The sequence below is a fragment of the Falco cherrug genome, chromosome 4 (genome assembly GCF_023634085.1).
Source record: "Falco cherrug isolate bFalChe1 chromosome 4, bFalChe1.pri, whole genome shotgun sequence".
Lineage (NCBI taxonomy): Eukaryota > Metazoa > Chordata > Aves > Falconiformes > Falconidae > Falco > Falco cherrug.
Window position 1 is genome coordinate 47,811,269 of NC_073700.1, and position 242,879 is coordinate 48,054,147.

At 49.2% G+C, this 242,879-nt stretch overlaps 9 protein-coding genes across 35 annotated transcripts; 4 read left to right on the forward strand and 5 right to left on the reverse strand.

Moving 5' to 3' along the window:
• Window positions 1–7,357: 7,357 nt before the first annotated feature.
• Window positions 7,358–22,167, reverse strand: MOB3A (MOB kinase activator 3A). 6 transcript variants are annotated; one of them, XM_055707785.1, is made up of 4 exons: window positions 22,035–22,167; window positions 11,478–12,033; window positions 9,428–9,630; window positions 7,358–8,761 (listed from the first exon to the last, which is right to left on the reverse strand). In XM_055707785.1, the coding sequence occupies exons 2-4, from the start codon at window positions 11,893–11,895 to the stop codon at window positions 8,732–8,734; spliced, it is 651 nt and encodes a 216-aa protein (XP_055563760.1). In that variant the 5' UTR covers window positions 11,896–12,033; window positions 22,035–22,167; the 3' UTR covers window positions 7,358–8,731. The 6 variants fall into 6 exon arrangements, with proteins under 6 accessions (XP_055563760.1, XP_014142970.1, XP_027654088.1 ...); XM_014287495.3 differs by lacking the exon at window positions 22,035–22,167 and adding an exon at window positions 15,685–16,246; XM_027798287.2 differs by lacking the exon at window positions 22,035–22,167 and adding an exon at window positions 14,374–14,528.
• Window positions 22,168–23,154: 987 nt separating this feature from the next.
• AP3D1 (adaptor related protein complex 3 subunit delta 1) lies at window positions 23,155–70,156 on the reverse strand. 4 transcript variants are annotated; one of them, XM_055707759.1, is made up of 33 exons: window positions 69,814–70,156; window positions 55,489–55,584; window positions 54,706–54,786; window positions 52,679–52,759; window positions 50,674–50,781; window positions 50,192–50,321; window positions 48,699–48,838; window positions 48,341–48,414; window positions 46,424–46,473; window positions 44,729–44,778; window positions 44,263–44,311; window positions 43,325–43,470; window positions 41,650–41,798; window positions 41,327–41,557; window positions 39,707–39,938; window positions 39,061–39,206; window positions 38,780–38,921; window positions 37,774–37,845; window positions 36,738–36,813; window positions 35,728–35,927; window positions 34,958–35,031; window positions 33,694–33,717; window positions 32,397–32,601; window positions 31,587–31,649; window positions 30,866–30,964; window positions 30,209–30,358; window positions 30,026–30,073; window positions 29,434–29,623; window positions 28,255–28,343; window positions 27,118–27,203; window positions 26,557–26,678; window positions 25,730–25,809; window positions 23,155–25,341 (listed from the first exon to the last, which is right to left on the reverse strand). In XM_055707759.1, the coding sequence occupies exons 1-33, from the start codon at window positions 69,907–69,909 to the stop codon at window positions 25,246–25,248; spliced, it is 3,675 nt and encodes a 1,224-aa protein (XP_055563734.1). In that variant the 5' UTR covers window positions 69,910–70,156; the 3' UTR covers window positions 23,155–25,245. The 4 variants fall into 4 exon arrangements, with proteins under 4 accessions (XP_055563734.1, XP_055563735.1, XP_055563736.1 ...); XM_055707760.1 differs by lacking the exon at window positions 33,694–33,717 and having other exon boundaries at window positions 69,814–70,155; XM_055707761.1 differs by lacking the exons at window positions 54,706–54,786; window positions 55,489–55,584; window positions 69,814–70,156 and having other exon boundaries at window positions 50,674–50,711; window positions 52,679–52,750.
• Window positions 70,157–83,670: 13,514 nt separating this feature from the next.
• On the forward strand, window positions 83,671–160,368 carry DOT1L (DOT1 like histone lysine methyltransferase). 11 transcript variants are annotated; one of them, XM_055707749.1, is made up of 29 exons: window positions 83,671–84,093; window positions 101,025–101,068; window positions 103,549–103,623; window positions 105,882–105,945; window positions 107,517–107,745; window positions 111,107–111,201; window positions 113,984–114,046; window positions 122,066–122,121; window positions 124,816–124,895; window positions 126,210–126,278; window positions 128,911–129,017; window positions 129,947–129,988; window positions 131,470–131,553; window positions 132,287–132,521; window positions 132,977–133,090; window positions 134,589–134,680; window positions 137,580–137,681; window positions 138,284–138,421; window positions 139,056–139,181; window positions 139,990–140,471; window positions 140,742–140,865; window positions 141,693–141,839; window positions 143,182–143,308; window positions 144,729–145,342; window positions 146,062–146,267; window positions 147,050–147,114; window positions 147,602–148,570; window positions 149,727–150,351; window positions 152,508–160,368. In XM_055707749.1, the coding sequence occupies exons 1-28, from the start codon at window positions 84,013–84,015 to the stop codon at window positions 150,314–150,316; spliced, it is 5,220 nt and encodes a 1,739-aa protein (XP_055563724.1). In that variant the 5' UTR covers window positions 83,671–84,012; the 3' UTR covers window positions 150,317–150,351; window positions 152,508–160,368. The 11 variants fall into 11 exon arrangements, with proteins under 11 accessions (XP_055563724.1, XP_055563725.1, XP_055563723.1 ...); XM_055707750.1 differs by having other exon boundaries at window positions 146,146–146,267; window positions 149,727–160,368; XM_055707748.1 differs by having other exon boundaries at window positions 83,672–84,093; window positions 149,727–160,368.
• Window positions 160,369–160,937: 569 nt separating this feature from the next.
• On the reverse strand, window positions 160,938–178,098 carry PLEKHJ1 (pleckstrin homology domain containing J1). 2 transcript variants are annotated; one of them, XM_055707793.1, is made up of 6 exons: window positions 177,940–178,098; window positions 168,123–168,190; window positions 166,363–166,429; window positions 164,771–164,861; window positions 164,510–164,603; window positions 160,938–163,855 (listed from the first exon to the last, which is right to left on the reverse strand). In XM_055707793.1, the coding sequence occupies exons 1-6, from the start codon at window positions 178,031–178,033 to the stop codon at window positions 163,790–163,792; spliced, it is 480 nt and encodes a 159-aa protein (XP_055563768.1). In that variant the 5' UTR covers window positions 178,034–178,098; the 3' UTR covers window positions 160,938–163,789. The 2 variants fall into 2 exon arrangements, with proteins under 2 accessions (XP_055563768.1, XP_055563769.1); XM_055707794.1 differs by having other exon boundaries at window positions 164,510–164,573; window positions 177,940–178,095.
• A 4-nt stretch (window positions 178,099–178,102) lies between these two features.
• SF3A2 (splicing factor 3a subunit 2) lies at window positions 178,103–184,568 on the forward strand. Its single transcript, XM_055707777.1, has 9 exons — window positions 178,103–178,195; window positions 179,338–179,508; window positions 180,009–180,080; window positions 180,405–180,451; window positions 181,135–181,244; window positions 182,391–182,440; window positions 182,748–182,888; window positions 183,381–183,449; window positions 184,084–184,568. The coding sequence occupies exons 2-9, from the start codon at window positions 179,383–179,385 to the stop codon at window positions 184,414–184,416; spliced, it is 948 nt and encodes a 315-aa protein (XP_055563752.1). The 5' UTR covers window positions 178,103–178,195; window positions 179,338–179,382; the 3' UTR covers window positions 184,417–184,568.
• A 139-nt stretch (window positions 184,569–184,707) lies between these two features.
• Window positions 184,708–191,452, forward strand: AMH (anti-Mullerian hormone). The gene is made up of 7 exons (XM_055707795.1): window positions 184,708–186,093; window positions 186,449–186,580; window positions 186,758–187,439; window positions 188,453–188,628; window positions 189,301–189,424; window positions 189,564–189,753; window positions 189,902–191,452. The coding sequence occupies exons 3-7, from the start codon at window positions 186,833–186,835 to the stop codon at window positions 190,815–190,817; spliced, it is 2,013 nt and encodes a 670-aa protein (XP_055563770.1). The 5' UTR covers window positions 184,708–186,093; window positions 186,449–186,580; window positions 186,758–186,832; the 3' UTR covers window positions 190,818–191,452.
• Window positions 191,453–191,507: 55 nt separating this feature from the next.
• LOC114014483 (neuroendocrine secretory protein 55-like) lies at window positions 191,508–226,030 on the reverse strand. 8 transcript variants are annotated; one of them, XM_055707769.1, is made up of 8 exons: window positions 225,924–226,030; window positions 224,405–224,619; window positions 195,493–195,539; window positions 194,476–194,638; window positions 193,798–193,950; window positions 193,652–193,714; window positions 193,330–193,517; window positions 191,508–193,200 (listed from the first exon to the last, which is right to left on the reverse strand). In XM_055707769.1, the coding sequence occupies exons 4-8, from the start codon at window positions 194,570–194,572 to the stop codon at window positions 192,700–192,702; spliced, it is 1,002 nt and encodes a 333-aa protein (XP_055563744.1). In that variant the 5' UTR covers window positions 194,573–194,638; window positions 195,493–195,539; window positions 224,405–224,619; window positions 225,924–226,030; the 3' UTR covers window positions 191,508–192,699. The 8 variants fall into 8 exon arrangements, with proteins under 8 accessions (XP_055563744.1, XP_055563748.1, XP_055563746.1 ...); XM_055707773.1 differs by lacking the exon at window positions 225,924–226,030 and adding an exon at window positions 225,093–225,795 and having other exon boundaries at window positions 194,476–194,596; XM_055707771.1 differs by lacking the exon at window positions 225,924–226,030 and adding an exon at window positions 225,093–225,795.
• A 302-nt stretch (window positions 226,031–226,332) lies between these two features.
• Window positions 226,333–230,623, forward strand: OAZ1 (ornithine decarboxylase antizyme 1). The gene is given in 5 exon segments (NM_001289872.1): window positions 226,333–226,521; window positions 228,938–229,083; window positions 229,214–229,386; window positions 229,900–229,985; window positions 230,109–230,623. Coding segments are annotated over 5 exon segments (651 nt in total). The 5' UTR covers window positions 226,333–226,405; the 3' UTR covers window positions 230,240–230,623.
• A 2,795-nt stretch (window positions 230,624–233,418) lies between these two features.
• On the reverse strand, window positions 233,419–237,716 carry PEAK3 (PEAK family member 3). The gene is made up of 4 exons (XM_027798277.2): window positions 237,363–237,716; window positions 236,511–236,626; window positions 235,585–236,252; window positions 233,419–235,001 (listed from the first exon to the last, which is right to left on the reverse strand). The coding sequence occupies exons 1-4, from the start codon at window positions 237,635–237,637 to the stop codon at window positions 234,000–234,002; spliced, it is 2,061 nt and encodes a 686-aa protein (XP_027654078.2). The 5' UTR covers window positions 237,638–237,716; the 3' UTR covers window positions 233,419–233,999.
• Between the last annotated feature and the right edge of the window lie 5,163 nt (window positions 237,717–242,879).

The window sequence follows — 242,879 nt, forward strand, 5'->3', positions numbered from 1 at the left end:
TCCAGGGACACCCCCCTGCCCCCCTCCGTACTCTCCTGTGCTGCACAGTGAGGACTGGGGACACCCCCCCCGGCGTTCCCTGCACCTCTGCTCCCAGGCACACCCCCACACTGCACCCAGGGACAGCGACACCCCCCCCCCCCAGCCCCCTCAGCCTGCACCCAGGGACAGGGACACCCCCCAGACCCCCCTGTACTGCACCCAGGGACAGAGACCCCCCCAGACCCCCCTGCACTGCACCCAGGGACAGGGACACCCCCCAGACCCCCCTGCACTGCACCGAGGGACAGGGATACCACTTGCCCCCCCCTCCCCGCGCCTGGGGACAAGGACACTCCAGCTCCAAGTTCATTTTCTGCAGCCCCCAGTCTTGGGGCGGGGGGGGGGAGGGCTGGCCCTGACCCCCCCCAGCCCACACATGCCATGAGTGGGGCAGTGCTCAGCCCCACAAGCCAGGCCTGAGGGGGGGGGGGGCAGGGCAGGGGGGTCACATCCCTGCAGGCCACTGGTCACGTCCCTGCAGGCCACCGAAGCCTGCCATGGCACCCCCCTTCAAGGCTCGGTGGCACCGTGGGAGCCATCACGGCGGAGGTGCCATGGTTGTGTGTGCCCCCCCCCCCCCGCGTGACGTGACGCCGAGGGGGCTGAGAACGGCAGCACTGAGGCCAATGGCTGCAGCAACGCCGAGCGTGACTTCACCGGCCGCGCCGCACATTGGCTGTGCCCCGCCGCCATTGCCACCCCCGCGCCCCCCCCACCCTCCGCCGCCACCCCCCCGGGGCACCCCACGGCAGCCCCCCCACGGCAGCCCCCTGCCAGCTTTGCCTCCTCACACCCCCACCCTGCTGTTTGCAGCCCTCCCAAAAGCCACCAGTGCCATCCTGGCGTGGGGGCACCACGGTGGGGGCCCAGCCGCCCCCCCGGGCGCTCGCCGAGTCCCCCCCATTCCTGCTTTGCCGGGCCCCCCTCCCACTCCCACCACCTTTATTATCCCCCACCTATATTAGTGCTGCTGCTAATGAGGGGCCCCCAATTAGCCCAGGCGGGGGGGGGGGGGGGAGAGGGAGGGGGCAGGTGTGGTGCTGCAGGACAAGGGGGGCTCGCAGGGGTTTGGCCCCCCAGGACAGGGTCTGTGGGGCGCACTCGGCGGGCGGCTCCAGCACGGGCGGAGGAGCCACATGCCTCAAAAATTGCGCACGCCGCCATGTAGGTCACCGAGCCAGTAATGACAGGGCGGCAGCACCGGCACCCACAGCCCCGGGGGGTCACCTGGGGGTGCCTGGCGTGGCGGGGACACCCAGGGCGGCTGGGCAGCTCGCCCAGCCCGCGGGGGTCCCTGTCATCACGCAGGTGCTGGAGTGCTTGCAGCCATGCTGGCTGTGTGCTCACTGCATGTGTGCTACATGCTTGCTGCATGGGCGATGTGTGCTCTCCAGGTGTTGGGTGCATCTCATGTCATCTGCATGTCACCTGCAAGTCGTCTGCATGCTCTCCACGTGGTCGCTGCACCCTCCCTGTGTGTCTGGTGCATGCTCACTGCAAGCTTGCTGCCCGCTGTGCGCTTGCCATGTGGCCCTAGTGTGACCTCTGTATGTTTGCTGCACGCCTGGCACACGCTCTCTCTGTGCTTGCTGCATGCTCACTGCATGCTCTGCACTGCACGCTCTCTGCACACTCACTGCATGCCTGCTTAATCACTGCACACTCACTGCATGTCTGCTTACTCACTGCACACTCCCCTTGTGCTCACAGCTGATGCTCCACACTCACTGCACACTCTGCATGCTCCCTGCATGCTCCCGGCTCGCTGCCTCCTCCTGCACCATATCCCACCTGGGAGGTGTCGGGGCGATGCCAGCACGGTTCAAACCAGGGCTGGGGGCGGCTTCCTCTGGCTGCGGGGTCCCAGGCTGCTGGGAGCAGGGAGTGAACACCCAGTGCCATTTGGCCCAGGGGGTTCCCGCTGGTGCAGGGGGCTGGGACCCCCTCCCCTTCCCCATGCTCCCACCCGTGGCATCGGCCGCCAGCACCCAGGGGATGTGCACCCACCGGGGCTGGACGCTGCGCTGCAGCTGGATGTGTGCAAAAGCACATGCACGTGTGTGCGAGGGCAAAGCAGGAGGCAGCAGAGCATTGCCCCACGTGGCGCTTGCACATGCTTGTGTGGCCAGCACACATGTGCACACACATACATACGCATGTGTAGCTGGCACACATGTGCACGCACACACACACACGCATGTGCAGCCTCTCCAGGTGCATCGCTGCAGAGCCACGTGGTTGCCTGAAGGCTGGCACACGCACACATATGTACATGCACATACATGTACGTGTGCACACGCACACACCATCATGCCGGCGGCGCCACTCCACGTGTTGCTTCCTGCTTGCACACGCTCATCCCGGTGCCTCGGCCCTGGGGGCCAGGGGTCCCCCTCACCCGCACAACCCCACGGCTGCAGGGTCCAGCCCAACCACCCTGCTGGAGCCTGATGCTCCGGGCCTGCCCTGGGCAGGTGTGTTTGGGGGCTGAAACTGGGGGTCCTGGGCTGCACCCCCCCAGTAGCCCTCACTGATCCAGGGCCGCGGCAGCCCCCTGCTCCAGCAGCTCCAGCTGTGGGCACACACGTGCCCTGGGCAAACCCACAGGCGGTAGAAGGGGCCACGCTGGCACCCAGTGAGAGGCTCCTAGCGCCGGGCATCCACATTTTTTTCAGGAAAACAGGATTTTTGATGCCTTTGATGCCACCCTGTTGCTCGGCGGGCGCAGAGCCCCCCAGCCCCCCTCCGGGTGACACATCCAGCATCCTGGGGGCTGCAAAGCTGGGGCTGGTGGCAGCAAACCCCCAGGGCCACGTTTTGCACTGGCATTCGTGAGTGGTGAAACACCCCTGGGGCAGCTGTGCCCCCCCCCCACCTCCCCCGGCATCGCCTGTCCCTGCACCCCTGGGTGCTGCCAGGATGGGGGCCTCCACGCGCCAGCGGAGCCCCACACACCAAGACCGGCCGAGGGAAAACAGGAAAGCGAACAGGGCCGTGCCGGAAGGCGGCTATTGTTGGCGTGGGGAGCGGGGGGAGCACGAGGTGGGCTGGGGGCCACCGTGGCCACCCTGCCTGTGGCCCCTCCGGTGGGTGGCACAGCCAGTCCCGCTCCCACGGGATGTGGCTCAGCCCTGGAGGAGGCAGGAGCAGCGGGAAGGCGGCTGCTCGTGGTGTGCGGGGCTTCCTGCCCTGCTGCTCTGGTTTGGAAGGAAAAAAAATTAATAATAATAATAATAAAAAAATATCCTTTTTCCTTGTGTTATTTCCCCAGCACAAGGGGGGCCTGGCTTGCCTCCCCTGGAAGCAGGAGGATTTGGAGCCCTGGCTGCGTTTCAAATGAAAGATCTTGCAAAAAACCTGGAATTTCCTGCCAGGCAGAAACCCGGAGGTTGGACCCTCCTGGTGCTGGTTCTGCTGCTGGGGCAGGACGGGGGGGACGGGGGGGACAGGGGACACGGAGGACATGCAGATGTGCATATCCAAGGTGCACATGGATGCATAGCCATGCTGGTTTGTCTGCCAGCAGGTCCCCAGCTCCCCTCCTCGCCCCGATACAGCCGGGGATATTTGTGCAGCCCCCACGGCTCTGGGGCAGGGCTGACCCCCACCCAGCTCCCCACTGTGGGGCAGGATGCCGGGGCTCAGCGCACCCCTAAGTGCCACCTCCACAGTGGGCTTTCCCCAGGGACGTGGCCCCAGGGACATGGATGGCCCCAGGGACATGGCCTCCATCCTTCGGTGTGGGGAAGGGCCAGTGCGAACCCCGCTTGGTTTCTGTGGGGTGAAGGACCAGCCAAAGCAGCCGGGCAACACAGTCCTGAGGGGGGTGCAAACACGCACCGGGGTGCTCTCACCCAAAAAAAGCCTTTGGGGACATGGCCAGCCACCGCTCTGCCACCCTGCACCAGCCAAACTCAGAGGACAAGGGGATGGGGGGGGGGGGGGGGAGGGGAGCTGGGCCAGGGCTTGGCACAGGCATCCGCTGGGAAGACGGATGGAGTCACTCTGGGGAGGGAAATCCCTGCAGCCCCCCAAAAGACGGGGCAGGAGCTCCAGCAGCCGTGGTTTGGGGGTGTCTGGGGAGCAGGGCGGGGGGGGCTCGTGCTGTGCCACAGTGGTGGTCCTGCCTTCGTCACTGGGGACAGATGGGAGAAGCATTTCCAGGTGGCTTGTAAACACCCCAGGCTCTTTTTGCCCCTCTCCATCCTCCAGATCCCCCGGGAAGGGGGGAAGCCCACCGGAGCAGCCCCAGGTCACCGTGCGTGGCCCCAGTCACTGGGGAGGGGACATGCAAGCTGGCATGTCGCAGGGTTTTCTAGAAGGAGCAGAATATGTCCCAGACCACCACAAAAAAATCACCCCAGCTCCCTTGCTGCCTGAAAAGAGCACGGAAGCCACAGTGGGGGCTGTGCACCGCCGTGCTGGGAGCCACTGGGAGCCACTGGGAGCTGCCGGGTGCTGGCGGCTGCTCCTGGCGGGTTTGCAGGAGCCAAACCGAACCCAGGGCCCCTGTCCTTCAGCCGCTGGTGGTTAAGTGCTGTGTGAGCCATGGTGGCAAGGGACTGTCCCCTCCTGTGGGGACAGCATGGGCGCAGAGCAGCAGATGCCCTCTGGTATCAGAGCCAGGGAAGGGACACGTGGGACATGCGGGACACGCGGTCCCTGCTCCGGCACTTTCCGGCAGGGTCACCGGCTTTGGCCCACGTTCCCAGCACGGGGCCGGGGAGCTGCTGGCTGCTGGCCTGGCTGCTCCACAAGGGAGAAGGGAGCGCATGCCATGCCCATGACTGTGCCCGTGTCACAGGAACAGCTGTCACCTCCTCCAGGGAGTCCCAGAGCCCCAAACCAGAGGGGCGCAAAGCCAGGGCCCCCACCCCCCTGCCCAGGCTGGGTGGCTGCCAGGGCCCTGCAGGGTCCCCTCCAGCATCAGCTGTCTAGAGGGGAAAAAAAAAAACCAACCAAAAAGCACATTTCAGAGCACTTGGAAAGCTGCTGGCTGCTTGGGGACAAGGGACAGAGGAGCAGCTGGCCATGGGGCATGATGCTCGGGGTCACATCCCGTGCTACCCCCTGCCCTTGTTTGCCCAGCCCCAAAGGTGCAAGGGGGAACAAGCTCGAGAGGCGGCAGAACCTCCTGGGGGGGACACGCAGCCCATGGCCCCTGGGGGTGGCTCCTGGGGGGTGGCTCCTGCGGGGCGCAGGCAGGGACGTGCCCTGAGCACCATCTGCTGAGCTGCTGGGGCTGGAGGGTCAGCGCGGGGCTAAGGACCGGCTTATGCTGCAGCAAAGCCCCCGCAGCGCCCTGAGCAGGATCTGCACCGGGGGGAGGCAGCAGCGGCTGGGGATGTCCCTGTCCTCCCGCAGTGGGGACGTGGCTCCCGCACAGACCCCACGGACGTTTCCTGGCTGAAGCCCCACGGCTGCGGATGCTGTAGGAGACCCCCAGACCCTGCCCCCCCTGTAGCTGGTGCCGAGGGCCCGTGCCATCGCTGCCCCTACTCCCCCGCTTCAGGAACCAGCGCCGATGTGCCACCAGCTAACGGGAACTGAGTCCTCAAGCTCTGGAGCTCCTCAGCGTCGGAGAAGCCCCATGGGGAGAGGGCGCAGGGCGAGCCGTTCCCTCGGGAGCAGCGGTGACACCACGCTGAGCCGCAGGACACTGTATTTCCCGTGGAACATACGGCCCCACTGACCCGCTCCGCGCCGGGCAGAGCGCCCTGCAGCCCCCCAGCCCCTCGCCAGCTCCGCTGCCATCTGTGCTTCTTGGGAAGGGGGCAGCTCCGCAGAGGGGGGGCTGCCGGAGCCCTGGGCACATTACCTGCTCCACCCGGGCCTGGATCTGCAAATCTGTTCTCAGGCTCTCACCAAAGCCTTCGTGCCACCCCACTGTGCCTCCCACCAGCGCCCAGAGAGACAGGGGATAAAATGACCAACGGGTCCCGGTGGCGGCTGAACCTGCTCCACCAGGCTGGGCTCGGCTCCCGCTGCAGCCCACTGGCCTCGCAACAAGGCGGCTGCGGCTCATGGGCGAGTAACCACGGGGCCCCGCGCTGCGAGATGAAAGCAGGGTGCTGCTGGGCGGCGCAGGCAGCAGGGAGGCCGAGCGTTGGCTCTGCAAACCTGTCTGGGCAACATCCTGCGCCGCCGCACGCTGCAGAGGATGTGCTCGGCGGCAGCCGCACCTTCACGCTCCATCAGCTCTTCTCCACTAAAGGCGTTTTTCCTCCTCCTCCCATAGCTGAGCCAGGGGCACATGGAAGCAGCCGGATCCTTCCCTCCAAAAAGGGAAGGTGGCAGAGGGCAGCACCCTGCAGCCCCGTGGGTGACAGCTGGATGGGTGCTGGTGCCCCCGGACACAGTGCTGATGGCACCGGAGCTCAGCGCCACAGGGAATGCTGATGGGAAACACCACGAGCTGACCTGGCAGCACTCCCCGCCTGCTTCCAGCTCCATCATAACCCCGGTCCCTGCGGATTTGTACCCTTCCCTGCTCGTGCCCGGGGTCCGGCCCCGCTCCCGGAGCACCCCAGGGGCTGGGGGGGCTGCTGCACCCTCTCGCAGGCAGCAATGGGTCCCAGCTCCGTGGGGGGCTCTGGCCACAGCACTGGGTGGCCACACTGCACCCCCTAGCAGCACCCAGCTGGGGGAGAAGTGGCTCCAGCTGAGCTGCACCCACAAAACCCTGGGAGAGGGGCCGGAGGGTGCTCGGGAGGGCTCAGCACCGGCGGCAGGCAGGGGGAGCGGGCAGGACCTGGTGCTGCAGGGAGGGCACAGCCAGCTCAGGTAGCGGCAGGAGCTCCGGCTGCAGAGGCCCTTACTCCCCCCCAGCAGGAAAATAACGTGCAGATCATCAGCGCAGTGCTTTGGCCAATGTGGCCCACCAGCCCCGGTGCCCACGGCTGTCGGTGGCAGCAAAGAGCCCGTCGGCGCTGGCGAGCCTGAATCCACCTCCCTGCCCACAGCCAGCCAGGTTTCAGAGCTGGCAGAACAGCTCAGCCCTCGGGTACAGGGACATCACAGAGACAAGTCAGGACAACCTCGGCCTGCTGGCTGAGCTCCAGCACCCGCCTGCTCTGCCCCACAGCCCCGGGAGCCAGCGTGGGGCTCGCAGCAGCCCAGGCCTGGCACCTCGAGAGCAGGAGGAATCAAACCTTGCGGCAGTCGAACCAGGAGCGCACACCCAACGGCTTTTAGCAACTGTAGGAAACAGCTCTCCAGCACACGCTTCCCGAGGAGTCCAAACACACCGTGTTTATTTTGCTGATAGAAAGGCTCTGACGAATGTGTAATCACGAGACATTTAGCAATCGGAGCGTGCTGTGTAAATACAACATAATTTATTGGTTCCATTTCAGAGAACTATAGTGGTATTTGTATGAGTGTCCTAACGATAGTACAAGAAATGAGAGTCACGTATGTACAGAGATTCCAGGACACAGAAAAACTCTGTAAGGAAGAAGTGGTTAGTGGTAGTTTGGTCACTGTTCATGGAAACCTTTTCTCTTACCATCAGCCCTGCTCCCCCTCTCCCCAGACCCTAGGTAGACCTATCTACCTACCTCAGGGGCACCGCAACGCTCTCGTCACGCAGTGGAGCTGCTTGTGCAAGCAGCAGGCAGGGCCAGCGGGCTCTGGCTGCACACCAGACTTTGATTACAAGATGTGTGCAGCTGAGCGGGGACGTGCTGCTCGGTAAGAGGGAGAAGGCTCTGTACCCTAATGGGAAGCAGAAAATGGTCCACACGCCCCCAGTAAGCGAGGCAGGGAGGGCAAGCAGCCCAGGTCCTTCTCGGCAGGGCCAGCGTACCGCCAGGAGATGGGGAAGTGCAGGTGTTCGGGAAGACGACTTCCCCACGTGTGTCCCAGTGCCTTCCCTGCGTCATTCCCACCGAGCACAGGTCTGCTGGGCCTGACGCTGCCGGCGCAGATCCCTGTCCCCCGTGGGGATGGCGCATCCAGAGCCGCAGTGGGGCTGCGCGTGGGGAGAAGCTCAGCTGGGGGCTGGTGTGAGCAGATTCACAACAGCAGCGCTCCCGCAGACTCCGTTAGCAGTGGCAGTGCTGGCCTAGCCATGAAAGGAACCCAGGTCCGGCTTCTTTCAGAGAGAACACAAGGAGGGCCAAGCTTTGGGGACAGGATGCCAAGGGAGGGTGAGCACAAAAGCAGCTCTGTCCAAAAACTGGACTCACAGCCAGTGGAAGAGGTGCTGGAACCAACCAGCACCCCAGGGGATCCACGTACACCAGCATTTCTTCCCCAGTCCCCATGTAACCTCCCTTCCTGGGTGGGAGATGGGTGCCTGGAGGGCAGTACCGCGTCCATGGCAGCACCAGCTACACGACATGGCTCTAGCTGAAGCATCTGGCTCGGCTCACTCGGTGCCGCTGCAGTGAGGGCACGGGGAAGAAGCGGTACATGGCTTTTCCCTCCTCAAAGAGCAAGCATTTCCACCAAGTGGCCCAAAATATTTTCTTTTTTTTATAGAAATTACTATAAAAAACTAGTTTATCTAGAGCATCTTTAAAAAAATATTCCTGCGATATCACAGTTTTACCTTGAAACTCATTAAAAATATATAGATTTCTTTAACAAAACGTCTCTGTTCTCCCCCTGAATCACGTCTCCAGTACAGGAGTGGGACTCGGAGTCCTCGGAAGAGATGCCGAGGTGGGAGCAGGAGGGTCTGATCTCAGTGGCACATCCGGGAGGTCATTTCCTTCTGTCAAAGGGACAGAAAAGACAAGGGGATTGCCAGGTGAGGGTGTGGATGAAAAAAGCCTCACCTTTGTTGTTTAGTCATCAATACCCTTTTCGGGCAGGCGGTGACACTGCTACTAAGAGCTCCCGTTTGGGCAGGTCCCTGCTCCCCCCACCACTCCCATTCCCAGGCACCACAGGACACCTTTCCACCTCCCAGCGGCTCCGCAAGTCCGCTCTGCTGCTTACGGCACCGGGAACACCATCACCACCTCCCAGGCCTAACAGGTCACGTTCTCCAGGCTCCGTGCAACGGCAGTGGCGTTGCCCTCGCTTTTCAGCACGGGAAGGAGGCACGGGGGGGTTGGCCATCCACGTCCTGGATGGCCGACAGTGCCAGGCTCAGGCAGAGCACACCAACAAGGCAAGCCGGCTGCTGGAGACGCGAGAGGCTGCTGGAGGACAAGCCACCTACCCCCAGCCAGTGCCCAGCGCCCCTCCCCAGCTGTGTCTGCACATCCTGACTCCCAGTTTCCTGACGGTCAAACTGCAAGGCCAACCGACAGACTGAATTCGGGCAACCTGCTTTGAGAAGGTACCAGAGACCTCTGCCCCCAGCCCACCCCTTCTGTGCTGGCTGCGGATCCCGACAGACCAACGTGTACCCCGAGCCCACCCAGACACTCACCAGTGGTTCCAGCTCCTTGGTGTCTATGAGATTAAACTCTTTCACAAAGTAGTAAAAGTGCTTGTAGCAGGTGTTCACGTGGGCTTCCGACCCCATCTGGGTGATCCGGTCAAAATGGTGGATGTAGACATGGACAAAGACCCGGAAGAGCCGGGAGAGAATCTTCTTCACCACCGGGAGGAAGTTCTTGGGGAAGGGAGTACCTGGGAGGGAAGGCACGACCACGAGAAACTTTCAGCCAAGTTAAAACTGGTTCCTTGGGGGCTAAAACACATTGATAAAACGGACAGACTGAGACAAAAGGGCTTCTGTCCCCGGTAATTTCCAGTTCCTCCCTCCTTTTTCCTTTCTCTTTGGATCAGATTTTTTGAAGCACAAATTTCTTAAGTGACAGTATGCTGCATGCAATCGATTGCCACTAGCAACTGAAAGCAAGAGACCAGCCTTGAAGATTCCCAGCAGCTGTTTCAGCCTGATAGAGGTTTCTTCTACTCCCATTTGGTGTGTTTATATAAACAGCGCAAAATAATAGATACAACCAAAAAAGTTCCCAAAAGAAGAGGCAGTGCTGTTAACTCCCCACAGTTACCTCTTACTTGGATGTGTCCTTAGCTCTTTGGTTAAAAATTAAATATGGTAAGGTCCTCTTTAAAGGCATCAGTTCTTTGGGATTTGTTTAGCTGGGGCCCTGCAGCAGAGCAGTCTGGCCAACCAGCCATCCCAGTAGAACACCACAGTTTAAAGTTCACACAGGTTGTTTCTGGAGGAACGAGGATTAGTAAACCCTTCCAGCGCTCTGCGAGAACTGCAGCATTTCAGTCGGCGTTAAGGGTGAGGAATCTGGTAAAAGCCGAGCTGAAAACAGTATCAATCAAAAAAATAAAAAAACCCAAACCACAACCCTCCTGCTGTCGGAAACTTGTCTTGCCTCCCTGAACAGAACAAACACCCTGCTTACAGTCCCCAGAGAGTCTCGCAGAAGAGTCCCAGCTAAAGGCAACGCAGCAGTCATTTGGGCGACAGGAGGAACGAGCGGGGAGGATTTTAGTGTTTCAGCTGTCTGAAGAACTGGCTGCTTATGACCCTGCTCCCCACCTCTGCCTGCTCAGCACCAGGTTTAAGCAGCATGTTGGCACGGGTGGAGGAGCCCTGCGAATGCTCGTGTGGCAGAGGCGGCAGACGTGTCCTAAAGAGGGGCCAACTGCATCCCGTCAGAGCTTCGACGGGATTAACGCCGGGGCAGGAGGGAGGGAGCTCTGCTGCATCTTGTCTTTTGCATCCCAGAAGATGGGAGCTCTGAATGGGATCAATCATATATACCTAATGCTTTAGATACTGAGCTCTCACATCTTATTGTACACAAAATAAACAAAAACCCCAACTGTCTTTGTCCCAAAGCCAGTACACAAAGCTGGGTTTGGATATGCAGATTTAGGTGTCTTAGGCCAAATTCTCATTTCCATCACCCTGGCAATAGATGAAACGCTGCCCCTCCCTCCATGCACATGTCAGCATCCCACCCAGCTGCAACAAACAGCCGAGTGCACGCCAGGAAGCGTTGAGCTAGAAAGGGCAGAGTCAGCTAACACCAGCCTGTAATAACAAAGAGGCTAATTATGGAAACGTGGCCACCATCACCAGGCCGACGCAGAGCACGCGTGTTGAACCCAAGCTAGCAATCAGCTCTACAAGAGCTGTCCTCCAAACATGAACTACTCAAGAGTCATGTCAGGGACTGACTTTTCTAAGAGGAGCCTCTTGTCTTCACTGCCTAGGCTCAGCCTGGCTTTCCTCGAGATATCCATGACTCCAAACGGGATCTGGCACAGCTCTGGGTATTCTAGCACTCCAGAAGAGCTCTGAAGTTTCTCAGGTGCTCGGAAGAGCTTACTATGCTGCCAGCCTCTGAGTGGCACAAAAGGAAACAGCTCTGCTACACGGGTGACCTGTGCAACAACATCTCCTGGAACAGAAATGGGACCCGAGGCCTCCAAGGAGAAGGCTCTGCACCAGCCTCCCTCTCCCCAGCCACAGCTGGAACTGAACTCACCAACATTAGTGGGAAAGATGTCCTCGTTGTTGATCTGTACCTCAATCCAGTCCATCAGGAGGTTCATGTACTGGGGAGCAGAGAGGGCTGTGGGTTTGCGGTACTTGTGCTCATCCTGCCATCGATACTCGTACTTGGGTCCCCCTGACATGACAGGGCAGGACTGCTCCGTGCAATAGTCACTGATGGTGCCGTAGATCAGGTTGATGCGGTTGAAGAAGTCCACCACGTGCACGGCCACCCAGTCGTTCTGCTCCTCTCCCGGCGGCAGCTGGACGGCAACTTTCAAGTCCAAGCCAGCGTTGAGCGAGGCTTGAGCCTTCTTGTGCAATTCGAACCGCTGAGTCCCTGGCTCAAACTTGCGCTTGGGCCGGAAGGTTTTGTCTTTATTGAACACTTGCTTTAAAGCATGGGACATTTTTCTTCTCTTCTTCTTTCTTTTCCAGGTCCGTAGCGATGACAGCTGGAGATGCAGCACTGCTGGGCCGCTTCCCAGGGCACGGCTGGGGTGACTCTGATCTTCACAGAAACCTCCCTCTACTCATCTGGTCCTGATCTGCAACACAGCACAGAAGGGCAGCGATTAGGAGCAGCTCTCTCAACAGGAAACCTTGTCTAAATCCCGTAGGAAGAGATCTGGGATACCATCTGGGCCCTCGCCCCAGATCTGAGGAGGGGGGGGAAGCCAGCGCCAGCTATCTTTCCTCCCCCTTCCCTTTCCAGCCCAGCTTGCGGCGGCTCGGCTGCCAGAAGTGACCTGGGCTGAAGGAAGTCACCCCTGCCAGGTCTCCCTACAGCTCAGCGTGGGGGCGAGGGACCTGGCCCCACGGGGAAGAGCTGTGCCCTCCGTGGGAGATGGCGGCCACCCACCCTGACACCACACCAAGAGATCCGAAAAGCCACAGAAACAAGGAGAAACGCCACCACGTACTCACCTCCGACACACCACATAGTTAAAAAGGGTAAAACACGCTGGCTTTTACCTGGACCAGATTTTTCACCTATGCTTCCCCCCCGTCGCTTTGGAAACAAGCCTACCTAAAAGGTAAGGTCACGCCAACCTACAACGCAGCTCAGCTCTGTTGCCAGACATACTCCAACAAAACGGCCATTCGAGCAGAAGCCGCATGCGCTGCTGCGGTGCTAAAGACAGGACACAAAAGGGCAGAGGGGAACAAGAAAAAGAAGAAGTCGTCGCAGCTCAGGCAACCAGAAAAGAGAATTATCCTGAAATAACAGCAGCTCTCAGAGCAGCCACAGCCTCATCTGCAGGTGCAGACAGACCATAAACATATTTTTCATTTCAATTTAGCTCACTTCAAGCTGAAGGCTGGCTGAAAGCTGGAAGACCAGCGAAAGCTTGCCTTCCTCTTCCAGTCTGAGAAGAATTAGCTCCAAGAGGGTGAGACACAAGTTCAGATCTGAAAGGATGCTGACGAGAAACACAGTTCTGTTTATCTGTAGCTAATTATACCTCCTTTGTTCCCACATCCATCCCCTCGTATAATTTGTGTCAAGCTGCTCTTTGATGGAAGCTTAAGGCAGAAAGCTATGTGTACCAAAAATATTATTTTACACGTGCCGGACAGAGAAATAAATAAGGCATCAGAAATTAACTAAAGCTGATGCCTTACCCAACCTGGCAAATAAAGAGCTTCCATAATGCTGTAAGCAAGGAAACAAATCCCTTTCACCTAGCAGAAATCACTTAGATTTATATGAAGCCATAGCGTTGTTCCAACAGGTAAATGGCAACCTCAAAACGCTGGCATGAAAATCCCAAATTCAAGGTCAAGACTACCTTTGCCGCAATTCAGCCCATCTCTAACAGATGCTGCATAGTGCTAATCAGCATTTCTTCTCTGGAGAAAGATTAAAAAGATTTAAACTAAGGCTTCTTGTTTTCTTATTTAATTACAGCAAGGAAGAAAACCCAAACCACTTCAGTTGGCCCCGCCAAGAACAGGCTCAACGTTTCCTAGTGCTGCTCTTCCTGCGGGAACGGGTTCAGTAACCTCTGCTGTGCAGGAGCCGAGAGATCCAAACTCCTGTTGCAACCTGGGCCACGACATAGGCTGGGAGAAACTGAAAAAGCATTTTAATGGGGCTCAGCGAGATCCACTCTGGGCTGCAAGGTGAATTCACCGCACGCACACTTTTGCTGTGCACACCACTGCCAGAACAGCTGCTGTGACCCCCTACGCTACTGTGTGAGAGTCAATTAAGAAGACATAAAAAAGAAGAGAAAGAAGACGACCCCCCAAAAGAAACGTGTCCTTAGGAGGCGTTTGATCACACCACAGACGTGGTTAGAGGAAGTAGCAAACAGCGCGGAGGAACATCTGAGCGCAAGCCGGCAGTGTGGTTGGTGTGCTGTGTCACAGCCCCACCACATCCTGCGGCACAGTGCCCAGGCAGGAGCCCTCGCAGGCTGTGCCCACCCTGCCGCGGTGCCGTGGCGGAGCCAAAGCAGGACGAGCCTCCAAGGAACCAACAATGTGGACAGCAGGTGCTGATCTGCAGCTATTTCCAGCAGGAAATCACTCCCCGAGAAGCACTTGCACGCCACGATTTCCCTATGCTGGAGATGGAGAAACGTCCTTTCAAACAAACAAGCTGTAAAGACGCACGAGCATCGCCCTCCACAGAGCTCCCCGGAGGAACGGCAGCATCCTCAGCACGGTGCAACTTTGTCCGTGCTTATTTGCCATCAGATCTGTCTGATGGCACCTGTGCTGGCCCCCACACACCATGCTGGCCCCCACGGCAGGCGGGCACTGTCCCTCCTGCTGGGCGAGGATGCAGGCTGCAGAGGATGGGGTAAAACCACAGGGAAAACCCCAAACATCCCTGGGGCTTGGCCACGCACACCAAGAAGCAAACACCAACCATTTACCAGAAGAAATTGTCCTCTGAGTGGGGCGGAGAGATTTTTGATATGGTTTATTTGGTACCAAGGCGGTGTTCATCCTACAAACAACTTCCTCTTCCTAAGGAGACATCATGCATGAGACCTGGGGAGCTCAACGTGGCACCAATTGTCTCTCCTCAGACGACTCAGCACCTGTCTGAAGGCATTAGCAAAATGAGTAGCTAAGACTTCAAAAGGATGCAGCCTATTTAATTACAGTCTTTGACCTAAAAGAAACACTTAGCTCTAGGAGAAGTTAAAAAAAAAAAAAAAAGAAAAAAAAAAGGCACAAAACCCAAAAGCATCCCTGACATTGCTTGAAGATGGTATCACGCATACAACACCTACTTCCACAGGCAGGAGTCACAGCTCGGGCAGCGCTATGACACTGCCTTTGCAGGGAAGAGAAAGGAAAGGTTAGGAACGCTCAGGATATGGGACACGCAAAGCACCTGAATTGTATTTGCAAGCTTCAAAGATGAAGAAAAACAGCATAATCCTCCGCAAACAAACCTGCAGTACATTTTGTTTACCCCTCCTTTCCAGCCAGCCAAGATTACAGCGTACGTCACTGGTGCTCCGAGAGGACCTTGGCCACCCCTGCGAGATCACACAGCCGCCGCAGAAAGCCCCACGCTGTGGCAGGCTGGCTGGAGCACAAACAGACCTTCGGCTTCCCTGCTATTCCCAAGGACACGAGGGGCGCGGCTCGGAATTACGCCGGTTAAGGAGACAACTTGCCTGCCCAGCCAGGGGCGTCAAGGCCTGGCTCTCCCTTCCCCAAAGCTCCTTTTCTCCCCTTCCTCCCCGCTCTTGCAGCTCCAGTCCTCACACGGATTTCTGCTGGCGGAGCCCGGCGCAGGGCTGTTCCCCTCCCCTCAGCGGCGATGGCAGCTCCCGCAGCGCTGCCTTACTCTAATCCCGGGCTCTGGGTAGAGGCAGCCCAGGCGGTCGCTTCCCTGTCCCTTGGTTACTTCCACACGCAGCTCAGAGCAGGGATGAAGATAGAAGAGATGATCACCTCCTCCAAAACACCTGGGAAGTGCCCCCCCTCGCAGCCTGCCGCAGCCGTCCCAAGGTTTCCCAGGAGCAAGCGGCTGCCGCCCAACGCTGCCCGCTCTGCAGAGCCAGAACAGCTTGAGAGCCTCTTCCTGGAGCCCCCGACTGCTCTGCCAGCATCTGCCCTGAGCAACACCCAGTGCTCCCCCGCCACTAACACCCTGCAGGGGCTAAACAACAGCTAGGAGGGGGGAAAAATAAAAAATCAAGCAAGCCAGCATGTCAGCAAGCTCCTACCTGCGTTTCTAGCCTCGGCAGATTATCCTTGCAACGGCTCAGCCCGTCTCTGCAACTTCTACGAGTGCCTGTAGGCACTGAGGCAAAGAGCTTCCTTTTTCAAAGGAGGGGAGGGGGTAGAAAAAGTCCCGTTTCATGCGCGGCTGCAATCCGAAGGCTCCCGCAGGCTGGGGAGGGGTCAGACACGCGGCCACTTCCCTCGCAGTGACCCCAGCACTGGGGTGGCTCACATCCTGCTGCCTCGCTGGTAAGAAAACCCTTAAGCAAACCCCAGTGAGCAATGCGTTTCTCAAAATGATAGATTTCTCTCGTTCCCCTTTCGAGAAGCCATGCCACTGTCCTGCGAGACGATACCAATATGGTATTGCTGCTCAGCCTTCACATCCAGTCCGCTGAAAGCTCCTTCTGCAGCTGCTTCTAATTGCAGCCCTTTGGTGACAAGCCTGTGCTGGTCACCCCGTCCCCGCGGAAAGGAGAAGGGAGCAATGAGCCACCGCCTTCCTCCCAGTGAGCCGGGTGCAGTGTCCTGACCAGCCGTGCCCTCACTCAGGCCAGAGTTCCCAGTACAGGACACAAACCCCCCCCCCCCAAACCATTTTGATAAAGCAGCCACAATGTATCAGATGCTCTGAGCATTTCAAGTAAAAACCGAATTTACAGAACACGCCTAAGAAGCAAAGTGGCTTCAAAACAACTTAAAAAAGCAAAGATGGATGCACAGGCACATTTTTTCCATAGTTTTCCCCCGCTCCTTTCACAAATACCTTCCCACGGCCATTCTGCACTAGCTCAGTTTCTCGGTACAAGACGATCCTGGTTTTCTACAATCAAAGGAGAGATTTTAATATGGATCAGACCAATTACAGGAAGCAGGGCTGGACTGGCGCTGGTTTCTGTGCCTCTGGAGCCAGCCTGGCAACAACCAGACAGCTCACCTTCATGGGCTGAGGCTCTCGACTGCTCTTTTGAATTGTTTTATGACATGAGAAACAAAAGGTCTGTCCCCACGCTTACCTCAGCCAGGGTAGGGCACGCGAGGAGCATGCGGGGTGGAGGAGGAGGAGGAGGAGGAGGAGGGCCAAGCGCGGCCTCAGCAGGCACGCCTGGCCATTCATAACCCGGCGAGACGGCACTTCCACGTCAGCCGGCTTCCTGTCTGGCACCCAGTCCGGCCCACGGAGCTGCCAATGTTTTCCCAAAAGCGAATCATTCCCCTCTATGAGCTCCGTCGTGGTGTTTCTGTCTTTTCCTCCTGCGAGATGGCTCCAGGCTGCTGCACGAGGCAAGCTCCGCGGCAGCTCGGCTCGGCATCACCCTCCGCACTGCCTTGCCTTGTTTTCCCCTCCACACTTGCTCCTGGCAGCTGAAGCTGCTCCAAAGTTAAAGATGGAGCAGAGAGTTCGTTCTGCTGCTCTGCGGGACAATATCCACATTTTTCTTTTGGAAACCGCTTGAGCAGCAGCCTTAGCAACAAACTTAACAGAGCCATTCAGAAACGCACATTTGAAATGTCGAATTCCCAAGGTTTAGGCCAACAAAGAGCCCTTTATATTTCGCCACAAAGTCAATTTTAAGAAAGTCCTGCTGGTCACCAGCCACCCCCCTACCCCCCGGAATTTAAATCTGCTGCACAATTTGGCTATTTCCAAGCAAAGAACTGTACAGGCACCGCATCTCTCCAGCACCTCCTGCAAGGAGGCTTGCTCAGGAGCGGGACGTGCCTCTAAGCCATGCAAAGGCAGAGCGTGTCTGCATCGCTATATGCTTAAGAGGAGGAAACAGTATAATAAAAGACTAAAAATAGTTATACTGGGCTTTGTTACCTTCCCCCCCGCTAAAAAAGCTATGCATTCAGACCACTTGTAAAGTCAGGCTAGTTTCTACAATAAAGGGAAGAGCCCAGTTAAATTAAGCCACAGCTGGGTTACCAGCCCCAGCGGATCTGAGCGCGGCCGCCCTGGCAGAGCCCATCGCCTGCTGCTGCTCCTGCCGGATGGAAACACCGCCCCACTGAGCGGAGAGCCCGGCTCACCCAGCGGCAAGAGGCACCCCTCAACCAGCACAAGCAGGACGGAGGAGCTCTGCTCTGGCAGTTTACTGCTCTGCTCTGAGCTCAGGATTTAGATCCAGACCACACAGCGGTGACAGGAGGGACGTGATGGGTTTCGTGTGATGGAGCTGGTGCTGCAGGCGGACACTGGGGGGAGGCAGGTGAGGGAGTGAGCGCCAACGGGGCTGGGTAACCCTTTCTGGCTGGGCAGAGGGAGGGCCCGATCGCCTTCAAACTTTGCAGGCAGGAAGACAATTTCCAGCATGGGTTGACCCCCCCCCCCCCAAGCCTTCCAGGCATCCTCCCCACCTCCACAGAGGGTGGAAAAGCCACATGAGAAAGTAACTGTTGTAAAAGGTCACCGCTTCTACTTTCCCTTCCCTGAAAAGGGAAGCTCAGACAGGAGATGCTGTAATTCAAAAATCTTCATTTGAAAGCCTAGAAATGACTGCAGGACAGCAGGGACAGCTAGTCCTGAGCTTACAGATTTAGGGCCAATTTTCTTGCCTCTTACGTGACATCTGCACCTATTGCAATGTCAGAGCTGCAGCTCTCTTGGATGGTTTCCACAGATTGCGCTCATGCATCCACGCCGGAATGACGGCTGCATGTGGAGGCAGAGCTAATCTGCTGCAGGCTTTGCAGACGCTGCATTAAGCTGACAAGCTGGGTCACGACTCCAGGAGACAGGTTAACTGCACAGACAAATATTTCTAGGATAAACCACAGGCAGTGACGCCGCGCTAAGAGCGGCCCTCTCTTTTCGAGGTGTCAAGGGCTGTATTTTGCAGCCTGCTTCTTTGGGAAGACCCTTTGCTGTCCCCCAGCCTGGCTTTGCCCCCCACCACAGGACTCGGAAGGGGAAGTGAGGTATTTATCGAGCCCAGGCTGTGAGCTACACGTTTCTTCCTGCTGTTGCAGGCTCCACATTATTGTCCTCACTGGGCAGGGATATTTTTGAGCCAACAGCAGTTTCATCTACACTAATTTTGGGATCTGCCTCCACCCAAGGAAAAGGTAACAGCGGCTGGGAGATGAATTTTGCCTCAGGCTGACAGAATGACTACAGCAAGAGGCATGATTTTAACAGTGTGGCTACGGGTTTGAGATCACAGGACGTGCCGGAGCTATGAGCTCCTTCACCCACGGACTGAGCCGGAGCACGAGCTGGCCACACGGACAACCTTTCTCATGGCAGGGCTAATCCCACCGACAAACACCCCTTCTCCCCACGTTCATGTTATGCTTTCAGAAGAAAGGCAGTATTTTTTCTCACTGAAAGCAGATGCCCACGAGGCCTGCTCTTCCCCTCTATGAGGAGATACGGCAGTAATCCGGCATGTCTCCAGGCAAGGAATAAGCCCACTGATGTGGGGCTAGAGGTCACCTCAAGACTAACCACATCATAAGACCTCCTGCCACACAGTGAGAGGAAAAAAGGGGGGAAGAAACCAAAAAGGGCCCACAAGCAGCCCCAGGAGAAGCCTGCAGTTAAGGTGAAGGAAAAAAATTACAGTGCCTTTCAGAGCAGCCATGGGCCTGACTCAGCTCCTGCTTGAAACTAAAACATGTTTTGGATGGCTCTAGCTCATCTGCTGTTCTACAGGCTCCCTCGGAGCCAGCGCAGAGGCACGCGGCCACAGCCGCCATTCACCCAAACCCAGCTGGGACCCGGGAAATCCAGCACCGCGGCCCCCGAGCCGGCGAGGGCAAGCACCAAGCGTGGCCAGCCACGGCAGGACGATTCCACTGTGGCACAGCCCTGCCCTGGCAGCACGTGGGAATGTCCGGCAGCGTCACTGCTTTTGCCTCTTCTCAAACTGACTCGAGAACAAAGCCAAGCACCTAGGGACTTCATCCAGACTTTGCTGGAGGAAGTCAAAGCTGCTGCAGCGCAATGGATTTTTATTGTGTTGCCTTTATATACTTGCAAAAGTGGGTTTTTTTCTGGCCTTTGCTGCCTCTTTCCTTCCCCTCTCTCCCTGGCTGCTTCAGGTACCTGGAGCAACAATTCTCCCATTTCATCAGAAGCAGAACAGCACTTTTGGTGCAAGACCAGCTCCAGAGGGAAACAAGTAGCAGACCAAGACAGGAGTCTCTGACAACTCAGCCTCCCAGGGGCATCTGGAAAAGGTAGGATAAAGATGCAGCCTAAGGTGCACTCTTTATTGAAAGCATTAGCTGGATATTACGTATTTCTAAAGATAAGCTGCTAAACCCCCAGCAAAGCTGGTTATGGATCCACTTACAGCAGCATTTATGGCTCAAGTATCATAAAATACCTTCCTGTCTCATAAGAAATTAAAACTCACAAGTTGAAGGCAATTCTTTTCCCAAATCTGAACACCGTGCACAGATCTGGTTAGGTTTTGCAATCTCCCTTCTCTGACCCCACAAGTTTTTTGCTGCTGACAAGGGAAACATTTTTCCTTTGTGCACCGTGGCCATAGCAATCACTGGCCCATGCACAGAGAAGCACGAGTTACAAAACACGGCACACATCAGTACAGTCCAGCCTCTACAAACGGGACTAAATTGCACCATTTCAGTTCGGGTGCTACTTCACATCCCGTCAGTGGAAGAGCCATGTTGGAGCCAAATGTGGACACGGAAGCATCTGGCAAACAGCTCCCACACCAGAGGACTGTTGTAGTCATGAAGCAGGACTTTGCGCAAGATGCTGAGTACGCTTCGAGCTCCCTGAGCCCCAGCCAAGCAGACAGGAGCGCCCGTTTCCATTTCTGATGATAGCACAGTTGACTGCACAACCCCAAGTAACATGTCCAAAAGAGCATCCCAGATCCTGAAAGGTGAGCCAGGCACAGAGAACCAGCTCCCTGCTTGGCACCTGGGCTCAGCTCCTCAGTGTAAACTGAGAACACCAGTTTTTGCTACCACACCACCAAGCTGGCATGAACTCCCAGCACTCCTCCCTTTCTGGGGAATTTTGAAAGGTTACAGGCTTGCCCTCCTGTCCAACTTCACAAGAGCATGACTAAGACAGAAAGTAAATCTAAGATACAGAATACACAGTCCAAGAAACTACAATAGATAAACACAGAGCTGGATGCGAGCCTAAAGCCTGGAAAGAAAGCGGAGTGCAAGGACAAAGCCCTGGGGACTGTGATAAACAGGTGGCTGGGGAAATTTCACACCTCCTAGCAAAAATCTCCCTGTGCCCTGCTGCTTGCCAGAAGACTTCCAGACCAGAAAGGGATTTTAAACAAAGAAAGGGTAGAAATCGAGACAACATGGCCACTCTTCAGTTCCAAGCACTAGGAGAAGGGGGATCTTGCTCTTCACTAGCACTAAAGTCTATGACACAGACTGTCCAAGCATCTGTCTCGCAGGCTGGACAACTTCAAATCCCTCTCTCCCCTCTCAGGAGGGCTTCCCGCCCTTCCCTCTTTGTTCTTCTCACACACAGCAAGTTTGCTTTGAAGGAGCCAAGATTATTGCGCTGCGGATCACAGCAGAGGCAGCTACTGTAAGATTAACATTCCTGGCTCATAGCAAGAGACAGAAGCAGGGCAAGCGTTCGCTTTCAAGCATCACAAGCTGTCCCTCATGACAGCAGAGCTGCAGCTCACCACGATCAGAAAAAAACTGAGGAATTCCTCATTCCCCCCCAAGCACTTAAGAGATTGAGGAGTTTGAACTTCAGGACTATGCCTTCACCTAAAATAGAAACGTTTATTAGCACAGGTAGAGAAGGATGAGGGAAAAGAGGCGGGACACAACACATGAGTATCCAAGGCTGTAACTTCACAGTTACTCCGCAAAGCCCTCGCTCTCTGCGCTGGTTTTTTAACTCACTTCTGAGCCGCCAGCAGGTCCCACCGCCCGGCCCCTGCTGAGGGGAGTCACGGCCGGGCAGGGCCCCCCCCCAGGCCAAGCCAAGGCAGGCTGAGCTGGGCCAAGCCAAGCCGGGCCGAGCCGGGCCCCCCGGGGGCCTCAGGGCCGGGGCGCCGCTGGGGCTGCGCGGAGGCGCCGGTCCTGCCCGGCCTCTTTCAGCAGCGCCGAGGCCGGCGGGGCCCAGCGCAACAGGCCGCTGGCTGCGACCCCCGCCCGGGGAGGCCCTGCCCGCCGCGGGGCCGGGCCGATGCGCTGGGCTGGGGACCCGGCCCGGCCGCCCCCCGAGACCCCGCGGCTGAGGGACAGCGCGGCCCCCCCCCGGCAGCCCCCCTCGCCAGGCCCCGCGCAGCCCCTTCCACAGGCCCCTCCGAGCGCCCCGCTCCCCTCAGCCCCCCCTTCTCCTCCGAGCCCCCTCGCTCCCCTCCGAGCCCCCCCCTCCCCGCACCTGGCCGGTCGCCGCTGGCCCGTGGCTGCGCGGAAGCGTTGCCCCTCGTGCGGCCGCAGCACTCCGCCCCCCGCCCGCCCCGCGGAACGTGGCGGTGGCCCCGCTCGGCGCGCGGCGGCCGGCACTACTTCCTCTTAAAGGGGCCGCTCGCCCGCCGGCTCCTCCCGCTGGCGGTCCCGGGGGGACGGGCCGCACCGGCGGGGCCCAGGCCCCGCAGCCAGGGAGACGACTATTTCCTTTTATTTTTCTTTTTATTCTCCTTATTTCCTTTAATGTCCCTTTATTATTTCGTTTTTCCGCTTTATTATATCCTTTTACCCCTTAGGCCCTTTTACCCCACCCGCCCATTTATTTTTTTGTTTCCTTTTACCCTCCCCCCGCCCATTTACTTCCTTTTATCCCCTCCCCCCTTATTTCCAACCTTAACCCCCCCACTACCGCTACCGTGCTCCCCTCGCACACTGTGATGCCAGCCCAGAGGAAGAGACAGAACAGCTCATTCCTGTCCTTCACTTTCCAGACATCTCAACACCATTAAAAACTTCCGAGTGCTTAAATTTTAGCCCCAGCTGCGACCCAAACCAACAGAACTCATGCAGCTTTAACCAAGATCGCCTGAATATTCCCCCCCCCCCCCCCCCCCCGCCCCCTAACGTTTTATCTAGTGCCAACTCCTTGCCACGGTGCCTTCCAGAAGCACGCTAAAACGTGCCAGCCTGCCCGGTTATTCCCAGTGTTGGTGCCTATAAAAGTACCAGGGTGGTTTAAAACAGGAGATGAAGAACAGCATCACTGCTGTCTCCCTCACTGCAGGGTCCTTTTCTGCTCGTGTCCTTCGTGCCTTAGCACTGCTGCCGCTGACTGCGGGTATGCGATCACCCCCCGATACGCACAGTGGGGAGAGCACAGTGGCAGGATTCACGGTCCCCTGCTGATAACCCCCCCGCCCCCCCACCCGGCAGCGGCGTGAGAAAGGACTTCTTACCTCCTCTGCAGCTTCTGGAAGGAGCTTCTCGTACCTCCCCTAAAGACACGAGCAGTCAGGACTGTGGTAAATCCACGTCACGTTTCCAGGTCCATACAAACTGGAAGGGACTGACTCTTCACAAAGCCAAAAATATAACTTTGTTTTGAAAGTTTATTGGATCATCTTGACACAAAATCATTACAGCAGCTTGTGGTATGTTGTTTTCTTTTTTGTTGTTGTTGTTTTAAGGGAATGTTGATAGCAAATAAATTTGCGAATGTAACACATCATACAATTTCAAAATTCTAGAATCACTGCACAGGATTCTGTAAGAGAAGACTCTACATGCTAAAGTGACAGTTTTCATCCATGAATTAAAAAAAAAAAGGAACACTAATTGAGGAACATCATCCTTTAAGACAATTTTAATATGTTCAGTTTCTAATACACAAACTGGCTAACCAAGGGAGGTTGACCAATACCAAATCCTACCGCTCCACCCGCGGTGAAGCTTGCTGCAAGCCAATTCCCGCAGCGCGCAAGTGCGGTCACTTATGAAGCTGGTCCTAGCGATGACATCAGAGCAGAGCCTTTGCAAAAATACCTTAACATGGGAAGAGTGTAAAGAGCACAACACACGCTTAAAGTACAGGACGTTCACCCAAAGGAGAAGATCAACGCTTTATCCTGTCTCTGCGTGATGTTTTAGCTCCACTCTGGAGCACTGCTGACGCCCATCGGAGCAGCGACAGCGCTGGAGAAGAACAGACCAACCCAACTCCTCCCTGGGGACCCTTCTGGTACCAGCAACTGGCAGGTCTTGACCTGTGCCTCAAAGCAAAACCGTTCAAGTGTGTTCTCAGCTTGCCGGGTATGGAACAGAAAGTAAAAGAACTGGGGGGAAGAAAAAAAGAAAAGAAAAAAAAAAGCAAGCAAGAGATCTTGGAGGACATCAGCTAAGCATCTCTGTAAAGGACACAGTGACATCCCTTTCCCATCAGCGATTCCACCGGATTCCTCTAGTGCAGAACGGGCTTTGCTTGGTAGACCCTCCCCTTCTTCCCTCTAAAGCAACCTGCTCGCTACAGACGCAGGGCTGCAGACCCCCACCACCCCCTCCCTCCTGCCACCCCCCAGGGCGAGCTCTGCCGCAGGGACCCGGTTCCACTTGGGCTGCTCAACCTGCAGCCACCGCTGCCAGGGCAGGGCCATGGACACGAGGAGGACGACAGAGCCAGCACCACACCTCTGACTTCACAGCACAGAGGGAGGGAGCAGGGCTGCTGCAAACTGGTGTGAGCACAAGGGATTACACACATGGGCACTCTAAGCTGGTAGTGGTCAACCTCCGCTGGTGAGCAAAATGATAACAGAAGCAGGAACAGACCCCTTTGGATTTCCAGTTTCTTGCTACACCCTAACTTTTCAGGAATGTGAAATTGAAGAGGACTCATAAAACACATCAGCAGAGACTGCTCAAAGGGGAGAGGCATGAGAGACTCCATTTGCAGGGGTGGTCAACAGGAGCAGAGAACCACACAGTAACACTTCCAGCCTGTTTCATGCGTTCGCTCTACTCTTTCAGCTGTCACTAAATGAAGGTTAAGGCTCAAGGCAACTACTATAAACAGAAACTCCAACATCCCAGTTCTCACAGGGCTCATTTGGATTAGCTCAAGGAGATGGAGGATGTTTATATGCTGATCAAAATAGATCTTGAGATAATAATAATAATAATAAATCATATTAAAAAAAAAAAAAAAAGAGGCCTTCAGGTCCAGCACCAGCCTCTGCTAGAAATATACATCAACTACAGCAGCCCTGAAGACATATTCCATGGCTAAGGATCAAGTCAACCTTCCCTGGCAAGAAGCACAAGCAACAGACTCTGTGCTACTGTCGATAAAATTCTGCTTAGTCCACCGTCCCACGCAGATGGCAAGGTTTATGGGATCTCCATGAGCTGCTGAATAAATAGCGCCCCTCCCTCCCTCCCTCCTCCAGTCATGTCACCAGGATCTCTTTGGGCTAGAAAGGGTTAACACCACAGTTTGTAAAAAGTTTTGAAATAAAAAGGTAACATACAGCCTTAAAATGTCTAAACTGCCAACAATGGTGGAGTTAACTGAAAAGCACGTGCCCCAGGATAGTACATGCGTACGAGGGAGAAACTTAACACTTGGGTCTGCTCATCTTTACACATTAGGTGTGTTTCTTGTAGTTGGAATATTTTGTAAGGAATATTCAGCACTTGGACAATGTCTCTTTCATCTCATCCAACAAGTTGCTAAGCAGGGTGGAATCATTACATTTCCCATCTATGGATACAGAGTTCTCTCCCTTGGAAAGAAAAAGAAAAAAAAAAAAAAAAAAGAAAAGAAATCCATTAGTCTTTTCTAAGCAGGGACAATTTTACTCCCAGACAAGTTCAGGGACTGGAAACAGGCGGTGGAGCCTGCACAGGAGCGAAGCAGGCTCTGCCGAGAGGTCACTCTGGGGAAGCCACCAGTGCTGCTGCTACCCACCCAGTATGCACTGGGCAACAGAAAGCCCATGGCGAGGTACAAGCTGCGTAGTAGCACAGTGAAAACTGCTAGATGGGCCGGGTGAATTCAGCTACCCATGGTGCCCCTGGGTGACTTAGACAGGAATACTTCCCTCTTTCTGTTAAGACAGAAAGTGCTGCAGATTTACCTTCTTTCAGGTCAGAGTGTTACAATGCTCTCACCTTTTTTACCAGTAGGCAGACGTGATGGCCTTGGATAGAACGACTGTACATTGATGCACACGAATCAACGCGTTCCACAACTATAAAGAAAGAAGGAGTTTTCACTTAATGGGCCTGGTTTTAATGTAAGGTTTGCTTCCTGTGAAGAGGAACCACTGCTTTGCCTGGCCTCAAGGAAGAGAAGCTTCTACTGAGTGAGGGGAGGAGGAAGTCAGGGTCAGGATGATATATGTGCCTGGCTCCTATCTGGGACATTTTGCAATAATGGAGGTTAGTCATTCGTCTTTTAAGCAAGCTGCAAAGGTTTTGTGGCAAAAATGCTGATCAGAATGTAATCTCTTCCCCAGAAATACTTTCAGTGAGACACCATCTAACGCACACACCAGAGCATGATGAAACAGCCATTTGTTTTGCTTCATCCAGTACCTCTGTTTTAATAAGTCCAAACTTGAATAGCTCAGGCTCTCCCTTACTGAAACAAAGCACTGGGAAAAGAGGGAGGCTGAAGCACTGAAGATCTAACACACCCTCCAGAGAACAGTCGCAGCCCTAGCCATAAGCAAGCTGCTCTCATGATACCTGCCTCGTGCCTCGCTGGACCGGAAGAAAGCCACAGGGACAGGGAGAACTCATTTTGAAGAACACCGCATGCTCTGAGAATACCAGCATATTACAAAACTGGAAAAAACTCCTCTCCCAAATTTATTTGATCTGGGTATCACCTGCTTCTGTCATCGCTGAGGCCACAGAGCATTGCACTTGCCAAGCACAGCAGAAATTTTAGAATACGGAATTTTGCAGAAGGTTCTGGATCGAGGAAGACTCACCTGAAAAATGATGATGAAAACAGATCTTTGCCAGTAGATGTTGGAAAGAAATGCTAATTCCGTCTATTTTAATAGAACTCATGTGCAGATCTCCAGACTCTAGGAGCTTGGCAAAAGCATCGCTGCAAAACAGGAAGGAAAATAAACACTCATACTAGAAATTCAAGGGAAATCTGCTACATTAGCCCCATGCAGACCTTGAAACATCTCAGGATGCAGAAGTCTAAGTAATACCAAGCTCTAGGAAAATGGGTTTACAGCAAATATAGGAAGCACACTCCACTGGAGTACCCTACGACCTCAACCAGAGCTACTTCCACACAACCTCCACCAGCCTACATACAGGGCGTATAGCTTCTTCTCCAGAATCACTTGAAATAAGTTGATGGACATATTTTAACAGTCAAACGTTACACAAGATAACTGAACCATAACCAAAGCAATCACAAGCAGCCAAAATCAAAAGCATGCTGCATATCTTGCAGAGATGGCCTGCAGCCAAAGCTCAGCTTCACATGGGTGGCAAAAGCACCGATGTTGTGCTCCCTAGATGGCACTTACCTATAGCAAGGCGTCGTGATCAAGTATGAAGCGCAACTGAAGTGCAATTTGAAATCTAGTTTTTCATGGGTTGAACCTTCATCATTCTGCAACAGGTCAAAGGAAAGGAGATGAATGGGAGCCCTGAGGCAGCAAGAGGAGGCACCACCCCCACCTATCAAACAGGCACCAATGAAGAGCTTTAGGGCTTGATTCCCTTCTATGTACCCTGGCTGGGCCTGAAGAATCAGCCCCGAACAGCCATCACGCTACAACATCAGGCCACTTAAGAGAAAAGATTTGGGCAGCCATGCTGATACGTACACCTAGAGCAGTTAAGGGACACAACTGGAGGGACTGAGCTGCATTTTTTGTTGCACTCTGCTGAAAAATACTGAGCAGACTGAATTTAAACTAACACCTAGAGATGTGCCTTTACAGTTCACTATTTCCCAAGGAAAATAATAACCTTGTATCTCCCAGATTTCTTAGGTACTGAAAATAGAACTAGTATACTATTTTGAAGAAACCCTTAAAATAAGAGATAATGGCTGACTCAGAAGTAGCCACAACTGTCTCCATTTACTTCCTTCAAGCTATTCACGCAGCTCCTTCGTTAGTAATTTTACTGAAATAAGATCAGAAACCCTATAGTCTTATACAGGCAAATAGTTTTAATTAAACAATGCCTTCAGCTAACCTTACTCTTGTTCTGGATTTCCATCCTTATTAACTGTATCTAATTCTTATCACTGTTTTCCCAGCCTTGTATCAGGTAGCAGTGTCCAACTGATCTTTGGATAACTGAGATCAAAACGAACAGCCTCTGGGTTGCATCTCTCACTAGTTGGTTGACCTCCTCTCCCCAGCAGATGCACCACTGCAGTGATTTTATAGCTGACAATGTGGCATATGTTTCAGGCTGCATTGCTCACACACTGCCAGGAATGACAATTTAGGACATGCTTATGCAGTATTCTAGACAGTCTTTGCACAAGATGTCATGTAAAAATACTTCTCACGTCACGGGATGGGCTGGTGCAGCAAAGATGAAATGATGCCTTCAAAAAAGCTCTAAAGCAGTGCTTTCCACCCAAGTCAAGCTCCCTTACGCGGTTCTCCAAAGGAAGCAGAAACAGAGTTTAAAGCTGCACTTACTTTGACTATAAAGGACAGTGTTCCTTTTAACTTCTGAGCCATAACAATACTCTGAAGTGTAAACACAAACTGGGCTTCATTAGAGATTCCTAGCATGAAGAGAGGAGAGGGAGAAGTCAGGTCAGAAAATGGTTTCCATACGCAACTAATGGTTAGAATAAACTGATCAGTAGCAGCTAAGCTTGAAACTTTCCATGTAGTTGGAAGAGAGTTATATGCACAATTCCTGTTGTGAATTAACTGTGTTACAGCACTTAGCTCTCGGGTCTCTGAAAAGCAGCAGTGATAGCTGGCATTTGGTAGAGGTTATTGAGTGAGCAAGCGCCTGGGCGAAGTATGTGACAGTGGCAATAAATTTATACTGTTTGTTTCAACTGGAAAAATATACAGCTTTCCAAGTAGTTTTCAGACTAATTCAAATTCCATTTCTGTGTTTTTCTTTTACTATACAAGTCTGTCTCAAGAACTGCCTTATACAGAACAACAACAAAAAAAAGATCCACTGCTTTTTGTGGGGGATCAAAATGCACCCTGAAGCCACTAAATCCCAGAAGACTTCTGTGAGCTGTTTCAGTATTCAAATTAACTCTTTGGCAAAGGAAGTGAAATTCAAAGAAGTTCAGCGATTTGACTGTACTATTGTACTATGTATGAAGTCATCATCCTCCATCTCTGTGTCTAATATTTCTTAAGGGCTCAGCTCCCCATCCAAATAAGCACATACTTATCACAAACCTTCACTGCACATGGCTTCTGCCGTTAAAACAGTGGAACAATAGCTCGAGAATAAATCCAGAGTGGACGCTAATGGTCCACAAACCTATAACTTTGTTTCGTTTAAATATCATAGCAAACTCCTCATGAATTTTGGATTCCTGTCGTTGGCCTTCGTAGCACGTTCAAAGGTGTGCCAGCCTGCAGTCACCTGAAAAAGGAACCTCGGACATGCAGACTCCCAGCCCTACGTTACTGGCTTTGCTCTTGCTGTACAGAACCACCTGTGCTTATAGCCATACTGTAAGAAGGCTTATCCTCTCCAGGGAATTGTGTGAAAGCCCAGGCAGAAGGACATGTCTTTCTGGAAAACAGCAAGGAGCAAGAAGTTCAAAGAATTCTTTCCACAGGAGGGCAGTGCAGGACTAGACATACTCCAAGAACCCTGTGCAAAGCTGCGCATACCAGGGGGTAGCTGGAAGGGTACAGGTATCCCATCATGTACTGATGATCCTTCTGGTCGGAGCATTTTAGTGTTGAGAGAGTCCAGGACATTTAATTCCATGCTCTTAAGGAAGCTAGTGCTTTTGTTTTCAAAGATAACAGAGACAGTAACTTGACTATCGTTCTGCAGGTTTCCTTGAATATCGTATGTCTGCAAACGAAGAAAAAAAAAATACACATCACAGGAAAGATTCAGGAACTTCAAACAGCAGACCCCCAGAACAGAACACAGCATCAGAAAAACGCAAGCTTTAAAAGGAAAGTAATTCAGTACAACTGCAGGACAATGAAAAGCAGGGTGATGATCAGCTCCACAGTAATGCTAAGCAGTGCTAAGTAAGTGTGCTAATCAACAGCTTAAAAACTTGTTAAGCGGGACATCCAGAGGAATGCAAGTGGAACTTTGTTATATTCCTCCTTCCTGGGATTTAAACAGTTCTTCTATTAAGTGTTGTCTACTTCAAGTCACTATACTATCCCCAGGGTATCCCCTCTTTTCTTAGAGAACACAAAACCAGAAGAGACATCTGGATTTGAATGTCAAAAAACTCACCGTTTTAATGTATGAATTTTCAGCAAGGAGGCGGTAACTGGACATAGGCTGAAAGACAAGAAAGAAATCACAGTCACAGTATAATGAGTTTCTCTGAAAAGAGTTGACTTTCTCCTTCCTCCCAGAAGAGTTTAGCTCCTGCCTTTTCTCCAAGGCAAGGGCTGTCAGTGCACAGCTACTCACTGGTAGTGGTTCATCATCTAGTGTTCCATTCTGCACAGACTCTGTCGTCTCCTCCTCACTGTGATGACTCTTCTTTTTGGCTTTCTTTTTGTCCTTTGATTTCTCTTCTTTCTCCTTCTTGTGCTTTTTCTTCTTATGTTTGGAGGATTTCTAACAAGAACAAGAAACAACAAACCCTTAAAGAAACCCTGTATTTGCAGCCATTACATCATGACCTCTCTACCAATCTTTCAACTCTGGACTCTCCCTCTGTGCAGCCTTCTGGCCTGAACCAAGTTTCCCTCTGCTGCAGGAACCTGAAACAGAGTTCCCATTCCTTAAACCCCAACCATCATTCTGTGCCGAGTCCCAGTAAACCCTTGCTCCCCACTCGGGTGACACCACCTTAACCCAAAGCAGCCCGGGATCAGCAGAAGGACAAATTTCTTCAACTGTTTGGAAGCTCAACTTTAAAACTGCTTCCCGAGCCTTGGCTCAAAGAACAACCAAACCTCTTCCTATGAAGGTCCTCCTCATGATAACATTCTACTGCTGCCTATTTGCAGGTGGTCACTATACCGAACAGGATGCTGGTTGTGATTCCTGTGTGCTTCTTTTTAAGGAATACGAGACACAAGGAGAATATGGCTAAGGGCAGCAGCAACTTAAACCACTTACCTTCCCTTCATCCTCCTCCTCCTCCTCTCGCTCCTCCCTTTCTTCCTTTTTTACCTCTTGAGGTTCAGCCCCAACAGCAGCACCCACTTCAGGCTCACTCTGAGCAGATTAACAGAAGAATTATGACAGTAATTGAATGCAGCTGAAACAACTGAATCCCACACCAAAAGAGATCTTAAGATGACACTTGGCCTCACACCAACTCTTATTTCAGAAATTGCATTAGACTAACATGGCAACAAACCTTCCATCTTATGCCTCTGAAAGCCAGCAAATATGATCACCTGAGGACAAGACTCAAAATACTTCCTCCAAGGAATCCATCCCTTTATATTCTCTGTCTCTTCCTCTGAAGTCTCCCATCAAAATTCATGAGACTCCTTCAGACTGTGTCTCTCATGTCTATTAATACTGCTAGTGTCTAGCTCACACTAGGAAATAAAACCATACAACAATATTAAACTCCACCAATAATATTAAAATCCACCAAGCCTGTAGCTGCATCTGTATTTCTATCCATTGATCTGCACAGCAGAATGAGCTTGAAACCTCCCACTACAGTGTCTGTAAACTGGGGAGATAAAATGTCATCGCTTCATAGCAATAAGTGGAGGAGACAAAGCCTATCTTCCCATCCCTCCTGCAGCATGACAAAGCACTCTGATCACAGCTAAGATGCAATCATCTGAAAAAGTTTCCTGCGATGTGCTAAGATGTCTACCTGTGGCTGGGTAGTGGAAGCAGGTGGTGGAGCAGTGGAGAGCCAGAAATCCAAGTCTTCCTCCTGAATTTCAACAGAAAACAACCAATTATCTTTGTTTTGATAGCATTTTTTTTTTTAAAAAAAAATCAATTAAACTCTTAAGTTTTCATGGAAATGCACTGCTCCAGAATGCTTATATGCAGATGCTGCAATACATTTAGGAGCAAATAGCTTGGGAAGCTTAACTTTAGCCTTCAAGCACACTTCCAAATCTGGACACAGCTGACAGTAACTGCAAAGTACCCTGCGTATCACAGTACCTACAGGCATTCAAAGCATCATCACAGCACACTGGCTGCATCTTAGGGGAAAAGTGCATCTCTGCAGAGTGGTTAACAAGAAGGATACTTCAAGTCTTCAGAGTAACTGACAACTAACATCAGGTTTTGTAACCGGAAGATTCTGAAGTACATAGGGGACAGGATGTAGAACAGAAGTGAGTTCCAGGTATCTTGCTAACGAGTTCCCCATTTTAAGGGCAGACAAAATATCAATAAACTCAGCTTCCAAATTAGATCTGGAGGCTCTGCTGTGTAGGCTGCAGTAAGCTGAATTCTGCTATCTTATGAGGCTAAGTAAATGTTATTTTTATTAACATAAATCTTTAAATATCTGCTCTTACTGTTGTAAAAATTTAAGGAAATAAAGGTTGAAAACATCCAGCTGTTTGAATTGTCAAATGTGACTGTTCCCAAGCAACAAACACCACAAGAACAAATATGGCCCATAACAGCAGTTTCTAAAATAATGCAAGCCTTGGAGAATTACCTGTTTTTCTTCTTCCTCCTCTACTACCTTTTTCTCTTTCTCTTTCTTCTTTCCTTTCTCTCTCTCTTTCTCTTTGTGTTTCTTTTCCTTCTTTTTGGGTTTTTTGCTCTTCTTCTCTGCTAGGGGAGCTTCTGAGTCTGGTGACTTCTGGGTCTCAACATTTCTGTGCCTCTGCACTGGCAGCTTCTCACTGTCTGCTAAGGGTCTTAAAAATAAAGAGACCATCACCCTTCTGCAAACAGTCTCCCTCAGCTCAGATTATCTACTGGAGGACCAAGACAAAGTATGCTTTGTTTTTAAAGAGTTTGGCTCCAAAAGTCTTAAATCAGCACATGCTTCTGTACCTGAAGTTTATTTATTTAACTGCAGACACTGCCCTGCAGATTAGAAGTTAACAGAAACAATCTGAAAGTGACTTAAGAGCCAAGCTCTTGCTGACACCTAATCACTCTTAAAAGTGATAACTACAGACCTGCAGGCTGAGTAAAACCTACAGAACATACCCCACTTCCAAAGAAACCACTCCCAAAAAGCAAAGACATGAAACAGTGGGAAGCATTTGCAACAGTGCGGGAATTCCAGCAGTGGAATGGTAGCGTGGCTCAAACAACAGCCCTTGAAGGGGGTGGGTTTTGTTACTGATGAACAGATCACTCCAACTGAAGTGCTTATTTTGAGCAATAAACTGTTTCATTTTGGAAGTTTATGCTATGAATCTGTACTCTACCATTACATTCAAAAATGTGTTTTATTATGGGTACCTATTTCCCTAAAGCATGGGTAGTTCAGATTTACACTGTATCCCAAATCCATTACTTGGGGAAAAAAAAACTCACCAGACATTTCTCCATGCTTGTCAAACTCTGTCCAGAAATCAGTAAGAAGTTCACCAATTGCCTCCTTTGCTATTTCTACAGCTTTTACTTGATATTAATTTTTATGTTTGAGCAGCAAGCACCGGTTTAGGAAAATTTCTAAAGGTCTCGCCCACCTTAATTATTTTGCTTACATTGCATGAAGAACCCACCCCAATTAATTTTATTACTTTGAAACACGCACTCTAAGGGCAGCATGGACCCTGTCTGTTTGAACAGTGAACAGATCTCATCTTTAAGCTATTTCACATATACCTGTACAGGAAAAGGGACTGGTGTTGAAAGTCAGTGGGGAAATAAAACCCACACAAATCTGAGGGTCAATGATTTCAGCAGTTTCACCACCCTTCAAGTATTCATGCTGTCCACTGGTGTCAACCGACCTGACAGAGAAGGTCACCCACTAAGCAATGTACTCTTACCTGGAAGGCTTCCCTGAAACCAGACTGCATGTGAGCGTGACACAGACATAGCAGTGCAAGCACAGAAAGAAAAAGAGAGGACAGAGACATGAGAAACCGTGACAGGAGAACACACTGACTCATATGAAATGGAAAGAGAATGGATGGAAACAAAACAAAAGCCCAAAGATGCCTCCTGAAGCACAGCATTCCAAAACTGCTCCGTTCAGTTTGTTCTACGCTGTTGAGGCTTGTGATGCAAATACAAGGTCTACAGTCAGAAATTAATTTCCTTTTATATATTTGCCCCCTGCAGACTCAGAGAGATGTAACCAGCTCATGAAAAAAGGAAGTTTTTTCAGAAACTGTGCATTTTTTTTAAATGCTACATCACTTCTTTGCAAGGTCCTGAGGGACCAAAGCCCTACAGATTTGAGAATTAAAAAGAATGTCAAGACTTTAAAGCCGAGTACCAGAAAGAGAGAGATACTATGCATGCACACGTGCCTGCACAGCCTTCAAAACTTTACAGGATGCATCCATGGACTATAAATCAGCAATTATTTTTAGCAAGTTGATTTTGTAAAACAGCAACTAAAAAAAATAATAAAATCTTTATATGCAATACTTAACAGCCCACTGCTAATTATCGCATGGCACGCAGGGATTCAGAGTCTGCTGCACTGCAGCCTTGGGGTCCAGTACTGTAAATTACTTCAGTAGCTGAACAGGGACCAGGCTCTGGTCTAAGTTACAATATGCAGTTCACTCAATCACGCTGGAACAATGTTTTTCAACAGTGGAACCACACTGAATGCCTACAGAGCAATGGGGATGCGACGAACGGGCTGTCACCAGCCAAATGGTTGCAACGCAGAGCATACAGGCTTGCCACGTGTACAGAGGTTCTGAGAAGAATGCAGGTGAATGCAGGTCGCACTCAGTGCCAATGCCAGTTAGACCAGAGAGATACCGGTACACCCAAGAGCTCAGACTAACTCAGATCTGACCCCAGCTACACTGCCTGGGTTTTCAGGCTCATTCAGCCACACCAGCTGATTCCCTTGGCCCTCCCCAGCCCCCTCCTACTTCAGTAGCTTTGCTTTTATCATCTGTGCTGCAGTGGGAACCCAAACCTGGATGATCATCCAAGGTTACATCCAAGACATGGCAAGAGACATTAAGTCTTTTCACCTAATGGACTGTAGATAGTGCCTTTGCCAGACCTGCCCTCATGCATTCTGGTTAGCAATTAAGTAAATTCACATACAAAACCGTCACTTACTTATCCAGATCTATATCAAGTGCCTTATATGGATCATTGGGATCTTTGTCATCTTCGTCACTGGGCAAAGCATTCTGCAGGAGAGATAATGAGACCATCCACTGAAGCAGCAAACCACAGGCAATTCCAAAACTACACCTTTACATCACCCAACCCCGTTTAAGATCGTTAACCCTGGAACAGGCCAGCTTGCAGTCAGGCACAGTAAGTTATGGGAACAATGCATTTTAATGTAGCATCTAGTTACAAGATTAATTCAGAACAGAAAGCCATTCTTCAAAAACTGCAGGATTTGAATTGCTGCTGTTCGGTTTTGATTAAAGGGAATTTTGGGAACAAATACAGATTACATCATTAGCATGTGCAATTAATTACGATCAGCTGCAAACCTGCTGACTAGACAGCAAGTTAATGTCAAAGTGAAGCAGTTAATGTCAAAATGAAGTGACTATTTGGACAGTGTTAGTTTTATAGCAGAGATGCATATTGTTTGTGTTGTTGGCTTTGTTATTGTTTTGTTTGTTGGGTTTTTTTAATAGCTTCAGTGGCAATTTTGTGCACAAAAAGACAATAATTTCTCCCCTGCAAAGAACTGCCTAGGACCATCTCAATCAGTCGTTTCTTGAACAGCTTTGCAAGAAATCAGAGCTCTTAAACTGCAGCAGTACAGACTGGCTGGCAATTTTTGGGGGAAAAAAAAAAAAATTGCTCAAAAGCAGCACACAGATAAACCTCACAACAGAAACCCCCCACCAAACAAAGCAACTGACCTCTGGCATCTCTTCTGTGATGATATCGACATGGTGAGCTGGAGCAATATCCTCCTCACTCTCTGTGTGCAAAGAGTTATGACGATGATGTTTACCTCTTTTCTCCTTTTTCTGTTTTTTCTTTTTCTTGTCTTTCTCCAGTTTCTGTTTATGTCTTCGCTCTTCTTCCAGTTTAACATACTGGTCAGACATAGGCATTCCTGCAGAAGAAGCCAAACTGCTTTCAGGCTACAGTCCACGTGGACACTGATCACTGAAGCAGGCTGTTCGGAGTGAACCTTGCTTCCACCTTCCCAGAATTAGAAGGCTCAACACCTCTGTGCTTCCATCTGATCACACATACAGCCCCTCCAGCACCAGTTTTACTATCACCCTCCATCTCGCCAGAGATAGGACAGAGGTCTGTCCTGCTCCCTGATTCTTGTCCACATTAACTGGATTACAAAGAGCATCTAAACGTTGATATTTTGAGCAGAACCGGTGCCACTGCCGTACCAATGCTGACAACTTCCCATGCTTTCTGAAAAAACTGTTATGTAAGCCTCAAATATCTGCACTTAGAACGCATCACTCGCAACGTACCACGCATCAACAACAGCTTTTCAGGGCAGTATCAAACAACTCATTATACAATTACCTTTTTGTATTTGAAACAAGTTATTAAAATAGTACCTCTACCATTAGACTCAATGTCTCCTGATCACCTTCATCAGCCCTTTAAGACATTCCCAAGGTGACTTACCTACACAGAACAGTGGTTAGTTTACGTGTTACAGACTAGGCTGCACAATATACTTGAATCACAGAATTAAATCTAATACTGTCTTGAGAGGCACTGCACTTGGACTGCCAACTACTACAGTCAAACACATGTAAGTTCAGGAGATAAATATTTAAGAGTCTAATGGAAGTATGCTCCTTGCCCTTAAAAACCTCAGGAGGGATTCCCAAGGAGGAATAATTATTTTTGTCTAACTGAATTTCTGTAATTAAAGAGTAGTTGCACTTACCTGGAACTTTTAAGGGGACAGAAAGGTCAATTTGGACCACAGGTATATGTTCCACACCTGGAGTGTCTTGGTACCGCTGGGAAAATGAAAGTTTGTTACGTTCTAAGCATTGCCAGATACAGATCTATATAAACAGACACATTTCAAGACATCAAGCAGTTTAATCCCTTAAGTGAACATTTTAAAAGATGGGAATGGAATAGCTCAGTACTAAATCCTGTGTGGTAGCAGAGTGCATTTTTAAGCCAGCTGATAACAGTTATAAAAGATCCTACTTTCAGCTCCACTTTTTTAAACCCTACTACTGCCCTAAAGAAGGCTTGTTGCAACAATCTGAAGAATCTTTTTGCTTGTGTTTTATTGCTAGTAACTTGCCACTTCAAGACAAATTTTTGAGGTTTGAGTTGAGGAAAATGGGGCAGTCCTTAGGATATACTGGGAATAAAGCAGATTCTTTTCCTGAAAAAGGTGTTAAGAAGAGACCACGGTGACCTTTTGATTCATAAAACACACTGCATGTTCAGGAGGAGCATGTTCAAGGTTCACTCCCCTCTTCATTCTTCTTAACGAAGTGCCTGGCAATCTGAACCCATCCATCACCCAGAGCTGGGACAAACCACCCGCACAGGCAGTGAATTTGTGACACAAGGGCACAGAGAAGTGTTTCTGTAGAGCTTTTAGAGAATCTTTACTGAAATACAAATACTGAGCTTTCCATAACAAGTTAATCCAGACCATTCCAAACTACTGTGTCATGGGAGCTGTGACAGCTACCACTTCCTTATTTCTAAACTGGTGGTCCACCAGACTCACAGAATGCTGGCTGCTCTGGTGATATCACATCACTTGTGAATTTCTCAACACGAGCAAGACTTTTAAAGACAGTTGTAGGTAGCCACTGCAGCCAGCACACTGATCAGAACTGCAGTGGCAATAATCAGAAAGTCCCAGAGGGAAGCTGCAGCTCTGACAATCAGCGATCCTTTACAAAATTATATTAGAGGCCAGCAAGATATTTTAATGCAGGATCACTCACCTTCTGTGGGGAGGGAGAGCTTTTAATATAAAATGGGTTGTTTGCCTGTTCTTGTTTCCGGGCTTCTCGACGCTAAGAGGCAAAGAGCGTTTGTTGTTAGAATGTTTGTTTATAAGCAAAGAGAGAAAAAAAGGCATCAAAGTGCAAAATGCAAACTCCCTAAATTTTTGGAACAATACATAACTATTGCAAAAAGGCTACAGCACAGTAGTTTGCAAAAGATAAACCAGTTTTGAGTTAGAAGACATACTAGGATATAACTACAAGTACTGTACTACTAATATTCGTTAGAACGACCCTTCTTTGCTTTTTAATTGTAGACTAGACAGGGTAACTTCCCAAAGACCAGATTTTGATGGCAATCCAAATGTTTCTATTTTCATTTTTGTGAACAGAGGAAGAAGTGAAGATATCAGTCAATAAAAAGTTTTCTTTATGAAAACAAAAAGGTCAGAAGCAAGAAAGGTGATATCGCTACTGCAAACAGTCACATTAGAGTAGTTCACAGAAGCTGCTGAAATCCATGAGCAAAGATGCTTCTTTTTCTGCTAATACAGAGCACACACAGTAACAGAAATACACCCATGGAAGTGGCATGTAAAAATCCAAATAATTGCAGAGCCCAGCACAAGTGTCCTTCCTCCAGACCCTATACTTTGAAGCGGACTGCACCAGACACCACATAGTTTATAGGTCAGATTTTTACAAGAGCTCCAAACTCCTAACAAGGGCTGGTTTTTATACGATCTTGCTTCCATTCGGACAAGATAGCCAAGCTGGCCTTCCAAGAGAACTTTGTACCAGATGCATTCCATAATGTCTAAGAAATATACCTGTATTCAAATACATGTATTTTGTTCACATCAAATCATCAGATTTCCAGAGCTGTAGAGAGCTGGTGGCTCCCTGGCTATATGGAGAATCCACAACAGCTCCAACTGCTTTAGTAGCACTTTTAACATTACTAGTGAATTATGGAGGGAAAAGCATTTTAACATTCACTCACTCTGGCCAGTTCCTCTTCATCTATTTCTGGCTGTCTATGTCTGGAATGCCTTTGCTCCTCATCATGAAAAATTGTTTTGGGCTTTTCATCTTCAGACTCACTGTCTGAGGGAGGTTCATTGATCCAGGCATCAAGGTCCAAGCTGGTAAGAATTGCAGTAAACACACACACTGTAATGCTCGGGGTACTAACTCAAGCTGTGTTTCTCATCATACACTTAGCTTTATTATTTAAGAGTTTAAAAGTTTAAATAAGCCTTTGGGAGAGAGAAGGAACCTTACCCCTCTGGAACTGGTACTTTCTTCTGTGCTTTAGGAGCCACAGGGTTCAGCTCACCAGCAAACAGGGCTATTACTTCCTCAGCTACAGGTACTTCTTTTATTTGTAGCTTCTGAATGTATTTTATTAGCTGCAAGATGCAAGAAGCCTAAAAACAAATGCAGAAGTAATTTCAGCAGAATTAATATTTTAACAAACTGAACGAAAAAATCAACCGCAGTGAAAGTCAGCAGAAGATGACTGTTCTACTCCATTTAAGGGAATTACGAGAAGTAGCATGAACTGCAGGTTTAGAGCAAATAAAAAAATATATCCATGTTAACACTCTCTTCTAGCTGTGTCCTTTTCTTGTCCTTAAGTGCTTGCATAATTTTAAAATTAAATAGTTTTGAGTGAAAGTCTTGCAAGCAGTCTTCAGGGGCTGTATTGAACTGGAATAAGATCTGGGCTCTAACATAAAGTGTCACAACTCTTCCAACTCCAGTTCTAGAGCTTCTCTTTCACCAAGTTACACAAAGTACAGAATAAACGCACCGCTCCATTGATAATAGCGACTTACATAAAATGTGCATGTCTACAGAAAATTACATATATGCTCCAATACAGATGAGAGAATATAAGATAAATTACAAAGTACTATTTTCTTACCCTCTCCTGAACTTCTAGATCTGCACTCTGTACAAACTGAGGCAAACGCTCAATCATCAGCTGCGTAATTTCCTGAGCTGCTTCCTTTTCCCCAGACTGCTCTTTCTGCTGGAGGATGGATGCGTAGAGCTTCACCATATTCTGGACATAAACCGCCTGGATGTGGCCTGGTAAAGTTGTAACTTTAGGCCTCAACATTGCTTCTAAAGTTTGGTTTGCTTCCTCGAGGTGTCTACAAACACAGAGCGAACAGACGAAAGACAGCCAATTGAGAAATTTCAACATTTCAGTCTTCAGGGAGATTTCTTCAAAAACCTCGGTTGCAGTTCAAAACGCTACAGAAAGACAGGACAGACTACAAATACATAATCATTTGTCCTCTGTGTATTTTCCCACTCCACATTACAGTAGTAACATGGCACAGAAGAATTTAGAGCTTTATCTTTTTACAGAAGGGGAGGGACATCTCAGTTTCCGCCTTTCCGTGTTCAGCATTCTCTCCATTAACTAAGCACTGCACTTTTCAGTGCTAACTCCATCGATAGTCTGGATCTAGCAGCCCAACTACCTTCCTGCCATTCTGTATTTCACCACTCACATCAATGAAGTTCTATTTCCAACCATTTACTGAACAAAATCTGGTAGGCAATGCTTAATGCACAGAAAAGAATGCAGATCATAGCACTTGTTTTAATAAATCTCATGCTCTTATTCAAAACTCTCTGCTCACAACTAAATGGAAGATGTACAAAAAAAAGTTACTGGCCCATTACAAATGGAAAGCTAAAGTTCTTTCAAAGTAAAAATGTGATCAAACTGAAAAAGGAAAGTATGTTCTCTTGCTTCTTAATCTAGTTTTCTTTGCAGAACATTTTTTAATTAGATGAAGACCTGAGCCATAGCAATGTTCCCTAAAAATATCACACCTACTATGTGAATTTAAACTGGAACCAGTGTTCAGAGTGGTAATTACAAGGAGATACCAAACCAGATGATAAAAGGATACTACAGCATCATGGTCTGTCCAACTCACCAAAATGAAAGCTAGGTAAGCATGTGTATCTGTGCACATGGCCAGGAGATAAAACCATCTATTTAAGCTAGATGACAATGTTGGCACAAGAACATTGAAAATTGTGCTACTGTGGGTACAGAGAAATTTTGAGCAAAAAATAAGACTTTCTAATTCTCAGGAAGATTAGGTTCCGCAAAAACCTTTCAACAAGGGCAAAACAGGGAGAAGAGCAAAAACCAATTCAGTGATCAGACATTTTCCCTAATATCTAAGTGGGGTTAGAGGTTAATGATTAAGGAGATCCTTCAATGGCTTAAGATCTTAGAGCTCATACCCACAACCATGCCTTCCTGCACGAGCAGGCAGGACTAGGGAGACAAGAAAAAAAGACCAGATATAAGACCAGATTTTCAAAATGAAGTATCCGTTTTGGCTAGAAACAGCTGAGGAGTCTATGGGGTGAGGGAGCAGGAAAGAAGCAATCATTTTGTTAGCTTTGGGCGCATACCCTGGACTATCCTTCTCTCAAAAATACGTTTCAGTGACTGGAATCTTTGTCCAAAAGAAGCGGCTCAAAGCGCGCCAGGCTTTCTGTTTGCACTTACTCGGAGAACTCCCCACATATCCAAGCAGCAGCATAAAGCACCTCACAGATCCCATTTCTCTGGGTGTTGCTGGCTATGAGATGAGCATTGTCCAGAAGCATGGCCATTTGAGAAACTGCAAATTTACGAATAGCTTTAACTCTGATAGCTACATCTAACATCTGAGCTGCTATAAGATGCCCGTGCCGCGTGCCTTCCAATCGGGTCAGCTCCACCAAGATGCTTATGTACCTACAAAAAGTGAAAGGGATGCAATTTTATCAGCAGACAGTCATGCATTACCATTACTGATGATTTCAAAGTTGACACATAAAACCACTGACCATTCAAAGTTTGTGATATATTGATAATTGGACTGACTACAGATATCTATGATTTTGGTCAGCAGCTCATCCCGGTATGTTGTCCCTTCTGCTTTATCCACATGAATCATCAGTTTCTTCACTATCTCCATCAAGTTCTTCTTCGATACCTGTTAAAGAAGTTATTGAAGGGCTGAATCACAACTAAGCCATTTCCCGTACTGTCAAGTCCTTCTAACGCCGTTAAAGCAGCCGCTAGCTCTTTGACAGACCCATGTCACATGTTAAGTGAGAAATCACAACCACCTCTAAGCCTCAACTTTGGTCACAATCTGAAAAATAACCTATTTTTCTTTTCGATGTTTTTATTAAAGCAAAGGCAGCACAAATAAACAAAACCATGCTGTGTGAGAGCTGAGAATCAGAACTACTAGCAGCAACATCAAAATCCAGGAGAAAATTAATCTTCTGCCAGATTTAACAGTTTAAAACATTTTTGCTTTTAAACTAAAACAAATTTGAAAGCCATTAATATCCAATGGAATATTAGCATTTCAAAACACAACTGTATTAACTTGCTCTGGAAACTTACTTGTCTAAATAAAACAACCAAAATATTTAGTAAATATAGTTGTTGTGACTGGCTGCTTCCAGCTATGCTCTCCCAATAGGCATATGTTAGAGATATCACTAACAAAAAATGTAGGATACATTCCAGCAAAATGGCAGACTCCCTGTCCTAGGTTATCTTTTGACTAAACACGTAACAAGCAAAATTTAACCTACAGGAACTAAGAACAAACTCCAGTTCTCTTTGCAACAACATTAAAACCACTGTTCTCAAATTATTGAAATTATTCTCATCTCCTGAGTACCACCAGACAAGAGGTGTCCCTTCTTACTTTGCGCTTTCTCCTTCAGAATAGGAAGCCGTGACACACATCTATCACAAGCCCTTTGCGCACTGGAGAAGGGGCGGCACAGACTCTTGAGTGAAAGGCACTTGACTACAGAAGTCACAACCACAGCCCTTTCAGAGAACAAATGTTATCCCTCCAAGGTTGCTCCTGCAGTCGATGTATGTTTTATGAACCGCCCCGTGCAGCTGCAGCACACACGAGAGCAAACAGAATGAGATTCTGTACGCGTCGTTAAAAGGCATGACAGAATTTACCACGATGGGCGGATTTGAAGATTAAAGCTGCCTTCTCCTGCTGTTTCAGAGTGCTCCGGACTGTTTCCCAGATCGCACGACTTATGCCAACCTGAGCTACAGTGTGCTGCAACATGGACTGCAATCTAGAACAGCACAGACCCATCCCAGTATGCTGATGGTCTGCTTTGCACCCAGTCAGTCCGCTTCATACCTAGCTCAAGGACAGGAGGAGCAGCTAAGGCTTCGGCATTAGAAAAGTAGCCGTCTGGGTGTCTCCCACTGCCTCAACTCAGAAACTCCTTCCAGTCTGAATCAAAAATTAAACCCCTCTCATGCCGTGCCAGACGTTTTACTTGCCATGTCAGAAAAAATATGGGAGTTACTATCACAAGACTGCTGGGGAGAGAGGAAGTGAAAGTTCCTTGTTTTTCTTAAACATCAGCCTCCTAAAGTGTCACAGGGGCTGGAGAGAAAAGGAAATACTTATATTCTATAAGTATTCTTATACTCGTAATATAAAAAAATACACAAAAAACATACCATGCCATACAGGAGATCCAAAGCTCTGAGTCGGATAGACTCATCTTTGTCATCCAAACATTGGAGAATGAGATCCTTGTGAGACTGAACTGACTTCGGATGCGTTTTTAGGATTTTGGACATAGCTAACAGCCCCAAGTATTTCACTGTGAAAGACAAAATAAAACTTCTTTCCAAATATAGAAACACCGTTTTGCGTTGAGCATGACATCTCAATACCAAATGCTTCTACTGAAACCAACTTTAATAAACTTTAATAAAAATCCGTGATGAGGAAAAGCAGTTTTGAGAAACAGTGCATCACAAATTAGTCTTTAATTTTATAATCCCATATGCAAGCACATAATTACATATATAATCTTCATCCCGGTCTTCCCGCACCTCAAGTTTTATCACTGTTTTTAAAATATGTATTTAATATATAGAAACTATGGGTTTTGAGAACAGGCATCCTAGAATGAACTTTAAAAGCGCTGCAGATTGGTGTGTTAAGTAGGAGCCCTGTTCTCAACGGGAAAACAAAAAAAAAGACAGTAGGAAAAAGGGCTGCACAAAAAAGGATTTCTCTGTGCTCCTTGTAAGTATTCCTGCATTTCACTATTATGCTTACACTGCCAAACACTCCTCACTACTTTCCAAGCAGCAACTTTATAAAAAGAGAAAATCCAAACCATGGAAAGAGAGCTGGTTTAGATTTAAATAGCACAAACAGCAGTAATAGTTAATCTCATTTGGTTTTAAAAAAACTCATTATAAAGAAGGGCTCACTATCAAGAATTATTTCCATGTTTGAAATCCCAGCAACTGTTTACAACATACCAGGCGCTACAATACTGAACAAGCTGTCTGGAGAAACAGCTCACTCCTCTAGGACTGCTGCAATTTCTCCCCAGTGGTTGATTGCTAAAAGCTTCCATGAAGACAAGCAACATACTTACAGTTCTGGTCAGAATCTTCTATCAATATCCTTAACTTCTGAACACAAAGCTGGAAAAAAAGACCACATCATGCTTATTACTAGCCTTAATTAAAATAACTCTTCATAAAGTTTACTCAATACACAAGGAAACGTTCTGACCAAGCCCCCGGACCTCTAGGTAAGAGGGTCTTGTTGCATTAACAGATTTCAAAACAAAAGGAACCTCTGTATGACTGTATTGATAGCAGCAGTTGAATAAGGGAGTTAGGAAAAGTAAGAAAGAAGAATCTGCATTTTAGAGCAAAGGAAACCAGAATTTACATAGGAAATGCTTCAGTCTGAAGGATTCCACCTGACTGAGAGCATCTCGGGGAGCTATTGCTTTAACTTTTGGCAGAGGAACACTATCCAACTTCTCCATGGCACTTGGTATTACACAGTAGAGCAGAACAAATAACCCCCCCTCCCAAACCCCAGTGTGGTACCTGGATGCTAGCGCTGTGATTAGGCATCCCAGAGGACAAAGAGATCAAAACTGAAATACACAAGCACAAATTTCAGTTTGTATTTCTGTGTTCTGAATGAATGCAACAACACAATACCTAAAGGTCAACAGCTAGCTCAGCTCACAAGGAAAGAAGCCAGTTTATTTTGTCGTTTGCTTGGACTTCTCAGGGGTCTAGGGGGATGAGAGAAGGTTGTGACACAAACTATAGTTTCATATACTTTAACACTAGCAGGGCAGGGAAAAAAAAGGTGTAGAAGCAGGAACTGCTGCAACAGCCAGGTAAAAGCTGGTTTTCATTACACTTTGTTCTCACTGAGGTTTACTTTACTGATACCGTCTAGCAGTCAAGACTAAGTATGTCATCAGCTACTGCATAACCGAGTTTTTAAGTGTGCACTTCCCTAATGTGATGAGATGCAGCAATAGATCCTGGAGTTTAATGTAATTAGACTGCAGCTTTAATCAAGCCAGCTAGAGACTCGAGGCACAAATCAGGCCCCATTGTTGATGATATCGGACATTTGTAAAGCTGGCAGCACGCAGCCCCACAGCAGAAAAGGTGGTGTTATCTTGTTAACTGCTGCTGCCACAGAGCATGCCCATGTCAACACCAGCTCCGACCGAGCCAGTCACGCATGCTGACCTCAGGCACTAGTAAATACAGCGGCATTTTGCTCCCCATGACCCTGCAGAGCTACGCCTCAGAGGTGGTGTGGTGGATGCTACCATTCCAGGTCATGCGAAGAGCTGGCAGGGGCAAGGTGCTGCTCTAATGCAGGCACGCAGCTCCACATTTCATTTTCCGAGTTTGAGTTTTACATTACAGTCCCTGAGGTGTCCCGGATGTCTGAATTTCCCTTTGACCCACAGAATTATCCTATTTTATCTCAGTGAAGCACACTCTGAGCTGCAACAGAATTAACCACCATGTTATCCCCTTCCCCTACCATCATAATGTCACCTCACATGTCCCCGAAGGAACAAAGGAATATAAATGAGTGACAGATCACCCTTTCCTCTTTGAATTGACCCAGTACAGTAAGTTGCTGCGCCACTATCCAACCTACTCACAACAGACAGGCTCGTGGCCAAACTGTGGATGTCAATAGCCCTCTGCTTCCACACTACGATAGGAAAAATGCCAAGTCTCAGCTGGGATACTGTTATCCCTTTTTGCCTTTGTTTCTCTCTCCACCCCCGTTATGGAGTTCACTTCCCTTCCCCAGAAACTGAAACTGTAAATCAATGATTCCAATTAACTCCTTTAAGGAATTACACCAAGCTTTTAAGCTGTGAAATTGCAGAATTAAAAAATAACTGTTCCTTCATCACATAAGAAAATTTTGTCAGAGTTTTCACAAGGCATCAGTCTTTTTTAAATTCTATTGCTGCTTGTATATTTTGTAGTTCTAGCAGCACTGAGGAGCTTGCATATAAATAATCACTTACTGTTCATACGCCGTTTCAGCCTTTAGCAAATGACATAGCTGTAGTAACTTAGCCTCACCGACTGACAAAGGCTTTCGGTTACAGTTACACAGTAACATAAATCAAAGTTTGTCAGTTGACTGACTTCAGTTATAAAACACATTAAGTTAGAAAAGGGTTTGCTGATGGTGTTAATTGATGACAAAGTTCATTTTTTTTCTAGGTTACAAATTTCAGTTCTCACCTGCTATTACTGTGTTCACACATTCATATAAGAGAGACATGGCTGAGGTGCTGAAACAGAAATCAAGTATTTTAAATAAGGAATGAAAGCGGCACATTTTGAAGAGTTGTCAGCAGTATGTTGGAGCTAGTTAACACCTTTAATTACACAAGAAATTGCCAGTATTCTGTTCCATATACCTTCAAACTAGATGACATTAGTCTCACTTAAAAACTGCTGGGGGGATGAAGGACTACTGAATGTTTTAAAAAAAATATTCTCTGAGAAGCAGCAAGCAACAGCATTGTAACGCAAGGAAGGAGGGAGGAAGCAGTTACTCAAACCCTCCGTACCAGTTACAGAGCACTAAAGCAATCTTGTCCAAGGATCAAATTAAATCCTCTGCTGAAGGTCTAAATATCACGCTAAGGCAGGGAGATGGAGAACTTCAAGTCTCTCACTCTCTCCAAAGGGAACGAGTCACACGCAAACAGCAGACTCTTCTAGCATGCAGGGACACACTTGCTCATCCCTAAGTGAGCAACCCATTTTCAGTGTCTTGATTTCCCCAAAACTTAAATTCAAGACAACTTTTGCCAGTTGGAACACATATACAGTGCAATGCTGAGGATTTCAAAGGTATTTACAAATCCTGATCTACACAAGAGGGAAACACAGCAAACCTCACAAGTAACAAAGGAGCAGACTCCAGAAGCAAGGTCTGCAAAGGTAACAAGCAAACAACTCCAGAGGCAGCAAGAGCAAACAATTCTGGAGGCAGCAGTCAGAAGCGATACCGTGAAGGTCACTCGGCGCACTGTATATGTGACACTAGCACGCTCACAACCGAGACAATAATTTTTGCTCCCTATGCACTTCGTGGCGGATGGCAGAGTGCTCGGCCTTATCCCTAAGTGATACGAGATCCAAAATGACTGAATGGAGACCAAACAGAACAGGATTAAGGCCCCACAAAGAATAAAATGAATGATTAATGTGGAAGCTGGGGAGAGGAGGTAGTGCCAGGACTGAAGACATACTGTCCATCTTCCTGCTTTTTCTGGCTAAGTACCGTTTCTGGTGAATTTGCATCTATTGGTCACTGCTGCAAAAACTCGCTTTCGGTATCTAGAAGCAAGGCTGCTGGCTGGTCTGCTCTGAACCAGCCTTAAAGCTATACTAGTAGGATGGACAGAAATTTTTGGCTAAAGCTGCTCTCATGGCTACACTGATATATGTTCCCATCTATCTTCTTGCTCTGCCACATGAAAAGAAACAAACCTTTCAATTTAACAACTCATGCACAAAATCACACTTCTCGTAACTGGGAAAACACATGGATTCTCTTCCAAGACATTTACTTTCTGATTTCAGTTCAGAATTAGATCCAAAGTAACACTACAAACCAGCTTTAACAAGGGACAAAGAAGTATCTTCAAATTTATCTGATCTGTATTTAGGATGTATATTAAAGGAACCTCTTCCAAAACATGTCTGGGCTGACAAAGGCATGAGAAAAAACATTAATATACTCCTTGTCATGCTGCTTTGGTGGGTCAGGCATTTCTAAAAAAGTGGAACAAATGGGTGTAGGTGAACGGATACACAGCTCAGCCTTTTTAAAATCAATTTTAATATGTTCTCCATAGTAACCTCTGGCTCAAAATGAAGTGAAAGGAAAGCAAATTGCTCCAATTTTAGTGCGTGCTTTGAAGAAATTCATGACGACAGCCAAACACCCCAAGAATTTCCTTTAAGGTATTTTACCTCTGTCAAGTTTTTTAAAAATAGTCCTGATATGATTATCTTTTGATACTCTAAACAAATAGATCGAGACTCAAGAAAGAGTTCAGAAATGCATCAACAGACTTAGCTACTGATCTACCCAACAGGCCCTTCACCACTCCTAAATGAAGAAAGTAGCATTTACATACATACCTATGGATGAGGTTCGTCAGGGGCTCAATCAATTTCTTTCCCAGCCTAGGTTCTAATGGAGTAAGAGCACCAAACTGTTAAAAAAAAAGTGCAGGGAAGAAAGTGATTTAATAAGTGCTTTCAAACAGTATGAAAATGTGATTTAAATTGCAGCTTATTATATTTAAGTGAAGCTATATTAAAATATTTTTCTCTTTTTGTATATGTTCACAAACATTAGAAGATATTCCTGGTTTCTTTTTGTTTGGATTTAATGGTAACTATACCTCCAAGCAAGAAATCTATTTTCACACCCAAGGTAATTTCATGAGAATGCTAATCCTGTAAATATAGAATGTATGTAAACAAGAATACCTACCAATTTTATAATTTTAATAAGAACCCAATTATTGGTTGATGATGTCATCAACTTGAAAAAGAGTGGAGCAAGGGAAAGGTAGTTTTTGGGATTGCGTCGAGCCAGCTCACAAATAACATTTACTGCAGCAGACTGCACACCTGGGAAAAAGTGGGAAAAGCAGAAATCTCATCAATGCCTTAATTGTAACCAAAGTTTCTGGTGCAGAACCCCCAGAACAAAAGCAGCTCAAGATCCAGACTTGTGTGTCCAAGAGGAATGGTTCAGCCTCATTACCAACCATGAGGTAGTGAACCAAACACAAGAATGCAAAAACAAACCAAGAAAGGATTTTATTTAGTTTTGGCTATTTCCTAATATATCAGCAAGCTGGGTATCTGTTTTGGGTCCAGTATTAGAAAGAACAGACCACTGCCAGCCTCCTCCCTCCTCTACTGTGGGTAGCTTGTCTGCGGGACGCAGACAACTTTATAATCAACAATCCTACCCACCCTGGAGCTCCCAAACACTCTTGCTTCTTCAAAATGTATTATTTAGACATGCTTAAATACAAGACAAAAACAATCCTTAAACAATCTGACTGGTAAAGTTCATTCCCTTCTAACTGCTCTAAATTGATTGTTCTCAATTTGAAATCTTTTAATCTAGATAGTCTGGGTTTTCTAGCAGACAGCAGTCCTTTTCTCCATAAAGCACAACAGATAAGTTATTTCTTAGTTTGCAGGTAAGGGGTGTGTCTGTTTTGCTGTCATTAAAAACATTGTCCCTGGAAGATGCATCTTAAATTTCTACACCAAAGTAGCCCACTACATGCAATTAAATTTCTCGTTCTACACAGACACACATAAATCAGCTGGATATCACAGAATTGCATCACGCACAGAACTCTTGAAACACACGTACAGCGTTTTGGTGCAGTGAAGGAAGACCAGCACCTTCTTGGAAGACCAAGTATTAGTGTGAATATGATACAGAGCAAATGCAAATTTCCTGTGCTGCAGTTCAATTGCACTGACAGTACTGAAGGGCCCCAAGAGCAGCCTGGGCTCACAGTTTAAATGTAAAAAAAATAAATAGACTAAGCAGTGTGAAAAATCCACAGCAAGCCAATAGCTGCAGCTTTGTAAAAAGAGCACGGGAAACAATAACAACCAAACCCCAAATCCTGAAATCAAGAGAAATATTTTCAACAGCCAAATTAAGCAAGCAAACAAACCAGGAATCATTAAGTAGCTTTGTCCCATTAAGGTTTAAGCCACTGATGAAGTTTCAATAGCTTTCTGTTACAAGAAAGAACTGGACATTTTCAAGAATGTATTTCTAATACGACAACACCTGTTAAAACTCTCATACAGTCATCTACCTATTAAACAGGCGAATCAGTACCCAAACCACGATTACAGCATTCTTCATGTATTCTCATCTCCACAAGCTCTAAAAGCATGCATACCTAGACGTTTTGGAGCAGAAGAAATTTACCAAAATCCACTCACCAGGATCTGGATCTTCAAGTTTCTCTTTAAGGCGAGGAAATGCAGGACGGAGGGACTCTGGGTATTTCAAAAAAACTTTGTACATGATTAACACTGCCTTCTTCCTGATATAAGGCTTTGTATGTGACATCTGTTAAGGAAACAATTGCAACAGCCTCTCAGCAAATCTGTTTCCAGAGTTCTTCTCAAGGTCCTTATGCCCACACTAGCGCCTCAAAATTTCTTTCTGGGAGACTCAAGTACTTTTTGAAAACTCAGTGTTGAGGGGAGGAGAGTAAAATACTGTCTCATTCATCACTAAAACTAACAGAAATATTCAAGGTAATCCTCTTGAGCCAATTAAGGTCTGTCACAGCTCCCCAGAGAACCCACAAGAACAAAGCATCACGTAACAGTTCTAAATTCAATAGATGTTTACCAGATTTGAATAATTTAATATTCTTTAGTTACAGGGAAAAGTGATTTCAATCTTATCAACTCACCAGTGTCATGATGTCATTTGCCAAGTCCCTGGCAAGATCTGGAGTAACAAAACAGGACAAGCCAGTCAGTGCAACTCCAGTATCATATTGGTTAGGGCTACTCAGATCCTAAAAAAGGAGAAACAGGCTCAAAAATTTAAGATCACACAGGATGTTGAGAAACAATTTTTTCAGAGCAGTTTTATTCACAATACATATGAAGCACAGCTTCTACTTCATGGGTATATTCGTATCAACTATTAACAGGAATGTCCTCCAACACCTGCTAAAATACAGCTAGCCTGGGGTTTAATGGACATGAGGAATCGTAATAGAACAACGGATGATTGCAACATGAAAGCAATTAAAGATACCATACCTTGGTGCTATTTTAGGAACAGCAAATAATTTTTTAAAACTCCTAACATGATCACAAACACATTTAAAGTCCTAAAAAACTTGTATTAAACACTAACCCTGCTAAGTCAAAGCCCAGCTGTCACCAACTCCACTAGGAACAGGTCCTCTTGTCAAGTGCTTAACAGCAGCCTTGCTTAACCTCTCTGTTACAGAAATGAGATTACTTCCCTTCCACGCTGCTGGCAGCACCGTAACTTTCAGTTCATAGAGACATAACACAAGCTAGGGTGTAGTATATATTTTACTGGCCAGGTTCCCTTGGTCTTACTTGTAGTCAGCATTCTACATAGTCCTACACAGTCTTTCCAGCATTTCTAAGCTTCAGACTCTTAACAATATCAATATTTGTATCTGGGTATGTTCAAGTATAATTATAAAACCAGACATTATTGAATACAGAGCATCACAGATCATGCCTTAACTGCAGTTATCAGGAAACAAAAATACGAAGGGAACTGCACAGAGCATTCCCACATGAACTACCAGAATTAATCATCCAGATTCACATGTACACGGAGGCTGCTTCAGTAGAGCTAAACATAGTCAGGCCTTCAGGGTTCTGTGCCATTTGCATCTCATTTCAAACCCTTTTGCAGGTGGTAGGAAATCAGATTCTACTTCAAGAATCTACTTCTTCAGCAGCAACAAAACTGCAATTCATTCTGGCTGTAATGTATTTTGAGAACTGATAACCCCTTAAAATACAAAGCTGCTAGATCAACAAAACATGGAAAGGCATAAATAAAGATGCTTTTAAATAAAAAGCAGAAAAAGGAAGGAGTAGCCTAGTAAGTGACTGAAATTCAGTATAATAAAGTCTCCATAATACAGAAAATGGAGGGACGTTTTAAAAAATATGCACTTATCAGAGCAGAATAAAGGGAATATGAGATAAAGGGAAAAGCACTAATTCTTTAGGAAAAATGTTGGATAACATCCAACTGATCTTTTTTAAGTCAAAGATATTTTAGCTATCTAGATGGTAAAAATGTAGGCACATCTTGTACTGGATCAGTCAAGTTTTAAAGCATTGACACTTCAAAAAATTAAACCAGAACTTTAAAAATAGGAAAATAATGCTGCAATCCAGTAACTCTGAAAAAAATTCAGTGATAAAGCTCTATGAAAATGAATACAACACACTTCGGTCCATTAATACAGCACATAACTTTACATACACCCTTCACCATTTTTACACGTAATTCTACTAAAGTAGTGAAAAGCCTGATCTGTTATTACCAGAAGAAACCAGGCCCTTACAAATAGATTCTGTGGAGCCAGGTGACTGCTCATTTTCCCTCAAGACTGGGGACATGTTTCTTTACCCATTACATTCTCATAAGAGCTGCCTAAGAGACTAGTAATATTAGCAAAGGTTATTGTGGTCACTATTCACTGTATTGAATAAACACAGATAGCTGGTATGAGGCAGCAGAGTATTTCATTAACCCCTCAGCTTGTGGAATGAGAGTAGACTGTAAACCAAGTAAATAGACTTCTGCTTAAACACCTTTACATTCCTCAAAGAAATATTTCATATGGATTTGAAAATACAAGTAGGGAGATGGTGCAAGAAAAAAATTAAGAACTGAAGCAAAAAGTTTACCTTTCGGATCTGATTAGTAGTCAACATAATTACATCAGTCCCTTCATGAAAGCATTGAGAGGCAGCTAGGTAACCAATTCTCTGTAAAAAGGCAAGGAGAAACCCAAAATTTATTTTTAAGTAAATTTAGGCAATGTTTAGATGAACGACAACTGGTAGCTTTATAAGAAACATTAAAAAGATGAACAATTAGGCAAGAGGTTCGCACAACAGAAGAGGCATGACAGGGTTCTTTAGCAAAGGGGGTTTATATCAGGAAAGAAGAATCATCTCAGACAAGTAACATTTCTAGTGGTAGCACAGCCATCTTAAGGGTAGTAAAACTAGCTTCACCTTTTAGTGATCCATTTCTGGGTTTTAGCATCCACCACTTAGTGGATGAGGGAAAGGCTGCGGATGTTGTCTGTCTGGATCTTGGCAAAGCCTCTGACACAATGTCCCACAGCATCTCCTGGAGAACTGCACTGCTCATGGCTGGGCCAGGCGCGCTCTGTGCTGGGTAAAATGCCGACTGGCTGGTCTGAGCGCAAAGAGTGGTAGTAAATGGAGTTACACCCAGCTGGCGGCTGGGCACACGCAGTGCTCCCCAGGGCGCAGTGCTGGGGCCAGCTCTGTTTAATACCTTCACTGGTGATCCAGAAGAGGGGATCGAGTGGGAGTGGTGATCTGTTTGAGGGCAGGAGGCTCTACAGAGGGGTCTGGGCAGGCTGGACCCATGGGCCAAGGCCAAGTGTATGAGGTTCAACAAGTCCCAGTGCTGGCACTTGGGTCACACCAGCCCCAGGCAGTGCTACAGCCCTGGGAAGGGGTGATGGGAAGCTCCGTGGTAGGAAAGGGCCGGGGGGGGGCCTGGTCAACAGCCGGCTGAACATGAGCCAGCATGTGCCCATGTGACCAAGGCGGCCAACAGCATCCTGGCTTGTATCCCAAACAGTGTGGCCAGAGGACTGGGGCAGTGATCGCCCCACTGTGCTTGGTGCTGGTGAGGCTGACCTCAAACCCTGCGTGCAATTTTAAGCCACCCACTTCCAGAGGGACGTGGGGGTGTTGGTGTGTGTCCAGAGATGGGCAACAGGACTGGGGAAGGGGCTGGAGAACCAGGGTTACGAGGAGCGGCTGGAGGAACTGGGGTTCTTCAACCTGGAGGAGGCTCAAGGGAAACCTTCTCACTCTCTACAACTGCCTGAAAGGAGGTTGTAGTGAGATGGGGGGGGGTGTGTGTGTCAGTCTCTTCTCCCAGATAACTAGTGAGAAGACGAGAGGACAAGAGGAAACAGCCTCACGTTGTGCTGGGGTAGGCTTAGACTGGATATTAGGAAAAATTTCTTCACTGAAAGGGTTATCGAGCATTGGAACAGGCTGCCCAGGGATCACCATCCCTGGAGGTATTTAAAAAAAACCACACAGACACAGTGCTTAGGGCCATGGTTTAGTGGTGGACTTAGCAGTCCTGGGTTAACGGTTGAACTTGATCTCAAAAGCTCTTTTCCAACCGAAATAATTCTATGATTCTCTACTCTGTTAGAATGTATAGATTGAATGATCACAAAGATGTAGAAATAAGGTAGGACTGCCAGTAGAAGAAATGGAGAGTATTAAATTTATTTTGTCTGTGTTGACTCCCGACTTTCAGGTACTAAAGCCTGATGTGGGAACTATACCTTACAAAAGAACATTCCACCCTTTCTGGTGAAAAAGTTCTGTAACACAGAGCATAAAAAAAACCTTTCAAGAGAAATTACAAAGCTATTACAAAATAAAATATGCCCACTACTAGGAAACCTAGGTGTTCTTCACAAAAAAATACCCTGTTTTTCCACAAAAGATATCTGACTGCTATTGTCAAACATCTGGTAGAAAAAGCCTGTATTAGCAGGCCAAGTATTACCCATTTACTAGCAACAAATGGGGTCTACTTCCCTTCCGTATTGAAAAAAGCAATCCAAAAAATGATGTATGAATGCATTCGTTAAATACAGTAACGACACAGCTTGGCTAGTACAGTTGTAGTTACACAGAGAACTCACTTTGAATGTAAACTTCGATGCACTCATGACTTCAATAATATTGAAAGCAGCCCAACTGATGTCGTAGCCCAGCATCTGTAACTGTGAGCAGAGAAGCCAAGATAAACAAACTGCTGAAATAAACAGACTCAAGAAAATAGGTCAAGATAACTCACAAAACCAAACACGTAACAAGAGTCAAAAAACAATGCTATAGGACATCTCAAGTTTATGAGCAATGTTACATTCCACACTACTTGCAGTAAGTGAAAGAAATCTCAAAATTCCACCAGAAGCAAGTTTTAAATAGTCTGCATTAATTCCAGGTAATACATATGCAGTTACATAAGCTTCGTTGTGAGGAGTTTTTTCCCCTGGATTTTTTTTAATAAGGCCAGACCAGAACCATTATTATTAAAGTAATTCTTCAATACTATTTCTATCCCTCTCCTCCTCCTCAACCACACAAAGAGAAACAATCACCAGTTTCAAGTGCTCATGCAACTATGTGATAAGAAACAATCCAGTAGAAAACAACTTTTTTTTTTAGCTTGGATTAATTTAAATCAGATTAGCTTCCTGACTTATCTCAATAAAATAAAACTGTGCCAATACTAGCACCAGCATAACGAACAGAATGGGAATACGCAGCCTCTGACATCAGACCCACGTGGAAGCATTTTTACCTGCAGCTTGCTCTTACAATAGTCTCAGAAAAGCAGGCATTCAGACTGAAAATTAGCTCCAAGTCAGCAAGAAATAAAAAAAGTATGTGATTACATCATACCCCAGCAAGGCACTTACGTATGTAAGTTTGCAGACTGCATTTGCTTTCACTGCAATGTTATCCTGCTTTAGCTCCTGCTTGATCTCATCGATGCACTGGGAGATGTATTTTGCCTGAGGAAAACAAACAAACAAACAAAAATTTGTGCTCCTTTACCGGTTTTGTAGATTTCTAGCATGTTAGTGGGGGGAAGCAGCAGAACTCATCATTTGCAAGCACCAAACCTCTCACACATGCACTCTATTCAGGGAAGCGTTTAATTCTGCCAAAACTATTAATTAACAAGAAATATTACAATTCTATTACACTGAGATGTTTCCTCAGTGGCTTCTCTTCTCCTCCCTCTCCCTCACAATGACACTGCTCAGTCCAGAGCTCTAGTTTCCAAGATTTGTGGAAAAAAGTTGTTCAATGGAGATTATGTGCCTAGGGGTCTGAACAGAACCTGAGCTCCATCCACCATTAGTAGGACCTGTACCAACAGGACAAGGGGTAATGGTTTTAAATTAAAAGAGGGGAGATTTCGGTTAGGCGTGAGGGAGATATTCTTCACTGTGAGGGGGGTGAGGCACTGGCACAGGCTGCCCAGAGCAGCTGTGGGTGCCCCATCCCTGGCAGTGTTCAGGGCCAGGCTGGACGGGGCTCTGAGCAACCCGTGCTGGTGGGAGGGGGCCCTGCCCATGGCAGGCAGCTGGAACTAGACGGTCTTTAAGGTCCCTTCCAACCCAAACGGTTCTGTGACTCCTAGAACATATACTAGTCACCTCAATGGGAAGTCAGAGATCATAACGCATCTAGAAAAAACTGTGTCAAATGCTATTAATAGCCCACAAATGTATGGTGACTGATGAAAATACTACAAGTTACTCTTCTTCTGGGCACGCTCCGTGTGCCTACAACAGTCCTCACGCCTGAAGGGACACAGCACAAGTCACATACGGGATACACACACTTCTGCCTGTATCCCTTGCCATCCAACTCCACCAAGGCAAGGACAGCCCCTCCCTGGCTGAATTTTGCCATTTACACATTTTGATAAGCCACAGTTATTTGTATGAATTTCTCAGTAATTCAGAAAGCCAAATGTCACAATGTTTACATTTAAATAGCGGCCCTTCATTTCTTTCCAAACAATCACATCTGTGCTTGTAGGAGGGATGTGGCAAATGCATGATTTAAAAATATCTGTATAGATTTTAGTTTATACATAGGGTTCACTGAGAGTTCTTTCAGTTCACAATTAATTACAATTTAAGTACTGAAGCTATCTGCTACAGAAATCATGAAAATTTAAATGCAGAGAAATAATCTGTCTTTAGAAAGCCATACATACACCAGGGCATTTCATATTCCATATAAATAAATCAACTGCCAGAGGAACCAGGTCAGAAACAGATTACCTATTTTCAACGTAAAATCCTTCCTGAATACCATTACCTTCCACCAAAAAGATATTTTCAACACATAAGTTTACTGGTTTGCCTTTAATTACCATCTCTCCTCTTCAGACTAAATTTTGTGTATTATCAAACCATTACTTGGTCTTTTACAAATGTTCTACAGCAATACTCATGCTTCAAGTCATAAAAGTTTGCTGCTAGAAGAAGAGAATGTTATTTTTTATAAATAGCAGGTGACAATAAAAAGCAATTGTACAAGGTCTGTAGTGCAAAGAGCCACTGCAGTGATCCAGGTGAGGAAATGTAGCAACTCAATTTTAAAGCAGGGACTTCATACTCCAAGCAGCAGTCATATATTAACAATTTACACTGCTATCATACATAGTTTAGCGATACCAGAATTAGAATCCACCATCAGGATGCACAGTGAATACACACAATTCAGAGGAGCAGAAGCTTTACTGGTCTAACAGCTTCTATAGAAGCAGAAAAATTTGTGTCTTTCCTCTCCAACTTTGCACTTAAAGGGATAAAACCAGCTCCTCCATGGCACTGGTAAGCTCAGGTGGAATCGCATTTGCTATTGGAACTTCTACTAAAAGTCCATGTTGACCCTCACGGAGGTCCTGTGTGACCCATTCCCGCAGCCTCCTGAGCTCCCTCAGACAGCAGCCCTGCTCTCCAGAGTAACAGAACTCAGAAGGTCTGATGGAAGAAATTTATGGCAAATGAATTTACTTGAAGAAATTTAAGACCTTCCTAAATGCCTGTATTTGGGACACAAATACTATCTTTGCAGTGGGCATTTTCATGTTAAGGGAGGGCATGCTAAACACCAAGCCACCCTTTCCTTTACAGAGATACCCATCTGTCCTCCTGGATACAGGCACGTGGATCACATCTGCCTGGAGATAGCATTGTCCCCAAACGCTTAAAAATGACATAGAGTCCAGATGACTCCTCCCTGGAAGCAGAACATTCAGGATTCTAAAACCCTTTGCCTGAGGAGTGATTCTGGTCCAGACAAATCCCACAGCAGTTTAAACCCTTGAGTATAAACAACGACAAAAAAAAAAAAAAAAAAAAAGAGACTTCTGACAGTAGGAAATAAATACTTGATCAGAGATGATGAAAGAATGAAAGAACAACGTATACAACACGCAACTGAGCTACAAATACATTGTACCTAGCTTTGAATATTTTATGCACACATAGGAGCATGCTGGAACAGTGTCACACAATCCTTCATGTGTGTATCTTATTGCCACATCTTGGTCAGCAAGGTCAGCACTGGTTCTCAGTGCAGGATACCAACACGCCGGGCCTCAGACGTTATGTCCCTAACCAGAAAGACACATTATTGTCATTTCCCACAGCATCTATCCCCAACTATTTAAATATTAGCTTAAGCTTCCTGGCAACTTTTTGGGAGTTGAACGCAAACCACTGTATGACCAGGGTGTGTGTGGAAAGGTCAATAATGCACAGCCCGGGGCAGCTGAAGACAGGCTCCCAGGTCGCTAGCCACACTGGATGGCCCCAGCAGCCTACAGGCCAGCCCCTGCCCATCAGTTAGCCCACCACAAAGAGCAAATCCTGGAAAAGTGTATTACAGAACTCAGAATGAGATCTGAAACTGAAGTATGGGATTGTGAAGAACGGAAAGAAGTCCTTCCGAAGTAGCTGCACTTCAAACACTAAAAGACTACAAGGCATGAAAAGACCCTATATATAGAAAGCTTTAAAGGATCAGCAGGTATTAACTTCTTGTTAATCTCTGCAGAGTAGCACCGTCATGAATGAGCAATATGAAGAAAACTGATCTAGTCGGTCTCCCCCTTAAATCTGAAATCCAACCACCACACCCTAGCCAGATTCCCTGCCACATTTAACGTCTACATAAATAGGAAGGAACCAAACAGGCGTGTGCGGACCTTCAGGGAAGCTCTTCCCTGGTCTGGCGAGTGGAATCGCTGACCTCAGCAAAGCACCGGACCGCAGGCTGCACCAAAGCTGACCAACACCCGCAGGCCCCACACCGCGGCCTGCAAGCTGTTCAACCGAGTCAGGCTACGTGGTCAAAGGATGAACCACCACTTGATGCAATGAAGAAAAAAACCACAGTCACTGAGCATGGCCTAAGTATTTGCAGGGGGAAAAAACCCAAATGCAGTTACATACCAACACAGGACAAAATCCGAGTATCTTTCCCAGCATTGATTCACTAATAGTTTTTGCACAAATCCTTCTAATATAGCCATTTGCCAGTGTGGTAATTAAAAATAAATACTTCCCAGAATGTAACTGGCTCTATTTTCCTTAAATGCTTTTGAGATCCCACGAAGAAAGGAAAGCAAATAGAAAATACTTCAGCGTTCATTTATGCTCACAGTATTCATTATAACATCAACATATTTCTTAACTACTGACTTCTTACAAATTCTGCAACAGTCTCATTTGAAGTCTTCCCGGGATGCTACTCCACAGCTGACACATTTTGGCCAGTCAACTGAGGAGCACTTTTAAGTCACAATATTTACAGACCTTTGGACATTCCCAGCCAGGCTGCTTTGAGCAAGCAAGGCAATTACAAGGCTGCCTTTCACTCCTGGTGTAGTGGAGAACAAGCAGAGGCATTAAGTGAAAGAACACCCTCAGAATGATGGCAATCCAGGCAAAGCTGCGAGCCTGCAGTCAAAAGCTGAAGGGCATATGATAACATAGGGAAAAGAGCTGAGAGGGGCTCTTTTATTCCTGCTAGGCTACCAAGTGGGAAAGGAGCCTTTCCCAACTCCGTGGAAAAGGCTCCTTAATGAAATGCTATTGCAACCACTTGGGCGATTGTTTTCTCTCACATATCCCTCAGAAGGAGGAAGATTACAGAAACACACCCAGAGCAGCGCAGCTAAAACCCAAGTAAAGCATGCAGATGTTAGCAGTAATTACTCAACAAATCTGTGAATACAGCACAGAGTCGTAACTGCCATTTCTTAATGTATTCCGAACAGATGCAGTAAGCATTTTATATCCATTAACAAAACACACAAGCTAATTTTTAAAATAAGCCCAAATTCCTCAAGGATTCCAAGACCTCACCTAGAAAATATGTGCGTTTAAACGAGTGCGACTGGCTAAAATAAGAATGAAGGTATCACAAATCAAAGACACGATCCCTTTGAAAAGGAGGGAGAGAGAAGGGAAAAACCAAATGTCAGTTTATAGGATTTTTCATCTCCCTAACCATATTCCTTTAATTAACTTTGAAAAACACTAAAACTTTATTCCAAGCTCCAGCCAAAACAGAACTTGGGGTTTGCTGACTATTTCAGAGATGTTCACAAAAGACTAGTATTTTTTCTAAGCAGTATGTGAACAAAATTGAAAAATCACTAATCTAACCGAACAATTACATTCCTAGGAAATGTGACACTCTATGCTGTATTTTCATCGGTTGATGAGAAGACACTAATAATCAGAATGGGTATCACTGCAGAACCTTTACATTTCATCGCAAAAGCTATTAATTTCCAACAGCCTTAAATAAGCTGTACTCTTATCTCAAACATATACCATCTTCAGAAACAAAAAGAAGGCAAACCCATATTCTTACCACTTAGGGTTACAGTCCAGCAAACCAAATGCAGCGGAATCCTTCACCAAAGTCCTTGTCAGGATCCAGCCTCAACCCACCAGATCTGCTGCAGCTGATCTGAGATTGAAACCTGTCACTTACTGCAACAGCAAAGTGCTTCCCACCCAGATGAAAAAGCAAAACGTCAGCGGACGCTAGTCCCTGTTTCTCCTGCAATTTCAGAGTTAAATACAGTGTTTTAAGGAAAGGGTGATTAACAGCAAACACCACAAGGAGCAAGACAGGATCCGACAAAAATGCATTAACTACACCACTCTAAAACAGGAAAAGTTTGGAATAAACATAAAAATAAATCACTGAAATAAACACAAAATATGACATTTCTTTCCTTTTAAGCACTGTAGGATTTATCTTTTTCTGTAGGACTTTGAGACAAACTCCATGAAATCACATTGATCACAAGCACATGGCAATCTCACATGAGATTAAGATGCCCACGGTGCTCCAACTTCCAGAAAACCAGCAACAATGGCCCCTACCTTCTTCTTTTTTAATAATCTTAAGAAATACTACCGGTGGGATGCAAGCCGTGTGACATGACCACCATGCTTAACACAAGAGGCAGTTACATCAAAGACACTCTGTTGGAGGCAAAGCAACTTCCAAATTTGTGCTTCAAACAGAAGATGCTGTTACAAGCACAGTGCAGATCAGCTGCCACCTCCTACCTTAGGAAGGAGGATGGAAAGAAATATGTATCACTTGCCAGGCTTCTATCAAAACCCCCAAAAGCGGTACTTCCCTTCAACATACACCACTGAACTACTCAAATGGAATTTATACACCTGTAACTGACTACAGTACCTGGAACACAAGCATCGTACCATGACAGCACAGCATAAATGAACTGAGGTAACAGCCAAGAGCATAAAAAAGCAAAACGTGCTGCTTTCCACTCACTTGGACACGGTAGCAGAGATAAGTATATTAGATGTTATCTTCTGTCATACAGAACTAAAAATATTATATTATTTAAATGCTGTAGAAAAAACTATTTGAGATAAGCAACAGGATCCTTTGTTAGGATTACTCCACGGCTGGACAGAAAGAATTCCAACGTACACGCTCCCACATGGTATCTATCTCACAGCTAACTTCACTAGAACCATACATGAGCATGTAACAGAGTATAAGCAGCAACTGAGAAACTGCACAGCATTTAAGCAGGTTTGCAGCAGCCAAAATGAAACTATGCAGAGGGTAGTCAGATGTAATAAAGAGCTCAGAAAACATGTTACAACTTGAAAGGCATTTCCAGAAAGCCAAGCTTATCTTTCACTCAGCTGTTGATAAACAGTATTGCTATACGTGCTTTAACATGTCTGTCTTTGCCTTTGCTACCTAGCTTTCCAGGGATTTATTTGCTCATTGTGTAGGTAGCCTTAAGTTCCTAGATCAATGTATGCTTCCTAGATTAATGTACGGCTCGCATCGGTGATAAACACTGGAGGCATGAAGGTAAACCTTTGCCATTTCATTTGCAGTAGTCTTCTCCTATATTATTTATTATAAACATGATACATTATCCACTACCCCCTTGTCTATTACAACCAAAATGAGACAGCAAGACTCCTTGGCCAAACAACACCGATGGAGGAATGTGAAAAGTCAATTTACACTTTTTTCTTTACGTTTACTGAAGTTATACATGCCAACTGACATTTTGCATGATGTGTCCATCTGTCCTAAACTGATTCATGAATAGATAAAAACCTCTGAACCTTATTTTCAAAATTCAGAGAGATGCTATGCAAGTAGTGTACACCTACCAGTTTCACAGGAGATACTAAATGACCCCAAACAAACCACCACAGCACCATAAGGAGCTGCAGAACACCACATACGATCTTCTGAACAGGTATGTAATACAGAAGGGTTGGATTTCAGAAAAGAAACAACATGCAGAGTTGCAGCTGCTCATCCGAAGTGACTCCAAGCGAGACCCAGGCAAACACATGCACGCAGACACGCTGAGCACTGCAGTGCCAGCAGCTTCTCTGCAAGCACCAGGGTGTTCTGGAGGCTCCCATGGAGAGCGCCTTTTCCATGGCTTACCCAAAGAAAACTGAAGTATTTCACACAAAAGAGCACGTACACAGGAAGCTGGAGCACAGCTGTGCAAGCCATCCTGGAACACCTCCACAGGCGGGCTAGGCTGAGATGCCAACAATTAAGTTATTAGCAAAACCCACAACAGCCCAGCACAGATCGGAGTAAGCAAGTATCATCAGCAAGGGTCTAGAGATGGCCCTTAATATCTCCAGTCTGATCAGTCCCTTAAATATACATGTCTCCAGCCTGATCACAAGTACTGTTAATTCAATTGCACAGCAATTAAACAATCCTCAGGGGCCTGTACTGTCTAAATCACACCTGAGCAGACAACTTTTAAGACCAGAGAGATGTGTCAGATAAAAGTGCTTGTCCCTGCAAGTACAAGATGTACTCAAACTTTTATTTTTACATTACTATGCAAAAAGCTATACGAGTACTTTTACAGTAATTTTTTCAATTCACTGGTTCCAGACATATTTCCGTGCATAGTATCAGGCTTTGGTAAAGGCAGGCTTCGTTACAAGCACGTGTTTTGTTGTATGCATAGGAAAGAGTCACTCCCTTCCAAGGAACTAAAGGAACGATTATTTCTGAGACACAGCTGACTGGAAATAGTTCAGAGGGAAACATCACAATAAAGATGCTTAATGATGTATTAATACTATATAAAAATGTAACACTGAATATATAACAAAGGTGTAACACTGATTTATGCAAAGCTATGAGTGCTTTTCAGTTACAGAAAGGTAAGTAGGGCAATGAAGAAAAAGATGGTTCATGGCCATCGCTGACTTAAATTCAGTACAAAATATTTGTGAAATTAAAAGTAAGTTTGTTCAATTACTCCCTGCTGTACAGTCACACCACTCACTCTAAACAAACTTGTATTTCTCAAGGCTGAAGCACAGTGACACTGCGACAGCTCTAAATAATACATTTTATGCAGCCTGAATTTGCCATAAACATTGAGCCCACTGGAAGAAAGTTTCAAGACATCCACTTCGACTCCTACTTACCTTTAAACACCTTCTAACATATGAATCTCAGTGAAAGCTATCAGGTTTGAACATCTAGATCACAAAAGAAATAACAGTAAGAACAAAAGAGCTAACACAAAAACCAGCACTCAACTAAGTGGTCTACAAACTCTGTTGGATCAGCCTACTGACCAGGGAACTGAGGAGCTAAGCCAGTATCAACCAAACATTTTTCCATGCCCAGGAACATTTCAGTATTCAACAGACTTGCAAATATTTCAGTTACTTTGAAGTAACTGGTGGTTGAGTGCTTCTTATTTAAAAAAAAAATTAAAAAAAAAAAAAAAAATCACTCAACCACCTTTATGAGCTACTAACACTACCACTAACCATGTTGTTTTCTGCACCTCCTGCCTTACTCAAATATCTTTATATTTCCTGCCACCTGGATTTAAGCAGACTCCCCTTTAGAATTATGAAGCATTTCTATTTTTCAGCATGAATGATCAGGTTTTTTTAATAACCTAAGGAACACAAACGCTTCTTTGTAACTGGTCCCATGACTCAGTCTTCCTGATGTATGTCGTTCAATGCTTCCCTCGCTGCTCTTCAGGTCACACCAGAAATGGGACACACTACCACAGAACTCTAAGTGAAAAACCTAAAGGTACTCTGTACACCAAATATATTCACTAGTCCACATCGTAGAGGATGAGGTTTTTCAGTCACTTTTGTGGACACTGATGACGTCAGAGGAAATCACAAAAGGCCCCATTTTCTGCGCTGGGACAAAGATCTGCATCAAAAAGCATCAAACAGACAATCCTCTGAAGACGACCACAGTACAGAAACGTAGTCAGGATCTTTATTCTACCCTGATTTTTCTGGCCACTCTTCCACTGGCCTTGCAAAAGGCGTGGTGTATGGGCCACTGCGTTTCTTAGGACAAGGTCCTAGAAAGCTCTTCCTCTCCCCTGGACCTGCCTAGACAGAATTTGTGCTCACACGTCTGAAAAAGTGATCTGTCTGGCGCACTTCAAACCTGCAGAAGAGATGGCTACAAAATTATCTGGACTGGGAACAAAGGTATTAGCCCCACTTATGCCACAGTCAATTAAGTAATATTTAACACAGGAGAAAGCAAGAAGCTAATGAAAGGCAGCACTAATGCAAAGCCTCAGCTGCTCTCTACTTGTAATCATACAAGGCGGCCCACATCTTGGCTTCTGTTCCAAGGCTCCAGGCCCTTTATTTTCCGTGACACAGCAGGTAAGGCAGGGACACTGTTACAGCCGGCCTTGCCACCTCAAAGGCCAGCACTAATCTGCTTTTTAACTGATTGGTGCGAGGTCCCTATCCAACCCTCTTTTGTGTATTGTTTCTATTTCTGTCTTTTCCAGTGATTCACACGCTCAAAGAATTAACAATAGCAACTCTAGATCCACTTGAAAGTGGGTGGAATAATGAGCTCCCTTCAAAGATATTAACACACATATGACAAGCAGTAACCGATCGAGCATCAGTGACTGAAAGAGCTGTCTGTCATCAATGAACTGCACGCTGCCTTTTAGTTGGGCTGTTTTCTCAGTCTCGGGCACTAATAAGCTTTTTAGCATTCCTCAGAATTCCCCTGTTAGGTTCCATCCCGTACCCTTTACCTTTAGATACTACCACTGCGATAGTGGCTAGGTGCCAAGCTGTCAGAAGACCACAGCATTAGACCGTCTTCAGCCTCGTTCACCAACTGCACTCAAAAAGACTTTTGTGATGTTAAAAGATTGCTCAAAACTCTTTATCCCACCATTTCATCTGAAAACACATCAGAGAAGTAGCTGGAAGTATGCAGCCCAGCGCAGCAGCCCTTTATTTAGTGGAAAAGGGTTTTTTTATGATGCAGACCCACTGTCCTCAGGTAACAGTCACTAAGAAGTGAGAACGTGCTGCCAGTTTGGTAAGCCCAGTCTCTGAGCAGTGAAATACATATTTCACAGCACAGACACTCAACACACCTCTCATTTCACATTGTATTATCAACTGAAATTAATTAACCAGAAAGATTGCTCCTTTCGCTCTTCCAACTTGCTTCTGTACAAAACTTTTAAAATGTAAACCAGCAATGAGATATTTATCTCCAAGCACTACATGCAAGAAAATTTGCATTTTTTTTTTAATACATTTTTTCCTCAAAGTATTGATTACCAAAACCATGAAGCGCTAATCCTGGCACACAAGCAGCAGATTCTCTGAACGAAGAGGGAGGCAATTTTCTCAAGTCATGAGAGAAGTGCACAGACAATCTGTGCAGGATTTTTTTTTTTTTTAACCCCTTTGCCCTCCTTAAGTGTCCTCCAGTAAACCAAAGGCACTTGAAACACAGAGGGCTATGGTCTGAACAGGACAAAGCACCACTCATTTAACATCTCTGTTTCTGTTATTTTATCATTTCAGTTTTATAAAGGAACCTCTCACCATAGCATGACACAGTAGTTTCCTTGTTGAGAACAACAAACTTTCTTAACTGCAAATACAAGACACTGCGCAAAAGCCAAATACCATCAAAGGATTATCCCTTCCTTTTATTTCAGATTCAGGAGAATATCCCTAAACAGAATTAATTTCTCACTTTGGAATATCTCGGAAAAAAATCCATTACACTTCTAACCGGCTATGGTACCAGTCATTCCCCTCCCGAGTGTGCTGTGTAGCAGATCCATAAAAAGTAGGCACAAAGTGGGGGAAGTTATTCCATAGGGTACAAACCCACCTAGTAACAGGTGAAAGACTCATCACTTATTATCCAAAAGATTTATTTTCCAAGTGAAAGAGAGAAAACAAGGTATTAAAAGTAGAGGTCAGAAGAGAACGCAATAGGATCAACTCTTTCTTGCAGGTTTGGCTTTCCCTCAGACTTCCAACTGGGAAACACCACAGGGTTTAAGGCACCTGTACAGAGCGTTGCAAAGTAAACACAACATGTCAAACCAGGAAAAGATCTAATGCTGTTACACTACCTCATTCCTTCCACACCGTGTTTACTTTGCAGAAGAATGGTGCAGCTCCAATCTGCCCCAGAAGACTGGAAAATGGAGGGAATATGTCTACACAGAAAAATGACTGTTAACCAACTCCTATCCCTTACCGCTCATCCTTACAGAAGGCTGTTGCTTCAGTTTCAGCATTTTAAATGCAAAACAAACAGGTCAGCTTTGGATATAGACCAGAAACTAAAATGAAAATGACCTCTGACAGGTAATTAAGCCCTCTGCAGGAAGAATGTGAGCTAAAGTGCAAGGCAGCCTCCAGTACTCTCTCAGTTCTTCTTGTGAGGCGGAGGACACTTAAAATTTATCGGTAAAGAGCTGTGATGCTCCATTTACTTCACAACAAGCCTTTGGGGTATGCACTTAAGCGTCCCAGCAGTACAGGATGAACACGTGACCATCAAGCAAGAACGCAGGTCTGTCAGAATGCTGTATCGAGAAACCCACGCCTGAACCAAGGTGACAACCACTTGGCGCATCCTGCACTACAAACATCCTCCACGCGTCAGTGAAATACCAGATACACTCCTTGTGATGGTACCTGCGTAGGAATTGGAAATGAATAAATCTTACTACCTACCAGGAGAGCTGCCCAGGAAGGTGAGGGACAAAGGATGGCACAATTTCAATGTGATTAAATTCCAAAAGACAAGAACCAACACACACAACAGAAATTAAACTTTTTCAAAAAGCTTAACTAAATCAGATGTCAAAGCAATAATCATGCCTTTACTTCTTTCTATCTCATTTTTATGTAACAACCACAGTACCTCCTCTCTAGAGCCACCTCTTCCGTAGAGTGACTCCTGTTGAGCTGAGATCAACAGCTAACATCCTTGCCACCAAAGCACACTGCCGTTTGTTTTAAACAAATCTGCACTTCTGAACAGGGCAGGGCGTGTGTCTTAATTTTAAGCACTTATCTTGAGACACACAAATATTGGTTGAACAACTACATTCAGTATTGAGGCAACATTTAACAGATACAATGAACAATGGCAGCACTGTAGGAAAAGGCGGAAGAAATGCTGCAGCTACTTCCTCTAAAATACCATTCTGATTTTGTAACATCACCTGAAAATTAGCAAACGTCCACAACCATTGCCTGGGAAGTACTGAATTCACAGCAGAAGGTTTACAACCCTCTTCAGCTAGCTCAGCTAGAAAAAAGCAACAGTCCAGTGCTGTCTGCAGCCACTCTGTGTAATTAAGCAAAATCTTTGAAGGATTCCGAAGTAGCCTGCGTTACAGAGGGCACACATTTCATCAGTGCAACATCTACTGATCAGCTGAAGACGTCCTGAAGTTCAGGTTTTAATTTCTGCTGTGCATGTGAGGACATAAAAATTTCAAGACTTGTATTTCAAACCAAAGAGCTACCCTAGTTTAAATTACTACCGTGCTACTGTCCAACTACTGCAGCTGACATCAGCCTCTTTCTTACAGTTACAGGCAACACATTTCCTTTGACCTCAGTGAATCCTAGAGAGTGCGTATACCCGTCTAACAACTTCCTTCAAATACACAGAGCCCTACAATATTGTCTGAGGAGTACTTTTTCCTAATTCCAAAGGACATAAAAGCCACTGCATTTTAACTAGTTCTTGTCACAAACTGAGAACAAACTGGGTACAGCTTATGATGCACAGGAACATGTTAATCCTGACTGCATAACAGCATCTGTGCTCTTTATGAAGTCCTGGAAAAGGAGCTATTTGTCACGAAATTATTTTAGAAATGACAACAGTACATTCAACCCTCCTCAAAGACAACTGGTGCCACAAAGGCCTGGACCAGCCTGGACCTTCATCAGAGGGATCCTCAGAGGTCTGACAGCTTGATGAAGCATTTTCTGTCCTATGCACAAAAGAATAAAGCATATTTACTGAAAGCAGCATAACATACAAACCGGGCCTAAGCATGCTATGGGGAAGTGCTCCATAGAAACTCTGTTCACCTGTTTCAGCTTTGAGTACAACGCATCAAGCGTGCACATAAACACGCTGTTTCTGCTTTTCCATGTAGTTTCCCCCGTTTTGCAGGGCACTGCACACTTTATAGTAGGACTATCTTCCTCTGTCACCAAATCAATACCCATAAATTTAACATATACTAAAACAAAAACATAAGTTTCCCAGGTATCATCACTACCAAATAACGCCTTGCCCTGTGCACTACAGGCTTAAAAACCGTTGGAACATTCAAGTGGTTTGGAGGTTGTGTTTTGCGTTTCAGTCCAACAGCACCAGGAATGAAGACCATAGCCTTCCAAATTCAGTATTCCATTTAGTTCCATGCTTACAACTTTTTCAGATACTTTTCATAGCTGATACCATTTGGATATTGTACTTGTATGAAGACCCATGGTAGTCTGCAAATACTTTTAGCCTGTCACTAACTCCACAGCAACTCACGGATATCCCAGCAAAGCAAAACTGTTAAGACCGTTCATGAGAAAGCTCCCACAGCCATGACTACTTACTTGAAGATGAACATAAATGATATCCTTAGTGTTTGTTACTTCCCAATTAACAAGTGACACCTCAATGTGGAAAGTCTCACATAACACGTTCTTGATGACTAATTATTTCACCTATACTAATTTCCCAATCACGTGCTTCTAATACAAGGGAGAGTTAACGGGCCAACACTTCCAACTGCTTTCTGGCTACAAGACGTCTGTAACAATGAAAATACATTTTAGTGAGAAGATGTACAACATGAATAACTGAAAAGCTGAATTGTGCCTGGGGTTTCCCGTGTATCAGCTTCACGATGGAGTACAGTCCACTACAGCACTTGACCCTAGCAGCACCACAGGGCGGAATCCCAGTTGGATGTATATGTATGTACGCGTCTCGGGGATCCGGCCACCACATAACACACTAAATGCCGGTATCAGGCGCGACCCTCCCTCAGCCTCCTTTGCAGCTCCTGCTCCCCGGTGCCTTCTCCTCGCACGGTCCTTCCCCCCAGCCCACACCCCGGCATCATCTTCCTCGTTCTGAGTCCTGCTTCCACCTCCCCCAGCGCAACATCCCCTCTCCCGGGGGACCGAGCCCCCGGCTGCTCCGGGCCCGGCGCAGCCCCGCGGAGGGCAGCCCCCACCGCCGGGCGGCCCGGGTGACAGCCCATGGGAGGGCTGAGGCGAGACAGCCCCGGGCGGCGGGCCCGGGGGAGGCGGCAGCCCCTCGGTGGGGGGGCCGGGGCCGCTCACCTCGTCCTCCTTGTGGTTGCGGATCCCGCGCACCAGGTCCTGCAGGTTCTTGTCAAACATGCGGTCGATGCTGCCCTTCACCATCTTCAGCGCCATGGCGGCGGCGGGCCGCGGGGCCTGCGCTCGGGGCTGAGGGGCCGGGCCCAGCCGGGGGGGCCGCCGCGGCTCCTACTGCCGCTACGGGTGAGACCAGCGGGCCCGGGCCGCTCACATGCCGGGTGGGGGGCAGGGGGCGCGGGCGGTGCCGACCCGCGGCGGGGCACGGGGCGAGCGGCAGGTAGGGGCGGCCCGGCGGCCGCAAGCCCCAGCTCCGGGCTGCGCTCGGCCTCCCAGCGCCTGACAAAATGGCGGCCGGTCAGCTGAGGGCCCGGCCCCGCCCCCGCCCGCTACACCACGCCCCCGCGCCCGCCCCCGCCGCGCCCGGCCGGCCCCGGCCCCGCCCCGCCTTCCGCGGCCCCGCCCCTCCCACGCTAAACCCACTACGCACGGCCGCGTCACAGGCTGCCCCCGACCCCGCCCCCGAGTTCCCGCCCACCCGCTTGGCCCCGCCCCCGGGAGCGCTCCCGCTGGTCCCACGTGGCGGGGGGAGAGCGGGCCCACGCCTAGGACGGGGGTCCCTCCGTGGGATTCGGGTCACTTTGTGGGGCTGGGGTGTGGGACTGGGGTCCCTTGGGTCCCCTTCGTGGGGCTGAGGTCCGTCCATGGGCCTGGGGTCTGTCCGTGGGACTCAGGTCCTCTTTGTGGGGCTGGGGTCCCTCTGTGGGACTCGGGTCCCTTGGGTCCCCTTCGTGGGGCTGGGGTCCGTCCATGGGCCTGGGGTCTGTCTGTGGGACTTGGGTCCCCTTGTGGGGCTGGGGTCCCTCTGCGGGACTTGAGTCCCTTGGGTCCGCTTCATGGGGCTGGGGTCTGTCCGTGGGGCTGGGGTCCCTCTGTGGGACTCGGGGTCCCTTGGGTCGCCCTGTGGGGCTGGGGTCCTCCCATGGGGCCGGGTGCCGTGGGGCCCTGGTGGGCTGGCAGAGCTCCAGCCGCAGCTCACAGGTGTCATCACTGGCTGCACAGCCAGCAGGGCCCAGTTCTGGCAGTGCCCTGTTGGGGACGCAGCCCCCAGGCACCCACTGCAGCCACCCCATGCGGAGCGAGCACCAGCCTCCACAGCCACTTGCAGCCACTGACACTCATGGGGACCTGGGTGGCCTCATGGATAGAGTCACCCGCTTCCCCAGGTGACAAGTGCCCGCGCCCAGCACCTGTGTCAGCCCAGGTGCGTCTGCCGGGGGGTGCCGTCCTGCAGGGGTGGCTGTGCCATGGAACAGGAGAGAGAAAAGGAAACGTGGAGGGGCTGCTTCCCCACCGTTCCCACCCCACCTTCGCCTCCTGCGCAGGATTCCAGCAGCTGGGAAAGGAGAGGAACAAACAGGCACTTGGGATGAGACGGAGATGTGACCTTGCCAAGAGCTGCTCGGGATTTTGAGCCGCTTCATAGCCGGGGGAAGGAGCAGGGTTTCCGTTTGCTTCCCATGCCTTCCCCTTTGGTCCCTGCCTATGGATCCGACTCCCAGCTCCTTTTTGGGCCCTGGCAGAAGGGAGCCAGAGGGGTTGTTGTTGTAGCCAGAAATAGCTGTGCACATCCACCCTGGAGCCTCAGGTCTCCTTTTTTCAGGGAAAAAGTCAAAGGGTGAGAGTTCTGTTTGCAGGAGTCCTCACAGGATGGATGGCATCCAGGTACCCCCAGTCTTCATCGGATGGATGGCATCCAGGTACCCCGGAGTCCTCATCGGATGGATGGCATCCAGGTACCCCCAGTCTTCATCGGATGGATGGCATCCCAGTACCTTGGCTGAGGTGGTGGGTTGTGCCCACCCATGCTGCCACCGTCCCCCAGCACTGCCCCCCTGCGCCAGTGCTGCTCCCCAAGGGGCTCCACCAAAAACCTCCCCAAAAGCCCCGGTGGCCACCCAGCTCATTTCCCAGCCGGAGCCCAGGCCTGCACGCTGCCACACTGTCGTCACGCTGTCACACCGCACGCCCATGGGACAGGGCTGGCTGCGGGAGCGTGGGCTGGGGGGCACAGCAGCGTGGTGAGCTGCTCAGCGCCATGCATGCACCCAGCGCCACAGCAGCACCTCCGAGCAGACTGCTGGGAACCGAGAGTGTGGGGAATGTCACCTACAGATGAATTTCAGCTCAGGACTTGATCCCTCTGGACTGAGTTTCCAAGGTTTTCTCCTCCTGGGGTGGCCTGACTTGTTTCAGCCTTAAAGATTTGGGGTAATGACTTTATCACTCTTCTTCCTCCAAATCCTTATGATCACCCTTAATTAAGAGCACGGCTCTGACCCTAATCATTGCCATTGGTAATACCTCAAGCCCTTAAAATTCCTATCTTGTCTCATGGCTTTTGCAGCTCAGCTTTATTATTTTTTTTTTTAAATAAATAACGCCACCTCCTGTTATTGCTGTTACAATTTCACAGGCAGCTTTCTCAGGGAAGGAACTTTCCTGCTAGATGCTGTGCCTCCGAGCATCCCTAAGGGATGCTGTGCCATGGGAGAGCTCCAGCCACAGGCTACCCAGTCCTGGTGTCCGTCATGGGGAAGCACCAGTTTGGCCCATTGCATCCCAGGTGGAGCTGGGCTGAGCTGCCTCTTCAGGGCCCGATCCTGTTTTTCCCCCAAAGGCAGCACTCCCCTGCCCCGGGGCTCCGAGTGCTCCGTGGGTTTTGCTGCTCAGGCTCCATCCCAGTGATACATAATGAGGTTTGGCTTGTGTTATATTAATTGCTATTTCTGTGTAAACTGAAGGGGAAAGAAACGTGACATCGGAGCTGTACAGCCTCCAAGGGCAAAAGTAGGATTTGCTGCAAAAGTTGTACTCAGGCTGGGCTCCAGCAACCGCTGCGGTGCGAGGGGACCTCAGGACCATGATTACTGGACTGGCCAGGCCCAGCAGCACCAGTCCCAGGGCCATGTCCCTCTGCCGTCCTGTCCCTGGATAAGGGGCAGACTCAAGCTGGGCTCGTTGGGTGCCCAGCCAAGGTCCAGGGGTGCTGGGTCTCATGATGCCACTGCCCTGTGGCATGTCCCTGCCCCTCACTGCTGGCCCAGGCACAAGCAGGGCAATGGGTGGTGGAGCTGGGGTGATGGGTGCCCATGCTGGGGTGCATGTGCTAGCATGCCTGTTAGGGTGACCGTGCTGTGGTACCCATATTGGGGCTCCCCATGTTGGGGTGCCCGTGATGAGATGCTCATGACAGGATACCTGTGACACTGTGCCCGTGTTCAGGTGACTTTTCTGGGGTGCTCCATGCCAGGGTCCCATATTGGGGTGCCCCATGTTGAGGTGTCCTTGAGGGGATGCCCGTAATGGGGTGAGTGCACCAGATGGCCACACTGGGGTGCCCATGTCGGGGTGCCTGTGCTGGAGCACCCATACCAGGGTGCCCCACGTTACGGTCCCCATGCTGAGGTGCGTGTGACAGTGTGCCCGTTTTGGGATGCCCACACTGGAGTGCCACATGCCAGGGTGCCCATATGGGGGTGCCCTGTCTTGGGGGTGCCCTTGCTGGGATGCCTGTGCCAGGGCACCCATATTGAGGTGTCCGTGTCAGGGTGCCCTGTGCCGGGGTGCTCATTTTGGGGTGCCCATGCTGGGGTGCCTCATGCCTGGGTGTCCTGTCTTGGGATTCCCATAGCAGGGTGCCCATAGTGGGGTGCCCGTGTCAGGGTGCCCTGTGCTGGGGTGCCCGTGGCCAGGTGCCTGTGTTGCTCTGGCCTGGCCGGCAGCCCCCGACCGGCACTGCCCGCCCTGCTGCCCCTGCCCGCGCTGCCCGCCCTGCCGGCGCTACCCGCGCTGCCCGCCCTGCCGCCCCTGCCCGCGCTGCCCGCCCTGCCGGCGCTACCCGCGCTGCCCGCCCTGCCGCCCCTGCCCGCGCTGCCCGCCCTGCCGGCGCTACCCGCGCTGCCCACCCTGCCGCCCCTGCCCGCCCTGCCGCCCCTGCCCGCGCTGCCCGCCCTGCCGCCCCTGCCGGCGCTACCCGCGCTGCCCGCCCTGCCGGCGCTGCCCGCCCTGCTGCCCCTGCCCGCGCTGCCCGTGCTGCCCGCGTTGCCTCCTGCTCGGTCCCCGCGAGATGGCGCCGGCGGCCCGGGAGAGCCGTGGGGGGGACAGCGGGACCTGCCGCGGGTGGGGGTCCCGAGTGGTGTGCCCCTTGTCGGGGGGCTGGCCGTGACCCGCATTTGGGGGATGGGTGCCCCGCGTTTGGGTGGAGGTGATGGATGCCCCGTGTTTAGGGGATGGGTGCCCCGCGTTTGGGTGGAGGTGATGGGTGCCCTGTGTTCAGATGGAGGTGATGGGTGCCCCATGTTTGGATGGGGGTGATGGGTGCCCCACGTTTGGGTGGAGGTGATGAGTGCCCCACGTTTGGGTGGGGGTGATGGGTGCCCCATGTTTGGATGGGGGTGATGGGTGCCCCATGTTTCGGTGGGGGTGATGGGTGCCCCATGTTTGAGTGGGGGTGATGGGTGCCACACGTTTGGGTGGGGGTGATGGGTGCCCCGTGTTTGAGTGGGGGTGATGGGTGCCACACGTTTGGGTGGGGGTGATGGGTGCCCCGTGTTTGGGTGGAGGTGATGGGTGCCCCATGTTGGATGGGGGTGATGGGTGCCCCACGTTTGGGTGGAGGTGATGAGTGCCCCACGTTTGGGTGGGGGTGATGGGTGCCCCATGTTTGGATGGGGGTGATGGGTGCCCCATGTTTCGGTGGGGGTGATGGGTGCCCCATGTTTGAGTGGGGGTGATGGGTGCCACACGTTTGGGTGGGGGTGATGGGTGCCCCGTGTTTGAGTGGGGGTGATGGGTGCCACACGTTTGGGTGGGGGTGATGGGTGCCCCGTGTTCGGGTGGAGGTGATGGGTGCCCCATGTTGGATGGGGGTGATGGGTGCCCCATGTTTGGGTCACCCACGCTAGGGTGTGGGTGATGGGTGCCCTGGCTGGGTGACGGGTGAGCTGTGGGGCGGGGGCAGCTGGTGTCCCCAGGGGCCAGGCACGGAGCGGGGCACCCAGCCAGCTGGCACTGTGGGGACAAGGGACCCATTCAGGCGGCTGCGTGTGCCATGGCTGCTGTGGCCCCGCAGTGGGCGGCTGGGCTCTGGCACCCTGCTGCACGTGCAGCCGGCACAGCCCCTTGCCCCGACTCTGCCAGCACCTCTGTCCCCCACCCAGTCCCCCCTGGAACAGGGACACAGCCGCACGTGCAGGGACGGTGCCATCCTGGAGCAGGGATGGATCCCAAGGATTAAATACCGCGGCCTCATGCCCCAAAATGCCCCATTTAATTGGTTGCTTGGAATTGGTTGCAAACACTGCCAGGCTGGATTGGGCCGGCCCAGTGAGCTGGGGGTTTGGGGAGCCCCTGGAAAACTGGGTGCTGCGTCCTCCCCATGCACCCAATGGAGCCAGGGTGCTGCAGCCTGGCTGCCCACTGCAGCACGGGCAGGGGGGCTGGGGGCTGCCCAGCCAAGGGGTGCACTGGGGCCAAAAGCTGCCCAACTGCTGAGCCAGCGGCAAGCTGGGAGCCCCAGTGGTGGGGACAGACTGGTGTGGGCTGTGGGTCCCTGTGGGGTCACGGCAGAGGGTCCCCACGCGGACCCCGTGGCCCCGGGAGCTCTCTAGCAGCGTGGCATCTGCTAATGCATGGCAAGGCCATGGCGCCAGGCGATTCAGGTGCCGGCAGAGCCTAAAAGGATGAAATTGGGGCTGGTTTTCCGTGGCACAGCACAGAAAGCTGGCAGGGTTGGGGGGGAGCCGGGGGGAACCCCAGCTCCAGGCTGTGCAGGGGGGTTGGAGCTCAGCACCCCTCGAGCAAACCCCGCTCCAGCCCCATCCCACCCGGCACCCAGGCAGAGCTGGGCTTTCCCGCAGCAATTCAGCAAGTGGCATCGAGCGGGTGCCTGCGTGCCCTCAGGAGGTGCCTGGTCCCCAGATTCTGGGGGGGCTGTGTGTGACGGGGAGCCCTGGGCTCAGAGTGGAGGTGAGAGCCCCCGTTTTGTGCCTGCACATTGCTCCCTGCAGAGGGAAGCCCCTCTGGGGGTTTAACTCCAGGACCTCTGGCTGGGTTGATCCACCACCGGTGTGGGGCAGCAGCCCCCGGGGCCACTCTTGCCCCCCCAGTTTGGCTCCTGGCTGGGCCCAGGTGCCACCACGTGGTGATTGACTCACCAGCACATGGGCACCCACACAGCCCATGAGCACGGAGCAGTTGGTGGGCGCAGGGGGAGTTTCCTCCTCCCCATCCTCTGCCCGTCCATCCCAGCGTGGTGGTGATCCCCGTGGGAGTGGGATGTGCGGGGCAAAGCCCTTCATCATAGCACCACCCCCTGCCCCACACAGCAGAAGGGGGAAAGCTTCAGGGTGGCTGCAGCCCCAGGTGACAGTGACTGGGGGGGGCTGGCAAGGGCATGGGGTTCACTTGCAGCCAGGGTGGTGCACAGGGAAGGGCAGGAGGGGACAGGCTCAGCGATGCCCTGGTGCAAGCATAGGGTTGGTGTTTGCTGAGTGGGGGGAGAGCTGGGAGGGGGTCATGTCCAGTCAGCACCAGTGTTTTTCCCCCAGCTGGTACTGGTTCACGATGGGGGACCTCTCGGCCGGCTGTGCAACCCTCTGTACCCCCTGAGAACCCCCTGGGCTGAAAGGTGCAGCCGCAGCACCCATGGGGGTAGGCAGTGGGTGCCCGCCAGCCCCAGCAGTGGGGGCGCTGGGGACAGGCAGCAGAGCCCATGTGGGATGTGCAGCTATTGGAGCAAGGGGGACGCAGCCCTCTGGGCGCCGCACACCTGGCCACACTGGGGATGTGATCACTCTGGGCTTGTTCCAGTGGAAACATCCCTGTTAACCTCGGTGGGGTGTGGGTCCAGCCCAGGGGGGCTGAGCAAAGCCGGCAATTTGGCCAGCATCAGCTACGGTGAGTCTGGGATGCTGGCTCCTCACGTGCGGCACTGCCATCCCTGGGCAAGGGCAGCTCCAGCGGTGGCAGCCGTGTCTCACTGGGGAGAAAAGCCCCCCCAAACTGGGCTCAGACAGACCAGTTTCCAGGACCAGACTGGGGACATTCACAACCACGAAGGGCTCTGTCCTCCCCACACCTCTGCTGGCACCAGTGCGGCTGCGGCATCTCTCGTCTATCCCGGTCCCCAGTGTTAATGCAGCTTCTGCATCCTGAGAGGAAACTGTTGCATCATTTTGTTGTTGTGGCAACTGCAGCCGGAGCATCCCCGGAGAGATTTGGCCCAGGGAGCTGTCAGGACAGATGGAAAGGACAGATGCTGCTCCATCATGTGGAAGGGAACTCCCCATCACGCTGCAGGATTGACCCCTGGAAATAAAAATGGGGCTTGGAAAATGGCACGTGGGCCATTTTGCGAGGAGGGGAAGGGAAGCTCTGCAGGGCTGGGCTTGTGTTCGCATTGTCAAACGTCCTGCCCTGTTTCACGGGGCGGCTGGAAGGCTGACAGGGGACCAAGACATGCAATTCCAGCTGGGGTTAAACAGCTTAACTGCTCCACGAACCGAGCTGTTCGACAGGAGCCATTTGAAGAGCCTGACTTTTATTGGTCCTACCACGAAACAGTGAACAGAGCTTGGCTGTGGTCCAGGCTCAGGGGAAGAGGAGGAAAAACCACGCACCACCAAGGGCACCAGTAACCCTGTCACAGGGGAGCCCAGATCAGGAATAAAGAGAAAGATGTGGGCAGCCAGGATGAGGGGAGACTTTTGCAGGGATGGGGGTGTCAGAGTGGGGAGCGGGTGTCAGAGGAAGGAGCTGAGCCTGCCCCCTGGGGCTGTGGACCACCAGCATCTTGCCCTGCTGTTACAGGGGCAAAAGCCCAGGGCTCCAGCTGGAATATTTAATCTGATGGGAACAGACTTGCCCGCATTAACCCGCCTCATCATCCAACTTGTTATTGTCAACTAAATCAGGTCAATACCCAAGATGAGATGTCGCTGGAAAGGGAACTTTCCGGAGGAAGCCATATGCACCTCGAGCCCCTGAGCCCACCCAGGCCCCCACCCCATGGCCAAGCCCCACCCCATGTCACCCACGAAGGTCAATGCACCCAGGAGCATGGTGGGGTGTCCCGCGGGGAGCTGATCCTGCAGCCCCAAGGGGAATAACACCAGTGTGGGAAGGAGCTCAGGAGGTGCCTTTGCACCAGGCTTGTGCAGGGCGTGCTCGGAGCACCGCTTGTGCAAGATGTTGTTGGTGCATCGATGCCCTCCCTGTGTCCCCCCCATGCCCGCAGGAGCCAGGCAGAAGCACGGCCGTGGTCTGGGGGCTGCGCAGCGCTTCCCCGTTCCTCCCTCAGTCAAACCCAGTTTGCTTGGTGGTGGCAAAAAAATTTACTTAGTTCTGAATTGCAGCGGCACGGAGCCGGGAGGTGCAGGCAGTGGCGGGGGATGCAGCGGGGGCAGCCCACCCAGGGGGAGACAGGTACCGCTCCCCCTGCAAACCTCTGCACTGGCCAAACGCAGCAGCCGCCGATGCCGACGCTGGTCTCATGGCGCTGGAGTGGGTGATGCTGGTGGTCACTGCCTGGTACCCCCAAAAAATCAGTGGTCTGTGGAGCCCTGGAAGCACCTGGGGGTCTTGCTGCAGTGCAGAGCCGCGCCGTGGGCAAGCATGGGGCAAGTGGGCAGAGGAGACCCAAAAAAGCCAAATTTTGGGGCTGTCAGAGGGGGCAGAGCAGCCGCCACCTCTTGGGGGCCAGTTCAGCTCACTGCGCCGGCAGCAACCAAGCCATGGCTGTGCTCACTTCCCTCGCCTCGTCTGGATGGAAAACTTGGCGAGATTGGTGCAAGAAGGATCTCCGGGGTAGGGCAGGCATCACCTGCCAGAAGACCCCAGCGCTGGCGCTGAGCTGGATCCGTCCAGGAAACGTTGTCATTGTCCCTTCCGTCACTCCCCATTAGTAGCCCAGGAGCCCACTTGGGCCACACAAGGACTGTGACGACAAACTGATTAAAGACCAACCTAACGAACTCAAAGAGAATTCTTTAAGCGGAGCCTGCTGTGCCTCGGAGAGCTCCTGCCATGTCTATTTATTTAAATTTAATGGAAGTTTTGTGGTACGCTAATTAAATATGAATTGATTATTTAAGAGGCAGTCAGAGCAGTTTAAGCACTGCTGACTTGATGATTTTAGTGTTTTCTTTAGAAAAACATTCCTTGTTATGTAGCTTTCTGCACGTACGGACATTTAAGGAGGAAAAGAGGGATACAAAGGGAAGAGCGGCCGAGCTGGGACCTGGATGCGCTCCTGGATGAGGGAGCAGCAGCAGGGACAGGAGTGGGGACATGTCCCAGGGCGAGGTCGGCGGCGCAGGGCTCTGCACCCACCTCTACCCAACAGTGGCTCGTCTCGGTGGAGGACAGCGACCTGTTGAAAAGCACAGATGTTAGACCATGCACAGAACACCTCGCCAGGAAATATCCCGCTCCAGCACGCAGCGCTGCCGGGATACGTTTCAGGCACGGTGCATCCCCCACCTGCCCACGCGGCGCCACCAGGGCGACAGGAGCAGGAGCATGGCGCCTGTGACCCAGGCCATGATGCTGCTTTTCAGCCCAAATATTGGGCGTCTCCGTGCGTTGTCAAGGCGGAGGGAGCGGGATCCCGAAGGACTCGGCAAAAGCCCACTGGGCTCTGGTGGCCTTGCCTGGCCCCAGAGTTGTAGCCCAGCACAGGGGGAGAGATGTCGTTACAGCAGAGCAGGGACACCGTGGGCTGGTGCGGACCCTGGCACCGTGGCAGGTGGCCCCCCAGCCTCCCCAGCACGTTTGCAGCTGACCCACATCCTCTCCATCAGGGGAAAAGGGAGATGAGATTAGTACGTGGGGGGCAACAGCCAGGAGAGACAGATGGCAAAAGCATCCTGCCCCGCGCCGTGTTTACCGATCCTGGGCTGAGAAAGCGAGAACTTGAGCGGGGTGTCCCCAGCCCGCCGCTTCCAGCACAACTTCCACCGCTGCTTTGGTGGGGAAAGGCCGGCTCCTTCCAGAAGCTGTCGGCAGGACGCGGGAGCCGAGCTCAGGCTCAGCAATGCCGGCCCAGGCTGCGAGCGCTGCCTTGGGATGCTCTGGACCCACAGGGAACTCATCCCCAGCAGACGCGGGATGCTCCTGTCCCACCAGGATGCTCATCCCCAGCAGATGCAGGATATTCCTGTCCCACAGGGATGCTCATCCCCAGCAGACGCGGGATGCTCCTGTCCCACCAGGATGCTCATCCCCAGCAGATGCAGGATATTCCTGTCCCACAGGGATGCTCATCCCCAGCAGACGCGGGATGCTCCTGTCCCATCAGAATGCTTCTCCCTGGCAGATGTGGGATGCTCCTGTCCCACAGGGATGCTCATCATCGGCAGATGTGGGATGCTCCTGTCCCATCAGGATGCTCATCCCCAGCAGATGCGGGATGCTCCTGTCCTGCAGGGATGCTCATCCCCAGCAGACATGGGCTTGCTGCTGCTTTTCCAGCCCTCAAATGGAAACCCGCATGTGGCATGCAATCCCCCCGCTCCAGTGGGCGTGGGGTGGGAGCGGGGTGCAGTGAGGCTGTTGGTGCTGCAGTGGCGTTGGGTGCTCTTCCCTCAGAACCACCTGCCACCAAGCTGAGGGCTGGAGAGCCCCGAGGCACTGGGCACTGCACCCATGTGCCACAGCCTGAAAAATCACCTGCTGGGATGGCAGCGGCTGCTTTTGAGGGCTCCCAGCCGACCCGGGGGTGCAGGTGCTTCACCTGCTGGAGCTCTGAGCCCACCACCCCCACTGGAAACACTCCTGCCCCCGCACCAGGGCTGAGACTGGCAGCTGTGGTCGGCTCCAACTGCTGCGACGCAGCGATGATGGCAGCTCCTGCGGTCCTGCTGAGACCTTCGGCACGGAGCCTGCCCCTTCTTGGGGGGATCATGCCCGTGTGCACCACCAGGACCCTGGGGCGCCGCAGGTGGGCACACACCCTGCCAGGAGCCGGTGTCACCACCGAGGGTGGCTGAGTCAGTGGTGGGCGTCGGGGTGCACCGTCCCTTTGCCAAGGTGCCAGCGTGGGGCGAGGTGACCCCGGTGTCGCCGGTGGGTGGGAATCCTGCGTCGGCCACCGCGGCTGCACCTGCCGGGGTCCCCAGTGCCGCAGCTGGTTTGGGGGAGCTGCGGCAACGCTTCCTCCGGCTGGGATTTTCTTGTCCCCACAAGCGGAGGAGCCCCAGCAGCAGGAGGCCCCCATGTCCCACCCCACCATGGGGCTGTGTCCCTGTCATGCGTGGGGATGGGGCACCGGGGCTCTGCCTATAGCTGGAGGGGGACAGCGCCTGCACCCCAGAGCAGGGTGGCAGGGCACCCAGATGTCCCTGCACCCCACCCAGGTGTCCCTGCAACCCAGGACAGGGTGGCAGGGCACCCAGGTGTCCCCAAACCCCAGGGCAGGGTGGCAGGGCACCCAGATGTCCCTACACCCCACCCAGGTGTCCCTGCAACCCAGGACAGGGTGGCAGGGCACCCAGGTGTCCCCAAACCCCAGAGCAGGGTGGCAGGGCACCCAGATGTCCCCGCAACCCACTCAGGTGTCCCTGCAACCCAGGACGGGGTGGCAGGGCACCCAGGTGTCCCCACACCCCACCCAGGTGTCCCTGCACCTCAGGGCACCCACAGGTCCCCAAACAAGGGACATCAGCACCCACAGACCGCACCGGCAGGGGAAGCTCTGGCCTGACGTTATCGCTCAGCTTTTATCGCCCAGCTGCGGACACAGCTGGGCACCTACAGAGATGCCAGGGGACATCATGGCCTCCTCGCACAGTCCTGCTACCGGGTTACGCTGGGTTGTAAGGCTGTAGTTGCCTTAGGGAGCAGCAGCTGCCGGGCCCCCTATCGCTGCTCTCTGTGCCTCCGTTTGTGGGCGATGGACCCTGGTGCCCCGGCCCCGCCAAAAGATGCACCGATTGACACGCGGGTGCTGCCCTGGTGCGAGGCCGCGGGCTGGGGGTCCCCATCCCCCACTGAAGCTCCTACCTGGAGCCACATGGAGCCCCTCGGGTGCCCCCGGTTGAGTCACACGCGTCTTGTGAAAAGCTCATGCTGTCACTTGTGCGAAGACTTTGCACCAGCAGCCACGCGGCACATGGGCATGTTCTGTTGCTTTAGTGACCTCGATGTTGCACGGGGCGCGCCAGCCTTGCACGGCCACCCAAGCGCAGTGTGCCAGCCTCGTGACATTGCATGGGGCACACCAGCCTTGCACAATCCTTCGAATTCAGTGCGTCAGCCTTGCACCCTCACATGGGCTGCTCCAGCTTTGCACGGTCACCCAAACACTGCATGCCAGCCTTGTGCCGTCACGGGGAGGGTTCCAGCCTTGCACTGTCACATGGCGCTCCAGGCTTGCACGGCCACCGGAGCACTGCGTGTAACGCTTGCACTGTCACATGGGGAGCTCCAGCCTTGCATAGCTGTGTGAGTGCTGTGTGTGACCCTTGCACTGTCACACGGGGTGGTCCAGCCTTGCACGGCTGCATGAGTGCAGTGTGCAAGCCTTGCACTGTCACACGGGGCATTGCGGCCTTGCACGCCCACCCAAGCGCTGTGTTCCAAGTAGTGTTACAGCTTTGCACGCCCACCTGAGCACAGCATGCAAGCCTTGCACTATCACATGGAGTGTTCCAGCCTTGCACTGTCACACTCACGTGGGTGTTTTACCCTTGCACAGCCGCCTGAGCATGGTGTGCAAGCCTTGCCCTATCACATGGGGAGCTCCAGCCTCACACTGTCACACTCACACAGGTGTTCCAGCCATGCACTATCACACATATGTTCCAGCCGTGCACTATCACACGCATGTTCCAGCCGTGCACTATCACACAGGGTGTTCCAGCCTTGCATGGCCACCTGAGCACAGCATGCAAGCCTTGCACTATCACAGGGGGAAGCTCCAGCCTTGCTTGCACTGTCACACTCACACGGGTGTTCCAGCCGTGCACTATCACATGGGGTGTTCCAGCGTTGCATGGCCACCTGAGCATGTGGTGCAAGCCTTGCACTATCACACGGGTGTTCCAGCCGTGCACTATCACATGGGGTGTTCCAGCGTTGCATGGCCACCTGAGCATGTGGTGCAAGCCTTGCACTATCACATGGGTGTTCCAGCCGTGCACTATCACACTCACACATGTGTTCCAGCCGTGCACTATCACACTCACACATGTGTGTTCCAGCTATGCACTATCACACGTGTGTTCCAGCTATGCACTATCACACGTGTGTTCCAGCCGTGCACTATCACACTCACACGTGTGTTCCAGCTATGCACTATCACACGGGTGTTCCAGCCATGCACTATCACACTCACAAGTGTGTTCCAGCCGTGCACTATCACACTCACACGTGTGTTCCAGCTATGCACTATCACACGTGTGTTCCAGCCGTGCACTATCACACTCACATGTGTGTTCCAGCTATGCACTATCACACGGGTGTTCCAGCCATGCACTGTCACCTCCCCGTCACACACACGCGTGGCCCCGCAGCCCGGCCGTGCTACGCGTGTGCAACGTGCTGGCCTCGCCCCGTCGCGCCCCCGGGGGTTTCCAACCGGTGCCCGACCGCAGCGCCCCAGCCCCGCGCGAGCCCCCGCCGCGCGTGACACCACGCGCGCCCCCCCCCCCCGCGCGGGGGCGCGCGGGTGTCACGCGCGGCGGGGGGCGCGCGCGTGGGCGGGAGCGCGCGCGGGGAGGGCAGCTGAGGACAGGGGGGAGGGAGCGTGAGGCCGCGCCCCCCCCTCCCCGCCCCCCCCCCTTCCCTCCCTCCCCTCCCCGCGTCTGGCGCGTCGGTCGGGCCCGGCCCGGCCCGGCCCCGGCGCCTCATTGTGCTTTGCCTCACGCCGGCCCAAGATGGCGGCGGCGCCGGAGAGCCCCGCGAGCCGCTAACGACAATAGAGGGAGGCTGAGGGGGAACGGGCGCCCCCGCCGGTACCGGCCTCCCCTCCCCGCCGCTCCCCCCCCTCCTCCTCCTCCCCTTCCTCCCTCCCTCCCCGTACCGCCGCCTCACCTCGCACACGCCCCCCGGCCGGGCCCGGCCGCCACACCCCACCCCGGCCGGCCCCTCTAGCATGGTGCGGGGCCGCCGCCGCCTCCTCCTCCTCCTCCGGCTGCCGACATGGGCGAGAGGCTGGAGCTGCGGCTGAAGTCGCCCGTGGGAGCCGAGCCCGCCGTCTACCCCTGGCCGCTGCCCGTCTACGTGAGTATGGCCCCGGCCCCGGCACCTGCCCTGTCAGCGCCGCCCGGGCCCGGCCACCCGCGGCGGCCCCCAGCCCCTTCCCCCCCTCAGCGCTCCCTGTCACTTGTTAATCAATCTGTTAATGCGTCCCCTTCCCGGCAGCGGGAGTAATTGGCGTTATTTCCCCGGGAACGGGAGTAATTGGCGTTATTTCCCCGGGAGCGCTGGCCGGGCGGGAGCCCCCCCGGAGCGGCGGGTGGAGGGTGAGGGGCTGCCCGGCCCGGGGCGCCGCCGCCGCTCTCCTGCAACTCAAATCCCCAATTTCTTTTTATAATTGGTTGACTAAACCGAAGGGCGGGGAGGAGGAGGACTGGTTAATGAAAAGTTTTCGTCTTTTCCTCAGCTGGTGTAACTGGTTAATAACCAGGGCTGCTTCCAGCGGGGTGGCGAGGAGGGGGCTCCCGGGATGGTAAACATCGCCCCCATCACCCACGGCTGCGGGTGGTCGGGGGGGCACCCCCCCCCCCCCTCGTGATATGTGGAAATAATCAAGAGAAGCGTTAATTGCGGGGAGGTTAATTGAGTGTCGGTGCTGCTGCTGCCGCCTCCCTCCAACGGGTGCCCTTGGAGCTTCTCTTTTATTTCGGCTGAACAAGAATTCAAGTCAGGTTTGTCAGTTGATGGCAGCCGTAATCCGCATGCTTCCCCAGAAAATGTCACTTGTCCCCGCTCGGTGACACGAGCCGCCGTTTTTCTCCAACTTGCCTGACTTTTTTTCCTGCCTCTCCCGAGCCCCGGGTGGGAGATGTGTGACCTTGATAACAATGTCCATGTGCCAATGGGCGAAAATCTCACGAGAGGCGAAAGGCGTCGGAGGTTTTGCCTTGGTGTTTTTCTAACGCCTGCAGGGTTTGTACCAGCCCTTGGACGATTTTCCACTCTTAACTGTTGGTAGCACCTCTGAGAGCAGTTCGTGAAAGGAAAAAAAAAAAAATCTCTCTGTTTTACTTGGCCTGGGTGCTGTTGATGATCCCTTGTGTTTCAGGCTTTGCTCTTGTACGTGTGCTGCTGCGCGGGGAGAACATGCTGGGACACACAGGCTGGGGCGGCTGATATTGTTGCTCGCTTGGCAATCGTGACGCGCTTGTGTGTGAATGATTAGAAATATATTGCTTGTGGCAGGGGAGATGGCTGCGTGTTCGTATCTCCTGCCTGCCTTTCGGTGCTGTTGCTTTATCTATGGTTTCCCAAACATCCTCCATGTATACTGGCGTGCTGTTTTCATCGGCTGCTCCCGGAGCTGGAGCCTCCAGCACACGCTGGTTAATGCAGCCTTTCCTGTTTGGGCAGCTCTGTCATTCGTGTCTGTGTGTGTTCGCGGGCGCGGGCTCTGCTTAAATTGACAGAAACTGAAAGTATAACGATGTCCAGTTCGGTTTTCTTCGTGTGGCCAATTATTAACTTGCATCTCCGAGCAGGTTGCGTGAAGCATAGGTTAAAGATTACATAGGTTAGGGATTAATCTGGAATGAAGGAATGGTTTTATGTAGATTCATAAAACTTCCTACAGGCTTAACAAATAACCCTCCTCAAACTGTAACCTCAAACACCCCCACCCCGCCTTAAAACGTGTGTTTCAGTGCTGCTTTTTGCAGCATGGGAAGTAAGGGTTTAGTTAATTTAGGAGAACCTGGGCAGCCGCTTGTGAAGATGGCACGGTACATAGAATTTCTTTCCCAGTGAATGAGAAGTACAACGGGCCGGGATGCTTATCCACATGTGCTATGTGCATGTGTTAAGGAAAACTGTACATCCTGCTGTTAAACCGGCCTCTTTGTGTTGCAAATTTTTCCACAGTAATACAGAAGCGGATGGGTCATCTGGAGCCAATCAATATTCTGTTCTGCAGTTTTGGTGGAAAGATCACACCGCGTATTAGAGAAGCGTGCGACTGCGAGCGTGGGCATGCAGGCACACACACGCACGCCGCTTGCGGCTCTGGCCTTTGCAGCAGCGGATGAACTCTGGAGCTTTAGAAATAAATCCTTCTCTCTGTACACGGCAGCGTTTGGCCTGCTAACATTGTACTTTGCTGAACTGTAGACTTTCTTTCCCTCGTTGGCTCAGCCTTGAGTTGGCAGCAGGGTATATGTACCGTTGTGGTTTCAGAGCTCAGCTCTGTTTGACGTAAGCAGAACATTTCTTAGTTTCACCACTCTTTCTGCTGCTTGGTTCCTAGGAAGCAAGGTGGGATACCTGGAGGGGGGGGGTGGCGGGGGGAAACCACTTCAAGTAGTTTTATTTAGCAGCATTCTCGGTGCTTCCTGTTGTATGCCGTGAGATATATTTTCCAAAGGGAGCTGGAGAGAAAGGGGAGGGGAGGCTTGCAGTCCTCGCTAATTATTTTTGTGGAGAGCGCCAGGAACGGCAGGGAATCATCTTTCCCAACATTAGAGGCCGAGTGGTATTGTAGACCTGCTGCTTGATGAGCACTGCTGCGTGATGTAACCCTGCATTGAGTAACTTGGCTATTTTTGTGCTCTTACTACATCTTAAATTAGCGGCATTGGTATTGCTGTGTAAAAGGCTAAGGGTCTAATCTCTCGTATTAATGGATGCCTGGATTAATAACGCATCTATTTACTGCAGGAACGCTGCTTATTTCATGTATAATAGGAAAAGTGGGGTCTCCTCAGACTGCTGAGTTTGCATAATAGCTCAGCTGACAAACTGGTGCTTGTTGGGATGCTAAAAGAGCCTGGGAGGGTGATGTGAAACATGTATTTCCCTACCAGTCTAATTAGGGCCGTGGGAGGAGAGAGCATTGGTGTTGCAGATACAGCCTCCCACTGGCTTACATACAAAACTGAAAGTATGACTCTTTCCCCCGCCTTCTGCTTTTCTCAAAGGAAAGGCCACGGTTTCCTAATGAATACATGGTGAGCAGTTCTGTCCGTAGCACACTGTGATGAGTAAGTTGAATAGTGCATGGTGAGTAATCTCTCCTCATGACTCACAAAATATTTTCTGATGTTGACCTCTGTTTTTATGAGTGCCCTGCTTAATCAGAGCTGAAGTGAGTTTATTCTTTTGTATGCTGCTTAGCTCCTTGACTCCCACATACCTGCCCCATTTTTTTGTTTGCGTTAGGTTGTCAGAGACCAGTGATACTGCGTTAAAAATTTTGATTTTTGGTATCGGGTGAGGTACGGGCCTGGATAAAGGAAATGCGTAATGTGCTCAGATGGGCGAGGAGCAGAGTTAATGGATCTAGGTCGTCTTAAATAGGCTAATGCTGACAGGGGATGGCATTTGTAGTCATCCTTCAGGTATTGATGTGCACGACTTGGTACTCATTACTTAGATCTGATGGATACAAGGGCTGAAGTCCCCTTGTAGTTCTAAGACTTGCAGATATTTAGGCTTATTCCAGAGAACTGTCTTTTAAATTGGTTCACTCTCTTGTCTCTGGCTTTTACTATAGTTAAATCTGAATATTTATTAGGTTTAACGGTGGAGTTTTTTCATATCGTGATAAGCTCTGCTTAATCTGTGAGGTGTCTGAGGTTGCACTTTGAACTTCTCTTGACAACAGTTCCTGCTTAAGGAGTCCCAGCCTACGGGGGTGTGTGTGTGTGTAAAAAGGTGTCTGGGGTAGAGTTTTTGTTGTTGTTCTGTTTTGTTTTTATATTGTGTTTTTGGTTTTTTGCTGTGTTTTGTGGGTTTTTTGTTTGTTTGTTTTTTTTTTTATCTGCATCAGTTCCACAGTCTGGTCTGGTCTGGTTCTGCTGATGTATCTCTGGGACCAGCGAGGGTTTGCTTGCACACGGAACTGAGCAACAGGAGGCTTCAGAGCTGCTGAAGCTAATTGTCACCAAAACTGATGTTTGCTGAACTGCACCCTATTGCAAATGTATGTGTTTGTGAATGTGGAAGAGCCTGTTTTCTGGTACCGTGTGCATCAGTAAGGGAAGACTGTGGTTCATTTATCTCCTCCTTTAGGCTTGCCCTGAACGGGTCTGCAGCGTGATCACAGTGTCAGTGCTGACAAAGGGGGAACGGGGAGGCACAGCCAGGTGATGAGAGAGGGGAGGTGACACGGGTGTTGGCTTTGAGTGGCTGATGATGGTGTGGCACCGTGTCCTTCACCCAGCTGGCTGCAAATGACTCGCTGCCTGTCACGTTAAATAGTGTGCACATCCTTTCAAGTTTCAGAATTGGGCATCTGCTTGTCTTGCCTTGCTCTTTTCGTGTGGTAGGCCTTCCTGTTGTTTGCCTGCTGAATAGCGTTTCCCCAAAAGACAACTGCAAACCCTTGTGTGAGTCAGGTTTGTGTGTGTTGTGTTCCCCCATTCCCTGGTTGACTCGTTAGGCATTTGTGTTGTGATAGTGCCTGGGAATCGTCCTGCAGCCCTGGCTGCTGACGGGCAAGCTGCTGTGGATCCCAGTAAGGTTACGCTCTGGGTCTTTTACCAGTTTTGATCCTGTGTTCCAGCCTGGAAATCTCAGGCCCTAGACCCAGTCCCAGGAGGGGACAGTCCTGGCTGTGCCGTTGTGCACATCTTACCAGGGTGCGGTACCTCTGCCGTGCGCTGCTGAAGCTTAAGCCTCCAAATTAGCAACAGTGACAATAAGTCTGGTTTGAATAATTCATTGATTTGTCTGTGTTCCTCCTCTTTGCTGCTGACTTTCCACTCAGCTGTAATGGCAAAAAATTCTCGTTGGCTAATTGGGTGTTGTCAGAGCATCGCCCTGCAGCTGTAGGAGAGGTGTGTGTGTGCCTGCTACCGAGGAGTGATGGGATACAAGCTTGATAATACTGGACTTTGTACAGGTGGAAGGGAGCAGGGTGTGAGTGTGTGTGTGTGGGGTGGGGTTGTTTTGTTTTCTTTCTGTTTTTGTTTTTTTTTTTCACCCCCTCCCTCCACCAGTCCATACAGCTGATACCATTCTGTCACTAAAGGAATGTGCTGCACACAAAAAGCTCAAGGGCAGGCAGTGATAATGAAAATCACAGCCCAGCAGGGAGTGTCACCTTTGAAATTAAAGATCAGCGGTAGAGATGAATAACAAACCTTGTTTAAGAATTTAGTGCCTTTTTCTGTGTGTGTCACTCAGCGTTACTGGGAATAGTTTTTCTGATGACTAGCTTTGACTTCTCAGACAGTGTGAGGTAGGTGTGGGAGCCGTCGCTGAAGCTGAGTGCCATGGCACGGAACGGTAAGATCCATTTAGGAAGAAACTGGACCTAAACTGGTCTCTGCTGTGTTGCGCCTACCCTGTTGGAGCTGCAGGCCACTGCTGAGGGGTGGTCCCCTGTCTCCTTTCATCAGCCACTTGCTCTCGCTGTTTCCCCTGCACGGATCCAGCCCTGCCCTTACTACAGGCTCCATTACACTCTGGCGGGATGAGCTGATGGAAAGCAGTTCCACGTTTTGCACTTGCGTGTGGTTTTTCCCTTGGATGGATCCGTGCTGGAGGGAGAAGGTAGGGTGCCGGAGCGAGAGCATGGTGAAGCTGCCCCATCAGCTGCTGCCTGCAGTTCCAGGCGTGGTGGCAGACCCTCTGCTGTGCTGCAGTGGAGCTGTGTGTGGGGCGGCTCTGTGAACTGGATCGCTGAAAATATCTGGGCTGGAAAAAAATGTTCCAGTGTTTTCACAGCCGCCCTGATCTGTAATCTGACTCATGCTGCCTTCCCAGGGCAGCGGTGCTGGTACAAAGGAGGGGGTGGTGAGCAGGGGAAACTGTTGAGCTGACTTTGCCAGGCAAAACCTCCTCACACCCTGAGTAAGCGCCCAGAAATTCGGCAGTGGTGGCAGAGGTTAGGGGATTTTCTCTGATTTAAGAGATGCTGTCGATGCAGCTTGTTGGGAAATGTTTGTGGGGGATGACTAATTGCTTATAGAAACTTCTCTAGTAAAGAACAGGTTTGAAAACTTCAGCAGACTTCCGATTTCTCAACACCCCTGTACCCTCCCCAGTTCTAAACCGACATGGAGTGGGGAAGAGTGAATAGTGTACAACTGGGAAATAATTGACTTGGTAATTTCAAAAGTACTTGGGTTTCTCTACTGCCCAGCAAAAAACCAGAAGCAACGACAGAGTTGGCACAGTTACATCATTTTTTCTGTGCTTTTCTGCTCACACAAATGCCAAAGGAAGCCCAGCTATGTGCTGTTGGGAGGTGAGGTGGCCTCACAAGGTGAGGAAGACCATAACTGTACAGCGTTTAATTGTGCAGCACGTGGTTATTACAGAATAGCAGTTTTCTTCTGGGCTTTACCCTTTGAAGTATAACTTGCTACGAGTGACAATTGGTACTTGTTCAGTTTTCAGACTGGCTTTTGTTCAAAGCTCTGACCCATTGGATGCAATGTAAATCATGAGTTCAGTTAACTTACACTTTTTTCCTTAGTATTTCTGTATGAAAAGTGAAAGTTGTCTCTTACAGTGCATCTTAAGACCGCAGTAGTCTTTATTTTTCATATCACTGAATTATCTGAAAGGTAACACTTGAAAGACAGAGTAGCTGTTCAGGATTTCTTGCCCTCCCCCCAACTTCTATCAGCAGATGAGTGTGGATTAATGTTCCTGTTCTAGCCAAAGTTCCAAACTAGGATAATTCAAATTTATCTACCTAAAATTCACCCATCAGTTACAGTCGGACACAGTATTGAAAGCTTTTAGTGTGCCAAGGGAAATCCGTGCCACCACATGCAACTCCAACTCTTGTCCTTCATGGCAGCCTTAATATATATGGAGATGATTATCCTTTCAAGTCTCAGATATGTGACTGAATTGTGTTTCTTCTGGGAATTTAGGCAAAATATCTTACCTCTTGGTATGCAAGATTTATGGGAAATTTAATCACCCTTCTCCCCAGACATCCATATGTCTACTTTTGTACTCTTCCTTCTTTCTTTTTCCCCTTTCATACTGCCTTGCTGCCTTTTTTTTTTTTTTTTCTTCCTGCTTTCAGTTAACCTTTGAGTGCCTGACTAAAGCTTTTTACTGTAATGATCAAGACAAGGACCGGAGGTGGGGTGCTTTTTGGTCCCTTACAGTGTATTTATCACAGATTGATAATAATAAAGTTTCTCAACATATTTAAAATATTTTCGCTTAATTTATTTTCTCCTTCCTAACAGAACGATCCAGATCCACAGAAGCAGGACAAGTTTGTATTAGGAATTGTGAACAAAATATATGTACTTTTGTAGTAATTATTAAAGATAAGACAAAACTAAGAGGAGCAAGAAAGAAAACTGAATATAGGAAGATATTGGCCACATGCTGCTATAGATGTCAAATTGAGTAGGTACTATTTTTAGAGCATAGGAAGAGGGTGAGTATATTTTACAGCAGGAAATGATGGCTTCATAGATATGAACAGATCTATGAATAACAAGAAAGTTCCTGTTCTGAGTATTTTGTTTTGTCTCATTTCATGAGTGAATGAGAGTTTCCTAAAAATCTGCACTGAAAGAACTTTTCAGTGTTGGATTAAAAGTTGGAGGGACAACTGAAAACAGACTTAGGGAGCATTGGGAACTTTAAAAAAACCAAGGCACTGTGGAAAATTCTGAATAGCTTTCTTAGTAAAAATTAATGGATTTTAATACCGCTTCTGCAGTTGAGAAACTTTCTGATATTTTTTGTGTAGCACCAAAGGGCAGTTTCCTGAGGTTTTGGTGTCAATTTGCCGTTTACTTCTTCGAGCTCAGCAATATTATTAGTGTTTGACTTGTGAAATTCTAAAAAGCTTGAGCTTTCAAGACGGCTTTTTCTTTCCCCGGCTGGATTTCCACAGGGTTGCAGGTGATTACCTCTTGTTTGCATATCTGTTGGCAACAAAGCCCTTCGGTACTTGAGCTACGAGGTGCTCCGGCACAGGGTGGCCGCTGACCCTGGGAAGCTGGGGATTGGGGTCTGCCTGGGTCCGGCCGCTGCTTGTTAGAACAAACAGTCATTTGCAACACACTGTAGGGTTGTTCACAGGTCTTTAAAATGGAAGCTTTTAGAAATGGTTGGCCCTTGGAATTTCATGTGTACTGTTCGGAGGCTGCACTGGATGTGGCTTGTAGCACTGCTCTGCAGCACAAGTCGAAGCTTATGGGGGGGAAAACTGTAACCATTCATATTTTTCTTCTGTACCTCACAAAGCATCTTTCTTTAGGCGCTCAGTAGGCTTCAGAAAGATTACAGGGTTTTATTGCTAACTTCTGTTCTGTAGAATATTTATGCTTGTTAAGTAGGAGCAAAATTTCTGAGCTGTCCAAGGCTGAATTATCTTTACAGAATGTAAAGGCGTTGCTTAAGATGTTGCTTTCTCACCCAGGATGCCCTTGGCCTGCCAGTTTTCCTTGCAGGAGGTGGGGATCAGCAAGTGCTGACCCAAGGGCCAGGGTGTGCCACGAGCTTCCAGCACCCACCAGGGCTGCAGGAAAGCTGTGGGCTTGGGAAGGATACGGTCGTCAATTTCAGCAACAGCGATTTTAGGACCGGCTATTCGTTTCTAGCAGCAGCAACCCTTTGCATAGGTTTCACATAAAGGTTTGTTTCTGGCGGCGTGGATGTGTATGGCTGTTTTCTTTTCTGCTTCCCCCCCACCTCTCCAGTTAGTGCTAGTGGAAGGGTTATTTCTTCATTAATGGTTAGGTGACAGTTTGAAACTGATATCTCTGCAGGCAGAAATAACTCTTCCCATCTCTGTCCACTTGCTGTTGCGTCTAAGCTGCCCTTACCCTTACTACGCTGTGGTGAGCTGATCTGGTTGAAAGATAATTACACCAAAATACCGAAAATGTTTGGTTTTAGCTTGGGCCTCCCCTGACTTGGCCATGTGCGCACGCACAGACACCACTGGCCCAAAGCGAGAAGCAGCTCTCAGGGAAGCAGTGGCAAGGCAGGTGGCTGCATTGGCTTAAACTGGGTGAAATGATGGTAGGGCCGTCTGCCTTGTTGATTCGAGTGAAAGCCCAGTAGTCCGCTCTGTCCCAGAAAAAGCAAACACTGGACTCTTTCGCATGTACACATAGTGCTGCTTCAGCCACTGGGATCGCTACGGCATCCGCGTGCTCCCTCCAGCTGTCGTACTGTGGGAACAGTTTGTAATTGCCTAAAACTTAACTGAAAGGGCAATAGGATATACCAATGCAAGGCACCGGTTTACCAACATAATTGTATTCCCCTATGTATTCCAATACAGACATTTTGGATATATATTTTTTTTTTTTTTTTTAACTAGTCTGTCTGTTTGCATAATAGAACTATTACTTACTAATGTCAGGGCTGTGTCTGCTTTGCACAGACTAAAGCCAGTAGGTCATCCTCCTGTAACTGTCCCATGTGGATGTTGCCTTAGATGCTCCAGCAGAGTGATTGCATGTTAATATATTTATACAGACCCTCCTACACACTATCATGGGAACCGTTCCCTCTTGCATTTGTGCAGTGTCCGTAGCAACAGTTGGAATCACTGTGTGGAAAGGCAAAACGGTTTGATTGTGGTTTAGGCAGCCAAGTGAAAGTGCGAGTCCCTGTTGCAACCAGATCTACAACTGTCTTGTCTAGAAGTTCTGGATCACCTGTACTCATGCTTTATAAGGATTACCTGGAGCAATTTGGATCATCTTCTTTAATGCCTAGTTCCTTTGTTAACTCAGTAATTGAGTATATTTTGGATCTTGGACCACACTTTTTTTTTTTTTCTTTAAAAATCCTTATGTAGTTGTTAAGGAGGCTATAATGCTCTCCGTGTTTTCCATTTAGTTTTGTGTGACAGTAAACTTAATAGCTACTGAAACTACATCAGCCTTGTCTGCTCACTTGCGTTGTGGGAGATGGGTTTCAAAATGCAGCCTTGGTAGCTCTTGCTTCCCCTGCTGCTTCTCTGAGGCTGGGAGGAAAACAACAGACAAGCTGTCCTCTGCAGATCTCTTTTTATATGTGCTAATATATATGTATATTTGTGAATGTCCTTATACTTTCTTGATGAATGGAACGACAGTAATTGGGTGCTTCAAAGAAGACTTGGTCCTCATCTCACCTGCAAAGCACAAATTTTCTTACCTTGTTGCTGTGGAAGCTGAATGACACAGTCTTGATTTGGGGTAATATTAAATGAAGTCTAGCTGTACAATATATGAAATATTGCACAGCGCAGGCTTTCCCTTTTCCTTACCCAAAGTGTCACTAGCATTTGAGCATGAGGCAAAGACGTTAAAATGCGAGGTGATTGAAGGCACTAGCTGGCAGGGCTGCAGAGCCAGAGATCTTTCCTCTCGTGCAGCTGGCCCGCAGGCAACTCTTTGCTGCTGTAGCAGCTGGAAGCACTTTGCTTTTGGCTTTTCATAGGCTCTTGTCAACCGCTCTTTGCAGGTGTATTGAATATGGAGGTGCTCTGGACAAAGAAGCTTTACTGGTGAATCTTTCTAGACAAGGTGTAAATTAAGTTAAACCCTGGGGGAAGAGGAGCGCAAATTTGTGACAGGCTGAAGGCAGTGGTTTTGAGGGCATCCATGTGCCATGCAGAATGCTGGATGCTTTCCTGGTTCCTGTGGGGATGCTGCAGCTGCAGTAGCTCACATTGCCTTTCTTGGTGTCTAGAGAAATGCTTATCATCCTCCACAGATGGAGGAAACCTAGGGGACATTAAAGAGGCACTTGTCCCACTAGCCTTGTGCAAGATTGATTAGCTTTTCCTAATCCATCTTTTTGATCTCTGCTAACCATCTTGTCTCCAGCTGTAACATCATCTCCTCTGGATTTATGGACCACTGCCTGGGGAGAGAGCTGCCACTACAGGCAACCAAGCTGTTCTTTAAAACCAGGGGCTAGTGAGACTGACCTCTTTTTGTTTTGCGAGTTAAGCAGATCATGTGTTGATCAGAATTCCGTAACTCAAAATGACTTCTGTTGGTGTTTAGTACTTGGGAGCCGGTGTTACTTAGTGGAAGTACTGGAAGTAGAATGGTATCTAAAGACAATCGCTAAGAGGTATATGAGTGTTGCCATTGATTTATTTGTAACCATCTTGTTTCGGGTTTTGTTTTCTTTTAATTGTTTGGATTCATTAGGTGGACAGCGAAAGGCTTGTAGGAAAAATCTTCCTCCTCCTTCACAAATGCTTGGCTGCAGCTTGTTTGCACATTCCTGAAGAGCTGCTTTGGCCATCCAGGCTGTTTTTGGGGGCATAAATGTGGTCTAACTAAACTGGCTTTGCAAAGGTAAGAACTGCTTTTGCTGTGGGACAGTTTAGTCTCAGGCAGTCAAAGCTATGCATAAAAATGTTCCTATCTATGAGGAGCAGATAAGGAGTCTTGGAGTTCTGCGTATGGTGCTTTGAGAGCTACTGGTTGAAGGCGCACGAGCTGTATTTCTGTTTTCAAGATCCCATCCAGATTTTCAAATCGTTTGTTCTCCTCTCAGGTTTGCAGGCTTGGGCTTTTTTGCTACCTTTAGTGTGTAGCACTGTGCAGACTGATCGGATCTCACAAGGATCCTGCTCTGCGTGGGAGGAAATGAAGTTTAGTGTTCCCCCCTGAGCCCCAACTTACACTTATCCCCGAGGAGAAGCATAGTTTCATAAGAAGGACCTAAATTTAAGAGGGTGTAGATTTGGAAGGGCACTAGGGTGTTGTTCCTTGCTTCAGGCAATGATGGCAGACCAATTTAATTGAACATGTTCTTTGTGTTTGAGGAAGAAACATATGTTTAAATGTATTGCTTTAGGTTAGAGGTTCACTTTAGAGTATGAATTGTTGCACTGTGAGATAACTAGTCCTGCACAAACACACCTGAGAGGATACAGTACTGGAATACAGAATTATATCAAAATAATGCCATTCAGATATCCTAAGGGATGTTAACTTGAAAAGATCATGTAACCAAAACAGCCACACCTGGTGGAAGGGTGTGCAGTGCTTTGTGTTCAGGGTGCATCCCAAGCCTTTCTAATGGCTAGCTTGTGGCAAAAATGTAACAAAGAGTAATTTTCACTTTACCTTGCTCATGCAGAGTGTTCCACCAAAACTTCTGATTCAGCCATTTTTATTCAAAATTTGGTGCTTTGTAGACCAAAGTTATGTATAGATAACTGAAATGAGTCTGGTACTGTTCACATGCATAGTATGAATGGGGCTCCTTTCGTTTTCTGACGTAGGTGTTAAGAGTGATAGCTGTGAGTATTACTGAGAACTTACAAGTTCTGGTCCTATTGATTTTTTTTTTTGTTCGTTGTTTTTTTTTTTTTTTTTTTTAAATTTGGGTTAACAAACAAACAGTATTTGACTGTAGAAAATGCTTGCATGAAAATACATGTTGGGAAAGAGCTTTTGGGCACCGTCTTGTTTGGCCTTTAAAACCACATTATAGGGCTTCTGATATTTGTGAGATACACATCCGAGAATATGAGATACACATACAAAATGCCTTTTGTACGGAGAGGGCTGGCTGACTCGAGCTCTGAAGCACGCAGAAATGTTCATTATCCCCCCCTGCCCCCCCCCACCAGAGAGCTGAGCCTAAACTGCAGGAAAAGTTCCTAACTGAGAACCCTCGGGGTGGGAAACTTTTGGAGAAGAGGTGAAGGGAAAGATCAGCCTCTTAAAAATTGCCCTACAGCCTAATTTCCGTGTCCTAAAGGGCAGAACTGCTAATGCAGCTTGTTGATTTCTGTAGGAGGACTCAGCTGGGCATGGTGTGTGAGCAGGAGTCGTGCGTGCCGGTAGGGCTTCTGGGCACTAGTGTACTAAAAGTAATAGCAGTGGGTGTGTTTCTGGCTTCAAACTCCTTAACTCTTGTGATTAGAGTTGTAGTAACATGTGGATGGAGAAATCTGTTGTAAGAATCGGAACTGTGAAGCTGTTCAGTTTTGCTGGCTGAGACTGTTCTCCGCTGTTTTCCATAGAAAATTGGATTCTCTTACAAGTGACTTTTGAAAAAGTGTCTGCTTTCTTTCCATTATTTTTCCAATGAAATGTCTTGGCAAAAAGTATTGAATTTTCTCTGGGAGCTCACATTTCAATTTTAAATTGAACATTTAGGTTGAAAATAAGAAGTCTTTACTGTAAAGTTCAGCTGGAGAGAATTGACTGCAATAACTAACTTTTAATGTGTGTTTAGTTTTTTTCTTTATTATAAACTTGTTATGAATAGCTTTGGGCATTCCCAATAATTACTATAGGCTGCAACTTTTTACTTTAAATACTTAGTGCATAGACCACAATAAAGAGATAAGGTCTTGTCTCATGAAATAGCTTCCATTTATGTGGCTCAAGATTCCAAGGGCCTCTCAAACTACATAAATACAAAGAACATTGCAGAAGTACAGCCAGGCCAATGAGCAGCACGTAGTATGCTTCCCATCAGCGTGTAGGGGAAGACAGAGGGAGAACAGCTTGGATAGAGTCAGAGGATGAATGGAACTTCTCTTCGTGACAGAGGGTACGGTGGTATCATCTCGTGACTGCAAACAGAACAGATATGCTTCTTGAGACTCGTCCAAAAGGCTTCTGCACAGTGTATTTCAGGGTTGATAGCCAAGTCTGTCTGTAGGAGGCTCTTTACCAGGATATTTTACTGACAAAGCACTGCGAGGACGGATGCAGATGCACATAAAGCTGTGCTCTCACAGATGACTCTCTGCCAAAGTCAAACATGACGTGCTCGTACAACGCGCCTGCACGAGAGGTGTAGCTGGCATGCTGGTGTTGGTTATGGGTCACTGCAGCCTGAACAAATTAAAATAAAAACAAAAACAAACCAAACCACCAAAACCCACCCCCCAGCCCAACCCATGGCTGTATTGGAGAAGCTTCAGGCCATCCTTGAGCGTGTTTTGCCTGGTGGCCGAGGTGGGTGTGAGGTTTGTCCGGCTGCGGTGGTTGCAGCACAGCCAGCGGGAGCTGCTGCCAGTCCCTCCTTGGTTTCAGTGTTCAGCCACTGGGGCTGTAGAAGAGTTTGGGTTCAAGCTGCTGCACCGAGCTCATTTGTGCGCCTGGCCAAAACCAGTGCCTCTGCTGGAAAGGGTGATGGGCAGAGGTGATGCTGGTTGGAGTGGGATTGGTGGGTTTGGTGAGGTTTCTGTTCAGCCTGCCTTTTGAGTTGCTGAAGACTCCCTTACTTATCACTGTCGGAAACAGTTGCACGAATACAGATGTGATGGCTGGTACTGTTTAATGTCTATTCTTAATGAACTTTACAACTGTAATGCTGAAATGGGACTGAAAGTTTCTTTGAAGAAGGAGAAACTGCTTTGGATGCCCTTTAGCTCTTCCCCCCCCCCGCTTCCCTCCGCTGTTTTCCATGGCTGTCCCTGCTTTGAAGAAATGTTAGGTGATCATCCCTGATCTTGTTTGCAAGACTTGCATGAGATCTTGGGAGCTTGTCTGCTTGGACCATATGTCTATAACATATACGTTGGTTATAGAGTATAGTAAACTTGGGAAGTGTTCCAATGCTAGAAGTTTAGCGGCAGTAAATATGGAACTGTTTTCAACTTCATTATTTCTAGATAATGACACAAACTAAACTCAGGAAAGGCCCCATCTGGCTGGAGTTCCCACATGAGGTTGTGTTAGTAAAACCACTCACTTAAATTGGGTGATCTGTAGTTGTAGATGTGCATTGTGTTGTGTTTTTTTTTTTTTAAATTTATTTTTCACTTTTTAATCCAAGACAAAGGAATCTGTTAATTAAGCAATTTTGGTAATTCATGGGGAGGTTCATGAACACCTATAGGACAAGGGGTTTCTCCATGTATTCTGCGACCACTGAAACTGTCTAAAACCATCAATGAAGAAAATAACTTCTTCAGAGAAAACGGTTATGCTAGAATAAGCATGAATTCACTTTTCCGGTGTAATGTGCTTATGTTGATAAAGCATATTCTTACTATACAGGAACACAGTTTACTGGGAATGCTAGATCAGCCCAGAGGGTTTCTGCTGTGATAATTCTGCGCGTAGTGAAACATGAAAATTTATAGGGGATGTTTATGGATGAGCTGACTGTCTTGCATTGTTTTTATACTTTGCAGATAAGAAATGAAAAGAAAGTCAAGTCCTCCTCCTGTATGCTTCTTCTATATGGGCACGGAGAGTCAGGAACAGATTTCAGTTCAGTTGCTTCCCTGTTTTCTAGGCGAAGGTTTGTCAACAGAATGACTTACCTGACATCTCTGAACTTAAATGGGGTGACTGGTTATGGGTGCTGTTGGTTTCTATTGGACTGGGGCTGTCCCAGTCCTGGCCCAGCGTGACCTCCCAAGGACTGGAGGCAGCCCAGCCCCAGATCTGTTCCGCGTGGCTCGCCGTGTTCGGGGCATTTGTGGAGCATCGGCATGTTGTTATGAAACATGACCAAGGTAACACTCAGCTTCTAGGACACAGTGTATTCGATCCCAAATGTCCTGACTACTTTTGTTGGCTGTTTTCTCTTTTTGATACTGTCAGCTGGCATGTTTTGTTTTTCTTTGATTAGTCTCTCGTGTGATTCCTAGCTCTGGGGTTAACTTTTTGCATTCTGAAAACAAAAGCTTTTCCTAGTAAAATAGGAAGTGTTGCTTCATACTCTTAATGTAACAGACTTCAGAAATGTTTGCCTCTCTACCACTCTGTCATGAGACTTTTATCCAGGTATCTGAAGGGCTGTGTGCAGTTTTCTTGAAATGAGAACTTCTACAAGATTGGCTTATCCTATGTGTATAAACTGGTCGTACATGGGGAAATCTGTTTCCTTATGCAAATACAAAAGCTGTGATACTGATAGAAAAGGCTTCTGTTTGACTTAATATTATGTCCTTCCATGTCTTGAAGAAATAATTCCAGCTGTTTTCTGTCATCTGTCCATTAGTGTTTCTCTTCTTGCGTTCCCTTCCTTCCCCTGCCTCTAATCTCTGCTTTCTGTTGCCTGTTCCTACCCTTTGCTATAGAATTTCCCTCTGGTAACTCTATAGAAGTGACATTTCTGCAGCAGAAGACAAGGGAAATTATTTGGGAGTGAGTGAGCCTTTACACTTTTAACTCTGGAAGATCCTTAGATACTAGACTCCTAATTAAAAGGTCAAAGCCACTTCAAGAAACAAATGTCTAAATATAACCTCAACTTTGTGGAGATGGACTCTGGTAACGAAGGCTTCGCAGGATGGATACAACAATATAGATAGGAACTCCTGTAATTTCCCTAAAACAGAATTTTTTGTAGCATAGTGCATATACATGCAGCTCCAGGGGCTTTATTAGCATGAATTTGGAATGGCTTGCTAAACTCAGTACTGCTTCTGTTGCTCCTGAGAAAACTCCCAAATTAAAGTCAACAAACATCTGTGCCTTACAGTCTAGTGTGTACGTGCAATGCACAAGTTTTAATGTGTTTTGTGCATGTGTGTTTTATTTTTCAGTTCACTAAGAGGTCGGCATATTCAGGCTGTCTCTTTTTTTTTTTTTTCTGTGCGCTGTGAGGTTTTTTTCTTTTACGCTGATACCCACTCCTACTGTTTATTTGATGCTTTATTTTAGAAAGCTATTCACTGGGCTAGGATCTTGCTGCCCATATGGAGCTGTGAGCCTGGACCAGATGCGAGGTGGATGAAATCAGCTGTTCATTGTGGAACTTGCAGTTGAGTTCAACTGCATACCAATAATCCTCAAGGGTATCAGCTACACAATTCCTGACTTCAGGAAATGACAAAGAAATAACTAGAATGACAGTTCCTTCATGTAAATCTTCTGCTAGTTCATAGCAACTTGCAAAATGTATTTCCTTAAGCCTTATTTTTTTCTTTGAGGGCTCATTTTGATGGGTTTAATGGCCTGAGTGGCAGTCAAAGACTCCTTTCCTGGTATGCTTGCCACCTATATTCTTAAAAAGATGGTGATTCCTGAAATCTTCTGACAAACAGTACACCTGATGTCTCTCTGAAAACATCTCTTCTTTTCTTTTTATTTCAGGACAAACACCATGATGCTGCTCATGAAATTATTGAGACAATTCGGTAAGTGTTCAACGCAGATATGGCTAGACCTGTGTCTTGAGATGTCTTGAGACAAGATGCAAAGGAGTGCAGAAGTTACAATTATAATTCAGCAGCTCTAAATTATTTTTGAGCTGAATTGATACTGCTGCAATGCAAATCTCCCTGTCAAACAGACTTTGTTTTAACTTGCCATAGTCTATTCCCTTTTGAACAGAATTAAAAATAAGTAGTGAAACTCAGTTTCAGTGCTTATGGCAGCCTGTATTCGATCTTTAAAAAAAGCAAGGTTTAGTAAATATCATTGGCATGATGTATAAAGTTCTGATCTTGCATATCCTCTTCCCCACCCTCTCCCTTTCCCCCTGTTGTCATGTTGCAGCATTGCTAGCATTTGCATTATTTGGGAACGATGTCCCTATTGGCGTTCCTCTTAATTCTGACCAATGTGGGGAAAATGGGAGGATAAAGGTGAAAGACAGGTATGGAGAGTAGGAAGCCTGAGCACTTCCCAGCACAGGCAGTGGTTATGACATGGCTGGCCGTTATTTCAGCAGGCTTAGGAGGTGTCTTGCTGCAGAACAACTTTTATTAAATGCTAACACAAATTCCTCAAACACCTGAGGGACGTTAATGTGTTATCCGCATTAGATTGTTTAAAAGCTGTTCTTGTTAACTGTTTTAGATCCTTACTGTACGGGCTTCCCTTGTCTGAGGGCTGTATCTGCAGCGGGTTGTAAAGGCTGGGTGGTGCAGATACAGGCGAGGTTCAGAGAGTGATGTTTTGCCTGCAGAGCCACCTGTGCTTTGGTCAGTCACATACAGCCTTGGAAAAGGCAGTGAGCCTCGTCTGCTCCCAGCATGAGCGTGACAGCTAAGTGCTTGCGTGGTGGTGTTGATAGTATCACTTTTATGCACATGAAATCATAGTATTTTCCCATGGTCTGTGGTCGAGAGAATGTGTAATGGGGCTAGAGCTGAGAATTTTTCTTCTGAAGAAGTGTCTAACTACAAAACCTTGACACAGGGTGCTTTGCCATCACTACTTCCAGTTCACTTGTACCGCTGTTAATAAGATCTGGTGCCTTGGGAGCTTGTGGCATCGTTAGTCAGTGTGATTATTGAGAAGACCCTTTCTAAAGGGATTTAAACAGATGTGGTGCTGGAAGTGATTGCTGGAGTCATTGGTGCTAGGGCTTTCTGTGCTGTGCTAGCTGAAGGCAAGGGGAAAACTGGGTTAGAAAGTAGTTGAGCCCCAAGTAATATTTCACAACCATGTTTTAAGCAAGATTGCAGTGAATGCAGTGTGTTAGAAGGCTTTTGTGCCTGCCTTGTGCAAAGTAACCGCAATGTGGTTATGGAAGTGGTGGGTAAAAGAATGCAAAGAAGTATTTATCTCTTCAAGCCAGTGATAGACAGCTTTTGACTGCCCATTCCTGAAATTTAAGAGAAAAAATTATTTAGATCAGAGCCCTAACCTTTTTAGGGAGACAGGAGATATTAGTCAGAAGAGTCAGCCTTAGATGTAGAAGTTCTGTCCTTTTTTACTTGCCTGTATATTTATTTGGTAAGTGTGAATCTCACAAAAGGAACCAGACTTGCTGGATCTCTATAGTCATTATTATTCTTTTTTTCCCCCCACAATTTTAACATTGAAGCACACATCAAGGTGCACAAAGAAGAAACTGTGCTGTTAATACTGGAATTCATCCTATGACATGCTCTGAGGTTATTTGTGGTGATAGTGCTTTTCCATTTTAATGCTTTTGGAGGAAAGTGTGTGCAAAGCTTATGTGGCTTTTAAGCTGTCTTTGAAAGGAAATAATCTTCCAGTGTTCCAAGAGCAAAGATCTCTTCTGTGAGATGTCATCATCAGACGTGTGGCAAGTGGGTGCGCGCTTTCCATTTGTAGTGGCAAGAACATACAGGGCTTTGTTAACTCAGTATGTAAAAGGAATCTTTTATCAAAATAACTTTTGAAAATCTGGTTTGGCTTGGGTCATGTAAAGTGTAAGAGCAGTTTAGAGCACTACACAGAGGAGAATATCCTTGGGGTGAGTGGTTGGTGGCATTGTTTTGGGGTGATGTAGGAAGTGTCTTATCCATATTCAGCTTTGTCAAACCTTGTTACGGTATCAGCATTCTTTTGAAATATTGCACTTCTGCATTACATTTTATGTTAGATTAGCATCAGCCATGGCTTTGAGTATTGTTAGATGCATTGAATACGTTTATCACCTTGTTTTGAAGTTGTGCCATTTCAAGAGCTTTATACTACTGCCAATGTCTATGGGCACCTTGCTGTTTATTCAATACAAATGTGAGCTATTGCAGCTTTCCAATTAGCATTTTGTGGTGTCTGCCTTACTCCTAACAATACTGTGATCTTTCAGGTCTGCTGCAGTATTCTGTCTTAATATATAGCTATGCCAGTCTAGAATTGAGACAGGCTACCTTACTATACTTAATTGAAGGCGTTTTTATTTCTTTTCTTGTTCCAGATGGGTCTGTGAAGAAATTCCAGATCTCAAGCTTGCTATGGAAAACTACGTTTTAATTGACTATGATACAAAAAGGTGAGAGGAACATTTTTTTTCCCACCAGGAGGACAGGCCAGCACAGTTTATAGTGAATTAGTTTGTAACTGGTTATTCTTAGACATCATGAACTGAAGTTTTCTTTTAGAACTGGCTTCAGACTCTGTGGAGTTATTTTGGTAGGAAATGTGTAACAGCAATATTGGCAAAGGCTGTTGGATTAAGGACATAATTGGAAACTCCACACAGCAGAAAGTTGAGCTCTGCTGTACGTTGGTATTACTCATTCTGAAACAATGATCGGTATCTGCGCTGTTGGACTGTGTCCAGTGTTAGGAATCTGAATGACACTGAGGTTTCTGGTTTTGTAGTAGCTAAGAATTCCTGTTTAGAAAGTGGCATGCCAAAGCTGTCCGCCAGTGCCATGTTCTCTGCCTGCCGTGCCTGTAGGAGGTTAACCTGCCCCATCCCTCCTCTGGTTAGGATTCGGTGCAAGTGGGATGCTGTTTGGGTGAGGGGCTAAATTAAAAGGCAAGCTATTCATCCTGGTCTTCTGAGCAGTTAGAAGTCATTTTAAGATGCTTGTGGTTACATGTGCATATCTATTCCATGAGTAGCTTAAAATGAACGTATAGTACGTGGCATTCACCTTGAGGCTGGGAGAGGCAGATTCCAACCTGCGGTGTATCTGTGGAGAGGTCGGTGGATGTGCATTGACTTGGCTATACTGAGACTGGAAAAAGAGATGACCCTCAAGCTGCAGTTTACAAAAAACTCTTTGGTTGCTTTCATGGGAAAGACTGAATTGGTTCAAGTCCACAGCATGACAAAACTTTCAGAAGGAGGTTACAGATGCAACTACATCGCTGTAATTAATCACAGGCTATTGTCCTGAGCACCAGATCTGCTCAATCATGATCTGCTTTATTATGATCTGCTTAAGGTATTTCTTCCTCCTGTCTTAATTTTAGTTGTTCCATTGCAAGATGTGTTGGTTCCTCTTTTCCCCCTGACAGATTCAAAAGGAGAAGTCAGGGTTGAGCATCCCTTGTCATCAAATCCATTAATTTGGATTTGTGGATTACTTCCAGCGACTGTAATGCTGTAACTTTTGTAGTTCTGGCACTCTCCCTGGGCACGTTTACCTGGGGAGCATCAGTGTGGTCAGCAGCAACACCAAATAAAAAGAGAAACCCATCTGTTCCCAAAAGTCACACCTCACTTACCTTTCTGCAACCTCTCAAGGAAGTAATAAATCTGTAATTTTGGTAATGATTTTACTCTTTTTGCTTCCCGTGAAAAACATTGTTGGAAAAATTACTTGTGGCAAATAGACTGAGACATGGATGTGAATGAAAAGCAGCAGATTATAGTAGTGCACAGGCTGTGCAGACAGAAACCCATTTCAGCCTCTTGCTTTGTCTTAATGTGGACATGAGCATGGGCAGATGAAAGCTTGAAGTGGAAGTCAGCAGTACTCCTCTGAGGTGTCCTAGCCAGCACAGTGGTAACGAAGATCACAAGAGACTGAAGAGCCACTTTCTTCTGATGTCCCCCAGCCCCCCCCCTCCACCCCCCCCTTCTGGATTTGGGAATGGCCATGATTTAATTATCTTACTCCTGTAGCTCCTTACTGGGGTTTTTTTGCTGCTGCTTTGTGGGTCTGATTATGTAACGGATGATATTCCTAGTAATATCTTTTCTTCCCTGGCCTGAGATGAATTTATTTAATCCTCTCAGCTTCTGTCACTAAGGCAGCTGCCTGAATTGACTGTAATCCCAGCCCAGCCCATAAAGCAATCAGTGTGCTTTTCTGATGGGTGAAATTTTAGATTGTATCCTGGGTCTGTCTGCATTTTCAGTTCCAGGGTTAATTTCTAGAAAAGTATCTACTTGTCTCAGGACCAATGATCATGGAGGGATGAGGGGACAAAGGAGAAAAAGTTACAGATGTTTTAAATTTCTGTGCAGCTGAGAATATGGAAAAGAAATAATAGACTATGAGAATACAAAACTTTGTAATAAGTCATACTTCGAGTTCAGCTCTTTTCCCATTAATTAAAGAAAGTAATACTATTTGACATATACTCCTGGTCTACTGGGGAGGTTTTTTTTAAAGGAAACTGTTACAGAGTCCTAAGGCTGTGTATATAACCACGTGTTCTGCAAGAAACAGCCCCGAACTGGCCACCTACTTACAGTATGTATGATGACAAAAAAAGCACAAGGTTGTACCTGCAAACCTGCGTTTGAGCTCTCTGAATTTAACTGACCCTGCGTTCTTTCTCCCCGCGTAGCTTTGAAAGCATGCAGAGGCTTTGTGACAAGTACAACCGAGCCATTGATAGCATTCATCAGTTGGTATGTATTTACCTTTGTTACCCACCGTCACATTTAGCTGGTTCGAATTCACATGTAACAGACAATATCCCGAAAGCGGTGACTGACTTAATGCTGGATGGTAGGTTAGTCAAGTTAGCCTGCTGTTAGTCTAGTTGTACCATCAGCATTTAGCACTTCCATTCTTTGGGGGATTTAAGTCTGATATTAAACCTTATTTCCTTGATCACACCCAGGCAGTCAAGGAGTTAGTATTGGTGGAGGGACATTCTTGTAGGAAGAAAAGAAAAATTATGTGTTTTCCCCCCTAACTGCAGATTTGTAAGCTATTACTCTTTAGTGTGCACTTCTGGCACCATTATTTTGGCACTTTGAAATAGCTGAGTTACCTTTAGGGGAAAGCATGTAGATGTTTCACGGGGATTTATCATATAGATTTACTTTTGCATGGGGAAATCTATGGCTTATGGGTACTTAAATAATCCATATGAACTCTCCCGTGTATTGTGGAAGTGATCCATGGCTTAGGAATTTCCTTGCTTGCCACTCGCTTCAGCCACTCTGTTCTGCAGGATCACTCTGGCAAAACTAGCATGTAATGTCTTTTCAGACGAATTTAACAAGCTTTTTTGGTTTTCTTACCCCTTATAAAAGGTTGAGCTAGAGGAAACAAAACATGAACAATGAATTAATGTTACTGTTTGGTTTAATGTTGAAGGTATAGCTGGATTTTTTTTCTCTGCTGTGCTTGTGGGAAGTATTTCAAGTGTGCAGTGTTAAGACAACAATACTTTTTTTGCCAGGCTTCCCTTCTCTTTGTGTGTTTACAACTCCCTAAAACTTGTGCTTGTTTGGATTCGGGTGTCCTGGTGTGTATGTTGGTTAATAGCTAAGAATTTGAAGCTATTCAGCATTTGCAGTTGCTGTCTGAAATGGCAAATGTGATTGATTTAATTTTCTTCTTGCCATCTGAATCTCAAACAGAGAAGTGTTCGGGAGGGATTGTGGAATTGTCGTTTTTTGGTTTGTTTTTATCAAAGGGAGAGATGGGCATTTTTAAAACTTAACAACTTTTATGTTTAGGACAGGGTTTTTCTGATGAAGAAAGGAAACTTGATTTTCATCTCTTTCCTGCCACTCCCTGTTTGAGTACATATGATCCCTCCCATCCTACGGTTCCTGAAAGAAAATGAAACTGCTCTTGACTGTACAGTCCACAACAGTTCAGTGGCGATCACTAAACAAAAAATGAGTGAAAAATTTTTTACAGCTACTCCAGCTCTATTCGGTATTCAGCTTTACATTGCCTATTCATTTTTACATCTCTTTAATTTCCCCTTTACCGCTTATTTCCAGCAGACACATTTGCAATTACCTATTCGTTGAGGTGGGAAAAAGGGTAGGGTGTTGTGTGATTTCTTTAGTGGTGTTCACTGTTTTTATCTTTGCAGAGCACCTGCAGACCAGCTTGTGAGAGAGGGGATGGGAGGGCATTTCTCTCATTTCTACGTTACGCCAGTGCAGCCTGGGTTTGGTGATGTTTCCTTGTCCTCACCGTGGGTTCATACCTTCTTCCTGCTCTTTACCTTTAGTGGAAGGGAACCACGCAGCCGATGAAACTGAACACTCGTCCCTCCAACGGGCTCCTCCGGCACATCCTGCAGCAAGTCTACAACCACTCGGTGACTGATCCAGAGAAACTCAACAACTATGAGCCCTTTTCCCCAGAGGTTTACGGAGAAACTTCCTTTGACTTAGTGGCCCAAATGATAGATGAAATTAAAATGACAGAGGATGATTTGTTTGTTGACTTGGGCAGTGGTAAGTGACTAGTAACTGAAGTGGGTTTTGTTTTTCCCTTTTTGCTTGCTGTTTTTCCCTTTCTTTAAAGAAACAAACAAACTGAAATTCATATTTGGAAAGTGAACTGGGGTGAAGGATTGTTCCAGGATAAGCACCTTTTCTAGATAATCCCCAATGATGCCCTTGCTTTTTATGACAAGATTAAATAGGCCCAAACGGACATTCTAGATGTTCTTCCCTGTGGTGTTAGTGAAATGTTGGTCGACAAATGCAATAAACCGGTGTGACAGAAAACTTGGTTTCTGTTGCTGTTGGTGGATACGTTTGTAAAGAAGAAACTATTAAAAATGTTGCTTGAAAGGTAACAATAGCAGTTCCATTTCTAAGGATTCATCTGTTTTCAGTGGATTCAGTTTATGTCCTTCATATGTTAAAATGAGGTTTCTTGACCCTTCCCATGCCAGCGTGAAGCACTTGGTGGGGAATCTGAAAATTAAGCAGTTTTTTCCCTCTGACATACTCTTCTGTGTGTCAAAAAAGACTGTTGTTAGCTTTAACAGCTGCCTTGTGAGACCCCACAACATCTAGCTTACAGCCTACAACTGATCTCGTGAACAGGTTAGAATTTTAAAAGGAAATATATGTTTCTAGTTCGTAAAGAAACCAGAGATGACTCAAACACATGTGGAAGAGATATACTAAGAAGATGATGTTCTTTTTGTTGCTAAAATCTGGTACAGAGCAGGAAAGAAGTAATAAGAATTTTCCCTTTTACTGGATGGTTGTAAAGTTTTAAATGAAGTATGTTTTGGTTTTGTTGCTTGTATGATACAGGACTTCTGAGAAAACAATATTTCAAAATACATTCAGTTGGTAAACCCGAAATACATTTTGAATTTAAATACAGCAGGACTGCCATCCCCTGCAAAACTTAATACATCTTCAGTCAGGGAATTATTATTTTTTTTAACCCCCCTGCCTCCGTCGGTGGGACCTATGTCTGAAATTTCCTGTTTCAGTGACTTATGTTCAGATGAGACATTTGGAAAGACATCAGACCTGACAAACTATTTTCCATCTGGAAGAAAAAAATTGCCATAGATGCTTGCAATTGTTTGTTCAGGAAGGTTGAGAAAGATCATATCTGAAGTCCTGTAGGGCTGCTAATCATGTAACAAGCTCAAATATTAGACACTTTTACCTGCTATCGTCAGAAATAAAATCAGGTTTTTATTGCTAACTTCTCCACTTTATACTGCTGGTCAAGCTCCAAGATTAAAAACTCAGTCTGAAAAGCTTGTATGTAAGGAACGGTTTGAATTCAGAAGCCTTTGGCTTCTAGTGTTTGGAGTGCTGAAACAAAACCAGGAGTTAGTTGTTGAGTTTGTACTTCATTCTTTTTTGTACTTCATTCAATTTTTGTAAATTGTAATCAATGCGGTATCGCATGCAGTATAAATGAAAACGCTGTCATAGCATATTAGTTTTACCAGTAAATGTGATGCCTTTCCAATAACGATGTGCATCTGGCAGAGGCTGACAGCAGGGCTAAGCCCCCCACTGGGGTGCTGGGGCTGTTCTTGTTAGTTTGTGTGAGATGCCAGGGATGAATATGTGGCTCATTGCAGGAGGAATTTGTGGAGGTATGCATCATCGTTAGGCAAACTGCAATTACAGTGCAGTTAAGTTCTTGCAAAGAGAAAAGGCAAAGACAGACAAGATTAACAACTTCTTACGCTGTATCGTATGCTATCTGACAATGCAGTGTGTTCTTCATTGTCCCTTTAGTCTTTGTCCTCCTTGCTCTTCAGAAATAAGAAACAGCAGAACAGTTCTGCCTCACATCTTTGGTTGTCCAGGTTCTCCCCCTGCATAAATTTGTACATCCTTACCTGCATGCGTATGAAATATGCATACGTGTGCAAAATGCGAGTTGGTGAAAAGACCAAAAAGCAACCAAAAAAACCCTGTCAGCACTAGAGTTCTCGTTGTGCCTGACAACATGATAGTGGTAATGGTTTAAATGCAGGAGTTCCACCCCTGCAATTACCAGTGCCGCTGGCCGCCGGCAGCCAGCGGCACGGAAAACAGCAGTATGTTTTCTGTTTCTGAAATGGGCTCTCCTCTTAGATCCACTCTTGTTTCCCATATGGTCATCTGCAGAGTGATGAAGTGCATGGGTGAGACAAGAACCCATTTTGTGTTAGTCAGAGACGAAAAGCGATGTATCAACGTCCTGTGGATGAATATTGGATGTTTGAAGAAAATCTTAATTAACTGCTTTAACAAATGTGGAATGGTACTGCTCTATGGTGGGTAAAATGCGGGTTGCCCATACAGAGAGAAATCTAATGAGTGGTTTTTTGTCATTTTAGCATAAGCTGGGGTGGGGGCACAGGGAATGTGTTCAGGCGAGGTGTAGGAAAAAAAGTAGCTGGTTACTGTTGGTAGCATCTATGCAGGTAGAGTTTGGAGTGATGGGAATCATGCATTTTGAAGTAAGACTCAGTCTTGCCAGCGTAGTGGTTGCTCCTGAAATTTTGAGTGTTGAACCCTATAATATTTTCTAACGTAGTATTCTAAAGTAGCTCGTATATGAATAAGCTTTACATCTTCTCAGACTTTGTGCTGCATTTCATGGTGAAAACCAGTATAAATATTGCTAGACTATAACCAGTCTTTAAATTAATGGCGTAGGTGTGTGACCAACAAGTATTTATTTTGGGATGTGGTAGGGGTTGTCTTAACTGTTCATTTACTTAATTAGGTAGTGATTTACAATGTAAAACCTGTAGGTTTGCAGGAATGCTTATACAGTTTTAAAAAAATTATAACGCAGCTATTCTGAAACCTGTGTGAATTTGTGGAAATGAGCCTGTAGGATTTAATAAAGTAGCCTTTAATAATTTTCAATACAAACATTGTGGTAAATGTTGTAGTTGTATGCTCTTGTCATAAAGAGCGCGGTGTATTGAAAAATGTAAACCTCAGAGCCACAATGCTAGAAATACTTTGCTGTAAGAAAAGTGAAATTGTGCTGCTTACTTTCTAGTTGGGATGTAAACCCTTTTTACTGAAAAACAGGTTCTTGGTATTGCACATCTGGTCGGGAAGTGGGACTTCAGTAATGCACGTTGCCTTGAATCTGCTTTTCAGCTGAGAGACAGGCAGGTTCGTACGGGAACTGTCAGACGCAGCTGTGGGGTGACATTGTACCCTGAACCCTAGTCCCACGGATTACCTGATTATTATTTTTTTTTTTTTCCTGCTGCCCTTTGCTCTGAAAGCTCTTATCTCCCTTTGCAGTGGTTTTCTACTGAAACTTGTCCTCAGGTTTATTAGTTTGGTTTTGGTTTTTTTCTTTTTTTTTTCCCTGCAGGTGTGGGTCAGGTGGTGCTTCAAGTGGCTGCAGCCACAAACTGCAAACATCACTACGGTGTGGAGAAAGCTGATATTCCAGCCAAATATGCTGAGGTGAGGTATTTTGGTGGTGTGGGTGTTTTTGTTTTTTTTTTTTTTTTTTGGAGTTGTGTGCATATGCCTTATTTGAAGGCTCACTAAGTGGTTCAGGATTCCTGTTAAGTGCTGTACAGGAAAAAAAAGTAGAGTTTCAGCCCTCGCTGATTTTGCTTCTCAGGTCAGTGAGACCTAGAGCAGGGCATGCTTGGGGAAAGGAGTCTGGCTGGACATTTGCTAGCAGTGCTCACAGGGTGCACAGGAGCATTGGCATGGTTCTGAAGTGGTGTCAGGACTAGGAGATGTAACGCTGTTTTAGCATAATGGCATAGGAGCTGCTCAAAGGGAAGCAGTGTAAGCTTCTCCTGGACACCTGCGATCGTTCAGTGTCTGAAATGGCTCCGATACAGGGCTTCCAGAGACCACAGCGTTCAGCAAGTCTAGGAATGAATTCACCAAACAAACCTTCTTAAAGATTTTAAAGGCTGTGTTTCTGCTTATGGTAGTGATGCCCCTTTTTAATGTTCTAGAGTTGAAGTTCAGCTTAGTTATTAAACTGTTACCCAACACGGGCCTCGTCAATTAGCCTGTATCTGGTTAATAAGTGCTTAGCAGGCACCTAAATGAAGTCTTATTGTAAGAAAACCATAATGTTTAGTCAGACAGACAGTTTTCTCTGCACTTCTAATGCTGTGCCAATGGGGAGACACAAAGATAATCAGTTCCAAGACAAACCTGGAAGGCAATTGAGCTGCAAGCAAACAATAGAGGTTAGTCATGCCTTACCATAAGAAGTTTACTTTCTTCAGTAGTCTGAACAGAAACTTACCCTCCATATTGCTAAAACAAGCTGACTCAGTTTGTACGGGCTAGAAAATTATACCTTATGAAGGGAGGGGAAGAGAAAAAAATCCTTGATCCTCCTTTTCAGTGGTGTGGGCAAAAATGCGTAAACACAGTGGCAAAGAGAATCAGACAAGGATCTAAAAATCCTATTTTGTTTTTCCTGCCATGACCCAGTGGAAATTTCCAACTGGAGTACTCTTTGCAGTCCCTCTGCGTGAGCATTCTGGTCTTGTTAGGTAGTCACTTGCAAGGTCTGGACTCTTGTCTGTGTTTACTGGTAAACTTAAAGATCGGTGTTAAAGAGGGAAAGTTAAATTCTCACTTTCACTAATACCCCTCTATGTCATTGTGCAAACACAAGGTTATAGTGAAAATGATTAGGGAAAAAAAAAAAGTTACCCACAAATTGAGTATTAAGAGCACATGGGGTACCTTCAGTTTCAGAAGTACACCAGTATTTCATAGTTTCAGAAGTACACCAGTATTTCATAAGTTATTTCATTATTACTGGACGAACAAAATATACTGTGCTATTCTTCTGGTTACAGACAATGTCCTGTCAGATTTAACAACTCAGCAGCTGCTGCAGTGTCAGAACATGTGAAGCTGCCTGTGCACAGCTAATCTGCCTTGTGCTGTGTGTAGTGGACCAGTTTTCCTCCCCATCTCTGACAAACATTTGTGGAAGGGATTGGATTAAGTTTCTAGTTAAGATTGGCTGTGGCAACACATCTCTGGTTACTATGATAATTAATGCAGATGACTTTGAAAAGCCTCAGCTGAGGAGCAAGAACGTTATGGATTTTTAGTGAAGTTGTCTTAAAAAAATATTAAAATGTAAGTTCACACAGTGTATGAAAATAGTGAAGATTTTTGTGAGTTATCCTACTGAGTTCTGGAGTGCTTTAGAAACATAAAGAATTTTAGAACACATCTGTCAACACACACTGTTTTATTGACCAACTGATGGAGGTGTTCACCATCTCCAAGCTGTCAGTGAAGCCAGAATTCCTGCTATGCTGCTCTCACTTATCTCCTCTGCCTGCTACCTCCAAATTTGGGCCCTCCCATAGGTGGAGTCAAGTCCTAAAGCTCAGGAGTTTTTGTTTTTGTTTTGTTTGGGTTTTTTTCCGGTCTTCCGAGACACTTGAGTTTCATTTTCAAATGTATTGAATAGGTGTAGCTGGACCCTCACTCCCACTCTGATGACCTGTGCTAAACACGGTCAGTTTATACAGATGGGGACAAGATTTTGTGACTCTGGAGGTGCATATTTGTAAGGCACGAAGCTATCTGGATGTATGGGGGTTTTGGTTCCTTTCTCCTGTATTTGGGCAATGGAAAACTAGTGCCAGCGACCTGGTTGGGTAGCAGCAGGCCTTCCCTCCTCCGCAGCCCCAGGCTGTTTAGATGTGCTTTGACCCATTCTCCCTGGTTGCTCCAGTAGCTGTGATGCTCCTTCCATTCGCTGTTGCAGTGCCTTGCATGTTGCTTTCTGCTTTCTCGTTCACCCTGGCAGACCTGTCTTTATCCTGTTTGTTCCTTTGCTATCTGGGCTTAGACTGGGCTGCATTCAGTGCCTCCTACTTGCTGTGGGATTATGTACCACAACACAGTAGCTACTTAAGGTTGCGCCATTTTTAGTGCTGAGCACTGTCAGCTCAGATTGCCTTGCTTATAACATGTAACTTTGATGAAAAGTGTGGGGAGAATAAGATGCCAGCTTTGACTTGGCCCTGATGAAGCAAAGTTGTTTTTATTTTTTAAAGGAAACTAAACTACATACAGTAGTTGTCTGTCTGCCTATCCTTTGAGTGTTAATGGCAAAAAATGCCAGACCCACCAAACAAAAGTCTTGGGGATCCACAAACAGAGCTGCATCTTCTTTTACTGCGGTGTAACTGGTAACACGAGAAATCCTAATCGGTGGTTTTGTTTTTCCTCCCTTTTCTAGACGATGGACAGAGAGTTCAGAAAGTGGATGAAATGGTATGGGAAAAAACATGCAGAATACACAGTGAGTGAAATTCAGCTGAAAAACTTTATGGTCCATGCTGATGTACAGAATTTGCAAAGTCCTCCTCAGCCTTTCACCAGCCAAGCAGCAGTATGAGTCATATCTGCTTCCTGGCTTTTATCTTGATCCCGAGGATGGTGTTCTCAAAGACATCCTCCCAGGCTTGTCTCTGACTTGCTTGATGTGATATGGCATTACTGGGAGTACTTTCAGGTCTTTTCAGAAGCTCTTGGAAGATATATTCTTCTAAAATGTTCTAATTTTAACTGGGGCTGCCATGTGTCTTAAATTTTGTATGTTTGTATTAAATATCCCCCCCCGTCCCGCCTGGTGTGGAGGTTCTGCTGTGTAGACTATTGAAAATGGCAGCTCCTTCCTGGGTTTCTGAAATCTCCTGCTAGAAACAAAAGCTGAAGCTTTGATTCTACAGGCAGGTGAAGGTGTGCTCTCCTGGGACAGGTGGTGGGAGGGGATGGGATGGCAGGTGTTTCAAGGATGGGATGGCAGGGGTTTCAACACGGGAGCGTGGGGCTGAAGTTCTGGATGAATACCAGCACTGTGAGATTAGAGCAGAAAACTCCAGGACCAATTAACAGGATAGATGGCTTGTAGTTGGAGGTGTGAGGGGTGGGTTGTGGGCTCAGGGAGGATGGAGGGTGGTTAGTTCTGATTTGGAAAGGATTTGAGTTAGGTGCTGTGAGGGTGGAGGCAGAGCAGGAGGAGTAAATGGGTCCTTACAGAGGATCTCTCTGCTTGTGGCTAGGGACACATGGTGAAATAGCTTTCCCCTTCCTCCAAATGTTACTTAATCATTGTGGATATTTTCCACTGTAATGGTAGTGTGAAGCATGTGCAGAGTCGTGCACTGCCTTGTCATTCCTTCCCCTTTTCCTTTTCTCCCCCCTCTTAAATGTCATTAAGAAAATCTGCTCCCCAGTTCATCACTTTCTAATGAGGAAATGTACGTAGTCATAGTACAATAGGAACCCACTGGGAGTTTTGAAAATACATGCTTTTATGCTTCTCCTACCACCTTCCTATGGTCAGGGAAGAGGCTGGATGGATCAAGGTTCTTCCTTAATTGCCCAGAGAAGCTGGGTGACACTTTCCTGCTCAGAAGTCACAGCTAGCAACGTGTACCGCGGTTGAAGTGCCAGCAAGTAGTTGAGGAACTACTTCTTCATTTTCCTTTTGTACAGAACCATTATCGCTGTGTTACTGGAATGGTTTGCACCACATGGCTTTCAGCATTCCAGCAGTGTGGGATCAAATGGCAGGTCGTAGATGGCCAGGCGTTGTTTCCCAATTTTCTGTGTCTGCTGAGATCCCCAGTGCTCTTTAGAGGGCTTATCTTGTAAGGAAGGTTGCTACAACCATCCCTTTGGGAAGCAGGCGGGATAAGGTGATAGTGCCACCTGCCTCTGCACTTTCTTCCTGAAATGCCTTTACTGTATAGTGTGATTTTCTTCAGAGGGATGCTGGGCCTGCTGTGGGACTAGTTTGTAGGAGGATTGATATCAGGCTGCTAACTCTTTCCTGCTGTGGAAACACTGTGAATGCTTTACTTTTCATGAAGTGGCCATATGGCATTTTTCCATTGTGTCACCCAGCTGGCATTACATGAAAGGAATTGTTACTGAAGATACTCTGCTTGCGAGCTGTGTAATTTAAAGAATAGGATAGGAACTTGGACTAAAATATTGAAAGCATATTGATTGCCGTAGGCAGCGAGCATTTCCATATTGTGCATTCCAAGTGACAGAGTCTGGTACTATACTGAAACAAAGCTACTTATTTTTTCCTAGGTTCTTTGGCTTTTGCAACTGTTTTCTGAAAAGTGTTTAGAGTAACATTTCTCTTGAACATACAGTCTGCTTTTCTGAGAAGAGCTGAACACTTACAGCACTTCTTGTCTTAAGGAAAGTTTCCTATCACCTTGTGGTAGTGATGCTTGATGATAGATTTTGGTCTTTCACATGTAGAAACACAGGGCAGATTTTATTTAGAATTTATTGCTTCATCAAACATCCTAGGCTTTTGCCAAACAGTATATTTTTCTTTAGTAACTTCTTAGCATCTTCTAAGGTGACTATTGTTAAACAGAGCAAACATGTCTCATAATACAGCTAGAAGACACTGGAAGGCATGGAATTAAAAACCTGGGATCTTTATCTGTCTGGAAAACAACTTTGGCCCTGAAGAATGCTTAGTGGGATCCCAAAATTCCAAATGTTGAAGTCAAATAAGCACAAATCGAAATGGTCTGTCATCAGCAGAGCTTAACTTGTGGATTCCACTCTAATGTTTTAGGCAGTCAGATGAAAAATAAATATTTTGAGAAGAATAAAGTGTTGGAGGAGGGAAGCTTGGCAGAAGTTCAGTGGGGACAAGTCTTGGATCACACCTGCAGCTTTGTCTGAATAATGTGGACGGTGGTTTTGACTTCATGCACATAACAGCTGCCTTGCTGTAAAAGTAAAAATTGTGGTACATAAGGCAGCAATAAATCCTGGAGTTGAGCCTGCAGGGTTGTGGGTGGTGCGTGTGTTTTTTAACAGCCAAGAGCCTAGTACAATTATAGGTTTCCAACAGAAATGGGTTTTTGATTTCTCACTGAAAAGTGATCTGCCGGTGAAGTCTTGTCTTGTAGCTAGCACTGTTTTGGTGAGGCAGCAGTTGATTGCCCTTAACAGCTCTGCAACAAGCTCAGCAGCTTGGACACATGAATTCTGCTGAGCAAGGTTCTGAGACAACATTTAAAACAAATCCTGATCATCCAGGTGTATTTCCATTCGATTTTGTCCACAATCATAGAAAAAAAGTCTCTTTTGAGAAATGGTTCCATACAAAATATGCAGTCACATATATGCACATTTTTTCAGTAAAACAAAACATCATTGTGTAGTCACCTGCAGGTGATAATTGCATATTAAACTTCTCCAGTAGCTAGTGACACAGAGTCCTGAGGCACGTTGGGTGCCTGAGGCTTCTGCAGAGCTACAGCTGCAGAATGGGTCGTTGCTGCAGCTGCAGAGTGGGAAGATCATTTTGGGGCGTGAGAGGAGTGGGAGAAAGGTTGCTCACCATAGGTTGGCTTGTAAGTCTCCTGATCTCCAGCTGTTGTAGGTAATCGTATCTCATAATCCTGTTAAATGAACAGAGTTTCATTTTAAATGAGCTGTTCAATCTCATGAGTCTAATTGGAAAAAAAATTCCCCCAAACCCAAAAGAGTAACAGTTTCTGATAAGAATATTCCTTAGTTCTTATATTCAACTGATAATATTTCAACTTGACATCAATATTTACATCCCTGTGCTATGGTTGTATGGTGGTTGATGTCTAATTCCTGACCAGTTAGGGATAATCATGTTCTTTGCAGGTCTTCTCTTCTGCATCCAGAGGGAACGCATTATACTGCTAGGGCTTTTTTTATCATCATCAGCTGCTTCAGCTTGTTGAGCTAGAATGTCCCACTTCCAACACATCTCACTTTGTTTCAACTCCTTTTATCTTCTTTTTTTCTCTTCCCATGGAACTGAGGAGTTTCCAAGATTAGCCTTACCCCATTCTTTTCAAGAAAACTGTTGTCTGAAGGAAACAGGAGACTTTTCGAAGGTCATTAGGCCGAGATAATTAGAGAGTCTTTCTTGGGGAATTTCTGCACATGTGCAGCCATCGAATTAAAAAGTGATATTGCAATTAAGAGGCAGATGGGTTTTCATGGTTTCTAACTGTAAATATCCTCATGTGGCCTCCAAAATGGGAGCCATCTCCAGGTATCTAGGGCACAGTGCTGCCATTGCCATGTCGCGGAAAGTGCTTTGGTGTTCCTCCCGGGGTACCCTTGAAGAAAGTTTTCAGTGTGTTCTCAGTGCCTTCCACCTCTTGTACGCTCCTGCTAGGGGAAGGCGTTCTTCTAGTCGTAGGTTAGAGTAGGTCTCAGCAAGCGGAGCTGGAGGTAGCTGCAGTTGCATGTTGGGCTTTTGCACAAGGCCAGGATTTGGTTTGGTTTTGCTTACTCAGGGTTGTCATAACAGAATACCTCCCCCTGTTCCACAGAAGCTTGTTTTAGTGGTAGGTGGAAATCATCTACAGGTCTTCAAAATAAGGCAGGAGAACACAGGTCAGCGTTGCTAAAGGCTGGGATTTTGGCTGGATGGACATTGGTGGCACGTGTGCTGTCTGCTCGGAGGAAACCCCAGTAGCTTCTAATTGCTGAGGATGCTCTTGTGGTTCAGCTCCGTGGATCAGCGGTGATTTTTGTTGTGCATTAATCAGGGGGAGCCTGGTGTCTGTAAGCTCACAGGCTTGTCTCTGATTGAGTTTGGGGTGCCCCCTCTGGCCTGTTTTCCTGGAAATCTCAGTTCTGAGCAAAAGCAGAGGGATTTGTGTAGGAGTTTCGTTGTCTCTTGTTGCCTGATACCAGCTGCTGGTTTGTGGGGATAACTGACATCACCGGTATTTAAAAACTTCCATTGCTGAACAGTGCCCTGCTGCTGAGGAGAGGGCAGGATATCTATTTGTCCCAGATAATTTCGAATGCCCTATTTCAGCGGGAAGCTTGATGTTTTGGTATTTGAAAAGCCCTCCAAATGTCCCCTGTGGCTTTGAAATGATGCCACATTTTGGAGGTTTGGATTCGTGCCTCTAGTTATTTTTGAAAAGAACAGGAACCTAAAAATAACCATGTGTACTTTTCCAGGCAGAAATGACTGGTTTTTGTGAGCCAAGTGTTTGCATGGAGGCTGCTGGAATGAGGCGTATTCTGCGTGTGAATTTATGGGTTAGTGTAGCCGGTCAAACAGAGCGTTACCAGAGAGACTCCCAGCCCGGCGCTGGGGCGAGAATGGAGCCCTCCTCCGCGCTGGAGGGGCTTGACCTTCATCAACTGTTGCTCTGCTACGTGATGAATGCACGGTGCTGGAGTTGTACCTCTTGTTGCTTCCCCCTGGGCGGTGACCTGCTGGTTTGCTTCGACTTACAGGAAGAGTTAGAGGAATCAGATGCCGTTGAGCGTTATTTCTGCAGTCTCCGTAGAGCAAATTTATCTGTTTGAAAAACCTGAATAAAAAAAACCTGTTTTGGCTTCTAAATTTAGAAACAATGCAGGCTGGCAGCTCTCTGAAGCGGATTTCACTGAGCTAATTATCCTTTTAGATAAAGCAGGGCTCCTGCATTGTCTAATCAGATGAAAATATCTGCATTACAGATGGTCCCTTCCATTCATTATTCACTAAGGAGATTAAGTTTCGAAGGGAGAGGAGGACCGGGATGGGGGTGGGGACACTGGTGGGAAGAGATTGAGTGCATCCCCATCGCTGTCACCGCTGCTTTGCATGGGTGTGCCACCTTCTCCCTGCGTGGCCATAATGGACCAGTTTCTTCTGGTTTAGCTACTGCAGCCCTTGGCCAGGAGTGAGTGAGCTGGAGTTTCCTTACCAGTTCTTGTTTTGCTCTCAAAATTACTGTAAACCACAGAGTTGCCTGGGATTTTGGGGGGGATTTTGTTGGATTCCAGTTGTCAGTTGATGGGGAAGGCTCTGCTTTCCTCCATTCAGGCCATCATGTATTGATTACTGCTCCCCACGTAGAGTAGGCAAAGAAACTGGGTGTCAGGAGCAGTCAATTAAATACCTCTTGTACTTTGTTTTGCATGTAGCAGACCACTGTTCCAGGAGTCACTGTCTTGCTTCCAGAGAGGAAAAAAAACCCCAATTTTCTCCCAGCCACAGTTGACCATCTGGTTATTTCTATACTCCAGTATTTTTCCTGGTGAGATTTTCCCCTCAACTATTGGCTAAGTATGAGCTAGGGTAGCATTACGGTACAAAAATAGATGGGCTTAAACAGGGCTGTGGTTCGTTTGAATGTAACATGGCTAGATCTTGCCAAAGTAGATGGGGGGGCGAGGGGGGAAAAGGTGTTCAGCCTCCATGGGTTGTATTAGTTTAAAGCATGGAGATTTTGGATTTAACTGCGTTCTTCCTGACCACATGGGCAGGACAAACATATAGTGTAACTGGATCCAAATAAAGTAGAACAGCCATTTAGGTTAGATTTCAAGACCTTTATATGAAGCTTAGTATTTGAAAATAGTTTCATGTTACACTGCTTCTTTGTTCTCTTGTTAGACCGTGGCTTTATAATCATGCTTCCTTATTTTTCAAATGTTTTTCTTTCTCCCGTTAGTGTATGAAAACCTTGTGTGGACATTAAACCATGTGGTGTGGAGGACTGCAATATAGAAGCTAACTTGCAAAAGTTGTTGTAAAATAAATATAGTTGCCTTGCATGTGGGTTTTCTTCTCCTGTGTCTTGGTTACTCAACGTGAAACTATTTAAAGAACAGATAAGACTTTGAGACAAAATTATGTATTAAAAATAATCTAGAAATGGTCTCCATTTTACAAATAGGGCAAACAGAACTCAAAAAAATTGTTTCCATATATGAGGTGAGAGGAAGTCAGTACTCCTTAGGACTATTCTGATGTCTCATTGAGTTTCTGCTTTAGGTTTTGAAAATACCTACTAGTATGTTGTTAGGTTGGATCTCTCTGAGTTCACGCTCCAACATCCAGTTTGTTTTTACTCTAATGGGGATATCAAAACGTGCATCCCTTCCCAGTAGGTGTGAGAATACAGGTAGTAATTCTGCTTTAAAATCTTATTTCAGCCTAGCTGTTTGGCAGAACAGAGAATTCTGACTTAACTTCAGTTATTCTAACCTGCTGTTTTCAGCACGTTTAGTTTCTAACACTTCAGAATCTTTGCCAAGTTCTTGATCTCTTGCCCGAGAACCCTCAAATGTTCACTTTTCCCACCCGTCTTGTGTGTAGCAGCAGGGCATTTGGACTTCTTTTCCCCAATTCCTTTCCGCCTGAGAAGCAAACCCAGTCCTGCTGGCAGCTGTGGCTTTGTCCTTCCCGGCGGCTCAGACAGGTTTGCCTCTGGGCTGCTCTGCTGAGAGGAGAAAGCTGCAGTGGAAAACACCAGGCTCTGGTGCTTCACGGAGACAGGGATCCTGGCTCAGCTAGCGAGGCTTGAGAGTAGCTCGAGTGTGTCTGCATTGCAGTGCCGGCACTTCTGTTTGAGTTGTCACTAAATGAGAATAAGTGCTGGCATGTGCAACGCTCGCTTCTTTCCGTGCGATGCAGTATATGCAGAGAAAGGATACTAAGCAGTCACTGTCGTTGCTTTGATGTTCCTGAGGTTCTGATATAAGCCATCATCTTTCTTGCTTGTTCAAAGTGCGTCGTCATCATTAATTATACAGCTGCATATTATTTTTTTTCTTGCTTCCTCTTATCGTCCTCCCCCAACTCTTCTTCTGCCTTACTTGTGGCACAGCGAAACAGCATGGCCCGTAGATTCCCCTCTCATTTCAAAAGCACAACTGAGAAAACATTGCTGGGTGTTAGTTGTGTAGCTGGGACTGGCTGTGGTTTCATCAGAAAGGTACTTTATAAGTCACTGAAGTCATAACAAATTATTTTCAAATAAGCCCTTTATGTTACTTGAAAATGTTAGAAGCATTCCAGTTTTATATTTAAAAATCAGATGCATGCCTGTCTGGTGCAACAAGAGCCTGAGTTATGACCCTGTGCTGAGTGTCCTTGCTCCGGTTCCCCCCGAAGCAGGGCAGTCAGCAGGGGCTCAAGGGGGGTTTGCTGATCGCTGCTGGTCGGGGTGCTGCACAGCATTGCTGGCTCCTCTGTGGAGCACAGTCTTCAGAGGGCAGTGGTGAAAGCTGGAGACCCTTCCCCACTGCCCCTGGGGCAGGAGAGCAGCTGCGGGCGGGAGCAGCGAGGGAGGCACCGTGGGGAGCCGAGGAGCAGCTGGGTGCTTGGTCCCCTCGGTGTTCCCAAAGGAATTTGCTTGGCCTTACCCGCAGCAGCATCCCTGGGCTGGTGCAGCATGCTTGGCCTTGGCCAGGGGAAAAGGGATACGGAGCAGCAAGGAACAATGTTAGCCCATCTGTGTGTGTGTGGTTTTTTTTGTGTTCTTTGTCTTTTTTTAAGCTGGAAAGAGGTGACTTCCTCTCAGAAGAATGGAGAGAGAGAATTGCAAACACAAGGTACAGTACAGCGATTGAATGCTGCTTTATGAACTGGATGTTTGGGAGTTTGTATAATGGAAATTGGGCGGCTGGCCAGCTTTTTATATAGAATTTCCATAGCAAATACCAAAAGTCGATCTGCCAACTTTTATACTGGCCTCTTTAGATCCTGTTTTCTGACTAGAGGAATGGGTTTAAATGCACGTCCCATGATATTCCATACAGGGGTGTATCCAAGATAAATTCTGGTTATACAGAGCAGTATAAACCTCTGTTTTGCATATCCTCGTAGTTCGTGTCAGTGATTCTAGCAAAACATAGTTATCTTGGCTATTGGTACACACAGCTAGGCTCACTTTCCATTTAAAAAAAAAAAAAGCAAAAGGCCCAAGTGAGTCTGTTCCAACTTAAATTGGGAATTAATTTAAGCTGATTGTCTTGAAGACTTATTTCTGTGAAGATCTGTACAGAGGGTTAGACTCCTTTCTGATGGTAGCAAAAAGGGAGTAAATTTCTGAAAAGCAATAGGATATTGTTCTGTATTTTTAAAGGCTTTGCAGTCTTTCAGCCTTATGGACGGAAGAAAAAGTCGTTGTTTTTATGACCTTGTTGGGGAATGGGAGGCAGTTGCCAAAGAGGGCTCTCTGAAAGTCTTCAGCGTTATAGCAATTTATGAATTGTTTCCAAGACACTGTTTTTAAGAGTACTCCATCAAGAAGGCATCTGCCAGGCTGATGATTTTTGTATTATTATGTACCTCAGTTAAAACTTCTGGAGGCGCCGTTTAATTTGTGGACAGACTTGTCCCACCTTGCGGCATGGTGGGGCTTAGCTTTGTTGCTTGCTATTCCAAATGCAGGCTCCTCTGCTGTCTGTGCAGCCTTTCCTGGAACAATTTTATATATATATATTTATATATATATAATTTTTAGCTGAGGTTCATCTAAATGCATGCAGAAATGCTGGTAGATGTTTATTTTGTGTGGTATGCAGCTAACTGCATGCCTACAGATCTACAGCCACCTTGCTCTCTGATACAGAAATCCAAAAACCAGTAGCTTTTTGCCCGCAACTGTTAGGTGTTTGTGTTTGTTCCGAGTGTGCCAACTGTTCAGCGTCTGCTCTGTCTAATGAGGCTGCAGATTGTCTGATGAATTTGCACTGGAGCCATCCAGCCTTAGGGAGTAAGTTGAAGTGCCCCCTTCCCGTGAGCATGGAAGCTCTGAAGGGAAGGGTGCGTTTGTACCACGGCACGGTCCTACGTGGTTGAGCGCTGCCGTGTGAGCAAGCTGTGCGGCACACGGTATAGTATCCCTGTAGTAACTGTACTTGTGGCTTAGCAATACGTGCTGAACAGAGGGCTGAACTCAAGGTGGGCTCGGGGCTCCTGTGCTTTTGTCATGTGCATATAAAATATTGTGCCAGAATGAACACTAAAAAAAATACAATCTGGCAAGCTCTGTCTTTTTCCCTTCCTTTCCTGGATGTTTTCTAGTCCCATTAATATGCTTGGCTGTTTTGCAGGGCCTCTTTTTTGGCACACGGAGGGAAGGAGGAGGAAGAAAACCCTGCTAGCCTTACTTGCCAGGCAGGGTTTCCCAAATTTCCAAGAGCAAGGCGTAGCAAGAGTAACTTTTTTTTTTCTCTTGGTGTATAAACATTTTTTTCATCCGTAGTTTTTAATAGCTTTGGCTGCTGCTCTTAAACTCAGTGTCCTTGTTGAACACGTTTCGTGCGTGCAGGCACTAGGAGGGGAGTTTTCAAACACATCTCTTGCAAAGAAATCAGTTCTTCGTGTTGAAACAATATGCCAGAAAGGCTTTCGCAGTTCATCAGTGCATGGTGCTTGACGGCTTCCAAGAGATGTTGAGGACTCTTGTTGCAAGCTGGTAGGAGACAGGCACCAAGGACAAGGACAAGCCTATCCTCTTAAAAATAAAAGGATGATGTTTTTTTTTAATCTGTGACGTGTTACGTTTTTCCCAAACATTTTTATCATTTGTGTGATTCAATCTACGTGCAGGTTTTTTGTTTCTATTTGACTGGGTTTTTTTCAGGAACAGCTCCTCCCTCACTGGGTTTCCTAACCCAAAAAGAAAGATGCAGCTCCTCTGTTGTGGGTTGGGATGAAGCGCTGGGTCTAGGTCAGGGAGAACATGCTGAGAGATGTCAAGTGTCTTTTTGCATTACAGGGGAATTTAGAGCTAGAAGAGAAAATATATTTTGATATTTTGCTCTGGTATCTTAAAAGCATGTGAAGAAGTGATGGGGTGAAACGTGCCTTGTGTTGGGAGTATTGCTTTTCATGTGTGGATTAACTACTGTGTGTTGGTAGTTACTGTGTTGGTGTTTGACCTCACCATGGCAGAGATGTGAAAACATTTTGTGCATTGTTTTTATGTTGGAACTTACAGTACAAAACTCAGCTGGATGCTAGGAGGAGCTGTTGGAGGAGGGTGCCTTTAAATTTTTTTAAACATGTAATTTTGCAGGCAGTGTCCCTGAATGTGAAAGGTAAGGTCCTGCTTTGTGGCACTGTGCAAGAAGAAAGGGTTTTGTTGGGTGGATGTCACTGAACAGTGGGGGACGAGCAGCATTTTTCAGTTTCATAAGTAGCAGTAAAGGCTTTATGGGACTGTGATCGTGGGGGGGTAGCTGTGCTGGGGTGCCGTTTGCCTGTCCCTGTTCATTAACTAGACCATTATCTTGCAGTGTTATTTTTGTGAATAATTTTGCCTTTGGTCCTGAGGTGGATCACCAACTGAAGGAGCGATTTGCAAACATGAAGGAAGGTAACAAATCGAACTCAAAACCTTTTTCCATTGGTGTCCTGCTTACTGTGGGAGCTGGTGGTGGCAAGGGCTTAGTGACAGCCGTCAGAAGCCAGGTTGGTGGGTTTCGTTCTGTGCCTTGCGGGCAAGCATCTGCACCACAGTGGTTATTCCTTGGAATTTTTGCCTCCTGTCTTAATATCTCTAACCTACCTGATTACTCAGAGGTAGCTCTGCGTGTACAGACTCTCTGCAGAGCTCTGTAGGGGGGGAAAGAACTGCCGGTCTTTCCTTACCTGTGACTGGAACCAACAAAGCATGCAATGGCCAAGACTGCAAAGCTTCCTGGTGGCCTCAGCATGGCTTTGGATATCCAGTTGCTGTAACTGGATTCTGTTACTGGCTTCTCCTAGTTAAAGTTGTCATGTTTAATACTGGGTATTAACGAGTAAGTATTAAAAAGGGGACACTGTCACTGGGTGTCGTGTGTGCTTCTTGAGAAGTCGCGTTGCAGACACCAGTGACCAGGCATGCCCAGTGACCCCTCTGTGGCCGTTACGTTGCCCGAGGGGCCTTTTTTCTTTCCTCTTAACCTCTTGGATAAGTAACAATTTTATTTGGTTATAGTAGAAATTACAAAAATAATATTTTTTGAAAGAAAAATGTGTGGCATGAACAAAGAAGCTGTGGCTTCCCATGGTACAGCTTTGTGCTGAAGTAAATAATGTGACTTCTGGGCTCTGTTGCAAACTGTAAAATCCCCAAACCTAAGCTCTTGTCTGTAATTTTAGTGGGTTTTTTTTAAAACTTTTGCTTCACGGTGGCTTGAGAGAAGTGGGGAAGGTTCAAGAGCGCTTTACAAACCCGAGAAACCTTAGTTCTCTTCCCAGAAGGTGCTGAGGCTCCTGAATGACCGCCAATAGCTGCGAAGTGGAGATTATCAGTCTTTTGTTTAAAAGGGCTTTGGGGGCTTGTGTATAAAAGCACTAACTAGGAGTGAGATAGCTGTGCTTCTAATTGGAATGTCTGTAAATTGCCACTGAGAATTAATGTGCTTTTTTTCTTTTTTTTTTAAAGTATTTTTAAGATCTGTCATTTTAAAGTGATCCTTGAGGTGTCACCTCATAGCTACCTAGCAGGACTTAATATATTGACTTTTTTGGGTGCTGTCAGAATGAGCATTAAGTAATTTTTTTTTTAGTGATAGACAAGTGATAGTTTTATTAGGGCTGCTCTAGGGCTCTGTACTGGGTTATATTTAATAAATAGTCAAATAGTCATTACTGGAAGAAACGGTGGTAGCTGACACTGCTTTTTCTTTTTTTCTTTTGCCAGGTGGGAGAATTGTGTCCTCAAAACCTTTTGCACCTCTAAATTTTAGAATTAACAGTCGAAACTTGAGTGGTATGATTGCCCTTTTTATTGTTCGTTACAATTATGGTGTATTCATTACTCAAACATGTCTGTAGTGCGTTTTTGTTGCTCTTTAAAGAGTTGTGTAAGTAAGTGAAAAATGCTGTTGTACTATTATAGCATACATGCCAAACCCAAACAAATACATAAAAAAAAAGGAAACAAAAAAAAAAAAAAAAGAAACAAACTAAAAACCCCATGCGGTGCTGGAACAAACAGACACTCTTTTTATGGGGTTTATCCTGCTATGTTTAGATGTCTATAATGTCAATGTTTACCTGGCTGGGCATCTTTTATAGTTGAAGAGGAATAAGGTGTTGCAAGGGCGTGATTCATTTCTTTAACTACAAAGAGCTGCAGTGACTAACATGCGTGCAAGTTCCTTACACCACGGCTGTCTAAATCTGGCCAGGTAAATCCCACCAGTCATGATCTGTAAGGCTTGGAAGCTGAAATGTTCAACTTTGAAAACTTTTTTTTCTGTACTGTAAATTGATCAAACAGACCTATCCCATAAACGCCCAGTTGCTGTGTCTGTTTCATTGCCAACAAAGTTTTGTGTTTTTCTTCTCTGCTGAACATAGTAGACATGCTATTTGCCAGTGCTGGCCTTTGCAAGTGTGTGAACTACACTTTAATGAGGTCTTGGGATTACTAACACCCCATGCTCTTGGTTTTTCTTCTGACCTTTTTTCAATTCCTTTTTTTTCCCCAGTTTTTATTGTTGAAATTTTTCAAGCAAAAGATCAACCCAGGCCGGGTTTTACATGTATTTACTGTGTCTAGTGCAAAACATTCCCTAAATTTAAAAAACGCCTTATTCCGCTCCTTGTGCAAACATGGCAAGTAACACACTGAGTAACAAATCTCAAGCTGCGTTTTCTGTTTTTGGCCTGACACGCATGGTAAACTGCTTTTCAAGAATAGTATTTTCAAGACTGTCAATAAGGCATTTCACTGAAATAGTGCCATTGTGGGTTATTTTTACGAAGCTTGAATTGCTGTGAATGTCCTGTGCCTGGGACAGCCAAAATGCCCTTTTCCTTCCTGTGTGATACTCTGTTCTGTGGCATATGATGGTTTGGAACCTTATTAACGGTCGGGTCCTGGCTTGCCAGTCCTTTGTAGACGTGTACTTAAAAATAAAAGGAAAAAAAAAAAAGACAGAATGGTACTCCTGGAAATCCTCAAACCTCCAGGGAGCTGACATCGGTCTGTCAGTTTGCTAGTAAGACAAAGAGCGCCTAAGTAAAGCCTACTACCTCTTGTACAGCACACTACAACCAGATGAAATATAAGAAGGCACTTCTGAGGTTTCAGTTAGGAGACCTGCCGACATAAATAAATTTTTTTTGGTCTCTCAAGGCTTTTCTTTCCTGGCCTCTGACCATTTTGTGATCTCTTTGCGAGGTTTGGGAGACTGCAGTTATTGAAGATGTGGTGGGGAGGCAGAGGGGCCAACGTTTTCTTATTATTTTTTCACTTAATAAAAGCCTCGAGTACGACTATCATTTGAGCCGGTTCTTTATCCTATTTCAGCTTTCACCCCAGTGTGGATTCACTGGGAATGTTTTCTAGAATGCTGAAATTTTATATATCCACTGTTATTTAATGTTGATGATAAAATTATATAGAGATAGCTCATTAAGATTTGGGTGAATGAGATTGCTTAGCGTAAAAATAGATAATAGCCTCCACTAATAGGAGACTCATCCAGGGATTCAGGTAAGAGGTCCTGCAAAGAAATTACCTTTGTAGGCTACAAACAGCGATGGAAAATCGTGGGAGTAAATTTTAGGTCTTAATCCCATTCTGTGACCACACTGTGTTTGGGAAATCCCAGTATCAAATGAACATGGATGGGCTGTGCCAGGCCTGGGGCTGGTTCCAGTCTTAATGGGCTGCTCTAAGTGACACTTCCACAGTTAGTAGTTCCATCTGGAAAAAGAAATGGAAATGTGGTAAGAGTTGGGACAAACCAAAACAAGTATTAAAATGTGGTTAAAATAGCGGTTGAAGTTGCTGGATCCTAAACCTGGCTTCTTGACTCTTCTGGGTAATTTTCTATTTAATTAGAAGCGTGCTGTAATTTTTTCTGCAGTCATGCCACTCAGTGCTCAGCAGCTATGGAAATGCTTAGACACATCCCATACCTATTAATTTTAGGGAACAAAACAAATAAAGGCAAGAAAGCAAATAGAAAACATGTTTGTCCCCATTCCAAATATAGTGCAGTTACAGTTTACATGGGTCAGGTCTAATGATGTTCTGTTACTGGTTCCGTTTAATTAAATCCTGCCTGTTACTGCAGATGGGTTCCTTGTAGGTTCCACAGGAAGGTTCTGTTTGTTGAAAGCTTGCACTAGCACATGATTTTATTCTCAGATGTCTATCTCTGAAGAAATGAAGGGTAGATCTTCCAAATGTATTAAGTTTTCTGTAGGATGCATGTAGCAAGAGAATAAGAAGTTATTTTTTAAACTCGCTGCATTGCTTTCTTCTAGGACATTGCTATCTGAATCACAAGTGATCTTTTTGTTTTGAATGTGCTTTTACTGTTGCCTAGCTAGTTTCAGCTGAGCTGAGTGAGCTTTGGTTCCCTAACTTGACTTTCTTCCTTTAGATATTGGCACTATAATGAGAGTTGTGGAGCTATCACCACTGAAAGGGTCTGTGTCATGGACCGGGAAACCAGTTTCTTACTACCTGCATACTATTGACCGAACCATAGTGAGTATAAATACGGGGCAGCAGATCTCTGCCTGCTCTGCCTGCGCTGAAGTCAACACGCCAGCTTCAGTTCGTTGTTCTGGGGAGTTGTTCTCGTATTCCTTAGGTGTTTACAGACCTAAAGCATGCCTAACTGGAAGGGTATAATTGTGGACGCTACTGTCGTAGCTCATTAATTTGTTGAAGGTGCACAGACTCACAAGTGTAATTCCTTCTGATGCCTCAGCATATGTAGCTGTGCGGAACGGTGGTCTTGTGCTGCCGCTGCCACACTGAGTAGAGGCTCTGTGCGTCTTGAATTCTTCACTTTGCGTTGTGGTGTACAGACCATTCCATTCTGTCGTATTCAAGCTGTAAATCTCAATTTTAGTTAAATTTTCAGTTGCTGGAGAATCAGCCAAAGCTCCATAACGGTGCTGGTGCATTTGCTGGTTTTTTGTTTGGTATTTTTTTTGATTAAAGAAAACAGAAACAACCCTGTAGAAACATAAACTTTTGTGGAGGGAGTGTTTGTTCCCACACTGAGTTTTTTACGATATGGTAGTAAAACTATTTTTATTTTTCTTAGTCTGCTGCAGTCTAATAATGCTTTTGTTAAAGAATATGCTAGAGTGCAGGGAAGTATTTTGGTGGAGTACAAGAATGAAGTAGCTTCATGAAAAATGTTTTGCTGCGTGGGGATATATGACACAAAGCATTAAAGCAGGGATAGGCAGTGGTGAAGATGAGAAAACCTTGTTGAGGCTTGGATTATGTCCTGCTATACAACGTGTCTTTGTTGCTAAAAAGAATGACTTCTTAATGTAGCTTATCAGAAGAAAACCAGTCAGAATTTCTGCAGTTCTGCATTTGTCGTAAGCTAATATTTTGTTCTTATGTATTTGTCTGTCATGACTTTGAAAATGACTATCTCATCTTTCTGTTTTCAGCTTGAAAACTATTTTTCTAGTCTCAAAAATCCAAAACTCAGGGTAAGTTTCAGTCATTTTCTGTAGAAAACTCAATGGAGCAGCCACTGTGAGGAATGTAGTTGCTTGTTAAAGATGTACAGAACTGATAGAAAATCAGATTTTCTTGATAAGCAAGGAATGTGGACATGGAGCTAATTTAAGTGAAGCATCGTGTGCCATCAAGCACTAATACAATCATGTTCAAGGCTTTCTAATAGAGAATTAATGGGGCAGCCCCAAGGTGGTTTTGCCTTGCACTGGAGGTCTATAAAGAGCTATTCCTTCATTAAAGAACTGAAGTTAAAGAATGGAAATGATAGTTTGAATCCGTCCCAGTGTTCAGCTGCATGAAAATGAAGCTGAGGAGTGCTCTGAGATGTTACTTTTGGGACATGCTATTTGAGACATAGAATGTGTTGTCAGTTGCTGCAGTCTGTGCTGTTACATGTAGAAGTAAAATGCCAGCGGATTTTTGAGACTGTGCTGGGCTGTATTAATCTGAAATTACCAATGGGGCTGGTTATTCCCAGTAAGAGAATTAAGTGAGGCCACTTAATTTAAAACTTCAGGTGAACGTTTGTCTTCAGGCTGACTTGCTTAGTAAGTGTTGCAAACAGACTAATGGTAGCTTTGAGATCGGGTAATTTCAGGCTGCTGAATTCAAACTTGGGAGAAAAAAAAGACCTCTCAGAGTCCAAAAAAAAAAAAAAGCAAGCAGGGTGGCATGCATGTACTTATGAACTTCCCTGATTTTAATGGTGAGGCTATTTAAATCTGCCATTTACATGGTCTAGTTGATAACTTGCTTAAATTGAAGAGGTGTTGGAATTTTTATGCAAATTAAACCTCACCTGGAAGGTACAAGAAGGGCTTTGAGGGAGCTCTTTGAAATTTCCTGTCTTTGCTGTCTAGTAGAAAATCAAGCTTAAAAGTTGCTGCTTTTGTCTTTTATCGTCTCCTCTACAGACTTGGCTAAAGTTGAATTAGACGATGATTAATGGCTTTGCCATTTCAAGTCACGTAAGATTTTAAAGTGATGTAGCAACACGTGAAATGCTAGGGATATAGGTAAAGCTATTGAAATATTTAATAATAATTTAAAAAAAAAACAAAAAAACAAGCAAAACCCAAAACCTGTAACACCAGTGTGTGATCTGGAGGGTGGGATTGGGAGGGGCAGAATAAGGGAAAAGGTTGGGGCTTAATCTCCTTTGCCCTGTGGCTGCATTTCTGAAACTTATTATAGTATAATATAGTATAATATAGTGCAAAAGGGGGGCATGCACTTATTTGCCTTTTCCCACTGAATGTTGCCTGAGGCAGGGTAAGTTTTTTCCCTTGCTGGTAACAAAAGCTGGTTTTTTTCTTTTTTAATTAGGCATTGTATGATAAGAGCACTTACACCTAGCTCTTGTGGGGGACTAAGCTGGGAAATGCAGTGGTCTGTCTTAAAAAGTGGTAAATATGAACAAATTACTAAGTCTTTTAAAACATTTATCTAGGAGGAACAAGAGGCAGCTAGACGTCGTCAACAAAGAGAAAACAAGAGCAACACAACTACTCCAACGAAGGTTCAAGAAAACAAGGTGAACACCCTGCATTTTTGTAGAGTAAATGCATTTTCTCTTCATCTGTGCATAAACTCGTAGTCTGTGTCAGCAACAGCCTGATTTTGTGGGGAGACTGACTGCGTGTGTGTTCTGAACATGTGAACTGGTGTAGCTGTTGCTGTGGACAAAAATGCTATGGAGTGACTTAATAAAAGCTATGCTTGGGAATTGCACCGCTCATTCTGCAAAAAAGGTGTTGCAAGATGAATAGACTAGTTGGCTGTCCACCCTTGCTCACCTTCAGCACCAGCTTGCAGCGCTTACCCTGAGTCATATCCCATGGATACGGGACTGGAGTTCAAAGTGTGCTGAGTCTCTTTTGGGAAGACTCATTTCCTTTCTCGTTCCGTTGTATAATACTGTTAGAAATTCAGTGACGGTTTATGCACAAAAATGTGAAGTATTGAATATACTTTGACTTTTAAATGAAATTCAGTTGAAGAATATAGTCAGTACAGGGTGAATAGTCAGCTTTTCTTAGACAACAGTTAAAACTTTCCTTTTCTGTAATAAGTCCAGAAAAGAATGAGCACAACTCCTCGGGTGTTGGGTCTTACCCCAAGCAAGTCTGCTTCACTGGCAAGTTATTTTACTGCAATGCATCAGTTTCCTTTCAAAATTATTAAAGTTATTAATGCTTGCTTAAAAGGAATGCTGTATATGCAGGTAGAATTGACTAAAGAGGTCTCGGCTTTTCAAAATCTATTAGGATTCTGGTGCTGAAGAAGAAAAGGCTGCGGCAAATTCTGTTAAAAAGCCATCTCCCTCCAAAGCACGGAAGAAAAAGCTAAGTAAAAAAGGAAGAAAAATGGCAGGCAGGAAACGAGGACGTCCCAAGAAAATGAACACTGCAAACACAGAGCGCAAGACCAAGAAGAACCAAACCGCACTAGAACTTCTGCACGCTCAAACTGTTTCACAGACATCTTCATCCTCTCCTCAGGGTGAGTTCAGGGCTGGCAGTGGAAGAGGCCACCCCCTGCCGCAGGAGCCTAGAGAAGTATGTGAGGCTGTGAGTGCGTGCTTGGAGGTTGTCTTTCCTTCATTGCTAGGTTCAGTTTGGTTTTGTGTCCGAACTTCTCCCTTGCCTCCAAAGCAAAGCTGCCCGTGAGCCGGTGGGGTGCTTCTGCGAGGAGGTGGTGGCTGTATCTGGCTGTAGGTACTTGGTGAGAAGCTGGAGCTGAGCTGTGGCTCGTAGCTTGTCTCTGCTGCTGCTGTCCTGAGGATAAGTTGCAGATGCCCTTCCAAACTATTTGTTGCAGTGTTGTTAATCTAGCAAAGTCACCGGATCTCGCATTGTGAATGACAGGCTTTCCAATGGCAAAGCTGCTAGACTTGCTAGAAACAATGACTTTCGTAATCTGAAAGGTTTTTTTTTTTTTTTCCCGTCTCTCTTTAGATGCATACAAGTCACCTCATAGTCCATATTACCAACTACCTCCTAAAGTGCAACGGCATTCATCGAACCAGCTACTGGTGACGCCTACCCCACCTGCACTACAGAAGCTGCTAGGTAAGGCTGTAACGGTGTGCCTGTACTTGTCCTGGGAACCTCTCCCTGGAGGTTTCTGGACATGCGGTAAATCCAAGGGCTACAAATAGCCAGCAGCTGCGGAAAGCTGTGTATTGAACAGGAGGGGGGGTAGCTTCTTCCTCATCTTCTCCCACCTGCCCCACTTCTGTTGGCATCACCACAAGGTCTCTTCTGTTGCTTGCTGCTGAAGTTGATGTCTCAGTCTGCATTTGTTTTTTGACGTTGTTTCAGCTCTTTGGAAATAAGGAAAGGACAAAAGGAAATAAGCTTGGGTGTAGCAGGAATCCAAAGTAACTTTGAATGGGAATGGCTAGTCAGAAATAACTCTCTTTTAAATTAAGACATTCTCTTATTCTTAAATGATGGAATCTTGAGGAACACCACTCCATTTTCTCTGCAAAATTTAGAGCAAAGTAAATGAGATGCTGTCTTGAGTTTTTGAGATCGCAGAGGCAGTGTCATTGGAAAATACGGTCCGTGTGCAAGGCATGATTTAAGGAAGAACTTGGAGGGTGTTTTTTTGGGTCTTCTGGTTCCCCCTCTCTGCTACCCCAAGCTGTTTCTGGCCTTTGGCATTGGGCATGAGCCAGTCTGAGATCATCTGGGAATCTGATGGAACGTTCCTCTCTATGCAGAGACCGAGGGCACCTGTGGTGCCCTTAACTCCTGCTCTCTTGCTGTGGTATCTTACAGTTGGGACTGATTTCTTACTGGAGAGAAAGAGAGAGAAAAAGAGTAATTTAGAGTGACGTTTTGTGTCGGGTGGGGTTGTGGGGGGAGCGGAGAGAATGCCACTTGTCTGGAGTCAGCCCTGCTGCAAAGCTCTGTACTGTGTACCATCTGTTAAACGTTTTGGCTGCCTGTGATTGCAGCAGACTGGACTTAAGCATGGGGTTGGCTTTGTGGTGAAAGGGCCCCAGCGGTGAGGGCTGGGGAGAAGGCAGGTTCATTCTGCCATAGGAGACGGGAGATGGAAGCAAGTGCTTCTTGGAGGGTGGAGTAAATGTGGGTGTAGAGCCTGTTGTCGCTCTGTATGGAGGTGGTAGGAGTACAGCAAGCCCTGTCTTGTGAGCTGGGAGGATGAGCGCTCTGAGCTTGGGGCTGGGTTTGGCTGTTACAGCTAATCTCTTTTATTATTTCTACTTACAGTGCATTAAAAGCTGTTCAACTCTTCTTTCATCATGCAAACACACCATTAGCACTCATCCTCTTCCTCTGTGTGTTTGAATGTGTTGTCATGACTTCCATTGGGGTACCTATTATAAGCAGCTAATGGATCCAAAAGTTCAGCTTGCATCAGAAGATGGGTTTTCAGCATGCTCTAAATTGATCTTTAATGGCTTGGTCTGACTTACAGTCCAAATAAAAAGCAAGAGTGGGCAAAGTGGGGAGAGGTGTCAAGGGAGCAAATTGGGATAAATAGGGGCATTGCACTTACTCTCGCTTGAAATGTATCATCTCCTTATTTATTTTGCAGACTCTTTTAAGATCCAGTACATGCAGTTCATGGCATACATGAAAACTCCTCAGTATAAAGCAAGTCTGCAACAGTTACTGGAGCAGGAGAAGGTAGGTCTCACTTTTAATGTTTCTAAACAAAATTGCCAGAGTACCAGGTACCTTCTGTGTGGGAGGAAAATGCTGGAGATGGGCATTGTGTACACGTGACACCAGTGCTGCATCAGGTCACTTACAGAGACTCTACCAGAGTAATGTTTAGGCTGAATGCTAACTCGGTCGGTCTTTGTGTGCTTAAATTTCCAATCTGCAAACTGGGAGAGATGCACCTCCTCTCTTCTCTCTGGTGCCCTTCCACCTAATAAGACTTACTTCAATATTTCTGTTTTTTTCCTCTATTTTCACATGAAGCTGCGTGTACCTGTGCAGGAAGCTGGTCTCTTGAACCTTGTCCTTTTCTCCCATTTGGGATTGGCAGCTCCTTTTCTTCTCTGTATGTCTCATGGGTCACAGGAGCAAGAGGGTGGTGGTCGATGTCGCCAGCAGTACGCACTGCCTGAACACGTTCCTGCCCTCTGCTTAGCGGGCTGCCCTGCGTGGATGCATCCTGTGAGCTGCTAGTCAAACTGCTCTTAGATAATTAAATTGGGCTTGATCTAGCTAAAGATTGTAGCAGCTTCGGATGAGGACTGTCTTGAAAAACACTTGTTCCTTGGAGCTGAATTTTCTGGGTTTTGACATCTATTCTTTTCTCGGGGTAGGAAAGCCTAAATGAATTGAGTACTGTAGCATGAAGGCGGCTCATTAAACTTGTAACAAATTGAAGTTTGGGATTAAAAAACCCAAATTGTCATGACTGACTTAGGAGATAAATGAACGGAATCACAGAATGGTTTGGATTGGAAGGGACCTTAAAGATCATCTAGTTCCAACCCCCCTGCCATGGGCAGCGACACATGAATTGATAATCTAATGATGGGCAAAGTGTAAATTTTCCAAGTCGTGGGTTGAAATACATGGAAAGGCGAAGAAAATCCTGCAGCTGTGAAGTGTGGCATTTTTCTCTGCTATGGAGCCATCTCCCCAGCAGAGGGAGGAGATTTACTGGCTAAACACCTTTTCTTCTTGTATTGCTTTACCTCAGTTATGACTGATTTAATTGGTTTGTAAATCAGCCCAGATGAGAGAGACTGTGCCTGCTACTTCCATGGAGGAGCCCTTTCTCATAGAGCTCAACAGTAATCTTTAACTTCTGCCCAGTTCCAGCTTTTGGTAGCCCCTGTGGAAGCTTGCCTTTGCTCTGTGGCCTTTGTGAAGGTGTCAGCATAAAGCCATAGCGTTGGTTTCTGCAATTCTCCATCCCAGGAACTGTTTCTCCAGTCAAGAGGGGCTAACTTGTGCCCCCCTGTTCGTTACTGAGAAGTGGTTGATGCTGATGTGGTGCTCACGAAACCTTTTTTTTCTGTGGTTGTTTCAGTTTGTTTTCACAGTCAAACAGCACTTTGAAATTTCAGCTTCTGTAAGCAGCATATTTTTCTGCTTGTTCTGTACTTGTCAGGAAAGTCAGCGTAAAGGTAACTTACCTCCTTGCCCAGAAAACAGCCCGAGAAATGATAGTGTGCAAGTGTTGTGCTGTACACTGGAAGTCGACATGGAGAGTGTGGAAAAGTAATCACTTCGTGTTGGTGTCTGACAGCTGTTTCATACTTTAAGACATTAAAATGAGGAATTCAGTATGAAAATATTTTTTTCAATGGAGCGATACACAGGGAGTGTGGCAGATTAAACTTCACAAAGGCAGAAGCAGAACTTTGCTGGATGAGGTGCTGTTGTGTAGTCTGTTTAGTATCTCCCTCTTACATGAGGTTTTTAAAGTACAAGAAGAATGTTTTTGCTGTATGATTTTAAAATAAACAAGATGCTGTGAGCTGCTAGTTCACCAGGTTGCCCTTAGATGGAGCTGTCAGTTCCTTCACTGCCTGTAAAGGCTGAATGAAATGACTGATGTTGAAAGCATAAATGACTTTTTCAGCATCACCTATGGCAGTCCGTTCAGCATTGCAGTGACTCCACTGTTTTCCCGAGTCCTTGGCATGAGAGGCAACAAGAACTGTATGCCAGGTCGTGTTTCTCACAAATGTGGAACTTGCCAGCACTGCTGCTTCCCTCCTTGGAAGATCAAGGTGCTTTTCACCCTTGTGTCCTCTACTTCTTCTTGGAGCGATGGCTCCGTTTCTGCACAATTCCAATTTGGCCTCCGCAGCAGAAGTTGGAGCAAAGTGTAATCTCCAGAGCTTGCTTTTCTGGCTGCACTTGTCTTTCAATTGGGAACTGCTTAAATGAGACAGTTTAGCCAGCCCCGTCCTTGCCCTTTGCGGCTCACACGGTACCCAGCCATGGAATGAGTAAGCAAGTATCTAGTTAAGGAATGTTATGGGCAGGAAATATTCTGGGAGTGGAAGGGTTGGGTGGCACGCTGAAGTGATGTTGGCACTGCAAGTACAAGTGGTTTGGCTTGCTTATGACTTTCTTCCTACCTCCCCCACAGCGTATTTTCATTTTCTGCATGTATTCCATGAGTATTGTGTAGGAAAACTCTGAATTGGGTCTCTGGAGATTTAGATTCTGTTCCCAGTTTAGTAACAGTTTTCATACAGATAATCTTTTCCAGTTCCATTTCTGCTCTGTAGGATGTGATTATTACTACTTCTTTACAATGCACTGGGAGAATAAAAATTAATTTTGAAGATTGTCCTGATTATATTTTTCTACGTAGGAGAAAAAACTACTTCAAAGCACTTTTCAGCTTTCCTAACTTCACCAAGTGTTAAACACTGGCAAAGAGAGGCTCACAAAAGTCTGAGAGCGCGCTAGATTAGTTCACACTTACGTGCTCTGAGCTCAGATTCATTCCCAACTTGCTGTACAAACTAGGTGTAAATGTCCTACTGAGCTGGACCATGCTGCAGTTGGTGCTAAAAGTGTATTTTCTCACTCTTCCCTCTTCCAGGAAAAGAATGCTCAGTTACTGGGGACAGCACAGCAGTTATTCACCCACTGCCAGGCACAGAAAGAGGAAATCAAACGTCTTTTTCAGCAGAAACTTGATGAGGTAGCCCTGATCTGATGCAAGTGGATGTGGATGCTTGTTAATCATCTGCATGCAAACATTTTTGATAAAAATAAGTAAGACCAGAGAATAGTCTCAGGTCTTCAGCCTCAATTTTGCAGCAGATCATGCTAAATAATGTGGAATCTGTATCACTCTTTGGTTATGTTTTATCTTCATTGTTGAAATTGTTGTGTGCCACTCTGTATCCAAGGGAAGGGGGTGACAGACCACAGACACTGTGGTATTTCAGTAAAGGATGCATCCCCTGCTGGTTGAACAAACTCTGTGTTGCCAATGCAAATTCAAAAGCACAGAAGGAAATGTGGTGGCTCTTTACAAAAATAGTGTTCTTTTGGCTGGCAAGAAACTAAATGCCAGTTTTAAAGTTGAATTACTGGAACAGCAGCTTCAAGTGAGGTACTTTTGTCCTTCGTCGTTATCCCCTGGCAATGACAAAGTGCCTTGGAGGATGCTGCGGGAGTTGCTGTGAGCTGTATAAACTCTGTGGATCTCCTCGATGTCATTTTTGAATGTGACAGTTGTCGGGAATTAAGCTGTCAAGACCTTACTGAAGGATCTCTTTCCTTCTCTTCATCTTGTAGTTGGGAGTTAAAGCTCTAACATACAACGACCTGATTCAGGCTCAGAAGGAAATCTCTGCTCACAATCAACAACTGAAAGAACAGACGAAACAGCTGGAGAAGGATAACAGTGAACTCAGGAACCAGAGCTTGCAGCTGGTGTGTGCAGTGCTTGTGTCTGAGTAGCAGGGTGATGCTGCCCTTGATGTAAGGAGGATGGGTCATAAGCCAAGGGCTGCCCCTCTCCAAGGTGTCTTAATGAAAAGTCATCCAGGTGCTGTAGCTTCTCTGTAACGGAGAAGAATGATGAGGGAAAGAACACGGGTGGTCCCTTTTCTCAGTGACCTTTATTTTACCTCTAACCGAATGTGACAGTTGGCTCTGGCCTCAGCTGTGTCCCCTGAACAGCTTGGCACCTGTGTACGCACTTGTTGCTGAACCTGGATCTTGCTGGCCAAGAAGTTTGCCCAGTGCTTGCTTTGGGTGGCCCTAATGCTTCTGGGGTTTGTCTTGGTAGCTCAAACTGTTCAGGGGCAAATCTGGATGTGGAGCAGGTTAGGGAGGGTGGGTGATAACACCCTTTTCAGAAAGAGCCAGGCCACATCCTGCCACACTATGTAGGGACCACAGGACCGTTTTGGTGGCATTTGCCTTAAGCTGAGAGGAGTTTTCAGTGGGCTAAGAAGCTTCTTGCATATATCCAGTCGAAAGATGCCTGGCTTTCAGCTTGCACCTTGGGTGGTGTGAAGTGGCGAGAGTTGTCTTGTGATCTGTTTGTCTCGTGCCTTTGCAGCTTAAGGCACGGTGTGAGGAACTGAAGCTGGACTGGTCAACGTTGTCACTGGAGAACTTACTGAAAGAGAAGCAGGCGTTGAAGAATCAGATTTCTGAGAAACAAAAGCACTGTTTGGAATTGCAGGTAGAGAGCAAAAAGCAAATCTAGAGTCACCAACTTGGGATAGCTTTTGGGCCAGTTAAGGGTATTTGGCTGAATATGATGTTAAAGGTTAAGCTAGGTGGCAGTTTTCTTCTGCCCCCTTCCCCCGCACCCGCACCCACCCCCCCCGCCCCCCCCACCCGAGATTAATCTTTTGATTAGAGGATTTTAGTAAACTTGAAGAATAAGGATGTGGATAACTTTTAAAGGAAGCAAATGCTGTGACCTGATTCCTTGGTAATGCTGTGGAAGAAGGAATCGTGGTTTATTGTTAATTTATTTAAAAAGCATGACCTGATGAAAAGTCCTGCTTCTTTGCATGTGTGCTCTGATGTTCTGGCTGATTCAGGGATCAGTACCCACAGAATGTCACTTACCATAGCGAAAACAAATTAAACTGCTGTGTCTGAAGAACTTTTATTTTCCTGTGAGATTAGCCCTAGAGCTAATACAGCCTTTTGCTGGATACTTTGACATGGGGCGACTGTTTCCTTCAAAGACTGGAGGTATCAAGTGACTCCATACTCTCTATATAAGTTGGAGACACTTTATGTTTGCTTTCAAGATCTGAGTAGTGCTTTCTGAGAGTCCCAGAGCCATTCCCCTTACCTGTGCCTTTTGGTCTCAAGCTCAGAGCAGCATGTTGAAATTTGTTTCTCATATTTTGGGTCAACTGTTCTGCGTTGTTCCCAGAGATGGGGCCACTTTTACTAAGAATCCTATAGAGGCAAAACTTCATAGTGTGGTAGAATTGTTAATAGTCTTTAATCATTGTCCTCTTCATTTAAAGATCAGCATTGTGGAACTTGAGAAGAGTCAAAGACAGCAGGAGCTCATGCAGCTGAAGTCGTACACGCCATCTGATGAATCACTGTCAGTACAACTCCACAATAAAAACCACCTGAGCCGTGATCCTGAGGCTGACCACGGCAGGTTCCAGCTGGAGCTGGAATGCTCCAAGTTTCCTATGCCCCACATCAATGGCATGAGCCCTGAACTGTCCATGAACGGCCATGCGACTCCCTATGAAATTCATAACACCTTTAGCAGGTCGTCTTCCAAGCAGAACACGCCTCAGTACACGACCTCTCATTTGGACCAAGAAATAGTTCCGTGTACCCCAAACCACAGCAGCAGACAGAAGGCAGACAAGCTGACGAGCTTGTCCCTACCTGATTATACCCGGTTTTCCCCAGCGAAAATAGCACTAAGGAGACACTTGAATCAAGACCATGGAGTCAATGGAAAAGCAACAACTAATGAGATACAGAGGTGAGAGCGATCCTTTCCTGGGATGGGAAAGGAGGGGTAATTGCTTCTTTTAATGACGGTGGTTTATTTGGATTGTGGAAAAACATCCAAACATCCAACGTTTAGAAGTGGAGGTTTATACGCTTCTAAATGTTTTGTTGTAAGAACATCATAAGTGCCACCTGACTGAGTAAATAAGGCGATACGGCACCTTCCATTGGGCACAGGAATTCCTTGCAAGGGAGAAGTCATCAGCTTTTCTGTTCTAACGATCGTACGTCTCTGTTCCAGAGCTGACCACGTCAAAGAGAATGGCCTTACATATCCAAGCCCTGGTATTTCAAATGGCATAAAGCTGAGTCCTCAGGAAACTCGGCCCTCTTCCCCAGCGGCCTTACCAGTTGCAGGCGAGAAGGTAAGAGGTTTGCTGGCGCTCAAGCGCAGAGATGTTAACACCTGGTAGAACAAAGAAGAAGTTGTTCAAACTAGGGAATGCAAGCATGCTCCTTTTTATGCTCAGCATGGCATGGAAAATAACAGAAAATACAGTAGGTGTGACACAATAAAAAGATGCTGGCTAGAGGAAGAGAATACTGTGCTCATGACAGACGTGCCTACCTCCGCGTTACTGGTTTGCATATGAACAGTGCCAGTGATGTAGTAGGACTTCTTTTTGATCTGGTGTGTGTCTGCTTGAACCTGAAAAGTAGACTTTTCCATTGTTAATAAAAACAACAAAAAATTGTCCACGTAATTGGTCCAGCCATGAATCACATTGGGCTCATTTTAGAGCAAGGAGGTGCCCTCTGAGAGGAAGTTACCATGGAAATATTTCTGGCTACTTTATCTTTTGTGTACAGAGGGCCTCCAGGTATGAGTTCTTTCAAATGGGTGCTTTTCACAGAGCTCTGACAAAGACACTAGGAAATGGACTTGTCTAAGTTATCCTTTTCCTTATGCCTGGGGCCAGCAGTAGCTTTAATATACATATTTCTATGCTGTTGGATGCTGTTGTCCCAGTAGACTGGTGCTGGTAACAAAAGTTGCTCCATGCATGCCCTGTCTGTGCTGTATAGTCATCACTCTTAATTGTGTAATTCTTTAAAAAAAAAAAAAAAAAAAAAAAGTGCAGGGGGGAAGGGTTGGGGAAAACAAATATAGATGAGCAGGTTACTGTTAGTTTAAAAAGTCTTGTCAGTAATAGCATGCGGTTAAGAACATTACTTTGTTTCACCTTTGCAGGTTTTGAGAGAGAGAACCTCTGTGAGTAATGGAGAAACTATCACCAGCCTACCTATCAGTATTCCTCTCAGCACAGTGCAGCCCAATAAACTCCCTGTTAGTATCCCTCTGGCCAGCGTAGTCCTACCTAGCCGTGTTGAGAAGGTGGTGAGTAAGGGATTGTCAACACTTTCCATCCCTAACTAAAATCACACCGGGCAGTAACGGGGTGCTGTGCACCAGAATCCTTCCTGGGCTGCTAATCTTGAATGTCTGATGCTTTGGGGGAGGCTGCTGTTGGGGTGCATCTTCTTGGCTCTTAGTCATTCTGTAGATTTTTCCTCGCGTGGCTGGGGGGTGGTGGTATTTCAGCCAGGAAGGAAAGTACATGCCTCGAGATACTACTAGTCTTAAATGTCTGGGTGGAAAGGATGCAGAGTCTGAGAGTTTGTAGTAGTGAAAACTCACAGGTGTCAGTTTGGTCTAGCCCCTGCCTTCTTGCATGACCCTGGGAGACAAATTCTTCTGCCTCAGTTCGGTGATCTCCAAATTGTCTTGTCTTATAACATATCTGTGTAGGATGAACTTGAACAGCACCTCGAGGCCGTAATGCCTAATGTGCAAGGGACTGCTCTGCAGCATCAGAGAACTGGAGAACTTCTGGGGCCATCTCTTTTTGAAATCCTGATAAGACCATGCCACTCAGTGGCAGAGGAGTTCAAAAAAGCCTGGTCCAGACAGAAGTGTTACACTAGAGAACTGAGAAGCATTTGCTGCTTTCCCATGAGAGCTGTGAATTCAGAACCTGTCCACAGGTTCTTGCCTTACAATCCCTATTTGGAAAGCTGGAGTTGTTTCATAGTATGGAATCTACTATCTTTTTCCAGCTGAAGGCTTCTAGTTGTAGCAGAACTACAGCCTGCACAGCTCTGAGCAGAAGTTGTACGTCCTGGGAGGAGAGAGAACGCTAGCTCTGGGCAGCATCTCTCCCTTCAACACGCCGTTTATTCAGGCTGCCATTGCATGATTGTTTTGCCTGCTTTAGGAAAACACCACTCGTTGATTGTACCCTCAGTGTACCAGGGAACATAGCCTAATGTGTTTCACATACAGTTTGGGTTGTTTTGGGGGAATTTCATGCGCACAGCCTTGGGGGCACAATACAACCATTTGTTTCCTTTCTGGCTGCCTATGAAATAGTGGACCGAGGCACTCATTCTGACAGCAGTGCTGTCCTGAGTCTAAACTTGCTGGGCCAGTGAGCCTGTTCTCCCTCTATCTGCCTGGTATCTGTTGTAAGCTAGATACTATTGCAGTATAATTAATAACGGTATTTATTTTTGTCCCGTAACGTGCTGTTCTGCATTTCTCTCAAAACAAGCAAAATCTAGGACACTTAGGTAGTAGAGCCCCTTTCCTTGGTAGATCTACCAACGCATGTGAATTGTCTTTAACCTGGTGACTTCTGAGTATGCTTCCTGTACTAAAATGCCTGTTTCTCTCCCCCCAGAGAAGCACACCTAGCCCAGTTCATCAGAGTAGAGACTCATCGACACTTGAAAAGCAGATTGGTGCTAGCTCTCATAATGGCGTAAGCAATGCTGCTGGAAACAAGCCACTGGCTTTGGCTACCTCAGGTAACAGCCTCACCTACGCGCAGGTGTGCTGTCTTGTCGTGACAGCATCCCCCAGGGCATGCGTCGGAGTTTTCGGAGTGCTACAGGCCATTTGGGCAGTAGGGCGCCAGATAAATGTACCTTTTGTAACAAGAGCAGAGAGTCACGGAGGATGTTGCTTAGAGATAGTACGTGCCTGCGGCTTGGCTGCGTTCTGACATAAAAGTATTGGTTTGGGGTGCCTTTACCTGAACGGCAGCACCTCGTAGTGTAAATAAATAATTGCTTTTGTAAATTCTTCCATGTGGATGAAGAGATTCCTCCCTTGACAATGTGGCAAACCAGCAAAGTGTTGCATAGCTATGCTATGCGCTGATGATCTAGCTTTAGAAGTTTTATTTTACAGGGCGGTGGAATTTTTGTAATAGCAAAATAAATTTCTTAATGCAGGGTCACAGTGGTGCCTCATGAACAGTTGTAAAGGCACAAGTATCCGGGTAGGAAGAAAGGTCAAACAGGAGAGGATAAGGGATACCTTTAAGTGCAGGCATTGCTTCTGAACTCATCTGTTGAAGTCATGGCCTTTTGCTGTTCAGGATATGGAAATGTTGTGGATCAGGAAAGGTAGGCTTTAGCATACAGAAGCTATTCTACAGCTGATCCCTCATCAGAGAGTGCGTTTGTTCTGAATGTTCACCATCTCGAGGGGCTTGTGTTGTTCCTAGCATCTGTTTTGCAAAGAAGGGCTTGGCTGCAGTTTTCTGTAAAACCAATGAAGTATTTAAAAAAAAGAACTTGTTATAAACAGTATCAAGTTCCCTTCTACCCCTTTCAGTTAGACAGCCCAGAGACAAGCCATACTAGAGCACTAAACCCATTGATGATGCACCATGACAAAGATTTGATTCCCTTTCCAAGCTTCCTCCTGTGTGATGTTCTTCTGCCACAGTTTCTTTGAAGGTCCCCTGTCACTTTCAAAGCCACAGCCTTTTGTTTGATGTTGAGAAGGAGGATGGCAAAGTCCCTGCTTTCTGGGGGAAGGAAACAGACTGAATTTGGCCATCTGTTTCCTTGACAGTAGGAAGGAGTCGAGAGTAGAGGAGCCCTGATTTCAAAAAGGCATAATGGTTCAAAAGAAACTTAGCTGGCATTCCATTTAAAAACTGGGTAGACCATAGAATGTCTCCATATGACACATGCATTTTCCTGAACTGGCAAGAGAGTAGTGAAAGTTGTTAACTCCTCACTGAAACCCTGGGCACAGAGCGCCACGTCCTCAACTGCACTGTGTAAAAAGCAGCTGTGCAGTTTCCTCCGCAGTACATGGCCACCAGCTGAGCTAACGCAGGTAGAGCTGAAACCACTCCCAGTCATCCCAGAAATCTAGCACTGTGAACTATCACTCAGCAGAAGCAATGATGTATACTTTCCCTTTCAACAGGTTTTTCTTACTCTTCTGGCTCCGTGGCAGTCAATGGAAATCTTACAAACAGCCCAGCCCATCTTAACCATAGTGTTGATCAGGCAGCTCTGGACGACTCTGGGAGTCTGTTTAACTCAGTAGGGTCTCGGAGTTCCACTCCACAACATCCTTTGCTAATGATGCAGTCAAGGAACTCTGGGCAAAACTCCCCTGCTCACCAGCACTCCACAAGCCCCAGGTTAAATGGCACATCCCAGAGCCTGGTAGGGGTATTGCAATATGCAGATGCTCAGAAGATGTTTGCCGAAGGAACAAAGGGGGATCTTCAGTCTGATGCAGCGTTTTCAGATCCTGAGAACGAGGCCAAGAGAAGAATCATCTTTACAATCTCTCCTAATACAGGACATGTAAAACAATCCCCTTCCAACAAGCACAGTCCTCTGCCCATGAGCGCTCGGCTGGACTGTGGCCAAGCACACGCGCAGGATGGGAAGAAGCGAGGCCGGCGGAAGAGATCCTCCACTGGGATTCTCAGCGGGAACTCCGGGGTCTCCCCTAAACGCAAATCCTTACCTACTGTGTCTGGACTCTTTACGCAACCATCAGGTTCACCGCTCAATATCAACTCCATGGTAAGGGCAAAAATGAAGAGCTCGAGCAAGAGAGAAGGGCCTGGGAAAGCTCTTTGCATTAGAAATAAGCTTCAACTGCTCTGTTCTTTAATGTACTTGCAGGCTGTTACAGGGCTAGTAGCTACAATTGGTGTGAAGACCCTTTGTGAAAATGGCCCCTCTGGGAGGCGAAAGAGTTGCTGGGAAGGTGGTGAACTATTTCTGTATAGGTGGAACCTCTTCAAAGAGTTCTTTGCTGACAGAGCATTAAAAATTAAAAAGAATCTCTTCCCTTATGACAAAGAGCTTGTTTCTCCAGTGAAGTTGATTTTTAGGCTGTAGGTTAAATATTTTGAAAATAGTTTAAACTAAGATTGACTAAATAGCGTAAGAGTGCCAGAAGCATATGGCATTCTTGCATAATTAAGCCAGCTATAGAAGTTGTGTTCATGTGATCCTGCAGTGGCAGTTTGGAAAGAAATGCAGTTATCCCATGTCTTTGTTTCTGCGTTTAAACGTAAAATCAAAGAATGAAAATGAGGTATTTTTCCAAGGTATATTTAGGTTTTCACCCCAGGTTGTAATGCAGGATGGTGCGGTATAATAGCAGCGCTAAACAAGCAGCTGTGGGCATATCCTAAAGCTGAGCGGGTTAAGCCTGCTTTTAATACCCTTAACAAGATGCCTTGTTTCTAAAGGGATACTCTCATCTGTAACTGCTTTCTTTCCTTCTTGCCCAGGTCAATAACATTAACCAGCCTTTAGAAATAACAGCCATTTCCTCTCCTGAAAACTCCCTGAAGAACTCTCCTGTTCCTTACCAGGACAATGACCAGCCCCCGGTACTGAAAAAGGAAAAGCCCCTCATTCAGAGCAACGGCGTTCATTACTCTCCTCTAACATCAGATGAAGAGCAGGGATCCGAAGATGAGCACAATAGCAGCAGGTGAATACACAGGCACAGGTTTCAGGATGAGATTTCTGAGAGCTGATAACGCTGCTCTAGACTGGAGAGGTGTGTTAAGCTGCCTTTGTTCCCTTTGCCTTGGGACCGATGCCATTATGCCAAGCCTCTTACACAGCTGAAATTGTGAATAGAGAAGGTATTTAGGAAATAGTACTTGAATGTGTTGCTGTGTTTGCAAGGCTGACAGAGCCTGGCCTCTGAAAGAATTAGTGCAGATTTTTTTTTTTTTTTTTTGGATGATGCGTTGTAGGAGTGCTGAGACTGTGTGTGCAATACTAACTAGGAATCAGTCTCCGCTCACTCCCAGTTTCATCTTGATTCAGAATTCTTCCCTTCCTGCCCCAAACTATTGATGTGTTGCTGTGAAAACTGAGTACTCGCCACCCCTTGCCTGCCTGTGGGGTGCAATTTTTTTTTCTTGTTTAAGGTGCTGGAAAAGCAACCACCATAGACACGTGAGCAACAGCAACCACTATAGACACGTGAGCAACAGCCTACTTGTTGCTTTTCTTTCACAACAACAAAGTCCTCTGAACGTGCGCTCATCTTGGCAAAGAGTAGTAATTCCATAATAGCTTCTACTTAAAGTTGTGGATTTTTTTTTAATGCTTTTAAGTGTCTTTAGTAACATACAGCTGTCTAGCTGATTTGCCTTAATATACTCTAGCCACCTGTTAAGACGTGAACAGAATAGGTTGTGATGGCAAATGTGCAACAAAAGATCTGCGATGAGTGTTACAGCCTTTTTATTTTCCCACTAGAATTGAGAGGAAAATTGCAACGATATCATTGGAAAGCAAATCTCCACAGAAGACTGTTGAAAATGGTAGGTGTGAGGAATGTTAATTATTTGTTGTGATGGTTGGAGTTGGGGAGTGGGTGTCTGCTGCTGACTGAAGCTGTTAGTAGGAGGCTTTTCTCTGCTCCTGTCCTGCTGAGCAGAGTGCACTTCTGCCAGGTCCTTCAATAATCAGAATTAAGACAGGTGTCCAATAATTAAGAATATTGGGTCAGTTCTTTCTGTAATCACAGGTCACCAAAGATCTGACCTGTCTTTTTGCTCACTCAAGGTTTGGGGAGGGATCTGCAGTACAAAGACTGAGGAAAAAGTAGATCAGCATTGTCAAACTTTTTCAGAGCAGTAAACTGAATTTTAAGGACTTCTAGGCGATTTCACCAATATTTCTGCCTTTGGATCAAACCCAGAATTACAGACTGATAAATTGTGGGTGTTGAAAGAGAAACCCCTGTTCTTAATGTGCAGATTCAGTGACTGCTGTTTTTTAACATTTATAAATTTTCTTCCAAACTAGGTGGCAGCTTATCTGGGAGGAAACAAGCACAAAGCAACGAAAACATGAACAGCAGTAAATGGAAATCAACTTTTTCACCAATCTCTGACATCAACCTGACCAAAACTACGGACAGTCCCTTGCAGTCGGTTTCATCTCTGAGCCAGAATTCGCTGTTTGCCTTCAGGCCGTCCTCCGAGGACAGCCTTGCCATCGATGCCAAGATGACGGCACATGCGAGGAAAAGCATTGCCCTGCCCTCGGCGGGGGCGGATGGGCTCAGCCCTGGTACGAACGCCGCCAACGGGTTCGCGTACAACGGCGGGCTGTCGGCTGACATCGGTTTACACGGCTTTATCGATGGTGCTTCCCTTCCACATAAGGCTTCGGACGTGGCGGCTTCCAACTGCTCGCTGGGTTTCCAGTCACAGCGAAGCAAAGAGGTGGGGGTATCGGAAACAAATCCCTTTTTGAACAAGAGGCAGCTCGAAGGCCTCGGCGGCACGAAAGAAGACTTAAATCGGTCAGGGGTGAAAGGCAAAGAGATCAGCGACATAAGCATTCGTACTGGGGGATCTTCAGAAAAAAACTCTTTGCAGCATAACGGAAAGGTCGGCAAAGGAAGGGACCGAGATGTGGAGTTTAAAAATGGCCACAACCTTTTCATTTCTGCTGCTGTTCCGTCTGGTGGCCTTCTGAATGGTAAAAGCCTTTCTACTGCTGTTTCTTCAGCAGGCAACCCAGCATCTTCTGTTCAGACGCACCATCCTTTCCTAAACACTTTGACCACTGGATCGCAGTTCCCCCTTGGCCCCATGGCCTTGCAAGCAAACCTCAACTCGGTGACAAATTCCTCAGTATTGCAGTCCTTATTTAATTCAATGCCAGCTGCTGCCAGTCTGGTCCACGTGTCATCCGCTGCAACCAGACTGACTAATTCTCACACTATGGGGAACTTCTCTCCTGGGGTTACAGGTGGAACAGTTGGAGGTAGGCAGAACTCTTTCTCTGGTATAAGACAGGGCCTAAAGGAAAGTCTGACGCTGCCTCTCCAGGGCTGAAACCCTTGCTTTTCTGCAGGATGTGAAGCAGATCTGTCCCACATAACCAGTCTCCTCTCTCTCTTTCTCTCTCTCTTTCTCGGAGATGCTAGGATGAGTTCAGTTCCCCACAGTGAAATCTCATGATCTTTGTCTACTAGATGAGCTTGTTGTATCACCTTAATGAAAGAATACACCCAGACTTTGTGATTTCATAATGTATGCTTGTTCAGATGTTGCTGTGTTGGAACCAACTTAGGTCTGCCTGCAGGTAAAGGATTTAACTTGTCCTGGTACCAAGTTAAGGATCTCTAACTTGTCAACTTGAGTAAAGGTTGAGGTTAGGCCTCAAATGGATGTAGCATGATCCAGGAAGAGTAAAACATCAGTGCCTCTTCAGAGGAGATGGTGTTGGGAATTGCGTAGCATTCTGGCTCTGGAATGGACACAAAAGGCATTTCTTTGCCAGGAGGGGCAATGCCATATGCACCTTGCACTTCTGGGATCCTGCACAGCCTTGGCTTCTGTGGCCCAGACCGGAGACAAGCTGGCAGGGCTAGAAGATAGCCTGAACCTGCTGTTACTAAGTGTCCAGGGCAGTTTTTCTTACCTGTCCATAATCATTCAGGCACCATGTCGGGAAATCCTAACTCTCACATCTCTCAGCACATAGATTTGCTGGAAATACAATCTCCCCTCTGCTGCCCTGTAAGTGGGAAAGCAGGAGGGTGGGGAGGGAAGAGCAGCAGTTTGAGTCTTCAGATAAACAACTCTAGAGACCACGTAATCTCATCAGAAGTCTACCCCTGTGGTAGAGAACTGACAGTTCTTGGGTCTGACCATTTTTCCTCGTGGCATTTAGAGGTTGGCAGTAGGAAAGGTAAGTGAAATCTTTTGTACCTCCTGGCCTGCACCATTATCTCTCATTGCTTGCTGCCTTCTCATGCTGCATATTTTTGTATGGGGCTGTAACTATTATAATTTTGCTTTTTTCCTTTTTTTTTTGTTGTTGTTTTGGTTTTTTGCTTTTTTGTTTTGTTTCTCTTGTCGCTTGAGACCGTACAAAGCCCATCTGTTGAAGCTGAGTTTTTCTCTCCTGTTTGCAGGTATTTTTAACCATGCGGTGCCTTCTGCCTCCTCTCCTCATCAATTTGGAGCCAGTTTCAGCAGCAGTGCTGTCTCTAGCAGCACAGTGCTAAGCTTAAACCCTCTGCAGGCTGTTGCCAGCACCTCATCCTCATCTTTCCCACCCCCTTCCTCTAATTTAGTAACATCTAGCGAGACTAGATCTGCTCAGCACCTCAACAGAGCGCCAGTGCAATCTGTTTTCCATTCCCCTCCGCCCCCTCCTAACGTTTCATTGCCCCCACCTCCTCCATTACTTGCTTCTAACTCCGAGCCTGCGCTTCTGCAGAACCTGCCATCCATCCCACCCGGCGAAGCTTTTTTGCCATCCTCTTCTGCTGCTTCTGTCCAGTCTGCTAATGCTTCTTTGTCTATTAAGCTAGCTTCTCTCCAGCACAAAACCTCCCGCCCCTCCTTTACAGTCCATCACCCGCCTCTGCCCCGTTTGGCGCTGGCACAGTCCGCGCCCATGATCACGCAGTCCAACGCAGCTGGCACGTCCGCTATGTGGGTTACACTTGGCATGCAGTCTCCTTATGCTTCGCACCTTTCTGGGGTTAAGCCACGATAAAGAGCTTGCTTAGCTAACAGTTCTTATTTTGTAAGGTAAGGCTAGAGAAAAAAAAAGAGGAGTTTTGTACAAGATGCTGAATGATGCTTCTTCCTTTTCAGAGACAGGTTGGGGATGGGCTCTGTGAAACTCTAAAATGTGGGAAGCAGATAATCTGACGGCAGAGGATGGAGAGTCTTAACGCTCTCTGTTCTGGGAGTCAGGATTTCTCGACAAAGAGTGCCCACCATCATACCTCTGGTCTGTCTCATCTGACGTTAGGATTATGTGCAGGTTGAGATTGCTTCATGAAAATGTCTATTTCTGAAGATCAGTAACGGGGAGGAAATGTCTATTTTTAAGTACGGTTTTATACACTTATTGGAAGTGGTTGTTGTCTACTTTGATTCCCCCTTCCCCTCTTCTTGCCCTCCGACGCAGACTGTTGCATCTCCACAAGTCCATGTTCGCATAGCGTTAGGACGCGTGATGGTGCTGCTTTGTGACTGCATGTGGCAACACGATGGTCTTGTTTTTATTGTCAGTCGACAACAGCTGCTCTAAATAATCATAAAGTTAAAAATCTCCAGGTTACAAGCTGCAGCTTTGTCTTGGAGAGCAAATGCACTGGTCTTGCACTGCAGTTAATGTGCCCCCTGCATCAATGGAAAACACAGCTACAGGTAGCAAAGAAAGGGGTGTGATTTATCTGTGCACTGCAGCTTTATCGGACTTGCCTGCTAGGGCAAACAGTAACAAACTCATCAGATGCTGTATTTATGCTCACTTGGCAATCACTGGCTTCCCGGGTAGATTGTGAATGAGAATACAGGGGATCTGCAGGGCCAGCTGTGGTCCGTGCTTCGTAGAGGCTGGGGGCATAGAAGAGAGGAGGGTTTCTGGAGACTGTACCCATTCTTACTGAAGCAGGTATTGAAATGTCTTCAGAGCGACTCCAGAATAAAGTGTACCACCACAGAGTTGGGTACTGTTGTTCCTGAAAATACTCTGTGGCATCCTGATGTAACAACTTGTGCTTGCGAAGTTCAATCAGTCTGTTGGGCCCCGGAGCTTGCTCCGTGCTTTTCTTGTAGGTCTTTGCTGTTGTTGCTGTTCACTGATACCAAAGCTGCATACAATATATGGTTGAATACTCTTTGCTGCTTATAAAACGTATGACTCAATTACAATATACCTGAGAGATTCTTTTGACTGCGCATTGTGTATAGTGTCTTCATCATCACATTGCTCCACAGACACGAACAAATCCTCATTAGGCTTTTGTGAGGCACGTAAGTATTACCTCCGTCCTTCTGTACGGGGAAGTGATGCTGAGGAGTTTGGAGCAATGTGGTCCCTGTGTGCCGGTGGAGACCCAACAGCGTGATGTCCTTACGGAAGGGGCTTGGAAGGCCCCGAACAGAAACCAGATGGGGGAGAAGGGGCGAGGAGGGTTAGGCTCAGGGCTTTGTGTACATGGGCGACTCTAGTGTGAAAGCTGCCTGCTGAACTTGCCTTACCTGGAACTGTGGCCGTATTGGGCCACGCTCCCTGCTCTTGGGTGTGGTGGCCCCTGTCACAAAAAGGTTCTGAGCAAAGTGGGCAAGGCACAGAAGTGACGTGTGGAGAAAAGGGGATGACAAAGCTGGATTGTGGAGCAAATGAGCAGAAATGATGCTGCCGGGAGCTGGTGTGTGACGGACATACTGTAGTTGCGGTCCTGTGCCCTGTGACTCTTGAACCGTATGCCAAGTGCTTGGGCAGTTTCATTGACTTCGGTGTGAATACGTGTGTTCAGAGTCCCTGTGAACCAAAGCCGAATTCTGGAATCGGGGGGCTAAACTAAACTGCTTTGCTTCTCCTAATGTTTCTCCCCCAGGGCAATAAAAAATTCCAAGCAGATTAGAGTGTGCTAGAAAAAGGCCGAGTGCTGAGTGGGGGAATGCTCCCCCCACGCCCCCGAGGTCAGTCGCAGGAGGACAGAGTCCGATGTGGTCACACAGAGAAAGCTTTAAAACCTGCAACAGCCCGCGGGGCCCCGTGTCACTCCTGGAGGCATCCTTTCTGTCTAATTGCAGTTGGGTCAGGAGTTGCTCCTTCTTTGCTGGCTAACGAGGTCTCGGAGCAATGTAGAAATGATTGACACGTCTAACACACAGCAGATTTTTGTCTTTTATTTAGATGAGTCTCTTCCTCTCCTCCTGTTGTGCAGGTAACTAGGATTTCTACCTCAACCCAATGTGACCTATGCAAGGACAACGTGGACCAACTTCACTCGGCTTCCACTGAAAGGTGCTCACCTGGCCTGTGCAGGGGTTTCTACTCTCTTACTACTGGGCAAAATAAAAACATAAAAAGACCTAAACAACAGAGAAAATATTTACTGTGAATCTGAGTAAAAAAGAAAAAAGAAAAAAAAAAAGGCAAAAGAAATGCTTAAAGCTCCAGTTTGTATTGTTGATAGTTTAGATAAAGTATTTATCTTTTTTTAAAGTGAAAACAATTTTGACTTATTTTATTCCACCTAGAATCATAAATACAACTTATTATTAAATTCTCTGAATAATAAAGGACTGGCACACCAGCAGAGATGTAAAGAGCCTCCTCTTGGTGCTATTTCACCCGTCAGAACTGTGCCTCCGGTTTGAATCCTTGGTGCTGAATTTGGAGGGTTGACCAATGCCAAACCCAGTTCTCGGAAAGGTCTGCAGTTTATTTATTCAACTTACTCTGTTCATATACCAAAATCCGCCTGGTTGGCAGCAGCGTGAGCTACAGAGAAAGGCAGCCTTCTATTTTGAAGATCAAAATCTCATTTTGATTTTAATTGGAATGGAGCCGGGCACCCTGTTAACGGGGTGGTTTTTCAGTGCGTTAGTGACGAACGAGCACCCAGTCTTCCCCTCTGGGGTGGCAGATGGAGAGCCTGGGGTGGCCCAGGCGAGCTTGGCCAGCGCAGGCACGGGCTGAACAAAAGAAATCCAAGTCCTGCCCCGTTGAACTACTTCGCTGGGCCGTTTGCAGTTGCTGGTGGCACTCAAGTCACTGTGAATTCTGGTAGCGAGTCTGGTAACTTGTTTTGTGCTGGCGTTGGCATATGAACAGGGTGTGTAATCACTGGTATTGGTCAGGCCCGTTTTACCACCGTTGGGAAGACTGAACATAGCGCGTCTGTACTGGTGCAGGTAGCAGATTTTCTCAGCTTGTTGGTTTTTTTTTGTTCCAAGTACAATGTATTTTGTTAGTAGGGTTTTGATACTTGATTCAGAAATGGGTTAGCCGTGTGCATTTGTTGACGAAGTGCATTTTGCTTTTGTATTTTTTTGCTTTTAAGTAGGTCTAAATGGTAGTTCACAAAAACACCACAATCTAGCTTACCGTGCTGCCACACTATCAAACTGGTGCAGTTAATTGTATTGTGACTTGGTGTTCTGTGTACAGAAAGCGCTGCTCTGAGCAGCGGCTGTATTTTATAGAGATGTGATGAAAAATTATAAATTTCATATACTTTATTTCATTTATTTTTTAGATTGTACAATGCACAGTAAACTTGTAAAAACTTATTTATTCGAGTGCACAAAGTGAGGAGAAGGATGATCCATTCAGTAGAAATCACGCTGGTCTGTAGTTCAGACTGGACCAAGCACCAGGAAAGGAAACTACAGTAGAAGAAGGGGAATTGCAACAGCAAGATGACTAGAGGAAAAACACAGTTAGGCTTTGGGAAACGGCTGCCTGCTAGCCCGGGCACTCACTGTCCTTGAATCCCTTCTAGGTTGCTAGTGCTCCCTAGGGAGTCTCCCACCTCCAGCCGTCGGGCATTTGCCTCAGAGCTGAGCCCTGCTGTACCAGCCACCTGACGGAGCATCCCCTGGGCACAGAAAGCTGGGCTGAACGCCTTGGCTGTTCAACTCCTGCCTCTGTGTTTGAAGTAGGCGAGGTACCTCTGCCCTTGGGCACTCTCTCCTGCTGCCTGGATCCGGGAGGAATGGTCACGAGCACCATGCTGGCCGTGTTCCCGAGAGTGGCGCGGGCGAGGTGCCGCAGCCCTCTGCAGGCTTCGGTTTAGCCTTTTTCCCTGTACCTGGCGATCTTAGTAGAGATTTAGGACAAAGTGCAGTTATTTTGTTGATTCCTAAGTGTGTCTTCCCTAGGCAGCCCTTGTGCGCAGAAACAATCTAACTTGGCCGCCTTGTTCACTGGAAAGGGAAGGGATTGATAGCCGCTGGAAATGAGGGACGTTTCGGAACTGGTTTCTGCTTTGTGTGTGGGAGAGGACAGCGGTGCGCCCTGCTGAGTAACTAACAGCAAGATGAAAACCTGGAAAAGGGCAAAAGTGCTCCAAGGGTGACAGCTGAGGAACAGCCAGTAGCTTCTAGTAGAAGCCGTACACAGTGTATGTCCTGGAATCCAGGAAGACAATGTAACCCAGATGTTTTGCAGCTGGGACGTGGGCAGCTCTAGCTTCTTCCAGATCCTTGGGTTGACTAGAAGTTGCAGAGCTGCCTTAGCATCCTTCCCAGCACCCGGCGGAGTGCTCAGGTCTTTGAAGGCTTTAAACTGGTGGGCTGTGCCTGAGCGATTGCTGGAGGGGCAGCAGCCTTAATTACATCTCCCCCCTATCATTTATATCCCTGATGAGAGAGATGAGGAAATACAAGTAATAAGCTCTTAATCACTCTGCTTTTATAAGATCCTCTTCTGAAAAGGGACCAAGAGCCAGTGCTCCTCAGACCTCTTGTGCCCCCCTTCATCCCAAATTGCAGAAGACTTGCAGTGAGACGACTCGCCATCACTTGTTCCGTGAGGGGAACGTTTGCCTGTGCTCGTGTGCAAGGTGCTGACAGGACACGAGCAAAGGTGCCCGGTGGGGAAGGAGCTGACTCGCAGGGCTCTGGGGAACCTGCCGTGCTTGCCGGTGCCTGCTGGAGGACCATCACCCAGCTGGCTCCCAGCACTCCTCTGCTGAAGAGGATGGCCGGTCCATGTTGTGGGAATGACGCGCTTTGTCCCAAGCTTCGTAGGATTTCAGGGATTGGCGCCTGGTGAGCAGGATGGAGCTGTCAGACGGGGTTTGGTGCTGGGCTTGGCACTGTTAGCCTTACAGTTGGACTTCATGGTCTTGGAGGTCTTTGCAAACCTAAATGGTTTTGTGACCCTTCAGAGCAAAGACCCCAGGCAAGGAGCTGGTCATCTCCCCGCTGGTGGGTGTTGTGGAAAAGCAAAGCCCCCGCTGTCCCTCAGCATCACCTGTGAGCGCAGTGGTCATCGGCAGTCATCGGTGTCCATGCGGGACGTGCTGGCAAGCAGCCATCGGGCTGGTAGCACGAGCCCGCTGGCTGCAACTGGGCACATGTCGGCTCTCAAGATGTTTTCAGCTACCCAGGATTTTGGAGTCTCTGACTCTCCAGCTGTCACCTGGGAAGGCCAAAGGAAACAGGTGCTGACCCAGGAATAAACGCCTGGCTGGGATGTGCTTGAAAGGGGCTCAGGCTGCTGGCCAACCTGCTGAGCATCTGCTTCAGCCTCCCAGGGTCCCTTGGGACCGGGCCTTCATCTACCTCTGCATTGCTCCCAGTGACCCGATGTCTCCATCTTGGCCACCCGCGCTGCAGGAGCCTGGAGCTGCTCTTGCTTTGCCAACGTCTTCCACCCATGCTTGGCACCATTGGCACCTTCACCCTGCCATGCATGGTGTGACCACAGCGCTTCGCTGGTGCTAATCTAAATACTGCATCGTCATCCCCAGCGAGATGCGCTTCCAGGAAGGTGCCTGATAAGCTGATGCTTCCAGGGAGCAGCACTGAGCTGGGAACCGGCCGAGCGCAGCTTTGGGATCACTTTGGTAGAATTGCCTGAGCCGGAGATGTGGTTGCCAAGGGATTTGTCTTGTTGCCTTCCCTGCTCCCTGGCCTTTCATTGCTTTGTCATAAGATCAGGCGAGTTCAGCTCGTTTCTCCTCTCTGTGAAACGGGGAAAGACTTACCTTGCTGTCGGGTTGCTGAAGGAATATCTTGGAGATGTTATGGTCTGATCATACGGTCACAAGAATAAGACCCTCGTGACTCTCCTGTAGGAGCACTGTGCCAGAGGTCCGAAACCTGTTTTCAGTAATTGGAGATACTTCTGAGTAATCAAAGCCAAACAGCCAGTTCCAAAAAGGAATTCCTTCTGCTTTACCACATCCTGCTGGGTCCCGTTGTTCCATGGCTGTCACACATGTTCCTTCTCCACACCACTGCTGCCAGCAAGGGGCTCATCAGGAAGCTAAAATACATCTTGTAGCACGTATGTTGCCAAAAAAAAAAAAGGAACTTCCTGAGCGTTGGGCTGAGCAAAACCTGTGCCTGGCTGCTAAATGTCAGCCTTGAGGAACAAGCCTTGTGTGCTTTTCCTTCTTTGGTGGTTTGCTACCTCCGGCTGGCGCTTGCCAGGCTTGATCTGCCGAGACTTGTCGTGCTGCGGAGCTGGGAGTGCTCCATTAATTCTTCCATTAGCCAGAGGTGTGTGGGGCACGCGGCAGTCGGATTTCTCTGCTTTTTTTGTAGCTGAGGGAGAAATTGGGAAGCGTTGCTGGAGGACGGAGAGGCTTGGGCTGCTGAGAGCGAGCTGGTGGACAGGGTGGTGGGGAAGGTCGAGCTCTCCCTGCGTCGCCGCTTGTTTTGGTGCAAAAGAGGCTGTTTCCTTGCAGGAGCTGTGGATCACTCTGGATAATCTTAATGATGGGAGGCGTCTTCACTTCTCTCAGTTCAGGTTGTGGATGCAACGGGAGAGAGGTGAAGGGAAGCTGCCAGCCACAGGGAGTGCAGCGCGTCCTGCCCGTACGTGACATTTGGAGGCAGAGTCACTGGCTCGGACTAGTTTCTTCTAACAGCAGGAACTCATGTCTCCTTGACCAAGCGTAGAAATACTTTTCTTATGCTTCCATATTATTTTCTTCCTTCCTAGTGGTGACAGCCGCTTTATCTTTTAGTGCACAGTTGGTGCTTAGCCAGGGCTGCGGAGTCTGCGCTCCCGGCCAGGACTCGCCAAGGTACCCCAGGCAGGAAGGCTGCGGTACTTGATCCTGAGGGATCTACTAGTCACTGGTTTTGTGAATCAAGCTTTCAGATCCCCAGGACTTGACGCTTCTCAGCCTGAAACTCACCCAACTGTTTGTCACTCTCGGTTACTTAATCTCAAGGTGTTGAGTAGCTTTCTTCTTTAGGCAAACAGCACTTGAGCAAGTCACTTCCTCATTTGCCGTCTGCTGCTCCAATAGATTTCAGGCCTGATGGTTCCGTTGACTTGAATAGCATTTTGGAATGGAGGATCCCTTCAGTACCACTTGGCCACCGTGGCTGGTTGGGGTGGCCGCGTGGCTCGGCACGGGGTGGCCGCGTGGCTCGGCACAGTGTGGCCAGGCATGTGGCTGTGTGCACGTCGGTCCCCCCCGGCCGGGGGAGCGCTCCCTCCCAGAGCTGCTGACGATGCTTCTTCAGCCTCCTCCTCTGGGACTGGACTGGGACCTTTAAAGGCCCCTTCCGACCAAACTACTCTGTCGTTCTGTGGTTCCTTGTACAGATGTTTGGGAATAGTTGCTTTGCCTGGGAAGATACATGGGAGTGGGGTGATGGGGAGGAGATGGGTGCAAGCGAGCCAGCTCCGCTATTCAGCGCACAAACGCAGCGGGGCTACAACAGCGTTTGCTGGCCGGGTGCTCCGCACCGCACTGGATTTACTCCCGTGGTGATCAGGTTCTGTCTCATCCCAGCCTTCCCTGCTGCGGAGGCTGTATCTTCCCGTCCTGCTGGGCTTCCCCTTCTGGGAGAAGGTCTTTTATTCTGGAGTAACGAGGTCATGGACAGGCAGCTTGGGGTCACCTCCGGGGACCTGTGCGGTTTGATTCTTGCTAGGATTGTGTATTTAGAAAGCAGCATCTGCTCCCCCATCCCATTATTTTTCCACTTGGAAGAGAGTTCCAGCAGAGGAGAGGCTGAGTGGGGAGAGCACCGGCAGAGCTGGGATCTGCAGTGGGGTGGGCTTGGCTCTCACTCAGGTGATGTTTTTTTTGTGGGACCCAGAGACCCTGCGAGCGGTTTCAGGGCCAGTGTGCGCTTCCATCTCCACCGAGATCATGCAGGGGACTGTGTCTGTGGGCATGTTGGTGGCTCTGGCACAAGGACCGATGGGACCTGTGCCCTTGTGATGCTCCAGCAGCAGGGGCTTGGTGGCAGGAGGGGTTCCCTGTCCTGGAGGCAGCAGGATGGCTCTGCAGCACAGGGCACATGTCCATCCAGCCCTGCGGACTGTCCCCGTCCAGCCCCACTGATGTCCCCCCCATATCACCAGAGGGTGCTCCGTCGGGTCCCTGCCCCGCTCAAGGCTTTGCTGCGTTGCTGGAAGGGGAGCGCTGGGAGCTCGTGTCCAAGCTGCTGCTCGTGACCCCCCTCTGGCGCAGCCCTCCCCGTGCCCCTTCCTCAGCCTCTGAGCACCGGGAACACGCAGCTCCCCCAGCCGGGTCCAGCCCTCGCCGGTGCCGGGTGGCTCTGGGTGACGGAGCCCTGTGTGTAACCCCTCAGCTCCGTGTTGGAACCAGCCCTTTAATACAGGTTGTGGAAACCTGCAGGTTACGGCTGGGAGTTGGTTTTTCTTGTCGCGAGTCCCCCCGCCCGACACAGGTGACTTGTCTTGAAAAATTCTGCTTTTGTTGTTTTGTCTGAGCCAAAACCGTGGAGAGGAATTAAGCAGTGGGAGCTCCCAATGATGGTTTCTTCAGTTAGGGCATGGCTGTTGTCCCACGGACTGCAAAGCCAGCAATCACGTGTTTTATAAATCAGTTTGGGGAGAAGAAACTAGACAGTGTTTTTGTGAACTATCTTTGCAGCACTGAGGAAAAAATCACAATAATTGGCTTTTTTTGGAAGCACGGATGTGTAGTCAGTGTACAAGTATTTGAAGTTTTATGGCTGTTTAAGACTTTTTTTTTTTTTTTTTTCCCCTCCTTTTTTTTGCTCAAACATTTCCGTAGCTTGCCTATCAGGTTTTCACTAAAAGATGGATTACCAGTTTTAAAAATGTTGTTGTGCCATATTTTATTTATCCTTCTGCATTTATAAATATATAAATATCTATTTAGACTGAATATTGATTGCAATAAAAGATGTTATTATTGTGAACTTCAGGGTTTAAACCAGAGACAAAAAAAAATTGGAAATACTTCTCCAGTATATTCGCTGTTGGCAGCCCTCTTTCTGAAGAGGTTTTTTTGGTTTTCTAGTTTAAAAAACAAAATCGCATCTTAAATTTTTACAGTGCTAACCCTGAAGTTCTCAAGTTTGTGATCCTTTGGTTTTTTTCAAGGTACATCTGGTTGCTTTTCTGGTGCGGTCAAATTATTCTTTAGGAAGGTCTTGTTTCTGGAGTTAATGATGAAAAGGTGGAATGGGTTGATCCATCCTGCTTGGCTTTTTTAACCTATTAATCTTTGAAGTGATCAATTTCAAATTAAAACCCAACTTCTTAGGTCTCTGTTCTACTTAAACTTCTTAGGAGTGAGAGCCTGCCCTCGCTGAGTGGGACTTGGATGGGGAAAGCAGTAGATTATGAGGTTGCTGTTGCTCAGGAATTGATTAGTAAACTTTTAACTACTAATAAAAATCCATTTTTCAATGGATTTTTTAAAAAACCCATTTTCTTAGAACAGTGATATGGGATGTTTCCTAGTGAATAGGAATTAGTTTATATAATTTAGCCTATTAAACTGAATTATTTAAAATTCAAACTTCCCCTAATTTATCTTTTTTTTGTTGTTTTTTTGTTTTGTTTTGTTGGTTTTTTTTTTTATACTGGTAAGTTGTCCTGTCATTCCTTTCATTCTTCCATAGAAGTAGCGTGAATTCTTCTGGTGTGTATATATGTATGTATAATATATATATTTCCACCCTGCCTTTCTAATTCTCCACAATGTAAGAGTTAGTTTTTTCTCCCCTCCCTTCCACTTAATTTCTTGTGTCTTTACCTTGATTTGTAATTGAAACAATGCTTTGAAGTTTTGTCTTTATATTAAAGTGTATGTATTTTAATACACCGTACTGTTGTGGCGTTTCACTGCTTCAGCTGCCATGGGAACGAGCTGCTCTGGGGCATGGCTTTGCCTGGTGGCACCGGTGGGCGCAGGCAGGGAGAGACACCCCCCCCTGCTCTCCCCCCTCCCCACTTTTAGCCCTGGGAATGCTGAGGGCAGTTAAATTCTTGGGCTTTTTATGAGCCCTGGTGGCATTCCCCATTGACCCTTTTTGCCAGTAACCTCACTGGTATAATAAAACTGAACGCAGCCAGGCGACGTGTTTAAACTTTGGAAGCGGTGGCTGTAACGCTTCCCAAGCTCGTTCACCCTAAGAGTCTTAAAACAGGGTGAAGGCGCTGCTTCACCGCGGGCTTGCGTGGCTCTAGGCAGGTTCTGGCAGCTCCTCTCCCTGAGCACGTCCCTCACTCGAGCCACTGCCGTTAGCAAAAAGCCTCTCAATAAAATCCCACTGCAGGGCTGTGGGCAGCCGCCTGCCTTCCCCACACCGCTCCTCCTCATAGGACCGATGGCGCTGGGTGCAGCCGCCCCTCCTCAGCCAAGGCTCTGGTTTCTTAGAACAGCTCTGACTGCCACCAAGATTAAAACAAGTTTTTATTGGAAATGTTCACTGTATAAAAGAGAAATGGCTTCAGTATGCTTTCAGGGAGCCTGTACGCAGCACTCGCTGCAACAGGGCACTGAAATACAAAAAGCACAGTGACCGGAGTGTGAAAAATGAACAATTATTTATAAATCACCAGCAGTTGATGCAGGTCTCAAAGTACCGTCTTCCCTTACTCCTGAAACCAAACCCAGTGTCCTAATGCTACTCTAGAAGTTGATCTAACCGAGTTACCGGGCCTGCCGCTGGCCCCGTAACTCTTCACAGCATTTGTCTTACATTCAGTTAAGAAATGCCATTGTCGCCTCTTAAATAAGTGTTGGGATTCTCTCTTGCTCACCCAACTGTTCCCCGTAACACCTGGATAAAATGCCCATTTGACGTACAGTGAAGAAGAAGTGGGTGTCAGCTCTACCTCTAGGAGAGGATGCGAGCACATCTGGGAAGAGCACATCTGGGAAGGCACGGGGCTGAGAACCCTTTGCTGGCTACCGGTGGTGGCCAGCAGGCACGAGCGCCTCGCCGCAGCACCAGAACCTTGCTAGGAGTGACCCAGCATCCGCCACATTCCCAGAGTTTTGTTCCTATCCCGGCTGACTTTGCATATTGAAGAATCCCTAATGCTGCACCCTGGGGAGCCGGGTTTGGACGTGGCCGTTCTGCCCCTGGAACTGGCTGGCAGCACTGGGGGACGTGTTGGCCGCAGACAAGCCAGGGCTGAAGCCACAGTGCAGCGGGACCTGCCGTGGGGACCTGCGGCTGCCCAGCTCAGCTCGCGCTGTGAAGAGGAAAGAGTGGCTGCCAAGCCCCGTGCGTCCATCCATCCTCTCTTGAGTGACCAAAGTCCCTTTTTCACAGTAAGTAAAAGCTGCTGCGCACCCCACCAGCGTGTCAGGACCATACCCTGGCACTGAGGTAAAGCAGAGCAGGCTTGGGAGGATTAAAATGCACTTGAAAGTCATCTGAGGACACTAATTCTCTAAAGCTCAAGCTCTTGTGTGTTCCTGATTTTAATCCCTCCTTGCAGCTTCCACCAGTTGCCATCTGTCTTCAAAACCGCCGGGTTTTCTGCTTCCCCCCGCCCTGCCCTCGGCTCCCTACACAGGACAGCTGCCCCTCTGCTTATTTTGGTAATTTCTGGAGCAAGCACCTGGAACAACTGAAGGGAAAGGGAGTGTTTGGGGAGGGAAAGGAAAAAAATCTTGGCTTTGAGATTAAACATGAAGCATCAGTGACATCTGCCGCACTCCTGGTACCCAGCAGCAGGAGGTCAAGAGGGGAGGCCAGGCCACTGAAGCTTGCAATACGGGCTCTCATTCCGGCATTAATTCCCAGCCGAAGAGGAAGAGACCTCACGCTTCCCTTCAAAGCCAGGTATGGAGCAGGCTCTGCCCCACCTCACTTACCGCCCGCTGGGAGCGGCGCAGCCCCCCCGCCAGCTAGCAGGAACAAAGCTGGGGGCCACCCCCCCCCCCCCCCCCCGCTCAGGCCAAGCCTTCCTGCTGCATGTACCTGCCCCAGTGGCAAGTCAAGTTCCTTCTGTCATCAGCCGCCTGACAGCATCACCTGGGGCCTTTCCTGGAGCTTTTCCTGGTCTAGTTCCAGGGGAGCTGCAGGGGTCAGGGAACTGGGTCTCCTGAAGCCCTGGGTGCGGGTGGGGGGAGCGTCCTTCTGTCCCTCATCGCTGGGCAGTTTTTGCAGAGCCTTGAGGAAAGACACTGTCCCTAACGCTTCTCCCGAGGTTACGGCAGCCGTGGGGAAGGCAGCCCAGCTTCCCTGGCAGCTCTGACCTTGGCACACAGTTTTCTGGTCCTTCCCTTTGGATACTCCCAAAGGGGAGAAAAGCTGCAGCTCAGGGAACGAAGGGTTTAGGCCCGGCTGTCACAGCTCCCTGGGTTTAACTTCTGCAGCCCCTGAAGCTCAAACATCCAGCCAACGTGGAGCAGTTCCCTCTTTACAAACCTTCCATCTGGCTTTCCTCTGGGAAGCCGGAATAACTGCACAGCTTGGCCCAGCCCCCGGCACGGCAGTGGGGAGGCAGGATCTCTCAGCCCTCTCTCAGCTCCCTTGTGCTTTGCAGCTTTGTCTAACATGTTTGTGACAGCGCTCTAATGCTCTGCAGCTTCACCAAGCCTCTAGGAATTAGCACCGCCTGCTCCAAGAAGGGAAAGGAAGAAAACAACCCCCAGAGGCAGGCGCCAGTGGACACAACACAGGGCAGTGGGTGTCCCCCATCAGCTGGCCCCGTGCTGAGCCCCCCCCGTTAATGGAAGGCTTCCCACTCCTCCTGGCTCACAGCTTGGCCATCAGGCTCTGGGTTTGGGCAACCAAAATGGCTTTGTGATGAACAGAGGAGGGCGTGACAGGGTTAACCCTGCACGCACAGCCCTGAAACGGTGGGAGCATCCTCTTACAGCAAGGGGATGAACAAACAACCCTCCATGGCTGCCTTGGGAAGATCCTGAGCAGGAATGGCTGCATAGCTGCTGCAGGAGGGACAGGGAGGAAGAGGAGGGCTAGAGCTGCGGGAGCTCTGCACTGCCCCCTCCTCTGCTCTCCCTGGGAGCCAGGGTGGTTCCACGCCTGCTGTGTCAGCAGCGGTTCCGACTGGCTGCCTCCACAGCTGGGGCAAGTGGGAATGTGCAATGAAATCCCTTTAAAAAAAAAAAATCATACAAAATTATTTGGCTAATAAATTAAAAAGTCACTTGGTCACTGCTGTGGGGAACTGCTGCTGTTCTTCCCCGGGGTGGGGGGGGGGGCTTGGGGGTGACCCTCCGGGGTGAGCCTGGGGCCAGAAGCTCGGTCAGCCCAGGCGAGGGATTTACTGCTTGCGTGTTCCCAGCTGGAAGCGCGCTTCCTCAGAGATCCCGTACTGCTCCAGGGGGTCCTGCGGCAAGAGCACAGTGAAGGCGCCAGTGAGATGGGGGGCCGGTGGGACCCTCCCTCAACCAGCCTGTGGGCTGGGGCTGGGTGCCGATCCCCATCATGTGCCGGATTTACCCCGATCCCCATCATGTGCCGGATTTACCCCGGCTCAGCCCCCAGCTGCTGTTTCTGGTACAGCAAGTCAAGCAGCCCTCAGGGAGGATGCAGCAGATACCCAAGGTTATGGGCTGCATTCCGGCCACGCTGGCACAGGAGAGCTGCAGCCACCTCGGGCAGGGATGCTCCAGGGAGCCTGGCAGGGTGTGCGCCGCATCGCTCCGAGCTGGCCAGGCCTGCCTGCGAGCTCTTCCAGGGAGCTGCTGGGAGTCTGGACCAGCCCTGTCCAGCTACAAACCTCGGGCCACTCCGCCACGGGAGGAGCGCACGCACGAGGGTCAGCGCCGAGTACGACAACACAGGCTGCTCGGCAGGGGAACTCTCGGGTCTGGCCGTGGAGACCACAGCGTCAGGAGCTGCCTCACTGCGGGATCTTTCACACAGATGGTGGCAAAGAGCCTTGCGCAGGGCAGCTGGCAGCAGCACCCGAGCACCCCAGCCCCTGCTCCAGCCCAAACCCATCGGTCACCACTGGACAAGCCGACATCGAGGGACTCACCTTCCCTGTCATTTTCTGGATCTCATTCCGGTAGAAAATCAAGCTCCTCCTCATGAACTCGTAGCTGTAAGACAGGAACGGACCGTGCAGCAGGCTTAGCAGAAAAGGATGTGGAGAAGTTTCAGATGCTATTTAGAGCTGAAGGGAAGCTTGCTTGAGAGGAGGTGACCGCTCTCCTCCCTGGGTTCACCACAAGCTGATCCCAGAAAATAAGCGGCACAGACTGCACAAAGCAGACCTCGCACCAGCAGCACAGCTTACCTGGCTCGCTTGAGTGCCTCGATCCACTCCTGACACTGCTCCTCGCTGTCACATTCAAAGCAGTATTTCCTCTCCGGCTCCTCAACGAAACCTGCCAGGGACAAGGAAAAGGCTTAAGGGAGGTCCCAGCAGAGCTGCCTGCGCTCCACTGCCTCCCCCCCAGCCCCCCCAGCTGCCAGGCCACAGTTAGCGTCTTTGTTTGACTGAGACAATCCCTGACCAAGCTGGTCACCCCCACCTCTGTCCCCTCCACCCGGGGTGGCTCCTGGCTGGCCCCGAGCAACTGCCTGCCAGCCTGGAGCAGCCAACGACTTCAGAAAGAGCAACTTCTCAAAATGACCTGGAACTGGACTGGGCCAACACGGCGAGATTCGGGACCAAAACTCCCTGAGCTTCCTTGCAAACTCTCACCAGAGATTTCCTAATCAAAGTTGAAAACGGCCCCAAGGAAGGGATTTTGCTATAGGCAGAGGGCAGCCATCAGAGGAGTTAAAACGCACTCGGAGAAAGCACTGACCTGTCTTTGCTCAAGGCTTTTGGGAGTTTGGTACTGGGCACCGTGGAAAGCAAGTCCCCATGCAACTCCAGTTCTTTACCAAGACAGAATCAGGACATCTAATTAATTACACTGTCCCTGGAGCGCTGCTCTTTAGTGCACAGTCCACAGAGATCTAGGCTGCTGCTGCGAAATAACTGGGTCAGACAGCACCAAACCCCTCAAGGCTGCCATGCAGGACACAACTTGCCACCAACTGCCGTTGCTTTTAACAATTTTCTCAGGAATCCTCATTCACCAGAGCTCCCAACAGTCCTAAAGCCCCAGAAATTCGAGGTGTGGTGCTTCGAGAGATTGGTATGTTCAGGCTCTTTGAGGGTCCTTTGGAGACAGGGAGAACACCACCTCTCCCGGCTAAAGGAGGAGCCGAGGCTCTGCACAGGAAAGCAGCTGTGCCCAACAGCCAGGCCAAAAGATACGGGGATGGCCTTGGAGAAACATCCTGTTATTTTTGCCACATACCTCTCACACAATGATTAGTTGTTGGATGAAAGGCTGCTTACAAAGGACGACACACCATGAGCCAGCTGGAGCCAGGGCTATCAACACAAGGACAAACAGTGTGCCGGGAGGGCTGGTGCTAGATTAGCCCGACAGATGGTTTATCTGAGGCTCGGGTTTGTTGTTTTGTTGTTTTTTTTTTGATAAAATGCACTAGCACAGAAGCAGCAATCTGTTGATACCAAACCCTCCCAGAGAGGGATTTCCACAAGCCCTGAGCTGTGGTCTCTCTGTCATTGCTGCTTCCCTCCTCGCGTGCAACTGTGCAAATCCCACAGGCTGTTCCAGCCAGCAATGGAATACCGCTGGGCTCGGGATGGGGCTCGGCAGAGTAACAGCTGGCAGCTGAGGGGAAGGGCTCGGCAGCCCTGACACCCCCCCCCCCCCGCCCTCGAGGGGCAGGAGGGCTCGGCAGCCCTGACCCACCTCACTGTTAGCATAGGGGAAAGCAGGAACTAAGGAGCAAAACATTTCCTTTCACGTAGCGCTATTTGCCGTGCAGGAAACGCACAGGGAAAGCACAGGCAGAACTCACTGATGGAGAAGACGTTGTCCTCCTCTTTGGTGATCCTGCAGTGCTCCAGCAGCAGAGCTCCAATGGGCTGGAAAAGACCCAGTGAGAGAATTTAACCAACATTGTCTACCGGTGCGGCAGCGCTCTGAACCCAGGGGTTTGCCTGGTGGCTTTTAAGCAAGTTTCATAACCTGGCGCTACTTAAAATTCAGTCTAATTGCAGGAATGTTCCATGTTCTTTTAATCGACCTTTTTGTGTCCACTGACGTGCTTCACTGTCTTACCTGTAACGCTTTGCACACGTTCATTTCTACTTGCTCAGATTCAGCCTGGGCTTTCGCATTCGTTTCTGTGATGCAAAGGCAGCCCAGTTGTTTACTTCCTCGCTCAGTAAATCAAACGAAGATGAAATATTTAACATGACACGCAGAACAACTCACACCAGACTCGGCAAGGGCAGTCCTGAAGCTTTGCAAGAGGTTGAGAACAGCGTGGTGACAGACTAGAACAGCTCAGGATAAGCAGACAGGCGGTAGGCAGGCACTGTTTGTTCGCCAGTGCACACTGAGCAAGGACACGAGAACCAACCGGTGATATCACAAAAGCAACGCACAAGCAAATTCTTTTGTCCAAGCTAAACAAAATGAGAGAGGCCAATAAGGCAGCAGGGAAGATACTGAAAATCCTGGTTTACCACCTATTTTTGGCACAACGGCTTTACATCCGCACACCCTCCACCTACCTGCTGAACTATTTCTGATACGTTTCAGAACATCCTCTCCCCTCCATCAGAACACACATGTGAGTGCTTACAAAAAAACACCAGAAAAGGAGAGAGCAGAGCAGCCCTGGGCAGCAGCGAAGGCACCGCGCCGTGTCCTCAGGACCTCGGCCCACGCTGGGGGGGAGCCCCAGCCCAGCCTGCACACAGACACGTGCCGGGGCAACTGCTCAGCACCTTGGACCCCCTGAGAACTGCAGCTGCGGCTCTAGCAAAGCAGCGATTAGCGCCTGCAGTCTGGCAGAAGGGAGAAAAGGGGTTTTCTGAAAACAGGAGCTTGGCCATTATCAGGGTAAAATATTTATGATGGACTAAATCTAAAAACACCACTAAAAGCTTTCTGGTTCCTTTGTTTGCAGCACCAGCATGCACACAGCACCTTTCTTCAGACATATTACTAAGATTGCTTTTACACTAATTTCCTAAGAAGAGATTCTTTACCAACAAGTTATCACAGGCTTCGTTAAAAACGAGCAGATCTCAGTAGTGGCAAAGCCAGAAACAGAACCCAAAGGTCCTGTCCATCACTTCTTTTTTTTCTAGCCCCGAGCAGGACTTCTGCATGCCCAAAATAACCACACTGGCAGGGTATGGCCACAAAAGCTTCCCAGTAACAGCGTGCATTGGGTGCAAGTAACATTCATGTAATAAAAAAGAAGAAACGCTGCTAATTCTCTTCCTGGGAGAGCAAAAGATAAGCTTCCCCTCACAGTTTGGCATGATCAAAAAAAAAAGTCACAGTCTTCACCCTTTGCAGTTCTGAGGTTGTGTTTAAAAGGTTTGTTCCAAGCTCAGTGGAGAAGCACCCGGGTGTGTTAAGAGGGCAGCGCTGCTTCTCCCTGCTATGAGTGTCCACTGAGTTGATGGAAGAGGGAAAGTGGGTGCGCGGTCCTGACTCTGGCAGCCTGTTACCACTTTACAAAGGCGCCACCATCAATGCACAGAAAAAGACAGAGAGGGAGGAAAACAACCAGCACGACCACCAGAGCAGGTTCCGTACCTCTGCTTCGTCTGTCCGGAAGTAGAAGAGAAAGTTGACAACAAGCTTCACCAGGCGTTTCTTTAACACTGTAAAGAAAAAAAGAGCATTGAGGGTGTGGAAGGGCCAAGCTGGCCGGCATGGAGGGGGGCAGAGGGGAGCCCTGGCCACCCCCCAGCACGACGCCGATTCAACCACCCCTACAGGGAAGCTCCGGTTCAGTTCAGACTTTTGCTCCCAGAGCCCCCCAGCCCGCTGCTGCCACAGGCTGAAAAGTCATTTGGCCGCTTCTCGGGTGGCTTCTGGGCAGGCAGAGCCCAGGGCACCGCGGCACTGGCAGGTGGATGATGCAGCCGACATGGCCGGCTGGGCCCAGTGAGCGATACGCATGTGGGGGGAGCCCCGGGGCTGCCAGCACGGATGTCACCTCTGAGGGGCAAAGCTGTGGCGGCGGGGAAGAGACCTGGGGTCAGGCAATGAGCTGCCCAAACGCTCCTTCCCCTGGGCTTGTTACAAATATTGTAACTAATAATTACATTATTAGTTAGAATTAGCAACCACATTTGATTATATTGAAACACATTTGATCTTATAGAGTTATTTCAATAGGAATATAAAATTATAAGAAACATTTTAGTGGAGCTTTGTATTGTAATCATTGGTGGCCTCTGTATACATTGGAAGATCAGGAAAAGTGGCCCATGAATAGGACACTGAATTATAACACTATTCTGCAGTTAATGCTGTTCTGTAAAAGGGAGGGGAAATGGAGTGAAATGCCGTATGTGGATTTGTTCTTAGGAATAAATCAGTGTGCCTTGCGTAGAGCGGAAGGGCATTGGAAAAAAGATTGTCCTAAGAATAGGAATGTTCAGCAGGAGATAGCCAAAGTAATGGTTTTAGATGATTGAAGGGGACCGGAGGGGAACCCAGCTGAGCCTCCGGTTATAATTAAGCTGGGAGAAAAAGAAGTTAAATTTTTAGTGGATACAGGAGCGACATTTTTGGTATTAAATACCTGTAAAGGAAAAATTGGAGCAAAACCAGCCAATATAATAGGAGCAACAGGGAAAGAAGAAAACAGGCCATTCCTGCAACCCCTGGATTTGAAATTTGGAAATAAGATAATTACACATGAATTCTTGTATGTACCAGAATGTCCGATACCCTTGTTAGGAAGGGATTTGTTATCCAAATTAAATGCACAAATTGTTTTTGAGGAAGGAGAACTTTTCTTGAAAACACCTGAGTCAAAAACGGGAGAAATCCTGATGATACAAGAAAAAGTAAAGGAGCAGGAAACCCCACCAGAGGTGGATTTGGCAGTGATCCCTACAGTATGGGAAGCAGCTACTCCTTGAGAACCGAAACTAGCAGAGCCTGTCAAAACAGACTTAAAGGAAGGTGCAGGGACAGTGAAAATTAAGCAATATCCAATCAAACCAGAAGTGAGACAGGAACTAAAGAAATTGATTGACAAACTTGTGGAGTATCAAATTTTGGAAGAATATGAATCCGAGTATAATACTCCTATTTTACCAGTGAGAAAACCTTCGGGTGACTATAGGCCGGTGCAAGACTTGAAAGCAGTAAATCAAATAGTTAAGGACATTTATCCTGTAGTAGCAAATCCTGATACGTTGTTAACAGCGTTAAAGGAGACTTATCAGTGGTTTACAGTGCTTGATTTGAAAGATGCTTTCTTTTGTATACCTCTGGAAAAGGGAAGCAAAAACTGTTTGCTTTTGAATGGGAAAATCCACAAACTGGGCGAAAGATGCAGTTAACATGGACAAGATTACCCCAAGGATTTAAAAACAGTCCAACCATTTTTGGAAACCAGCTGGCAAAGGAACTTGAGATCTGGAAACAGGACAAACCGCTACAGAAGAAAGGTTTACTTGTATACAGGTGACTATCGATCTCTTGAATTGCCTGGGACTAAATGGGTACAAGGTATCCAGGAAGAAAGCCCAAATAGCCCACCAGACTGTGGTATATCTGGGTTTTGCAATTCCAAAAGGACAACGACAGTTAGGAAAAGATCGTAAAGAAACCATTTGCAGTATACCTGAGCCGAGAAATATTCATGAACTCAGAGCCTTTTTGGGAATGACAGGGTGGTGTCGCCTTTGGATTATGAACTATGGGCTAATAGCTAAACCGTTGTATGAGGCTCAAAAGAATTCTCCCTTTGTATGGGACCCACAACAGCCAAGAGCTTTTGTAGAGTTAAAACGTGCCTTAATGTGTCTGTGCCTGCTTTGGGACTCCTGGGTTTAACCAAAGATTTTCAGTTGTTTGTTCATGAAAGGCAACACCTTGCACTGGGGGTGTTAACTCAGAAGATAGGAAGCTGGAAACGACCAGTCAGGTACTTCTCCAAACATTTATCATCAAAAGGAAGTTTTACAATTATTGCAAGCAGTTCAGAGACCAGGTCAAGTAGCAATCACGCACTGTAAGGCACATCGAATCGGGAATACAAAAATAATTGCTGGAAATAATTTGGCTGACAAAACGGCAAGAAAGGTAGCAAAGGAACAAGCATTACAGATGGCAGTAATTCCTCCTAAAACAGTAACCCTTCCCAGGGAAAAAACAAGATATTCAGAAGAAGATGAAACTCCTAATGGACAAGTAGTAATTCCACCTCTTCCGATGAGAGAAGTAATCTAAACAAGACATCAGGAATATCACTGGGAATCAGAAGCCTTAGTAGCTTCTTTACGGAAACAAGTAGTATCAGTTAAAATGTTAGGATTAGCCAAAATGATAACTGCAAATTGTGAAGTATGTTTGAAAAACAACCCAGTGATTAAGAAAAGAGTCCAACTAGGTACGTTAAAATCTGGCACAGAACCTGGAGATTATTGGCAAGTAGATTTCTGAGAGTTACCTAGACAAAATGGGTACCGGTACATCTTGGTGGGGGTTGATACTTTCACAGGATGGCCAGAAGCCCTTCCCTGTCGCACCACACAAGCAAAAGTAGTGGTGAAGTGGTTACTAAAAGAAATAATTCCAAGATTTGGAGTTCCTATTGGAATTTCTTCTGACAGAGGTCCACACTTTGTTGCCGAAATAGTCCAAAGTATTCGCAAAATATTGGGTATTACTTGGGATTTACAGGCGTCCTGGAGGCCACAATCTAGTGGAAAGGTAGAAAGGATGAATCAGACTTTAAAAAGACAAGTAAGTAAAATTTGTCAAGAAACTAATCTAAAATGTCCCTAAGCGCTTCTTTTGGCATTATTATGAATTGGAGTGGAGTGAATTAGCCAAAGAGCGGACCCTCAGTCAGTCCTTAATAATTATTATATGGAAAGTCATATGAGTCTCCAGAACCAAATCCAAACATGCATGTAAAAGGAAAGCAAGATGTGTATAACTATTTGCTTTCTCTAGAGAAAACTTTGGCTGCGATTCAGAGTGCAGTAATTTGGAATAGACCTTTATCCCTGGAAAACTCAGTGCATGACTTTCAACCAGGAGACTATGTCTATGTGAAGACGTGGACCTCCGAACCTTTGCAGGAGCGCTGGAGGGGACCTTTCCAGATCCTGTTAACCACTTTTACAGCTATCAAGATTGCAGAATCAGACGCTTGGATGCATTATACTTGGGTGAAGAAAGCACCTACTCCGTGGAAGATTGTTAACTGTGGTCCAGAAACTTTAAAACAGACTCTGAAACATGTCTAATTTATCGTATCAGCTTTTGATAGTTCTTTGGATTTTATGCTGGAAAGTAGTGCTGGTAGGATCATGGGCTGACTTGGTGGATAGGAACAAAAGACAATTAGAAACAGAACAAGTGATTAACATTCCCAAACAGATGTTTGAGGAAAATTTGATGTTAGGATTGATTAAAGGATTTGCCAATTTGCAAAATGTTACGAAGATTACTGCTTGTTTACCAATACCGAGGGCAGTAGGTGAATCTATTCCATGGGGAATTTAAACTATGAATCTGACCAATCTGGAACACAAAACCGAGACCACTTACTGTGAAGAAAGGCCAGTGACTCAATGAACAAGTACAGGTTATCAGAAAACAGTGGAAGTTGCCAGGTAAAGAAACAGATTGTAAAACTACTGAATTATGGTTTTATAACAGGATCCCGACCTAGTGCCATAGCTCGAGTTCTTCTTCCTGGGGGTCCAAATCCCCAGTTAGGATGGTGTTCATATGACGAACAACTTAAAACCAATGTGAGCAAAATATCATGGAATGGAAGTGTACCAAAACTGGCCAAGGTATGCAATCAGCAGAACAATGGGACTCAATATGGTCCATGGCCATATTTTCTCAATTCCAGTACCTGGCCAGAACTCCTTGGTGTTTCACCTGGGAAGGAAAAGCTTCTGCAGTTTTACCCTCAGTCAATGATAAAGCAACTTCATCAACAGAGAAGGAGAATAAAATAGTGCCATGGTGGAAATGTGAAAAGGTGTATGATTGCAGCAATGCAGAATTAATAATTCAAAGAATTCCTCCTTTGGCAGCTGCTCTAAAATATGGTTGGTTTTGCTGAGGTCTTAAAAATACTCTCAATTTAACCAGCGCCTTTACACCCAGAAGAGGAACTCTGTTTAGTTGCAGAAAATCTACTATTCAAAGTCCAGGACATTTAGTTTGGGCATTAAGTGACGGAACCTGGACAACTCATTTACCATTAGATGGTAAGGTGAAACAAATTACTTCAGGCATGCCAGCATTGTGTCCGATTTGGAAAAGATCACCATTTAAAGGACCCTTGGAAAGTTTGAAATTAAAATGAGTGGTGATACTTGGAATGAACCATCAACCAGAGTAAAAATTGTCTGGGCTCTTGAATCACTTTTGAATCCTATAGCATCATATAGAAATAGAGAATGGCTTTATCAGTGAACAGGTCAAGTAGACAAGTTAGCAAACATCACCAAGAAAGGGTTTAAGGAATTGAATATACAGTTACATGTGACTCCCAGGATGACCTTACAAAACAGAATGGCATTAGATATGCTTTTACTTAAAGAGCATGGGGTATGCGGATACTCAAAGATAAACTGGACTACTGCTGTATTCACATTCCAAATGTCACCCGAGATGTGGAACATGATCTGGAGTTACTGGGTAAAAATGGAAAGGAAACAGAATCAATTCGAGAAAATATGTCAGAAGATTAGCTAGGAAATATTTTTAGGATGGACTCTAAGCTCTTTGATACAGTCCATAATCAAAACTTTGTTTCTGTTACTGACTGTCTTTCTGATGATCATGCTGCTATATGCCTGTCTGAAGAAACAATTTACCAACAGAATTGCAGTTAATCGCATGATCATGAGAGAAGTACTGATTATGGCACCAGAATACAATCCACCACCAAAATATGCTGAAACAAATGCTATGTAAATAATGTGAAAGTATTGAAATAATTTTCAACGCTTTCAAAGCGGGAAAATGTTACAGATTCATTATTAGTTAGAATTAGCAGCCATATTTGATTATATTGAAATATATTTGATCTTATAGGGTTATTTCAATAGGAATATAGAATTATAAGAAATATTTTAGTGGAGTTTGTGTTTGCACAACAACTGACAGCTACTATGAAATCCTTTGTACAGCCCTGTACCACGGCTGAAAGAGTAGGTCAGAATCACCTAGTAGGAATGATTAGAACTTAGATAACAGACTTGAGATTAAAGACGATTGGATACAGTACTTACGTAGGAGAATGCATTGAGATGTCAAAATGTAGAATTAATGGGAACTGGGGAGGGTAGACTGGAACAACCCGTGGAAGAGGTGGAATTACCACTTGTCCATTAGGAGTTATCCACCATCCAGCTAGGTTTTTCTTAGCATTTAGTAACTGACCTAATTTGTCATCTTCTGAATATCTTGTTTTTTCCCTGGGAAGGGTTACTGTTTTAGGAGGAATTACTGCCATCTGTAATGCTTGTTCCTTTGCTACCTTTCTTGCCGTTTTGTCAGCCAAATTATTTCCAGCAATTATTTTTGTATTCCCGATTCGATGTGCCTTACAGTGCGTGATTGCTACTTGACCTGGTCTCTGAACTGCTTGCAATAATTGTAAAACTTCCTTTTGATGATAAATGTTTGGAGAAGTACCTGACTGGTCGTTTCCAGCTTCCTATCTTCTGAGTTAACACCCCCAGTGCAAGGTGTTGCCTTTCATGAACAAACAACTGAAAATCTTTGGTTAAACCCAGGAGTCCCAAAGCAGGCACAGACACATTAAGGCACGTTTTAACTCTACAAAAGCTCTTGGCTGTTGTGGGTCCCATACAAAGGGAGAATTCTTTTGAGCCTCATACAACGGTTTAGCTATTAGCCCATAGTTCATAATCCAAAGGCGACACCACCCTGTCATTCCCAAAAAGGCTCTGAGTTCATGAATATTTCTCGGCTCAGGTATACTGCAAATGGTTTCTTTACGATCTTTTCCTAACTGTCGTTGTCCTTTTGGAATTGCAAAACCCAGATATACCACAGTCTGGTGGGCTATTTGGGCTTTCTTCCTGGATACCTTGTACCCATTTAGTCCCAGGCAATTCAAGAGATCGATAGTCACCTGTATACAAGTAAACCTTTCTTCTGTAGCGGTTTGTCCTGTTTCCAGATCTCAAGTTCCTTTGCCAGCTGGTTTCCAAAAATGGTTGGACTGTTTTTAAATCCTTGGGGTAATCTTGTCCATGTTAACTGCATCTTTCGCCCAGTTTGTGGATTTTCCCATTCAAAAGCAAACAGTTTTTGCTTCCCTTTTCCAGAGGTATACAAAAGAAAGCATCTTTCAAATCAAGCACTGTAAACCACTGATAAGTCTCCTTTAACGCTGTTAACAACGTATCAGGATTTGCTACTACAGGATAAATGTCCTTAACTATTTGATTTACTGCTTTCAAGTCTTGCACCGGCCTATAGTCACCCGAAGGTTTTCTCACTGGTAAAATAGGAGTATTATACTCGGATTCATATTCTTCCAAAATTTGATACTCCACAAGTTTGTCAATCAATTTCTTTAGTTCCTGTCTCACTTCTGGTTTGATTGGATATTGCTTAATTTTCACTGTCCCTGCACCTTCCTTTAAGTCTGTTTTGACAGGCTCTGCTAGTTTCGGTTCTCAAGGAGTAGCTGCTTCCCATACTGTAGGGATCACTGCCAAATCCACCTCTGGTGGGGTTTCCTGCTCCTTTACTTTTTCTTGTATCATCAGGATTTCTCCCGTTTTTGACTCAGGTGTTTTCAAGAAAAGTTCTCCTTCCTCAAAAACAATTTGTGCATTTAATTTGGATAACAAATCCCTTCCTAACAAGGGTATCGGACATTCTGGTACATACAAGAATTCATGTGTAATTATCTTATTTCCAAATTTCAAATCCAGGGGTTGCAGGAATGGCCTGTTTTCTTCTTTCCCTGTTGCTCCTATTATATTGGCTGGTTTTGCTCCAATTTTTCCTTTACAGGTATTTAATACCAAAAATGTCGCTCCTGTATCCACTAAAAATTTAACTTCTTTTTCTCCCAGCTTAATTATAACCGGAGGCTCAGCTGGGTTCCCCTCCGGTCCCCTTCAATCATCTAAAACCATTACTTTGGCTATCTCCTGCTGAACATTTCCATGCCATCAAATCCATAACTGAAAAAGGCACTTTCACATAGACTGGCCCATTGTTACCAACTCCCTGTCGCACAGGAGCTATTGCTTGTGTCTGCTGTAGAGTTCTCCGGGAAACGGGGGTATGAATTACAGTCTTGGACAGTCTCTCCTCCACATCCTCTATTCCACTACTCTCCGGTTCCTCCACCTGCTCCTGTTCCCTTAATTCTCGACCCCGATTCCTTTCCTAGGAGGGGATATATCTAATTCTGTTCCTTCATCAATTTCAGAGGCAATTCTGTTCTTCAAACAGTCCTTCCCAATCTCAAAAGGCTGAGCAACATTTTTTCACTTCCTTGTTATCAGAAGATATAGCCATTACAAAATTATCTCTAATATTTAGCTTACATTCATCCTGCCAATCCTTTCTTTGTCTTAAGTAAAAGAACAAATCCACATATGGCATTTCACTCCATTTCCCCTCCCTTTTACAGAACAGCATTAACTGCAGAATAGTGTTATAATTCAGTGTCCCATTCATGGGCCACTTTTTCTGATCATCCTTACAGCCATGCTCACACTTTTCCACAATCGTTACTTTAAACAAAGGTATATAACACAGTATTACACACTTCTTAATTTCTCCTCAATACACAATCAAAAGTAAACAATTCTGTAACACAAAAATACCCTTCTAACTTCTTGTTAGAGGTGCTACCTTAGAGAACACTATAGCATACAGGTTCTCTTGTCTCCGCTGTTGTCCAACCCTGCAATAACTTCTGCTTATGACTCACGGGCAGACACCTAGGCTTCCACTTCCACAAGGATCCTTTAGTCCAACCCTGCGCAGCTTTCACCACGTCTGACAAGCAGACAAATGCAGTGGGAGTCTAACCCACTTACTACAATTACAAAAAAAGAAGTGTCTTACCAAAATCCAGGGAACGTCGCGAAGAGCCTTACGGATCGGGGATCGATGGGTATCCCCGAGAAATCCTCGGTGCCAGCTGGAACCGATCAGGTCCCCGACTCCTCCGGTCCCCTTCAGCGAGGTCCCATCTGGGTCGCCAAAAAATGTTACCGAGATCTCGGAATGAAGAACTTATCGACACCAATGTGATGCAGATAAGCAGACACTTCTTTATTGATGGCCAGGTGCGTGAGTGAGTCCCCTCACAATCAACGCACACCAAGCTTCAAAATCATACACCATATATAAAACTTATTCATACATATTCATTAAGTATTTATGCATAAACATAATATTTCCCCAAAATCATCAACATACTCTCCTCCCGTGTCTCATTCTGCGCAGTAAAGATTAGAAAGATCTAGAAATGGGTCTGGGGTACTATTTGGGTAGGTGGTACATGAGTAGGTGGTCCAATCTCCCCCTGCTGGAATTACCTTTTACTTAAGGTAACTGTTTCTTGGCAGGTAACTACAGGTTGTTCCAGTCTACCCTCCCCAGTTCTCATTAATTCTACATTTTGACATCTCAATGCATTCTCCTACGTAAATACGTAAATACTGTATCCAATCATCTTTAATCTTAAGTCTGTTATCTAGGCTCTAATCACTCCTACTAGGCGATTCTGACCTACTCTTTCAGCCGTGGTACAGGGCTGTACAAAGGATTTCACAGTAGCTGTCGGTTGCTGTGCAAACACAAACTCCACTAAAATATTTCTTATAATTCTATATTCCTATTGAAATAACTCTGTAAGATCAAATGTATTTCAATATAATCAAATACGGTTGCTAATTCTAACTAATAATAGATTTGTAACACGGCTGCACCCCACCAGTGCCCCTACTCCGGCCCCCCACCCCTGCCCCCTCCCCCCAACACTAGATGCCACACCTGGTGCTCCCCAGCCCTACAGCCCAGTCCTCCCAGTCTGACCCCAGTCCTCCCAGTCTGACCCCAGTCCTCCCAGTCTGACCCCAGTCCTCCCAGTCTGACCCCAGTCCTCCCAGTCTGACCCCAGTCCTCCCAGTCTGACCCCAGTCCTGCCCACCCCACGCAGCCAGTTCTCCCACCAACCCCGCCCAGCCCTCCCAGTCCTGCCGTGCTCCTGCCCTCACTTTCCCAGTCCTAATCCCCCAGTACCACCAGCGCAGCCCCCCAGGAGGCCCAGCTCTCCCAGTCCCCCTGCAGCCCCGCCTCCCAGCCAGGCCAGGCCAGGCCTGCCCCCCGCCTCCCCCCAGCGCCCCCCCCTTACCGCTCCCCTTCTTGGGCACCCGCATCAAGATCTCGGCCGCCTTCTCGGCGGGCTGCCGGGCCAGGGAGAGCAGCTCCCGCTCGTTGTACCTCATGGCGAGCCCCCGCCGTCGCCTAGTGCCGCCCCATCGCCCCCGCCGCCCCGGAAGTGCTCCCGCCCGACCCGGAAGTGGCTGCCGCGCGCCCCGGAAGCAGTGCGCCGGAGGGGGCAGCGCGCACGCGCGGCGCGGGAGCGGGGAGCGGGGAGGTGCGCGGAGGTACGGCTCGGGGGGGGGGAGGGGGCCCCGAGGGCCTTGTCGGGGGCTGGGGGGGCGTTTGGCTGCCCCTGAGGGGTGAGGGGGCGGCGAGCCTCGCTGAGGGGCGCTTGGGGAGCGTTTGGGGGGCTTTGGCCCTTGATAAGGGCTTGGGGCGGCGGGGGGGGGGACTTCGGCCCCTACTGGGAGGCTGGCGGGGTGTTTGGGGGGCTGATCCTTGCTGAGGGGCTGGGAATGGTTTGGGGGTGTTGACCCCTGCTGAGGTGTTGAGGAGTGTTTGGGGAGGGGCTTTGGCCCTTGCTGAGGGGCTGGGGTTTTTTTTTTGGGGGGGGGGGGGGTTGGCCCTTGCTGGGGGGCGTTTGAGAGGGGCTTTGGCCCTTGCTGGGGATCTGGGGGTGTTTGGGGGGGAGGGCTTTGGCCCTTGCTGAGGGGCTGGGGGTGTTTTTTTGGGGGGGGCTTTGGCCCTTGCTGGGGGGTGTTTGAGAGGGCTGGCCCTTGCTGGGGGTATGAGGGTGTTTGGTGGGGGCTTTGGCCCTTGTTGGGGGCGTTTGAATGTGGCTGTTGCTCCTGCTGAGGGGCTGGGGGTCTCTGGCCTTTCTTGATCCTTGATGGGGGATTTGTATCCATTTGTGTATCCCATTTGTGAGGGGGGGGCTGGGGAGCCTCTGACCCTTGCAAAGGGTCTGAGGCTGCATGGGGGTGGCTCTAGGGCCTGGGGGGGGCATTGGGTGGGAGGGCAGCACCAAGCCGTGGTGATGGAGGTGGGCTTTGGCCCACAGCAAGTTCTGGGGTGGAGGTGGAGGGCTGGAGGCTCCTGTTTGAGAGGGGTTGGGGGGGAGTCGCTGTGGGGCTGCTGAGCCTCACTGGGGCCCAGCTGAGCTGGCAGAGGAGCGGAGCTCTGCCTAGAAGCAGCGCCTGAGGAGATGGGAAGGTCTCTGGGGGCTTATTTTGGATCCTTTTACTTCTACTCGACTTACCTACTCGACTTACAAGTCAGGGCGTACAAGACTTGCACCATTTGAGATGGTGCTGCGTGGCGTTTGCTGTGCTCGTCTCCTGTCCTTGCTGGTGGCTCTCAGCGCTGGGAGCTCCAGGTTAGGAAAAGCGTTAGTCATCACTGATGTTGCTTTTCCTCATTTTTCCAGGCTCTGCCTTTCTCTGTGAGCAGCTGAACCACAGAAGGCCCCATCATGGATTTTCAACATCGTCCTGGAGGTAAAACTGGAAGCGGAGGCGTAGCCTCTGCCTCGGAAAGTAACCGAGACCGCAGGGAGCGGCTCCGGCAGCTGGCTTTGGAAACCATCGACATCAACAAGGTGAGCCTTGGCCTCTGTGTGCCGAAGGAAGAAAAGACACGGGGCTCCCGTCCTGCAGGCTGCTGTGGGGGTGGGTTTAGAGCTTTGCCTGGGTGAAACGGCTTGGAGGGTGGGAGATTTAGCGAAGAGCTGTGGCTTGGGATGAAATGCTTCTGTTGCTGGTAGTGTGGGAGTTCAATGAGAAACATTTCTGGCGGGGCTTACTGGGGAGGTGCCAGCCCTTGGGTGTTCAAGTAGCTGTTACTATGTTATTTTTTGGTCTTCTGGAGCATGGCGGGTATCTTGCTGTCCCTACGCTGCAGTCGGGTGTGCTGTCACCAGTTAACAAAGCTCCTGTTGTTTCTTTCTATCTTCATAGACCTAAAGCAGTGTTGTACTGTTCATTTAAATCAATGAGTTCTGTCCTGCTGCTGCAGGAAGAATTTGGCAGTATTTTGATTATTCTGCTGGTTTGCCATGTATTTTTTTTTGGTAACTCTTTAAAATATTTCTCTTTGTAGGACCCTTATTTTATGAAAAATCACTTGGGCTCTTATGAATGCAAGCTTTGCCTCACACTGCACAACAACGAGGTGAGTTGGACTGCTGTCCGTCGAGCTCGGTGGCAGTGATTTTAGAGTAATAGTAGCTTCAAGTGCAGGAACCTGGGAAGTGCCTGATGCCCGAGTGCCGAGGGGATGGTGAGTGGGTGGTGGCTTGTCTGCGTTACACCTGTCAGTTTATGACAGTTCAGCAGTTGAAAGCAACCTGCAAATTTTGAGTAAGATTCCTCTCTGCTCAGGATTAAAATACCTTTGTCAGTGGGTGATATAGTCTCTCCTCTGTGACAAGAATCTTTCAGTGCAGGAACAGTCCTGTATCCACTTAACTTTCTTCTGCCTTGCTTTTTATTTCAGGGAAGTTACTTAGCACATACCCAGGGGAAGAAGCATCAGACCAATTTGTAAGTCGTTCTCCACTCCAGCTTTGTTCTCCATTACCAAAGCACTTGACAGTTACGGTTGTGTTCATCTGTAGATCTTGAACTCCATTACAGAGCAGCACACTGTGCTAGAATGTTCTTGCACTGTGTATGTTGCCTGGTAAACAGCCTGGCACTAGCCAGTGGGTACAGCCTAGGTCTGCTCCAAAAAATGGTGCTGGCAAGCTCCAGTTGGAGCTCAAGTTCAAAGCCAGTTGTGGGATTTCTGAAGGAAAGGGGAGGAAGAATCTTAAAAGCAGATTGTCTAGTGAGAAGGATCTGGTTTTGTGAATACAGGTGGGAAGAAGTCTGTAAGTTTTATGTGAAGAAATCCAGTTTGTGTTGGTTTAGGTGACTGGTTTGTGGGTTTTTTCTTTTTTATTTCAAGAAATCTTTTCAAATCCATTTGTGGAGACAGGCATTAAGGTCAGCTTGGGGGCGGATAAGATAATTGAGATGACAGCCTGTAGTGGGGGGGAAGGCATGGGTAGAACCGGCCTGTAGTGGTGCTTGTGGAAGACAAACAGCAGGTTTTCCTGGCCTGCTTTCTGTGAGGCCCTGAATATTCTGTGGTAAGGGATTCAAACTGCTGCTGGTGTATTCGTTAGAAACAAACGCAGCTAACCGAACCTTTCCAATTTGGTACATTTCAAATGAATCTGCAGGGCCCGTCGAGCTGCCAAGGAAGCTAAGGAAGCCCCTGCCCAGCCCGCACCAGAAAAAGTCAAAGTGGAAGTGAAGAAGTTTGTGAAAATTGGACGACCGGGTTACAAAGGTACGTTGGGGCTGTCTGCCACAGGAGATGCCTAACGCCTGCTGGAGCTTGCCTGAAGTGCAGTGCTGTGGATGTGAATTATTAATTAGTCTTTTTAGCAGATCTCTCCATGGATAAGATACGGGCTTATCTCCTGATGTCCTTTATTGTTTAAATTACCCATGAAACATCTCTTTATTGCTGACAGTCGAATGAGAACCATTTTAATAATAGATTGGTATGTCTCAGTCTTTCAGCTCTTATTAGAAGTCACGCAGGAGATGCTGCTGTTTCAGTCTCTCTTCTCCTTTTATTGTGCCGTACCATCTTTCACTAATGCTCATAAATCACTCATCATGTGTATAGCTCAAGTTTTTTCTCCGAACCCCCTGTTGTTTTGTTATGGCCTTCAGTACAAAACTTGCCTTCTTTATCTCACAGCTGTGGTCTCTGCAGTGCACGGTGTCTTTGCCCCGCAGCAGCTGAATTTCCACAGGGATCTTTAGAATTGTAGAGTTGTTTAGGTTGGAAAAGACCTTTAAGATCATCAAGTCCAATGGTAAAGCCAACACTGCCAAGCCCACCTTGAAACCATGTCCCTGAGCACCACATCTACATGTCTTTTAAATACCTCTGAGGATGGTGACTCAGCCACCTCCCTGAGCAGTGTGTTCCGATGCTTGATAACCTTTCCAGTTAAGGAATTATTCCTAATATGAAACCTAAACCTCCCCTGCTGCAACATGAGGCCATTTCCTCATGGCCTGTCACTTGTTACCTGGGAGAAGAGGCTGGCCCCCACTTGCCCACAGCCTCCTTTCAGGGAGCTGCAGAGAGTGAGAAGGTCTCCCCTGAGTCTTCTTTTCTCCAGGCTGAGCACCCCCAGTGCCCTCAGCCACTCCCCATCAGACTGGTGCCCCAGCCCCTTCCCCAGCCCCGCTGCCCATCTCTGGACATGCTGCAGCACCAAAACATCCTTCTGGAAGTGAGGGGCCCAAAACTGAACACAGTAGTAGCTCTGGTTACAGACAATGTGGCATTTTGTTTGATAGATGGGAGAAAAATCTTGTAATGTGGCATTGCTGGAAGCATTGTGTGTTTCCTAGGGCAGAAATAATGTTGCTCTAACGCTGCTGTGTGATGTACTGAGCTTTATTTTCTTCACAGTGACCAAACAGAGAGATCCAGAAACAGGCCAGCAGAGCCTTCTCTTCCAGGTAAGGGCACTGTGAAAATTCTTGGTGTCTGGGTTATCCAAGTGAAAGTGCTGCTAAATGAGCAGCTCTTTGCAGGATCCATGAAAGAAAGAACTAATTAAAAAAAGCCTTTACCTTCCTAGTCCTCTGCTGCTGAAGGTGTCAAGCAAATCCATGACCATAGTTGTCAAGCTGTTTGCTTTGGTGGCCCTGAGTTTTCTGTTCGGAGCTGCTCTCTCAATACGCTTCGTAGTCAAGGGGGTTGTTTTGTACAAAGGGGGAACAAGAAGGGGATGTTCTCCTCAATGCTGTAATCACACCCCAACAGATTGATTATCCGGAGATCGCAGAAAGTATCATGCCTCGTCACCGGTTTATGTCAGCCTACGAGCAACGGATTGAGCCCCCCGACAGACGCTGGCAGTACCTTTTGATGGCAGCAGAGCCCTACGAAACCATAGCTTTCAAGGTAAGGTTTGGGATTTGGGCAAGATCCATTGTTTTCCAAGACACTTAATTCCCATTGAACGTTATTAGAGACTTGGATTCTAGCCTCTAGGGGGTTAATGGAGTGGAAAAGGGGTGTTGAGAAGACATGACTGGAAGTCATTAAACCCTGCTGAGAATCAGTGGAGACTCTGGCATGAAAACTAGGCTGTGTGCTGAGCTCTGGGGAGCCGCTGAATTCTCGCTGTCTGGCACAGAAAGGAACCTTCTGGGCTTTGCTCCTCAGCCTTTGTGCAGATGTTGAGAGGGGTTTTTGCCAGCACACTTGTCCTTGACCGATAGGGAAGTAACTTAATTCTTTCCTGCCCCCATCTCTATCTAATAACATCCGAGACGAGCGCATCTCACAAGGGCCTGGAATAACTGTGCTTATCTTGCGGGCCGTGGTGCTCAAAAGGGCCATTGAGCTAATCTGGGGGTGCTAATAATAGCTCCTTATCCTCTGATGTTGCAGGTGCCAAGCAGAGAAATCGACAAAGCAGAAGGAAAGTTTTGGACCCACTGGAACAGGGAAACCAAGCAGGTAGCTGAAGCACAGTGATACCTTCCTGAAGGGTGAAAGAGGGAGCATGAGGACAGAGCAGCTCGCGGGGAAAGGCAGTGCGGGAAGATCAGCACATGCCAGTGACATCCATGCTGCCTTTGATGCTAAAATCCTCATCCCTTCAGTGCAAATGTGCAGGGGCTCCTCCTGACAGAAAGATCTTCCTGTGTGTGATCTTTGTGAGGATTTAGGTGGGAGGACAGCATGCCGGGTCGCTGTCAGCAGCAGCAGAACGGTGCATAAGTGTGTGACACCGTGCCCTCTCTGTGGCTCCTCGCTGCGTGTTTCCTGCACGCAGCTGTCTGTGGTGAGCCGGCGGCGTGGAACTCACTGGGTAGCGTGTGTGAGAGCAGGGGACGAATGCAGTGGGGGTACTGACCCCATCGCAGATAGCTTGGTGCTTAAAGAGGTTCTGGAGGAGTTAAAATCCTGGGCAGGACTGGTCTGAGTTGTGAGTGCTGCGGGGTGGGAAGGCAGGCAGCACCAGTGAAGGTAACGGGCCGGGGGAGATCCAAGCTGTGTTGTGGGAGGCAGAGCGCAGCTGTCCTGTGGTGGCACAGAGTGGTCCTGAGGATTAATTGTTCCCTTCTCTTTGCTTTTCTCCCCTCCCCAGTTCTTCCTTCAATTCCACTTCAAGATGGAGAAGCCACCAGCTCCCCCAAACCTCCCTCCAGGGCCCCCAACAGTGAAGCGGCCACCTCCGCCTCCACTGATGAACGGCTTGCCCCCCAGGCCACCTCTGCCAGACTCCATGCCGCCACCTCCTCCAGGAGGCATGACCCTGCCTCCCATGCCTCCCTCTGGACCAGTGCCGCCACCCCCGGTGCCACCTCAGTTGCCACCAGCGCCTGGTGTGCCCCCCCCGGCTCCTTTGCCACCCATGATGAGGCCACCTCTCCCCACCGAGGGACCAGGCACTATCCCCCCTCCGCCTCCCTCCAACTGAAGCCCCTCCTGGACTCAGTCCTGCTGGACTCCTCTAGCTCGTATCTTTTTATATGCAGATCACGACTGATTCAGAGAATTATTTCTGGTTTGTATGCCTGTGAATCTGACTAAACCCTGTAGGTTCATTAAAAGGTTTTTGATTTTCCTTTCTCTATGTTTTCCCATGTTTTGGTTAGAAATGGTGCCCTGTGTTCACTTTCTTTAGCCCTTGGATAGATAAAACATTCCCCGTCCGGTTACATTTTGGAAATGCTCCAAAGAGGAGGCAAAGGATTGGAAGTCTCTGGGCGCCTCGCTTCCTCCTGACTGAGCAGCGACATCGAGCTCCGCTCAGCTGCGTTGGCTTCACTTGCTGCCCCTTCTTAGGCTGCTTGATGTGTAGCCCATAAATTACCAGTTAATCAGTTGCTATTCAACTGAAATCCTTGATTAAGCTGTTCATTCAGGGCTGGGGAGACTTGTCATAGAGATGTGGAAAGGATTCTGTTACTGCATCACCCATACCCGCAGCGGCGGGCAGAATGGGGGGCGAGCAGAATTTTCTAAATTCAGCTTTTTCTGTCTTCCCGCTAAATGACGGTTGCAATTGGGAAGGCGTCACTCCTGCTGCATTTGGAAACCTTTCCCCTCCCGGTGCCGGAGCGCTGTGCCGTAGCTCAGGTGTTGGCAGCTGGAAGCTGGAAACATTTCTCCTGAGGAAATTGGTTTGGGCTGCTGCTCAGGAGTCCTTGAAAAGCACCAGATCAGGTTTCGTTGACAATTGAAGACCCATCCTTGCCCGGTAAGCAGGTGCTTAGCTCCTGCCTGCTGCACACTAGGCTGGTCATGCCAAACGTGGGCTCACGGACGGTGCTGGTGCTTTGTCGGTGGCAGTGTCGGGGATCTCCAGATGTTTAGTCAAAAGAAATTACCAAAGCTGCAGTGATACCAAATCCTAGTTTGTTACTACAATTCATTAAATGTTGTCTGTGCTATTATGAAGCACCTGCTGTCTGATTTTTATTGTATATATCCTCCCACTACGAGACTAGTTTTGGCAAGCTTTTAGTTCTCTGTGGTTTTATTTATACTAAACGTTTCCTTCAAAAAAATACCATTTGGTTCCCATTAAAAACCGGAAGTTCTGAGATTTCTCCTCTGTCCTTTCCAGGATTCCTTTCGCCGCACTGGGTGTCTGTGTGGGATGCGGGGCGGCTCGGTGGGTCACAGCACCGCCGGGGCTGGGCTGCTTGCCCCAGCCTTGCCCTTGGCCAGTGCCTGGCTGGTTCCACGGAGCGCGGGGGCTGCAGCCCTGCAGCTGCCTGCCCCTTCGACGGAGGAATCCAGTTCTTGGCCTCTTCTGCTGGCCTGACACAGGTCCTGCTCGATCCCACCCACCGCGTGTCCAGCCCTCGCTGGCCTCACCGCGCCGGCAGCGCTTTGGGTCCAGCTGAGCTGGCCCGATGGCCGAGTGGGCTGGCGGGGGGTCTCCCTGGTGCCGGTGTGTGCCCTTTGCCACAGCTGCTGTGGGACAGGGGGGTCTGCCTCACCGGCCCCATGGTGTGGTGCTCGTGGCCCTCCCCAGCTCGGCTCTGTGGTCCGTTTATGATGTGCTGGAGCCAGATCCTGAGCTCTGAACTGCAAAGTCCTGGAAACTCAGAGAAAAGTCTGAACATGCAGTGGGAATTCTTTGTGGGTACGTTTCCCCCTGCCCTCCGTTGCCAAAAACCCCCTGAGATCTTTGGGTGGCGGGGGAGGTTTCTCCATGGGGCGCTAGGTAGGTGGTAGTTCCAGGCATTACCGTGAGTATTGGCATCTCACAGAGAGAAAAGCCCTTACAAAGTGTTGTAAGACTTGCTAAAGGCAGCTCCTACGTGTTTGCAGCCGCAGGTGGCTGCTGCACCCGCGAGGTTCTTCACAGCCTGGGCCTTGGGGTGGGCTAGGAGCCCGTGTGAGGTACCGGCTGAGGGGGAGGCTTTCCAGCCGAGAGGAGAATGCTTCCCATACATTTACTTAGTTTCTGTCCGTTATCTTTACCTGCCTCCTCCTAGTCCTGCTAATTCTTCCCTCTTGGTGTTTCACTGCTGATGGGAATAGTACGTGCCGGTCCCCAAGAAGATCCAAGCCTCGATGTCCATCCTCCTTTAGAAAACATCTGAAGTCAAGGACGTGCATCCCTACGAGTAAGAGAAACAGCTTTACTTTGTTTTACGTTTTCAATACGAGATGCAAACCCAAAAATAGCAAAAAAAAAAAGTTTCTTTGAAACATCCCTCCCTCCTCTCCAGCATGACAGCCTTTGAGTTGCTCAGGGGAGGTGTGTTGTGCATTGTCAACTCAAGGCCACCGCTTTTTAAAAGGGAGACGCCGTCCTCCCCTTCTGCCCCAGCGCTTTGGGACGTGTGAGCAGCTCTGGGAGCAGCGGGAGTGGGAAGATGAAGGTGGCTCTTGGGGTGCTTGTGCCGTGCCTGGTGCTGGTGCTCCCCTCTGCAGCGCTCCCAAGGAAGGGGAGCGGGGGGGAAGGGGCTCCCGCAGTGATCCGCCTGGAGCGGGGGCTGCCGGCAGAGCTGGGGCTGGAAGCAGAGGAGGGAAAGAGAGAAAATGTGAGTTTGCAGGAAGGAGGGCGACCCAGCTCGGCAGCCAGAGCCAGAGTGGCTGCTGCTGCTGCTCCCCTCTCCCCGCAGCCCGACCCGGGAGCAAAATGCCCGCAGGGGGTGGCGGAGGCTGGGGGCACCCCCTGGCCGGGCTCCATCCTGCACCCCTGGCCGCTCGGGGGGCTGGAGGGGCCAGTGTGCAAGGTGAGAATGGACCAGGGTGGGCCGGCCCCGAGGCACCTGGAGGTGGTGGGTGTTCTCACCCACTACGAAAGCAACTTCATCAAGCTGTTGAGCCAGCGCAGCAGCTGGGACGAGAGCGACCTGCGGACCTTCGGGCTGTGCCCGGCGGGGGAGGCGGGTGCTGCGCTGCAGCCCCTGAGGCACATCCACGCGCACGTGCTGGAGCCGGGGCAGGATCGTTTCCTCGTGCTGCACCTGGAGGAAGGTCGGTACAGAATCCCTGCGCCAGGCCAAGCAGAGCGGGCGGACGCAGGTCTCGGGGATGCTGTTTGCTTGTTCTCGTTCAGGGTTTTCAACACCGGGTGATGTTTGCGGGGTTGGGTTCCTTTTGAGATGAGCAGTGCAATGCGGTGCCTTCGTGGGGACGGGTTTAGGAAGCTTTAGCCGTGATGCCAGCCTGGGTGCTGTGGGGTGCCCTGTGCCTGCCACGTTCTTGGTGGCTCCTGCTCTGCCGTGATGGGGGTTTCTCACTTTCCGCCTTAATGACGCGGGTTGGGGCCCCGGCCCAGCTCTGACTGGGAAAAGACGGGAGAGGATGGGATGAGCAGAGCTGGCGGGTGCTGCTGTGGGCTGAGCACGTGCCGCACTCACGCTTGGTGCTGCCGGAGGGTCCCGGGCTTGTGGGGGCAGCTGCAGCCTCGTGCGAAAACCAGCGAGGCGCCTTCCTCTGCCCTGTCTCGGTCAGTGCCGTGATCGAGGGAGAAACCCCCGGCTTTAATCCGCCCTCCTGCGTAGCGGGAAGGTCACAGTTGTTTGTCTGTTCTTGGAATCTCTTCCTTCCCTCCCGGATTTTGGATTTTCAGCCAAACCCCCAGTACCTGGCAGCTGGGGATGTGGCCCTTCCCCAGGCGGTGCCGCTGGCTGCAGCGTGACGGCCACGATGTCCCCAAGTCCCTGAGGAGCTGCCACGGGAGGAGACGTTTCCGTGGGTGGGGGTCTGCCCAGGAAAACCTGCCGGAGCGGCTGCGGGAGCGGGGCAGTGCCCATCTTGCCACGGCTGCAGAGTTTGCCCCCTGCCCACCGCCCTGAGCCAGGGAGGGGCCCCCACGTCCCCCTACCCCGTCAGCTCTGGCCCACGTGCTCCGGCCGCCGTGGAAGCGGTGCTGGGCCTGAAGCCCCCTCCTTGGTGCTGGGCCCGAAGCCCCCTCCTCGCCCTGGCCCCACAGGAGCCACGGCGGCCGGGGGGGGCCTTCACCTCCTCTCTCTGCTCCTTTCCAGTGAAGTGGGAGGCGCGGGTGCTGCTGCGGTTCAAGCTGGCGTTCCAGGCGGCCGTGGGCCGGCGGCTGGGAGAGCTGCGCGCCGCTTTGCTGCTCTTCTACCGGGGCAGTGGGGCGGGGGGCACCGGCCCCCGCGGGGGTCTGCTGGCTGCTGGCACCGGGCTGGCGCGGGAGCAGGTGGGCGGCCGGAGGATGCGGTGTTGGGGCGGCCGGGCAGCGGGAGGGGGTCACAGCTCTGCTCCCCAGTCCCTTTGCCATCCCTCTCCCAGTCCCTTTGCCATCCTCTCCTGGTCCCCATTGCTGTTTACTCCCAGTCCCTGTGCCACTGCCCCCCGCTCCCTGTGCCACCCGCCCCCCGCTCCCTGTGCCACCCCCGGTCCCTGTGCCCCCCCCGTCCCTGTGCCCCCCCGCCCGCTCCCGCTGGCCCTGCAGATGGTGCTGTTGCCCCGTCCCCGGCTCCCGGCAGGGGCAGGGGGGGCAGCCCGGGGTGCCCAGCCCGCTCCGGGGGTCCTGCCCGCCCCCCCGGGCCCACCAACATTGCCGGGGGCAGCAGCCGCTGCCGGGAGAAGCGGGGCGGGGGCCGGGCTCGCTAAGGGGTCTCTGCCCGCTCGGGGGTCTCTGCCCGCTCGGGGGTCCCCCTGCACCCCGCGGCTCCCGGAGCAGCCCTGGGGCTGGGTGGTGAAGCCCCCCTGCCCGCCCTACCCCCGGTGGTCCCCACCCTCCCATTTCACTGCTCCCTGGGCCACCGGGCACTGGGTGACCTGGAGCCAGCCGGGGGGGTTCCTCTGAGTGCCCCCCCGGTGATGTCTGACCCGCACCCCCGGCGTCCCGCGTCTCCCCTGGGTGCAGAGCCTGTGCCTGGCCGGGGACACCCAGTACCTGGTCCTGGGAGCGGCCGTAGCGTCCGTCACCCGCAGCAGCGAGCAGCTCAGCTTCCAGGCTGCCCTGGCCATCCGGCACCGCGGCCAGGGAGGTAGGGATGCCGGGGGGGGCGGGGGGTCTGCGCCCGACCGTGGGCATTTGGGTTCCTCTCAAGCCTGTCTGTAGCGAGGGGCTGTGGGGACGTGTGGGACCCCCCAGACCGGCGTCCTCACGGCTACACTCCCCTCCAGGTGCCCCCCTGCCCCCCACGGAGACCCAGCAGCTCCTGTTTGGCTCCGATGACAAGTGCTTCACCAGGATGACCCCCGTGCTGCTCCTGCTGGCCGAGTCCCTGCAGGAGGAAGAGGAGGTGGCTTTAGCCCCTTCCTCCTACCTCTCTGCCGATGGGGTGCTGGACACAGCTCCGTACCCGCAGCTCAGGTCCGTGGAAAAACACAGGGGCTGGGAGCCCGGGAGAGAAGCAGCCCCAGCCTTTCTGCCAGGGGACCATGGTGGGAGCACGTGGGCCAGGGCCTGGCGGGACCCCTGGGGTACACAGGGACCCCGTGACTCTATGTTCTCCCCGCAGCCCAGCCCAGGCCGGGACCGAGTGGCTGCCGTCACCCACCGCCCCGAGCCCAGCCAACACGTCGTCCCCAGAGCCCGGCGGCAGCAGCCAGTTCCTGGGCATCCTTACCCAGTTCATCCGCCAGGTCCTGAGCCCCTCCAGCGAGCCGCCCACCCAGCCCAGCTCCCACCACTGGCTGGACTTCCAGGTGATGGAGACCCTCCCTCACCAACTGCTCAACTTGTCCGAGGAGGCAGCGCTGGAGCGTCTGGTGCAGTCGGAGGAGCCCTCGGTGCTGCTTTTCCCCCAGGACAGTGGAGCCGTGCTGGAGCAGCACCTGGGGGGCTGGCAGCCGGAGGGGACCGTGCTGCAGCTGCTGATGGGCAAGCTGCATGCGGTGATCCAGGAGCTGAGGGACATGCCAGCTTTCCAAGCCAACATGGGGCTTTTCCAGCACCTCCTGAGCTTCTGCTACTACCCGCCAGGGCCAGCTGAGGGTCAACCCGGAGAGCGGCCGCCTGGCTCTGGGAAGATGCACGCGCTGCTGCTGCTGAAGGCGTTGCAGACGGTGCGGGCGCGCTGGCAGGAGCGGAGGAAGGTGCTGCGGCAGAACCGGAGTGCACGGCATCAGGCCCACTGCCGCCTGCAGGAGCTGACCATCGACCTGCATGACCGCAAGTTCATCGTCATGCCCACCGTCTACGCGGCCAACAACTGTGAGGGTCCCTGCAAGCTGCCCCTCTCCACCCGCGTCACCAGCTACTACTCGCACACGGTGCTGCTGCTGGGCATGCAGGAGCGGGGCTCGCCCCTCCAGCGGGCTCCCTGCTGCGTGCCCATCCGCTACTCCGACCAGCTCATCATCAGCCTCTCCACAGAGGGGCTGGAGGTCCGCAAGTTCCCCAACATGGTGGCCGAGGAGTGTGGCTGTCGGTAGAGGCACCACCCGCCTCCCCACTCACCGTCATCCCGTCCCCCCCCGCCAGTTTGCCCTCGCAGCTTGGGAGCTGGTGCTTCTTGCTCAGACGGGTGCTCCCCGCGTGTCCTTGCCCCACGGTTTGTCTCTTTAGCGCTGCTCTGGTTCTGGGTTCATCTGTAGCCGTGCTGCTCCCTGGGGGCTGCTCTCCAGCCCCACATTCCCCTGCACCTGCTCCTGATGCCCGAGGTGCCCGTGGGGCTGTGCTGCAGCGTGACTCTGACCCCACAGCGGGGTTTGGGCTGGATACGGGTGCCCCAGGGCCACCGTGGGAGGGTAAGGCTTGGCAGATGTGGCCAGGACTACGCTTATTCATCCCTTCCTTCTGTTCCCGTAGTGGCTAGGCAGGGCAGCTGTTGGTTCCGCCAAGCCCCCTGACTTGCAGCATCCTCTGGCTGTTTCCCAGCCCACGGCCCCTCGCCAAGCCCCTGCCAGCCACCCAGCTGCACCTGCAAAAGCAGAACGAGAGGCCAAATCCTCTTGCAGGGACCAGCCTTTATCTGGGGACCTGCCCCTGTGTGAGCCAGGGGCCAAGGGCTGGCAGGGTCCCGTCTGCATCGCCCTCCGCTGACCCCGCTCCTGGGGCGCTGCCAGAGCTGGGGGGCGAGGGGACTGGGGGGACAGGGAGAGGGCAGCGATCCCCTTACACCTCCTGGGCTGCTCACACCATTAATAGGAGCGGGTGCAAACGGCTGCCAAAGCACCTGCTCCGCGTCCCCGCTGGCGTCAGCACGGAGAGCCCGGCTGCCCCCAGATCATCTTCCCAGCTCAGCCCAGCCCTCAGCACAACCCACTGGGGCTGCCGCAGGCTCCAAACCCCCGGGAAGCAGCTCCTGGGCTTGCTCTGGCTGCAGCCCCCTTGGTGCTGGGACCAGCCCTTGGGCTTTGCAGTGTCCCCGCGGGGCTGCCGGGGGCACGGCTGGAGCCTGGCACATGCCAGCTGTGCCCCACAGCCCACGTGGGGACCTGGGTTGGCCCTGAGCCCCTGTACAGTGGGGATGGGGGGTGCCAGAAAACACACAAACAGGACCAGGGACAAAATCTTTTCTTGTTATTCTTTTTTTAAACATTCACTTTAATACCTTATTAAAAATGAAAATAGTTTATTTTAACCTCTATTGATTTAGCAAATACTTAAACCTGTTGGGGCTGTGAACGTCTCCTGTAGTTGCTACAGCGCTGCATGATATTGCACTTGTTTTTTCGTTCCTAAAAGCGACTCTGTGAAGGCAAGGCCCGAAGGGATCCCCGGGTGATGGGCTCTCCAGCCCTGTTTTGTTACCAGCAAGCTTCGCACCACCCTGCAGCGATGGCACCGGGGTCCAGCGAGGTGGTGGTCGTCTCCCTGACGTCCCTCCGAGGATGGCTGCAGCCTGGCTTTGTTATCCCAGAATCTACTTCTCTCTTGATTTGCTTTGAATAAAACCATTTAGTCAATTGAAGAGCTACGCAGTTCAGAGGCAAAATCTGTTCATTGGGATCCCTGTGCCCACTGCGCCACCCCGATGCCTTGGGGGCCACAAGTGAAAATGAACTGCAAGAGAGATTTTGGGTGGGGATGCAGAAATAGTGCGAAGCCCGGGTGAAGAGAAGCTCCTTCCCCTGGTCCCTTCGGGTTGCCTTTGCGCATCTAATCCAGGGGGACCCAAGGTCCCTGGGGAGGCTCGTGCCAGGCTCCCGAGCTGCCCTGCCGCTGCTTGGAGATCCCAGCGTGCTGCCTGTGCTGCCGGCCCGGGATGTCTCTGGGAGCTGGCAGCAAGCGGCAGGGTGTCCTTGCCAGGGGCAGCGGCGGGGTTGGACCCCCCTGGATTCAGCATCATCGAGCCCCTCGGTCGCCCCAGCCTCAGTCACGCCTCTTGCCCTCCCGGGGTCTGGCGGTGCCATCCTTCCCCGGGGCGGCCGCGGGCTCCCAGGGCTTCCTGCCCTTCTGCTGCCGCCAGTCCCGCTTCGGGCTCTCCGCGCCGCTGTCAGCCCTGCCAGGACGGCCCTTCCACCCCTCCTTCCTGGGCTCGTCCCGCTCCCGCCGGCTCTCCTTCCCCTCCCGGCCCCGCTTCTTCTGGGGCTGCTGCTCCGGTTCTCGGGGGGCCCTGGGGGCTCTGCCGGGCTTGTCCCCCAGCACCCTGTCCTTGGCTCGTGCCTCCCTCCGGCTGCTCCGTTCCGCCTGGGTGGCACGGCCCTCCCGGGCCTTCTCCTTCTCCTCCTTCTTCTCCAGCTTCTTCTCCCGACTCTTCTTCACCTGTGTTGTGGCCGGTGGCACGTCGGGGACATCATCTGTGGGCTCTTCGTCCTCATCATCCTCTGGTGCCGAGCGGCCAAACCACTTCTTGAAGATCCAGGGCTCTGCCTGGGAGGGGACGGAAGGGACCAGGTGCCAGTGACACAGCCCAAGGGAAGAGGACCCCTCTCCATCCCTCCCCCTGGAGACAGGAGGTGCCCCGAGGATGCCCTTTCTCCCTCTACCCCAGACCCATACCAGGTTGCTGTCAGCATCACTGTCATCATCATTGTCACTGTCATCATCACCGTCATCGTCACCATCATTGTCACCATGATCATCCTTGAACATGCTGCTCTCCGGCTGGGCAGGCTGGGTGGTCACTACTTCTTGGACCTCCTCCTCCTCGGTGCTGACCACCTCTGGGAGGGGAGAGGGACAGGCCACTGTCAGCAGGGGACAAGGCTGTTTCAGGTGTGATGTCCCAGACATGGGGTCCCCAGGGCCACCCCACTCTGGGACATGGCCCCATCTCAGCTGGATCAGGGGGGTCGGGGCAGCATGGAGCACCCGAACCCACCATGAAGGGGAGGCGGTGGAGGGTCCTGCCTGCTGCGGCTGATGCCCTCCTTGGAACACGGCGCTGGAAGAGAGAAAGGGAGAGGGGGCAGGAGGTGGCAGCAGGGTCTGGCCACCCTGCCCCCCTCTGACTGGCTCCCGGCTCACCTTGGAGCACCTGGAAGGTGACGCTGAGCAGGGCAACGACAGAAGCCACCAGGATGCACTTGTTGAGGGTGAGCCCTTCCCAGAGGAGCGGCTCTTCCGCGGGGTCCAGGCTGGGGGGCTCCACCTTCCTCTGCACGGGGAGGCTCTTGGGGACTGAGGACCCCCAAGGGAAACAGTGTTACCGGGGGAGCTGGGAAGCAGCAAAGGGCTCTGAGTTGGGGGTGGGTGGGAAGGGCTTTTAACATCTTCCTGCACTGCCCACCCAGGGCATGGGCAGGGGTAGGACCTGCCTGCCGCGCTCCCAGCAGCGGAGAGGAAGGTGTTTGCACTACAGGGATGGGGAAAAGATTGTCACGTGGGCTGAGTCCGAGGTGTTCAGGCCACCATGGCGTTAGGGCATCCTGAGGCTCGAGTGGAGAAAACCTCTGCCCATGCTCCCAGCTCTGCTGCCCCCCACCCAGGGCAGAGAGGAGGAGGAAGAGGAGGAGTGGCATTTGGCAGGTGGCTGAGAAGCCCCATCGCCATGTTGCTGAGCTCCCAGGGGACTGTGGAGAGCAGAGCTCGTTCCGTCATGCCTCCTGGGCTGGCCGGGGATGCAGGACAGGGTCTATGCCTCTGTGGCCACCTGGGGCCAGTCTGGCCATTCTGGGGCAGGGAAGGGCTTTCCTGCATGCCTACCTGGAGGCCCGGTAGTGCTGCCTTTGGCTCCCACCTTCTCTGCCCGCTTCTTCTCTGCTGCTTTCTTGTCCACGCTGAGCGGCGCTGGCTCTGGCATGCTCAGCTCAGGCTCGTCCGGATCCTGCTCAGGGATGTCAAGCCGGGTCCCTGCCTCCTCTAGCCCCTGCAGGGAGGGGGCGCAAGCATGGCTGGGGGTGTAAGAGCATCACGTGGCCCCACGGGGAAAGCAAGCAGTGTGGCTGGGTGGGGTGGGCGGCATGGTGCACATCTGGGCCCCCTCCCAGAACAAGGGATGCTCAGCATAGCTGTGGAGGGACCCAGTCCCTGTGCTTGTGCTCACACTCCTTGGGTCCCCCAGGGCTGAGCCGATGCCGGCACTGGCCTTGATCAACACTAACCGGGCTCCTCAGCAGCTCCTCGAGCATCTAGCCCAGTATCTGCATCAGCAGCCTTAAAAACATGTTGGGTTTTTTGAGGTTTTTTTTGTCTGCTAAGATGGATGGAGCCACTAGCTGGCTCCGTGCAGCACGGGCGCTGGGGTGCAGCCCCTATGGGTGGGCTGGCAGCTGCTGACCCCCAGCTTGCACTTAAGCAAGCCCACCCCAGGGCAGCCCTCGGGGCTGGATTCATCCCCAGCCCAGATGAGCACGGCTTCACGCATCCAGGAGGGCAGCAGGTCGGACCCAGGGCAGCTCACCGGCAGGGTCAGAGCACCGGGAGGAGATGGGGCACACGACATGTTGGGGGTCTGGGCTCGGTGCTGCTGGGGACTGGGGCTTTGGTGGCTGGGCTGGCTGCTGGCTTGTGTCAGTGCCACCGGATTGGTGCCACAAGGGAGAGCTGCCCACCTGCACGGATCAGTGACAGCAACAGCTGAAGGATGCGGCCCTCAGCTCCCCCAGGGTGGACGTGCTGCAACACCCCACAGAGCCCTCCTGGGCTGAATACTGCTGTGGGACAGCCCCCACCCCCAGGGACCCCCCATGCACCCCCAGTGCTGGGCTGCTGCACACTTACATGGGCTCTGCTGCTCTCCCCGTCGCTGCTCACCGGCGTGTTGGCATCTGTTAAAGACAAGCACAGTGCAGTGCATTAGGTGGCGAATTCAGGGAGGTGGGAATTGCCAGGGGCTGGGGGCACGTAGCCTTCCTGCTGCCACCCACCAGCCTGCAAAGCGGGGACATCATGGCCACGTTTCCCCCTTAGTGTGGCCGGGTCACCTGTGGAAAGAGGTTTCAGACGACAAGCAAAAAGCCCCCCGGCCATCGCGGCAGCAGCTGGCAAGGCTGGGGTGTAACAGGAGCATGTGCAGGCCTGGGGCTGCTGAGACCCAAAACGGCACCATCCCAGGTATCCTGGGGGTCTGCAGCTGAGGGGGATGGTGACTTCTCTGCCAAGGCGCATGGGGGGACAAATAGCCCAGGGTGCACACAGACACCCCGAAAATGCGGCGTTGGAGGCTGGAAGGCTGGAGGCAGCTCATGCCATAGCCTAGAGAGCCAGATGAGTTCTGGGTACTGTGGAGCAACCAGACCTCAAAGAAGACCTCAAGCCACCCCAGAGAAGTGTGAAGCTCAGGGATGACTCTCAGGGCTTTTCCCAGATGTGAAATGGGAGAGAAAATCGGAGAGTCCCCAAGGCCCTGAAGCAGTTCGATGCAATGAAAGGCTGGGGAGCATGCCGGGCTCCTCGGGCTCCCTGGGGGTTTCTTTGCCCCTGGGTCTGGGGGTTTGTTACGGGGGTGAGGATGCACCAAGGTCTCAATAGCACGTGGCCTCAGCCCTCTCAGCCCCTCTGAGCGCAGCCCTCGCACTGCTGGGATCTGGATACCACATCCTTGCAAGCCCTCACCAGAAGAAGGAATTTTTGCCCCCTTTGAGCTGGATTTAGTTTACTTTCACCCAGTGGCAGAATGAACGCTGAGAAAAAATAGCAATTCCAAGGATGACATCTAAGACATAATAGTCGAAGCAAAACAAATAAGTAAGAGGAAACCTTTTGGCCAGGGAACTGTGGTCTGAAAGGTCCTTGCATTCAAGAGGAAATAAAAAAGTCTTCGATTTTGTTTCAGTGATGGTGAGTATGGTCCTTTCTCTGCTGGGAAGTGAAGGAGCTGCTCCAGGACTCGCAGTTGGCCAGGGGGGTTCCCAACCCCAAGGAAAGCACAATGATTGAGAAATTTTCCTTAAAGCATTTTCCCCCCAAGTGCTTCTTGTGCTTTTAAGCTACACAGCTATTCATGGCTTTTTTGAGCAAAGATGAGCGCAAGGAAGATGGAGGAGAGCGCGAGCCTCTGTTCTTCTTTACCCTGGCCATGGCTGATGCCCCCACGGGGTGGCCCCTCGTTGCCCTGTGACTTCACGGTGCCACCAAGACCCATCCCTGCCATGCTGTGCCCTCTCCTGTGGGGCCTCAAGCACCACGGCAGCAGTGCTGGCATGGCCACAGCCACAGCCGGCACCTCCTGGCTGCCGGCTCACGGAGAGGACAAGGTACCTTTTCTCCTGTCCTTCCTCGGCTGCCTCTGAGTGCTCCCCGCCCACCCGGGCAGCTCGTCGGTGGCCTCGGGGGATCCCAAGTCTTTCTCCGATGCCTCACAGGGACCTGCTGCCATGTCTCTTCGAGGGACTCTCACTAAACCAAGAGGGATAAAAAAAAGCGCTGGGCGGTTGGCAGGCAGCAGCACCGGTGCTGGGTGGCAGTGTCCTGCAGCACACGGCCATCCCACCACATCCTCGCTGTGGTCCCCAGTCCTCGGCTGAGCTCAGCTCCCCATCGTGGGGTGCTGGGCTGTTCCCACACCTCCATCCCTTGGGGGTCACCTGGACGGAGGAGCCCAAACTGCCTCCAGCCCCTGGGAGCACTGCCAGGCTTTGCCAGGCTGGCTGCAGGGCTCTGTGACAGCCACACCGCGACCAGGCAGGCAGCCATCCTCCCAGTGCCAAGCGCCCCAGGGCGTTGATTCGGTCCCAGAGCTGACCAGCTCTGGGTCTGGGTCTGCTCCCCTCAAGATGGGAGATGGGGGTCTGTGCCACAGCAAGAGGCAGATGCATTTCAGGGCTCTACAGCCCATGCGGGACCCTCATTCCCAGCCAGGATGGGTTGTGTCACCTGCAGAACGGGCTTCCTGGGGCCCGTTCCCATCAGACCAGCTCAGGCACCGACGTACCAAGCACACAGCCACTGTCCAGGCCAAGCAGGGCAGGGATGGCCACCGATGCCAGGGACATTTTGCCTACAGCAGGGCTGGTAACCCACAGCCCCAAGCTCCAGCTCTTAATTCACACCGTCTCTGGCACAGGAGAGCTCCCGTACAACCACTTGACCCATCCATCCCCTCCCTGGCATTGCCTGTGCTCCCTCAGATGCATGCTCCACACACTAGATCCTCTCTTAAACACGCAAAATTGCAGACACCCAACAAATAAACGGTTCTGCTGTGCTGCCGCTGGGATTTTTCCTGCACAAGCTCCTGAGATCGCCTCTACCGCTGACTCACATCGAAGAAACTTCCAAAAATAGTCCCCTTGCCTGCCCGGCTCTCCCTGTGCATGCTCGCATGGCAGCGCTGGGACAGGCCCCGTGGCCCCTGATCCAGGGCTGCCCAGCAGCGAGCTGAGTGCTGCCTCAGGGGCTGTGCCCGTGGGCTGCCCCGCATCCAGCTGAAAGGGTTAAAAGCCACAGAAAGTCATACCTGGGGCTCGACCACCGCTGCCTTGCCTCCAGCCCCCCAGCTGGCTCCAGCTCTCCGGGGTAATATACAGCAACAGCTGCCGAACCGTGCCGGAGCAAAATAGCACCCAATCACCAGGGGCCAGAGCACCCGTGCTCCAGCCCCAGAAAAGGCAGTTTAGCCCCAGGCACCGAAAGCAGGGGCTGCCCTAGCAGGGCGGGCACAAGGGGATGCAGCTATGGACACGGCTTGTCCCTCTGAGATCCCCCCCGCCCCATGAGCACAAATTGGGGAGAAGGGGACGTTTGGTCCCCAAGCTGGGGTCTGTGACCTAGCTGGGGGATGGACACGAAGGCCAGGGATGCAGAGGGGCTGAGCAAGCATGGTTAAGAAGGTGATGCAGGGCTGAGGAGGAGCAATCCCGCAGGACCATCAGTGCTTAAACAACCCCAGTGAAAACCATTTTTTGCCAGTGTTTAGAGTAGATCCTTTGCCCTCCGAGCCCTTTGATTTCCCCATGGTACCTGCTCCTGCAGCCAGGTCCCCAGGAGCGCTGCCACAGCCACATCTTGGGGAGGCGTGGAGGGATGTGGTCCTCACTGCAGCTTTCTGCTCACAGGAGGTAGCCAGGAGATGAAGCATCTCTCATTTGGGGAGCTGAAAATGAGCACTGGGCTCTGGACCTGCCTGTGCAAGGTTATCCAGAGCGCCCAGCTCAGCATGGGCAGGTACAGCCTCGAGCAGAAGCGCCTGTCCCAGGGGACGTGCTGCAGCTGTGGCTGGTACCAGCCCAGCACATCTTGGAGGCATCCTGCTTTGAGGACATCTCTCTTACAGAGAGCCACTTCTGAAAGGCTTCAAGTTTAACAAAAGAACCCTGAAACTGTGCCGCTTCGTGTCTGACATTTTTCTTTAGCAGAGGTCTGAAAGGTCTCTGACTGCAACATCTAAAGGAAGAATAAACTGGGCACTGGCAGCCCGGAGGGGACTCAGCCTTTCATCCAGGGCTCCGGACACCCAGCAAGACTGGGTCGTGGGCCTGCTTTAGGGCTATCCAGCAAATGAACTCAGGAACAGTCGTCTGCTTTCCAGGGCAGGGATTTCCCCTCTTTGGCAGAGACAGGACTGAGCACGCCGCAAACCCTGCTGTGGTATAAATAAAGTGCTGCAGAAGCTGAATGCAGATGGAGGAAGGGATGGAGCTGTAAACACAGCCCCCCCAGCACGCCACGGCTGCGGGCACACAGGCCAAGGGTAGTTTTCTCAGTTTTAGTCCCGCTCCAGTAAGGTCAGAGCTGTTAACTGGCAAGGCACGTTTACTTTATAGGGACGTAATGAAAGCAGAGAATCATAAATAGGTCGAATAAAAATCTCTTCTTCTCCCAGTTAATCATGTTTCCCATGGTGCTTTCAGGTTCGCAAGCTTGCTCCTGCCTCCCGTGGGCGAGCTGGTCCTCCCAGGAAAGAACCAGAGGCTGAACAGGCAACGTCTGCACACACAGAGCTCAGGCAAAACTCCCATTTTGTCCCTCCTCACCCTTTCCAGGACCTTTCAACACCCAATTCCTGCTCTGTGGAGGGACCATGAGCATTTTTGCCTCTACATGTTTAGCTCTGAGCAGTTCTCCACCGAGCTGCAAAGCCTCCATCTCCATCAGACAATTTATCCCAGGCAGATGGAGGAAAGAGATTCCCAGAGGCAAATTCTTTCCTAATCATTTGAACCCCTCAAATCCTGGCTTCTCCCTTGCCCTGAGACTGATAAAAGCGTCTCTGGGATGGGGTTAGCTCGGGGGAGGGGGGTAAACACAATCTGGCTGTGAGACCAGGCAGAGAGAAAGCCACTGGAGGAAGAGCTCAGGAGGCCAGTCAAGCCGCGTGATGGACACGGGCCCGGCTGCACACAGGCTGTGCTCCATGCCTGGGCTAAATATTGACTCCCTGGCTTTGGCTTGACAACACAAATCTGTCTTCTCTGACTTCCCAGGCTGTCAGCTTGCCTCAGATTCACATGGGTGCGCCTCCGTCCGCAGTGTGCCGGCTGCCCCCAAGGCTCTGCCGTGGCTTCATGGTTTGTGATCCAGATGGACTGAGTTGTGCTGCAGCATCCCCTTGCTTCTATGGCAACGCTCATTTATCCTCCCACCAGGACATAATCTTCTTTCTCCCCATCTTTAATAACTTGCAGTTAAAAGGCAATCATAAAGACATAAAATTAGTCACTGATTATTTTCGGCACTGGTTAGTTCTGGGGATGTATTTTGCTTTTCTCTGTGCAATTCCCCCTCTCCCCAGAGCCCCTACTGCTATGGCAGCCCTGGCCAGACTTCATCTGCTCCTGCCACAAGTACGAGGGGAGGCAGATGCTTGAGCTGGGGGTGCAGGTGGGTTTCCTGCTGCCTCAGCTCTTGGCCCAAACCCGCTGGCTCACTGGGCTGGCTGCAGTTCTTTCCTCCAGATTTCATCCCTGGATCCACCAGACCCACCCAACTGGGTTCCCAAGGCCGGGGAATCAAAACCCTTCCAGCCCCTGAAGTATTTATCCACCAACCCTCATGCAGGCAGGGCTGGGCTCTTGACCTGATTTTAAAGACAGGAATTTGGATGTTGTCTGCTAAGCCCAAGTCCGCTGGGCAAAGCAGAGCTCTGAAGGCTGGTCTCTGCTCCAGCTGGACCATCACCTCCACACTGGCACTGTCCCTTTGCGCAGGTGCGGGTGGCAGTGGGTGCTGGCTGATCTGGGGCTACACAGGTGAGTGCCGTCCTGCTGCCGGCTGAGCCGCAATGCGCTGCCTAGCAGCTGTCAGCACCAAATACCTGCTGGAGATGAACACGGCACTCAGGCCAGGCATTGCACGGGCTTGTTGTAGGTGCCTCGTGTCTTGGAGCCCTCCACCCTTCCCTCAGATGTGGTTGGACACTGCCACCGGGCTGAGATGTGATCGGAGTGGGGAGCAGAGCTGGCGGCTGGAAAAGAGGATCACGGAAACAGGATTTCTCAGGGAAATCAGGTGAAAAAGCATCCTGATTCCTTGCACGATCAGAAACCTAAAGGCATCGGTGTCCCCATAGCAACCTGGCCACGTCCCAGCACTGACAACAATATTCTGCTGACCCAAAGTTCCTCTTTCAGTTGGATCCAGCATACATCAGCTCTTCCCATCCTCCACAGTTGTGCAATGTCTGTGTGCTGAAACACAGCTGCTGCCTCCTTACCCCGAGGTAGCAACACATCAGCGTCAGCCGGGGAGATTATTTTTCTGCATGATTGCAAGAACCACAGACCTTTACGAGTGCTGGCGCTATTATGAAGCTCTCAGGAAGTTACAGGAAGCGAAGAGATGTCTTCTTTCTGCCAGCTGTGCTTCTCCTGTCAAATCACGATCTGTCACCACGGGAGATTTTAGATACGTTGAGCTGAGCCATCTCCTTGCGGAGGTGCAGCTAATTGAAAGCCCGGAGCATTCTGGAAGCTGGATGTTCCTGTGGCTTCACGCCACCAGGCACTGCAGTGGGGGTGGGTAACACTGCCCGTGTTGGAGGGAGCCAGCAAGAGAGACGGAGCATCCTCTGCACGAGCCGATACCCAGAGCTGATACCTGCACAGGCTCCGCTGCCCTGGTGCAATGCCCTGGCTGGCTGCTTGCAGGTCCCAGCCCTGCTTGTTCAGCTCGTAGAAAGCATCTGATAGCAGAGAACTGCTGCGAGAGCTCAGGCCTGGGCCCTTCCTCACAGCCTCAGCGGTTTGGTTAGCCAGGAGAACATAGCCAAGGGTATCTTCTGCCCCCTCTCCTGGGGCGAGGGTCTGACAGGGTCTGGAACTGGAGAGGGAGAAGGGAGCACTGCAGGACAGGTACTGTCTCAGCCAGCCCTTGGTTTAACAAATCACAGCTTGCAGCATCTTTCAGGACCTTCTTCTTACCCTGAGCTTTTAGCCATGGGTGAGCCTGGTGGGATGGCAAGCCAGGAACACTGTCAGTCTTTGTTTAAAGGCAAGGGGACATCCTGCCTATGGACCAGGCTGGGAGGACACACCACCATGGGGTCTTCAGGAGCCTGATGCTACAGACCAAGCACCAGCTGAACACATCCGTCTGGGCAAGGACAGCAAAGGTGATCACATCTGTCAGGGAAACACTCTCCCATGTCACCTTTGGCTTTGCAGCCCTGAGCTAGAGCTCGCCAGCCGTCCGTCCAGGTACAGCGCAGTGGTCGTGCTGGACCCACCTGGCAGCAGCATCCCAATTGCATTCAAGGTCCGGGTTGTCTCATCATTGTTCAGAGCGATGGAGGAATTGTGCTGGGGACAGGCCTCAGCTTGGCAGAGCTAAGCAGGACAAGGAGTAGCCATGATCCTGCCCTCAGGTCCTGGGTCCAGTTACATGCAGGTTACCATGGTCCAGTTACAGACCTCAGTCCCATGACTGGCTGGAGCTTGGGCCACTCAGCACCGTGACAAGAGATCAGGCTGGTAGGGGCAGAAACCACCACATCGAATGCATTCATAACTGGTCAAGAGCTGTGCGGATTTGCTCTAAAATGAAATGAGCTCGTCAGGTCTCTGCGAAGGGCAGAAGAGGCAACAGAGGGGGTGCAGGAAGCCCCTTTGCCCCACACCTCCTCCTTCACCGTGACATCAGTGTCTGAGCAGGGATGAGCACAGCGCAGGGATGTGCCGCGGGCAGCGATCCCACCCAGAGGGAAGGCTCCTGGCCCCACCACTCAGCGCAGCAGCCAGGATTGCGCACGGGTGAGTAACACCCGTAACCCACCATGCTGCTGGCAGCCAGCACAGAACACCGCAGTGCTGCCGGAGGGAGCGCCTTTCCCCAGGCTCACCCCATCCCCTTGCTAAAAGCTGTTGGAAGCATTGATCCCTCAGCGCTATAAGATCTATAGGTATTCAGAGCAGCTCTACATTAAAGCCAATCTGATCACACTCTAATCCACGTGTGACCTAAATACTCCGACTTACAAATCTCAGAGGTTTTCGCTCCCTTTGCCTGGCAGAAGGAGCAGCATTCAGGTCAGCGGGAACAGAAGATGCTGGATCCCATTAAATGCTACTTTTAGTCTCGGCTGCTTTCAGTAATTGTTCCATGATCCGTTTTCTCACAGCCCAGCGCCGCTTAGGGCTAATCATTATTCTCTTTGAAGATTTACAGCTGTTCGTACCTCCGAGGAGAATACAAGCATGCAATTGTGTTTGAACACGACATTTCAAACGAACTGTCCTTGGAAGTGCCAATTGGGAATGGGGAAAGTGGCCCTGATGTTTGTCCCTTGAAGGGCCACTGCTGGGGGCTGTGGCTCTATCAGTCTGAAATAGCCACGTCAGGGGAGAGTGAGGCACAAATTGATTAAGGGGAAAGCGAAGCTTTGGGTAAGGGGTGCTGGCACAGCCTGGGAATAATATCCCAGCTATCACAAATCTTCCCTTTTTGACTTTCCTGTGGGAGGGCAGCAGCCAGTTTGTTAGTGCCTCTATCCCATGAGGTCTGGCCCCGCCACGCTGGCACCACGGGGGCTGCAGATGCTGACCCGTTCCTCCCTTTCCAAATCACAGCCAGCGAAGGAGCCGCTTCCCTCTGCTCCAGGCAGGTGCCCTGCAAACAACACAAGGCATCGGGAGCGACAGGTCTCTGCTGCCAGAGCTGCCTTGTGCGAGGGGCTGTTCTCTGCTCCTCACAGCAGCCAGGCTCTCTGGGATGATGGCATCCCTCCGGAGAGCAAGTCCTGCTGGTTTTAGCACCTTTCCCAGGGCTCCAGGTTGCCCTGACACCATTAATAACACTGCAAAGCCCCAGTGGGACTGCGCAGCCATTTCAAAAGCAATCAGGCTGTTTCTAGAGAAACACCTTTTTGTCCCTCTGCCATGGCCGGGGGGATGCTCACAGCCCCGCTGGGCTGCGGGATGGCAGGGAGGGTGCTCAGCCCCAGCACCCTCGCACCAGCTCTGCGACGTGGCAGGGGAGGAGGTGCCCCACGAAGACTTCAGGTCTTTAGGGTTAGGAGGGTCATAAAAGTACAAAGCCCACCTCAAAGTACAGCAGAAAGTGCTGCAGCGACAGCAAAAATAGCAGGAATTTCTGAACCCATCCCAGACCCTCAGCTGGGGTTCCCCAGTTTCCCAGTGCCTCCCCCTCCCCGGTTCCCCATTTCTCTCTTTGTTATCAGACAAGAAATTCCCAAATTAAAATTCAGCAGACTTCAGAAACCAAAGGCAAAAGTTTTGTACATCTCCTCCCTGTCTCACACCATGTATTTCTTGGTTTCCTTGTGACAGTAGAGGAAGGCTGGAGAGGTTTGGGTTCTGCTTTCTTAACAAAAATCCCGCTCTTGACAGGACCAGGACTGTCTGCTCTGGTGCTGCTTGCCCCTGTAAGGCACTTGCTGGGATCATCATGGATGTGTTTTGTCATCTCTCTGAGGTTTGGAAACTTTGATGATGACTTTCCTTCTGCATAATTTTAGCTGCTTTTCAAACTACTCAATTATAAGCGGCACAGAAGAAGCTGGGACCTGGGGAAAAGGTTTCTGAGTGAAGCTCCCTCCTGCTCCAGCTCTCCCTCTCCCTACTTGGATAAAGTAATGCCAAATGACATATATTATGTAGTAGTAACAAGCAAGAACCCAACCATTTAGGCCTTAAAATAGCAGCAAACTCCCTTTCCCAAAACACATTGTTAATTATTCAGTTTTCTCTCCTTTATACCCACCATCCTTAACACCATCCTGCAGACCCGGTTTTGACCAGCACAGGCAATTCCACTGCAACAAGGCAAATATATAATTATTTGCATCTGCCCTGCTTGCAGTTCCTGTAGGAGCTGTAGGGCTCTCTGCTCCCATCCTCCTGGGCTAAATTTGAAGACATCAAAGCTCATGATCTTTAATGTTTTCTAGTCCTTTCCCAAAATGACCCTGCTAGTCATGCGTTCCTAAACTATGTCCTGCTCAAACAGCACACAACCAGATTTGTATTTCAAATAAGGCTTGAGACTCCCCACAGCCATGACCAAACTACAAGAAACCCGTGGCTGTGGCTGGCTGAAGCAAAGGACAGGCGGATGGAGACAGACAGAGAACAGAGCATCCCCCCTTGCCCTCAAGCTGGCTTCTGCTGACCCCACGCCACCAGGCACCCGGAGCCCGTGAAGCTAGCACCCTGCTCTGCCACACTGGAGCCAGCGTGCTTTTGGCTGGAGCTGATGGTCAGCAGCCAAGCAATTAAATTTCCCCTCCACCCCGCAGCACAAACACAAAAGCCTTCCCAGAGCGTCGCTTCACTTTCAGCACCCGTGGCCGGGAGCTTGCGCAGAGCCCATCCGTGCGGCACTAAGGGGAGAGATGTCGCTGGACTTCATGCTCATGGGTCACTGTTAATACCCACAGCCTGCAAGGGCTTTGCTGAATTGCAAACACTTTGCTCGAGACATTGGGTTCCAGGCCAGGAGGAGTGCTGCCGGTGTAAATCCAAGGCAGCTTCTCTGAATCCTTGGCGTTATGCTGGATTTACAAGAAAATTACAGAGCTCTGGTTCTCTGGCATCAAAAAGGCCTGTCTTTAGGACTGATGTTTGTTCACAGCTCCCTGCCATCACTAGAAGAAAGCAAATGTCCTGGAAAAGCCAGGCTGCAATCACAACTTGCCATAATTAATATAAGCTTAGGTGGAATTTTTTAATGAAGGACAGAGCTGAAGACTCAAGAATGAACCTTGACTGAAAGTGGGCTCCTGGAACGGAGCAAACTCCTGCCCACCTGGCCGGGGGAAGGTCTTTAAGGGGACTCAGACAAGTACCTCCAGCTGGGTGGATTCATTCAGTCTGGAGCTCTGCCCTGTTTTTTATGCTGTTTTCTCACCAACACCACATGGTGATGTCAGTACTGAGGCTTGTTCTGACTACTGACCCTTCTCTTTTCTCTCCTGAAGAAACCAAACCACCTCACTCTCACAGTCCAGTTTCAGCAGCCTGTGCCGTATTTTGGGGCAGGACATAGCCCTCCATGATCATACCTTGGATCACAGCAGCAGAGTCTGGCACAGACTGAATTAGTTCCCATGATCGTCTACGACACCAGTCTGGTATTTCTTGGCAAAAAGGCACAAAGTAATGAAATGCGCCCCAGGACTGGGCAGGTAGATGCAGAGACACGCACGGGAAATGGCAGCGTGCTGATGTTTGCTTGCATGCGCAGCCAGCGAGCACCTGAGGCAGGAGCCTGCAGGGTCTGGTAGTAACAGTTATTTAAAGTGATGATGGAATTATTATAAAATGGCAACACTAGCGCATGAGTGGGCAGAAGAGCAGGAGATGAGCTGCTCCACAGCTTTTTCCCAGCAGCAACGTGCTCAGCATCCCTCACCAGCCAGGCTCTGCTCCCCAGCTGTACCCTTCCACCTCTTGTCTAGGGACTCCTCAAAGGACCACTCGTACATCCCAACGAAAGGACCACCTGTAGGCTCCATCCTGGGAAGAAAACCCAGGCACAGCAGCTGGAAGGGCAGGAATTGCCTTGTCCTTTCCCAGCTCTGGGGCAGGCATTTGACTTTGAAGCGTGGCTGCCCTCGAGTGGTGTCTCAGGGGCACGAGTGAAGCTCATTGCACGCTTGCAACACAGCCCCAAGACAAACGTTTAAACACGACTACCCATAGTTTCATCAGTTCCCAACCCTCCTCCTCGCCACACATGCGCCCAGCCTACTTCATGCTGGGAGGTACGAAAGCAAAGCCAGCTGAGTCCTTTTGCTATTTTTTTTCTTTCGTTCCAGTGAAATGCAAACAACACCCTGAAAGAATTTCCTCCTCAAGCCCCAAGTTAGGCCCCAAATTAGCCACTCAGAACCACAAGGGTTTTCTTTCCATAGGAAATGCTGCAGGCATCTCAGGCACCAGCAGCACAGCACGTTTGCCAGGCTGAGGCCTCTGCATCTCAGGAAGGAGCCAGGTCTCACCAGCACAGCACGGTCTCCAAGCCGGCCTCAGGTGTCTGCAGTGATGCAGCTGATTTCGTATTCTAGCCATCCAGGGATTTTAACAGCAAAAGCAAGAAGAGCACAAGACACCTCTCCTTCAACTACCTCTGCCCTTTCAGGGATGCGAGCCCTCTCCATCCCCATCAGCCTCTTGCAGGGTTGGATGGATCCTCCACACCACGACAGCCAACAGTCTAACAACCCGCTGGCTATGTCCCACTCTACATAACGCAAGGAGGGTGCTATAGAAATGTTGGGGGGTTGGGGGGGGGGGTGCAGGGAAGAGGCAGCTCCCCTGCTTTCATGCCCACAGAAGCTGTCCCCAGATGGGGGACCAGCCACCCCCAATTTGCTCTATGGTCACCACTGGGCTCTTCTGTCCTACAGTGACAAGGACCAGAGACAGAACCTGTGGTGGCCCAGCAGGTGATGAGCAAGAGAATGAGGAAGAAGCCCAGAGAAACTAATTAGCCCGCGCCAAAATCCCATTTGGAGTGTTTTGCTCTTGTACTCAGAGGTGAATGATCTCATCAGAGAAGCATCAAAGGCAGCAAACCATTTCTGCAGGTGAATGAACAACAGAGCCAGGCTGAGAACTGCGGGACAAGCCGAGACAGGTCACAGCGCAAGGCAGAGCCGGGGTTTGGCTGCAGGGAGGTTTGAAGCTCTGGGCCGCCTCGTGGGAATTTCTTTTAACGTCAGGCTGGGGAGGAGCGTTGGTGAGTAATTGCTCCATGGCAGGTCCAAGAAGTGAATAATTTTCCAAGAATAAAGGTTAAAAGCCTAGAGACTCCAATGAAAAGGGCTCTATAAATAGGACTAAGTAGGCAGAGCAGTGGGAATAACGGGCAAAAAACCTCATGTGTAAAAGGGATGGAAATGATCTGATGCTCACGTCGGGATTGGACATGCAGTGGTCTCTGCCAAGCAGATGTTTTACATAAGCTAACATTGCAAAGAGATTTGGCTTTTGTTTTGTTGTTGTTGTTTGGGGTTTTTTTTCCTATTAAAAACAACTTTCAGACACTCCTCTAAGAGCACAGCCTGTGGCACCTTGTGCTCGATGAGAGCAGTGAGCTGTCTAAAACCATCCTACCCTAGCAGTATGTGACCTGACTTGTCTCCAAACTGGAGAGACATGGATTTGATGGATGGATCACTTGGCTGTTAAGGAATTGGCTGGATGGTTGCACTCAAAGAGTTGTGGTCAGTGGCTGGATGTCCAAGTGGAGACCAGTGACGAGTGGCGTTCCTCAGGGGCTAGTGCTGGGACCGGCGCTGTTTAACATCTCTGTTGGCAACATGGACAGCGGGATCAAGTCCACCATCAGCAAGTTTGCCAACAACACCAAGCTGTGTGGTGTGGTTGACACGCCAGAGGGAAGGGATGCCATCCAGAGGGACCTTGACAGGCTTGAGAAGTGGGCCCACGCAAACCTCATGAAGTTCAACAAGGCCAAGTACAAGGTCCTGAACATGGTTGGGGCAATCCCAAGCACAAATACAGGCTGGGCTGAGGATGAATTGAGAGCAGCCCTGCGGAGAAGAACCTGGTTGATGAGAAGCTGGCAACATGTGGTTGCAGCCCAGAAAGCCAGCTGTATCCCGGGCTGCATCAAAAGCAGCGTGGCCAGCAGGTCAAGGGAGGGGATTCTCTCCCTCTACTCAGCTCTCATGTGACTCTACCTGTAGTATTGCAACCAGCTCTGAGGACCCTGACATAAGAAGGACATGGACCTGTTGGAACGAGTCCAGAGGAGGCCACGAAGATGGTCAGAGGGCTGGAGCACCTCTCCCATGGAGACAGGCTGAGAGAGTTGGGGTTGTTCAGCCTGGAGAAGAGAAGGCTCCGGGGAGACCTTAGAGCAGTTTCCAGTACCTAAAGGGGCTGACAAGAAAGCTGGGGAGGGGCTTTTTACAAGGGCATGTAGTGGTAAAACAAGGGGTGACGGCTTTAAGCTGGAAGAGGGTAGATTTAGATGAGATATTAGGAAGAAATTCTCTACTGTGCGGGCGGCGAGGTGCTGGCAGAGGCTGCCCAGAGCAGCTGTGGATGCCCCATCCCTGGCAGTGTTCAAAGGCAGGTAGGACGGGGCTCGGAGCAACCCGTGCTGGTGGGAGGTGTCCCTGCCCATGGGTTGGAACAAGATGATCTTTAAGGTCCCTTCCAACCCAAACCGTTCTGTGATTCTATGACTTGTCTCTGGACCAGAGCATTATGCTGGTGTGTGGGACAAGGCACCAGGACAGCAGCTGAAATTTGGTGTTGCTCAAACCATCACATGGGATGACTTCTGCTGTGCCCAGAGGAACCGGAGGAGCTTTCCTACCGATTTCTGTCCTTTGCCCGCCATCCGCCCCTCACGTCCCTGGGTAGGGACAAGCAGGGTGCCCTAGCTGGGGTGCAGGCTCACGAGCCGACACGGGCCCCGTAGGGCAGAGCTCTGCCTGCCCGTGCACAGACGTTGGGACCTGCCTCTCCCTCTTCCACTCAAAAAGGAAAACCATCCAGCCCTGGGACATTTATCCTTCTTTCTCTTTATCTGTCGCTGCTCAGTGCTTTCTACAGTTATTAGAAAGAGGTGTGGGGTGCCAGACAGCAGGACCACGTACACTTTGGTTATTTAAAGAGCCATAACCCATCTGCAATAACAGGCTGCAAATGAGCTAAGGCTGCTCAGAGATCTTCGAGTCACTGTGGATTAACTGTGCAAATGTCAGCTCAGGGCCTATGACAGTAAAAAGGCATCCTAGGGAATTACTGCGCGTGGTGCAGAGATGATGCTAGAAAAATCCATCCTGTGTTTTCAGGATTCCCCTGTGCACCCACATCTTGACTGCTTCTAGCAGCTCTGGTCACCCCTGAGATGACACAGATAAGCAAGAAAAAGGGCTGGGTGTGGGAGCAAACGGTGCACACAGCAGAGCTTCCACGTGAGGAAAGGCTAAAGAGAGGAAAATGTCAGCTTGGAAGAGCAACAAAACCCTGAGAGAGCTCCAGCGAGGGAGCAGTTACTCTCCAATTCACAAAGCACAAAAACTGGGCTCCCAGATGCAATTAGCAAGCGACAGGTTGAAAACCAGCAAAGGTCTCCTGCACAGACGTGTAAGGCAGTCATGGATCTCATTGCCATGGGACAGCAGGAGCCAAGTGAAGACATACTTTGGAAAAGGGTTTAAAAACCTGCCTGGAGGAAGGGTCCACGTTATTAGACTCGAGAGCCCAAGTTGAGCAAGGTGGCTGGCCAGCCGCAGCGCCACACGCCTGCTCAGCTGGGCTGTGCTCGCTGCCTTGCAGTCACAGGGTAGATGCAAATCCAGCGAAGTCAGATGATTTACAGGAGCTTTGCAATTGTGTCCAAGGTTAGAAGCCAGGCCCAGATCTGCACATCAAAACAGATTTCCCATAAATTACTCTGTTAAGCCTTTTCATAAAAGCCTTAATCCAGCATGAGGATTCGTGAGGAACCTGTAATGTTTAATTAAAGGGAAGAAACTGATCCTGCTGTGAAAAACTTCCAGATCCCATGCCAAGCTCATCACTGACTTAATTTACGGGACATAAACAGGCCAGAAAATGGCATAACCAGCAAAGTTGTGTAACTTCTGCCAAATTGGGATACAACGGCTGTGTGAAGGGAGGGTGATTTACAAACTAATTGAGAAGGCGGCGGAGGTGTAGCAAGAAAACAGTGAATAAACTCCTGGGCAGCGCAGGACGGGAGGATCTAACCTATACCCTGTTCCAGCTGCTCGTTTTGCTACTGCCCCGGTTTCTGTCTCCTGGCACGAAGGTTGCTGGTCTTACACAGCCATGAAATTCTCTGTTGGCTTAAATTACACATGTCCTTCAGTCTTCTAACCCTAGATGTCAAACCGTCAAGGCTGCCATGTCAGTGACATGGGCATAACTTCTGGTCTAACTCCAGTGAAACTGATAGAATTACTTTGGATTTACACCAGTACCACCCGCCTGCACCCCACCCACTGCCAGGGAACGTTTCTCCAGTTTCCCTGGAGCTCCAGCTTTCTTGCCCTGTGCATGCCTCTCGGTGTAACCATGCCCACGGCGGGATGCAACGTGTGCCCAAAAAGGGATTCTCAGTATTATTCATATGGAAAAAATGCTGTGGGATTGCTTCCCTTCACGTAACTAACTGGTCCCATGACCTCAGTTTCATGGTTCTGTATTTCTGAGTGAAATAATTTCCAATACCAAGAAGGGAGAGGCTGCTGGGTTTGTGGGGAAGGCAGCGGGGAGGCTGCAGTGAGCAATTGCTTGCAGAAGAGCCTGACTTAGGAGCCACACCTAAGACGAGCTTGGCTCCAGCCCTGCCTCCCTGCATCATCTTTCCGGTGTCTTTTTAGCAACCATGAGCAAGCCACTGCATCGGGACCCTGAGCAATACCTAAGAGCCACAGAAACCTGCTGCTGGAGACGCCTTTGATGGGGTGTCCACCAGGCCCTAAATAGAGCAGCTCTCCACTTATGTGGAAGAGGGAGGTGAAGAATTCAAAACCAAGAAGGGAGAGGAGGTCAGCGCAGAGCTACTAGAGTTCAGCTGCAGTTTCACAAATGCTTTAAATATTGCTCCCTGCTGTCCTGTCCAGGCCTGGGCAGTGCAGAGAAAGCTGAAAGATCAAGGTCTTGGTGGGGGGGAAAAAAGTGAACAAATAGAGGGGAACGACAGGAGCAGCTCCCTGACTGTACAAGGAGATGCCTCCAGCTCCCTCCCTTCTCTTGGTTGCTGTAGGAATCAGGATTTTGCAACAAACCTGAATTCGAATACTAGAGAGTGAAAGGAACTGCAATGGCAATCAGGTGGCTCATGTCACATCCCTGAAGCATCCCACAGGCAGCCCCAGGCGGCTAAATACCTAGGATGAGAACCAGCCTGCCTCCTGCCCCATCCCCACCTTGGGAAGAAGGCTCTCACCACATTTCAGAGACACACCAGGTGCACAAGAGGGATTTCAAAGCAGAAGAAAACAAATTGAAAAGGCAAAAATATATGCAAAAAAGCCCAACCCAAGGCTCTTAGGTGCAAAAAGTGTTGCAGGTGCCAGGAATACCTATGCAAAGGGAATGTATGAAGATAAGCACCAGCTCACACTGCAGGTGAGAGATCAGCCTGTCAGGGCAGCACATTGCATCAGCAGGATGGGGCTGAAGTACACAGACTGGAGAAAATCATGCAGGAGGGTCTGGGGCAGAGCCACCGGCTGGTGGAGGCCGAGCACTGAGGCTGGAGCTGCTGTGGGCTCTGACCGGGGACAATCCCACCACCTCGCAGTGTTGCAGCTTCCCTTTCTGTAAATAGAGGGAATAATATTTGCTGTTCTCCCCACATCACAGAAAGGTAAAGAAATTCACTAAGATGGATTGTAGAAGATCCTAGGTGAGTTTACTAAAGTACTTTGCATTTTTGTCGCAAAGTTTAACCCCAAATCCACCAGCCCCAACCGTACAACAGTATCTTCCAGAGCTTTGTTCAGTTCAGCTTCCAGCATCCAAACAACAGCTTTTTCTCCTTCTCATCTTAAGATACTATCCACTGCTTGCCACATCCCACAAGCAGAAATCATCCTCGACACCCAGCCTATAATTTCCATTTATTTAGCTTAATCCCTTTCACAATACATCATTCATGCCACTGCCTTCCTCCTTTGGGCGCTCATCACTTGTGATGGGCTACAGCTGTGATTGCTCAGCTGACCTGCAACATGTGCTCCCATCTTTGCTGGTTTTTGGGGATAAATCCAGGGCCAGCGTCTCACAGCTCTGGGGATAGGGTAGGGGAAATGCAGAGTGGTGAGGGAAGGCATGATTTGCACAGGGAATTAAAAAAAGTCAGCCTTGATTGCTAATGAATACCTTGCAGCCATGTATCACTGGGATTTTCCTTTCCTTACACCTGAGAACATTGTCATCAGGACCACAAAGGAAACGTAATGAGAGCGAGAGCAGGAGATAAAGAGGAAAGCTGGGCAGCACAGGGAGTGGAGGAAGGGGGAAAATACAACAGAGGGAAGGAAAAGAATCAAGGTCATGGGTGAGCAAACAAGCCAGAAATTCAGGTAAACCAGGCAGAGTCTGAAAATGGAACACCATGGCAAAGCAAATCCAGGGGGAAGAGGCAGGAAGAGGGCGCCTGGTCAGCCCCGAAGGATGAGAGCTGTGGAGGGGATGGATGGATGGACCCACAGAGCTCCTGGGGCAGGTTTGCAAGGTGGTGACTGGCAGCCCCAGCCCATCACCCCAGGCCCAAGTGTGTGCCCCCTGTCCTGCCCACTCCCCTACCCACTGCTCTGTCCAGGGAAGCTCACAGGGGAACTGGTGCCTGGTGGGTGCCCAGGACTGGCAGTGATGGACCATAGCCCCTGTGGGCCGTGGGACCAGCACCCTCCACCGCAGCCCTGCTGTGGCCACCTCTCCCATCTGTTTTTGCTTGTGCCAGATGGGAAGGGGAGGGAGGGATGGGGGATGGGGCCGCATTGCTGGGATGTTGGCGATTCATTTCTTTCTATTCTTTTTCCAGTGACATTTAAATGGCTGGCCCCAAAATGCTTTCTGATTGCTGTGTGTTTTTCCCAATGACACAAAGGCGAGAGTCTTTCAGAATAAATCATTTAGAGGCAGGGGGAGAAAAAAAAGCAGCAGATCTGACCCCAAAGGCACATACACCTCCCTCCTTCTCACCTTCCCTTACAAGCAGGTTTTGGAGCTGCTCAAGCAAAGGGGAGAGCGAGCAGGAGTAATTTTCCATGTATGCAGGGAACAATTGAGCCCTGCATGGTTTTCATCGTTAAAATGCTTCCCTCCAGCAGTTTATGTTCATCCACACCAGACAAAGGCGATATGCATGCAGAGACCAGTTTAGTCTTGCTCCACCCGCCGGTGGTGAGGAGACGAGGTGCGGGGTGACGACGGGGAAGAGGAGTGGGAAAAGAGATGCTAACACCACGAGGTGGGACCCGCTCCAGCTCCTCTCCCTGTGCGGGCAGGGGATGGCTGAACCCAGCTCTGAGTCACCCCTTACTCAGACCTGGCGCTGCCACAACCATGCCCAGGTACGTTGACTGGTTTGGGGACGGGAGAGGGGACACTGCAGCTTTGACAGAGAAAATAAACATGTGGGTTTAGGGGGAAGCACAGCTCAATGCTGCTGGCATGGCACCGTTGCTTCTGCATGCAGATGGCAGGTTGGGGAAGGAAGGTGGCCACATCTCTTTGCAGCAGTGCTTTCTTCAGCCTGATGCTGCCAGCCTGGCTTCTCCTGGGAACCAGCCCCTCCACTCACACAGGGTTTCCAACTGCCCTACAAGGATGGGAGGCCACCTTCCCCATCCTCCGTTCAAACACCAGGCAGCAGCAGGATTGCTCCCGGCGAGAAGAGTGTGTGCTTGTGCTGAGGTCGGATGCTGTTACCGTGTTTGTACTGAGAGGCTTTAAGAGGGAAGCAAGGGGATGTGGGCATCCTCAGCCCTGTCTCCCCACAGCACAGCCCAAAGGGGGCTGAACACCGCTGGGGCTGGGGGCATGAGACTGAGGAGTGGAGCCTGAGCTCCGAAGGGGCCCAGCAGGGAGATCCCCAAGGCGAGCAAAGTCTTCCTGTGATCCTTTTTCCTCTTTGTCCCTGATTCCCTACCCATCTCCGCTCCTTTCAGATGGAAGAACATACTTCAGTCCCTGGCAAGGAGTTCCCTGGCTCTGAGCATCACCTGCAGCCCCCTCATGAGGAAGAAGAATGGGGTCTGAGCCCTCAGATGTCACCTGCCCAGGTGTCAAACCTACACGTGGCTGTGAAAAGCATGACTGGTTTTCATAGCACAGATCTGCCCAAAATAAGAGCCCCAAGCTTCCGCAACTAAAACGGCTTTTAAATGTCCACCTCCAGGACCTGTAGGGCGGTGCAAGTGTGTAGCTGGCAGCTTCACTGCTCTTGCACATCAAGTTGCAGCGTTGTTTCTGAGCCCCTTTTGGCACCTCTTCCCTGAGCGCTGCCCAGCAAACCCACCACCCTCTGACACCTGCTGCTCCCTGGGAGCACGCAGGGCTGAAGGGGCAACATCACCGGTATTAAGGCAACCATGTCAAGAGAACGTCTAGCTCTGAGTGTGAAGAAAGATAAAAAGCCACCAGTTTTCACCATTAAAAAAAAATATATCTTTGTTATCAAACAGCAGCACATAGGAGCTAAACAGACTCAGGACCAGACTCCTGGTGGGAGATCTCTAAGTAACATTTTTGTGGTGCAGAGTAAGGTTTTGCCAGCCTCCTTCCACCTAGATACCACTGAGCCAGCAGTTCAGCCCAATGCCGGTTTGTATCCCTTTGCCAGACCACTGAAAGCAGCTTTCAACAAAACATCAAAGCAGGGACCCAAATGAATCACAGGATCCAGTGCTGAGACTCCAACAGCCCTTTCATGAAGCACAACAGCCTAAGCTCTAACATCCTCGTCCAATTACCGCCCCCCCGGCAGTTTTTCACTCCCTGTTCTGCTTGGCTGTGTGTGCTTTTTTAGCTCTTTTTTTCCAGTATCCAGCAAATGCATTTATAAATAGTTGGGTTTTACCTAAGAGGCGATGGCACTTAGGTGGTCATGGAGAGATGCTTTACGTATACCTTATGTGGGAAAGATTTTGGATGGCTGAAATATTTCTTTGGCAAGAAGCATAACAAGGAGAAAAGAAGCTTTTACAGAAGACAACTTCAGTTTGCTCAGCCTTACGAAGGCCAGAAAGGGTAGGATTGCTACACATAAAAGCATCCAAAAGAGAGTTGAGATGTCTACGGCAGCATAAAGACAATGTTGGCATGAAACCAACTGGGAAAAAAATGGATACAAATAAATATAACTGGGATTAAAAAAGAGCTTCATAACTCTGAGCACGCAGCTCGTGGAGTGACCTTGCAGGGGACACGCTGGAGGCTGTGAGGGTGGCACACTGTACCTTTATGAATGCGATCCTAGGACCATGCATGGTCAGCAGGTCTGGATTTGACTCAGAAGGTCTCTCCCAGCCTTATGCCTCCATCAGGAAAGACATTCCCCCCCTCCCCCCCCAGTCTGAAACTGGGAAGCTAAACCTTGCAGCATGGGGAAGTCCCAGTGCTCAATGCCTCCATAAAGCTGTGTCAAGAGCTCAAAATCTTCCCAGAAGGAAAGTCAATCCAAGCAGACACATGAGCTGACTTCCCTTGGATTGCGGGTGCCTTGAGACTGGTAGCTTTTTAGAGGACTCTAATGAGCACAGATCTTGGAGAGCTGTAACAATAGCTTATTTTCAAGGAAAATTAAGAACAGCTTATTTTTCCTAATTTTGCAGTTTCCTCCAAACAAATGTATCACAGCTGTTATACGTGGAGGTCATGGAAAAAAAGGTCTCATCAGAACCGCTGTGAGAACTATTTTGGCCAAAGGAAAAGAGTTTGAATGTGTCCTGTATGAATACAATGAGGAGACGCTGAAGAGAAACTGTCTGCTTGCCCATGGTAACAGAACAATGAATAGCAGTCATGAATTTAAGGGGGAAAAGCCCAAATACTTTGTAGTAGTAAAGACAGAAAAGCATTGGAAGAGATTGCCTAGGGAAACATTGGCACCTCTGTCACTGAAGGGTTTTATGAACAGGTTAGACACATCTGTCAGGAATGATTCCCAAAAAGCTGATCCTTTCCTGGGGCAGGAGCATGGGTTATATGGCCTTCTGCAATGGCAACTGGTATCATCTGTGATACACAGCTCAGCACCAAGATGAAGACAACATGGTTTTCTCTGATCAGTTACGTTCAAGGCTGGATACAGAATTGCTGCTAGTTGCCAGCACAAACCCAGTGGGCCCTCCACGTCCCACAGCGACCTGGAGATGACAGTCCTAAAGCAGGTCTGAACCCCTCGCTCTCAGCCTCAGCCTGTGGTATTAGTCTGAACTGGAACGATAAAGGCTTAATCAAGCCTTATATATTATTAAATTTTATTTGCATTGCTTTGCATGCCAGACTCAGGGAAGATTTTTCATTAAAATTCAAAGCGTTTTAAAAGTCCCAGGGACACAGAGAGTAATGATGCAAACAAGCAGAATTTCAGTGCCATCGTGCTGGTGTTGCTTGACAAAGACAGAAGCTGCAGCGATGGTGGTGAGAACCATGCAGAGGCCCAGGGTAGTGGTCATGTCAATCAACATCACCATGAGAACAATTAAAAAAAAAAAAAGTTTCGTATACATTGGTATCTTGAAGCCACCTCTGTAACAGTTTATGGGGAAAAGTATCCAGTTACCATACCTACTTAAAATCTTAAAACCACAATACATAAACCTAACAAATACCAAATGGCAAGATATTAGGACACCATTGAAAGGAAAGCCCAGTATAATAGGAAAGAGAATTAAACATGACTATCATTGCCAAAGAATAATCTCCCATAAATGTTTTTAAAGGCAACAAAGAGGATTATCAATGAGAGTTGAGATAGGATAAGGGCAGATAATTTAGGTTCAAGAGAACATTTTGCTTATTTCAAAGGTACGTTGAGGAGACTTAGCGACCTAAATCCCCCAGCCCATTTTCTGTAGGATTTGAGGTCGGAGGAGACAGCCTGTAGGGAGCAGAGGCACCAGACCTCTTCAGCTCCCACTCTCAGCTCTGCCTCTGTACAGCCTGAGGCTGGTCCTTTCTCGCTGCCTCAGTTTCCCAACCCACAGTGACACAAGCGCAGTAAGTCACAGCCTCCAAAGGGAGCGCGAGAGGCAGCACTGGAAGCTTAAACTTGTAAAACACAGATCCTATTTTCCCTGTCTAATGAATTCAGTGGTCACAGAGATGGGGTAGGATCTGCTGCTGCTGCGACACACCGATCTCTGCAGGGATCAGTTTTAATGTGCATGCTCTAGCCCATTAAGCCTGTGACTTGATTTAGCAGAACTACAGAGCTGCCGTACTGTGCACATTGTTCTAACAGCTATTAAGGACTGACCGGCTGACTCTCATTGCTTCCTGTCACATCCTGTTCCTTGAAGGATAGCTGATTACATTTTCCTCCCTAATGAACTCAATGAATCTGAAGATGGGCTGAGACTGCCCAATTGGGTAGTACACAATCTTTGGCTTCCACTGCTGCCAGACAGCTGGCTGTCAGAGATCGAAGATATGTCTGTGTGTGAAGCCAAACAAACATGGAAGCATCACGGAGAATAAGGAACTGTGAGCTAAGAAATTAATGTGCTGTAGGACAAAAGTCTGGGGAAGCACCAGGAAGGCACAGCACCGTTACAATCTGCATTGTGATTTGAAAAGACATACCCACTAGACAATCCAAAAGCAAAACTCTCTCACCCAAGAAAGGACGAACATTTATATGGGGATCAGATGTTCAGAGGAACAGAAGTAACAGCTTCAGTAGCTAAAATACCCAAACCCCAAATTTCCAGACCAATTTTTAACTCCTTTCCAAACAGTTTATTGTCTGCAGTCACAGCTGCTCCCTTTCTTTGCATACACCTCTGAAGCAGTAGGTTTTCACATTGTCATCTGAAGTACTGGGTAAAAATCACTGTAAGCAGGAAATCAGACTAACTAGGTCATCGGTGCAATCCTGAACAGTAATTTCAAGGTTTCTTGCCTTCCTTATGCCACCTTTTTATCTTCTCACACCATAGGATATCTGTTGGCCTTATTAAGAATTACAAGCACATGCTCCGCTCTGCATGGAGGTGCACTTTTGCACTCCCCAACAATTAGGCTACCCTGCCTCTGCAGTGGGAAGCTCCGTGGGTCAAGTTAGGGTATCTGCCTGAGATTGCTGGGTTTACGCACAGCAGGACATGCGGGAATAAACAGCTCCCCTAATGCCTGGTTACTTTGGAAACACTGGGACAGGCATCGCGATGCTCCCAGGAGCACAGCGGCAAAACATTGGAAGTCCTTTGTACCGGCTCATGCCTTTCCAGCAGGGTAAGCAATGAACCCTTCAAATCTCAGCTTCTTCTAGAGTTAATAACAAACTGGAGACAGGGTAAGTTAATTTGTACCTAGAACAGCTTCATAAATAAAAACCTTCAGGAAAACAGGAAGATTCTAGTAATGAAATAGAACTGCCTTCATTTTAAATCCTCCACTCCTAAGTGTGTTGGCAGCTTGGTGGCTTATTTGATAGCAGTTTGCTGTCAATCCCTTATAGACATCGTGATAGCGCGAGTTATCTTTGGATTTTGGCTTGTTGCTTACAGGGCAAGCAGTGGGGAGACACCAAGGTCTGCACAGGTTGGGGGTCTGCTACCCACTTGCAGCTCAGAGGGGTTTTTCTGGCTGCAGAGGCATGGTGGGTGGGCACGTTGGAGAGGATATGCTGCAGGGGAAGCTTGCGCTGCCATTGCTCTACCTGCTGTGTGGGTAAAGGCTCACCACAGCTGTCAAGCTGCCACCTTTCACCAGCCTGAAATTCAAGAGTATTTTTTAAAAATATGTAAACAACCCGAGGTACTAAGCTGGCCTGATGACTGGTTCCAGCTCCACTTTCACTTGGAGGGATTGCTGACGATCTCAGTACACAGAGCCATGAGTAAATATTGGTTCAAACACGGATAGCTCATGGGCAGAAAGCACAAGGCTGCACACAGCTCAAATAAACAGCCTGCCAAAAGCTACTGGGGCTGGACCTCCCCAGTCCTCCTGCGGCACCCCAAGGGCTGCCCCGGCTGTTAGCACAGCGCCGGTGAGCTCTGGCCAGCGACTTTGCTAAGTGCTGAATTGACGGGGATTATACCCAAAATAAAGCAGTGTGCTGCACATACAGCTGGAAGAAATCCCACTTTGCCAATTCTGCTGGTCAAAGGCCATTTGTGGGCTTGTTCTCAGCTACAGCAAAGGGGCGAACGGGTTCCCTTACTTTCTAAAGGACGAGTGTGGGGTACAACTTATTGCAGGCTAAATAACCTCCCCTGCCCTTGAGGCTCATTAATTTTATTTATGCGAAAATATGCTCGTTAATGCTCTTATCACAGGAATGATCTAATCGAGGGGGAAAGTCTTTGAATATATCCATTTTAATGAGCTGCTGGGTGAAATGTTTAGGCAGGCAAAACTGACACTGAACTAGTTTCTGACAGAGCAGATTCTGCACAGGTCTTAACGCTCATCCTGCTGGCATCTATTTGTTTTGGTAACATTTCCAAATGAAATTACGAGTTACAAAAGCTGAGCTGTACTGTGCACTTCCTCATCTCTAAGGCTGCCTGATCCAAGCACAATAGGAACTGAAGGAAAACAAGCTATGCCGTCCAGCTCGCCTTCCCAACACAGAGGCTGTGAAAAGTGGCCTATCCAGCAAAGAAACGTGAACAAATAAATCCACCACACAAAGGCTCCATCAAGCAACTGAGGGAAAGAGGTAGCAGAGAATGAAAATATTCGCGAAAGAATTCCAGAAAGCTGCTGCACACCAAAATGCAAATCACGGCGTGATGGCAGGGGGACTTGTTTTCTCAGGACTTGGCTCTGGAAAGTGCTCGATCTCGTCTCAGAGTAGGACTCCCCTCTGTGGCATTACACCCTTTGCGGGAACCAGACCTTAAACACTTCTCATTAACTTGGGGAGGAGGAGCAGAGGCAGAGGGGATGGATATGTGAGCTGCATCTGGCCCAATCTAAATGAAACAGAATAATGCATTGTGGAAGGGAGGATGTTGCAGTGTCTTCCACTTCATTGTTTTGTAACTACCTCTGAATTCCTCATGACCATTTATTTGTTCATTAATGGGCAGCAACACCCAGAGAAAAATCAACACAAAAATCAAGCTTGTGAAACATTATTCTTAAATTACGGAACCATAACAACAAACTGCTCAAGCACACTTCTTGCCCCAGAAATCTTAAGGTGCCACCCTCTGACCGCGTCTTCTGTCTCTTGCTGTTGGCTAACCCGCTCTCTAGCTGACTATATTTCCTGTTGTCCCTTCAAACTTCTCCCCTCACACCCACATTATTTTTACATGGAAACTGAACAGCAATGCCTGGTAAATTTGATTCTGCAAACTTAAAAGAAAACAATTCAGCACTTATGAGGTGACCAGCACTATGCTGGATTACACCCCTAGATCAGATAATGAGACTTTAAAGCATTTTAAGCATCTGTTACCTCATCTGCATTCAATATATAGTCCTCTTCATACCAGCTGTTTTTAAGTGAGAAAGCAGAGATCCAAAGTTTCATTGGTAAGAAGTGCTGACATTTGTTGGCCGGATGAACTAGTGACTGCTTTCTTCTACTTCAATATCTCACAAAGACCTTGGAAAAGAAATTCTTCCCTGTGCTGGTAAACATCTAAGAATTCCGGTTTAATTTGGCAGTGGCATGCAGAATCTCCTTCCAGCACAAGTGGGTCTGCAGAAAACCTGACCTTCAAATCAAATAATTCTTGCATGGATGACAATGAAAACGAGGAGAGTTTTCCAGCTAGAAAAAGTGTTCTAATTACATGTCCCACAAAGATCAGAATAGATTCTAACACACCAAAGAGCATTTTTAGTGGGGGAGCATTTAAAATTAGACAATGGGTAGTTAACTGTTACTTGTAAGGAAATGAACCAGAAGTTCTAAGGGAGGAGATGGGTGGACTGAAGAGCCCTGCTTTATAAGACTTAGAAACTATGGGTCTTTAAAAGTTTAGAAATAACACTGCCTGGTGTTTTGATAAAGACCTCACAAGCTTTTGCTGTACTTCCTCCCCGCACAGACCTGACCAAAATGAACACTTAAATTATTCTGGGACTGAAACTGGCTAAATTATAAGGTAGAGGAGTCATCACACATGATGATTTCTGTGAACACAGGTCACGATGGACATCTCTGCCACAGTTTCTGTCCTGTTTTGGTGTTTGGCTACACCTCTAGGTAACTCTTAAAACTAAGAACAAGTAGAGTCTTCTTGGAGTTGAAACAGAGAGAAAAGGCAATCAGAATGACTTGATTTTACAGTCTGGCTCAATTAATTTTTTTTTAAACCATTTGGGGGGGGGGTTTACTAAGTGTGTAATGCTATGTTAGGCCTGCAAATGCTTTAAAAGACAGCTTATGTTTTTCTTTCTGTTGTACTTCCCTAGTCAGCAAATCAGAGATGAATTAATTCCCATGATGCTGCTAAATGTCATAAACATCTATTTACACATTCAAGAGCTACGACAGCATGATGCAGCTAAGCAGAAAACACATGGGGTGTTCTGCTACGTGTTAAATATAATTTTTTCCCCATTCACCTGCATTGGAGCTCTGTGACTCCTCTAGAACATGAACGCAGGAGCTGCTTCAACGAAGGCTGCAGCAGCCAACTCTCCAATAGCCTCCTCAGTGGCAGAAAAACACACAGAAGCACCAATATCTGCAGCTGTGTTATTTAGTTATGTTTTAATCACCTAAACAATGGAACAGTTCGTCTTTCTTTCTCAAAATAAAAGATGTGATACAACTACAGTATCAATATGCAGGATTTCAGAACCGGCAAGTCTTATGAGTGTTTTGGGTCCTGTGCATCTTTGTAAGCACTAGTTTCATGTCAATTGATCACAAATACTGGCAAACCTGAAAACACAAAATGAAGAAGATTCAGTTACTTGCCCGTTTCTTGCTCTAACATCTGTTTACATCAGATAGCAGTTTTGATTTTGACTAACTTATTCCTGTGCTGGCATAAACTCTTCTTCCAATCTAGTAACTTTCAGAAAGTAAAAACTATAAAAAAGATCGACAAAGAATCACTTACTGGTGATTTTGACCGATGTTTGAGACCTCTTTTGTTAAAATAGGCTGAAAAGCATGCTGAAACAAGCTAAAAAAGGTAATTCTAGAGAATTAAATTCCTTGGCTTTCCTTAACCTGAAATAATTTCAGCTTAGATTCCTAATGCGGGGTTCAGTTGTGTGGCTTCTTCTGTACTTTCTCCAATAACAGGTCTGGTTATTGAGTAACACAGACTGTACAAGATATTTTCCCAGGTCGTTTCATACAGCCTAATTGCTATGACCTGCTTGTGTTAAGAACACAGAGCAACTGGGACTCGCTGCTTGTTCTCCTCTGAGGCGTTCAGTAAGCAGTTCAGGAGAGAACTCATAAGCTCCCTGCTGCATCTCCTGCTTTAGGGACTATGCTGGTCCTTTGAAACACCCATTTTTTGGAGATGAGAAGGCTGTGGTATCTGGGAGCCAGTGGAATGAGGGGGCCTTTGACAGTGTATTTGCTGACACCAGCATAGGATTTGGGATGAACTGGAGCCTCAGGACTTCGATGAATGAGCTTCTCTATTTTCAATTGTCCATTTTGCCTCTGTGTTAAAAGATACCATGCCACAGCAGACGTGGGCAAGTAGGAACGGATGCTCACACGTCACCTGTGAGGGTTCACTGTCCAGTGTATCGGATAATACCAGAGACTGAGACGGGTTTGGACTACAATGCCAACCTAGGAACGCAGCTGGAGCAACTGAGGCACTGACACATAGTTACTTCTGCCTACTCTGCCATGGATATGGCAAACCAGCAGTAAAAAACAGCTGGAGATGGCAACACCTCAAACTGCCTCAGCTGGTAATCCTGAAATTGTGAGTCAGAGGCTTCTCTGTGATGATTTATGAATCACTGTTACTGCTAAACTGGAAGTCAGGCTATCTCAGCAAAACTGCAGCTGGAACTAATCCCACATGATATTTAATGTACAAACCCAGAACAGGTTGATCAGGCTTTTTGCAGACTATGGAGCAGCACAGCGTTAATCGGGTCACTCAACTGCAAAATGGAATGATGGCCCATTGAGATGACAGGTATCCAAAGGGCAAAGCTGTTTCCAGTGCCACAGTAAAGAGGAAAGCAGCTGCAAAGATGATGTCCTCTAACACAGTGCCATTATAAGAAATTACAGTCGGATTACTACATAAATAATAAATGCCATTATTAGAAATAATGAAACCTATCACAAAATGCTAAGGCAGTCCTTCCATCAACTAACATGTCCATTCCCCCATCAGGAAAATAACACACAACACATGAATTGCTAAATCTTCTCTGATGTGCTTCATTTGGTCCGGATATTCCTGAATTGCAGCTATCCCATTGTTTCCAGTTGGTCTCTGGGTAATGCATTAAATGGCAGTCAGCTTCCCCTCCATAAATCAAGAGCCAAATCTGGAGAGCGAGGTGAAAGCAAGCACTAATGTCTCAGTGATGCTGTGTGCTGGCAGCTAAGCGCAGATACCTGCAGCAGGAAAAGCATTTTGCTCTCGTACCTCTCACTGTGACTCCCAGACTAGTGGCTGGCTGCTGGCCAGGCTCGGCTTCTCAACTGAGCCGTAGAACAGACAGTGTTCTCTTTTGGCAATACACTTTGTTCCATCACAGTCCATCAGAACAGTTTCAGGACACAGAAGGTGGGTGGGGATTTAGACACAGGTCCTTGTGCAAAGTGGAACCCGTCAGTGGACTATCCATGTGCTCAGAGCTCCTGGATGGGAATATTTTAAAGCAAATAATAATAAGCAAAATAAAACCCCTAAAAAATAAAAAATGCCCAGATGCAGCTACAGTACCTGAAGGCAATAAAATAGGCATGTCACAGCTCAAGTTGAATGGTGAAAAAACAAATACAGCCATCTACAATTGTTTTTTAAGAAAATTTCTTTTAGAAAACCACGATCTTGAAAATCATTGCAATGTCTCCTTAGTAGTTTTCTTTGGCTCTCTAAACACCTTTTTCCACTTAATTTACGATGCATACCTGACTGCAAACTTGATTCAGCATCATTTAAACCATTGTTTTGAGATTTCTTTCTGTATAGGATAAGATTCACTGTTTAAGATGTGCCCTAACTTCTGAGATGTGCTTCTGACTTGGTTTTCAGGCCGAGACATTCAGAAATGGCCGAGTCAAAGATCTCCTGCCATGGTAATGATAACCTATTTACCTTCTGTACACACCTGCTGCTTTTAAGACAAAACTTGAAGACTGATCCTCGCCCCAAAGAGATGAACCTGTGCTTTCATCAGTATTGTCCAAAAGAGAAGCGGGGTGTCCAATGTTCAAATTCGCATCCGTTCCTACAAGCTTTGCTCTCGCTGTGGGGCTGCAGAAAGACCCAACCGTGTCCCCAAGCCCCAAATTTCCAAAAATCCTTGTGGGAGCTGAACAGCAGCCGGCTAGGCCGCAAGGGGAGCCCAATGGACTGGGCGTTATGGGGACACAAACCAACTTGTGCCGTGTAAGCAGCATTTATTCCCTCCCTCAGGAAGGTGCAGCACAAAGCCTTTCTGCCGTTAGAAGGTTGTCACCAGCTGTCCCCTGCTCCCCAGAGCCAAGGCCACAGGGTACTGCGCCCACCAGCCAACGTGCAGGCCCAGGAGGAACCGAGGCCTCTGTGGCGAGGCCGCAGCCCCCCTTCGCACCCCAAAACCGGGTCACAGCTTCAGCCCGTCCCTTCAGGGCCCTTCTCCAGCACTTTGGGGATTTCCTTCCTATTTTTTTAAGTAAAGTTTCTCTCAGCAACCAGGCGACAAACGCTCTGCACGAAGCTTGGAGGGTGGTGATGGCCCCCCCGGGCCTACTACGCCCCACAGGAGGCCCCACTGCCGCCCCGCCGCTGGCGGGTGGGCTGTCCCGGCCGCCCCGCGACCGCCCGGAGCCCCCTGCCCGCCGTCCTCCGCCAGGCCCCGCGCAGCCCCTCTCCACCCCACCGCCGCCCCACGCCTCCCCTGCGGGCGCATGCGCGCAACCGGCCCCGGGCCCGGCCCCTCCCCGCCCCCGCGGTTTACCTCAGCCAGACGGGGGCGCGGACACGGGACTCGAACCGCGGGCTCTAAGGGAAGTGAGCGCCGCGGCGTCGCGCCGAAGCCTCCCGGCCGAAAGCCACCAGACCCCGCCCACCCACAGCAGGCATGGCCAATCAGAGACCGCCATTACCTTTCTCCCCATCCCGACGCTCTTCTAACCAATGCTTGAACCTCCTCATGCTGCCAGCCAATAGAAAAAGAACTCTCTGATCCTCCCGTCCCTCTCCTTTTAACCAATGGAAAGCGAGATTCTCTAAGGGACAACCGGGCCGTTCACCGAACAGACGCCGTTTCCCGTGGGGGGGTGCAGCCGGGCCCGTGGGGCGTGGTCTGGACGGGAGGCGTGGCCTAAGAAAGGTATATAATGACCCACTGCAGCGGCGCTGCCATTTTGTGTAGCAGCGCCTGGAGAGCGGCCGGCGGGAGGCGGCGGAGGGTTTCGGGGTTCGGACCAGAGCGGCCGGATGGTGAAATCCTCCCTGCAGCGGATACTCAACAGTCACTGCTTCGCTAGAGAGAAAGAGGGGAATAAAAGCACCATCATGCCCGCTGTGCTGAGCCTCAGTACCGGACAGAGCAGGTGAGGGGCCGGGGCCTCCCCCAGCCTTCGCACCGCTGGGCGCTTGTCGCCTCCTCCCTTTCCCTCAGGGCCCTCCCTGATCCTCCTTTTCCTTCTCTTCGTCCCTCAAGCGCCGGTCGCCTCCCCCGTGACCGGGGGGAGGGGAGGGGTGCTCCGTGGCGGGTGGGGGTGGGGCGGCCTCGGCGCTTGGCTGTGGCCTGGCCTCCTCCCCCGCAGTGCAAGGGGGGTGGGGGCGAAGTGAGTCAAAAAAACCAACCGAGCCCCCCCCAAAAAAAACATTTTTTTAGAGCCCAAGGCCGCGCCTAGCCGCTGTCGGGCCGGTCGCACCGGTGAGTCGCCGTCCCCGGTCCCAAGGGGCTGCCCCCCCCCCCCCCCCCCCCCAGTCGCCTCAGACGGCGGCTGCCTCCCGCCATGTGCCACCTGAGATGCCGCCCGCGGCGGGGCCCGGCGTCCCTGGGCTTGTCACGGCCGTGGGGGGACGCCTCGGAGAGCACCCACCGGCCCTGGCGGGGGGCGGCGGGGCCCAGCCCCTCCCGGACGAGGCAGCGAGCTGGGGGGCCTGGGGACAAAAGCCGGGCTGGAGGCTGGGCCCGGCGCCTTCGTCCGACGCAACACCCCACCCCTCAAAATTGGGCAAAGATCCCAAGGGATTGCAAGCTGTTATCCCCTTATGTAATCGTAGATGTTCCTGAAAACTAATGGAGGGTGCTGAGCCTGAAGTAGAGCATAGCAGCGCTAGGAGAGCTCTTAGATTAAAACTCAACCAAAAGATTAAACAACCCCAACAGATTCTGGGAAGAAAAATACCTGAATCAGGGTGACCAGTCCAGGGTGATGGATGTGTAGGACATCAGTCCTTCTTGCATCAAGGAAGCCATGGTTAGACCTTGTATGTGGACTGTGAAAGGAGTTTTAGAAATCTTCAGAAAGCCATTTTTATACTGGATTGCTATTTAAAGACTTATTTTTTTCCCAAGAGGACTAAGCGCACACAAGCATCACTCTCAAAATACAATCTCGATTGCAACCCTTCATCATGTACAGCCTTTCATTGGGTAGAAGGTGAAATGATATAAAGGATTGCTGCTGCGCACTTTTGCAGGGGGGGCTCAAAAGCTTATTTGTAAGGGTAGTCAGCGATGCATAGCTGTACAATCATTTTGAGATAAGCATCTAATGCTAGTACTAAAGAAAAACACCTCTCTTTTAAAGTGCCTAAAATAATGGATTGAACACTCATTTAATTGAGAATGTGCAAATTTTAATTTTTAAATAAAACTTTTCATTTGCTGTGCTTACTAATGCCTTCCAGCATATAATGTTTGACCTATATGGCCGTTCAGTACCTTTCTAATGCGGATTATTCATCACAAGTTTCAAGCTCGTTAAAAAAAAAAAATCAAAACTCGTACGAACTGTGCAAAATGGTGGATTATTTTGTACATGTTTATTCTGATTTGCAAATGGCTGCTGGCACTCAACAGACAGGACGATTGTGAAAATTTCCCTGAGGGCCTCGATTGCTGCATCTGCTGAGATGACGCAACTCAAGAGTGAGCCTGCAGGGTGAAGGATGGTGCAGAGGGAGGGGCCAGCCAGCACAGCCTTTGCTCTTACTACAGTAGAAGGCTTATTCGGTTAAGCAGGCTTACGTGGATGGGGTGAAACTTAGCGTGCCTACAAGAAATATGGTTTGTATCTTAAGAGGATAACATTCCTGATCTCAAGTACCGAACTTTGCGAAGCAGTGTAAAATTGCTCGGAGGAATTAAGCAGAAAGGCTTGTAGGTTTTCAGATCTTCAGGTGTGGTCTCAAAGTTCAGACTGGCGATTTTGCATCTGAGCATGGTGAAAACATTTGAGGTAGTGACGTCTGTGAGATTATTTCATGTAATTTTCTGACCTTGAGCTAAGAGTGCTGATGCAAAGGTCTAAGGTAATTAGGGCCATATATCTGAGGGAAAAATGATCCCTAGCTTGCTGGGCCCATATACTCATGCTAATTTAGGAGAACAAGGAGGGGGAGAAAATGGGATCTTGCCTGTGTGATAGCAGAATGGTTTCTTGAGGTCGGGTCAAGCATACTGGTGCCTTGGTATAGAAAAACACGTTGCTCACTTCAAGCTGAGGGTATTTTAATCTCCAAGCCAGTTTCTCTCTCAAAATACCACAGTTGTAGCTTTCTGACCCTTGTGGGTCTGGGCTTGAGGCAGTGTTCCTGGCCCTGGTCTGGAGGTTCCTTTGTCTTGCCACTTGCTTGGGTTGCAGTGGGAGGAGTTCCCTTGGCCTAAGTTTGGGGGTTTTTTGTGTTTGTGTTTTTGTAAATCTTACCATGTGATCACTATTTAAAACCCAGAATTCACAGGGCTTTGTCTAACACTGCCTTTTTGCCTCTCCAACTGTGATGCCTTTCTAGTTCCAGGGTTCCCTTCAATTGCTGTAGTAACCTGGGTCCGGGGCCTCGGTGGTGCTCCTGATGTCCCTCACCCACCCCTGAAGATCCCAGGTGGGCGAGGGAATAGTCAGAGGGATCACAATCTTTCAGCTAATTTATTTTATTCGGTGAGTATGAATAATAATAAGCAGCTTGCTGTGGTGAGCTTGGATGCATTTCTGCCTCAAGCCTGTCAATGGGAGCTAATCCCTTGTCCAAAATGAATTGGAAATAACTTTGCACATATTACTGCTGCAGGATAATCGGCTGAATGTAACAGAAGAACTAACATCTAATAACAGGACAAGAATTCTGAATGTCCAGTCAAGGCTTACAGATGCCAAACACATTAGTTGGAGAGCAGTGCTGAACAACAACAACCTCTATATAGAAATTCCCAGTGGTGCTCTGCCTGAAGGGAGCAAAGACAGGTGAGTAGAGTAAAGCTGCAGTTTAACTTGCCTCTCTCTTGAAGGCCTATCAGTAGGGTGGAACACTTCACTGTTGTTGGTGTTCACTTCCGTTGTTTTGAAAATTGAAGTCTAATGAAGGTACTTGATGCTGTCTTGTAAGGAGCTGAAACTAAGTGATCTTGGTTTGAGGGCTGCTTCTACCTGTTCTGTCGGGCAGAGCCACCCAAAAGTTCAGTGATTGCAAGCTGATGTTTCCAGGTTACTGGTTTTAAAACACCAGCCTGGTTCAGAGTCTGTCACTGCAGTCATCCCTTCAGCTACAACAGAAAAGCATGTTTTCTGTGTTACTGAAGGCTTGGGTTTCTGCCCTCAAGTTAAACCGAGGGCTTGGGGATCTCCTGTTGGTGTGTCTCCAACACTGCCCTCTGACACCTATGGCTTCATGTGCAGATTGGCGCACAGTCCCTTGCTGATAATCTCTGGAGGAAGTGCTTGCTCATCTGCATCGAACACCTTGTATTTGTCTTGCAGTTTTGCAGTTCTTCTGGAGTTTGCTGAAGAACAGCTTCGAGTCGATCATGTGTTCATTTGTTTCCACAAGAACAGAGATGATAGAGGTAGGTGTTAACTCATAGCACTGTCTCTAGAGATGCAAATGCAGTATTTGAAGTTGGGTTTGGTGGATGGTTTGACTGTACGGTGTCAGATGGATGAAACTTGTTTTCTGCTTTTTTTTTAAGCTGCATTGCTCCGTACTTTCAGCTTTTTGGGCTTTGAGATTGTGAGACCAGGGCATCCCCTTGTCCCCAAGAGACCAGATGCTTGCTTCATGGCCTACACGTTTGAAAGAGACTCATCAGAAGAAGAATAGATTGCAATGTTTGCCTCTTAGAGCTTTCATGTTGTCTATAAAGATGATTCTGTAGAAATTTTGTCAACATCTATTACAGTATATATCTCTGTATGAAACATTGTGACCAACTGCTCTGGTGGTGAGATGTTGAAAATTTCAGACTCCACATCTTTTTCTGGATTTGTGCGCATGTTGTGGTTGTGCAAATAAATGCTCCCTCCAAATTAGCAGTATATTTCTTGAAGTTTAATATTGTGTTTGTGATACTGAAGTATTTGCTTTAATTCTAAATAAAAATTTATATTTTACTTTTTATTGCTGGTTTAAGCTGTTTAACACTTGCACTCTGAAGAGATGGCTCTGGAACTGCCCCGACTATTAAAGTTGCAGGTACAGAAAGGCGTTGGTCATTCTTTGCTCGACTGGAACTCACGGCTATGATCTGCCAGGACTGGAAATAATTCGGCAATCCTGTAAAAGCCTGCTTTTGGTGAAATAGTTAGCAGGTTCTCAATTTCCATTGGTATTTAGGATCACTGCATCCCTGCTGTATTGGTGTTTCAGGGCCTGTGTTGGAAGGTTACAGGTGAAATGCCAAGAAGCACAGCTCATGGCTGCCTGGAGCTTGCAGGGGCTGAGTATCTAATGTGCAACTTTGGTACCTGAAGTATCAGTGATACTAGTAACAGAGTTATGTCAGTGTGTGTTGGTGTGTGGGATGGCTTGACAAGTTCTTTGCCTGTTGTCTAAGAAGGCTTGTGGCACTTCCATAGCTGCATCCTGTTGTGGCTGGGTGGCCTCCAGAACTCCTGGGGGGATGGGTTATGGTCTGAGTGTAAGGGGAGGGGGCAGTGCCAGGCAGGGCCTGGTGCTGGGGTCTGCAGGCACAGCTGTTGGGTGTTCAGGATGCTGAACAGAAGGGAGAAGGGCTGCTGTGTAGTGCTAGACTGAATGAGATGTGCTGGGGTTACTAGAGGTAAGTTTCTGAAGAGCTGTGCTTTAAAGCATTGTATTCCAGGTTCTTTCAGTACTGAATGCTTGCTGCTTTGCAGGCTTCTTTGGCACTTTTTGAGCCAAATAATTTTTCCTCTATAGAACCAATCTTTTTCTCTATAAAAACCTTGGAGCTGTGAATCCCGGGGATGGGTTGTTTTACTGGGTTGTTACACTGTGGGTCTCGGTGTAAACAGGCACATGACCATGAGTGCATGCTCTGCCGGCCCTGGTGTCCCGCAGCGCCTGGCTTCAGGAGCTTTGTGTGCTCTGAAATGTGTCTGTGAGCGGCCTGTGGCTCACCCTACGGGCCATCCCTCGGCAGATCCTCTGGGATGAGCAGTACCGGCATCACGTGGCATACACCAGGATGTAACCCCTGCCATGCCCTTCTCGGAGATGCAGCAGGGAGCAGATCCTGCAGTGGGCTCTGCAATGTGCAGTAACCTGGAGGTGGTGGTACCATGTTCCCAGAGAGCCTCTTGTTAAATTAGCAATGCAGTGAAAGGTGGATGTTCTTGATGGTCTGTTTAATTGGCTTCAGATATTTATATCAACCTCTCGTTAATGCGTGGGCTGTGCTCTGCTCCTTGGGTCCTGGAGTACGGTGGGTAGCACAGCCGTCATCTGCTGGCAGCGTGGGTGCTGCCTTCCTGTGAATGCGACAGGGCTCCTGCCCACAGGTGTCCTGCCAATTTTCTTGTGCCCATACAATTGTGCTTTTCCTCTGTGTGTGTTTTGTTGGTGTGGGTTTTTGTTTTTTTTTCTTTTTGGAAAACTGAACTTGCTGTTTCCGTGTGCTGAAGGCCAGCAAATAGGAGGTGGGCATGCTGGGGAGTTCCTCCTTCACTCAACAGGCTGGCGAAGGTCTGAAGTTGTCGAGAGAAGTTCTTGTTCTCCTCTGCGATGCCGTCGCTCTGCTGTCTGCGGGGACCTGCGAGTCTGGAGGTGTCGGTGGTCCTGCCTTGAGGGCCGTGGACCCCGGTGGACGTTGTGGTGACCTTGGGTGCTCTGAGCTGCTCCCGGCAGAAGGGGGAGGGGGTGACCCAAGGTGAAAACCAGAAACAGGGGTGCAGGGGGTGCTCGGAGGTGCCGGCCGGGGGCTGGGGGGAGCCTGCAGGCACCGGCGGAAGCAGGTTTTGTCTTTGTTTTTCCGGTCGGATGCACAAGGTGGCTTTGGACGAGCTGCTGCTGTGCCACGGGCTTTACTGCCATCTTGTAGCCACGCGGGATACTACAGGGGAGGCGGTGGGGACAGCGGGGCTGGGCCTCCCCCAGGACACCCCCCTCCTGCACGTTTTTGGCCCCAAAGCCCATACTGAGATTTGAACATCAGTTCTGCGGACTGGCTGTGCTTGGGCAGTGACCGTGGCGGGGTTTGTGTGGCCGGGGAGCTTGCTTGGTCCCTCCTTGCTCATCCAGGCTCGCTGCTGGGTTCGGGTGCTGCTCCGGGAGGGCAGGGACCCCCACTGCACACAGCTCACACAGAGGGGCTGTGGGCTCAGCTGGATCTGGGCCCCTGCTGCAGCCCAGGTGATGGGGCTGCTGCCTGTCCCAGCTCAGCAGGAGGCAGGACCCCCCTGGCCGGGGGAGCTGGGAGCGTGCTGCTCTGTGGTTTCATCTCAGGAGGGATCACAGCTCCAGTTTACTAGGGTTTGACAGATTTTTGAGCTCGGGGACTCCATGGAGGAATTCTCCCCGATCCAGCTATGCCACAGTGACCGGTGTGGCACTGCCAGCATCCCTGGGCACACAGGGGCTGCCCAAGGCCGGGATGATCCATCCCACTGTGTGCACAGCCCACGGAGGCTGCTCTTGCTGCTGTCATGTGCTGGCTGCAAGTGACTTAATAATTGCTTAATTAACAATAATTCAAATGACCTGAGCAGAGCCTTGCATGGCATTTCACTGCGATGGTCACTCGGCATCGGCATGGCTTAGGGGAGCAGGGCACAGATCTTGTTCCACACCAAGCAGCAGATGCGAGGGCCCTGCCTTGGTGCAGCCAGGGACTGACCCTGCAGCCTGGTCCTGGGATGCAGCACCCAAAACCTGACCTGAGCTATTTACTAGACACCATCAGGGCTGTTCTGGCTAATTGCTGCCAAAGTTTGTGAAGTCTGGCTTTGTGTTTCTCTCTGGATACATCAGTGGGGTGTGTAATGCTCTCAAAGAAGCGCATAAAGGACCAGTATTCAAGAGGCTCAGCTCTGGGTTTTATTGAAGCTGTGTGGCTGCTGTATTTCCCCCTTTAAAATGTCATTTATTTTTGTGCCTACGCTGCAAATTGTTTCTAAAAAGAGCAGGCTGTTCGGGTTATTGTATTTCTCCTTTGCTAACGCATTAAGGTGAACCATAATGTGTGGCTTTGCATTGTTATTTAAAACAGCAAAAGCCTCGTGGCTGCAGGAGGGGTCTGAGGGGGCTTTGTGCAAAGTCTGAGCCCCATAAACTTTCCTCGGGATAATCAGCCACTAAATTGGTACTTGATCCTGTGGCTTCCATCCAGCTGTCTTTCCTGAGATGCTCCAATAAACGGGACTCACAAAATCAAATAAAAATTGGTTGAGAGTGTAAAAACACACGTTGCGTTGTGGGAGCCATGGGTGGGAGTTTGATCCCAGCTTCATCATTCATGTGCTGTGGGGGAAGCGGGTTCAGGTTTGCAAACAGTTTTCCCAGCCAGGACCAGCTTGCGTTCCCTGTGAACTGGTGGATTTGGCCAAGTCCTCACGGGCTCTTGGCTTTGAGGAGACCTTTTGGGTGGCTGAGCTTCAGCTTGCCTTTAAGGAGCGTAGAGAGCCTGGGTGACTTGGTAGAGTGTGTGTTCGGTGACCTCCTTGAAGTACTGGCAGCACAGCCACTCCTCAAGGCCAGGGCTCCCCACTGCCCCAGCTGAATTCTCTGCAAAATTCAGGAGCAGCAGAGCCCTCTTGACCTCCACCCAGCTTCGGAGCAGGGTGAGGGTCTTCTTGCTTCTGGCGAAGAGCTCCTGGCGAGGCCCCCAGAGCAGGACCTGCAGGATGCTCCTTGCCTGCTCAATGGAGACCCTCTTGCAAGGATCTCTGTGCAGAAGCAGCATGGCCAGACGCTTGAGTCCCGTGGAATAGATGGACAGGGAAGGGATTTCAGGAAGTCTGTTGCTTCTGAACCCCAAGGTGTTCTCCAGAGAGATGTCCACGTGCAAAATATCATAGATGAGCATGCCTACATTCAGCTCATCTGCCACTGGGGAGGGTGGTGCACTGCGCCCCTCGCTCCAGTCCTGCTCTTGGCTGGTAGAACAAGGTCTTCGCTTGTCTTTAACCTTGAAGAAGCTGCTGATTAGCAGCCTTGGAAGGGACAGCCTTGGGGATGCCTCCTTGCCTTGCTGGCTCCGGCGAGGGCATGGGCACTGCACCAGCAGCAGGTTCTTGGGGCAGAGGTCTCCCTGCCCCATGTTCTGCATTCGGAGATGCTCCAGCCCCATGCACACCTGCAGGAGCAGGAGGCAAGCCAGGCGTTCGTAGTGCCCAGGGCTGGTCCTGTGCAAACCGTGGGATTCCTTTACAAAGTCTGCCAGGGTCTGGTAGGGAACCTCAGGAGAAATGAGGACCTTCAGGACAGGGCGAGTGGCAAGATGGGCTTGCTTCTCTCTGGAAGGGGACTGACTCAGCTCCCTGGGGCTTCCCGGGAGCACCAGCTCCCAAGGGAGGTGGTCGGTGAAGCGGCCGATCAGGCGCTGGATGCTGCAGTGCACTCCGAGGGAGTTCTGCACCCCCAGGCTGGTGCAGCACGGCTTGGGGACCTACGAGGGGAGACAGGACATGGCTAGCTGCGTGGGGATGGAGCCACAGGGTGCCTCGTCCTGGGCCAGACCACCGCCTCAGCTCAGGGCCACCGGTCCTGGTCTGACCCATGCATGGTGCTGGGGTCCCCCCGCACCCTGTGAACCCACAGGCACCCATCAGAATGGCTTTGAGTGAGAAATGGGTAAGAAGAGGGGGTGTAACCCCCAGCTGGGCTGCAAAGCTGCTTTGGCGGGTCTGGTCTCATCCTGCACTGCCTGAGGAGCCAGCTCTGCTCCAGCCTCTACTTTGTGTTTGCTGGCCCCTCGAGACCACCTGCCAGGTCACCTCCCTCAGCAGTGCCATTCTCCTTGACGTGTCCTTTGGAGCCGTGGGAGCTGTCACCCCAGCCTGCACCGGCAGCACCGCCTCATTTAGCAAATGCAGAAGTAGGTGGAAAAAGGGGAAGTGCCTGTGTGACGGGGGCCAGTGGAAAAGCCAACGCTCCCCGTTCATGCTTGCCTGCCGCCCTGCAGCCCCCCATGTGGCAGGAACTGGCTTCTTCTGCACCACCTGGGGTGTTTTCCCCAATTCCCTGCTTACCTTGGCTGCAAACACCAGCTGGCTTTGCTCAAAAGTGAAGCCCACTCGGAAATACCAGGCGTCGCCGCTTTCGCAGCACGGCTCCCGGTCCAGGATGCTGAGCGTTGCCCAGTTCTTCCCTGCCAGCTCTGCCTCCAGCAGCTGCTGCCGCTCCTCCGGCCCCACGAGCTCCTCCTGGATGCGAGCTGAGAGCCGGGTCAGCGTGGCCACCTGGCACCCCAACACCACCCCGCACACCCCAGCCGAGCTTTCCAGGAGCTGCAGGAGCTTCCCCAGCTCCCCGTCTGCCGTTCTGAAAGTCAGCTCCGCCGGGCTGGGCGATGGGGCTTTCTGTGGGCTGCTCCAGGCCACTGGTTCTCCCAGGCTTTGGGACTTGGTCAGGGGCTTCTTGGGTCCCCAGGAGTGTCTGTCCTGTGGCGGGATGGAGCTGGGAGCCTCCTTGTGCTGCAGGTGGGGTGGTGGGGTGCCGTAGAGGATGCTGCTGGCCCATGATGTGGGATCGCCCTGATGGTGCTGGGATGGCCCCTGCTCCGGGAGGGACTCCGCTCGCTGGAGCTGCTTTTTTGGCAGTGGGGGGGGCAGGGGGTTTCGGTCAGGCTGAGAGGGGGGTCTCCCAGCTCCTTCCCTTCGGCTAGCCTTGTGGGGGACTAGGTGGGCCCGCAGCTCTCCTGGGGAGGAGGAACAGACACAGCAGCGCTGAGGCTTCCCTGGGAGGCGGGGTGGGGGAGGGTGGGGGGAAAAGTGGGTGATGAAGCAGGGTGGGAGTACAGGCACATTATTTGCCCCGCTGAGTATTTGCAGCCCCAAAGCAATGCCCAGCGCCAGCCAGAGGGGTGACGGCCGCGTGCTGCGGGAGGAGGACGGGGACAGCGGTGGGGTTTGTCCAGGATGGGGCAGGAGGGCAGCGGGGCCGGGGCATCACTCACCCACGTTGCTGTAGATGAGGGCTGGGTCGGAAGGCCGGGGCGAGTGCCCCCCCGGGGTGTCCGGCATGGGGGCAGGTAATCCAGTGGTGCCCAGGTCCAGGCTGCTGCAGCGAGCCCTGCACGGAGCCGGGAGTCAGCGCTAGCCCCCCCCAGGGGGCTCGGACTCCGTTCGGTGCCGGCTCAGGGGAAGAATAAAGAGAAAGGGGAAGCAGTTGCCTGGGGAGCCCTGGCTGTGTGGTTTTGGGGCAGAAGGCAGGGAGTTCAGTGGCCCAGTGACTCCAGTTCCTGCACTGGGGGTGCTCCCGAGGAGGGGAGCTGCCTCAGGGGCTTCACGGGTGCTGGTTCACGGGTGCAGGGGGGATCATGCCTGCCCTGTGGTCCCTGTTGGGTGGCCGCAAGGAGGACACGATGGATGCCACCATTGTGCGGTGCAGGAGAGGTGTGGGACAAGAGCAGGAAACGCCTTTGCCACCCCTAGCCCAGATCTGGGGGGGCAGGACAGGGGGTCTGTGCATGGGGTGGGCAAGCAGAGAGCCCGTAAGGAGGAGAGCAGCGGGCAGGAGGGTCCACAGCCCTGGCTGTGGTTTCGCTTCCCCATCCTGGCCCGGCTCAGTGCAAACCTGCTGTCACAAACCCTACCCAAACTGCAGTGGCTTTCTCTAAAAACTCCGGTTTCTGCTGGGCCATCACTTGCTGCACTGCTCCAGGCTCTGCCCCCCCTTCGGCCCAGCCCAGCCCCCGTTATCCCCCGGGAAGCAGGGAATACTGCCCTGCCGCTGGCGGGGGTGCAAAGCGTGGGGCTGGAGCCTTGCTGGAGCCTCTTTGGGCCCTATTTGCAGAGCAGTTTGTTACCTCCGAGTTTTCCCTGGTAGTGGCGGGGGCCAGGAGGGCTCCAGCTCCATCTCCCGCCCCGGCAGTGGCTCCCGCTCCCCATTCCAGGCTCTGGCAGCGTTGGCCATGGCACCGCCAGGAATCGCCTCGCCCAGCTTGCTGCAGCCCCGCTCGCAGGATGCTCTTTCAAAACCTGCTTCTTGCAAGCCTCGAGGAAGCTGGCGGCCTTGCTCCCCAGCAGCCCCACCGTGGCTCTGCAGCCATGCGCTGCCCTGCTGTGGCGGCAGCAATTGCATCGCCTTCGCTGCAACCTGTTGCAATGGGTTTGCTTCCCCAGAGCCGCTGGTGGAGGCTTCACACTCTTCCTCCCGGGTGGCTTTCTGGATGGCGGCTGTGTTAAGGGGGGGAGGGGGCGGATTTCCGCAGTGAAACCCCACAAATTATGTAATTAATTCCCTGCTCTCTGGGTTGTGTTACTCTAGGTAGATTGGTGGGGTGGAATTTCTTTGGTTTTGATGGTTTTTGCTGGGATTTCCTGCAGCTGTTGCACAGGTCGTTAGAAAACACTTTTTTTCTCTCGGAGCTTTGCAGGGGCTGAGAGCACAGAGCAACCCAACGCAGGAAAAAATGCTCCCTTTGGTGCCTGTCCCCTCTAGGATAAAGCCTCTCTTTTAACACTCTAAAACTCGAAATATTTTAATAGCTTCTCCTTCTAGTATTATTAGCAAATAACTAACAGTACCCATTAGCAAATGGTGGGTGGAGGAGTGGGCGAGCCCCTCTTCAGGAAGCCCAGCTTCAGCGATTTCTGCTGGGATGAGCAGGCTTTGGGGGATGTGGATTTGCATGAAGAAAGTGGAAGCATCCACATCTCTACCATTTAAGCTGGACCATGCAGCCCTGTGGGACCAGGCACCCCTCCAGGACTTGGCGGGGGGGGGGGGGGGAGGTTTGGGGCTTGGTGTGTGCCTGTGAGCCTGAAGCCCCCCTCTGCGAAGAGCCCATACCCCTCCGCTTTCCTCGCCGTGTATTTTGCAGCCCAGCGCCAAGCGAGCCGGTAGGTTTGTGTCTGTTGGCCCGCGGCGCTTGCCGAGGGCCGTTTCTGCGGTGCCAAGGCCATATGCTAGAGCTGATCAAAATGCGTGTTGGGACTGAGTCATGCTGGAATCCAGCACTAGCTCGGGGAGGATGTGCAAGACTTTGGGAAATGACAGCCCGCGCTGGTACCCGAGCGGTGCTTCCCACGCTGCTGCCTGCTTTGCTGCCTGCCCCTGCGCCCGCCCCCCCCCCCCCCCCAGCCCAACAGCGAGGCTCCGAGTTGCTCCCCCAACATGTCATCTAGGGCTATAATGCTGTAAAAATAGACCATAAATGGAGCATTTAAAATTCAGCAGGATCCTGGGCTTATTGATGGTGTTCAACAGCAGGGTCAGGGTACATATTGCCCCTCATCCCAGTAAGTCATTTATGTTAATGACTGTGCTACAAACTGTTTTAAGCAACAGTAAATCTATTAGAAGCATCCATATTTTTTTTGCCTAATTAGTAATATTACCGTCAAGATATACCAGAGACCTTTATGAATAAAAATTACAGAATGAATGCAGTGAATGTGACCCTACCAGGCTAGAGCGAGGTGGTACGAACCCGGGCAAGCCCTGTGGCGCAGTGGGCGGGAATTGCCTTTTGCAGAAGAATTAGCTGCAAATATCTTGGTGCATCTTATAATAGTAAAGGAGACAATGCCAAGTTTAAAAGCATCCCAAGCCCATAAAAAGGACATGATTTTGGTATCGCTAAGCCCTGCAGGACTAGTAAGCAGACACTAATTTGCTTCTGCAAACCACCGGGCATCCCCAAATCTGTCAGGGGGTTCCCCTGCCTGGCCCAGTCTGATAGAGCGGCTGCAGGACAGCGAGGGCAATTGCAGCCTCTGCTCCGGGGGGGGTGGAGCCCCTTGCCCCCCACCCCAAGCTGTGCAGGGGTGGGATTTGGGGAACTGATGCAGGGAAGTTTTTACTTTGCTGAAGCCTTTTTACTTTGTAAGGAAATCGGTTTCTTTTCACAGCAAGAAATACGATCTTTAAAAGCACCTGCTGGAAAATTGCATTTTCCTAATTGCATTTTTCTAATTGTATTTAATTTTTGGTGGGTGTTTTTCCCCAGAATCACTCTCAGTAGATAGCTGCTGCAGGGATGCTCCGTGCCTGGCTCGGGGCAGGTCAGGGCGATACCTGTGGTACTGCCAGGCTTGTGTGGGCGCATGGGCTGGGCACAGCGGGCACCGAAACCACCTCAGCCACTTTCTCAGCATCTTCCGTCCTGGCAAGTCTCTTCCCCAAAAGCTGCTAAAGGAGCAGGTGGGCTCGGCCACGGCTCCCAGGGGTGTCCCCGAGGCCACGGTGCACCCAGACCCTTTGGCACACGCGCAGACTGTAACCTCAGCCCTTGACCTCCCAGGCGCCCTCGTGCCATGCAATATGCAATTTTTGTTTCATGCAGGAAATGAGAGAAAAGCCCCAGTTTCCTCTTTTTCTCCCATTACAGCTCTTGCCCTGGCTGCAGGGGCTGCAGGAGGCCCAGGGCACGGGCAGCACCCCGGTTATTCTGCAGCCAGGGGCACCCTGCTTTGTGCTGGTGAGGTGGGTGCCGGGAATCTCCCTGGGGAGCAGTGGGGTGTGGAATTTTGGGGTGCAGAGGCTGGGAACTGGCCCAGGGCCCTTTTCTCCAGCAGATGGAGGCATTGCTTTGCTTCCACAAGCTCCCAGTTCCCAATCCACTCCCATGCTGGGAAAGCTGGGGCTGCAGACTGGCACGGGGGCTGGCCAGCCACAGAGCTGGGAAAGAGGGAAATGGGGGTTTCGGGGTGGTGGTGGTGTAGCAGCCCCCTTGCTGGGGGGCACCAGGACAGATGGTCCCCAGCCAGCCGGGCGAGGGGACACTAGGCTGGCTGAGCACCTCATGGGGATGGTGACTGCAGCTTGGCCAAGGGCAGGGATGGCCTCCAGGGTGTCCCCCGGGGCTCCAGGACAGGGAAGGGCACTGAGGGGGTCACTTCAGTTTTCCTTAGGAGAGAGGCGCCCCCACCCAGGGCCGCTGGCTCCTGTCCTTGACCCTACTGTGATGCCCCTCCGTGCCTCAGTTTCCCCAGGGAGAGAGCTGCGGTGCAGATCCCCAGTGCCTGGTTTTCCAGCCTCCTCAGAGAGGTTTCGCTGGGTGTGTACATCTGTGCACGTGCATGTGTGCGTCTGTGCACTCTCGTGTGCATGTGAATCCTTTTAACACCCCCCCCTCCAATGGCCCTGCAGGCAGGAGGTGAGGTGCAGCCTTTGCACCCTTCAGCTTAAGTGTATCCTTATAAGCACTCTATTAATAATTAATAATAGATTAATAGCAGTGGCAGTTTGTTAACACATACGCATTAATCATTTATTAGTTATTAATATGGACTTTAGTACCTTCTGAAAGTTGGTTTAGCATTGTTTATTAAGGGCTTTGCAGGGCTGATGGTGGCAATGACCAGCTGATGGGCTGCAAATCCCAGCAGAGCTCTGGGGGGGGTGTTAACGGCTGCCTGAGCCCTGGGACTCCCCTGGGCTTGCACCAGGCTGCAGCAGGTCTGGGAGCACAAAGGCACCAATCCTGCACGTGGTGCAAGTGTCTCCAACCACCCTTTCGGGTCCTGCCCAGCCCCATGCTTCCACCTTTGTCTGCTGATTTTGGCTTTTCTTATTTGAGGCACATGGAGAAGAAAAGGGGGGAACAAACCAGACTAGCCACAAAAGTCCCGTTTTTTTTCTCTTCCCCCCCCCCCCCTCCCCCCGCCCCAAATACATTTCACATGCTCATGACATATAAAACTGTGCCGGGGCTGCACTGGCCAAACCTGCCTTTGCTCCCGGCTGCAAGGGTCTGTGCCCGACCCCCCCACCCCCACCCTCCCAGGTAAAAAAACCCACCCCAGCCACCGAACAAGGGTGCGCGGTGAGGCCGGTGGGACCCCTGGCACGACACGGCATGCACGGCTTGGGGAGCGAGGGGGCACTGGGCATGCGGGGGGCCACGGGCACCGGTGGGGGTCATGGCAGGGGATGGATGGGGGTATCTGGGCAGCCTTCCCCGCCCAGGTCGGGGGCTGGATCCTGGCAGTGACCGGCTGCAGTGGGGAGCAGCCCCGGGAGCACCTTGGAGAGGACTGGGTGCTGCACCCACCGGCTCCTTCGCCCCCCACCCTGCTGGGGCTCAGCTGGGGGCACCCAACACCCGTGGGTGCAAGAGCAGGACGGGGTGCAGGGGATGATCCCAGCAGCTGCTCTAATTTGTGCCTCACGCAGGAAAGATCATGGGGGGGCCCCAGCCCCCAGCCCTGGTGAGCTCCTGCCTCCTGCGCAGCCCCAAAGGGCCGGGGATGCCTGGCAGGGGACGGGCAGGGGACGGGCAGCCGCCTTCTCCAGCTCCCAGTGCCCAGCCTGAGCGCCGCCGGCTGGAGAAGGGGCATCCAGGTGGGGGACATGCTCCCCCTGGAATGGGGACAGAGGTGGGACCTGCAGCAACCTCTGCGTGTGCACATGGGAGGAGCAGACGAGGAGGAGGAGGAAAGTGATGGGCTCCCTGGCCTCTCTAAGTCCCATCCAGGGTCTTCCCTTCCAGCTGTGCCAGCTCTGCCCCTTCTCCCACCCATACAGTGCTGCCCTGAGAGGGGAGCCCGGGGACACCCACCCGTGGGCATCAGCGCTGGAGGGTGCGGGATCCAGGCGGACACGACGGAGGTGCCAGCTGGGACCTTCTCCCTGTGTCTGCTTCTGCCACTGGTTCCCCAGCTGGTTCCTGCGAGCCCTTCTCCCCTTCCTGAGGCTGCACCGCTGCCCTGTGCAGGACGAGCCAGCTCCCGCTCTCCTGCAGACTTGGACTTTGCAAACCACAGAAAATGGACCCAAAAGTGCCTTTTGCACCTTCGCGAATCCCGACTCCCCAGCCCTTCACCCTCACTGCTCCTGCAGCAGCTTGGGCAGATGCAAAGGGCTTTGCCTCACCCTGGGGCTGCTCCTTCTGGTTTTAGTGACCTTGGCCTCATTTTGCTTCTTTTCTTCCTTTTTTCTTGCTGACACTTCCTCAGAGCCCGGCCTTGGGTGGGTTATTATTGCTTGTGCAGGAGCATCCCTGGGCACCCGCATTTGCAGATGCTGCGTCTTAAATCTGCCGACAGGAAGCTATCACAGCACAGGTGTGCCCCAGGGGGTCCGGCTTTGCCGAGGGGCTGGGGGAGACCCCCAACTCAGCACAACCTCCCCCAGCACCCCAGTCCTGCATCGCCCCGGAAGACTTTTCTCTTGGATATTCATTAAAAAACATATCATTGGACCAACCCCCCCCCCCCCCCAAAACCAACAACAAGAAAAGAGAACCATAAACAACCACCAGGAAAGTTTTCCGGAGAGTCTCTTAAAAAAAATGGGAAAGGGGGAAAAAAAAGAAGCAGGGTTTTTTTTTTCCCAGGCCCAAACGCTGCTGATCTCTTGGCAAGAGAAATGCATAGTT

Excerpts from the sequence above, each read along its gene's own strand:
- MOB3A (XM_055707785.1), bottom strand. The coding sequence starts at position 11,895 with ATGTCCCATGCTTTAAAGCAAGTGTTCAATAAAGACAAAACCTTCCGG. Across the intron at positions 9,631-11,477 it reads CATCTTTCCCACTAATGTTG|GTACTCCCTTCCCCAAGAAC; the intron begins GTGAGTTCAGTT and ends CTTCCCTCCCAG. Across the intron at positions 8,762-9,427 it reads CCAAGGAGCTGGAACCACTG|AAGGAAATGACCTCCCGGAT; the intron begins GTGAGTGTCTGG and ends TCCCTTTGACAG.
- AP3D1 (XM_055707759.1), bottom strand. The coding sequence starts at position 69,909 with ATGGCGCTGAAGATGGTGAAGGGCAGCATCGACCGCATGTTTGACAAG. Across the intron at positions 37,846-38,779 it reads ATGAAGAGGAACTGGCCAGA|CGTCGAGAAGCCCGGAAACA; the intron begins GTGAGTGAATGT and ends TTTGCCTCTTAG. Across the intron at positions 28,344-29,433 it reads ACCCTTCCAGCTACCCCCTG|GAATCTCTAATGAAGCCCAG; the intron begins GTATGCGCAGCT and ends TCTTCATGCTAG.
- DOT1L (XM_055707749.1), top strand. The coding sequence starts at position 84,013 with ATGGGCGAGAGGCTGGAGCTGCGGCTGAAGTCGCCCGTGGGAGCCGAG. Across the intron at positions 139,182-139,989 it reads AGCACTGTTTGGAATTGCAG|ATCAGCATTGTGGAACTTGA; the intron begins GTAGAGAGCAAA and ends CTTCATTTAAAG. Across the intron at positions 146,268-147,049 it reads GATGAGCACAATAGCAGCAG|AATTGAGAGGAAAATTGCAA; the intron begins GTGAATACACAG and ends TTTTCCCACTAG.
- PLEKHJ1 (XM_055707793.1), bottom strand. The coding sequence starts at position 178,033 with ATGAGGTACAACGAGCGGGAGCTGCTCTCCCTGGCCCGGCAGCCCGCC. Across the intron at positions 166,430-168,122 it reads TCCGGACAGACGAAGCAGAG|CCCATTGGAGCTCTGCTGCT; the intron begins GTACGGAACCTG and ends GGTCTTTTCCAG. Across the intron at positions 164,862-166,362 it reads GGACAACGTCTTCTCCATCA|GTTTCGTTGAGGAGCCGGAG; the intron begins GTGAGTTCTGCC and ends TGTCCCTGGCAG.
- SF3A2 (XM_055707777.1), top strand. The coding sequence starts at position 179,383 with ATGGATTTTCAACATCGTCCTGGAGGTAAAACTGGAAGCGGAGGCGTA. Across the intron at positions 182,441-182,747 it reads AGCAGAGCCTTCTCTTCCAG|ATTGATTATCCGGAGATCGC; the intron begins GTAAGGGCACTG and ends ACACCCCAACAG. Across the intron at positions 183,450-184,083 it reads GGAACAGGGAAACCAAGCAG|TTCTTCCTTCAATTCCACTT; the intron begins GTAGCTGAAGCA and ends TCCCCTCCCCAG.
- AMH (XM_055707795.1), top strand. The coding sequence starts at position 186,833 with ATGAAGGTGGCTCTTGGGGTGCTTGTGCCGTGCCTGGTGCTGGTGCTC. Across the intron at positions 187,440-188,452 it reads CGTGCTGCACCTGGAGGAAG|TGAAGTGGGAGGCGCGGGTG; the intron begins GTCGGTACAGAA and ends GCTCCTTTCCAG. Across the intron at positions 189,425-189,563 it reads CCGGCACCGCGGCCAGGGAG|GTGCCCCCCTGCCCCCCACG; the intron begins GTAGGGATGCCG and ends ACTCCCCTCCAG.
- LOC114014483 (XM_055707769.1), bottom strand. The coding sequence starts at position 194,572 with ATGCCAGAGCCAGCGCCGCTCAGCGTGGACAAGAAAGCAGCAGAGAAG. Across the intron at positions 193,951-194,475 it reads CAGCACTACCGGGCCTCCAG|TCCCCAAGAGCCTCCCCGTG; the intron begins GTAGGCATGCAG and ends GGGGGTCCTCAG. Across the intron at positions 193,715-193,797 it reads CACCTTCCAGGTGCTCCAAG|CGCCGTGTTCCAAGGAGGGC; the intron begins GTGAGCCGGGAG and ends TCTCTCTTCCAG.
- PEAK3 (XM_027798277.2), bottom strand. The coding sequence starts at position 237,637 with ATGCAATTGCTGCCGCCACAGCAGGGCAGCGCATGGCTGCAGAGCCAC. Across the intron at positions 236,627-237,362 it reads CTACCAGGGAAAACTCGGAG|GGCTCGCTGCAGCAGCCTGG; the intron begins GTAACAAACTGC and ends GGCTCCGTGCAG. Across the intron at positions 236,253-236,510 it reads CCTCATCTACAGCAACGTGG|GAGAGCTGCGGGCCCACCTA; the intron begins GTGAGTGATGCC and ends CCTCCTCCCCAG.